The sequence below is a fragment of the Phalacrocorax aristotelis genome, chromosome Z (genome assembly GCF_949628215.1).
Source record: "Phalacrocorax aristotelis chromosome Z, bGulAri2.1, whole genome shotgun sequence".
In the NCBI taxonomy this organism is placed as follows: Eukaryota; Metazoa; Chordata; class Aves; order Suliformes; family Phalacrocoracidae; genus Phalacrocorax; species Phalacrocorax aristotelis.
Genome location: NC_134311.1, coordinates 1,196,618 through 1,440,410, shown reverse-complemented (window position 1 = coordinate 1,440,410; position 243,793 = coordinate 1,196,618). Strand labels below are relative to the sequence as shown.

General features: G+C 44.7%; 6 protein-coding genes and 1 long non-coding RNA gene across 11 annotated transcripts; 4 read left to right on the top strand and 3 right to left on the bottom strand.

The window, feature by feature from the left end:
- Window positions 1–1,761: 1,761 nt before the first annotated feature.
- On the bottom strand, window positions 1,762–56,352 carry SKIC3 (SKI3 subunit of superkiller complex). 2 transcript variants are annotated; one of them, XR_012657911.1, is made up of 43 exons: window positions 56,234–56,352; window positions 55,859–55,970; window positions 54,348–54,445; window positions 53,130–53,273; window positions 51,989–52,080; window positions 51,238–51,313; window positions 49,727–49,867; window positions 45,688–45,786; window positions 45,483–45,591; window positions 43,512–43,652; window positions 41,728–41,829; window positions 35,685–35,818; window positions 35,001–35,087; window positions 34,808–34,911; window positions 34,569–34,695; window positions 33,212–33,391; window positions 32,275–32,399; window positions 31,572–31,825; window positions 29,053–29,155; window positions 28,085–28,261; window positions 26,979–27,123; window positions 26,729–26,807; window positions 26,537–26,598; window positions 26,357–26,413; window positions 25,197–25,265; window positions 24,220–24,294; window positions 23,451–23,592; window positions 22,265–22,358; window positions 21,609–21,686; window positions 20,184–20,308; window positions 19,215–19,338; window positions 16,702–16,920; window positions 15,810–15,882; window positions 15,026–15,079; window positions 14,803–14,914; window positions 13,394–13,522; window positions 12,636–12,757; window positions 10,635–10,793; window positions 7,782–7,934; window positions 6,854–7,141; window positions 5,900–6,030; window positions 4,111–4,234; window positions 1,762–2,593 (listed from the first exon to the last, which is right to left on the bottom strand). XR_012657911.1 is itself a non-coding variant. In XM_075078416.1 (42 exons), the coding sequence occupies exons 3-42, from the start codon at window positions 54,435–54,437 to the stop codon at window positions 2,516–2,518; spliced, it is 4,689 nt and encodes a 1,562-aa protein (XP_074934517.1). In that variant the 5' UTR covers window positions 54,438–54,445; window positions 55,859–55,970; window positions 56,234–56,352; the 3' UTR covers window positions 1,762–2,515. The 2 variants fall into 2 exon arrangements, 1 of the variants encoding a protein (XP_074934517.1); XM_075078416.1 differs by lacking the exon at window positions 6,854–7,141.
- An 86-nt stretch (window positions 56,353–56,438) lies between these two features.
- ARSK (arylsulfatase family member K) lies at window positions 56,439–82,215 on the top strand. Its single transcript, XM_075078417.1, has 8 exons — window positions 56,439–56,574; window positions 63,093–63,222; window positions 65,010–65,169; window positions 71,525–71,807; window positions 74,994–75,165; window positions 76,601–76,825; window positions 79,937–80,161; window positions 80,243–82,215. The coding sequence occupies exons 1-8, from the start codon at window positions 56,452–56,454 to the stop codon at window positions 80,515–80,517; spliced, it is 1,593 nt and encodes a 530-aa protein (XP_074934518.1). The 5' UTR covers window positions 56,439–56,451; the 3' UTR covers window positions 80,518–82,215.
- A 6,119-nt stretch (window positions 82,216–88,334) lies between these two features.
- On the top strand, window positions 88,335–95,942 carry RFESD (Rieske Fe-S domain containing). 3 transcript variants are annotated; one of them, XR_012657983.1, is made up of 8 exons: window positions 88,762–88,953; window positions 89,804–89,993; window positions 90,084–90,118; window positions 90,332–90,511; window positions 92,032–92,211; window positions 93,087–93,322; window positions 94,127–94,416; window positions 95,666–95,942. XR_012657983.1 is itself a non-coding variant. In XM_075078765.1 (4 exons), exons 1-4 carry the CDS (start codon window positions 88,876–88,878, stop codon window positions 90,623–90,625), a joined length of 597 nt encoding a protein of 198 aa, XP_074934866.1. In that variant the 5' UTR covers window positions 88,335–88,875; the 3' UTR covers window positions 90,626–91,339. The 3 variants fall into 3 exon arrangements, 1 of the variants encoding a protein (XP_074934866.1); XR_012657982.1 differs by lacking the exon at window positions 95,666–95,942 and having other exon boundaries at window positions 94,127–95,639; XM_075078765.1 differs by lacking the exons at window positions 92,032–92,211; window positions 93,087–93,322; window positions 94,127–94,416; window positions 95,666–95,942 and having other exon boundaries at window positions 88,335–88,953; window positions 90,332–91,339.
- A 10,130-nt stretch (window positions 95,943–106,072) lies between these two features.
- RHOBTB3 (Rho related BTB domain containing 3) lies at window positions 106,073–142,220 on the top strand. Its single transcript, XM_075079141.1, has 13 exons — window positions 106,073–106,094; window positions 107,545–107,647; window positions 110,366–110,627; window positions 118,147–118,339; window positions 121,096–121,247; window positions 122,661–122,772; window positions 123,599–123,955; window positions 126,096–126,208; window positions 127,877–127,988; window positions 131,217–131,390; window positions 132,555–132,721; window positions 133,607–133,703; window positions 141,032–142,220. The coding sequence occupies exons 1-13, from the start codon at window positions 106,073–106,075 to the stop codon at window positions 141,145–141,147; spliced, it is 1,980 nt and encodes a 659-aa protein (XP_074935242.1). The 3' UTR covers window positions 141,148–142,220.
- An 11,761-nt stretch (window positions 142,221–153,981) lies between these two features.
- GLRX (glutaredoxin) lies at window positions 153,982–160,404 on the bottom strand. The gene is made up of 3 exons (XM_075079527.1): window positions 159,998–160,404; window positions 156,014–156,128; window positions 153,982–154,199 (listed from the first exon to the last, which is right to left on the bottom strand). The coding sequence occupies exons 1-2, from the start codon at window positions 160,193–160,195 to the stop codon at window positions 156,021–156,023; spliced, it is 306 nt and encodes a 101-aa protein (XP_074935628.1). The 5' UTR covers window positions 160,196–160,404; the 3' UTR covers window positions 153,982–154,199; window positions 156,014–156,020.
- On the top strand, window positions 159,695–166,873 carry LOC142050633 (uncharacterized). Its single transcript, XR_012658079.1, has 5 exons — window positions 159,695–159,834; window positions 161,920–162,029; window positions 162,952–163,023; window positions 163,511–163,715; window positions 165,056–166,873. It is a non-coding gene; the product is annotated as an uncharacterized LOC142050633 (long non-coding RNA).
- Window positions 166,874–185,049: 18,176 nt separating this feature from the next.
- Window positions 185,050–228,129, bottom strand: ELL2 (elongation factor for RNA polymerase II 2). Of its 2 annotated transcripts, none has more exons than XM_075079525.1 (13): window positions 227,932–228,129; window positions 217,430–217,477; window positions 206,392–206,513; window positions 203,575–203,738; window positions 200,690–200,949; window positions 198,221–198,345; window positions 197,992–198,079; window positions 197,783–197,824; window positions 195,227–196,454; window positions 192,207–192,270; window positions 189,513–189,684; window positions 188,523–188,567; window positions 185,050–188,383 (listed from the first exon to the last, which is right to left on the bottom strand). In XM_075079525.1, the coding sequence occupies exons 1-13, from the start codon at window positions 228,058–228,060 to the stop codon at window positions 188,240–188,242; spliced, it is 2,631 nt and encodes an 876-aa protein (XP_074935626.1). In that variant the 5' UTR covers window positions 228,061–228,129; the 3' UTR covers window positions 185,050–188,239. The 2 variants fall into 2 exon arrangements, with proteins under 2 accessions (XP_074935626.1, XP_074935627.1); XM_075079526.1 differs by having other exon boundaries at window positions 228,010–228,129.
- Window positions 228,130–243,793: the final 15,664 nt, after the last annotated feature.

The following is a 243,793-nucleotide window of genomic DNA, read 5'->3' as shown; positions in this document are numbered from 1 at the left end:
TAAATATAAAAGGTATACAACGAACGTTTTGGAGAGAGAGTACACATCTGTGTTTTTAACTCTAAGGTTAGACAAAACTAACTTAATGTAGTTACCCACTGCACTTCATGATACCATTTTGAGAGAAGCTTAGAAGTTGAGCAGAAATCCGATCCAGCAATTCCTGGGAAATACAGAGAATGAGATGAACATGCATGACCCAAACAAATAAATAAAATTCTCAGAAGGAAGCCATTGCCTCATGTTTGTATAAAAGGATATGTAAGAAGCATATAAAATCCTTCATATCTGAAGTAGCAAAAAGTTCTATCTTGAAATTTATTAGATCTCACTCCATTCTGCCTTCAGCATAAGCCAACATAATAAAACAAATTAGTTTGGGAACGGTCTTTTTTTCCCCTTTCAGTAATAGCAGCCAAACGTATGACTTCCCCAGCAGCGAAATCCATAAACTCTCTGTTCCCCAACTTGACCTCGCTTATGTGCCTTGGTATTCTGAAGGCGAGTTCTACGATAGCATAAAATACAGGGCTGCCTCAACCTGCATGGATTTACAAGTTTTCTCAGTGTTACAGCAGACCTGCTGCAAGTGCTGGGTTCGTAGAGGCTATACATTGTTAAAAGAATGAGGAAAGCAAGATTTTTACCTCATACCGCTGGATTTTGCAGAAGCTTAAATTTAAACTCATGTTCCCTGAGCACTTTTCACTGAGTAGGTGGCAGAGAGATGTGGGTTGTTTTTTTTTCTTCCTACAGGGCATGTAATACAGCTTTGGGCTGTATAATTATCTTGTTCAAGGAGTTCATCACTGATCACAGTAAAAGTAACTTCAGGGTCTTCTGAAGAGAAAAAACGCTGTATTATTTTTTTTCTAACACAGAATATTCACAGCTGACAGCTACGCAGCAGGTTTCTCCGTCCTGCTGTTATCTGTCTGTTCCACTAGGCGTTAGGAAGTATTCAAGGTTTAGTGCTGAACGAAGTACAGGCTAACGCTCACGTAGAAGCGTTTCTGCCTAATACGTTAGCGAGGGCAGGCAGCCGCTTACCGTGCTGTCGTCAGGCTGGCGATGACGGCTCTCCCACCGCTTCGAGTAGGAGGCACAAATATCAAGGATACGAACTATGGGCTGTAAGAACTTTTCCAGGCTTTTAATAGCAGCAAGCTAAAAAAAGTTACAGCTAGTTTTGAGAGTCACGAGTCTGGCTTTTGCTACATTCCCTTTTAATATTTGCAGTTACTGATAGTTCAAGACTATGTGACAGCAGGCTGTGAAGGAACCACAATCGATCTAAATTTAAAAAAAAAGTCTTTTTAAGGAAGGCATTTTGCATCGAGTTGGGTGGGAGAACGAAAGTGTGGGAGACAAGGAGGGATTCTTGCCATTCAGAGAGGTTTCCACTCACCTCCACAGAGCAGAAACCACAGCCTACTGAACTTAGCTGTACTGTTTCATGGCAGGCTCGTGGCTCTCGCCTGCTTTCCAGCGACCACCGCGCGTGGCTGGGCGCAGGCGCGCACCCCAGGTCGGCACCCTGCTTTCTTTAAGGCCGGTACAGCTGGTTCCAACACCAAGCGTATGTTCAGTGCAGCCCCACTGCATGCCTTGGACGTGACCGTAATATGGGACTGTGTGAGCCATCGTAAGACTGTGGTGGACAGACAGTAATTTTAAGAAACTTTAAACCAGGAAATGGACAGCTATCGTGACTCTTGTCTACAGCTGAAAATCCGTAATGGTAACGCTAACAGGTTAGAATCGTGGCTGTATTTTTTTATTTTCACGTACATAAAGGCAAAATAACATCATGTCTTAAAATCCACTGTCATGATTCATCCAATTAAGCAGTCAGCAGCAGAATTACCAAGACATAAATATAGCTTGCTACACACATTTATAAATATGACCATGTCCCTGATGATCACAAGCTTTTCTTGATGGGAATGTTTACTGAAGCCTGCAGCCAAGAGGATACACTGCTGTAATTAAGATTAGCTAAAGACCATGTATTTAAAAACATATAAACTGACACCACATATGAATTTCCAAGTGGATTTGAGTCTCAGCTGCAAAACAAAGTATATCAGCGGAGTAAAGGCATTTTAAATCTCTGAATGTTTTACAATATCTGAGAGAGAAGTTTGCTTCTACTTAGCTAGTAAGATTCCGTGCCAATACAGTTAATATTTTCCTTCTGCGCGTGGCCATGGGGGACATACAGACAAGGACTCTCCATTGCAAATAGCGCTTGAAGTTTCAGTGAGGAAGAAAACAGAAACAAAGTCCAGGGTTTTCCTTTAAAATAAAGTATATGCCAATGTTGGAACCCATGTAAACAAGAAAATAACCTACTTCTGTTCAAGATATTAAAACTAAAGACAAGTTAAAATTGATGCAACAAAAACCCAAACCCAGACACAAACAAATAAAAAAGCCCAAATGGCATATGCTCCTGGAACATTGACCAATTAAGTTGCAGGAATGGAAGATTTTCCACTTGAGACAGCCCACTCTAGGCACTTGCTGACAACTTCTGGTTTAGTTCCAGAGCTCTAACATCTCCATTAGCTTTGGCATTTTCTAAAAGCACCTGCAGAGAAAACCAAACAATTAAAACCTGAGAATTTAATAATTTTAGTGTTAGTATTTTGCTGGCGTTCTCAAATGCATTTTAGTTTCTGCTATGCAGCTTCCATGAAAGATTAAGTTACCCATAAGCCCAGATAGAAAATATTCAACATTATGCATCAGCTTCCTTACAACATCAGGCACTTAAAAACCCACCCCCTAGTGACTTGCTAAACCTGTAGTCACTTGCAAAGCAGTACAACAGCATCATTTGTCACTTGAGGCTGGGACCAAGTCTGACAAGTAAGTTACCTGCTGGCAATGAAACAAGCAGAGCTAGAGGAGACCCACCTCCCCGCCAACACACAGTTCCCTCCTGCTAGTACTTGTCTGTAAACCTAAATTCGCCAAACAGAAGCATTCTCCACAGCCACTTAAACAAAACTGCCAAGGTATCCTTTTGCCTCCTCCATTTAGATTTACCCTTCCTTGATTTACTTTCCACACCTCCTATTTCCAGCTCTTCTACTATTTAAAAAAGCTCCCATGACACTCTAATGTTCACAGTTGCTCATAAGCTTCTGGCACTTCTCTTGTAATCCAATCATATGATGCACATCAAGAAGGAAAAAAAATTAAAAGAATAAAGGAAATCTTTACTCTAGCCAATATTTTTGTTGTACTCATTGGTAGAGAGTAGAGCTGACTCTTGTAGTCAGAAGCAAGTGCAATGAGATCGTATCAAGATCATCTAAACTCATTAATACTAGCTTTTTTTATGAACCTGTGCTCCTGTGTGTGGATTTTTGCCAACACTGAGCCTGCTTGATGATTTTACCTATAAATGTACTTTGTTACAGATTCGTTTCACCAGGGAACAGCTGTTAATCTGGGCAAAAGGGCTCATCGTGCCAGTGGCACCAGTGAGGAGACTATGAGTAGCGAAGTGATTCCAATCACAAGCCAAAATGAACCTCCCTCCTTTGCATCGCATGAAGGAGCTGTGTGGATCTGTGAGCTTGACCAAATCCATTTGTGAAGTACTATCAATAGAAACTAATGTACAATTTCCTATGTACTGAAAATTACGTACCACTACAGATACAATAAAAATCTTCAGTACACGGAGTGCAGCACTCCACTGTTCAGATCTTTTGGGTCAAGGATACCACACTGTTTCAGCCAGGCTAAAGGGAATTAACATTTTTAGTGCATCAATATGTTCTGGTAAAATTCTCAAAAAATGGTCCTCATGTCCACCGAAGAGTTGCTAGCAGAGTTTGTGCCAGTTTGGATTAGAGAGAGATTTTACTGTTTGTTTTTCATTAGTATTGCAAGGAGGAATGGAATATTTTCAAACAAACTGGATGCAATTTTGAAAATCAGGGTATTTTTTGTCAATATAGAATCCTTAAACACCGTAACCTCTGCAGCAGGTGAGCCAGCACGTCCCTAGCCTCCCTCTACCCCACTTCCAAATTGCAAACACAGTATTCAACATAAAGAGATTGAATTTCTGTATAAAATGGACTGTCTTACATCTATTAATTCATAATCGTCTTTGGCATACAGATGTTTCAGGAGGTACCAGCGTGCCACTGACGCTATGGTTTCTGGATTCCCCGGTTGATACACAACTCTTTCCAACATTCGACGAGTCTCCCTAGAAGCATAACCAAAATATTAACCAAATCAAGCGCAAGTGACTAGGTTGCATGTAACGTATCAGTTTCCCAGCACAAGCAGCAATGACGAGGAGTAATAACGGAAGGTCCATATTTCCATACCACCCAAGAGAGTGAGGCAGCAGAGCTGTACGTTCTGTTGTTTTCTAAGCAGCTGCATCTAGAATGCTAAGGAATACTGCCACCATTGTTACGCTTAATATATTACACCCAAGTTAGTGCTTTAACTAGCAAGTGACCCGAATCAGACTGACATAGCCGATTCTATGACTGCTACTATAACGCGATAAACATTGTGCTGCCTGTGAACTCAACACAACCTCCGTTTTCAGTGCGTGACTGGCAGAACAAGTACAGCAGGTATTCTCCTGTTTAAGAACTACGAAATAAACCTTTTGGAAGGCAGTGCACCTGAGAGCAGCAGGTTCTACAATAAATCTTAATAATACCAACAGAATTTAATATTACGCACAAATATATTTAATCTGGGCACTCACAAAAGGTACTGCCGTCCCTGCAAACAGGGAGGCAAGATGTGAAACTGCAGAAGAGGAGGAAATTGGAACAGGGTACTACACAAAGTCTAAAAGTCTATTTGGCTGATACTACTTTCCGACACCACCTGCTTATACCTAACCAAGTATTTCAAATTCAACGTGTTGTTAGAAATCTGGTAGAAACTGGCAATTAAGTTTAGTGATGTCATATTCATTCACTGGTGCTCCACCAGCTTTGGCTCTTGTTTCAAGAATTCTGTCCTCTATAAGTGATGTGATTTTCCAGTATGTTGTGATTTAACAGGCTGTTGAGAGATTACATCTGGTTTTTGTTTGCTATTGGTAGTTAAGATTAATTTCTTGTTTCAGGATTTGGAAACGCCTAGGCAGATCAATAAGGTCTTGTGATATACCTTAACTGTTCACGAGTTAATATCTGAAATTGTAGTAAGACTGATTTTAATTTATTAAATAAGTTATCAGCCCAATTTTCTTGTAATTGACAACCATCACAACCACATCAGGCTGCCTGTTACCTTCTCAAAAGGCCATAGAGAAAGTAAGCCAGTTTGTTAGAATCATCTATAAAACCAGGTGAAATTATTGAACAAACACACAATTTTCCATAGCCTAAGCAAAAATACCGTAAAAGACAAACTAGACTTAAAAAACAACCTCCCAAATTAGGAGGCCTACAAGCTCCCGCCCCAGATCTTCCTCTTCTCCCCCAAAAAGCTACAACGAGCACCTGGTTGTTTGGGAATGAACATGAACTTTGACTGAGCCCAATTTAGGGTCAAAATGAATCCCAGTAGTAGACAGGCTAGTGATACATCTTTGAAAAATGTGTAATCTTCCTGATCAATTTATTTAGGTACCATGCTGTTAAAATCAAAGTTCTTACAGCTGTTTTTCTCTTGGTATGAAGGTCATTACAGTTTTTTTGAGAAAAGGAGGAAGATTCTGCTGCTTCCTACTCCCCACACTATTAACCCCTTCACCCCTCTCCCTTTGAACTGCCATACTACTTCAACAATTAATCCCTGTTCTCAATTTTCTTTTAGTTCTTGGAGTTCGATCCACACATAATGGCTGCTCGTAGTTTTAGACAGTGTGCTCCATTTAAATTTGACAGATCATGCATACCTTGCTCCCATTTTGCGATTATACTGCAGCAGTGCTTGTAGAAGAGCTGCCAGGGGGCAAGAAGAAAGTTTCAAAGCTTCAGTTGTTGCCTCCTGGACCAAGGATGGCCAGTGCTCATTTGAGGCAGCAGTCTACGATAAAAGGAAAAAAAAAAAAAGCTTTATTGTAGTGTAAATCAGTTTTTGTTTGCAGCTCTCTAGAGAGGAGGTTTAATTCAAGCTGTTCTGAGTTATAGAAAGTATTTGGCAGGTTAGAGAGAGATTACTTTAAAAAAATCAATCAGCAAAACCAAAACCAAAACAGTATTTAGAAGAGCCTAGAAAAGTCATGTTAAATATTCTAGGACCAGCCTTGCCAGCTTTCCACTTGCTTCTTTATGCAAAGTAGCTATTTTTTTTCCATACATATTTTAGTAATACTTATTTTAATCACAAACCCTTGTTTGCTTTTCAGCTTGTAAATCCTCAGTCTATGTAGAAGAATAGTCTAGAATGTAGAACTTAGCCCCAGAAGTGATATCGTATTTCACCAGAAGTAAAAAACAACTCCTAAATGGTAATTACCTAACAGAACAACTATTGAGCAAATCCCTGTATATTTTGGCTTAAGAAAAATCTTATTATCTCCATTGTGTCCAGACAGCATTCAAATTACTGTACTTGAAGGACAGCCCGAATTTTCATTTGGGCTGATAATTGGGAGACAAGCAATTTTCAAACACACAGATTTTTTGGATCTGAGCAAAGTTTTCACCAGGCTTTTGCATATTTCATTAGACCAGTGCAGATTAGAGAGGCCGAACAGAAATCCACTGCTCAGCTGCTCTGCTCACATAAAAAGTAGAGATGTGATAATAAAATTCATACTAATTAAATTTTTAAACAAAGTCTTTTAAATTCTCAGGCAATTCAGGCCAGCATTTGAAGTAGTAGTATTAATTAAGTTAGAGGGTACCTTGCGACCTGTGGAGACACTTAGGAGCTATAGGAAACAGGGAGCAGACCTCTAGAAAACAGAAGAATCATGGGAGGAAAAATCCTGTCACTTGACAATTTCTGCCGTTTGGAGCATATGTCTTGTGAGAAAGAAACTTGTCTACACTGAGGGGGATTCTCTTTTCCCACCAGAAGCAACAGCTTTGCAGCTTTATCCTCGGTAAAACTGACTGCCTTTTCTTACACAAGCACTCAGGAATATGGGGTTCCTTTGCCTGATTTTGATTATGGCTGTTAGCTCGATCATCTGTTAAAACACATGAAAAAGCGTTAGCCAGGATCACAGCAGCATCTACCTTTTACAGTAGACTTTAAAGAAGTCTGGTAGTGCACTTCAAGCTTCTAGAATAACAATGCTGAAAGACAACAGACGCTGGCCAAGAATTTGAGTTATGTTCATCTGCCCCTTGGTGCAAGGAGTGGAATAATTTTCTTTATACTACAAGATACACTTCCCTTAGATTGTTTTTATATTTCAAGGCAAGGTACCATATCTAGAGGTGACCATGCAGCATAAAGTTATTTGAAACTTGACCGAAGTCTCCAGGCACCAGTGCAGGAAAAACATTTAAGGCAGTCGTCTGAACAACAGAGACTTGAAGGTATGTCAGTTTGGATGGTCAAACTGAATCTGCTACTAGAGAAATAAGCCTCACCGAAGCCTCTTTACGTATACAGTTGTTCTACACGATTATTGCACAGCAACCTCTCCTACGCAGAGACATTGTAAAAACAGTCCACTGCCTCTTGCAGTATCATTTTATTCTCTACCTGTCATTCATAAAATGGAAAGTCATTTAAACAGGGGCCTCATTTAAAGACTGCAAAAGCCGTACACCCCATGAAGTCCAGTTAAATCACAGAGTTATGTCATTTTGTTATCCTACCATGCAGATTTCCAGTGCAAGCATAGCTAGCCTCAGCAGGCTCGACAACTTCCCGTTCCAGCTGCCCTGCTGTGATGCCAATTGCAGACTCTTTCTGTAACACATCTCTGCTCCAACCATCATTCTTTGGGACTGATATACTTTTGCCAGCCACTGAAAATAAACATCCAACAAAATCAGTTATGGAGGCACCAAAGCACCCATCTATTAGGTAATATCATTTAGTTCAATTTATAAGAGTACCACAGCATACTATTAGCTAAAACAACACCACCCAGCCAGCCCTCATTCCAACAACACACTGCGCACTGCCCTGCAGGAAAATGCAGCCCGCTGCAGAGCTGGCAGTACACCTCACTACAGAAACTTATTCTGGAGTTCCCTTGACCACCCATGGACTGCAGTCTTAATCTGGAGATTGCTCCCAGCTGAACAAATATCAGGACTGGCTTTGTGAAAGTCATCTTTCAGACTGAAAGAGTATAGTGTGGTGCCTCCTTTGTCTCTAGTTCTGTAGAGATGAAAAGATAATTTTCCCTCTGGTATTTCCAGCCCATCTGAGCAATGCCAGGAATATAGAAGACATTACAATGTGAGCCTGAGCTCAGATGATGGGTTGGGCTACACAGCTTCCGACCCAGCAGGGTCATGCGGGAGGAGCTAGATGGGGCTAAGGAATTAGACACTGGGATCCATGCAGAGTTTCATGCTCCTGTTGCCTGCTCCAACAGCACAAGATGTGCTGGATTTGCTCATGAAAACAAGGAAAAGGATTCTACCTCCCCCCTCCTTAGTTCGGTAGACATGTCACATTTTTTGAAGCAGATGCAGCCACAAGTTTGCAAATCCCTGACAGGTACATGATATGCATCAAGATGTGTAAGCCACATTTAGAAATAGTCTTTACTGGATCACCAAAGCAAACAAAGCAACTTCTTAAAAACCAGTTCCCTTGCTTTAAAGCAAAGGTCCTTAGACTTTGCTAGCCAAAGACTGCCTGGTGTTAGACAGGGAAAAATTCTTTAACCCTTTCTGATGCACAGAAGCTATTTATCACTAAAGAGAGACAACACTAGAAAGTATTTATTAGCACTAGTGAGATTGTGCATTCTTGACACCAAGCTGCAGGACTGCTCTGTAACGTAAAACATCCATTCACGTGCAGAAAAAAAACCCCTTCCTTGGCAGCAGCTCTTTGCAGCTGAAGATACCTAGCACTCAGGATGTGAAGAAGAGAACCCTATGCAGAGGCACAACTGCAGCTCTGCCAGACCAGCTTTTCTCTGTTTTCTGGTAAGCCTCAGCACAAAGAGTAGAACAGCCATCAGAACAGTAGTTCAGCAGCACTCCTAAATCCTGTGAAACAATCATTCAAACAAAATCCAAAAGCTTAAGCAAAGGAACAAAGTTAATGGCCACTTAGGAAAGCCATAAGGCACCAGGATGGATACTTATGAGTAAGACAAAACATTTATCAAACCCTCAGGAAGTCTAAAGCCAGAAAACATAAAAGCATAGATCTATCCGTTAGGAACAGATGTAGCAGCCAGGCTACTTCAGAATGCTATTCAAGCCCTGAGAAGTATCTTGTTTAATTGAAGACTGAAAAGATCTTCCTCAGAGATACCTTATCTGTGGCCTGGATTAAAAAAATAAAACAAAACAACCCTTCCCTCTCCCCAAATCACACCCCTTTCAGTTCACCTCTCCCCACTTGTAAGCAAGATGACACTTGCTGCGCAAGGGATGCTTGAAGAATGTATAAAAGACCTAATTCAATTTTCAGGATATATTACTAAAATAGAGCATACAATCATATCTTGCATGCCCCTGTATTTTGCAAATCCAATCTGAATGAGTTCTGCGGTTCAGAAAGATGGAGTCTCACAAGCCAAAGAAAAATGCATCGAAAAAGCAGCTTTCCACAAATGATACTTGTATGTTCCGCAAGCGAAGAGGACATGCAGCCTTGCAACAGGCGAGATAATGATCAACACAGCAGCTTTGCACCGATTTTCTAAGACTGAAATCGACTTCAGCGAACCTTACCACAAACAGGGCTTTATTTGTTCAACAGGCAACGGGAGCACCATAAATCCTGCAACTACTTACAGGACTATAGAAGTTCACAGGATGTTTCTAAACATGCTCCTCGCATTGGTAAAGGAAGACAGTAACCGTAACTAACAGCAACGGCTAGGAAATAAATAAATAATTAAATAAATATGCTGCATCACCAGAAAGATCTCTTGGCATGTGTGAGAGACGTCTCAGATTGTCTCGCAGCAGCAGCACATGAAGCAAGTTATAAACACCTTCATATTAACTAATAATGACCTCTCGTGATGGGAGGGAGTGAGTGAACGCCGTAACTGGGAGTGATTTCTCTCCCCTACAGACTCAATCTACCCAAAGGAACAGTGATACCTGATGCCAGATTATGGAGAAAGAGACACCTTCAGGTTTTCAGACCCTGAATAAGGAATTGTGTCACTGCATTAGGAAAACATTTAATTCCATCTGTTCTTACGGGTTATGAAATATTTCACTGGTTTCTGCCCACATGCCATGTCACAGGTCCCTAAAGACACAGGTGCCAGGGGTTTATCTCAAGTTTGTAATTCTCGTGCTTCCATGTCTGCTTGCCCTAACGAACAGTCTTTATTATTTAAACTATTAAAGAAAGTTACCATAATGTTACAACTTCATAAAGAACTGAATATAAGCTGTCTATTCTGTCACTGGCCGTTGGCAGACACGTAAAAGCTAACAGTGAAACAAACTCTCACCCACTTACAGTGCGCAGCCTGCTGAGAGTGGCACACTAAAGTCACGGAGGGAATCCACACTTACTTGCCAGGCTGCAACTGAAGTTGAACTGGTCATAACCGCCTTGTGAAGCTCCTCCAGGACGGTGTCTGGAAGTTCTTTGTGAGACTGCAACAGCTGCTTACACTGAACTTGTCTCAAAAGCAAAAACAGAGCTGGGTGCTCAGGGCAGCTTTTTAAACCCTACAAGCAAAACAAGGCTCAACATGAGATCAGAATTTTCATTTCCAAATGTCAGAAGATACTTTGATTTTTCCATTTCGGTCTTTACAGAAAACAGCATTGGAAGCATTCTCAGGATGCTTGCAACACGGCATTTTCCTCCTACTCTGCACAAAGGAGCGTTCCAGGAATTGACACATGAAAATATGCAATGTTTTTTCTGTCCTCAAAATACATTTGAAGTTTATCCTAAATTTTGTACCGGTACTACCCTTAGAGGTTTCTGAAAGATAGATAGGTAAATAGCAGACCTCTAGTTCTCCTTTGGCTTCACAATCATCGTAAGTTTTGGGCTAATGGAAGCAAAAACCTGTCTTGTGGCTAAAAGTGACCTTGAGTATGTTCCAAGCAATTTCAGTTCTCCCCAATAAGGTGCTTTATTCTCACTGGAACAGAAGCACTTTACTACATATTTCCTGTTCAATAACAGCAGATACCTATAAAGTATTTTTTGGAACAAACTCATGCAAAAAAGCAAAGACAGAAAACTAGCCATCAGTGGCTTTACCATCCCCAGGTGCAGCACGTGAAGCTTCTCCAAGTCACATTACATGTTATTTTACCTGTTCAGATCAAAAGACTTCCAAGACTTATAACTCAAACCAGATCTGTTCTAAGAAACAACGCTTACACTTTTCACCCGCTTTTTCTTTAAAAACAAAATATGTTGTCTGTGAGTCCTTAACAAGCTGCTGCTTTGCAAAGAACGCACGGACACGCAGAGGCTTTCTGAAACACAATAGAAGCTGCTAGTATTTGCTGCAATTTCCCCCCACTGACAAGTATGGAATCACGTTGCCTGTCTCAAACTGAACGGCTGCAACTGACTCATTCCAAGTTATATCACTTTCTGAGAATTCTGGGGTCCAAAACTGTTCATGAGAGTTTGCGGTACCAGAGAGCGCTACTCGTTTCTTCACAAATTGCAGGCACTGACTGTGATCTCCCCAAGCTACTTAATGACCAAAAGCCAAACAAACCTCACCATAACCTTCCCTCATGTCTAGATACCACCTTGTATGTCTAGAAATCTCTGATCCTTGTGAATGTAAGACAGGTCAGTAGACATGCTGGCCAGAAGAGGAAAACACCTCTTCACCAAGCAAACAAAGCGACAAGAAAGTACTCCCTCCTAGAAAACCAGTGTGTTCATGGAATCTAGGGTTTCTTTGTTGGGTTTTTTGTTTTTTTTTTTTAAACTCCCTTCCCCTTTAATACAGAAATGCCATAAGCAACAAGCACATTTGCATGGGATTAGCCATTTTCCTTAATGAAAGTCAGGGATGTGCCCTGCTGAGTCCAACTGGTTTTTTGCTTATCTTCTGCCAAGTCTTCTGTCCATGAACACATGAAACACGCACAGATGCACACACTGGGAACACCCCAGCCCCCTTCCCCAACTCTGCTGCCTCAAGACTTTGTAATAATTAAACTTGTAGCATCCACTTGTGGCTCTGAAATGGGAGTACCAGCACAGAACAGAAGACATTTAAGTCCCCTGCAAGACTCCTACCTGGACTTCTTGCCTTGAATTTCTGTAAAGTTTTGCTTAACACTAGATTAATGAATAAAGGCAGGAAGGGCAGACTTAGCTTTGTCATACACTGCTTGTTTCAACTATTATCAGTTTTGATGTTGCAAACAGAGTAATTAAGTAGGAGGGGGGAAAATGCCACAACTCTTGCATCTTGTAGCTCTGAGGGAACACACAGTTGCTAATTCAAACATTACCTTTGTAAAAGGCACACAAATCATGACTTCTGTACAATTCTACCACAATCTGCCAGTGTAATGCCATCATACCTTGGTGCAAAGAGCTTCGGCTTCTGAGAGCTTACCAGTCTCTTCTAGACTGGTAACAGCTTGACACAGACACCAGTCTTCAAGAGCCCGGATATAATTATTTGGAAGGTTATTTCCTCCAGCTGCAGAAACAGATATAACACTTAACCCAATTACTGTATACACTGTAGTGCCATACCATGTCACATGCTCTGGATCTGGTAAGGGAGAACCTTTCAGGAGTATTAACCTGATAAGGCTTCCTTCATTAGTAGAACATTAAGGGATGGCAAAATTAAAAGCAAGGGGGGGGCAGGGGGGAAGAATACACCATTCAAGTTAATGGTTTGAGAACAATCAATCAAATTTTAATTCCATTTTTCAAATTGCTATGGATATTGAGCAAGACTGAGGCTGAGGTTATCCCTCTACTGGAAAAGTTACAGAGCTCAGGAGTGCTTTTGCCTTTCCTTGTAAGCAGTGTTCCTGCGCTGTAATCTATCCATCCATCCATCCATTTAGGCATCAGAGTTCAGAAGCATTATTTTAAAAAAGCATTGCAGGCTTTGGAGGGGAAATCAGGCTGTGATTAAGTAATTAACCCTAGCTGTGCATTAGGACTTTGCATTTTTATGTGATAAAATACAGGTACAGCTCAAACCATTACTGAGCAATTCTCAGCTTATTTGCAAGTTTCTGAAATTCAGAAAAGCATTGCAAGCTTGGAACATTTCAGTTTTTATTTTATTTTTTTAAACCAGAAAACTTGTATAGCTTACTTTTTGCTGAAACTCTAGATACAAGTGTCATCTCTAGATCCGTTCGCTTCGGCTGAGTGTTGTTTAGACAGACAACGGTGTTTTCAGCGTGACAAGCTGCCATTAGCACTGCCCAGGCAGCAGGATTATCTAGAAAACAATGGTTGAAGTCAACTCGTGCCCATTTTAAACATGCTGGTGGTTCATCTGGAATGGTCTTTACCAGATTAAGCATAAAAACATAGCAAATAATGGAATCACCACTGTAAACAGAGATAGCAAGAACCAGGCGGGTAATTCAATCAGACCCTTACATCAGCTCAGCCCAAGGCAGCTGACAACTGTTCGCCTCTAATTACTAAGATTCTTCACGTTATGAGACAAAGATGCTGTTTCTAAAGCCAACTAACATATTTTTTACATAGCCACTTATGTGCTAACCTGAAGGTACCATCTTTATCTGACCACACAGATTAGACCTGACTATCGCTCAGCGCTGCCTAACAGTGGCAGCAAAAATCCGAGGATGCCATCCACAGTTTCCAGTCATACAGCCTCAGTCTTGTCTGACCACTAGCATGCAAGTTACGGTGACGGGTGTCTACGTCTAGTGTCAGCTAATTCCAGTGTTAGCTCTGCCCTGACCTAGCCCTGTGAAGAGCCACTGTGACTGGAAGAGTGGTCTCTGTCCTGAACTAGATGAAGTACTGTTAAAGACTTCTCCCATCTAAGTTTTCACCCCAAAGATAATGAATTTTGCCAGCAAAATGAAACAAAGCTCGAAGATCTAACAAAGTAAGGTGTAGATTATACTGGTTTTGAATAGCAGTCATACTCTTGTGTGTACCTGTAGGAAAGTAACTGAAATTTTTAACTTGCAGCCACACTAATGCATCAGAGCAAAATTACTGCAGAAGAAATAAATTCTGGTATTTCATTATCATGTGCAAATTAGCACTTGAAAACCCCACTAGATTTGTGCTTCATGAAGCTCACCATTTGGTAGTAGGTGAACAGTTGCCTACAGTTCATAACCAGCATGTTGTTTCAGAACACTTCCAATCCAAATTCTCAAGCTACATGAATAAATCTCTCCTGCTTCGTGCAGCATACTGACTGTGAGGGAGTTTTTTATCTAATATACAAAATAATACTTACCTCTTTCTCCTGCTGAGGGATTAACACATTGCCCATGTTTTCAGAACAAGCCTTAAAACTCAGCTATTTTTTCCTTCTTGTCTATTTTAATTCCCCATGTCTAAACTTGACAGTTAAAATGTCAACTCTAAGCATTCTCTCCAAAACATACATGGACAATCCAAAACAACAGAACAACCCAAGAGAAGTGGACTTTTTTGTTAGTGCAATAATTTTCTTTCTGATGGGTAAAAAAGAAAATAATCACTACTGTGTTTGAGAACAAGAGTAACCTGGACAGAGGTGGACGGCCTTCTGAATATTTTTCAGAGGATTGTTTTTCTCATCTTCTAACATGGAACATCCTGCTGCCAGATGATTAACTGTAGTATACAGCAGGACTTCCTATAAAACAGAACATAAAAGTGACTTAACACTATAATGTAAGTGATCATATGGAATTAATTTTAGGATTGTTAATGGAGTTATAAAGTATGCATTTTAAGAAAGCCAAACCTTTCCATGGTTTACATCAAGTACTTGTGCAATGCTTCCTGCCACAGCTCCCGCCTGTATGATCAAAAAAACCTTAGTTATACAACTGATTAATTAAGAGATTTTATGCAAAATGTAATGCCAAGATTTTTTAATCTTTGTTAATCAGAAATACAGAGTTTACACAATGAGAACTTTTCCTTGCCTACAGCATAATCCCTTTATGAAGAATTAGGAAGAGACATTCAGGATTAGAGTTTATCTATACACTATGCTTCTAATTTTAGCCCCTTATAGAAAGGGGTTTGTTTTCAGGTGCTACTTCTGTTTACATAATTGAGGTAAATTAAGACAAAATGTATTTGGAGAAGAGCTAATAATAAGCATGAAGGTGGCAAGGAAATACTGGATAATGTGAAAAGTGAAATTGACTACATCCATCGAATTCAACATATGTAAATCCTAATATATATTGTTATACACACATTCATATGTATAAAACTAAACAAAAAAATATGCATAGTACAGTCTTTTCTTGTTGGAATAACTCTAGTATATATTTTTCCTGTAAGTTTCTTTCAATAAGATAAAGAATTGCTATCCCGTGAAAGAATCAAATAATTGGACATCTGATTTCACTATGTACCTGTGAATTGCTCCAGATGAGCTCGTGTATGTAAGCCTTAAGTTTTCATATTAACCTGTGAATGTCCCATCTACTGAAGGGTGGGGTTTTTTTAGTTAAGAAACAACACAGACTACTCAGGATGTGAACAGCACACATCTGTTACAGCAATGCACTTACTTTTGCCTTTTGTGATGCATACAGAGGAACAACTCGAGACAGAAGAGACCAGAGGGCAGGATTATCTGGGTTACTGGGAAAAGAACAAGGATATTAGACTTCCTAGTTTAGAGGTGAACCTGGTCTTCCGTAACTCAGCAGGCAGTTGCTATAAATCCCCAATGGATTTTTTTTCTATTAAGAAAACAACCCACAGTGGTTGGAAATAGACGTGGATAATAATTTAAAACAAACAACACAATATTGATGTTACATTGCTGGCTAAAGAAATAAAACATACAACATGCATATCAATATTCACGGGAAGAAAATGAACTCTAGGACTACAGGTCTTGTCCTCATAGTCTGAAGAACAAGGAATTTTAACTGCAGTTGGAGAAAAACAATTTGCATAAATAACAGTTTCTGAAAACATGTGGAAAGACTATGAGGTGTGGCTTGCTTAAAAACATTGATTAAAGTTCCCCCTTTCTATGTTGCTAAGGCTAATCAAAACACTTTTAAACACAGGCACTTAGCTAATGGAATGAACGGCTTCAGAGACTCTTAAATATTAAATAAAAGCTCTAGAGGGTCGTCTAGGTTGAAGGTTCTGCTATATATAATGAAAAATGCTTTTATAGCACAGTGAACTGATCTAACTACCAAAGAAGCCACAAAAACAAAACAAGAAAACCCCAAACAAGCCAAGAAACTTCTGCCATTTGATCCTATAAATCAGAAAGCAAGCTTCCGTCAACTGATGCTACAACCTTACGTGAGGACTTCAGGTTTGAAAACAACTTTTTTTTTTTTTAGAAGAATGCTGCTGGTGAACAGAGGTTTGCTTACTGTTCAATGCAATCTCAGCAACACATTTACAAGGCAATCTAAAGACAGACAAAATACATACCTATGTATTGCTTTGGAGACTTGTCTCTGGACCTCCACACTTCTACCTTGCAATGCATAAACAGCAGATGCAATAAGGCACCTCTCATAAATGCTATCGCCCCCTTTTTCATGCTTCAGTAATTCTTTTAGGGCTGCTGTTGCAAGTGTAGCATCCTCCTTTACCAGTCCTAGCGTGCACAAAGCCTTCAGACTTTCCGTACTAGGTTCCTTTAATGAGCTGTGGAATCGGAGGGAAGGAGACACTAGTTTGGAGCATAAATTAAACTTACTGTTAACATTACAGTACTTGTTACTTCTGACTCCTCTTGCTCCTGTGTATCATGTATGGTATACAGAAATAACAGCCTCTCACTGTGGGATCGTGGATCAAGCTAGGTCAGCCTCCTTGAGACCTCAGAGCAAGGAAAACAGCAGTGGTTATGTGCCATTTCAGCACCCAAGCTTATAATGTGTAACTACTTGGCAAGACTCTGACACATTGTGTCCTTCAGCAGCAGCTGTAAAATAAATGGTAAGAGACAACGTGTAACACTGACAACTATTTTCTTCTCCTGAAGACGTTTGTACTCCTAACTAGCATCAGTCCTGAGTTGCAGTGTGCTTCCTTACAGCTTTGCAACAGAAATCCAGGAAGGAACAAGCCAGGAATCAGCCTGCTGCATAAAACTGCTCTTCCTGAGAATAGGGATGTTCTGAGAAATTATGCCTTGTTTACAGCAAGATTTGTTCCAACGTAAGGTAGTTTTGAGCACACTTTCCACCATCTGTTAGTTTTAGTACCACTATCAGTTGCACTGTTCCATTTGTTTCATTATGAGAGGCAGTTTAACCTCATATCAGTAGTATTGCAAACTTTACTGGAGATCTGCTAGATACAGTTATTGATGCTTTTCAGCAAATTTTTCTAGTATAGGTGGAGAACTCTCAACTCAAGTTAACCCCGTGATCTTCAACTCTGGTGGAAACAGCAAGCTCAGCACAACCAATGCAAATCAAAGACCTCAGCTGATGTAGTAGTTGAAGGTGTTCTTACAAAAAAGGCAATTCAATAAATTGCACCGCAAACGGAATGAAGGCAAATAACAAACAGTGCATGGCAACACTAATTTGGAGTTACTTCACTGTAATGTCCTAAACATAACTCCAGAATGAAGTGCTGCTTACTTTCACTTATCAGGTGACTAGACTCCTAATGAAGCTTCTAACGACAATTTCTTGCCTTAAAAAAAAAAAGACAAAAATGTATATTTCCAATCCTATGCTTTGCTTTCAGTCCCTAGCAAGAAAGATTCCTAAGAGCTGTTAAACATAAACTTGAATAGCCAATGCTATGTTACCTCATGCAAAGGTGCTGCTCTTTGACAAGTAAGAAGTGGGATTATACCATATTAGCTATAAAGACATACTCACTGCTAAAAATCCCTGTGCCAAGCTGGCTGTGAGAAAAGAAGAAAGGCAGCTTCTTATTCAAGGCCCTGCTGAGGCCCTTTAAGTCATCTAGCATGAATTCCAGTCAACAAAGACTCCTGTCTATTGGACTAGAACGCACTGATTTATTTCTTATTACTAAAATCCACCATATACCTTCGCAGTGCTGTGTTCCAATGCAGGTCTAGACATACTCACTGTAGTGTTACTTTCGTAAGCCATTTACTACTTTTTTTTTTTTTTCTTTTAAACACAACTAACTAGTGTCATGTGCAAAATTCTCATTGTTGATGTTCATGACAAAAACAGAAGCCTGCAGTGATTAATAGGACACAGGAAATATCAGGTCCCTAGCTAATCAATCATCAGTTACTCAGGATTTAGAGTGTACTGGGTCATGGACCTTCACTATTTCAGTAACTTCAGGAGCCTGCTGGCAAGACAGAGACTGTACAGCCACTACAGGAGCTCTCTACTGACAGAGCTGATCCTGAGAGGCTGAGATGTTAGCTCTAAATCCATAGCTACCAGGAGACTAACAGCGATGCACAGGCTTTCAGCCTCCACACCTCTGAAAAACAAAGACATTCAAAACTTAAGTGAACAACTGATGCAGATCTGTTCCTTTTCATGGGGAAACTACGAGACTGTCCTCATCTATGACACTTGGAACACAATTGTTCTGGAGCTTTCTGACTATTTAAATGGAAATTGCTTTCATTAGTCATCTAGATTTCTTACAGCAAAGAGCAAAAATATTGCCTAGTGCTTAGGACAACTACAGATTAGTATTATCTTAAAAGATAAAACTATTAAAGCTACCATTCAAGGATATTATACATCCAAACTGCCCAGCCCACCAACCCTTCCACTCCATACTGCTTTAAGAACATGGAAGAAGACACAAGCCATAGAACGAAACAGATATATCACATGAATAAGCTTAAAGGAACACTGCATCCGCTCCCACTTTTACTCTGCAACGCAAAAAGAAAATACCCACTTGAGATCCCCAAAAAGTAAATTTGAGGATTCGGCAGCACAATAAAACATCATATAGCAATTACTATTCCCTCCACTTACCATTTAAACAGCAGTGTCTTCGCAGCATCCACTTTGTTCTGTTTATACTCTATTATTGCCAAGGCAGTCAGAATATGTGCTTTATCTTGTTCAGACTCAGCAAGAGACAAAGCTTTTTCATAGGCTGTTAAAAATTCAAGACAAAGAATTGAAGTAGGAGAGAAAAACACAATGTTTATAAAGCCTCTAGAAAGGCATAGTATTAGAACGCACACGGGCACTTTGATTTCAGGTTCACTGTATTTTCACACCTCAAATCATAGGCAGAAGACAATAAAAGTTGACAAAGACTTTGGAAGCAACTATGTGTTGGGAAATACCAGATTTATAGAGCTGCTTTGAGCCTGGGAGTTGTTTAATATGTAGCAAGTGGAAACAGAACTGAAAAGCAATATTGGGATATCCAGAAAATGCCTGAAAGAACACAGTTTCAATACTCCCTTGTGATAGTTTATTCATGAAATAGTACTTCAGATGGGTACACATCATTCCAATTAAAAACTAAGAGTTATATCAAATGCTGAGCTGTCTGTCCTTTGTGAGTGCTTACACTTCTACACTGACAATTCAGTATACCTTTTTGCAAAGTCTCACATTTTAGGAGTGCAGAACACAATAGAGCACTTACATTTAGCGCTAAAGTGCTTTGAAAAACACATTAATCTCCTGCCCAGAACTGATTTTTCCAGGAAAGCCATTTCATCTGAGAACAAGGAAAGCTAAGAGCACAACAGCTTAATCGACAAGAATTAAGCACTTGAAGAAATGTAGCATCCCTTTGTACTTTTTAACAGTTCTAGCACCGTGCTGAACAGTCTAATAATTAAAATAGTTGTGGAATTTGTACTTATGCATTAGGACTGAAAGACTGACATAAACTGAACTACAGCTAGGCTGGTCAGACAGAGTTTGGGAAGACTGATCTCAAGAGAAGTGGCTGATAATGCTTTGAGTTAGGCAGATATTTACCTTTGATACTTTCTTGTAAGAGTCCTTTCTTGAAGTAGGCTAATGCTACCCCAACCAGGCCATTGAACTCAGTCAGGGGCGTTGATGTGTAGACCTCAATAGCCTTATCACACTGACCAACAGCACTGTTAAAAAAAAACAAACAGTCACTGGTATGAAGCATGTAGCCACAGCTGCTACGACTCAGACAAGTTGTCCTTGCAGACCAGTATCCTCTTTTCCACATCAGTTCTAAGCAGACATCTAGAAAAGAGCAAGACTAGGACAAGAATGTGCAATATTTCCCACCCTCCTTCTGTTATAGCAGTTACTCTCTCCAACTATCTGTTGTATGAAGTATAATTTTTAGTAAAAAGTTCTCCCCATCTGCATGACAGCTACATTTAAGGATGTCACCTAACGCTCAAAGGAGTGCGAGAAAACAGCAAAGGAGAAACATGCAAAAAGCAAATCAAAGTATGCATGCACACAGACAGGCATGTGCACGTACGGACAGAGATACAGCATTCTTGTTCTAAGACCACTAGGGAAGAAATTATACAGGACTGTGTTTATTAGAACTGGTTATTAGTTACTGGAGCTTTGCTCTTGTGTAAGTTGTGCGCCAGAATCACCACACATACAGCTTGGATCTGAGACTATGGGAAACTGAAGAGTTGCTTCTTAACCTTCTTTGAAGTTCAAGAATGAATTATCACATTATCACAGCCTAGAAGTTCCAGTGTCATGTACACAAACTTATGAATATATGAAGTTTCCCTGCAGAGCTACAAAAATCTGACGAAAATTAGCAGACCTTGGGCTATCTCATATCAAGGAGAAGTTTGAAAGTCTTCATCTGTTAAGACTTGTGTCCTGCATTCCCTCAGAACCAGAATGAAACAGTGAAGGGAACTCAGAACTGTGAGTAGGACTGCAGCAGAGTTATCAGAAAGATCACATATATGTACACAACACCCCAACCCCACATGATTCAGGCTGCACAAGTCAATACAAATTCAAAGGGCAGGTAGAAGGAATTTGGAATAAACCCTGAAGCAGATATTTTATTCAGTCTAAGCCTACTACATATCTCAAACATAGATATCATAAAAACCCCAGTTTATTCCGAGACCATACAACAGCTACATTGTGTAAACTATGTTAAGACACTTAAATATCAAGCTAAGGATGACAGAATCACTGATACATTATAAAATGGGAAGACATACAGCAATTCCCTGCAATTTGATTTTTTTAAAAATACACTACCCATTTCTGAAGCACATACAAAGTTCAGTCACACTTGTCTATAGTAAAGAATTATGTTTAATAGATTTTATTTTTAGCAACCACCTTTAAGCCTCACCCATGTTTTGCACCACTGCATTCACTACACCCAAAGCTGAAGGTAGGGGCAGGGAAAATGTGTCAACAAACGCTTACCACAGTAACCTGCCATAGTTTTGCATTGCCATATTATATTTCTCAGTATCCTCAGAGTTTTTCAGCAATGAAGCTGCCCTGAAAATAACCACAATTAAGAATAATTACCATCTGACTATCTCAAGCATATTTTGACAGTAGTTCTCAGAGCAGAATGGACAAATGTTTTATGCAGAAGCTTCTCTCTGCTAATTAAGCACAAACAGAGCTTATTTTACAGTTTTAATGCATCAGCAAACATGTTCACCAAACATGGTTTCCTCTACCACCTCCTCCTACCATTTGAAAAGAGACTAAAAAAAACCAAAACAAAGCCCCACCACCTCCATTAATTAGAATGGGGTACAGACCAAAACTAAAACCAAGCTAACCAAAATTTCACTTAAATGCCATCCAGTGATTGAGCTAAATTTGCTGGTAAGACACTCAAGCTTTGGAATGCCTCTTCTTCTCCAGTTCCGTGCTCTGCATTTCCAAGTTTGGTATAAGAACATCCCCATACCTCCCCATACAGTACACCTAGTTGAAATATACTGTTGAATCGAGAAAGTAAGGTTTACCAACAGAAAAGATAAACCCTTAAGTTCTTCAGCTGGTGCACAGAAAAAGAGGTCAAGGAGCTCCTAGCAGTAAACTTTTCAGGGTGTATAGCTTACCTCTCATAGGCATCTGTTGCTTGCTTTTTCAGCTGCAGGTACTCATTCAAATAACCAAGCATTGTGAAAGCAGATGCATCGTCTGGATTTCTTTCTAGAAAATCAGAATTGACAATATAGGAGAACATGATCATGAGAGAGCTGTGAAGAAGCATTACAGAAACATTGCTACACTGATGCTACAGTGTATGCACATATACAGAACACTGTGCCAAGCGCTTCTGTCCCTTCTCACTGGAATCATTTTGACAGGCTGCAGGCAAATAAAGAAGGGATACTAAGACCAACAGCGCGACATCAGATTGGCTCAAAAAATGTTTAAAACCTCATGACGCAGCACTAATGCATTCCATATATTTTAAATTTTTCAGCCCACAGTGATCTGGGTTTTTTTTGTAATGAAATAGGAAACTATTCAGCTTGTATTGACTGTAGTAAAATACCAGTAGAATCTTACAATTTATTTCTAATACTACATCTTTGAAATGCTTATGAGTAGCTAAGGCACAGATTTGTCCGCTGTCATCTCACCCCAGACTTCCAACCTTTTTTCCTAGATTATGAAGGATCCCGTAAGCCCCTCCTGCAGTCTATTTATAAACAGGGATTTCACAAAGAAATACGGTCTCACATTTATGTCATGTTTTGTAGCTCTCAAAAATCAGCAACAGATTACTCAAATGATTTGTTTACATTAATAAAGGCAGATTCAAGGAAATCCACATTTGTTCTACCTACTCTCAGAGCTAGACATGCACAAGCCTACCCCAACTGCAAGGCCACACTGGCTTGGGACCGTGCCCGAGAACATGGTCCATCTCCTGCTGAAGGTTAACACAACCATACGCTTGAGGTTATGGAGTTATACGGCACGCGGGAGCAGAGGAGCAGCAGGGGGACAGAGGAGCTAGCATCTATCTGCACCTATGCATAGATGCACCCAAAGGAAGTCAGACAGCAAACACCTGATGGCAAGCATGACAAGGCTCGGGTCCTTATTTTGATCTTTGTGTGATAATAAAAATCAGTGGCCCACTTACCCTGTTTTTGACTACTTCCTTTACACTCAAAAGCCTCTCCCCAGCCCAGCCAGATCACTCTTTGCCAGAACTCATACAGGTGTATCTGTTCGTTCTGAATACATCTCCTAAGCTTGACAGGTTAGTGAGGCATTTAAGTTACCCACCTGTATATTTGCTCAACACCACCTGGGCTGCTGGAATAGCATTCATTTGAACAATGCTGTACTGGTATAGCTCAGTGTTTCTGTTGCTTTTATCCTGCAGCGTTGAACATACCCAGTGTGCGTAGCCTTTTGCTCCCTCAGTCTCAAGAAACAAACAAAAAACACCAAAATAGGAGTCATTAAACCTGCTCAAGCAACAGTGAAATAATTAAAGATTATAATAACAATTCTGTGGTTTAAGGCAGAGTCTTTGCTGAAGTCTGCATCAGCGTCAAGCAGGAGAGGAAAACACCAGACTGAATTACTCCACACAGTTTTTAACTTGTCCCTTGGGCAAAGGGAATTCTTACATTAACGTATGATTTCCTGCACCACTGGAGGGATGACAGATGAAAAAAGCTATAAAAGAATGTAAAGTTATCCACCTTCTTAGAACTCAGGGTACTGGCAATATCCTTGCTTTCTCCTGGAATAGTTGAAATTTATGCTTTTGATCTCCGTCCAGTTCTGTGGAACATCAAGAATGTTTTTTCTCAACTTACAGAGCTGATTGCTTGAACCACTGGGCCTAAAGCATTTAATAAAATAACTACCTGCTTGTCAGTGCCAGCATAGGCCAGGAACAACACAGAAGTCAGACAAACTCATCTGGAACATGACCATAACTGTTTCATTATTCAAGACATGCCTATTTTTAGAAAAATTACATCACCTACATAGAGACATTCAATATGCGGAAACCTCAGGATAATAGAACTGTTATACTTACATGCATACTGAGTTCAGTGGTGTGCCTGAAGAGATCCATAGTGTCATAGCTGCCCACCTTCTCTGCAATTAGAGCCTACAGAGAAGCAAGAGTTGCTGTGGTCAGCTACTTTAAAAATCATGACACTGACAGGAAACTCAGCACACATTATGTCAGGCACATCTTAAGTGTTTAACAAGAAGACACTTTCTTTTCCTCATATTCTCCAAGAAACATCAGTTTTAGGACTAAAATGAATGCAATTAAAAGGAGCACAAGCAGTTTCCACTGTATCAGAACTCGAAACTCGAAGTTTTCCACTGCTACCTCACATTCTTCAGGAGAAACACTCTGTGCGTGTTAGCACAACTTCTAACAACATCTGACAGGAGCTGAATTTCGACTTGTGATGGTGCTGGTTCTTCCCTAGAACCCATTTTCAATTAGATATTATTAGCAGGTCAGCAGCATGGGATTACGAAGCACACCTACAGCAATCATGAAAGTATGAGTCACAAGCATGTCCACGATTCACACATGGCCTAGTACATTAGAGACTTGCTCTTTCTAGCAGTGGCGTTAGAAGAGGGGGGCTGAGAAGACAGTAAAGCAGCACCATGTAATGACCTAGAGGTATAGCTGAAGCTGAGGTAACTAGCACCTTATGAAGACAGTGCTTTGTTGACAATGCTCAGTAAAAAGCCTCAGAGCACAAAGTGACTTTTTTAACAGCTAGTTTCTTACAGAACTCACAGCATCAGCCAGAAAAACATTATATAAAGATACCTAATGAATGTAGCTTCCATTGTATTACCATTATGGAAACAGAGGGTGCCATTCCCCCTCAGGGGAAGTAGAAGCTCCCTTTACTTAAAACGTTTAATTTTCTCATGAAATGTTAATTGCTTACTAATTAACGGCTTATTACTAGGATAGAGTCCAAGTCCTCTCTAACAACTGGTTTTGGTGCACAGTATTATAATTTTTCATCATCTTACCTGGCCAATCCAGCACAGTAAGTAGGAAGGCTCCAGAGACTGAGCTACCTTGAAGGCTTCATGAGCTTGCTGTAGAACCAAAGACAACAGCGCTATTTTACTGTCTGGCATGGTAACAGAGCACTTTTGAGTATACACACGTATTGACATGCAGTAGTATTGGAAGAGATTTCATAACAAAATTAGGCTGCTATTAAAAACACCTACTGTGCCATAAAGAACAATGCATTGCACAGAGAAATAATCCAGTTTAGTTTAAAAAAAATTTTTTTTTTTACATGATCAAAGCTCCCCTCCCTTCCGAATACATTTCCTTCTTAAAACAGTTCAGCAGCTAGAACAGCTCTTAGAATGATTACTATTTTAAAATCTGACTCTCAGAAGATCCAGGTTTGGAAATTTGCTTTTCCTTCACGCGAACAGTTAAACAAACACATTTTCAAAATTTTAAAACTGATTACCACCCACAAATTATCTTTTGCCTATGGATTGCTTATGTTTAGAGTTCCTCCCTCAACATGGCATAAGGTAACAAAGTCTTAGCATTAGTAGCCTTAGCAGTAAGCAGTCTGCAGTATCGAGGTTTTATTGAAAACAATTCTAACCATCACATTTCCAGTTGAACAAAATTTCTGTAATTCTGACCAGCAGATAGGAGAGGATGTAGCTTTAAATGCATAAGAACCCTGGACTTTACTTAAGATATACTCTCATTTTTCTCAGAGAAACTCTGAAGGTTACACAGAATTACAGTGAATCATATGACATGCTGATGAGCAGAAAGCAGCTACATATGCGAAACTCAAACTCAAGGTTCAGTTTGTGACTTAGAATTAAAAGAGTTCTTGGTCAAACCTGGTGTGCATTGGCTTGATTAACTACTTCTCAGTCCTCCCAGATACTTTCCATTCCATCCAGTTGTGTGGAAAGCAAGCTCACCAATTCAGAAGTTCACTTATCCCCTCCAGAATAAATATTTAATTCATTTGTGTGCCTCAAGTAAGGTACAGGTGCCAATTTTATTTCAATCAAAGGAAGTACATTTCTTGAATCTGAGAAGGACATTCTTCACTGTTTGCCCACACTCCCGCCCCCATATGCTCCCTTAAAAAAAAAAAGGGGGGGGAGGAACTATATTTGAGGATGGGAAAGAGACTTACCTCAATATTTCCAGTCACCAGATACAAAACGCCCAAGTTGGTCCAGGCAACAACATTCTAGACAGAACAAATGAAGTTAAACCCGATGTATTATTACTATATTAAAAAAATAACACTGCATCGGGGAAAAAAGTTTTAAATGCCCACTTGAAACAGATGGCAGCTGCCTACAGCACTTACGATTTTCTCAGCTTGGACAGATTTGATGAACGAATGTTGAGCAAGAGCATAATTCCCAATAGCTGGCGGGGGGGGGGGGGCGGGGGGAAGAAAAAAGGAGAGCTTGATATAACAGAATTTCATAAACACCGTTAGTCAAGTTGCCTTCTAATTTAGAATATTAGGGAGCTAGGGGTTTCACTGCAGGCTTACCACTACAGGAAGCAACTACACCAAGTGCATTCCAATAAAGATGGTTTTTGCTGTCAAGCCTCACAGCTTTTTTGAGACACTGGAAGAAAACCAAATATGGATTACATCATTAGAAGAGTTAAAATTAAGAATTCATGCACTTACTTATTCAGAGACGCAGGTTTTATTGAGTGAGGACAGAGGGAGTGTGCAGACAAGCACCAAGATCAATTTAAATTTTAAAGAATGTAACAGGAAAAACAGGCAATACCTGTAGAGACTTTTCTAGCAGATCACTGATCTCATTCATGTCAGTGCCCACTGCTGTGAGGTGCTCTGCTTGTCGATAATAATTTATTCCAAGATCACACCATATGCTAGGCAAAGGCATCAGTTTTAAAGCTCTGCCGTAACACCTACAGAAACATGAATCACAGAAGCATTATTCCAAGCCTTTCTACATGAAGATCAGAAAGCTGAAAAAACATTTAAAAGAGTGCTTAAAAACCTAAACCAAGCAAACATGCATAAACACAAACAAAAGCAGACAAGAATGGAAAGCAAACAACAACTAACCGATTTTCACTCAGACAGTTATCTTCACAGAACCCATCCTGGTCTAAAGGCAGTCTGTAGTGCCCACCACTTGTGAAGTCACAGATGTGCATTAAATCAAAGCTGTGTCAGTTGCAATATGCGTACTTTCACTTAAAACAAACATCAGTTATTTTTATAGTTTTAATAAGAGTTCCCCTAGGAAGTATTTGACTTCACTTATTGTGGTTGGATTTACTAAGCAGCTGCATTTCCTGCCTTACACATCCAGCTGCACAAGCTCTTTGGGAGACACAGAAGAGGCTACAGAAATACTACAGAGATCTTCTACCACCATGAGCTTCCAGGGCCAGAAACAAGGAATTCCCTCTTCCAATGTACTCTAGACCCCATACCTAGGGCAAGAATTGATGACATTTTTCTAAGAAAGATGTAGAGGCAGAAAGGTTGAAGTATTATCTTGGCCTTTAGTAGTCCTGGGGAGTGAGTTAGCAACTACTGCAATCACTCCCTTTAAAGAGGCACAATTTGTTGAACGACAGACAGGCTGTAGCCATGTGCTGGAGACAGAAACAAGGAGAAGAGCAGGTGCTAGATGAAGGGCTGACAGCCACTATGGCAATCCAGCACACATATTCTGAAATAAGCAGTGTAATTTGGAAGAAGCATGAGACCCTATTTACCACCTCATTAATCTTTGCTCAATACGCAGGTGTTGACAGATCAGCATGTCTTTCATTTTCTAGAAATGAAATAGTCAGACTATTTCAAACTCTACAGTCTCAAGCTGCACAGAAGCTCTTGATAATAAAAAATTATTACCTTCCTCCCAGTCTGAGCAGCTCAATTTTATTCAGCTTCTGTTTGCTTGCATTTTTAGCCAGAAGGGATCCTAGGACTTGAACATTCACTTTGGCTGGTGAAATAACATGCACGCTAGTACAGGTATCTCCGAGCAGTTTCCAGAGGCAAGATACATCAGAACGGTGCTTTGTTGCGCTGTAATTAATGACATAGAAAACCCATACAACACCCATTCAGACAATTCAGTATCCTTTTCTGAAAGAGTGGCACAAGCTCAAACATAATTAATCAATGAGCTGTTTGATTTTTTTTTAATTCAGTTTTCTTCCTATTCAAGCTACAGGACTGAATGGTCAAAAATAACTGAAAAAAGAGAAACTACAAAATGTCAATGTATCCCAACTTCGTTGGGACTAAGAGTCAGTTCTGAAAATCAGCCATTATCTATCAACATGTCAGCTGACTACACCCACTCTTGCATTTCAGAGCACTGTCATGTTACGTTACAAGACACGACTTAGCTGCAGAAACCTGACGGACCTTATCCTGTCACAGGAGCGATCCCAAGGTTTAATTTAGGACACTAAAGCATTTTGTATGAAATGCAAAACAAAAAGATTGAGGCAGGGAAGGAACAACTTCCTCTCATCCACCATTTTTGGTAGAAATCCCCTCCTCCCAGTCCCATATACATAAGACGACAGCCGGAGAGAACGGTGCGTCGTTTCACACTTGTGTTATGATCAATGACTCTGTATCTTTAAGCAGAAAAAACAAAACTCTATTAATTACCATTCATTTAAGCAGCCTAAGTCCAGAACGCATTATTCAAACCATTTTCAATAAACACATTCTTACTTCTAGATTAGAAGCCTGGTCCATTCGATTTATTTTAACTGAAAATCCTCTAACACTTAACTCTTTTTCCTCTGCCTGTCAGCCCACAATCGCTGTGGAGATTAAATAACTGAATATTTAGTACTAACCTTGTAAAAAATTCAAGAGCCTGCTCTATGTAATCCAAAGCCTTCCTGTCAAGATAGTTATCAAGGGCTGATCTCCCCAGCATGAGATAGCACTCACCAAGTCCTGAAAATAAGAGAAAATATCCTCTATGAAAAGAGATGCTTTAATGATACGCTTGATAAAGGAGGTGGGGTGGAAGGGTGGAAGCCTGCTCAGTGTTCTGCTTGATACAAAGATTTATACCCTGCACATGTTACACCAAAATCAAAAGACCTACAGTGCTCACAACAGAGATTTTCCTTTTAACCTATCCTGTCACGTGTGAACTGTGGAATACTTTGAATATTAAAATACACCTAATTAATTATAAAAACCATAGCATTTAAGTTTTGGGGTTGTCCTCAAAGATTAAGTAAACCCCTGATGAGAAATCTGCTCTGCATTGCTAAGTCTTTGACAAACACACCAACTTCCAGTTCACATGAGTCTAACATCATTGCTGAAACACATAAAGAAGAATGTAAAGATAGGCAAAAGGGGAAGTATTCTTCGAAGAATGCTTGAAAACAGCATTATTTAATCCTATTCATGTAAGAATTCACTTCATATGGAAATAAATCCAACTGTTAAAAAGGGACTGCATCTAATGCCACAATTTCTAGCGTCTTGGAACCAGCAAGGTAATGGCTTGGTTTATACTCTTGCTGGCACCAGCAGCGAGTCTGCCTGACAGTAAGTCGCTGGCTATGAGCACCATTCGTTCTCAGTTCTGAAGGTACCTTTCTCATGCTATCGTATACCAAACGACTAATGACAGTAGTTGTGTTTTGCAAGCATCTTTATCTTGCCCCCACTAGGTATTTGTCTTGACCACAGAAGTCCCAAGACCATAAGCTTCTCAGATGTCAAGAAGGTCTGTAATTTAAAAACAAAATTGATTTTATTCCTCAGAGTCATACACTAAAAGATAAGCTGGAGCAGCGGCAGAAAAACCATAACATTTAATAGCACAAAAATAAAATACACCATAAAGACGCATTCAAGTAACATCAGTTTAGTTTTCTCTCACCTACCAGGAGACCGCTTCCAACAACTAAACTCACAAACTGTCTAGGCTGATCAGAACAGTAGCAAAAGTACACTGATGTATGTTTCAGAGAGTTTTAAGAAAGCCCACAAAAGATAGCAAACCAGTGTAAATATTAAACAGTCGCTAAGAAGGTGAAGCCTGTTTTGGGACTCAAAGTAGGATCTGGAGCTAACAAATCGGAGATTAGGATGAGATGGATTATCAGAGAAGACTTAGAAGATTTCAGTAAAGAATAAATATAGAGGCAACCGAGGAGGGGAAGAAGCCTTGATACAACGTGCTTATGTCTTCTCTAAGCATTTTATTCCAGGTAATGCTGTCAACTGTAACTTACAGACAATAAAAAAAGCTATATATATATGCGCCTTTTTATACAACACTTTTACAAACTGTTGCTGCAGTTAGGTGTTGCTTTCTTGCCCGACAACTAGTAAAAACACCTACCTGCAATACCCTCCAACTCTCTCACGGAGCTTTTGCCTTGTCACTTTAGCCTGGCAAACTCCAGGCAATAAAATTATGCAGGGTGAGGTAGAGGAACAACCACCCTGTTAACCTTTCAGGTGAAAAACTTACTGTTGCAATAGCAACCCAACACTTCTCAGTCTTACAAGAATCAACTTACATTCACCCAAGAATCAAAAGGCCTTACACACAACTACAGAACACTCTGTAACTCAAAAAACCATACCAGTACCAAACTGCAAACAGTGCCTATTTCAGATGGATATATGGGGTGAGAGTGACTAGGTGGCAGGGAGAATGTAAACTGAACAGTTTTTCATTGGCTATCAAATGTTATACGTTCCCAAATATTATATATCTGGAGAATCAGTTTTATCACCAGAAAGGAGATCCAGTTCCCCCATTTCTCTCTGCTCCCAGCTATATACTGAAGACCTCTACCTACTGCCACCTTTAACACTTGTGAGACCTCTTGGGATACCTTACTGCTATTTTTCATCACTCGAAGAAGCTCAGAGGGGTGTCAATCACCAGGGCTAACACAAGAAGTGAGGAATGCATGGTCAGGAGCAGCAGAAAATTTGTATAGCCCACCTCTTTGAAATGGCAGCCTGACTCCATTGCCTGTTAAGCCAGTGTTTTGTTGCTCAGATGAAACTGCAGCGCCATTAGCTGGCTTCCTCTCTCTATCTTCAACTCTTCTACCCATTTGGCCTAGTAGCTACACAGGAATAATTACCTTTCATACTTACTTGAAAGAGAAATAATCACTTGCACGCATCATGATTTAAGAGCTCTTCAGATACTTGCAGGCTACTACACACTGGCTTTCTTGCAGGGGATCACAGCGCTCTACATACCCAAATCCAACCTCATCCTTCCACGCAGGAAAACCTCAGTACACCAAGAACTTCTCCACAACACTGAAGCACTACGGTGTGTAGAGGGAGAAGGAGTTAACACTTTCAAATTCAGACATATTACCTTTAAGGGCAGGCACATAGTCTTCTGTCTTCTTTAAGATTTGTTGATAGGTAGCTATAGCATTTTCGTATTTGCCTAGAATCTGCTCAACTGCTGCAGCCATGTAAATGCTGTACACGAGCTCTGGGTTCAGCTCACTTGCTTTCCTGAAGGATTTTAGAGCTGTTGAATAGCTACCTCTGCTCAGGTATGCCTCCCCTAGAGACTCCCAGCAGTTGGAATCCTTTGGATCAGCCCTGAGAGCTGCCTGCAAACTGAAGATATCAAGATACAAATTCATTTAAATACAAGATGATACAAGTTAACATGAACAAATTATTTCCTTGCATTATATAGACTCAGGACACAAATGCACAATTATACAGAACTTTTAAACACAGCATAGCAGTGTTTTCATCTTCAGAGCACATTATACAAGTTTAGACATTGTACCTAATCTTGGCTCATTATTCAGTGCTATACTGTGCTTGTCTATGACAAGCCTGTCACCAGGCTTGTTAGCACAGAACACCACTATGCTGAAAAGACTACATTGTACTAATTCTGGAAGTGAAGATAGGCACAGCTTGCTCAGACCCATTTCCCATTGTTTAGTGCAAGCCATCCTATAACCAGCTAAATTATTTTCAAAACTTGCTCAGCTCAGAGACTGTTTTACCGGGATTTATGGAAAATGGCTTAAACCAGCCACTAGTTCTCTTACTCGGCCACCGCTTGTGATGGCTGACCAGTTCTCAGGTAATAAAGTCCACGATGAAGCCAGGCCCATTTTGCTGTACCAGGACTTGCTTTTTCAGTTACCTCATTCAGGATTGACAGAGCAGCGTCCTAACAAAGCATCAAAAATGCCAGGTTAGTAAACATATACATGTGCAAAGAACAAAGTTCTTGTTAAAGAAGAATACTCCTAATCCAGCAAACCATTAAACTGTCTAATCTGTTAATTACTGTAATGAAGAAATCTTACAGGAGCTTTTCAAAGCTGGCAGGCTGAGTGGCAGATTAGAGGAAATTATCACAGCTAAAGACATGATTATTTCTTACGTACCTGTCTTTGCAAATAGACAGTAGCTTCCTGCGGTTTTGCAAAGACTATTTTCTTTTTTTAAACCAGAGAGGATATAGGTATTTGCAGCAAGTCAGATACCGAGACTGACTTTCCAGATGTTCCAATGGAGGCTGTCAAAGTATGGATTACACTTACTCTGTAATATCATAGGCTCAGAAGTTTTTACACAATGCTATATAAAAAATATTTTTTTAAATGTTCTGATGACGTTGTATGCTTTTCTTGAAAGGAGCAAGGTGGAGGATGGAGAAAAGAAGTGGCACAAGTTAAACATGAAAAGAAAACTAACTTTCTCTTCATTTTCTCTACTGAAAAAAATAATCCGTCTAAATCACACGTGATGACTACAATGTTATGCTTCACTGCCCTACCCTTCTCCCAGATAGATTTAATTTGGCATTGGAGCATAAAATTGAAGCAGGTCCAACTATGAAAACTGCTAAGCAATGACAGAACATCTGTTTTCAGATCTTATTCTCAAATACCAGAGGAAACCTGAAGTGATTCCACAAAGAGCAGGATTAACAGAAAAACAAAACAGCAGTGATCCAAAGCCCTGAAGGTACAATACCATGTCTCCAAGCTCCACGCTTATGTCTACAGCTGCTGTTCCAGATTCTTCATCGGTGCCATCCAGTTCAAAAGCCTTTTTATAGCAACCACGAGCTCTACTTTTATCTCCAGCAATGTCTCTGTAGTAGTTACCTAAATAACAAAAGACACTTCCCAAGTAGCTGTCCAGTTTTGCAGCCTATAAGGAAATATGAACACAATGTAAGACAGCATTCTGAAGGATTACACTTATGATATAACCTCTCCAGCAATAACTGCTTGTTCAATCTCTGCTTATCAACTTATTTAAGCTCCTTCTGTGATACATGTGACAAGCTTTAAGTTTTCAGAGATTACCTGAGCTTTAAACATTTGTAGAATCTGCTATAAACCTCATGACACAAAACATTCTGTACAAGAAGTACTAACAAGCTAGTTGTGTTAAGAGAAAACAATTCTTTACTACATCCCATTATTTTCACATTCTACTTGGTTTCAACCATTATGCTCATACTCTTACCATCACAGTTAACTCCAGCTTTTTCTAAAGTTTAATTTTTTTTAGATACACTTGGCAGATTTGTTTATACTTAAGAAACCCACAGCCTCCCAACAGCAGAAGACAGCTTTGACAATAATAATAATTTTTAAAAAGTTCACATAAAATGGTTTAGAACCAAAAGCATTGTTCACTTTAACTACATTCTCCAGTACACTCTCCTGTTATTGAAGTGCAAGCAGTAGAAATGATTCGAGTTGCCAGCACCTGTCATGAAGTTATATGGTGAGTTTACAGTGTCTAGAGTCTTACTTTGTATACTTCCACGTTCCCAATAAAGATGTCAGACTGAATCTTTTGGATTCACATTCTTACCAATGTTCAGGGGAAAAGCCGCCACCACCAAGAACCCAAAGATCTGGGAAAGTATATAAATTGTGGGGTTTTGCAGACTTACTTTCTTGGACAGATATTGAAACTTTAACACCATTTTCAACTTTTTTTCCTTCCTCATTTTTTTCCCATCTGAAGTTTGCCCTCCCCATTTCAATATGTCTTCAAAGGTCCACACTGGTCACCTAGAAACCTCAACTTTACAGCCCCCAAGGAGAGAAGATCGAGAGAATCACCGCTATGTTTGGCTAAATCAAAGTCCTCAAGAATTAGGTGAAGAGGAAAACAAAAGCAGGGAGATTCCAGGTAACAGCTCCCTGCAATGCCTTTTTGCACAGCTGAACTTGGTTTAGAGGCTCTGGAGGCTTGTTAGTGGTAACAAGCAGAATAGTCAAGTCTGTCATTCCAGACACCATATTTTCCAGATTTGGTTTTTAATACAGGAACACACTAATTCTACATGAATAGTTAAAGCAGCCTTTACCTTCAAGAACTGAGTGAGTGCTTTTCCTTTGTCTTTTTTTGTCTCATCACTCATGAACCAGTATGTGAGCCCCAGGTACTGATGATACTCTGCAGTTTTGGCGTTTCTTTCAATAGCATTTAGAAAACTAAATAAAAGGAACAGAGGTCAGATCAGACAAACTCTCAAAAGCTGCAGAACACCATGTTCTGTTCTCCCCCCACATTTCCCTGTTAAAGGAAAGAAAAAAATAAATCTACCTTCTTTCCGCCTGTTTGTAGTCCTTTTGGGAATAATGGATAAAACCCTCTAGGGCATGGGACTCAGCCAGATCAGGGTGGGACAACAGAAGCTCTTGTGAAATCTGGAAAAGGACGTCATTCTTCCCTAATTATACCCTCTATGAAACCAAGCATTCTACTTAGCTTACAGGAATGACAATACAGCACTAACCTTGGAAGCTTGATCCATTAAACCTTTCTTTAGATAAGCCTGACCTCTGATAGCTAAAAGCACCGGATCACTGCTTGCATCCACCACCTAGAAAATCAAGTAATAGACACAACCAACTTATTCTCTCCCCAGTTCCAGAAATCGAAGGTGTCAAATACAGGCAGATTGCATGAGGATAAAGACAAGAAAACATTTAGAATACTCTTGAGAAGCCTTAGAGTAATTTTGATGGGGAACAGGCAGAAGATTGCAGAAGTCTAAACAGCAAAGAAATTGTGTACAAAAAACTGTGAGGCAGAAAGGGGAAGCAACTTCTGCTTAAAGCTTAACCATTTGATCTTAAAGTAATATGTTCTTGTTCATGACTAATGACAAGTGATTGAAGGACATGGGGAGTAGGATTAGAACAAGAATTCGAATTAAGATGAACAATGGCCATAGAACTAGAAGAACCCAGCAGCACTGAGCAAGACCAGACAAGGTTGAAAGTGAAAGCTTCTAAAATTAGAATTCTGAGTGAAAAAGGAGTGTTTGGATTACACCATAGCTGTAGCAGTTGTCTAAACCACACAGAATGTAAAAAGGAGGCAAGGGTTAAAATACACAGCTTGAGTTTTTAGTACAGAAAGATGAGAGCACTTTTTAAAATAAAAAAAATATGTACATTTTTGTCAATGAAAATACCTGATCAAGTGCTTTGATGGCTTCTTCTGCCGCATCAGCATCAGCTTTTTTAATCAAAGCCTCTGCTTTCAACTGAAGGATAAGGTTCTTCCACCGAAGACTAGGACCCTCAGGAGTTCCAAGAGCCTCAAGAGCTGTTGACAAGAGAAAACTTTCATCAATGAAAAACAGAAGAAGGAACTACAAAGAGCACCACTGTTCCCAATATATTTTAAATCTTGCTAATTACAATTTTTTAGTCTAACAGAACAGTGCTTAATACAACAATTTTTTGACTGCTCTCCCCCATGTTGAAGAAGTTGTTCTGTGAAATTTCTATCCATTCAAGTTGAAAAGCTACATCAATTCAGGTCCAGAAAGGTCCTCTCAGATGTGTGGAGAGACTGACTGATTGCTTCCTAGCTGCTGGCGTTATAAATGGAATGCTACATTTTTCCCATCAATGACCTTTCAATAAAGAAGTTGTTTTACACTTCAGTGTTTAAAGAAAAAAGTATTACTGAAACCAGGGATTCAACTCTGAGCATGTGCAAAAGTAGCTTTTTACCTTTCCACACAGTATTGATTACTTCTCCAATACACAGTATCATCTCACCTCAGAGAATGAGGGCATCTCTGTTGAGCTTCAGCATTCTCCAAAGCCAAGAACTTTCTGACTAACTCAGTTAACTATATTTATTTTCACAAATGATGAACTTTTGCCTGACTGGATACAGCCAGTAAGACAGGACAAGCATAAGGCAGTGCTTCCCCAGCATTCTCTGCCTCTTTCCACACATTCTTTGATCTTAAGGAAACTTTCTGCATTAACAGCATCTTTTAGCAGGCCACAATAGCTTAACTTACACCTTGCACCAAGAAACAAAACTTACTCTGTTTGTTCTGAGCCTGCCGGCTTTGTGGCAGGTGCACACACCCTGACAGAGACCAGGGCTTTCCCACTGTCAAAGCAGAGCAGCTGCTGATACTTCTCGTGCCCTCACTTTCACACCCTCGCTGCCTTGCTGCGACTGCTGTCACATACACAGTCGCCAGCAGACGGAGCCCTCGGCCCACAGGAGCTGACATGGCCATCTGCGACCACAGACCAGATTAGACGAGGGTGTGTATAGTGTCAGTCCTCCTGGGGGCACCAGGTCTGTGGTCAGGGACTCTCCCCTTGGGTCGGGATCCTGCCCAAGGTAAGTCCTCGAGGTTGACAGCCCTCACTTTATTGGGTGAGGGATTGTACATCTTGAGTCATCATTCTGAAACTTAAGAATTAAGTCAGTTGTGCAGTATTAATTCCTGTGGGCATCCCAAAACTGTGGTGTACAAATATTTGTTGGAGTATCAAAGCCCTTTTGACTAGAACAAATCCTATTTTTAGTTACATCACCTGCCTAATTTGACTTTGTGCACCTCTGCTGCATTTAAACTGGCGTAGTCGGCAGGATGTCCATGGGGGAATTCTTACAGAGACACAGCAGCACCCCTTCTCCCCCAGGCATACAGTAGGTGAAAGAGAAGTGGGTTTGACCCAGTGGTGGTTAGGTTTTTTAGCAATGGGATGGCCTACATGGCACAGGGATTGCTGGCATCTAATGGGAGCCACCTTTCCCAAAGCGGAAAGAGGGTCTTTGCTCAGGAGCTTGTGGGGCTCAGTGACAGCGCTTTAAACTAGAGACAAAGGGGGAGGGGGAATATATCAGGCTTGCCTGTGACAAGCTGCAGGGTGATACACAGTCGTCAGAGCGATGGGCTGCTAGTATGAGCCCTCAACCTGTTTCCCAGAGGTGTGCCAGGAGCACTGCAGTGCAGTCAAAGTCTTGTGCAGATGAGCTGGGGGCTCCTGAGGAGGTAAGAGCCAACAAGGAAACTCCCAAGGGAATCGAGGGGTGTTCCACTAAGGAGACACAGCCCACAGCCCTGATGAAATGTCTCTACACTAACGCATGCAGCATTGGGAACAGGAGGAGTTGGAAATTACCATGCTGCTAGAAAGCTATGACAACCTGATTGCCATTATGAAACGTTGTGGGACAAATCCTGTGACGGGAATGTGCCTATCGATGGCTACAGGCTGTTCAGAAGGGACAGGGGAGGAAGCAGGGGCGGAGGCGTTGCCCTCTACATCAAGAAATCGATGCGGTGTGAAGAGCTCTCTCTGAAGAGTAGCCACGAGCAGGTCCAAAGCTTATGGGTACGCATCAGAGAGAGCAGCAACAAAGGGAAGCTTGTGCTTGGTGTCTACTACAGGCCGCCTGATCAAGGGGAGCCTACTGACGAAGCCTTCTTACTCCAGCTACAGGAGGCTTCCTGCTCGCAGGCTCTTCTCCTACTGGGGGACCTCAACCACACCGACATCTGCTGGAAAAGTAGCATTCCAGGAGATTCCTGGAGTGCATTGAGGAGAAATTCTTAAGCCAGGTAACAGACAGCCCTACCAGAGGGAATGTAGTAATAGACCTGATGGTCACCAACGCAAGTGAGCTCATTGGTGACATCAAGACTGGCAGCAGCCTGGGCTGCAGTGATCATGCACTCATGGAGTTCGCAGTCCTGAGGGATACAGGAAAGGTGAAGAGTCCAGCAAAGACTCTGAATTTTAGGAAAGCAAACCTCCAGCTTTTCAAGGAGTTAGTCCGTACGACTCCCTGGGAGATGGTGCTCAGGGGCAAGGGAGCAGAACAGAGCTGGCAGACCTTTAAGGACATGTTCCATGCAGCACAAGAGCTGTCAGTTCCCAGGTGTAAGAAATCAGGCAAGGAAGGCAAGAGACTGGCATGGAGGAGTTGAGACCTGCTGGTCAAACTAAAGGGGAACAAGGACATGCAGAGGCAGTGGAAGCAGGGACAGGTATCCTGGGAAGAGTACAGGGACGCTGCCCGGTTGTGTAGGGATTGGGTCAGGAGGGCCAAGGCGCGGCTGGAGCTGGACTTGGCAGGGGATGCAAAGAATAATAAGAAAGGCTTCTACAGGTATGTCAACCAGAAAAAGAAAGTCACAGAAAGCGTAACCCCCCGATGAACAAGAATGGTGACCTAGTATCAACAGACAAGGAGAAGGCTGAGGTCCGCAACAGCTTTTCTGCCTCAGTCTTCACTGGTAACCTCCTTCCTCACCCTCCCAAGCCAATGGACCGCAGGATGAAGACTGGGGGGATGCAGACCCTCCCACTGTAAGGGAAGATCGGGTTCATGACTGCCCGAGGAACCTCAACATACATAAGTCTATGGGACCTGTTGAGATGCATCCCAGAGCCCTGAGGGAATTGGCTGATGGAGTTCCCAAGCCACGCTCCATGATATTTGAAAAGTCATGGCAGTCAGGGGAAGGCCCTGGGGACCGCAAGAAGGGAAACACTGTGCCCATATTTAAAAAGGGTAGAAAAGAGGAGCTGGGGAACTACCGGCCTGTCAGTCTCACCTCTGCCTGGGAAGACCATGGAGCAGATCCTCCTAGAAGCTCTGCGAAGGCACATGGAGGACAGGGAGGTGATTCGGGGCAGCCAGCATGACTTCACCAAGGGCAAGTCCTGCCTGACCAACCTAGTGGCCTTCTATGGTGGAGTGGCTGCATCAGTGGGCAAGGGAAGAGTTATGGATGTCATGGGTCTGGACTTCTGTCCACATGGAGACTGGTGACGAGTGGTGCCCCTCAGGGATCCATACTGGGTGCAGCACTGTTAAATGTCTTCATCAGTGACACAGACAGTGGGATCGAGGGGGGCTTAAAGGGGGGCTGTGGGAAGGATGGGGGCGACCTCTTTAGCAAGGCCTGCTGTGACAGGACATGGGGTGATGGTCTCAAACTGAAAGATGGTAGATTTAGCCTGGAATTAGGAAGAAATTTTTTATGCGGAAGTGGTGAAACCCTGGCCCAGGTTGCCCAGAGAGGTGGTTGATGCCCCATCCCTGGACACATCCCAGGTCAGGCTGGACGGGGCTCTGAGCGACCTGCTCTAGTTGCAGATGTCCCTGCTCACTGCAGTGGGTTGGACTTGATGGCCTCTAAAGGTCCCTCCCAACCCAAACCATTCTGTGATTCTATGATTCTGTGAAAACCAAGTATTTCTGGTGAGTCTCTTTAACATGGGGGAGGGATTGAATACTGTCAAGCAATGGTGAAGCAGGGGCGTTATAGGGCGCGGAGTGTTTCAGAGTGACGGGCTGGCAGGCGCCCAGCTGATAACGTCCCAAGTGGGTGTGGACCCCACGGAAAGAGGAGAGCTTATTACCGTCAAGGTGAAAGGACTGTTAGAATAGAGGAAGTACAAAAGGCTGCTTGTGTCCAGGCAATGTATGAAAGAGGGCTTCAAGGGGTACTGATGGCTGCACTGCTGGACCCTAGACCTCTCACTGGAGGGCTACTGGATGCCTTGAAAATACATGTTCAGTCTCTCAGGGAAAGGATTCAGAGGGCCAATAAACACCATCAGCAAAACCCTCAGAGTCCGCCCCTGCATGTGCTGATGTGGGCAGAGACGTTACACAGCACAGTCACCCACAGCACAAGGTGCAGCTGAGTAGGCAGGCCAGTTGCAAACCTCACCCCGGATGGCCCTTCCCTCCCCCACGACCCTGTGCCCTCCTGAGGTAACCTGGGTAAAACCTACAGTCCAGGAAGGAAAAATCTTTGGTGAAAGGCACTGGTGCTGGTAGTATCATGGGTGATATGTTGCATGGGCATTACACCGATCATATCTGATGGAGGCTGGTGGAATTGTTAAAGGGAACAATTAGGGACCAGGGAGACAGGGTAACTGCCCCTCCATATGTTAGCACAACCGAGCCTGTCCTGCCCCTGAGGGAGGAGCTGAAAGGGTTAAAAAAAAAGGAGGAGCTGCTGTTTGGGGTTTGGGCTGCCTACTCTGCATGATGAATTTCTGCCAATGGCCCACGGACAAGAAGTCTCGTAAACATGTTACCATGGGCTCAAGGTGAATGAGTTTAGAACTCCTAATCAACATGGGGGCCAAATTAGTTTTCTAAATAGAGAACAAGCTAAGGAGTTAGAAATTTAACCATCAAGGAAAGCCATAAACCTTTCTTCTACAGGTGTAGCAGAAAGATGTCCCTTAGCTAGAACCCAGCTCTGCTTACCTAGGGAAAAGTGGATGACGGCAATGGAAGTGGCTCTGAGCCATTATAAACATTATAAAATGTTGGGATTCGATGTGCTGGCAGGCAAATGATGGCATCTGCCTGATGGTGGGGTGTGGAGTTTTGGATGCAGAGGGACAGAGGCCACCCTTGTGGGGACTTTGCAAGTTGCCCCACTACCACCATAATCTAGAGTGACTCATGTCCCTCAATATCCATCACCAACCACTGCCAAACAAGACAAATTACAAACACGTGGTAATTAGTGACCTTGAGAAGAGACAGATCATAAGCCGCACACACTCCCCTTACACCTTTCCAGTCTGGCCAGTCCGTAAGCCAGGTGGGCAATGGTGGTTGACAGTTGACTACAGGAGGTTAAACAGAAATACCCCACCAGTAACTGCTGCTGTCCCGAGTGCAACTTCAATAGTGGCAGCAATACATGCAGCTGCCCACCTGTAGGTGGCCACCCTGGATGTTACAGGCTTTTTTTTTTATGATTTCCCTAAGAGAGGAAGATAAATCCCAGTTTGCTTTTACTTGGGAAGGGACGTAGTACCCCTTTAATCAACTCCCACAAGGATACACTCTCCCACTATTGCCCATAATGCCTTAGCCAAACTCCTCGACTCTGTAGAATTGCCACCAGGCACCCCCATATATCAATATATAGATGATATCATAGCTGATGAAGATGACAAAGACCAGGTGGGGCAAGTGACTGGAGCTGTCTGGAACCTGCTGACAAAGAATAGGCTAGATATCCCGCCCTCTGAACACCAAGGTCCCGGACAAGAAAATGATGAGAAGCAGAGGACACCAGCACAAGCCATGAGACTGCAAAAAGCAAAGGGCTATGACTGCTGCTGACTCAGACCTACCATGCAAAGCCCTGTGGCTGGACTACATAAAGTGGTGTACCACTCTAGTTGCCCTTTCAATTAGCGGGCAGTTACCTTGATTGCAGGACAGGACGGCATCCCTGTATTTGTGAATCTTCACCTGTGCCTTTGCCAAATAATGCCATGCTGCTGGACACTGGCTAGTCTTCTGCAAACCTAATAAAACAAGAGTTTAAAAAAGGCAGTAAAAAAAGTTGCTCAGGGCTGCAAAGACACTGTAACTGGCAGATGCTGTATTACCACATCATGCCATCAAAACCACATTATCAACCAAACAATACGACTTAATTTTTTCTTTCAGTCTTATTTTAAACTATTTTAGACATACAGGCTTCCATGCAGTAACCAAAGACTAAGAAGCACATAAGCTTCTGTTAGACTTAATTTTGCATGTAACAGTACACTTAGAAAAAGGGGGAAAAAGTGAGGAAATATACAACACTGGCTTAAGGTAGACTTTTGTTTCAAAAAGAAAAGTGTCCTTCACTTCGAGCAGACATTAACATCAGGAACGTCTAGACTGCTTTATAAAGTTTTTCTCAGAAACCAGAAAAGGCCCATAGAACTTGAAGACAGAAAAAAAAAAAAAAAAGTGGCAGGAACGATTCACTGAAACTTCCTGATAAACTGGCCCTAATTAAAGATTCTGTAATAAAACTGAATTTGAGTCTTGATATATATGTATGTTTTACTACTAAATAACACCTTGAAGCTTCAATGACTAAAATGCAAACACTTGGCTTACTGAGAAAGACATTATTTCCAAGCTTTAAACATTCTTGCTGGTATCAAAAGCCTTGCCCTTTGCATTCTCCCCTTCATGAGCAGAGTATTACACATAAAAGTAAAAATAAATAAATAAAATTATTTGAGAGATGTATCTTCTGTCAAAAACAGGATGTATGTTTTGCCAAAACGTCCAAAGGCCATTTAGGTCAGAAGAAGTTGCCTTCCATGGAAGCCTTTTTCCTCTTAAGCAACTTAAATTTTTATTTTAGATTTTAGGGAAGACACGCTATTTCACTGTGGGTAAGCTACTGTAGAATATTCTGAAATCCAATTTCAGAAACAACATTTTTTAAACCTGGGTGAAAGGATGCAGGATATCACAGCGTAGCCTGACTGACTCCTGATTGCTTAGGTCACAGATGCTTATTTACCCAGCCTTCTCAACAAGCAGTTTTGAATTATCCATGGCCAGCACAGTGAGAGCGGAGAGTCCTTATTTCCCACTAGTATACTTATGAAAAATTTTCAAAGAGCTTTGCCATTTCAATACAAGCAAGATAATTACAGATTAGTAAGCCAACTCTTCAGCAATTCTGGCTACTGTAAAAAAAAAAAATCCTCTGATATTCCTCTTTAGATACCCAGTGCAAGTGTTTACCCAATGTAAGTGTTAAAGAGGTCTTAAAATGATGTAACTTTAAAAGGAAGTAATTTTTGTTCAGGTATAGAAATGCAGTGACTCAATTAGAGGAGCTGCATTACATTTTACTTCATAAATTCCATATTCCTTCAACAATTGCTGTTGCTATATTTACTGCTTCATGTAGGTATTCACCAATAACAGATTAAAAAAAGGTTTAAAGTTTATCACACTGAACTACTACAGAGCAGACAATAACAGCAATGACCGTCTTCAGAGATGTTATACCTAAAGCTGTATTTTAAAAAAATTCAATCCCCAGTCAGAGAAAGTCTTGAATATTCTTTCAAAATCTAGCTGGTCTTAGAACTGGCAAAGTACTACGCAAGTGTAAGATTCCCAAAATATCCAGCATAAATTAGCTGGTGTTGAAGTTACAGAGTACTTACACCTCATATTACACATTTACCTTCAGTAAGGCTCTTAACAGCCTCCTGGTATTTCTTTTCTTGGAGGCATTTTATACCAAAACCAATGATTCCTGGACCACTGCTTGTGTCCATCTCCAAAAGCCTAGAAAAACAGTGCAGAGCCTCCTCTGACAAAGTACCTAGTTTCAGAAAAAGAAATATTTTCTAGTTTTAGGTGAAAAATAAAATATAGCAGCATACCTTATCTACATAAATATGACCTTTATCCTCCGAGCTCAAAGTAATGAATTTATAACTAAACTTTTGTCCAAAAGTACCCCATACTTATCACCCTCCACCCCCAAAACCAAACCCAGAAAACAACCAGTAATCTAAATACGCGGTACCACCAAACAGAATAATCTGTCAGTTTGAAACCTGAATTTTTAACCACTCACGTTCAATTACTACAGGTATACTATTATTCTTAATTAAGAGCTAAATCCTTCAAATGCTTTTCATGCAAGCCCAGCTGAATGCCCATTTGTCAAAATCTGCCTCAAATAAATAAAAATAATTTCCTTCCTGAGCAGGCCTTGTGTTCCTGCAAATTTGCTGTGACAAGCTTCCTGAAACAGTCTTGCTGTGAAAACATGTAATTTAAAGTCTTGGCTTAATTTTAACCGATGCCACTAGCTTTTTACACTTATGCTTAGCTGTGACTGTAGACTTGGCAGTCCTTGCTTAAAACAGCTATTGTGTCTTGCAGCAACAGTCTCCGGACAACTGTTTTCTTTAAAAAGTTATGGACTCATTTGATATAAAGGTTGCCTTTGATTTACATTTGGTAAAGATGACTGACAATGCATCTGAGTGACAAGCCAACAAGTTCGGGGCATAAAGGACTATGACATGGTTGGAATGACTCAGATATAAACAAACAGCCTCACTAAAACCTAAGCATCACCCTCCTCACCCCAAGATACCTGTGGGATGGTGAGATGTGGTCAGAGCATTGGCATATAAGAACTCTGCCAACCAGATGCTCCTTTTCCTTTGGAAATCAGTTTCTGCATGTTTCTCTGAACTGTAAAGCATTCTTATGTGGAAATGAGAGTATGGGCCTCATTTGTCTTCATCATTTCAAACCAAAGCAAAAAATTCTCTCTTGTTTTATGTTACTACAGTATTCCACGAAGCCTACCTTCAAAACCGGAAAAGGCATTGTTCTACCTAAGCTGAAAGTTATTTCTCTTTATATAAACCAGAGCGTTTTTTTCCCCATTTTCTTTTTTTGTTTTAAAAAGAAATAAAATCAACTTCTGATGCCTTAAACAATAAATTGAAAGACCAGAGTTTAGTAGTTATCTTTGAAAATGCTGAGGAAGTGTCCAATGCTATTGCAATGTTGTTTAGTGAACTACTTAAAACAGCAGTTGTTTATGTTCAGATACCTGCACTACTGAACACACCATGTTTTGGTTTTTTTTCCTCAGAGATTCTCCTTTTCTTAGAAGAAATATCTAAACAGATATAAACAGATCTCTCTATTCCCTTCTCACCAGGCATTCTTTTGAAAAAAAGTTTCACAAGTGTTTGGTTTTATCGCCAAAAGAGAATTTCTGTGTCAGGAATAACCCAAATGTAGCCCGTCTTCAGCCTCAGAGCACTGGTTAACATTCTCCATTCCCTCTTCTATGCCTACGAAGCTACCCTTCGTCTATCCGGAGAGGCTGCTTTTGAGTTTTGCAAGGCATTCTTTCTTTGCAACTTTGTACACTGCCAGAGTTGGACTTAACTCAAAGAAGTTTTTTGCCACTTTACAGTCACCACTCAGTTACAGAGCTAGGAAATAGCAAAGCATAGGACTGAACACTTTTCATTTCCAGACAGGCAGAAATATAACATAAAAGTAAGTAGTGCACATGTATTAGGTTGTGAAAGGTAACAACTACCAAAAATATTGGCAGAAAACTAACTATAAAAGAAACATTTTAAGCCCCAAAAATGTCTAAACCCATCCTACTCACCGGACTGAATAAAATGCAAGCAGAGTACTTCTAAAGGATAACTCACAGTAGGATACAAAGCCATCATATCATTACAAGCCTTTTCCAACCTAGCTGTTTCACCAGGAAACTTGAAAGGAAAAAAAAAAAGTAGTTATTTGTGTGAATTATCAGATGTGGAATATTGTATCTATTCACTAATGAAGATAAATTAACATAACCTTACTTTTGACAGGCACTGAATAAAGTCCTTGTAAAGATTTTGGTGGTCTGCACCAGGAATAGTGTCAGCAGAGTTCACTGCATGTTCAAATGCAGTCAAAAGCTGAAATGAGAAATAATTAGGAGTGCAACAAACAATCACAGAATCACAGCATGGCGGGGGCTGGAAGGGCCCTCTGGAGCTCACCCCGTCCCACCCCCTGCTGGAGCAGGCACCCCCAGAGCAGGGGCACAGGGCCGCATCCAGGCGGGGGGTGAGTGTCTCCAGGGAAGGGACCCCACAGCCTCTCTGGGCAGCCTGTGCCCCTGCTCTGGCACCCGCACAGCAAAGGGGTTTCTCCTCATGTTCAGGTGGAACTTCCCATGTTCCAGCTTGTGCCCGTGGCCCCTTGGCCTGGCGTTGGGCACCGCTGGAAAGAGCCTGGCCCCATCCCCCTGACACCCACCCTTTAGATATTTATAGGTACTGATGAGATACCTCTCACCCTCTGGGGGCTGGGATGCCCGAGAGCCAGCCTTAGCAGTAAAGACCAAGGCAAAGAAGGCATTCAGTAACTCTGCCTTCTTTGCTTCCGGCATCACCAGGGCCCCTTTCTTGTTCAGCAGTGGGACCACTGTATCCCCAGTCTTCCTTTTACTACTGATGTATCTAAAGAAGCCCTTCTTGTTGTCCTTTATATCCCTTGCCAGATTTAATTCCAAGTGGGCCTTGGCCTTCCTCGTTGCATCTCTGCACACCCTGACAATATTCCTATATTCCTCCCAAGTGGCCAGTCCCTTTTTCCACATACTGTGAACCTCCCTCTTCTGTTTGAGTTTCTCTGGAAACTCTTTGCTCATCCATGCGGGTCTCCTGGCTCCTCTGCCTGACTTCTTCCTCCTGGGGATGCACTGATCTTGAGCTCGGAGGAGGTGGACCTTGAATATTGACCAGCTCTCTTGGACCCCCCTGCTTTCTAGAGCCCTAGCCCATGGGATTCCTCCTAGCAGGTCTTTGAAGAGGCCAAAGTTGGCTCTCCTGAAGTCCAGGGTTGTAATCTGACTTCTTGTCCTGCTTCTACCACACAGTAACCTGAACTTGATCATCTCATGGTCACTGCAGCCGAGGACACCCCCAACTCTCATATCCTCAACCAGCCCTTCTTTGTTCACAAGGCCCAGCAGCACATCTCGCCTCATTGACTCCTCCACCACTTGCATCAAAAATTTGCCCTCGATGCTCTGCAGGAACCTTCTGGATCATGCACGGCTCGCACTGTTGCTTTTCCAGCAAATATCAGTGTGGTTGAAGTCCCCCATGAGGACCGGGGCCTGCGATTGCAAATCTACTTCCAGCTGTCTGTAGGCGGCTTCATCAACTTCCTCTTCTTGATCAGGTGGCCTGCAGCCAACACCCACAACAGTGTCACCTATATTTGGCTGTCCCTTAATTTTTACCCACAAGCTCTCAGTTTGTTCTCCTTCCACTCCAAGGCAGAGCTCAATGCATTGCAGTTGCTCCCTCACATAAAGACCAACTCCCCCACCTTGCCTTGCTGGTCTGTTGTTCCTGAAAAGCCTCTAGCTATCCATGACCACACTCCAGTCATGTGAGCTATCCCACCATGTCTCTGTGATTGCAATGAGATCGTGGCCCTGCGACCACACACAGACCTCTAGTTCCTCCTGTTTATTCCCCATGCTGCGTGCATTGGTGTACAGGCATTTCAGAGAGGTACCTGAGCACCCAGGTTTTCCTGGAGGAGTATGCAAGGACCCCTCTTGAGGTGGTTGGTCTCCTGGTTGCCATCTTGTGAGGCAGCTAAGGCACCTTTATCACTTCTCTGGTTGACCTGTCTTATTCCCTCGCTGTATGTGATGGCATTAGCATTGCCACTTTGGCCCCCACCCCATGAGTCCCTCAGTTTAAAGCCCTCCACATCAAGCTGGCCGGCCTCCTGCCAAAGATTCCCTTGCCTCTTCCAGACAGGTGGAGTCCATCCCTCCCTTAGCAGGCTATGGCTGCTGAAGAATATCCTGCTGTCATAAAAGCCAAAACCCTCACATTGACACCAGCCACGTAACCAAGAGTTGATTTGTGTTATTCACCCGTTTTCTCCAACAGGCAATATGGAGAAGATAACTTGGGCATCAATATTTTTCACTTTCACAATGACCCTGTGAAAATGCTATCTTTACTGAATAGAGTGTTTCAGCCGGAAGGGACATAAAACAATTGCCTAGCCCAACGGCCTGACCCCTTCAGGGCTGACCAGAAGTTAGAGCACGTTATTCAGGGCATTGCACAACGGGCTTTTAAGCACTGGCAGGCTTGTGGCATTGACCACCTCTCCCAGAAGCCTGTTCCGGGGTTTGACCACCCTCTCAGTACAGAAATGCTGCCATGCATCCAGTCGGAACCTCCCCTGGCACAGCTTTGAACCATTCCCCACATCTCCTGTCACTGGATCCCAGGGAGAAGAGCTCAGCACCTCCCTCTCCTTGTCCTCCTCAGGAAGCTGCAGAGAGCCATGAGGTGGCCCCTCAGCCTCCTCTTCTCCGAACTAGGCAAGCCCAAAGTCCTTAGCCGTTCCCCATAGGACATGCCTTCCTGTCCTTCCACAGTTAAGTGGACAGTTACATGTTACTATCTGGATCCTACTCATTAAGTTCACACTAGTACTGTGGACAAAGGAAGACACAAAGCAAGTTCCTTAACATGAAGTAGTACTCAAATAGGATCCAAACCACATTAATTGTCCAGTACAATAGGAAACAGCTATGTACTGTTTCATAACGTAAGAGGGGTAAAAGGGAGGCAAAAGTTTTAAAAACATAGATTCTTCTTCACACCTAATCCCAATTCAGAGAAGGACTTAGTACCACAAACCCTAGGTTACTATCCTCTATGGTTAGCTGTCAGCCCTCCCCACTGCTCTGTTCTAGAAATCCAGCCTCTTATTTCTTGACTCCTTATCCATGGGAGAACACAGGCACCACAGAATGTGGGCTACCAAACAGACATGCTGAACACAAAGCCGCCCACAGCATGTCATAAGTGAAATACTGACTTGGTTGCCTCCAATGCCACACCTTTCCACGTTCAGATGCTTTACTCAGAAATGCAGTAAACCATAGATTTGCACGTGAAACCTGTTCCTGATATTTATGCCAGTTTCTTCTTTTTTAAACTCCTTGTCACCAAAAAAGAAAGCAGAGCTGCCTGCAGCACTTGTTTTCTATAATAGCTCGTAAGTTAGAACGTTTGCCTTCTCAAAGAGTAGAGATCCAAATTCGATTTCTTCTGTCCCTAATTATTTCAATTTGTATTTTCCACTTTTCCAGAGCACTGCTATCAACCAGATTAGTGATGAGAAATTTCCTCCCTTCCTGTTGAATGAGGTTCATCTTGCAAGAACAGATAGATCAGATAAAACTGAATTAATTTTGGCCCTAGAGAACACAGGATCAGTGTAATTTACGATCATGCTGTTTGCTCCGATTAGCTTTGACATTCTTCTAAGAAGTGAGAGCTTAAAACCTACAGAAGAAAGGAAAATTTGAACCCAAACACTGCTATCTAGGATAAGTACTATGTACGAAGAAAACGAAAGCCAGCACAAAGCTGCCTCTTTCCCTGTGGGCGGGGAAACGGGGGAGTTTCTTGCTCTGAAGAAAACCTACATTCTAGACTTTGTCAAAACTTATGCATGAGGCTTATGAGTGATGCTTCTTGTATCATGCAGAGGTAGAACAACGCATCACTGCGCTACAGCACAAACTTGGACTCCTTCAGAACTCAGAAGGCAGTTAATTAAAGAGTTCCAGGACAACTCATCGGATTTAGGTGCCTTATTCCACCTAAAGCTGATCTGAGGCTGCTGTGCCCTCACTGCTTCTGCCAGAAGGTACAAATCACCCACCCTTTCCTGAGAAGTTTAGTACTACTGAACATTAATGAGACAAGCAGTCACAAGATTTGTATGGTTTTTAAGGCTTCAGCTGCAGCCTAGCTGCACTGTGCACGTATACGATTCTAGATGAGTAGGAGTGAGAAACATTACCAACTGCTCAGTCTTATTATCCTGGTTCTGTGTACTGTCTTTCAGTAGCTGGATCATCTTCTTCCAAAGCTGATGAAGCTCTGCCTTTTCCGCACCTTCCTCCTGTTTCTTTTGTATTAGTTTCTGCCATGCTTCAGCCACCTGTCAGGAGGAAACAAATGAGCCATGCTGTCATTGTTTAAAGAACTGGAGGTCTAACACAAGCATTCCATTACTGTAAACTCTACCACACCAGGGCAGACAACAGACTAAGATTTAAATTAACAACTGAGATTTACCTGCTTTCTGATTAAAGCAATAACACGTCCCAAAACACTGTGTGGGACCTGTCTACCTTCCAAGGTACAGTAAATAAGGGAGGCAACATCAAGGGTATCAATTCTGACTCTGGCTCCTGAAGGAAATCAACAGTAAAAATAGACCTAAGCAGTCCTCTGATAAACTCTGAAGAAAAAATGGAAGCCTTGTTTGATCTACAGCACTAGGAGAAGAAACAGAACAGCAGCAGCACATGTTGAAATTCCACTGTGGAAAAATACAGAGAACTGAGAAAGAAAATAAATAGGACCCTGAAGCCTATGATTTCCTGTTGCACACAGAGCAAGTCTGCCTTCACATACTAAAATATTAACATTGAATTTAGTTTGAGAAACTGGTATATGAAGAGGCTTTGGGGCTTATTAATAGTCTTGAGCCTGATGCTAACTGATACGTAAATTTTTTCGTTTTCCATGAGTGGAGGAAAGAGGAGAAGATGACATGGAGTAAGGACATGCACCACCTTGTAAAAAAAACAACTTTTTTAAAGAGTAAAGGAAGAGTGAACTACATAACTGCAAAAATATGTATCCTGTAATATTGCTACAGAGACTATAGGCAATGTACTGTTGAACCATTCAGGCATTTAACAGCCCCACCTCGTGGCAAGCTGACAAGAACATTACTATTTCTGCAACGGTCATGCTGATGTGGACTCTAGGAGGGCATGCGCTGAAGCTTGGGTTGCCCTGGAGCAGCACTGCACACCCTTCTTGTTCTGCATGGATTACACTACATGAGCCACAGGCAATCATGTTCAGGTCATGTACAAATTCCACCTCACCCTCTGGCATGAAGTATCAGGGACAGCCTAGGATCACCACACCAGTGAAGGACTAATCAGATACCTAGAACTGGCCAAGCCAGGCAAAGGACACCTGACTCACGCATACTGCACATAAATGTGCATTTGGGATCAAGCCTGACTTCTGCAAATAAAGCAGAACGAAGCTGCCTGCACCCTTTCAGCCTGTATTCTTTGTCAAGTTTTGACAGTTTAATGGCTTGCACCCAAGTCTTATGCAGTGGAAAAGAAAGGAATATAGTTAAAATCAGTTCTTTCTGGTCATGGTAAACAAGGGGACCTTTGGTATGTGGCCCAAAAGATTGGGGATTCCTTGATGTAAAGTAACTAGTCCTAACAAGAAACTCCCGTTTGATCAGAAAACAGAAAAGTAAAGTAGTCAACTCACCTCTAAGTACTTCTGTTCTTGATGATATAGCTCCACAAGCTTGTTACATACATCACACCATTTCTGCTTGTCACCACTATAAAGGAGGAAGAAAATCCCACACAAACAAGCTAAGTTTTCCATAAAACAGTATAACTTTTTTCTAACTCTGACAAATATTTTATTAGTAGGTTCAGTTGCCCAACAAATATTCAGAATAAATACTACAGATTGCCTGAGAAGTTTTACTCACTTCTGTTGTAACTGAGTAAAAAAAAAAATGTTACGGGATTATACTCTTCTTGAACAATTTTTCAAATTAAGGAACAAATTGACACTCCAGTCAGTTACGGTGAAAGCTGAGAGTTAGGTTTGTTTAGAGTTGTACCTATATGAATCAGATGACATATATTCTGTGATCTTAAAAGCAGAAATAAACAAGCCTACTTATCAATGCAGACAATTAACTGTCAGAGCTAAATGCATCAAGGCAGCGAGTTTAGACAGAGGACACACGGTGACATTAGAATCCTCTACACTACTAACCTCACGTTCAATTATTCCGAGAGTTTTTGTCTGATCAAAAGGACAGGATCAAGAAACCTTATACAGGCACAGAAAACCTTAGTAACAAGTGCTTACCCACTGATGTGACAAGGCTTTAAAAAAAACAAACAAACAAAAAAAACTTTCAGACTATCCTATGTATCAGCAACAAGCACTCACTGAACCAGAAATCTTAGACTGAATTATAGTGTTCAATATTCTTCACCTTTCATAGAGTTCCAAGAGCTTTTGGTAAACATCTGCTAAGTCTCCTTTGACATCTGTTTGGTTGGATTTCTCATATAAATTTGCTAATCCCTTTAAAAAGAAAGATAAAAAATAAGTAAGATTTATTGTCAACAGTTATGTGTTATCAGAATGCTGCAACAACAGTCTACAAAAATTATTTCATTGCCTTCAGTGGGGTCAAGTGTTAATGTCGCAGTCTCTAAGCAGAATCTACCCTCGTACTTCTGTACAGCCTTATGAATCTACTTATTTTAAATTAAAAGCTTTCTTCACTTTCTTAACTAAATATTTGAAACCCATATATGTTAGATTATCTTGTCTGCATAACAGACAATACACAAAGCACATGAAGCCACAGGATAGAAGATCTATACCCAGGCATCATACCGTCTTGTATAATAACAGAAAGCCAGAATCTGACTGCAAAGCTGAGGCAATTTCAATATACCTTGAAATCAGGCACCAACAGCGACACTTTAAAAAGCTATTTATATTGAAAATGCTCAGAACCTTACTAGCTTAGAAAAATACCAATTACTGCGGTCTGGAAGACAGACCTAATATGCCACCTTATGCCTCACAAAGTCTCCAAGTAACACAACTGTGTTTTAACTACTTACTGTTATAGGCTCTCATCCACACGCCACCCAGCACACAGCTATTTTAAATTTATACTATTGTTTTTAAGTAACAACAAAATTCAGTAATGATCCACTTCATGCTAGAAGCTCAAAAAATAAGTTACTAAAATAAGTTAGACAAAACATTTTCTCTCCTATGAGAGAAGCATTGTCAAATGTTTCTTGAGCTACAAGCATGGAAATTCCTAAGTGTGGACAAACTTACTGCATCTGTTTCAATTCACATTCTCCCTTGCGTATTTCAATGCAATCTGGTCTATGCAAGAAATACAAACTTAAATATACTGGAACCAAAGTTTACCCTGCTGTAGACATGTAGCCACCCACGGCTTTACTTTGGACACAAAAATATGAAGCTTCGGTGGAGCTAAGGACCTCAAGAATGCACGACAAGTCTCAACTCTGCTTTGCTCCCCTATTTAACTCCATAGTGACACTTTTCAGAGAAAGAAAAAGTGAATCCGGACATATACGTACCTGCCATGCCAGTAACTGGTTTGGTTCAAGTTCAATTGCCTTCTTATATGCTCCTTTGGCTTGATCAGGCTGCTCTAACTCAGCAGCTGCCAGGCCAATAAATACCCAAGCATTGTAGTTATTCTTTTCTTGCTTCAAGACTGCCTAGATGTAGACAATTTTCAGTGAAAATGATGAATGAAATGCATCCATGTATTGAGTTTCATCATTACAATTTGGTGATTTATTCTGTATGGCAATATTAGAAGTTAACTTATTTTTAGGAAAAGGCAAAGATTAGTAACGTCATCTTTTTATGCCAGATAATACTTCATATCTGAAATGTGCTGCCAGTAACCATATCTGTAGCTCAGCAATTAAAGCACTCCTATCAAGGTCTGGATAAGAAATGGATTTTATCACTATCGTTCTAGTATTAATAGTCTTATCACCACATATAATCAACGGCCAAAGGGAAGGGTGTCCTGGATTTGGCTGGGATAGAGTTAAATTTCTCATAGTAGCTAGTATGGGGCTGTGTTTTGGATTTGTGCTGGAAACAGTGGTGATAACGTGGAGATGTTTTGGCCGTTGCGAAGTAGTGCTTACACTGGTCAAGGACTTTTTCAGCTCCCCGTGCTCTGCCAGGGGCACAAGAAGCTGGGAGGGGACACAGCCGGGACAGCTGACCCAAACTGACCCATGGGATATTCCATACCATATGACGTCATGCTCAGTATATAAAGCTGGGGAAGAAGAAGGAAGGGAGGGATGTTTGGAGCGATGGCGTTTGTCTTCCCAAGTAACCATTACGTGTGATGGAGCCCTGCTTTCCTGGATATGGCTGAGCACCTGCCTGCCCATGGGAAGTAGTGAATGAATGCCTAGTTTTGCTTTGCTTCCGCGCGCAGCTTTTGCTTTACCTATTAAACTGTCTTTATCTCAAACCATGAGTTGCCTCACTTTTACTCTTCCGATTCTCTTCCCCATCCCACCAGGGGGGAGTGAGCGAGCGGCTACGTGGTGCTTGGTCGCTGACTGGGGCTAAACCATGACAAAGGGGAATAAAGGTGTACCTGTGGACAACTAACTGAACAATCAGTGAAGTTACATCTGAAAATCAGTCTCAACTATTATGTCAATAAGGTCCTCCACACTGTTACTATGCAGCTGTAGGGGCATGGGAACAGCAAACAAAATGTGCAAAAAATATTTACTTTCAAGTAAAAAATTAATTACCTTGCAATGTTTTAAGGCTTCCTTATATTCTTTATTTCGTATTGCATCTCTAGCACTCTTTAATGCTGCCTTCACCTCCTTATTTGACATTGCGGCTACTAAGTAAAAAGGACACATAATCAGTTCTTATAAAAAGATACAATGAACTTAAAACATTGTTTATATCCTCCTGTAATTGCACAGAGAGCGTTTTAAACACAGAAATGTAGTGCAAGATGCCAAAACGCACACAGCACTTAAAACTGCTGAAACAAATAATACAGTTAAAGTTAGTTACTTACGCTTAGCTCCAACACAGGATTAAGTCAATACCCCAAACAGTTACGTGACACAAAATAGCTATGCTAAAACGAAATTTTTGGTTAAGGTGTAAGACAAATTCAACTGAGAGGAGATGTGTTATATGACAGTCACCATAGTTAGACTCCTAGAAGGACACCCTGCACACAATTTCTTTTAGAAGAGGAATTACTAAGCACTGAGCTGTGCTTACGAGGCCTACTGCACTGCACTTGTGCTGAAGGGGTTCCTAAGGATCAGCATTTTTGTTGTGCGCTCTCTAGAGCAGCACCTCTGCCAGCCAGTTGTTTGTGGTCCGCAGTGCTCCCCTCCTTCCACTCACGCTTACGGTAGACCCTGCTTCCCACAGCTGTACAGTGAAAAAGAATAAGCATTTAAAGACCCACCAAGGAGGTGTTCACGCTTTTGAAGCCTGACATAATCATGCCCTATTTTGAGGTGTGTCATAAATATTTTGCCTCAAATGAAGTTTAGAAACACAACTGTCAGAACTGCCTAAAGTGGATGAGGCTGAGAAATGACACTGCTGGTGCAGGCACTGGAAGAGACTGAAAATGAGGCAAGCTAAAGAACAAAAAGACCTTTTTAGGTCATTAGGCTTTTGTAGGACTTCGAGATGCTGGAACATGTCCAGAGAAGGGCAGCGGAGCTGGGGCAGGGTCTGGAGCACAAGTGTGCTGGGGGGTGGCTGAGGGGGCTGGGGGGGTTTAGCCTGGAGAAGAGGGGGCTGAGGGGAGCCCTTCTCACTCTCTGCAGCTGCCTGAGAGGGGCTGGAGTGGGGGGGGGGGTGGTCTCTGCTCCCAAGGCACCAGTGATGGGATGAGAGGGAACGCCCCCAAGCTGTGTCAGGGGTGGTTTAGATTGGGTATGAGGGAAAATTTCTTTGCTGCAAAAGTGGTCAGGCCCTGGCACAGGCTGCCCGGGGGGGTGTGTCACCATCCCGGGGGTGGGTGTTCAAAAACAGTGCAGACGTGGCAATTGGGGCCATGGTTTAGGAGGCCTGGGGTGTTGGGTTGGTGGTTGGATCTGATGATCTTAGAGGCCTTTTCCAACCTTAATGATTCTGTGATTCTCTTAGCAGCTGAATGGCAAAAGATAAGGAGTGAATGAAGGACATAGGGAGAAATTAGTAATGAAACGGCAAAGGAAGAGGGCGGATTTCAAATATTCCCTCGGAGCCTAAAAAAACCCACAGATTCTGCCAAACTTACGTTAGCTCGACAGCTCCTGGCGACAAATCTGCTTCCTCAGAGGTCAGGGCCCCGGTGATCTTCACAAGCGCACCCCGCGGCCGTCAGCTCCCAGCCCCAGCTCCACTTTCACCTACAGCGCAAAAAGCCGCCGCGTCAGCCCGAGCCGGGCAGCCCTGCGCCGGCCTGCTCCGCGCCGCAGCCCAGGCCGAGCGGCGGCCGGGCGGGACCCCACGAGGCACGGCCGTGGGGGAACCGGCTGCGCGCCGGGGGCATCCGCCGGGCCCGCCGGCCACCTCTGCGGGAAGGAGACGCGACGGACCGAACCACCACCCTCCCTCGTCCCCGCCGCTCTAGACCCAGCCTCAGCGGCCTCATGAACGCTCCCCCACCCACCTCTCCCAGCTCCGCCGCCATTTCGCCCCGGGTCGGACCGGCGGTTCCTGCCTCCCGCCCCCGCGAGGACGCTGGGAGCTGTAGTCTGCCGGGGGTGCGGGGGTTGACGGGCCCTTCCGCCACGGGGAGCCCACTGCGGCGGCGGCGGGAAGGGGATCGGTGGACGGGATTGCCGCTGCCCCCCTCTCCGTGAGGCGGCGGCGGGGGGCGCCGGGGCGATGCGGGGCGGCGGGCCGCTAGGGCGGGCCGGGCTGGCTCTGCTCCTCATGGCCGCCGCGTCCCGGGCCGGTGGGGAGCAGCGTCGAAGGCACAGCGTGGTGCTGGTGGCCTGCGACTCCCTGGTGAGTGTGCGGGGCGGGCCGGGCAGCGGCTGAGCGCGGCCGGAGCGGCCGCCTTCATGAGGAGGGCTTTGTGGACAGGCGGGGCTCGGGCCCGGCCAGCGCCGTTTCGTAGAGGGGCAGCGCTGCCTGGCCGACCTGGCCTCCCGTGCCGGGGTCCCGCCTCATGCGTGGGGGAGAGGCTGCCGATGTTGTCTGCCAGGGCTGTAGTAAAGCCTTTGACACTGTCTCTAACAGCATCCTCCTGGAGCTCATGGCTCAGACAGACATACTCTCAGCTGAGTAAAAAGCCGTCTGGCTGGCCGAGCCCAGAGAGTTGTGGTGAACTAAATCCAGCTGGCGGCCAGTCAGGAGCGGGGTTCCCCAGGGCTCAGTGTTGGGGCTGGTTCTTTATCAGTCAATGATAAAATTTATCTTTATCAACGGTCTGGAAGAGGGGATCGAGTGCACCCTCAGTCAGTTTGTAGACGACACCAAGTTGGGCAGGAGTGTCGATGTGCTCGAGGGCAGGAAGGCTCTGCAGAGGGACCTGGACAGGCTGGGTCGATGGGCCGAGGCCAAGTGTGTGAGGTTTAACCAGGCCAAGTGCCGGGTCCTGCCCTTGGGTCACACCAACCCCAGGCAGCGCCCCAGGCCTGGGGCAGAGGGGCTGGGAAGTGCCCGGCGGAGAAGGCCCTGGGGGTGCTGGCTGACAGCCGGCTGGGCATGAGCCAGCAGTGCCCAGGTGGCCAAGGAGGCCACCAGCCCCCGGGCTTGTGTCAGCCCTGGTGTGGCCAGCAGGAGCCGGGCAGGGATGGGGCCCCTGTGCTTGGCACCGGTGAGGCCCCACCTCAAATGCCGGGCTCAGGTTTGGGCCCCTCGGGACAAGAAGGGCCTTGAGGGGCTGGAGCGTGTCCAGAGAAGGGCAGCGGGGCTGGGGCAGGGTCTGGAGCGCAAGTGTGCTGGGGGGCGGCTGAGGGAGCTGGGGGGGTTTAGCCTGGAGAAGAGGAGGCTGAGGGGAGACTGTATCTCTACAACTACCTGAAAGGAGGTTGTAGTGAGGTGGGGTTGGTCTTTTCTCCCAAGTAACAAGCAATAGAATGAGAGGAAATGGCCTCAAGCTGTGTCAGGGGAGGTTTAGATTGGATGTTAGGTAAAATTTCTTTGCTGAAAGCATGGTCAGGCACTGGCACAGGAAGCTCAGAGAGGTGGGGGAGTGACCATCCCTGGGGGTTTTCAAAACACATGCAGATGTGGCACTTGGGGCCATGGTTTAGGAGGCCTGGGGGTTGTTGGGTTGGGGGTTGGAACTGATGATCCTAGAGATCTTTTCCAACCCTAATCATTTTATGAGAGTGTTTGGGGGGCTGTCTCAGCAGTGGCATTTTGTCCGACTGGGACCTCCGAGGATGTCGGCAAGGGTTTTCTGTGGCTTTACCTGGACTAGAACCATTTCCCATGAAAATAGCGCTGTTTTTTGTTCTCCACCACCTCCACAGGGTGGAGGGCTTGCACAGGCCATTGAGGGCAGGCCTCCCATGTCGCTGAGACTCTAGGCAGCTTTTGTTATCTAAACCAAACTCCTCTTTCTTCCCAGGAGTGTGCTACATGTTTTCATCAGGTGCATTACAATAACCAGAACCTTCTGCTCAGGTTGTTCCGGTGGTGGGCTGTTTCACATACAGTTTGTCACCACGACTGACAGTGGATGGAGGCACGTCAGCAGGACTCGGGCGAGGGCAGCAGTGCATAGAACAGGCCTGGTGTGTAGAATGAATGCTTTTCTCTTGGCCTGAAAAGCAGAAAGGAAAGGAAGGTCACTAAACCCTGTTACTCTTGCCATTGTAAATCCTAAGAACATTCGGTCTCCACAAGAGGTGAAATGGAGAATTTCTGTTATCACAGAAGAAATGACCAAGTTAAGCTGTTGAGCATGATATATTGACTTAATTAGACTTTTATTAGGTATAACAAATAGTACAATAAACTTGTCAGATGAGTATCTACAGCTGAAAGTATAAAGGAACCAGTAGGTATGTTTTTATAATTTTCTAGTAGCTTTATTTCAGTGATTTATTGATACTTTTGTTTTAACCACCATACACTAGGAAAGATTTTTTTTTCAGCCATTCACAAATACTAAGCATATTTCCTTATTTACAGCTAAATGCAGCACATTTTTCACCCTTTTCTCACCATGCTTCTGTCTGCCCGCTCAGCATACTGGAAATAATGCTTTTATTAAGGTTTTACTTTAAGGAAAGGGAAAGCCTTAGCTTCTCCACCTCATCTGATCTCCCCTTTCTGTTAAATCAAACATAAGCTCCATGGTATTACTTCTGAGGACTTCCACATCTCATCACTTCTCATTCCCTGTTCAGAAACCTCCACTTGGCTCCCAGGCATCTCAGAATGCCATCCTTGACTGCACAGTAAGAGTGCTCTACTTCTTGCCTGCTGCCTGTCATTCTTGGGATGAATTCTTCCTACCTATTTGGTAAACATGCATTATCCTTGTTCAAACCCTTTCTTAAAACATGTGTGCTGTGATTTCAAAGATAAAGCAATAGCTCCTTATTTACTTTCCTTCCTCTGACTGTATTCTTCGTTTATTTTTATTTGAGAATATCATCTTTCTTAACATTCCAAAGTAATGCATGGTTTTTGTAGATGAGAATTTTTCTCCAAATCTTCAGCTTCTACTAAAACTATTATTTACCAGTAAAATGCCAGATTTGTTACAGTTTAGGTTCTGGGCCAGCTTGTCTCCAGATGCTAGCAGAAGCTGCAGGCAAATCTTAGTAAGGCTTCTGTATGTCGTCCTGTTATCAGAAAGATTCTCCTGACTATCTTATGGGGATTAGTGAGGTAACCCTTACAAAAATGAAACAAAAAACCCCAGATGTTTGTGATGTTCTTTACAAAACCAGTTAAGAACAAGGTGCTGTTTCTGAAAATTATCATATTTTGTGTAGTGCAAACAAAGAAGAATACGTTAAACGAACGTTGTGAGATGGATTTGAAGGCAGAAATAGATTAACCGTTTTGATTGCATCGCTAGTAGAGGACAGGAAGAGTTGGGTACTGTTGAAGCTAGGTTTTTCAGGGAAAAAAATGCTTAAGTCCTGGGCTGTCAAAATGTCTGGGCTTTCATTTGAAAGTGTGCCTGCCTTTGTCGTGGGTGATGCGAAAGACTCACACCTGTTTTGCCAAGTGTGACAGAAATTTTCTTCTCAGTGATGCTGGACTGTGTTTGGCCTCCAGAGCAGTGAGCGCTTGCTTGAACAGCCAGCTTTCTCCTCTTGCATCACATTGTGCACCGCGCTCCTCGCAGGGCGCGCTGATGGAATGTGCTGGTAGGCAATTCAGCTCCTAAATTGCTGCTCGAGGTTAGCTGAGCAATGACAGGCTTTGCTTGCAATGCGGCTCAAGGTCCTGGGTGAAATGTGCTTGCTTTTGTTACTCAGAATAGTCGTATTGCCTCAGGTGCTTCAAAACCCACAAGTCCTGCATGGTTCTTGGAGAGCAGGTTTCCAGAAATAACTGTAGAGGTTTCACCATCTCAGCCTGGTAAAGAAGCTTACTTCCTTCACTGAATAGACATGTGGCCTGCCTGTCCAGTGTCAGAGCATGAACTCTTGTCTCCAGCTGTTCAAACAGACAATACCTTTGTTGCAGAAGCTTGCGAATAAGCTGTTGACAGGATGGCACATCAGTCGTGTACTTTATAAGGAGCACATTCACCCCAAAGTTCCTTTCAAGTTCACATTCCAGATTACAGCTTTATTTCCAGTTTGCCCTACTGAATGCTTATTCTCGTTGCCACTGGTAGTAGCGTTCAGAATTAAGTGATCAGTCCTTTATCCTATTCTGCTCTCCATTGGCCTGGATTACGGTGTAGTCGTTGCTGCAGTGTGATGCTGGGATGCCACAGTTTGCTCTCCGGGTACCAAACGAAGTGATTCTCTCCACAACGCCATGTTATCCAATAGCATTTTCTGCCAGAAGCAAATGGAGGAAATTGTTTTCTTTTGCATGCAGTCCCTGCGTGGAACCCTAAAGAGTGAAGAAAGTTATGTTAGTCTCTGACTGTGGACTTAGTATATGAGCAATGGCTGGGTGGCTAGTGAGGTAATGAAGTGCTCATGCTGTGAGGTTAAAGTATTTTAAACAGTGGAAGAATAATTCTAGTCTTAAAATATTTCAGTAATTCATAAGAATTATTTCCTACTGTGAAGCACAACTATGCAGTGCTTAATTGTTTTCTGCGTTCTTTCTGAAATGTTGCAAACTATGATTTTGTGCAGTATTCTCTGTAAATTTTCACCAGGACGATTAGTGCCTACCACTGGAGAGTCATGGTTAAGTAGTAACACTACATTCTTCAGGTTTGCTCTTGCTTATCTTTGGTGTTGGGTTTTTTTTGTCCTCTCACAAATTATTCCAGAAAATTAAACTGGTAAAACTGAAGTGAAAAATCAGAAACATATCTGCTAATGTGCAGAAACAACACAGTATGAAACTGATAGGAAGTCTTACATTGTCTGCTCTGTATTCTTAAATGCTGAAGACATAAAGAAACTATTGTTATTTCCATGTAAACTTGCCTAATGTTTCATATAGGAGAATATTATGTTAAACAAAATGTTTGTTTCAAACCATTATTTTCAAAACAAATGCAGTATTAGAAAAAAAGGCTTTTTCTTAATTAAAAACTGTAGAAGCTAGCAGTTCTCAGAACCCATGCATCCATCTACCTGTTTTCTTCTAAGCTAACAGCATTTTCTGTCGTCCTTTGGAGTTTTCACTGTGACTAGGATGCCCGAGAAGCATTTGTACCTGCTTCCAATGTACCATTATTTAAAGGTGGAATTTCACAGGGGGTAAGGCCTTGGTCCTGCATTCCTTGAGACTACATATTCTTTATGTTTGGAAGTAGATGATCACAGGTCTCCATCTGAAGCAGTCACAGAGTTTTTATTAGTTGAATAAAACTGCATAGTCAGTATTAAGAGAAGGTAACTCCCATGATCCCCTGTTGGTCATATCTGCTGGTTTTTGGTTATGATTGAGCAGGAGCAAAGTGGTTGTTTAGTTGAATATTTTCTGTTGAAGAGGTAAAGCTCACTAAATAATTGTTTCCAGGATTTCTCACCTAACAAAAAAACTACAGTAAAAGCCACAGTGCAGTTTCGTACTTAATGTCATGTAGTGATAATGGTTAGCTTCAGCAGACACCAAGAACCCATTGTGCCAAATAAGGCTTGCTCAGTGTGTAGCGTGGAAAGCATTTTTTAGTAGGCCGGTGATGGTGGTAGGGTGTGTGGATACAAAGAAGTTACTGCAGGGTTGCAAGCAATCACACCAGCTGTTTTGCTGTGGTTTCTCACATAGGAACTATTCTCACATAATAAAAATAATTTAAAGTAACATGGTAGGATGGTCCGTTGCCCATATATGGATTGGAGGTAAGAATTTGCGTGCTAGTGTTTATTATGCAGAGGCTGGTGAGGTACTTTGTACATTTCTTTAGAACAAATGAGCCAGTAGCTGATGAATTTGTAACTGGAGTTTGATGCACTCTCCTGGCCACTTTGCTTACATGCTTTTGCAAACTAAATGCTGTGCAAAACACAACTCTTAAGGTGTTTGTGCTTCTGTCACACATCTAGAGGAGGGTTACTCAGATACGAACATCCGAGTAATGTCTCTGATTGGAAGATCTGTTAACAATGTGCAGATTCACTGTCAACAGCCTCTTCACCAAAGAGCCAACCAGTAGGGCTACAGCTGAGCAAGGACCCAGGAAGGACATAACACGTGACAGAAAAAGACAGGGACCTCAGAGAGGGCAGTCTGCATGAAACCTGGTTTCATGTCATCAGAATTTTGTACAGTAAAAGTACCAATTCAAAATTTTAGGTCTATTTAAAGTATTAAGCTGGCTAAATGGTTTAAATGCTTAAAAACTCTTGCTAAAGAAATAGGTAAAATGAAGGATCAATAAAGTATCAAAAGGGAACGATTGCAGATGGCATTTCAGTGGGAGAATAGCCTTCCTTCAGCTTGCTGATCACTTTTCCAGTCCATAGTTTAAAATAAGTTCACAGAGATGTGGTGTGGATGAACCTTTGAAAAGAGAAAAAGGATGAAGGGTCACTTCTTGTTTCACAGAAATATGTACAAGCACACACATCTGCACCGAGGTTCAGACTGACTCTTTTTCATCCTTCACCATACCTAGTCTGTTGAATGTGTTGTGGCAGGACCCTAATCCTACAAGAACTGGACCTTAGAATCTGTGTAGCCATAGAAAGGAACTAATTTTACCGTGTAGAGGTCCAGTTATCTTTTACATTACACTTTTTGATAAGTAATCCATTTTATACTGATCTAATTAAAGCTTCTCAACACTTTATTTTCCATACCTGGGTAGAATTGGCAACATTGGAGTAATACAAGTTCAAGTTAACAAATCTATGAATTAATGCAGCCACTACTTTGGGTTATGCTGTTTATATACTGTTTTTCTCTGATTGCAGGATGGACGCTTGACGTTTTATCCAGGAAATCAGACTGTGGATTTGCCTTCCATAAACTTTATGAAGAGATACGGCACTGTCTTTCTCAATGCCTATACCAATTCTCCAATTTGTTGTCCTTCCCGCGCAGGTAAGACCAAGCAACACATCATATAAATCCTTGCCCACATCAGTTTAAATATGTGATAATGATAGGAAGTTTCAAGGAATTTACTGTTGGGGGATTTGTTCTGTTTTTCAATAATGCCCATTTTTTTTAGTTTGTGTCTGAATTTATACAGTATTCTCATGTTTGTTCTGCTTCTTTTTCCCGTTTCTCATACTTCTTCCTTTCTTTTTTTTTTCTCATTTTTCCAACTATGTGTTAGGTCCTAAATCTTATTGCAAACTCCACTGAAGCTTCAGTATTATTTTAAAATCTTCAGGACTTGTAGAGAAATTGTCAGTTTGTCCGTTGCAGTGCTGAAGCTGCCTTCAGAACTACTCTTCCTTCCCAGAGTTAATAAATCTCTTTCCTGTTCTCAGGAAAAAGTAGTAAGTAATAATGGCTGAATAAATCGGTGGCTGTTAGCAGTGCCTTCCGATGGCATTTATTCCAAACACTGTTAAATACATAATGTATCCTTCAGTAGCTTTAATTGAATACTTCGGTATTTTTCTTTACTTGCTGCCATCATTGTCCTGTGTTCAATTTCACACTTGCAAATTTGCTGGGAAGTTAGAAGAAAGCTGTATTCTTGACTCAAATGCTACATCTTAAAACGTCTTTAGCCCTTTCAGTTGTTGCAAAGACCCTCCAGAGGTGCTATAAATAAAATTTGATCTATAGCTGAAAGGGAGATCCCCCTATCTCTCAAGCATACATTGGAAGAAGCAACCTTGTCCTGACTGCAGCGTGCACAGGCTGTCAGATTTAGTGTTATGGTTCAGGATTCCATTTATTGATAACCTAGTCGCCTTTTCTTTTCTCAGGGTCACATTTTAAGTGACATGCTGTCAGTCTGGTTGTGTTTTTCTTGATTTTTGATTCTTTCAGCCAGTCTTTGTTGCTGAGAACAATAACCTTGTGTTAGGTTATTTAATTTTTAGAAGTTTTGTGAAAATAGCAGCTAATGTTCCCAATAAGGAAGACACTGCATGATGAATTCAATGATTCATCAATCCTGTTGAGCATTTTAGGTGGTCCACCAACATCACCATGACCAGTGGGTCAGTCATCACGAGTATAGCTCTGAACGAGTGGGACATCTCTTGTTTAGCCAGTAGCTTGGCGACCTGCAAGGAACTGAGGGTACATCTGTTATGGAGGTGTCAGGGATGATACTAGGAAGGATGGTGGAAAGGGAGACTTCGGGGTCGGGAAAGTAGTATTGCCATAGTATGGGGTTGAGGGTGGCACACAGTGCTTACAGGATATTTCCATTGCTTATAGAACAGCTTACTTCTGTCTTAGAACTCCCTTTGATTCTGAATCACCAATGGGAAGAGTGAACGAGTCTCGATAAGCTGCAAAGAAACACAGGAATTTGCTAATAAAATCTTTCCTTATAGTTCCTCTGGAACTCTTCCCTTGGTTTCATTTCTTTTTGGCTTCTTCTGTAATAATCTCATTCTGTCTCTACAGCTGGTAGTAGAGTAGATTACCCAAAAAGGATAAAACTGAGGGCATATGGTAGTTATAAAAATCATATACTCTAATTCCCTCCACAGGCATTTAACCTTAAATTCATGTTAAAATCTACCTGAAGTAAGGGGAGAGTAATAGGTTGAATTCCCTGCTCTGTTGGATCACAATGTGGACTTTTTACCTCTAAAATGATGAGAACATTGATCCCTTCTCAAGTATATTCAACTTATATTTAGACAGGAAGTACCACTTACTCATCAAAAACTCTGTATTTTTTTTCTGCCCCCCAGCTATGTGGAGCGGTCTTTTCACTCATTTAACAGAATCTTGGAATAACTTCAAAGGTCTAGATCCAGACTATGTAACGTGGATGGATCTCATGGAGAAGCATGGCTACCTCACGCAGAAGTATGGGAAATTGGACTATACTTCTGGACATCATTCAGTAAGGTAATCGGATAGATTCTCTTGCTACAAGGTGGACAGGACTGAATAATCACGTAGTGGTCTGGCAAGTGGTTTCTGCCTCTGACTGAAATGGTAGTAGGTTTAATTTAGAAGAAATTGTGTTAGGAACCTAGCAGGGGTCTGTCCTCCAACTTTACGCAGAAGCAAGCATGTCCTATGCAGATGCACTTTGGCTTTTACCTGTAGCTGGAAGGTGAATATCAAGACTCTGGTTTTACCCAACATGAACGAAGGTTATTTTCAATCATTGGTGTTGTTCCCTAAGTGAAATTCATAAACTGTTTTTGCCTTGCCTTGAGACTATATTAGCAGTGTACGAAAAGCAGAACAAAGAAACATACTTGATAATCCTTGGATATTAAATATACCATCACGAAGCATGAGGTCGTTTGCGGTTTTTTTTTGAGGGCCATATGTTTTCACAGACTTGTGCTGTACTTCCTATGCTGTTAAGCTTTATTTTTAAAAACATGTGACTACAATTACAGCAATTTGTGAAAAACACTTAAATATTAGAGACTAACTGCATTATGTTCAAAAAATAATAAGCTAACGTGTCTGGATGGTTGGGACAAAATATGTTGTCTTCTGTCTGTGTAGTTTTTGTGAAGATGCACTATCTCCCTGATTGATTATGATGTCTATTGTTGAAATAATAATGAAGGGTAGCTTTTTTCTTTGATATTAAACAGGTTAGAGTTACTTAAAATTTGCTCCCTTCCCTCACTAAAATGAGCAATCAGAAGTTGAAAGGTCACACCAGTAGTTAATAGTACGTTGCGTGTACACACTGCTTTTATCTGCAAAACACTTTATAACAGTATACACTTCAGGAACTGGCCAAAGTAATAATTCTGTCTCCAGTTTAAGACTGTCAAAAGAGAAAAGAAAGCCTTTTTCCCTTTTTCCATATACCAGTTCTCCACTGGAAGTAAAAGACTGTTCAAATAGAGACAAAAACTTCATCTTTACGTACTTTATCAGACAGTGTACGTATCTGTGTACTACTGATGCTTCTCTCTTGTCTCTGTCTGCAGCTCTTCTTGGTAACTTAGCATCTAACTATGAACAGATGGGTGTTCAACCTCTGGTCTTTTGCTTTCAATTTCTTTTTCTGAAGACTGCGTTATTCTTAAAACTCTTTTTTTTTTTCCAGTAAGAAACAACTGCTTGTACAAGGTACTAAAGTCACCTGCGACAGTATTATTCTGATTCTTTGTGCTTGCTTATATGAATGTTGGGAAAATTTCCTCTCGGGTGAGAAATAACTGAACATGAGGATGAATGCTTGCAGGTGATTGTGTTACTGTAACGTAGAGGTGATTTGTCGTGACTGCCTCAGGCATTCGTGCTTTTCAAAAGAGCATAGTCTTAACAGCACACTGTGAAGTGCCAGTAACAGACCGTTCTTTGAGAAGGCAAAGGGTCAGATTTTGTTCTATGCAATGAAGCATGACAGAAATGATTCTATGGGTGCAGCATTCTTAAGCATTTCTAGAATAGATTTTCAGTAAATTAAAACTACTCTGAAAAATTAAAATTATCTGCAGTACTATACAGACCCTTACACTTCTCTTCTGAACCGCTTTTGTGCAGTGAAAATTCTGTGGTGATTAAATAGTATACAGTATGCACTCACCCTGTCCTTCACTGAGATAGAAGAAATGTTTTATAACATTAAAAACTATTTATCTCTAATCTAGAGTCACTCCAGGTTTAAAGAAGAGCAGCTCTGAGTAATTCCAGAAGCTCCTGGCTGCTCATATGGTAACTGGAACACAAAGGTGGCACTGAAAAAAAGGCTGGTGTCATAAAAAACCTCTGGATTCCAGAAGTCTTGCTTTCATTTGCCTAAGCGGAAGACCATAGGTGAATTCTGGCTTCAGTACAAAGGCCTTCACATGAGGAGTACAAAGTTGAACAAACAGATGGTCATTAGTTCTCAAATAAACTTTATTATGTAGGAATTAATGCAAAGAAAACCTTAATGTGAGACTATATAGAAGAGGAACGTAATTTTTATGTTGCTTAACTTTCTAAGTTAGTAAACTCTGCTGACTCAGAGTCTCATGCCCACAAACATACCCATAAATGCTAAGATTCATGTTCAAGTAGTCTTGAGCAGGATTTCTGGCATGTGATAGGGCAAGGGATGTCATCTGATGAGGTCTTTCCTATTTTTCTGTTGATTGGCAATGATGAAATGTCATTTTGCATACATACTTTAGACTCTTCAGGAGTGAAAACTTGCTATGGTGTCATACTTTGCCTTGAAATCTTGCTTACTCCAGCCTTCATGAACATAAGGCAGATAGCCTCTTTGTTTCCTTATCATGGCTGTCATTGTATTCTGTTTTTCTGGAATAACAGGAGGAGGAATGGCACACAGAGTGCACAGTGACCGGTTGCCATCCCTCTATCAGGATGCTGCTGGCAAGTCATCCGTACAGTGACCTGAACACTGACAGCGCCTTACTCAGTACTGACCTTTTTACTGATGTCATTAATGTTCTTGGCTATCAGTGCATGCCATTGCTTTAACCTTGCTCATGTACCTGTTTTGTCTGGTACTCTCACATTGGAATGGTTGAACTGATACCATTCTAAATGTTTTGGTACAAGTCTCCACAGATAAGAAATAAATAAAGACAACTCAGGATTTTGCAAAACTGCGGCGCCACCAGTATCAGTGGTGTTGCAATCATGTACTCCGATTTTTCTTATTCTGCCGTGTATAGATTTATCTACTTCAGCAATAAGGTTCAAGTCTCCCAACCAAAAATTATGATGTCATGTCCCAACCCTAAAGAACAAGGGAGAGCAATCAAGGTTCTAATGATCCTCTGGGACTAAATTAAGGTGAAACGACACCAAATGATCCGTTAAACATTTTATTTCAACACAGGAGTAACCTGACCTTGAAAAGGCAACTTAAAATTGAAAACATGGAAAAGTGTTGATGGTAGGGGTCCTCATTAAGAATGACAGAATTTAGTCATTACTAAATGTCTAATTACTGAATTCTTAATGCTGGGAAGTCTATGGTGTTGCAGTTTTTAATTATTTTTTGTCTTAGGCCTTTATCCTACGTTCTCACCTGGTGCAAATTGTCGACAAGTTTTTTCTCACCTTCCCTTCAGTGAGACTTTGAGATCTGTACTTAACAGGATCAAGCCCTTATTGTTATTTGAATAAGTGAGGGTAGAGGTTGAGAATAAATGAAAATAAACACACGGTTAGTCAGCCTTTCCATGGCTACACAAGAGGAATTTGAAAAAGGCAGTTTACACAGTTTTTAATTCAAAAAAATAAATCTACAAATAAAATTCCTCCTGTTCCTTGCATGGCATCTGTGTAGACATTTAAAAACTCCAAGAGGCCAATTAAGTAACCTATAAATGATGTGGAAGAGTTTTAAGAAAGGTTCCTGTTCATTGTGGAGTTAATTAAAATGTCCTGCTGCTTTAACTTCTTGTTAAAAAGAGTCTAGTGAATGGATATAGAACAGTTCAGCCAGTACAAGATTCAGCAGGCAGTATTATCTCTTTAAAAACTTTTTCTTAAGCACATATGTTGTTTCTTTAAACAACAAGACCAAAACCTGCCACTGCTCCCTGATTCCATATTTACCTAATAAAAATAGAATTGTTAACTCTTCTGCTGCAATGTTTTAGTGGTGTGACATAAATTGGTTCTGCTTTGTCCTAACATATTGCAAATAGTGGATTGCTACGGCAAATCATCCTTGTAACTACATAAGTTTGCATATCTTAAAAATACAAATACATAGTGAAATGTACTGAGTATCCATCTGAATGTGACTTGCTCTTAAGACAATTATTCATAGCTGTGAATTAATGAGATTTGAGGAAGAGGGCTTCTAGGAAGTGATACAAAGAAATCTGTCTAAGAGAGGAAGAGCTCGATCTTCAGCCTCTGGACTGTCGAATACATGAAGCCGATCCTTCCTCAAGTCAAAAGGACTCCACATGTCCTTTTGAATGGCAGTAGCCATCTTCAATTAAAATTTAAAACAGATGTAGTTACTGACTGTCATGTAATTACTGTCACTTGGATTAATAATGATAGTAGTTCATTAAGCTTTATCTTCAGTGTTGCATTGTTCTATTACCATCCTTTATTTATCATTGTTTTTCCCATTGTATGTTTGTTACAACTGCTGGAGCGCTGGCTGCTCACAAAGGAGATATGATCCCTCTTCATTCTCACGGAAAATGTTGAAAATCCAAATTAATTTCTGAAGCTTTTAAGTAATTATTTGTCAAGTCCCTGCTCTTTCCTTTTAAATTCAAGATTCCGATCTAGTATTGCCCCCTTTTTCAACTCTCCATCTGGCTTTTTCAAGAGTCTTATTTTGGCATATCTTTTTATCCTGCTCTTCCTAAGGATTAGTTTTCCTCTTGGATGTGTCAAAACGTCTTCTTTGTTGCTCCAGAATACGGAAGGGGTCTGAAGGGGGATTTTTTTTGAGGTTTTTTTTTTTGAGTTTTAGGGGTTTTGATTTTCTTTTTTTTTAACTTGATCCTAACATCAGTCTGATTGGATAGTCAGACTGGCCTATGGCCTACATAATAATTTTTTCTGTATAGTCAGTATTATGACATTAGATGGAATTTGACACACACCCTCCTTTGCCATAATTTCTTTTTAATCTTTATGAAATGTGTTTTCTCTGTAGACTATCTTATGACCTTAACTTGTTCTAGGAGATTTGTTTAAGCAGGTTTACCTTGAAAGCGTGAGCCTAAACAACGAGTTAAAACAATAATACAAAATCATTGTTACAGATAATTCTGTACTTGTTAGATGTTCTTTATATAATAATAATGATGTATTTTGATGAAAGGATATGATCAAGCCTTGAGCAGCTTCATATGTTATTTCATAATCTCTGGTTATATTGAAATTGCCGTGAACAAAATGAAGATTAGTCAAGGTCTTAAATCGGCTGTTTTCTTCCAACCCTTGTTTATGGCAGTTGTGGTGTCATTCAGTCTGGCAAAGAAATAAGGACATCAGCAGCTCAGATTTCTCAGTGTTTTAGAGAGGCAACAATTGTCATGATATTAGAAAAACTGTTCAAAAATATTTTATCATTAGTGTTGTCTTTTTTTCCCTTCTTGCTTTTCCTACAGCCTTCTCTGTTATTCCCTTTTCTTGACAGCAGTTATCAACTATATTAAAAGCAATTGTACAAGGTAAATCACTCTTACATATTTTTGTTGTGATAGAGTTCAAAAATATTGGAATAGTACAATCCAGAACCAGAACGTTGCCTCTAAAGGCAAGTTACTTCCCACAGGGCTTTTTCAAATAACAAAAATCTAAGGCCCTCTTTGCCAGATAAATAGTATGTGAATCCATGCCAGAATGGGGAGCAGGGTCAGCAAGATGGAGGTGCTGTTTCTAAATATTATTTTGTAGATGTGAGAAGAGCCATTCTGACATGAAGTTTTAATAAACAAAGGAGATTCAGGAGCAGAAGACAATGGCTAAAGCTTTGAGTATAAAACAGATGTACAATAGTTATTCATAGAATCATAGAATCGTTAAGGTTGGAAGAGACCCTTAAGATCATCGAGTCCAGCTGCTAACCTATCACTGCCAAGTCCACCACTGAACCATATCCTCCAGCACCCACGTCTGCCCTTCTTCTAAATACCTCCAAGGATGGAGACTCCACCACCTCCCCAGGCAGCCTGTTCCAATGCCTGACAACCCTTTTGGTGAAGAAGTTTTTCCTAATGACCAACCTAAACTTCCCCTGACGCAGCTTGAGGCCATTTCCTCTTGTCCTATTGCTTGTTACTAGGGAGAAGAGACCGACCCCCCCCTCACTCCAGCCCCTCTCAGGCAGCTGCAGAGAGCGAGAAGGGCTCCCCTCAGCCCCCTCTTCTCCAGGCTAAACCCCCCCAGCCCCCTCAGCCGCCCCCCAGCACACTTGTGCTCCAGACCCTGCCCCAGCCCCGCTGCCCTTCTCTGGACACGCTCCAGCCCCTCAAGGCCCTTCTTGTCCCGAGGGGCCCAAACCTGAGCCCAGCATTCGAGGTGGGGCCTCCCCAGGGCCGAGCACAGGGGCCCCATCCCTGCCCGGCTCCTGCTGGCCACACCAGTGCTGACACAAGCCTGGGTGCCATTGGGTTTCTTGGCCGCCTGATTGATCCATTGCATAACAATTCTCCTTTATGTAGACATTACAAATAGATTGCAGCTACAAGTATAGGGGAAGTTCTTCAGGATTTCTTAACTCTTGGCTTGGAGGAGAAGTGAGGAAGACATTTCCCACTGAGTAGGTATCTTGTGTATTTTTTCTCAGTAACCGTGTGGAAGCCTGGACTAGGGATGTTGACTTCCTGCTCCGACAAGAAGGGAGACCAATGGTAAATCTTACTGGCGATAGGAAGCATGTGAGAGTGATGGAAGCAGATTGGCAGAATACTGACAAAGCAGTAAATTGGCTAAAGGAAGAAGCCACTAACCTTACTCAACCGTTTGTTCTTTACTTGGGACTGAATTTACCACACCCATATCCATCACCCTATGCAGGAGAAAATTTTGGATCATCTACATTTTTAACATCTCCCTATTGGCTTGAAAAGGTATGTGAAGGTGAAATTTGAATATAAATTTATTTATAACTGTACTTAATTATGAGCAGTATTTTATTCCTCACATGATTTTCCAAGTTGGACCTAGTTTTGATGTTTCAGTACACAGTAAGAAGGTACTTGGATGAGATGTTAGACTTCTGATTTAAGGCTAAGCAAAAAGAAGTGAAGAGTTTCTCTCTGTTGTAGGAAAGGGTTTGTTAGCAGTAGTCACTGAATCAATAAAGAAATTTGGAGTTCAGTGGCTAGAAATGCATTAAGCGGAGAATGAAATTGTTGCTATGCTTAGCTGTAATTTTTTTTCAGTTATGGTCTGGAGTTTCTTGTTTATAACATTCTGTATTGTGCTTGTTATAAGTGATGCTATACATAATGATTCTGAGTTTCATAGACAGAGGTTGACTTTTCCTACAGTATGAACCTAGAATGTGAAGTTGTAAGACACAGCAGAAGTCTCTTTTTCCTGTTAAGTTCTTTCTGTGCTACTGTAGCTTTTCAGTGTTTTCAGAGTGCAGAAAAGTCCCATTATGTCTGTAGGTGGAAAGCTAACAGCACTCCATTCCAAAGTAAATATTTTTTCTCTGTCTTGTGTGGTCTCCCAGTGCCATTATCTGTCATAAAAGTATAAATGGGTTACAACAGCTTTCACTGCATAAAGGCATTAAGAGTGTCTACAGCTGAAGAACCGAGCACTAGGTTTGAAAAGGCTTTATTCTTACTTCAAAAAACCCATATGCAATTTATATAACTCATTTGGCCTTTCTACTGGGGAACTGCAAAATCTCTTTATCTAGATGCAACAAAAATACAAAGACTTAGTTAAAAAGATATACAAGTGAAGGCTGGGAGTTGGGAATTTCTTTGTAACAGTGAGGGTTGTGGGTTCTTCTAGGAATGGTGAGAAGTTTGTGGGTAAAGGAAGAGCATGGGGGAAACCCTTCCTTTGCAAAACGCAAGATCTATCTATCTTGGATATGAAGGACAACTTTCTAGGTGCTAATGCTAGATTAGACATGTCCTGGGAAGTGGGGTGCCTTCTTCCAAGTCACAGACAGAGTTATAACATCTCTGACAAATCTTTGTCGTCCTTAATCCAGTTAGAGTACTTAAACTCATTGGTTTGCTGAGGTCCTTTCTACTACTACATATACATACTCAGATATGTGAACCACATATTACCATTTATTCACCATTGCCCGATTCTTCTGGAATCTATCCGTGCTTTGGCCATGGAAGAAGCAGTCTTTGAAAATGGCAGAGATCAATCTTGTGAAGAAGTTTGAGTGCATAAATGAAGAACTTGAGTTAAATTATATGTTCACTAGGGAGCTAGTACAGAACAGAGTATCAACGCGGTATGTTTATGAAAGCCTGTGTTGCTAAGCAGATGGTCTCCTGTATTGTGCACAAGCTGGCACTTTTTGGGGGCATGTGGCTTCTTCCCTAGCTGTGAGTTACGACAGACAGACAAAGGGATTATGACTTTGTGAATTCTTAAAACAAGGTTGTAGTCCTACAGAAAAGGGTTCAGTCTTCTGACAAATCATGGATGGAGAGGGGCACTTTTTGCTCCCATGCTATCTTAAGCAAGTAATAAATACAATTTGAGGAGTCTAAAATGTGACTTTATGTAGCTAAGGACCTTCAGTGATAAAATGACTGAAGCAGTTTTCTGCTATTATTTTCTCTTCCATGATTTCTTCTTGCAGCCTATTTTTTGTAGGGCCTAAGGAAACTTAGGTTTTGGTACATCTGACTATTACAAAGCCGGGTTTTATCCCTATAGGCACTTTAACTCTTGCGGTCTTACCAACTGTTTAGATGACTTAATACATCTGCTAGACAGTTCAGGAGAGAGCATTGGCTGTTGTGAGAGGTGGAACTTCGCGGGTATTGGAACACGTGGCCGTAACGGCACTGGTGGTCAAAGACAGGCCCTTGTGCTCGAGAGACAGACACTACGCTAGTAGCTCCCCAGACAGTTCTTAGTTACCTGTGCCACACCGTGGGGCAAAACCAAACCAGGTTTGGCAGGGATCAATACTTACATTGCCATACAAATAAACAGATGTAGTGCTGCTAGGGACAACTTTGGCCTGATTGCTTTTGTGCTGCGTGGGGCCCCTTGGGCTGTAAGCGCCTCAGTTATTTTATCAGGAACCGGTGCTGCCCGTCTTTGAGGCCAGCCCAGGAGTGAAGCTGTGGCTGCAGCCCTGGGAACATGCTGTGCAGGCACCCCAGTTGCTGTGGCGTAATCTAGGCCTCGGCTCTGTTTCTTAGAGAAGATTTTCAGAGGTAAATGAGAGCAACAGGTGTGGTTTTACTTAATAAACTTAGGTTGTCCATACTGAGATTACATCTTCTCTGCTTTGTGGTAATTTGTGCTTTAAGTCTACAATATAGAAGTAATTAACTGTTAAATGCAGCACTTAAGGGAATTCTTACAAGTGTGTCTGGCTAGGCTAAATGCGTGCGTCAAACTTTGAGGCTATAGAGGTGGTACTGCAGCGCACAGTATCTGTGAGCATGCCGGTTTGAATATACAAACCCAGCATTATTTGTAATCGATTGGCTCCTACCTTTTAGTTTCGTTTCAAACTGACCTTACACTTCTTTATAACAAAACATATTGACATCTGTAGAAAGAAATAGAGAAGTATTCGAACACTGGGCTAACGTAGTGAACTCTTTTTATCAAGATGTCGAGAGTTGTCATGCACTGTCGTGGAGACCCTACCAGACTAAATTTCTGTGTTGTTCTGTAGGGTCACATAACACCTTATATTTTTGATACATACGTTTTATAGTTATACTATAGTTAATGAGACACTATGCCAATACTTCTGTACCTGCTCTAGAGTACAGATCTAGAGGATTGTTCTGCGGTATCTCGCTTGAAAAAAAAAAAAAGTCAGCTGGTAAAGCACATATTTCTGGCTCCTAGGCTTAGTTTCTAGCTGATTTTTATAGCTCTCTCTTAAAATGACTTGATACCTGTGGAAGCAGAGGCAAAGTCCAAAGAAGGTATCAGCACCATGTAACAGATAAGCATCTGGTGCTTTCTGGACCACAAATTGAGAACTGTGAATTTATGCTAAGTAGTTTAAATTAAATCTGTTTTTAAAAATTTTGTCTAATTCAGTTGCTAAAGTAATGTTAATTTCCTCTTATTTTTAGGTAACTTATGAAGCTATTAAAATACCCAAGTGGTCTTCTTTTTCAGAGATGCATCCAGTAGACTATTACTCATCTTACACCAAGAATTGCACAGGAGAGTTTACAAAGCAAGAAGTGAAAAATATTAGAGCATTTTATTATGCTATGTGTGCTGAGACAGATGCCATGCTGGGTAGGTAATGCTTTATTATGCATTTTATGGATTTTCTTGCTCTGATTTGTTTTAAGAAAACGCTGGTAGGGCTGGTCTTCTGGAAAAAAACCCCACAATTCAGGTCTGGGATTAAGTCACATGGATGTTCCTTAATCAGTCTATATGATAAATAACTGGATAGCTTTTCAGGCTGTTTCAGAGTGAATTCAGAGCACTCTGACCAGTAATCACAACCACCAGTCAGAGACCCTGTAAAAGCCCAGTAACTGCAGCAAAATGTTCCTTGACCCTTGTATAAGAGGAGCTAAATGATCTTTGAGTAAGTGTTAACTGAAAAATGGAAACAACTGTGAAGGGGACTGACCAGCCAAGCAAAGGTGTAAGGATAGATAAATTTTAGGGCATAAGCATGTTCCTTGGAGGTTGATTTCAAATGCATAGGCTGGAGGACAGCTACTACACATAGGCTAAACAGTAAGGTTACCTTTGAAGTCTCCCTTAGCAGCATATTATTGGAAGTTAAGGAAGGAGAAAAACACACCCTAATTAGGCATTCAGAATCCTTCCTAGTTTGCAATAAGGTCTAAATACATAAAAATTATAATACAAGTTGGAGTTCATTTACAGTATTTTATTTCTTAATTTGAAAAGTGACCATGAAACAACAAGAACTTCCTTGCACTGTAATATGAATTAATGAATAGATAAGCTGATCTTTTTAGCAATGTTAGAATGATAAAGAAATTTAAAAGACACAGAATTAGTCTTCCACATTTTATGAGAGAAAAAAGATCAACGGGAGTCTGACAGTTTTAGGAAAGGAAGGTACTGCAAAGTGTCTGCACTGGGGATTAATTTGGTAATGTGTTTTAAGTTTTCAATTAGTCTGTTTAAGCAAGAATCCTCTTCGTGTTTTAAAGTTAAAGATGTGCAAGCGCTGTGCTCATTACTGACTCCATTGATCTTGGCCCTGTCTTCATTGCACAAATGTACATGCAAGGGGCTGCTGTGGGGATATAGGCACAGGAATGAGAGACTTCCACTGATCATGTGTGGGGTGAACACTGCCAAGAGTCCTTCACTCTGAATGTGTAGTGTCAGGGCTTCTGCTGACCTATTTTACTGCTGTTGAAATAACTGTTATTAGCTACGCTAGAAATTAAACAAAGGTGGCGACAGCAAAAATACAGCGTGTCCCGTGGTGCATCCTTCCCTTACAAAATTCTTCTGGTTGTTGTTCAGTGCCCTCCACAATTCCTTGGGAGCCAGACCCCTCACTGCCACTGCATGTTATTCTGGGCTGAACAGTTTTGGGCTTTGCCCTCTGTGGCAGAGAGAGGAGTTTCCAACCCTCCATCTAGGATTCCTCGGGATCTGCGTGCTGCTTTGCAGGTACAGAACTTGGGAGGAATATTTTGAAGGTATCCTTTTCAGTATCTTTTCCTTGTTGCAGGTGAGGTTATTTCAGCTCTGAGAGATACTGGGCTTCTTAAAAAAACAATCGTCATGTTCACTGCAGATCATGGAGAACTTGCTATGGAACACCGGCAGTTCTATAAAATGAGCATGTATGAAGGAAGTTCCCATGTTCCTCTTCTAGTTATGGGGCCAGGCGTAAAAGCACAGCAGCAAGTACCAAATGTGGTATCTCTTGTGGATATATATCCTACAATGCTTGGTGAGTTAAGTAATTTCAGGTGAAACCTTTTTCCCCCAGTTATTATTATTACTATGCATTTGTATTATAGTCAGAATTACGTCTCCACTTTGTGAGGCAATGTAGTAACACAACAGGAGATAACAATTTGTCTGTGGAGCACGCATACAGACAGTACAAAATGCAGATGGATCTAAAATTAAATAAAGGAACTGATGTTTCTTATTACTGCTTCTGTCATCAACACAATTACAGTGAGTGATTGTATATAGGATTATTATAAAAACCAATCAGATGTGTTTTAGATATGAATTACCGTTGCAGCCTTCATACCTAACAGTTTACTATAGAAATTACAGTGTAACTGCATCCAGAGGTCAGATTAAATCTGAAAAGATGGCAGCTTCATTAGCTTACCAAAGGAATGTCCTTTATGAAGGGTCACGTGGAAGAAACATGATAAAGACTTTGTATAGGAAGTGTACAGTTGATCTGGGCAAGCATAATAAGATATGATGATGGATATGGATATCCATTCTTACCTTCTTGGATATGGAAATATTTTGGGGCAGAGAATCAAATAAAAAGGACTGACATCAGATTACTTAGGCACAGATGGAAATTACTTTTAAGGGAGAATTTTTGAACAGTTATCTGTGATAAAGCATGCAAGAGATGAATCTCATTGGAACTAAACATTAGTCCCTGTTCCAATATCTGGGATCTTTTAGGCTACCAATCAGAAAAATGTTCTTCTCAAGGCAGTCTGCAAAGCTTATTCTTAAAGTGTCACATGTACACTGCAATTGCCTGAGAATACATGGGGCAGTAGATAAAACTGTATTTCTGTCAGTAAAAGACAGTGAAAAATCCTTTTCTGAATGTTGATTTTCTGAAAATAGGATGAACGATATTTATCTGACTGTCTCTTCACAAAACTTTTGAACCACTTATCCAGTTGAAAATAGGATATAATCTGAGTAGCTTTCTCTTCCAAATTCTGATGCCAAATCTTTTAGATATATATATATTATATATTTTTTTAATATTTTTATATATTTATATTTATAAATATAAATATAAATATATTATAAATATATATTTATATTTAAATATATATTTAGATAGATAGATAGATAAAGTAATCTGTATTAGATATGGTTCTTAGAGAAGTTGTGGTATCGTATGTAAAGAGTTAAAAAATCTCTGGTTTTCCTCTTTGTGCCTTTTCCCACAGTCAGGTGGTTTAACATCCTTCCTTCTTGTTCTTTTCCTCCTTTTGTTTCCTCGCAGAACTTTGTGTTTTTAAGTCCTTCCCTTTGGTTCTGGCAGTTCCCCTTCCCTGTAATCTGAATGTCAAAAAAGCCACATCAAGATGAATGTGAAAACACAAAGAATCATCTCTGTCATCTGTTACCTCTTCAGGCTGCACGTACTGCTGAGTAGTGAGGAACAGATTTCAAGTCTGGTTTATTTGTGATAAATGTAATTGCTTTGCCTTGCGTTGTCTCAGGGCAATAACCTCTCCTAAGACGCCATCCAAATGCTTTGCTCAGTACTTCCTCCTTTGCTGACTTTGAGATTAGGCGCACCCTATAGCGAGTGTGGTACAGGTGCTTTGATGCCAGCAGAGCCTGTGTGATACGGATAATTCATCCAGGAGTGCAACAGCTCTTCCATTTTTTAAAAGAACATAGCGTAACCTTTCCTCCCTCCAGACAGCGCTGGCTTTGCTGGTCTGGATGGATGTACCTTTGGGTCTCTGTTGGCAAAGCAGGAGCTGCTGAAGGTGCCAGCCTGGAGCATTCTTTGCATGTGGAGAATGCTGCTACTCCAGTTAACAGCATTACTGGTTTAGGATGACAGAAGAGGAAGACCTATATCCCCCCTTCATTTGTTCAAATGTAGTATGTGTTTGTTCAAGTTTTTAGCCCACACACTGGAAGCTACTGCGTTTACATGTTACAGGTCTTCCTAGGGCTTTCTTCACTTCCTACGGTGTTTCCTAGTGCTTCCTACAGGCTGAAATGCTGGCCTTTTTATCTACTAGAGGAAGAACTACAGATTAAAGACGGTCATATATGCTGTAGAAGCAGAGGAGAGAAAGGAAGATATGTGCGAATGAGGGAAAAAGTCACCTGTGGGCAGTCTGTGTGCACCGAGTATCACCAATGGGTGTAGAACAGAAGATAAAACACTACCACAGCACTCTGTGAAATGCGAAGTGTTGAGTTTTGAATGACTATATGCTATGTTCAGTAGGGTGATTTAACATAGGAGTACCATCATACCCTGTTTTTAGGACAAGCCGAAGTTTAAGTAACATCCTTGGGATTCTCAGCTGTGTTTTTCAGAATGTCTCTGAGAGATCTTTGCAGCCTCTTAATATCGACCTGATCTTTGGGAGCTAGAGAGACTTGTGATGTAAGTTGATCCTGAGGAGATTATTCAAATTACAGCATCTTCTAGGGGCCATCTAGTAGGCTATAGAGTCATCCAGCGTTCTCCATATGTGCACTGTGTTGATACCACCTGCGATACCACCTGCGTCTCCATCCCTTCCAGAGAAGCAAGCGGCCCTGTTCCTCAGTTTCCCCACCAGTTATAGGTGATAACCGTAAGGGCCACCTTTTGTGAAGTGTTTCATAATTCACTGATGAAGGATGCTAGATAGGAGCTTAGCACCATTATTAAAAAAGAAATTAAGGGGTAGACTGTGTTGGATATGGAGCTTTTAGAGTCCTTTCATGCTATGACAATCTCTTTCTCCTGCCTGACATGGTCAGAGCAGAAGGGAAGGGTATAAAACCATGACTAGAAAAAAATAAAAAAGCACCACCTATCACCAGAGGCTACTGCAGTCACTTTTAACAAACACCTGTTAAAGACTGATGTAGACATAGCTGGTACTGCTTATGATCAAGATGGTGGGCAGCTGGCCTTGGAAAGTTCTTGAAGGTTTTTTTTATTATCTGTGTACGTTGGGGTTTCCGTGTTCTACAAGGACAATAATTCGGAATGCATTTTTTATTACTGAAATAGAATTTATGTTTGGGCACCTGTAGCATCGTGTTAGGATTTTGTAATCACAGTAACTGCAGTAGCGTTTTGACTTTGTATATCTTTGCTTAGATATAGCAAGAATTCCTGTCCCACAAAACCTCAGTGGATATTCTCTTACACCACTGCTACGTGGAAAGGCTGAAAACGAAGTGTCACCCAGAGGGCCTCGGCCCTCGTGGGTGTTGAGCGAGTTCCACGGATGCAACACAAATTCTTCCATGTACATGCTTCGAACCGGCACATGGAAATACATCGCGTATGCAGATGGCCGTTCAGTACTCCCACAGCTGTTTGGTATGTCACAGCTTTTATCTCCTCGCTCATTAATGTATTTAAATGTAAATTGGCTCTTAACTGACTTTTTGTTTGTTCCAGACCTTACTGCCGATCCAGATGAGCTAACAAACGTTGCCATAAAATTCCCGGTAGTTGCACATTCCTTGGACAAACTACTCCGCTCTATAGTAAACTATCCAAAGGTTTCCTCTTCTGTTCAGGAGTATAACAAGAGACAGTTTATCAGTTGGAAACAAAGTTTGGGTCAGAATTACTCAAATGTTATTGCCAACCTTAGGTGGCATCAAGACTGGTTAAAGGAACCTAAAAAATACGAGAATGCAATTGACAAGTGGCTTAGTCAAAGTCAGTAAATGGAAACAACCTACATGTTTTATAACGTGTTTTATAATATGACTGAGGATATGCAAACGTTCTGCATTTGTAATATTATGCTCTATTTCAAGTGTTAGAATTATTGTTTTATATAAGCTATTGAAAGCAAAGATGCCTGATCAATTATCACTTTGTGTTAGAAAGCCAAAAGCATTTTATATAACTAGCACAACAAATCTAGACTTTTACATGTTATAATTCTGTAACACTTAAGTATACATAGGAAGGATCGTACATAAGTACTAATTACATGTATGGAATATTTAGCTGGTCGCAAAAATGCAGAGTATTAAGCATTAGAACTCAACAGGGGTTTCCATTTCTAAGGACAGTCTAAAGCAAAGAATTTAAAATGTAGTGTAGCAGGATGCCAGTTCCAGGGGAATGTGCTGGAGCCAACTTTCCATACAGACAGATTTTAAGTATACAGTGAATGCACTTTCGTCCACCTTAGAGAAGCTGTAGCGGTTAAAATGTCGTCAACAGCTAGTATTGGTCTGAATGCAGAGGCAACTTGCTGAAGTACGTAGTGTGTCGGCATTCCTGTTTTATACATGATTGACTCCACCTTTTCAAGACCCACCTTCTAATCTCTTGCTTTTGGATCTGGTACTCACCACTCCGTGCTGTTTAAATTTTCGCAATATGCGTGAGTTATTAATTGGACATGTGCACAAGTGAAGAGGAATCTGGTCTCTGGTCACTGCCTGAAATAAAATAAAAAACCCAACCCAAAACAAACCCCTCTGACCCAACCTGTGAGTAGAGCAGTCCCCTGAGAAGTGATAGTGTGACCTGCGTAGCGTAAGATGAAAACTGCTTGAATAAATCTCCATTGCACAGTTAGATTCTGCAGATTGATGTGCCTCAAGGAGTGGAGAACTGGAACCTGCAGTGTGCACAGAGGAGATGCAACTGAAGCTTGCAGAAGAAGGTAACATAAAGATGCTATTTTACATATTTCCCATGGACCTGATAAAAGAAACCAAAGCAGTTGGGAAGAAGGTAACGTTTAGCCAGTAACTGTTCCGCTTAAGGAAAAAAATGTAACTGCAGCAGCACTTGCATTTGCTTATTCTTGATCACGGTTGTTGCTGCTATAGTAACAGTTCAGGATGACATGATCCTTCACACCTAAATGCTTTCTAGAATCGGCGATGAAACGCTCCGCAGAAGCAGTAAGCTAGAGAAAGTAAACATGAAAAGTCCAGGTCTTCTCTGGTGGCTAAGCACGCCACATGTATTTCGTAAGCTACTGACCGCACTAGAACTAGGTACATGTTTATGAATATTTTAGCTGTTTCATGGTTTTGTGTTCATAGAACATTAAGACTAAGCTTTACACTACTTACCACTACGGTAGCATTTTTTCCCTTTTTTTTTCTTTCTGGTAGGCAGGGAACAAATTAGTAGCCAAAATAAACCTTCAAACATTGTAGCACGTGTCATTATTAATCTTGCTAAAATGAGTTTGGATAGTGATGAAATAATTTCAACAAAAAACACATCTTAGCAGTGTAATGTAAAGCAGCTGCATAAGAAGAGAAAATAAATATATCCATATGAAGGCTCATTTAGCAGGGAAAAGAATAAATAGACTGAGCACTTTCCAGAGGTCTGGACAGAATGCAGTACCTTGTGCGGGATATAGCAAAATAAAATTGTGGTGAACTGGATGTGTTTTATGTGCGTGCTTTTTTTAACAACTGTTTAAAGAAATTATGGAAAATTTTTAAAGAATTTACTAGGGAAAATTGTACTTTGTCAGTTCTGCGGACTGCTTTCTGTAAAGACACGAGCCTGTGAGATGCACTTTGTCATCAGCGTTAGGCTTACGAAAATGCAGTTTGTGAAACTCTGTGAAACAGCAAAACACATTGGAAAAACAAACTTGCGACTGTAATTCCTTGCAACAACTCCTGGTATCACGGACCGTCCAGAGATGCATGGTGCGCGGCGGCAGGTTCGCAGGTGACGGGGGAAACCCCAGGGGAACGCGCCAGCTCGTGAAGCGGAGCTGGAGCGTCAGGAGGTCGGGATGCTCAGGAGGTCACAGGCTGTGGTCAGATCCCGAGTCAGTATCCATAGCCTGGTACTTTTTGTGTCTGGTCGCCTTAAAATGATTATTTGAAAAGAAGACGTTGGCTTGTTTGTTAAAAGCCGACCTTTGGCTTTTGCAAGTTAGTTATTATTTGTGTGTGAGTGAACGGAAGAGAGAAGGCGAAAGCCCCCGATGCCTTCCTGCCTCCCTTCGCAATAAACAATCTACCTGTGCTGGTACAGAGCTGAGCCTATCTAAGTCCGAAAGAGGTACGTTTATCAGTGCGGTCACATTCAGGTGCTCTGCCTCAGCTACGCTGATGCGTCTGCGTTAATGCAACAGGAATCGAACGATGTTGGCTGCCTACAAAGGGAAAAGATCTGTCTTTTGATCACGCTGAACGAGTTGGGCGGCACGAGCGTTGAGTTGTTGGGGGGCGAAGGAAGCCTGGAATGCCAGCGGGTCCACGTGTATTTATTAGCTGTAGGCCCATCCACGCAGCCTCATGAGATTTACCTGAGATGACCGAGGGCATCGGCCCGGTCGGCTGAACCTTTCTTGTACCTTCAGGTGTCTACAAAGGCAGGAGGGGTACCTCTGTCCTGATGAACAAAAATGGGAACTGTTTCTGTAAATACAAGGTCCTGGCGGTCACTGGGGAGGTGAGAGACTGCCACGGTGAATTTGCCAACAAATCACATGAAAACAACTGTCTGCTGCCTTTGTCGGCATAACTAGCCTAGGCGGTAAGGAAGGTGCAGTGGGGGAATCCAGGCTTTGAATGCACTTGGGCAAAGGCCTACCTGATCTCATTTTAAGCAAGCTGTGGAAATAGAATCTGGAACAAATTACTCTTAAGTTCGGTCCATGACTGGCTAAAATCAAGCTCAGTATTAGATACCAAAAATTAAGAAGTGGGGAGGCTGATCAAAGAAGGTCTGCAAGATTCGGTGTAGTACTGCTTGGTACTTTTTTTCTTAAGTAATTTGAATGCGGAGTAGGCATTTATTAAATATGGGAAAATGCACCCTGGGAGAGCTATCAGCACTTCTGAGGATAGGCTGAGATTCAAAGTAGTCCTCATGAGTTGGAAAAATTATCTGAAATCAGGTAAAATTCATCATGGATTTGTTAACGGTCAAAATAAAAGGGAAAGGAAAAAACATATTAAAATGACGAACAACAGACTGGGCTGTGGTTTTGCAGAGGAAAAGCTCCACAGACCTGGAGGTTTTAGAGAACCAGAAGCAGAGTATGAATCAAAAGCACGATGCGGTGACGAAGGAAATGATGTTCCAGTGTGGCTTAAAGGAATGTTGTATGTAAAGTGCAGGAGGCAATTATTTTTTTCTTCTTAACACTAGTGAATCCTCAGGGTATTGTCTCCGCTGTGGGTTTTAAGGAGGACGTAAGCAGATGGAAGGATTCAGAGGAAAGTAATATATAAATAAATGACTTGTGAATCATGCTAGGTTTGTTTCAGCTGCCCAAGAAGCCTTGACAAGTTTTCATGAATCAGGGTCGTGTAAGAGCACGGCAAATGCTGCCACTGAGAGCAGAAAAAGAAACGTCTTTGGTTCTCAGCAGGGCTGATCTGATGAGCCATTTGGAGGAGAAAGAGCCAGAAATGGCTAAACATTAAAATAGCCCGTCAAGTGTCTAAACTGTCTCTGGAACTGATTAAAAATAAGTTGATAGTATTTGTCCAGAACGGCTGCGGTCTGCATGGTCCTGCAGTGGATCGGGGCGGACCGAATGCCTGTGGGATGCTCCTTGCAGCCCCTCCTGCGGGCTGTTTTGTTTCTTAGTGAACAAAGTTCCGTCCCATTCACACGTCAGTTTCGGCTTTACCCACCTTTACAATAACGCCTTAGCAGCAGCAGTAATTATGCGTAGCCATGAATTATTGTAATGAGGTCCTGTTAAAACATGCCATGAGGTCACCGTTTTCAGAGTGATGATGTCTTCTGTGAAAAGTCACCTCAAGCCCTGACTTCCTGGGAGGAAGCTGTTTGAGACTGAGGTGCTACAGCTACACGTCAGGCAGCGTCCGGTACCTTCATAAGTGACCAAACAGCACGAGCACCCACCAAGAGGCGGTTTCTATGGAACGGAGCGACGTGTAGAGGCGGGATTATTGTGTAGGTTGGTAAGAGCCAGAGAGAGCAAGGACGTGATTAGCCTCAGGTGCTGTGTCGCTGAGCCAGTGCTGATGTGTTGCCCCGAATAAGCAAGAAAAGGCCCTGTAAGAGCCAGCGAGACCCTGCACAAGCAGGTGCCTTGCCCCGAACTGACCTTCCTCATTCCCTGCCCGAGCAGCGCTCACCAGAGCCTAAATGCCTGCAGGCTCTAGGAGCTGACGAGCCCCACTTGGCACCTTCCTGTGAGAAGAGACGTTGCCATTAAAAAATGCTCTGCAGCTGCCGAAAGCCGCACAGGCGGCCGCGCTGTTCCCCACGCCAGCAGTGCCTGCGCTGGCACCACAGCCAGGGTCTTCTGGGGGGAGAAACAGTTTCACGTGATCACAGCATCAACACGATTCAGTTCATGTTCAGCGTCGCAGACTCCTTGATGGTGTCAGCTGGACCAGGGATCCACAGCAGCAACCGGGTGCGGGGATGTGCGTGTCCCTCCCGGGTCCGATGACAGCACCTAACACAGCTCCTGCCTGCGGGTACGGAGCTCTCGCTGTCACCCGCTCTGGTCTGTCAATCATTTTAATGCCTGTGTGCTATCATCAACGTACTGAGGGTATTGACACGCATATGCTACCAGCTGTAAACGTTGCACATCGATCGTGCCCGGTCCTACAGAAATAGAGCTCTCGTGTCCCAGAAAAAAATGTAGGTTTTGTTTAATTTGTAGTGTCAATGTGACAAAAATATTCAGCTGGTGAAGTGGGTGTAATGGAAATCTTGCAACTAAAAGTGGAGCTAAATGAGGATACAGTCTCAGTGCAGTATTCCTTCATCACTCTGCCTTGAAACACGCTAGGCGGGAATAAATACAGTGTTTTAGAACGTTTTGCCACATTTTACAAGCCACATCCCATTGCAGCGTGCCCGTTACAGCCCCGTGCTCGCTCTGTACAGCTCAGTCGTTAAATAATGCAAGAGTTACACCAGCCCGCCTGAAACGGAACGGTGGCATCTGCACGTTTTGAGTGCATTTAAACAAGAGCGACAATAAAAAAATGAGTAATTTCTTGGGCTGACCGACTTTTGAATGAGGTACCGCAAAAACCACAAAGGGCGTCCGAAATAGTCATGTGGCTTTGTAAGGATGACAAGCAAGTCGGGCTCTGAATGGGAGCAACGTGGGGGCAGTTTGCATAGCGGCAGCCATCCTGCTGGTCTTGCCCACTTCCGTAAGCCCTGTTTGACGCGAAAAGACACCAAAAAGGTGAAGAAAAAGAAAAAATAAGACAATATATCCCCAAGCTCAGCGCCAGCCCCCCAGCTCGGGCAGCGCAGGTGCCCCCGCCGCCGCCGCCCGCCCCGCAGCCGCCCCAGCACCGGCCCGTTGCCCACCAGCGCCAGCAGCAGGGGGGGCGCCGGGGGCGGACGGCTTGAGGCCGGTGGGGAAGGGGTCGTCCTCCATCGCTGCCGCACCCCACCCCCCCGCCGCCCGGACCCCAAGCTCCCCCGCCGGCGGCGCGGCGCTCCCCGCAGCCACATCGTATATGTAGAGGGGCTGCCCGTCATCCGGCGAGGGGGGTGGGTTGCACCCAGGGCGGATCACACGCCCCCCCGCCCCCGCCTCCGCCCCCGCCTCCGCCTCCGCCGCCGGCACCGGCACCGGCGGGCATCCCCGCCCCGGGCACCGGTGGGCACCGCCCCGCGGCTTTTCCCAGCCCCTAAACCACCCAGGCACCGGTGAGCATCTTCCCCCGACGGCTCAGGCACCCCGCCTCCGGCATCCCCACCGCAGCATCCCCAGGAGGGCAGCCGGGGAGAGCAGGGGGAGCTGGGGGGTGGGGGGTTCATCGCTTGTTCTGGTCTCCAGAGAGGAGCTGTCGGGACCCCCCGGCAGACCCCGGCAGCTGCCTGCCCCAACACCCGTGTCTCTGGGGCACGCCAGGCCCACTCCCCACACAGCAGTGATTTTTTTTTTTTTCCCCTTTCCTCAAAGGAGGAAGAGGAGTTAGAGCAGGGTACAGCACAGAATTACTATAACTTATAATCCCAGCTGTATTTCTATCTGGAAAACGAATTCTTCTGCCGCTCCCAAGCCCCTCAGGCTGCCGTTAGCACCACATGGCACTTGGCCACAGGGACGCCTCCATCCACTGCAGTGCACTGACTCAGAAAACATCAAAGCAGCCGAACTCTTAGGAAAACATTAGGAAAAATCTAGTAGGGAATCAACTTTGTGTGTGTGTGTGAACAGCCTTTTTTCTTTTTGACTGAAACATTTTCACTTCCATTGGCAGGTGCTGCTCTGGCAGCTGGTCGGTAGTGCAGGATTCTGTCATGGGACCTGTGGGGTTATGAGGGCTGTTGTATCCGTGCCTTGTTCGAATGGGTGGGTTTAATATGGTCATCAGCCTGGAAAAAACAGGAGCAAGCAAAACTGGTTCTTGTTTCACCTTAGGTAGAGTGTGAGGATTTCCCAAGGGACTGTGAGAGGGCAGGCAGACAAATCGCCATCTTAATGTGCTTTTGATGATAGGCGGGTGACAGTCGCCAGCTCAGCTATCCCCTGATCCAGGCTTAACGCCTGTGCTGTTTGAAGAAAGGGAGGAGGAGGCAGGTCTTTGTTCATCTGTTTCCAGCTGTGGAAGCAGCATTGTCCAGGTGGCACCGAGCTGGGGGCCAAGGTGGAAGAGGAGGAGGTTGTATTGGGTGAAAACCACCTTGGAGGAGGTCTGTTGCCCTTCCCTTATGCTGGGTCCCATCCCAAACTCAGGGACCTCTTCTAGACAAGAAACTGCAGCCTCCTTCGGGGCTTTCGCTGCCTCCTGGGCTGCTCTGCATTGGAATCTCTCATTTTCTGTTCAGACTTTGCAGGTACACGTCCACTTCGTGGGTGGGAAAGTGGCCAACAGCAGGCCTGCAGTAAGAGGGTCTAGTTACAGGTCTTTCCCGATGAGGAGTCCCCGGGCCTGTTCTTTTTCTAAAGGAACAAAGTCTTTTGCCACCATGCATGTAACAAACTCATTAGCATATTAACAAGCGCAGGTTGCCTCGAGGGCTTTCTTCTGGAGGACCTCCTATGTGCCAAGGCAGTTTTTAATCTGCAGTTAGTTGTAGATAAGCATGAAACTCTGTCTGTAAAATGAAGCCATTGGCTATTGATCATTTACACCAGCTGTGTCACGTAGGGTCCACGACGTCCTGACGGTCTGAGCCAGGTTTCAGGCTGGAGTGCCCGGATAATTGACGTATACAAGGCTGACTGTAGAAATGTCATCACTAAATGAACGCAGGGTTTGGTGCCAAGTGTTATTTTAATACTGGTTTGGACATACTTAACGTGTGTGTGTGTGTCTGATGTGTGTAGGTAAATGAGCATGTGTGTGTGTCTGTATCTCTATATGTGTATGCATACAGATATAACATTTTTTAGAGGTGTCTTCATAAGAGTGTTTCTAACTACAGACTTCTGCGTTTTAAGATTTTGGCCAATTTGGGAAGTTGATACGCAGGGAGAGCCAAAAAGTGATAGTAAAAAACTGGGGATTTCCTCTGTTTTTTGTGGTTAGTTTGCTACACGCTGTGCTTATTTTCAAAAGAAAAGAAGCGTGAATGCCTTATTGGATGGTCCTGCGGGTCCGACAGTGACGTTTCGCTTTCTGGGTAAGACTGGGTGGAAGTTCCTGTAAACTGGAAGGCAGGGACTCGGTCCTTACAGTTGATTGCATGATCAACCAGATAACAGCTGGCCTTGAAAATGCCACACTATTATTTACACCAGTCTTCCCGGTGTAACGGTCTATTAGGAAACAGGCAGTCGCTGATCCTGAATAAACACGTAACGTGGCGCGTGGCTCCAAGCCGGGTTCTGGTTCGGCGTGTCCCACTTGGGGAAGGTGGTGGTGGCATGGGCTTGCGGGGAGCAAGGTGGCAGGAGGAACCCGGAGCTCTCTTCTTCTGTTATCAGGCCAGCCCCAGCGTGTCCCCGCTGCTTATCAGTCCTGGCAGAGCCGCAGGGCTGAGCCTCCATACATCCTGCCTCTGGTGCACAGGGGCCGGCCCCGCTGCCTCCCGTTTGCACGTATAGAGGGGCCGGGACACACGTCGTTATGCGCGTGAACGAGGCAGGACCGTTGCGGTAGGCACAGCGAAGAGAGGCAATGCTGGACCTCGTTATTCTGAGCCTCCATTTCTTCATCTGCTTTCTCATCTCCGTTGCCATCTGGTATGGACCTGAGGTATGGTGTGGCTCGCTGCCACGCTGCTCCTCGTGGCTATGCACCCCTCTCCAGCGGGGGCCCCCCCGCCTGTGGTTCTCCTTTGGTCTCGGCACATACAAAGGCCTTTTGTAGCCTGATTTTTCAAAGGAAGCGAACATAGCATGGTTGTACTGGGAATTCGGAGGGAAGAGGAACATAGCAGCTAATTGTAAGCAAATGCAATAGGAAGGGAGCTTTTGTGGTAAAACTACTTACGTCCTCTGCTGGGAGATGAAGGGGCTGTTAGGCATTTGAAATACACGAAAGGAGGCACGGAGAGGCAGATACATTTGCTAAAAAGCCCAGGTTGAATACAGCTTCTCAATAAACAATTTTGTTTCCCATTTTGCAGGCTATATTTTCAGGTTTTTATCGACTTACATCAGTTTGTATTTCTAGCCATAGCATTATTTAAAGAGTATTGGGTTCACATGTAAATGGTTTACCCACTGCATAGCTAAATTGTATAGTATTTTCCAAGTAGCATCCTTGTATTTTTTTGCATGTAGCTTTCCCAAGGAAATGGTAATTAAAGTGTAGAGTAAATGAATAGTGATTTAGGATTTATCTTGCCTCAGCCTCAGGTGTCAGGCTTGCAACTGCTGGTGTTCCTAGTCCCAGTCCTGTTAGTGAACACGTTGGCCAAACATTATCACCAAACTCATGTGCTCGGCTTCATGTGCGTGTTGATAGTCTTGAGTACAAAACTTCTGCTCCTTTTGCTTCATGTGTTAAACGGGTCAGGGCTTCCTCCGGGATCGAGGCACCCGTTCTGCTTGTAGAAATTCAAACAAAAACTGTTTCATAAGGTGGCCTTTTGAATTTTTAGTGTTTTAAGGATGCAGATCCATGCAGCTCAAGCACAGGAACAGTTGAAACGTCACCGGATGGTCTTATATTTATTGGCAAAGAAGATGACATAAAGAGGTCCCGACGAGTAACGGCCAAAGTCGATGGCAGAGAAGTTGTTGTTTTCTACCATGAAGGGAAATTTCATGCTATGGACTCTCGCTGCTACCGTAAGATATTTGAACATCTGATCTCAATGTTGCAACCATGAAGCATAAAATCTGCTGCATAAATTAATACTGTGTTCTGCCATGTTTCAGATGAAGGAGGCCCTTTACGTCTTGGAGAAATAGAGGTACGTAAGCAAAATAAAAATAATGTAGTGGCGTAGAGTCATGTGAAAGCTCCAATACATTTTTTGAATACTTTTACATGAACGTAACGTCGAAAGAAATGGATATATACGTAAAATAGCAGACCGACATACAGCCAAATCATGAAACATGTCTTTTCGTCATAGAGATTCCTCCAGGAGAAGGGACTTACTATTTTTATCTTCTTCTTGCAGGATATCAATGGTCAAGCGTGTATTGTTTGTCCTTGGCATAAGTATAAAATCACTTTGGAAACAGGAGAAGGATTATATGAAGCAATCAACCCTTTGGAGCCATCACCAACACCACAGTGGCAATCAAAGGGAGTCAAACAAAGGATTCATAAAGTCACAATAGACAATGGAAATGTTTATGTGAGTCCTCCAGATCTGTCTGTAAGCTTTGACTCTGATTATTTTGCTGAGAAGTACAAAAATAATGGCGATTTAGCTATGGAAAAACAAAGCAACTCACAAGTGGCAGAGTGAGCTGCGGCCAGAAAGCAGAATCCCTGTGAATGCACCAACGAAGAACTATTGTTGTGAGATAAAAATGTATTGTGGCCATAAAGATTGCCTCCAGATTAAACTCTAGTGTTAATGTTATGTTAAAGCATTGAAACACGTAGAATTGAGTAAGATAAGAAGCTCTGCATTGTCAAAAATGTGACTGATCTTGTGCCAATGATTTTTTCTTTTTTTTGTCACTTGCCTTTCAAAAAGACTTATTTACAGCAGAGTGCTTCATAATATTTGATATTTTAGAAATTCTGTTTTCCTAGAATTGTTTTAATTTTTAGGAGGGAATGTAGTATATTACTGCTTATAAAAGACATTAGAGAGACTAGAGCAAATAGTTAGGTGTAAAGGTTATGTTTATATACCCAAACAGTTTATACTTCTGATGCCTTTAGTGTAAATGACATGGGAATTTTTAACTTTTTAAATAAGCGAGCAATCTCTGGGTGTTTATTAAGTGCCACAACGAGAAACACAAAAGTTGTCTGTATTTTAGTGACCTTCTTTACGCCTATTTGTGTATTACTACTGTGATTCTGAGGTAGTATTTATGCTCCCTCTCATTGAACTCCTTGTGGTAGTTCATCAAATATCATGATGAGCATTTGTCGTGGATACTTGTGCTTCCTGAGTCTCCTGGATATGAAAGAAGCTGTTGTGTATAAAAACATGATACGTAGCGTAGTGGCTCTTGTTTGGTTGGTTTTATTTATGGTAAATATGTTTTTATACTTTAGAATTATGAACCTTCGAAAAAATGTACTTTCATTTTAGAGCCAAAAGTTGGGTTTCTTTATGTACGATACCAGATTTGCCCCAAGAACCCCTCCGAGAAGTTTCCCCCCAAGCTGTGCTGTACGAGGGGCAAACTGGGCTCTGGGACACAGTGGGTTCTCCTTCCCAGCCTGTGGCGTCTGGGGTACGGAGATGCTTGCATGGCTGCCGTTCTTCCAGGTGTATTTTGGGGTGATTTGTTGGCTGTTTGCAAAGTTTGGCCATAATCAGGGTTGGTGTGAAGTTGCCTGGTCTGTAAGTTTCTCTCCTGCGTGCAGTGGGTTCTCTTGCTTTTGATGTATCTGAGGGATAAATAGGTCTGTGTCAACTCGGTTCCTATAAATGTATTTAAAAGTAGTGAGGCATAGGGAGATATCAGAGCAAAACTTCTGTGCCCGATTGATCACAATGAAAAAAGCAAAGCACACAATCAATTTATTTCACTGCATTTAAATTTAGATTGAATTTAAATTTATTTAAATTGATTTTAATTTAGCTGCCCACCTCTGATCATGCCTTTTTATACAGTTCTTGTGGTTGATAGGGAGAAGTGACACCTTCAAGGTGCTGTTGAGCTGACCTGTTTCAGTTTTGTATTTTAGAAGAACCACAGCATGGAAACGCTCTCCTCCTCCTCCTCCTCCTCCTCCTTTTGCTGACCACTCAGCCAGCCAGCGCCGACGAGACCAGGTGCAAACGCCTGCCTTCTGTCAGATGAGTCACAGCTTGATCATCTGCTAGAAAATGCTGTTGTTTACTGACCAGTTCTGTGGGATTTATTGGTTGGTTTGTTTTTTAAAAGAATACCTGACCTTCCCTTTCCGACTGCTCTCTCAGCCACGGGGTAGGTGGAGGAAGGTGAGGCAGGTGGGGAGGTGACACCGCAAGGGGCCTGGAGCACGCATCCCTTTGGGTGGTGCAGAGGGGGACAGAGAGTCGCTTCCCTTCCCTCCCTCCTCACCCACCCACCTGCACGTGCATTGATGTCTTGTCCTAGTGAGAGACATGGTTTGTGTAAAAGTAAAGTATTGTAAGGTCTTCAGATGTACCTGCGTAGACTCATGTGATTACTTAGGTACTATTTTTATTGTTGTTTTTTTCTTTCTTTACGTATTGCGTTGATAGAAATTGAAAATTTCAATTAATAAAGATGCAGTTCAATCCAAGAAAGCACCACTTATGAGTAATATGCTATTGCCAGTATGACATTTAGTAGAATGTCAGTAATAGGAAGTTTTACCTGAAAGCTTCACAAACACGTTCATGTGAGTGGAAGAGTGCTCATGCTCTTGCAGAATTGAATTTTCTGGCTAAAATCCAGAAGAGCCTTTAATCGTTTGTTTACTGTAATGATCATATGAAATCAGAGGAACTGCATGTCCGGGCTTAGGTAAGTCCCTGTTCTTCACTACTTCTCAAGAATAAGAACTACCTGCAAGCTTTTAAGGTGTTTCTGCTTTTATTTTAAACATGTTCCTATTCTCAGGGAGATTGCATGAATTTAATCTCTAAAGTTTGTCAGTTAGTTTGATTTCCCCCCAGTTTTCTTGTTGATGATCATAGACAGAACAGAATTATCAACTCCAGTGGCTGTGAGCAAAGGAGTGAGTTGGATGGCTGTTAGGTTTTCTTTTTTTTGTCTTTTTTTTTTTAACAGAAAAGAACAAAACCTACAGTGTGGTAAAGCTGCTACCTTAAAAAAATATATGGACTATTCTGTTTTCTTTGTGTGAGATTTGAAGTGCCTGAATGTGCACCTGATTTGAAAATACTGAATTGGACATTTCTGAGCCTCTTGTCCTGCCAGCCCTCCCTAGGTCTCCAGTCATACTGGCATATCGTGTGAAGACATGGAGAACGTGGGGGTCACCCTGAAAGGGAGCGAGTCAGGAGGTGGGTAGGGAGAGATGGAGGGGGAACACGGGGGGAGCTTGGATGTGATGGGAGAGCGGGGAGGGCAAGCGCCGGCGCTGGGTGAGAAGCGAGGAGAGCCAGGACAGGTGAGAAGAGGACGTGATCTCTGTGGGAAAATTTGGAAAAGGCAGCAAAAGCCACTTTTGGGAGCAAGGAGGCTGAAGCGGGGGGATGGACAGACACATCCAGGGAACCACTGGTTGGGGTGGAGGACGGCTGGGTCCTGGCTGTTTGCAATTAGAGATTAACAGCAGGACAAGGAGGAAGACGAGGGGTGGTTAAGTTAAGGAATTTAAGGGGTAATGAAGAGACAGAAGGAATGAGGGAACGAGAAGCTGTGGGCAAGAGATCAAAAAGTCACTGGCTGGGTAATTGTAGCTTCCTGGAGAGATGTGTTAATGAGAGCAATGTAAAGATCAACCCTTGTTGCTGGTGATAGTTTTGGGGCTTTAGTTTAATTTGACAAATGAGCAAACATCATCTGTTTTCCCACCATTATTCAGCCAGGCAAAGAACAGAGAAATATATTTTGTGCTTTGGCTTGAAAGCTTTCATGGTGACTCTGTGAGATGTTCAGCTGCTTTCACAAGCAGCTTGAACAGAATAAACAACTTATATTTATCCTATCATGGGGCCATCTTTTCAAGAAAGGCAGGTGAAAACTCTGACTGTAGTAATTTGAGCTGCAGCTTAAGCCTTGACCTGACGTAGCTGCACCGTAAACCTTAATTAGACAATATTAACGCTAAGGCTGGATGCCGTACGTTTTCCTTCTGCGTGCAGTGCCTTGTTCTGCGATGTCCCCTTGACTTTGCTTGGTGCGGCACGTGAAATGAAGGACAGCTTCAATGTGAAAAGTGCTGGGAAGTCAGGACTGAGAAGCTTATGAACGGTCCCCATATGGAGCACCTACAGCGGTGGAGCAGTCTCTGCAGGATAGGAGATCACACCAGGCAGGGAGAAATGTCGAGTCTGCAGGAAAGCAATTTCAGAACCAACCTTTCACTACTGAAGCCCTTTTCAAGAGCACTGTACAGCTCCTAATTTCATGCTTCATTTTGGAATGAAATCAGGTCTGAAGTTTGGACCTGCTCTTTGTGATATGATTAGGAAAAGTAACTCGCATTTTTCCCTGCTGATCGCGCAAAGGCGGGCTGCGAGAGGCAGCGCCCACCGATCCCCGAGTGTCCCATCGCTCTGCCCGCTTGGCTTGGCAGCTGCTTTCGGAGGTTACTGCAGAGAACAGGGCATGGGGAATGGAAATAATGCTGCCGGAGGGGTACGTGAGCCTCTGGTTGTCTGTGGGGAGACTGTCCTTCGCTGGGGCTGCCTGGGAGAGCCGGACCCACAGCGCATCTGACCCCTGGGGGCTTCCCGCGGCCAGCAAGTTCAGCCAGCGCGGCCGGTGGCTAAACCGGCACAGTGCTGAGGGGGCAGGATGCTGGAGGGGTAGGTGAGGTGTGAGGGGGTGTCGTGGGTTGGGTCAGTCCTTTGAATTCTGTCCAGCAAACAGGGTTGGTTTTTTCTGTAGAATTTATTAATGCAAACCTACTGATTTTGTTAAGTGGAATTATTTACTTGGACAAATAAGCACAGCTGTCAACATCCGACACCCATAAGTTACTGAACTAGGATAAAAGTGAAAATCCCAGTTTTTCTTGGAGGTACACAACCAGAGAAACCAATGCAAATATCCTGAATAGCCCATTAATGACTCGTCTTCTGTGAGATGAAGAGAGTGCCCTGACAAGCACTGGCTGTGATGCCCAAACAGTGGGATTGTTTTGCTAAAAGAGGTGTTTGAGAAGTGTGTGTTGTTGTTGCAGACTGCGGTAGTTAGAAACCCAAGGCTTATGAAGGAAAGTCTACTCCGGAAATAATGATCGTATACGAAAGTTCTGGTAAAATGTAGGTTATTTAAAGTTATAATTAATATAACGCTGCAGATTACAATGGACTAATGAAATTATTTAATCTGTGGCTTTCCATGTTCTCTTGGTGTTTTGCTGAGGCTGTGGTTAACTTAGGACCCAAACAACACAGATATTACAGATAAAGGTGGTATCTTTTTATTAAGCCAGCCACTGAGGTTGGAAAAAGTACTAAAGCTTTCAGGCACACCAGAGTAGGGCTGTAGTACCCGAAGGCTTTTGTGATTTATTTATGCTTACATATGAGTTGTTTAATAGGAGATGTTACCTCTGCTTGCAAATTTCCTGCCTTGATTTCAATTAATATCCCAGACACATAGGTATAACCTCCTTCAATTAAAAGGTATCATTGTTTTTTAACCTGGAAAAATTGCATGCTTGTTTGGTGCAGATAGCTCCAGGGGAAGTTGCATACCTCTGTAGCTGCAGTTTGGCCCTGGGAAGCACAGAAGAGCAGAGCAGTGCTGTCCTTCCCCTGTGTGCGTTACATGACTTGTGGCGTTCCCGGTGCCATACTGGGTCAGCACCCAAGAAACCAGCACCGTCATCTGCGTTTGAAAAGCAGCAGCTGTTCAGGAGGCTGTCTCACCTTGCAGTGCTCATGGTATTTGTCATGAGCCTCAGCACTGAAAGAAAACCTGAAGCTCAACATCAGTTTGGAGATGCAGGTGTTCTTGTGAATTTTCATTATCTGTTTGGCTACTCTAGCATATGCTAAGCAGAGAGGAGGCCTGATGTTAATTGAATTTATGTGCAAGCCCAAAAGCAAACTCCTGCACGCGGGTCGGGGCCACCCCCAGTACCAGCACAGGGTGGGGGATGGGGGAATGGGGGGATGGAGAGCAGCCCTGCGGAGAAGGGCTCGGGGGTGCTGGGGGACGAGAAGCTGGACGTGACCCAGCAGCGTGCGCTCGCAGCCCAGACCCCCAGCCGTGCCCGGGGCTGCATCCCCAGCAGCACGGGCAGCAGGGCGAGGGAGGGGGTCCTGCCCCCCTGCCCCGCTCTGTGAGACCCCCCTGCAGCGCCGCCTCCAGCTCGGGGCTCCTCGGCACGGGACAGACACGGGGCTGCTGGAGCGGGGCCAGAGGGGGCACAGAAATGCTCCGAGGGCTGGAGCCCCCCTGCTGCGAGGCCGGGCTGGGAGAGCTGGGGTTGTGCAGCCTGGGGGAGAGAAGGCTGCGGGGAGACCTTATTGCGGCCTCCCAGTGCTTAAAGGGGGGCTGTGGGAGGGATGGGAGCAGCCTCTTTAGCAAGGCCTGCTGTGACAGGACAAGGGGGGATGGCTTTAAACTAAAGGAGGGTAGATTTAGACTGGATATAAGGAGGAAATTTTTTTTACAATGACAGTGGTGAAACCCTGGCCCAGGTTGCCCAGAGAGGTGGTCGATGCCCCATCCCTGGGAACGTTCCAGGCCAGGTTGGACGGGGCTCTGAGCGACCTGATCTGGTTGCAGATGTCCCTGCCCATGCAAAGAAGGTTGGGCTATAGGGTCTTTGAAGGTCCCTTCCAACCCAAACCATTCTGTGATTCTATGATTTAATGTACTGTACTCCTGCTTAGTTTTTCCATTGCTTTTTTACAACTGATAACTGATTAACTATATAGACAAAACATACTGGTTTTTAAAAATATGTGCTCCTTATGTGTTGATTCTTATCCCAGTGGGGTTTGCTTCTGTAATTTGGGCAACGCAAGCTTTAAGAGTAATTATTAGTTCATTTCTACGGACATCTTTTACACAATTTTTCTTTGCTGTGCAGAATGGAATCCTTTCCAAGAACATTCGTAGCAGTAAAATACAGTAAGTCAGTACTATTTCCTCACATAGCCTGCATTTTCAAATTTGATCAGTCAGTTCCTTGGTGAATACCAGCTCTACTTCATAGGTGTGAAACTGAAGCAGAAGTTAACATTTGAAATGTCCCCTGGCTTTGGTAAAGGTGAGTATTCCGCTAGGAAAAAAAGTGTAAGTACTGAAAATGAAATAAAAATAATACAAAATATGTTTTTCGAATTCACCCAAACACTCTGCCTGCATCTTCTCATTGCAAAATCAAAACAGAAAGGAATCAAAAAACTCCTTTGGGCTAAACAAAATAAACCCAATTTCTTGTCTTTTTTAAGTTCAAAAGAGACAAAAGCAGAGCTGTTCTAAATTCCCTTCCTGAGATGTCAGATAAGCAACACCACTTGTAGCTGCTGCCCCTTGCAAAGGGTGTGCTCTTTAACAGTGATGACTAGCTTTTCCATTACTTAAGCAATGGCATATTTATCCACTTCCAACCCGTACGAGGCTGCTTGCCAGGCAGCTCCCGAACCCTCCCTGCGCCTGGCTCTGCAGGGCTCACCCCAGAGCTGCTCTCAGGACCCGGGGGACCGTGTATTCCACCACCCCAGCTGCCAACGAAATGCATGCGCCCGTGAGAACCGGGGGCTCCTGCTGTAGCTGCAATGGTTCAGGTGGTTGCCAGCAAAAGCTAGAAATGCACGCAGATGGTCTGTGCCCGTTCCTTGGATGACTTTGCTCAGGGTACTTTGCAAGCAGCTGCTGATGGCTGCGTGGCAAGGCTGGGCTCCTGTGGCCGTCCTGCTTGTGGACCTGCTGCGGGGTAGCTGGGAATTGGTCACCAGGCTGATTACAGAGGAGGATGGGGTTCCTGCAGGACCCTCCTGGTCCCTTTATAAAGGACCTGCGGGTGGGAAGAATGGCAGTGAGAATATCAGCTTTTATGGCCAGAGTTCTTCCAGGTAAAATAAAAAGTGCAAGTTCACCCTGGGACCCCTGACAAAATCCTGGTGTTTAACATACATAAAACAGCCTTCTGCAATATCATCTCCATACCTCAGCAGCAACATGAATGTTAGTAAAGAATGAATACTGCTAACGAAATCAAGGTCATTCACGGATCGCCCATCTCCAAGTTTCCTTGCAGCCAGGGAAATGGAACAATGGAGGGCAACGTGCCCAGCAGCCAGCAAAACTTCAGGTGGTTGTTTCAAAGGGGAGGAACTGAGTTTCCAAAACAAGCAGCCTGCACTCTTTGCAAGATCTTTCTTAACCCAGTGTCGTGGTTTAACCCCAGCCAGCAACTCAGCCCCACTCAGCAGCTTGGTCATCGCACCCCCGCAGCAGGATCGGGGAAGAGAGTTGGAAGGGTAAAAGTGAGAAAACTGGGTTATGATAAAGATAGTTTAATAATTGAATAAAATAAAATAGTATTAATAATAATGATTTGTAATGGAAAGGAAAATAACAGAGAGAAACAAAACCCAAGAAAAGCAAATGATGCAAATGAAATGAACCGTCTCTGTGTTATCAACACCTTTCAGCACAAATCCAAAACACAGCCCCGTACGAGCTACTGCGGAGAAAATTAACTCTACCCCAGCCAAAAGCAGCACACCCAGTGGCACCTGGTTGTGTACACATCTGAGAACTGACTGTAGCTGTGTCCTGTCCTGCTGAACGTGGGGCATGTGTGATGCTTACTCTGTTGAGACGGGACCTTGGCACAGCGCTGCATGGTACCTGGGAATGGCACCCAGTCACAGGTTTCCTCCAGTTTGGATTAAGAGGAGCTAAGGCTCATGGTTATGTGCGTATATACATATTATACAAACTTTCTCTGTAAATAAAGCTCCAGCTGCTAGGCTATAGCACATGGTGAATGGCAAATGGGGTAGCTGTGACATCATTTCTTCATTCGATGTTCAGCCTTTTCAGAGTTTGATAATCCAGGTTCCAATAGACAAACGTATACATTGCAATTTAGGGTTATCGTAGCAGCTGAAAAACCAGTTTTATGGGGGCACAACTTAGCGACACTTTTAGGAAGAGTGCCATCATTTGGCTGTGAAGCACAACCTGGGCTGCATGAGGATCCCACCGAACAAACGTGCACGGTTCACCCTCTCCTGGCATGATGCAGGAAAGGGGTCGAGTCTCACACCACCTTTTTTCAAATGCAAACCCATGACAGCCTTGAAGTTAGGGGCAGAACTTTCGGAGCAATAATTAGGCTAGGAGGTTTTAAAGGAAGTCTGTATACCAAGATATGGGAATCTCATACTGCCCCCCAATTAGTGCCCTTTGATGCAAAGGCAAGTTCAGCAAAATTCCTTAGGTGAATAAAGACACAGGCACATACACTGTTTTGCAGGATTAAAGACCTATGTCCAGTAGTTTGCTTCTGTACTTATGTGTTAAATATTCTCTGGCTGCTGAGCTTTGTTTTACCTTAATTGCTCTGTGTATGCCTCAAACTGTACTGCCGTAATGTCCAAGTTTTCATTGACAACAACTTATCACAATTTTCTAGCAAGATCAAAGGATAATGATCCCCATTATTCCTGGCAAATGAGGCAAAAATTAACATAAACGGTGCTTGTTAACTTCGGTCCAGTCCCATATCTCTGAACTGAGATGCTGAAATCCTGTGTTTTGGTTTCTTTTTCTCTGAGTACATAATAACATACAGCTCTTTTATGTGAAACAACAGCTTTCTTCAATGGTGGTTTCAGGTAAGCACTGTGTACTTGAATGAATCACAGCATAAAGTGTCAAGAAAATGAGAGATGGTTAGTCATTGTCCATTAAAATTGGTTTCAAGGGACTTGCCTGATTTTATTTAAGTATTCTAGCAATGAGAAAATTCATTAAGAGTAACTAGAAATTTTTCACCTCTATATTGAATTCATTCACTCAAGCTGTAAGTGAGCTTACAGCTCACTTTTGCTCAAAACTGCAAAGTTTTGAGACAAGAATGTTTTTTAAGCTGTCATGGTCGTAGTTGCTATCCCAACCCCGTGCTAATAGCTCGGTAATGGATTTGAGACTCTACATCCTCGTTGCCTCTTAATCTGGAATGTAGCAAGAGAATTGAAAGCTACAGAGAAGAGGAGAAGGTGGGAAGTGAAGGTTCATTGAGACCCAGGTTGCTTAACGGGAGCTGCAGCACCAAGCGATGCCTTCCGATCTCTGAGCATCTCCCCGGTCCCGTCGGGAGCCGTGGCGGTTTCCTGGAACGCGGGTTCAACATGACACCATCCCTGCACCCCGCTGCCCCAGGGGTATGGATGAAGCTCCAGCTGGAGGTCTGGGGGCGAGAGAGAGGCTGTGTCGGGGGGTCACGGGCACGGCTTGGCTTTGGTGGAGGCACCGCTGGTCGAGAGAGCCCAGAGCTGCTCTCTCCTGGCTGGAAACCCAACAGACCTTACTCAAGGCGTGTGCAATTAGTGTACAGCTAACGACAGCAGAGTATGTAATCTCTAAAGAAATTGAATTCTGTCATCAAAATATCTTTAATGTGCTCGAGTAATTAAGCTTTCATTTTAAAAAACTTGCTTGAAAATATACAGCTGTGGAGGTACAGGGTAGTGTGGCCAGAAGGAAGAAAGGACAATAAGAACAGCTAAATGAATATTAGTTGATTCTAGCAGAGCAGAGAGTTTGGAAAAATTCTGGGAAGGCCTCCATTAGTATTGAAAACAAATGAACAAGAAATAACAGCACAAGATCTATTTAAAACACAGCATTTTAACATCACTCTGCTGCTGTTTCCCTTCCTTAGAAATAACTTTTTCATTTGAATTTCCCAATAATAATGTTGATTACTGTATCTTTAATGCTCATTTTTGCCATTAGGCTTAATAATCAGACCCGAGAAGCTTCTGAGGAACTGCAGTTATTTAATAGTGTGTGAGTATCTGCTGCAGTTAATTTGACAATATGGGTAGCTCATCACCCAAAGGAAGAACAAGATAAGTAAAACTTCTGCTGGCTGCAGTCAGAAAAAAATGTATGTGATAATCTGGTTGTTTATTTTGACACAGTAAAGGTAGTATTTAATTACTGTTAAAGTCATAGAAGTAAAGACCCATTAATATTCTAATAAGAAATCACTTTGTGAACTTGTTTTAATTCTCTCTCTACACTTTATGCCAGTGTTTATACCTTTTAAAAGGATATTTTTGAAGTTTCTTACTATTTTGTCATTCTTTGCTGTACTCCATTTGATTTTTTTTTTTTTGCTTGTGTGTCCCCATTGCTCTGCTGTGAAGGCAGAGCATCACACGGTGTGTACAAGGAGAACTGACCTCAGCCCTAATCCTTACATACACAGGAACATATCACATAAGGTATTTCTATATACTACTAACCCATTACTTTGCTGGCAGCTCAGTTTTAGATTAGTACAAATGTTTTGACTCACAGAGAACCAAAAATACTCTTAAAGACTGAAGCTTTTCAAATAAGTCCCACTTGTATTTTTTCTTTTAAATTTTCATGTTTTCATGTAGCAAGAGGTAAGCCCAGCCATTAGGTAACTCTACTCCTGGACTTGAAGCACGATTTATTTTTGGTATGCTGTATATTATTTTGGTTTAAATTATCTTGAAAAGACTTTTGTTAATAAGCACCGGCTGCATAAATCATTGCACACAGACCTTCTGAGCTTCCAGAAGGGGAAACTAAATGTAAAATCGGAATATTCTGTCCCAGCAGAACACATTTTTGTCAAAATTAAACCAAAGAAGAGACTAAAACTGTCTTGGAGGGATGTTTTTGAATAAAAAACTGTTTGTAAAACACACGGGAAAGTCTATGAAACGAGAAGCTTATAGAAAACCACTGTTGCTGTTAAAGAGAAAACACAATTGATTTTGTTCCTTGTAGCTTGTTTTCCACTTTGTTTTACCTTGCTCCCAAATGTTTTGCTCCACTTGGTCTTTTTCGAACATCATGCCCCTACTTTCCTATTTTTGTTAGACGAAAAAGCATTGTTAGGCAACCCTGGCAACGTTTCTGGAGATACGAATCTACACTCAAGACTATGGCTTAAGTTGCTGCCAAATACGTAACTGAAAATCACGCTGTAATTTAAGACTCTTCACTGTAGAAAACTGAAGATTACAGATGATTCAAATATAACTCTCCCCCGCCCCAACCCAAGAACTGCCAAATCTTTTCTTACAGAAAAAGCCCGGGTATTTTTTTTTGTAAATGTTTTTGGAGAAGAAAAAACTATGTCAAATGTGTGCCTGAAATGTTATCTTTTAGTAGTACTTACTATTTATACTTCAATTGTAAGAATGTCAGAGCATCTTAATTATTTGGAGACACATCCAGTGCCTCTGAATTGAAAGTAAGGCAATAATAGGGCTTTTGCCACAATAAAATTGATGCTATTTGTCATATGCTGCTTCTGTCTTCAGTTTTAAGCTGGGAAATGAGATATCATTAGCAGGCTATGAACATGATTTTAGAAAACATTACCAATTCTGCTCTTTCTTACGATTCAATTGAGAAAAAATAGGAAAGGAGGAAAAAAGATTTATAAAATTTAAACAAAATTGCATCTTTTACATTAAAAAAGTGATGTTTTACTATGAGGTTAACTTTCAGTTAACCAGAGAAGCAGATGAAAATCTATTAATGCATATGCTGCCATCAGAGGAGCACCACATCTGCCATGAAAAAGGAAATACAAGAAGTAAAAAAGAAGTTTAGGCAAGTTACTGATTGCAATGTTTGCTAGACCTTCGTAGACACTAAGTGGAGAACAAACCATGTATGTAACTTGTATGTGTGTTCTTCTCATGCAGCTCAACCAACTCTCTTTGCAATTGCTTGCCAGCTCCCTCCTCAAGTTGTCTGGCAATTCTTTCAGTTTTTCTGCAGTATCAAGAATAGTGTATTGTTACAATATAGGAAAATTCCTCTTCTTGCTATTTCTTTGCAATATGAAAATTTTGGGCCCTTACTGCTAATCTGTTTTGACTGTTTCTGCACAGACCATCTTTCATGCTGACCAGTCTGGCCTTTTGGCCTCATTTTTCTTGCAGCTACAATACTACAGATAAAGCAATAAACACTGACCCTGGTTACCGCAAAACATCTAGTTCTAATCAGACAGTTTACGCCTGTGCACACTCCAGACGAACAGCAAATACAAGGTAATTTGTGGTTACTTTTGTTTACGTCAACCTAGAGAAAGTACAGCTAAAAGTATAATCCTGTTGTATGGGTTAAGTCAAGGTTTCTGTTTCAGTTTGGAGAGCTGGCATTCATAAATGTCTGATTTTACTGAAAACTTTTTACTTGAAAAATTAGCAAATACGTCCTGATCCTCCTTAGTGATTTCAGAGGTGAGGTGTTTAGTGCAGTTGACCACTTCAAATTAAGAAAGACCCATATCCCCAAGACAACAACAACAACAAAAATTCCAATAAACTATTGTGAAAATAAAAAATGACACAGAGCTGTGAATTTCCGTCTCCCTCCTCTTCAGAAGGAACTATTTGCAGACCTGATTTCCAGACGAAGCAACACTTAGAGAGTCATGTTGTCCATACCTGTCCATCTGTCAGCTCTTAGTAGCAAATTTTGACTAGAGTGGAATGGTGGTTGAAATGCTTTGAAGGTTGTAAATGCCTATTAGTTATATAAAAATAGGCAGTTCAGTAGAGAGACATCAGTAACAAGAGACAACAGCCAAAAAGGGACCCTTCTGTAACTGTGCATTGGCACATCAGGATGTGGTTCAGGAGGCCTGGGGGTGTTGGGCTGTCGGTTGGACTTGATGATCCTAGAGGTCTTTTCCAACCTTAGTGATTCTGATTCTATATGATTCTATGCATTATATACCCAGGATCTGAGGCAGGAAAATATTTATTCAATGGCTTCTGCTCTTAAAAAATCCATTTATAAAGACATTTTTGTTTTTGTCCTTTTATCACATGCCATTTCTCACATTGCACGTATAGTTTATCACCCAGCAAAGGCTCCTGAGCCGCCAAATACCTCCTGAGTGTGTGCTCCAGTTTTGGAATAAGTGTGCAGAAGAACGTGGGAGGCTCTGAGTTCAAAATTCAGTGATTTTCTTTTACAGTGAAGGCAGTGAAGACAACATTCAAACCCATGAAAAACATTTAGTTTCCACACACAGATCACCCTCTCTCTTGCTGCCTTGAAACACGCTTTTGTAGTTAGAGGTATAGAGACAGCAGGGGAGGCTGAGAACTATTGGGAACTAGGAGTATTAAGCAGCTGTGAAATCCTTACAGAAAGGAAAATAGGAAAGTAGAAAGAAGATAAAAAACCAGCTGATTTAAAGCCTAGATCTGAACCGGTTCTTTGGATTTTTGGAAACAAAAGCAATTTTTCAAATATGAAATGGCCATCCAATGACCACTTGGAAGACGTTTAACATCCGTATAAGGAAAACGAATTAAAAATGTGCTCTGTCTTCTAATTCTGGAGAAGTGCAGTTGTATAAAAAGATTTAGAAGGTAACTTTAAATGGGAAACTTAATCCTGGTGAAATATTTTTATGAGTCATTGAGAATTTACAACTTTGGTAGGTGAATAACTGTTCTTGTGCATATACTAGATGGTAGATATCTGTATATCTAGGTATAATCTGTGTTCTTTAATTTTCTCTTCTTAAAATGCACATTAACTCACATGTTGAGCTGACATTATTAGATCATTTTCACTTACCTGATATAATGAATGCTACCTGTACACCTGCAATACGTTTTTAATAAGGAAAACTAGAAACTTTACACATTACTGAACAAAACTGGGGGTGCGCAAAGGGCAGAGCTTCTGCAGGAGCACGTTAAGTAGTTTTGAGGCACTTCTCCCTGCAGAAATCATGCACTGAGTCACTCAGTCTTAAGCGCTTATCCAGGGGCTCATAAAGCAGATTAAAATAGGCCAGAATTTTCAAAAACATGCTGATCATATGCCATCCCTTCCCTGCCCCCAAACCACAGGAGCATCTCCTGCCAAGGTGGTCCCACGCCCCTCCCAGCACCTTGTGGAAGGGGCCACCCAGGCAGCAGGGACCTGTGGCATGGTTTGGTATGTTTGGCCGGGCCACCCCGGAAGAGACCTTCCCCACCCCTTCAGTGGGGAGCACCTGCCCCTTCCCCATGCCCCTTGGTGCTTGCTCTGTGCCAGCCTCTCCCCGCAGCTCATCCTCGGCCCCCAGGCCAAGACAATGAGCCTTGGCAAGGAGAAGAGAGCAGGCTGGTGCTCCTCTGCATGACGTGGCGTTCCATGCCCACCTTGGGACAATGGCATCTGCTTCTAAAACAGCAGAAATAGCATGTAAAAACTTTCTTGATCCTTTGACCTGCATGCTAATGCAATTAATAGCTCTTGTTAATGACATGAGCATTACACGGTGCAGCTGTACATCTACAGCTGGGGATTCTGTCTTCTCCTGCCGCATGTAGCGTTGTTTCAGCCCTTCACCTCTTCAGGAGGGTGAGGTGTGTAGGCAGCAGATGTGTCCTCCTTGTGATAGGAGAACTTGTTCCCTCACCACCGAAGGCAACAAGCTTGGGGGGATGTTCTTCCACCGGAGCCCTGCAGCCGCAGAGCTGGCTTCTGGTAATCCACGGCTCACCGTCACTGCGCTAGCAGTGAGCTTCCACAGCTCAGTAGCTGCTTGCACAGCTCTGTTCTGCTCCAAACTGCATCCGGCTTATGTTGAAAAAATATCATTTTTCTTTGTCCTTCTCCTCCCATCAGGTCATATTCCACTTCATATTTTTGATTCAATATTGGGCTGATGTTACATTATTTGATCTGATACAGTAACACTAGAAAAAAATAGAGAAAGTAGATGTTAATAAACATCCAAGAGTAGGCAACGTTTACAAGAGTGTTCCTCAGATAAGAAACCACAAAACTGGGTCTGGGGTCTGTCTATCACTGGAGGTGCCGTCGGAGGCTGGTGGTATGTTCAAAAACTACTTCAGTGGGGCCTAGGGCGCGCCGAAGCGATGGGGCTGGCTGCCGTTCCTGGTGAGGTGATAGGGTCTGTGACAGAGAATCAGTCAAGGGACACGTAGGTGAATGCAGTGTGTTGGGAAGGTGTCGGAGAGGCTCCGGTGAAGCCCTGCATCACTGGCATTTGGAGGAAGGGTGGTAAGTATGCTGATAAAGGGGGTCGTGTGGGCATAATAATCCTCTTGCATTTTCAAAAGACCTTTGAGAAGCTTTATGTAAAGCTTATTAAACTTTGTAAAGAAACTAAGTTGCCACAAGATTGGACGGGAGGTTGGTTTTTGGGTTGAAATCTGGTGTAAGAGGAAGTGAAGGACAGGGCTTAGCAGTCGCTCTCCAGGAGGGGGGTCAGATTCGTGGAGTCAGGGAATAATTCACGTCGGAGGGCACCTCTGGAGGTCATTTAACCCAGCCTCCACTCCAAGCACGTCTAATGAGCTCAGATTGCACAAGGACTTTTCCAGTGAAACCCTGAATGCCTCCAAGGATAGCGATACCACAAGTCGGTACAAAATCCTTAGGGTTTGTGCTGGTTTTCTTTGATATCTCCACCAGAGACCTCCTCAAAGGAGTCAGCAGTGAAATCTGCTCAGCTGGAGGGATGGTAACCTCTGGCCAGGACTGCTTGTGCTGTCCCTGAAACTGGCTTGAGTATTCATGGGCAGGAGGTACGGGTGGAAAAACGTGCTTGCAGGCCTGGTCAACCCTACACTATTTTTCTGTCATGGTTGTACTGAAAAATATCAGCGGTCCTTAACTCTGTTCTCCATTCATTCCTTGCTTTCCCTCCCGCAGGCGGCTCTTGTTGGCTTGAATGGTGGCAGATGGCTACAGCGACAGAAAAACTCCTTTTGTTTGCTCGTGCTTTGTGCAGGAGGTCTTGGCTGGCAGATCTTGCAGCAGCATCCTCCGTAGTGCAGATGAGCACCGATAAAGTCAAGCCTATCACAGGTTATATTTTGCAACAGTAGGAAAAAACCCCTCTATTCACCAAAATGTATTATTACTGTTATGTGGGCCCATGTCCTATCTTTGAAAAGAACCTGGAAATTTACCTCTCCTAGAGCAAAGTAGTTCCTCATGTACCTAAAGCAGCAGCTCTGTGCAGCATGCGAGCTCAGGTAACGAGAGGCCTTGGCGACAGCTTTAAATCCAAGTGTATTGGATTTCCTCACTGTCCTGAAAATACGGGCCATGTCAGTCCACCATGCAAGAAAGGCTACAGCCTCCACAGGTTAAAAATCCTCCTCTTTGACTTGGCTGCAGTTATCTTCTTGCCGTGGAAAAAAATCATTACCCTTTGTCAGTAAAGACTGTGCATTTGTTTTCATTGTTTTATCTGAGATACTTGCTGGAAAGCTTCGACAGAAATAATTTGAAACAAAGTAGTAACGTTCCAGTGTAAAGCGCACAAGAGCAAATATGCCATTGTTCTCTGAACCCTTTAAAGACTCCCTGTTTTCTGCAGTTTTTTCGCTGTATGTCCGCAGCAACGGCAAATGCCTCCTGGCTGAGGTGTTCGCTGATCACAGGATATTTAACTTCCAGATTGCCGAACAGGGAACAGTCAGGCAATCCCCTGTAATCCTCTTCTCTCAGTTAAACAATCTTTTATGGCTTTCCCTTGCAGTGCCCACGTAACTTGCAGAATGCATCTGAGGTAGTGGCACCGAGCAACTTCTCCATTCATGATGTTTATTACCCCTCAAAAGCAAACACATTTCCTTTTCTGTTTTTTTTGTTTTGTTTTGCTTTTTAAAATTTGTTTGTTTGAAACCTATCTACGCAGTCCCTCAGCCAGGCAGACAAAAATAGGATTGTGGACCTACTTTCACAGAAGAACAGGCAGTATTTTCATCCAATTTTAATGTTTGCTTTCTAAATGTTGTTTTAAATCTTCTGATTGCTGAAGTGTTACTAAAACAGTACGGTGCTTTAGTGCTGTGAGCTTTAAGTGCTGTTTTTCTGGAGAAACGAATCCCACAGCCACCATCTGCATAATTTGCCAGAATTAATGCTTCTTGCAGTCCTAATTAGCTTCCCAGGTGGCTCCAGGAAGAAGTGAGAGGAAAACAACCGTTTTCTGTGACCCTCCACCTCTGTTGGCACCCCTGCCCTTTGCACCTTTGGGCCGGGCTAGGTCTACAGCAAAGACTAAGCTATACTAATTGGAGTTTGGGCTAATTGGCTCACTTCTCCTAGGGCTGCCTCATTTACCAGCCCAGTTTTTCCTGGAGTTACAGCTCTCTCTGGGTGCATGCCTGCATGTGTGCATATGTATGTAAACGTATGTGATACAGGTGTATGCAGATACATACACATATGTGTATGTCTGTGTATATATGCATTTCTGTGTGGGTATATGTGCGTGCATGCGTGTGCGTTCAGCTGCACTGGGTTTTGTTCACTAGTGTTGTAAAAAACTTTTTTCTCAAAGGTTTCCTCACTTTCAGCATCCAGACCACTACAAGTTCAGGTTTAGGGATTCCAAGGGATATTCAGTGCCCATTAAAAAGTACATCAATAGACACCGTTGAAAGAGTGTGACGCCTCCGATTGTGTCAGCTGTCACAAAATGAACTTCATATGTCCAGTGTTTGGACAGTAATGAGGATTTGGGTGTGGAATATGACATATCACAGTCTGAGGATCATCTGGGGAACAGTGGCTTCCTTTAGTTGCCTATATTTTTTTAACTCACCTAAGGAATATGGATTCAAAGTTTGGTGGGGTTTTTTTTGGGGGGGGGGACAGGGATGGGGGGACGACACATGGACAGGGACACCAAATCCCCCATCTGTCATTTATTAGTTTTCCAAGCACAGTGAGCTTTAAAAGTGGAAGAAACTGGAATGTGAAAACACATGGGGAAACAAAAAAGTTGGTGAATTTTATATTGGGTTTTTTAATGGTGGGGTTTTTTTCTGGTTTTTTAGAAAGCCCGTAGAATTTATAATAAAAATATAAAAGGTAATACCTGACTTCAATAGCATACAACAGATAGTAATGCTTATGATTTTTAGAAATCACCTGGCCAATCAATATAAAATTGGTCTAAAAATTTGTCAGTGACATCAGTTTTCATCTCCCACACTTACCAATCGTGCGATATTACCTTGCTCAGAGTATGGACTGTTTCAGGCAAAGGTCTGTTAATTATTCTGTGGATAATCGTATCAAGACCTGTGTTGAATGAGTTCTTGCCCGTGGGATTAACAGCAGCATGTGTTCACATAATAGAGGGTGTTTGTTTATCATGAAATGTGCCTAAAGTACTTTTACTCTCTTTTTTTACTCCGATGTGTGTAGTGGTATCTGACAGACAACGTGCCATTTTAGAAGGGATTTGGTTCTGGGTAGTTGTGTTTATTTTATTATAATTAGAGATCGTCCTTTTTTGAAAACGGTGCTTTAGGCAGCACAAGAGCACTAAAACAGTCTGTGCGGGCATTTGAGAAACTATCAGCCTAATACTGAAGAAAGAGATCGTATTCACCTTAAAAAAAAAAACAAAACAACACAACTTTAACAGAGGTTTTGGTCCACCGCTGCCCTTCAGCTGTGACAGTCCCTTGGTGCGGCTGCCTCTGGTGCAGGTGAGCTCCGGCAGCCACCTGGTGTCGCGACGCTGCTCCTTCTTCTGCCGGGCGGTCTCAGCAGCGTCCCCTGCAGAAGCCCCCCGCCCAGGGTCGGAGGCCGGCGCCTTCCCCTGCCTTCGCCGACCCTGCCGCGCCGTGCTGGCCCCGCAGAAACGTCAGCTCGCTCTGCCCGTTGCGTGTGCTCCGCTCCTGCTGCGTGACGTCAGGATGCGGTGGCCGTGACCGAGCGGGCGCCCGCTCGCCGCGCGCCCGGAGCTCACCTGCGGCCGCCCCCCCGGTGCCGCCCCCCCGGTGCCGCCCCTGCTGGCCCCCGCCACCCCCGGCCGCAGCCCCCCGCCCACCCCCGCCGGCACCGACTGTAGGCGGGCTGGCCGCCGGCGAGGGAATGCGTCAGGAGCCCCAGAGGTCACCGCAGCGGGGCGAGGGTGGCCGCGGACATATAAGAAGCCGACCCGGCCGGGGATTTGTAGCGCAGGCGGCGTTTCCAGGTCTCTTTTCCGCTCCGCGCTCACCCTGCGCCTGGATCGGAGATCATGTACGTGTTTCGCTGGCGATGACGGGGCTGCTAAAATCCAGGGAGGGAAGAGGATTTGGAAGGATTAACATGTTAGTTTTGATTTAAGGGGATTTTTTTCTTTTTTTTTTTTCTTTTCTTTCTGTTATCCCTGCCCTTCATCTTTGTTAACACAGCTCTGTCCTTATTTTATTTTTTTTTTTTTTTTTTTTTCACTTTAGGTCGGTTAACATTGCAGCCTTTGGGAATGAAAGAGATGGCTTTTCTGAGGACAGTCAGCAGCCGAGCCTGATCTGGAGCTATCTCGGGAGAAGTGCTCTGATTTCCCAGATCGACAGCAGCTTGTCTGCCAGTCATGCTGGAAACCCAGTTTTTACCGAGTATCAAGCCTGCGTGTTTGGAAACGTCAGACTGGTGGTACACGACTGCCCTGTCTGGGTAAGAGATCGTACTCCAATATTTTTAACTGCACGTAACAGTAGAAGCTGTTTCAAACAAATGAAGCTATATCTTAATTCTTAATTTATTTTCATTATTGTGGGATTTTATTTGTATTTGAATTATTGCAAATAGTAAAGTCGTGTAAAATATAACCGGGCAAATGCTGGAAAGTCCCCAAGGTGCTACAGAAACTTTCTCATTAACACGCCGCTGCCGACCTCCTCTATAGGAAGGTGATATTTTCAGCTGTGCTGTTGAGTGAAAACTTTATTGAAGAAGAACCCCACTTCTGTGACACTGCATCATAAGCACTCTCTCCAAATAGTTAGTTATCAGCAATAAAACAAAACTTTTTTTTCTGTAAAACTGAAAAGGTACCGAGTTTTCCAGCTTTGAAAAGTGACAGATTATAAGATCTGATATCTTGCAAAATACAGTATATGGGGTCGTTTTTCTTCTGTTATTATGAGTAATCACATCTGAACATTTTCTTCTTTACTTGGAGGTTAAAAAAAAAAAAAAAAGGATTTTGGCACCACGCCAGATTGTCAGCACTTTTGTGAGTAAGTGAGATAACTTGGTTATGGGCATGAGCAGATCAATGATTATGTAAGAAATGATACTGATAATCTAAATTTAAAAATATTTAATGACTACTTAGTAGCCCTAGAAAAAACTAAGCTTAGCAGCTTTTAAAAATCAGAGCAATAATCAATTTCAGCTCCGTAATTCTGTCCTTAGGTTGATTTTTTGCAGTCCTGTAAGGGAAACTTTTTTTGGAATCTGCAGGAATCCTGACAGCCCCAGGAATACATGATCAGAAGTCTGTAATCTTAAAAACGGAATGTTCCAGTGTAACTATCCTTCTGTTCTCTTGTTTCTCATGCTTTTTTTCGTCAGCTGCACGTACAGATGCCGGTTCAGATGGAACTGGGGGATCCTGTTTTTAGCTTCTGAAGCCACATGTGACCTGCACGTGCAGTTTGCCCGAGTCATTTGAGCGCAGCAATGAGTAAAAGCTCCTGAATATAAATTAAGGCTTTAGGACTTCAAAGGGTGTTTCAGAGGACTGGAGGTGGGTAGGGGAGGGGGGAAGGCAGGCAGGGGTAGCTGCAGAAGGGCAGAAGAAAGGACCTAGACTAGAGACGCAGTTCATGTGTTTTTGTGTCGTTTTATTTGCATTTTCTCTTCTACAAAATAAGGTTCTGCAGTTGAGGAGATCTCATCGTTTTTGCCCTTGAAAAGCCAGCTTGTTATTGTATGCAGCTTTGTGTTTCTGAGGACTGTTGTTTTTCCCTTTATCAGCTGAAGGAGGCACAAGATCTATTACTGGGAATAACAAAGAAAAAAATCTGCTTGTTTTGCTTAGTAGAAGACATCTCCGTTAGGCGGGCTGGACTCTGCAGCAGGACTCTGCTCTTAGTTCCGAGTAAAACTCTCCTTGCTAGAGTTAAGCATAGCAGGATTGCTTTCCAAAGGCTGGATGCTTGAGGTTGGCTACCTCACAGAGGTCCTTTCAGGACTGTACCTCTGGTAACCTGGGAAATGGTACGTGGCAGTTGGAAATCTTTACTGACATTGCCTCAAGAGTTGTTGTTGCCAGTATGTCCTGTTCGTCACGGAAAAGGGTTCTTGTTGCACGTTACTGACACATAGAGGTGGTGGTGTGGTGGGCCTTGCATTATTTCCATCTCTGTCATCTGAGCATAATGGAAAGGTGGATTTGCATTTTACCAGAGGTGTGTATCTGATCTAGATTAAATCTATATGATTAAGGCAAGCCAGTCCTAGACATAGACTTGGCAACTGAGTGCGCTGATAGCTGTGAGTCTCCAAACTCAAGGACAGCAAAGTGCTCTTTGTCCTCTGCTGCTATCAGTCTGGAAAAGCAGCGTAGCTTCAAGTGTACCAAGCAGAGCGCCCCAGTGCATGGGCAGGTTCTTTTATGCGACGGGTTGTGGTACAGGGTGCGTTTGCTCGTGTTTCGGTCTGCTGCTGCACTTGTCTTGTCAGCCCGGGACACTGCTCAACTCTCTTGAGTCTGCAGGAGGGGTCAACAGCTCAGGTGCCTTCAGCAGAACTCTTCCCAGTGATATTATGATGCTGGCCATCTTACTATGTACTATATGTCTCTCTGAAATGGCTGCAGCCAGGTTTCTCAGCAGCTGCTGAGGTGCTCAGGTGCTGATGAGTTGGAGAAACGTGGAAGGTCTGGACCACGCAGTGAACAGTGGCACGGTGGCATCATCCTGCTGGGTACGTGGTTGGTGAAACAGCAGCAGTGCTGCCGTGAAAGCGTGGTGTTTTATATGGCGAGTGTTACTGAAGGTGTCTGCCAAACTGGCTTCTTGGGCATGATTACCCAAGGCCATGCCCATCAGATGGTACAGACAGACATGGGAGAAACGTGTTCCCAACCTGCCGTGGCACTGCTGTTTCACACAGAGGCTCTATAAATATTTTAACTGCCTGTGCAGGTTCTATATTCTTTGATATTGATTGGCTTAGAAAATTACAAGGATAAATTCGTGTTTGCCCATGTGCAAAACCGCGGCAGCATGTTGCGAGGAGCTCTCTTTCCTCCGGCGGTTGCAGGGTGATGAACGGAAGTGATGGCTTTGGGGAGGACGCTGTCGTTATCGCAGATGACACGGGGTTGTAGAGGTAGCGGTGGAGCAGACTTTTCAAAATCCGGAGGTAAAATGTCACCGTTCCCAAAACTGCGCTGGTCTCCGTGTGTCCGTTGCTGGGTATATCACTATGGCCCGCTGTGCCCTGAGCTACGTTTGCAAAGCTGTGTGCCAACATCTCTCGCGTGCAGGGCACGGATACGCAGTCGGGCCAACATCCTTGTGATTCATGTGGCTGGAGAACATTTTGATGAAAAATGCAGACCCAGGATGAGAGGAGATATAAAGAACTCGGGAAAATGTGTATTCGTGTTAACATCCGTGCTGAATATTGTGATTTTAATAGCTGATGAGTTGCTAATCCATGCTGCTCAAGTGTTGTTCTCATAAAGCATGTTGAACTAGCTCGTCCCAGTTTTTCTGATTTTTTGGGAGGGCAACCTCAGTATGGGAGCTCACAAGGAGTGATTCGCAAGATGAATTTTAAGATTTGCTTTGGAAAATGTTGCTTTATTTAACACTTATATCAGATTTGTCAGTCCTGGGGACTGAGTTGCCATTTTATTGGCTTGTGTGTAGCTTGCAACTTCAACCACTTCATGCTGAATTTTGTTAAGCTTTTGCACACATACAAGTGAAAACTGCAGAAAAAGTGCAGGCAGAATTCGTAATAGCTGGTGGCATGTGAGCCTTCCTCAACTTCAGAACGAAGCATAGCATAGGAGCTATAATTCATGATTTGATACATTTAATTATGATACTCAGAAAGAAATGGCACAATGACAACTGCACCGTGAGTGTCCCCTACCTGCGTTACCTCTCTTGTTTGGAGCGTTACTGCAGGGATATGGGGGTGTTCCAGCCCTGGCCTGGGGATCTTGCTGTCCTGTGTAATTTTTTCCCCGCTGTGAGCGACCTGGGTTTGTGTTTTTGTTCTTGCCTGGCTGTGGGGAGTTCTCCCCTCCCGGGAACAGTACCTGCAGAATTTTTTTGTTTTCCCTTAGTTTGTAAAAACTGCTCTCTCTTGCAGCTGGGTGTTGGAGAGTGCCTTGTGCTGGGTTCGGCACTCGCAGAGGGGTGGATGCTGTGCTGTGTTTGTGCCTGCTCAGAGGCTTGCGCAGAGCGGCAGACCTCCAGGGGACCCGCTAGTGCTCAAACACATTAACTGCGATTTTGGAAAGGTGTTCTGTGATTTATTATTTTTTTTTATTCTCCCATTCAACAATTTCTTTCCCTGAGTCTTTTCACTTTTTTCTGCCTGCTTTTTTTACTGCACCAACAGTAGTATTTGCTTGAACCCTGTGGCTTTCTTATGTCCGTGGCATCCATGGTGCAGTTATCTGGCTTTTTTCCCTGCATGAGCATCCTTGTGCTCCGTGTGCTCGCTAGGCTGGCTGGCCCTTAACGTGTCTGAAGGTAAAGGAATCTGATCCACTTTTAAATTTTATGTGTTGTTTTTAGAAATCAAGTCAAATTACTGCTTCAGTACGAAACCGTAGCTTGCAACTTTCATTTTTTAGCATGTCATCCTTTCTCATTTTTAAGCTTGGCTGTCTGAAGTTGGCAGTTTCCAGTAAATGATTGTATCCTGAGTAAATTCAGAGGAGTAGTAAGTTATGGAGAGTACAGCTGCAAAATTGGTTCTGCTGCAGACCCGACTGATTAGAAATTGCAGAGAAACCTTGAGAAAAAGGGGAAGGCTCTGGTATGTGGCGTGAAAAGCGTCTCTGGAAAGAAGGCTCTGTTAATGGGGAACATGTCAGTAAATGGATCCTGGAGAGAGATGAACTTCCCAGTATTCCCAGTGCAAATCCCAGAGCAATGGTCTTTGGGGACGGCCAGGCTCCCTTGCCCTCCCAGAGAGTGTTTGCTATCGCGGATGCCCCAGACCAAGGGCCAGGGTAGGTGGGCTTGGGGACATTTACAGGCAGCTTTCAGAAAGAGTGTGGGGTTTGCAAGGGCACAGTGGATTCCACTGCCATTCCATAAAGGCATTCATACATTATTTTTAACAAAGCAAGTATTGTCCTCTTGAGGGTTCATGTGACTGTGTAGGAAAAATGCATCTTCGTTGTCTCTGAAGGCTTTATTTTCAACATTAATCCATGAGAAGTATGATTTTCTAATGGCAAGAATATATTATGAGACATGTATAATGGAGACATGCAAGGAAAGAATGAAGCTTTTTTCTAATAAGTCCTGAGAGGAACAGCGATAGGAGTATAATTATAATTAATAAGGTCATATTATAATAACCTTAGCTATGCAGTTACTTTTCCCTTTTGTCAATGGCTGTCTTGAGAAATGAACTGTGCCAAGAGGAGGAAGCATGATGAGGAATAGCTGCTACATACATTTCATAGCTGGAGCCTAGAATTAAGGTTATTCCAGAATCTGAACTGTTGTTCATCATCTGAAGAAACTCCCTCTGCCATTTTTGCATGAAAGCTTCCCTAAAAGCGTGAATCAAGTAAACTAGCTTAACCTGGCTAAGGCTCCAGATGATCTGTCTCAGTGATGCTTTGGGTAGATAACCCTTCGTTGTCAGAGACGCTTTGGAGGATTTTCCCATCGCAGAGCAGACTATGCTATGCTGATACATTACAAAATAAATTGCAACACGACCTCTGGGAACATCTCTTTCCCCTCTGTGTTTTTAAGCGTAGCATCCGTCTTCAAGAATGGGCTTTGGGGGCGTTAAATCCGATATGTGAGGGCATAGGGGAACTGCAGAACAACAGCAGAAATCAGGTGTCGTGAGACATCAGTTGGCACGTTCTGTGTTTTTCACCTCTTGGTGTGCCCCTGGCTGGCTCTCACCTTGCGCAGGTGGGGTCCGGCCCCACCAGAACTTCATAAACTTCGGTAAAAACCTTCGCGATAGCATTAACAGAGACAGACAGTGGTGGCACAGGGCAGTGGAAAGCACAGACCTCCACAAACCTGCTGCAACGTGCAGCCACCCACACCTGGACAGCTGTTACAGCCTGCACCGCAGCTCCATAGGATTTATTTCCCCTAATAGTTAAACAGAGGTGTATTTGCACAGCTGTGTGGCTGTTTTCAGTGCGGATTTTTGCTCAGTTTCCCCACACCTGCGGGGATGGAAATATGGCAAGTTGGGCTAAATACAACAAGGGTAGGGGAATTGTATAAGGTAATGGCCATGCTTTCCTTCTGTTGTTTTGTGTTCCAAAACACGACTACTTTTCTTATCACTATTACTTTCATTAGAAAATAAATGTTCTTTATGATGTTCTTTGGGGTGTTTTATTTTTCTTTATGGTATTGACCTCTTAGGCTGCTGTTGTGTTACGTGCACGAGCATGCTCACACAGACAAACACAAGTCTACTTCAAGGTACTCTGTGGAGATTCCCGTCAATGAGATGAGCAGTAGAGCTGCCATTGGTTGGGGTTAGGGCATGGAGGGTCTCTGGGCTGGTGTTTTACGGGTCAGTGCTCCCCTTGGAAGGCCAGGATGAGGGCTAGGGCCATAGCAGAGCGTGTCTGGTGTGTATTTGTTTTTTAATTATTAACATTTTATTTTAATATGTATATAATTGAAATATAATTATAATAGATAATATAAAATAAATTAATAAAAATAATTAATTAAGAAATCCATTATTAAACATAATAATGGCCTATTATACTTTATGTCCTCACTTATTCCTTTGTAAATGCAAGATTTGTATTGGGTGCGACATGCACTGACAGCCTAGGCAAATATTTGCCCACTGATACGTTTCCATCAAGTTCACGCTACCTCTTGTACTTGAGAGCATGGCAGCTGCTTCACCACAGGTTTGAAACAATGACCCTTTTGAAGTGATCAAAAATAATGAAATTGACAATGCAGGCCACTTGCTGGTGTTAATAATCTCTTATGTATTTCTCTGGTTCCCATCTGTAATGCTCTTATTTCCGTGACCTGTTCTTCAAAAATCACATCGACCATCCCCAGCCCAAACTTTGGGTCCCTTTTGTCACTTCTTTTGTGTTCACTTGAAAGTCTACAATAAGGTCTCTCTGTTCCAAGCAGTAGTACTGTTTTAGCTTGTTGAGTTGATTTTCAGTTCTCTGGACCCGTTTCGGATTTCTATCAAGAATTTTTCAATTGCGCATATGTGCAAAGCCATGGCTCCCATTGGTACTTATGAGCTACCTTTAGTTAAAGCAGAAATTGTGAAATTATAGTTATAATGACAAACGTACAAGTAATAACTGTGCATTACATGTGGATTCAGCATAGTTCTGAATTAACAGGACACAAAATAATTTTAGAGTGCAAGTCTTAAAGCACAGAACAATGACGAATGTGAAGACAAGAAAAAGAAAGTTTAGTTATGTGATTAAAGTCCTTATCTTGAAGACATAAATGCTTGTAAAGCCACATGGAAGCTCTTGCGAAGCAGATAAAAATCACATCAAATGATGAAAATTGCATTTAAATGTTCATAGGCACATGGCATACTTCCGTGTAACCCTTTCCCTAAAATGTTATGATAAATAATGGTTTTGTATGAATTGCTGCAAAACTCTACCACTGAAGCTGCTTTCATTTAATTAAAAAGTTTGAAAGATAAGTAAGTAAACCAGTAAAGTTTCTTCCTGCAAAGCATTTTCTTAGAAAAACCCTGGTTTTTCTTCTCTCTGAAGAATTCCTGAATTCAGAAGACAGATTTATAATTTTTTATAATAAACAACTTGTTCTCCAAACAAGGAAATTACAAAGCATGAGTTCTGCGATTTGTTTCAGGTCTTCAAATAGAGATTAACTTATCAGTTAAAAATACTTCTGTAAGGTTTTGCATTAAGACTGTTCAATAGTTCACCTTTTCCTTTATAGACAGGAAATTCTTGATCAGTGTTTTTTCTATTTAGGACATATTTGACAGTGACTGGTACACCTCTCGCAGTCTCATTGGAGGAGCTGATATTATTGTGATTAAATACTCTGTCAATGACAAGAATTCATTTCAAGAACTAAAGGACCGTTATATCCCAATGATAAAAAAAGCATTAAACAACTCTTCAGTTCCAGTAATAGTTTCTGCTATTGGTGCAAGAAAAAACGGTACGTATCCAGTCTCCTGTAGTAACAGTTAAAAGCTCACTTGGAGGTTAGAGATGCTGTAACTTCAGTAGAAGCTGAGTGTTTTTCCAAGTTGTTAACAGAAACAATTAGTCTATCAGGGAGACAGTAATTTGTGCATGTATTACAGCTCTGTAGACTGGTGTATTGGCAAGAACTTTATGCTTAATTAACCCTGGTGATGAAAGGCATCTTATCCTGCTTTGACCTCTGCAACAACTATTCTTGTGGAGCCATCACACATGGGGATTAACTCTTGTGCTTTGGATTAATCAGCATGCATCTGAGTGCATGAGATAAACCCAATGGTTATGAGTTGTCTCTGGTCATTTCTCAGGCATAAAATATCTCTGGTGTGTGAGATGAAAACTAAGGCGATCAGCTTGCAGCTGCTGGAGAGGGGGTGGGAAAAGCCTCAAAATTTGCTAGGATGTCATCAGATGAATGGACATACCAGCCCCTTGGGTGCCAGCCACATGCTGCCACGGCCACGCCAACAGAGCTGGCCAGTCATGGCAGAGTAGTTATGGTATAGCTACGGTATAGATTTCTAAAATCTATAGAATTCTAAAATCATTGAATCATGAAGGTTGGAAGAGACCTCTAGGATCATCAAGTCCAACCGCCAACCCAACACCCCCAGGCCTCCTAAACCATGCCCTGAAGTGCCGCGTCTACATGTTTTTTTAACACCTCCAGGTGACTCCACCACCTCATCTCTGCAAGACCTAGCAAGACCCCTGTACTCTTCTTGAGTTGCCTGCCCGTTCTTCCAAAAGTGGTAAAATCTCTGTTTTCCCGAGTCCCAGCAAAAGCTCCCTGTTCAGCCAGGCTGGTGGTCTTCCCACCACTTCCTCTTACGGCACATGGGGCCAGCCAGCTCCTGTGCCTGCAAGACTTTCTGAAGAAAGCCCAGCCTTCCTGGACCCCTTTGCCCTTCAGGACTGCCTCCCAAGGGACTCTCCCAACCAGGGCCCTCAACAGGCCAGATTACCTGTTCGCACAACGCCCTGTCCAGGCTGATTGGTAGTCTGCTGTGGGAATGATGCAAATCAATTTTACACTGAATATTTAGCTAGCACCAAGTTGTTGTTGCAGTCTCATCAATATGAAAATCAAAGTTGCTCAATTGTGGAAGGACCACGTGGACTTACAAAGTGTCCAGCAGCCGAGGGCAATGCTGGTGAGACCACGTGCACAGTTTGGGTAGTTGTTAGTAACCTCTGTGTGTTTACACCAGGGAAGTAAAGTCCAGGATTAATACCACAGATACCGATAGAACAAACGTACAGACTTTATTCTGTATTTCCAAATGTTTTGCATTGTGCTTTTGTTGATTTCTATATGGACCTTTTAGCCACGGGGCCTGACTTTTAATTACTTGTTTCCCAAAGCAATGAGTAAAATGTCTTTTACTTTACGAGTTTGACTAAAACAAGTGTTTCTGAGCACCCCTCCAGTCACAAGTAAGGGACATGATGGATGTAGACATTTACTTTATGATGTACAAAGAAATATTAAGCTATATGAAGTGTATCTTCTGTGGACGTAATGTTCCTTTTTGCCACGGTCTACTTATATATCTTTTGCTCAATGATTGAGAAAGGACTGTTAAAGAACTCTATGACAATTAAATCTTTATTTTCTTCCCTTTAGCAATTCACTGATAATGATCAAGTGTTTTATGGTCTAATTTACACAGGGGTAATAAACCTGCCATTCTAAAAGCACGGTCTTGCTAAACTAATGTTTGCCTTCCCCAACACCTCTTCTTGCACTTATTTGTGCAAGATACCACCAATCTGAGTGACTCCACTGCTGGCATTTCTCTTTCCCACTCTCATTTTTTATGTCTTCCTCTCTAAATAATGTGACCATGGGAGGAGTCAGGCTCTTCAGTCCCGGTTCTGCTTTGGGACCTGCTGGAGCAGTCTGCTGTGTGGTCACAGAGCCCTTTTGTTTATAGGAGATATGTGTAAACACAGCAGTTTGCTCATACAAGTTACTAAGGTCTTAATCCTTTGTGGTGCTGCTAAAAGAAGTAAAATAGAGCTCTGTTATTATATGTTATCCATAGGTCTGAGCAGAGGAAATTGATGTACAGGATGCATGGCACATTTGAAAGCACATTCATGGCTGGCAAGTTCTTACCGGCTTTAAGCAAAGTTGAGCCAGGGTGGCTAACAGATTTTTATCGGTTAACCAGTATAATCTTCAAAAAATACCTATTCTGTCTTAAAAAAAAAAGTAAAATATGTGTAATGAAATCATATTCCGTGGTACGTACATGCCCATAACAGCCGGGACTGCAGTGGAAATCTTTCCCTTCTGTTACAGTGCGTGCTTCCTGCATGGACAGGCCACAATAATTGAACAAGTTTAAGGGTGACATTAATGGATGGTAACACCTGCAGGCTGGTACAGCACCTGTGCATATAAGGACCCTGAGGCCCTAGGCCAAACCTGACTTCTGGAAGTCCTGCTTGACTTCTCCGCCTTAACAAAGCTGAATGTAAAATAATGTTACTGTAAGCTGAGGGCTGTTTAGCAGCTAATACTTTGAACAGATTAATAAGTTCATTTTTCTTCATAATTATAGATTTCTTACTATAAAATAACTATTTTTCCATTTCCCTTTTCTTCTTTTCTAAATAATGTATCTTTACAATTAAGTAGGAAGGTAAGTATTGTGGATTGTTTGACAAACATGGCTTTATTTGCATGACTTTTTACGCCAGGATTGCCTTGCACCTGCCCCCTGTGCACTTCAGACAGGAGGAGCTGTGTCACCACCTCCGAGGGAGCGCAGCTGGCCAAGGAACTCGCAGCTACTTACCTCGAACTGCACACTCTTAATGACTTCTACATACAGAAGTACTTTGGAGGAGCGGTGAGTGAGAAACCCCTGGCTCAAAAGCAGGGTAGCACACACATGGCCAATGCCAGGGCTTTGGAGAGCAGGCAGGGGCAGACCACGAGCTCTCCCACTGGGGGCGAGTTCCCACTGACGCTAGGCTAACACTAGATATTGGGAAGAAATTTTTTTATAACAAGGGTGGTGCAACCCTGGCCCAGGTTGCTTGAACTCTCATGGCTGTTGTACATGTAAAGTGAGACAGGTAAGACTGTTGAATCCCTGATTTTTTTAGCATATTCTTGTGGTTGCTCAGTCTGCGTTGTGGCATGGTTCGCAATCCTGAGCAGAGCCTGCGTCGGATGCCGTGAAGCTGAACAAGGCAGAACCTGACAGATTTGTTGAAAAGCCCCACCTCTAATGATCTTGATCTTTTTCCACTCTCTGAAGACAGGGAAGCCCACTGAATGATCTCTAAATACAGTCTTTCAAATGTATTTGTCTCCTCCACAAAATTATATTTCACACTGATATTCCATTTTCAGTTTTACGAGGTGTTTTAAGCTCAGCCTTTTTTGAACCGTTTGGTTACTTTCCCAGTGGCATTTGGGCTTGAACAAAAAAAAAATGCAGTTCTTTTGGCAAAGTGATTTCATGGTTTGTACAGTTTTTCCCCTGGTGTGTAAGTAAGTATAGCGTGTTTCCATGGGAGTTGATAGTAACTTGGAATATCTGGCACAACCATTAGCTAATTTTTATTGGATCCATTCACTTCAAATTGAAAACAAGGAATTCACTCAACATCTGGTCCAGACACAGTATTTTTCTGTTTTTTAGAAAGCACTATATCTGCTGCAGTAACACCTTGGGTGATACAAGTGTTTAAGACATACATTAACTCAAACAGAACTACCCTTTGTGCCTCTTTGTTCCCGCAAAAGGGGTCATTTCCCCTCAGGTACAGTGATGACACTGTAGTCTGTCCCAGTGAAACAAACCTTGCCCGCAAAGAGCATCCTGTAGTGTGACTTCCAGAGGACGCGGTAGCATTGGGTAGTGGTGCAGGCTGAAGGGCTCATCTGTGGTTTTGTTATTTCCATCACTTGCACCTGATCGTTATCCATCAAGTCTTATTCTTCTCTAATTCTGTAATTAGCATCTGCAGAAATTGGCCAATTGAATATCTTTATGTCTGTCATATCGGGGAGGATTAAATGTGAGAGAATTAACCACCATCATTTCAATTAATAGCCTTTTAAGTTGTGGTAACTCCAACTACATTTGGTACCTTCTGCTGGTAAAGGAGTGTTGGGACTTGGTGACCTGGATGACTGTTCATGGCAGTGGTAGCCTCAGTCCTGCGTACTGCACCCACTCGTTCTCCTTAGTTTGATGTCTATGTTGTTCTTAAATAACTAGGATTTTTAAAAAATACCTTTTGTGTTTCAGCTGGAATATTTTATGATCCAAAGTTTGAATCAGAAGTCATCTGAAAAAATGAAGAAAAAGAAAAAGACGCAGAAGTGCCGTCGAGTTCAACCACCTCAGCTTGAACAGCCAGGTGCTTGCTGACCTCTTGTGTCTAGTATAATTCATTACGTGTGTCATGTTCTTTGTGCAATTAACGTTTTGTTATCATTACTGTGAGCTATGCTATCTGTCATCAGCTGCTCTGGTTATGTTGCTCTAGTTGCATCATCTCTTAGAGGCGGTTTAGTTAATTTGGGGAGAACTGTATAGCAATATGTAAGATTGCAATGGACTTCTAATTTATTTTAGACAAAAATAATGGGAGTGGTTTTCTGGTGTACTTGATGAAATCATGCAAATGTAAATTAATAAAAGCTTTACAGGCAAATTATAGAAGAAAGTCATTACCTCATGCTGTATTATTCTACAATATCATCAAGTGATATTTTTATTTGCTGCAAATAAAACAAGAGAGAGGTGTATGCCCCTGCAGGTGATTTCCTGCACATGATTCCTGAGCATCTGATGCATTTATTCAGTGAAATAATTACTGGCAAGTAGTTACCTCTATAAAGGTACTTGTCTCTTCTCACACGTACTAGAAATTTACTCAGATCCCTTAGGTCTGGGATTCACAGGCAAGGTTTCTTTCAAACATAAGTCCCTAAAGAGGTTTTGTAAAAGGATGGATGCTTTTTACTAAACTAAGTATTTCTTATATTTCTTATCTTACTATACTAAATATTTCCATTTTTGGAGTATTTTACTAAACATATTCAAATGGCATGTAAGAAATTTTCTTATTTCTTATACTTCCCTCAAAAGTTGTCCTTCATTTGGTCAGTTCTCTGGGAATTGAGCTGTCCTGTGGTTAATACGTGCTTAAATTCCACAGCCCGACTCATTATCTTTTGCAGAAAAAATGCCGATCTTAAAGGGTGAAGCCTCGCACTACAACGCGGACCTGCACAACCTGCTTTGCTGCTGCCAGTGCGCGGACGTGGTGTTCTACCCTGAGGACCTCAGCATGATGGTGGAGGCTCACAAGGTCATCCTCTGCTCCGTCAGCCAGCTCTTCATGCTGCTTTTCGAGGTGAAGAGCCCTGCCGACATCCTCGACGCCTCCATCATGCAGATGGCGCGGAGCCTCTTTGCAGTGGAGACGGGGACCGCCCTCGCCCCGGCCCCCCGCGGCGCCCCACCGGTGAGGGTGGTGGTGAAGGACTCCATCTTCTGCTCTTGCCTGCCAGACATCCTCCACTTCATCTATTCAGGTACCCCCCGGAATGGGTCCGGCTACTCATTTCTCTTGCAGCTGATGCCTCATGAAGGAGAACGTGCATCGCCCGAAGGAACAAGCCTTTGCTGCTGGGCGATGCTGTTCTTCCGTGCTGCTACATCTATATTACCCGTTGTGATTATTACAAACAGTGTCTATATGAAAAAAAACCTTTGCCTAGATTCAATAAGCATTAAATTATTTGTCTTTCTAGATTTAACAAACGTAAATTAAGTGCCATATTTTACTGAAGAAAGTCTATAGGCTAACATGAACAATATTAAAAGGCTTTGCCAAAAAGGAGTTTGAGACAGTTTCAGGCTTTTAAAATATTTAAAATGGTTGCACGTTCTAAACACATTGACAAGAGTGCAGGGTTATTTAAGAAAACTGAAGTGATTTCTGTTCTGGGTATGGTGCTGCTGAAGAGAAAACACTGATAACTGGCTGGGGTGCCGGGGGCTCTGATACATTGCATGTGTTTTGCTAACAATTCAGTACAGACAGCGACATCACCTACCTAATCCCAGCTGTCTATTAAATGGCACTGATATTTTTCTGTCTTTTTAACTGTTGCTTAGGAATCCTCAGGTGAAAGATAATTTGTTTTTTTCTGGAAGTACCTGATACCCGTTTATCCTTTACAAAATATTTTGCAAGATGTCAGTACATAAGAATATACATTTTATACTTGTCAAAAGAATTAGCAGACTTTTTAATGATGCATTCTGATTTTAACTAATAAAAATAAAACCCCAAATAATTATACTGTTAGAGCTGTATCCATAAAGAAGCTTAGACAATCTCCATAGCCTGATACCTGCCTGACATATGAAAAGCGTTTCTGCCTTAGCAGCTGAGACATGAACACGGGCTTGTGAAGACACAAGGAAGGCTCTTTCAGCTTTCAGTTAGAAGCTGTTCAGTGAAAGCATCCCTTTCAGTTCTTTCCAAACCAGTGTCAAACATAAAGAACGGATGCAGAAGTTTTTCAGTGTGAATGGACTGATTTTTTTTTTATTATTTATTAGAGGATTAAACCTGGAGTTTCAGCGGGTGAAGGAGAAGTGTGTCTGCTGCCTTCTGTGCATTAATTTTACTTTTGCTTACGTCAGCCAGAGAGGTGGGAAAGTTTGCGCCGCTGCAGATGAAACTGCTGCAAGTCACAGCTCCCAGCCTGGCGGGCGCTGCCAGAAGTCATGGCGCTGTTTGGCACCTCTGAGAGATGGCAAGGCCTGCCAAAGATGTTTAAGGCACAGGCTGAGAAGAGATCAGATCATGGGGCAGTGTCATCCTCTTGGGCCTTTCAGGGCCATGACATTACACCCGTGAGGTTATAAAGCCTTACCTATGGTATACGTAGGAGCTGACAGAGCTAACGACACCATGTGCTGTACGTGCTGTTCCAGCCTTCTCTGCAGCAGCGTGCCTTCAGAGCTCTGCCGACTTGTGCCTTACCCTGAGCTTTATCCCCCTCTGACTCCTCTTTGCTGCATGGCCCTGGGGATCAGAGCTGAAAGTTACCAAAAAGCCCTGTGGTGTCTTTGAGACTTACTACAGCAAAATGTGTAAGGATAAACTATGTTTAACGCCAGTCAGCACTTTTAGCTTTTCCAAGAAAGCTATGGGGAGACCTAAGAGAATGTCATGGTTTTGACTCTGAAAACAAGAAAAAAAGAAATCCTGCTGCAAAATTTGCGCTGTTTTTAGCTACCAGTTTCAGAATATAACTGTGCATGAAGCTCTTCTGGTTCAGACACCTGCAAAGCAATGCAACCAGCAATATGAGCAGCAGCTAAAGGACTTCCATAAATGTTGAGACATTTGGGATTTTTTCCTGAATATCTACCTGCGATGTGTAGTGGTTGAACTGGGAGGAATACAGAAATTGATTTTGAAAGCGAGGGAGGTGCCCTGATATGTCTGTACGTGATGGCATTCTTGTAAAAGTACCATGGAGGTTTTGGTGTGCAAGAGTTGCATCTTGCCCTTCCTAAGCAGAAAGATCTGGCTTATCTATGTGCAAAAAATACAGTTTCTTCAGAACCTGTTTGTCAGGGATAATATATTTTCTCTGCCTACTAAGGCCTGTGCCTTATTGATCTATAATCCAGCTTTACCTGGTCTTGTGACAGGTGCTTTCCATTGGGAACAATTAGAAGAGGATATAAGAAAGAAAGTGAAGGATCCAGAGGAAACAGAGCATGTGCTTGAAAAAGTTAAATGTATCCTGAAAACTCCAGGGAAGGTACATCGAACTCTCATGGGGCAACTGCTAGTATTAGTTACTTAAGCTCTAAAGGGAATTTGTTTTTTACAAATATTTAAAGGAGATTGCTTTGTAGACAAGGTTTCCTTGTCAGTCTTTGTTTTAAACTCACCTTGGCTTACACAGCTTTTATTACTTAATCAGTGGGTTGTTCACAGGCATGTACAGAACAGAAACACAGAGATGCTGATGCAACGTGCAGAACTACTGTAATCGGTAAAAAGCTCACAGTAGGTATCCTAAAAGGATTACTCATACCCACAGCTTTGCACATGGTCTAACAATATGATTATGTGTTCCTAATTCTCATGTAATAGAGGCTGCCCAGGAAAGCTTTGCTTTTCTGAGTGTGTGCCAAAAGTTATGTTTCTGCAGTAGATTGGGAGAGTTAGTTTCTCTTATAAGTGTTGCAATGGGTAAATCTGCCTATAAGCCAATATATTTAAATCACCAGATGTCTTCACAGTAAAATGTAATTAATAATGTGGTATAATGTTAATAAAAAATTACAACATAGAATTGGTTTTAACAGCCATTTGCTGATAGACCTTATACATCCCCTAACACCATCCAATTTGCATAAAGTATTTCTGTTAATTTAAGTGGAGAATCATCTCAGACTGTCTTGAGATAACATATTTTTAAAGTTTCTTAGCTCTTTTAAGCTTATGATCGCTCAGCTGTAGGCCTGCCACTCCTAAGTGTCCACAGCTAAAACTTTTGTAGTGTTGGACTTAGAGAGTCATAAAAACTTTTGAGATAATAAGCCTGAGTAGTTTATTCTGGGGTTTTGTTATGCTTTGGGATACTTTTATTTCACATTTTAAAGTTCTTCTTTGAAGACATGAGGAGTGGAATTGAATTGTGATTTTTGTGATAAAAATTAACGGTATAAATTAGATAAAATTTTAACCATAACTTCAACCTCATCTGAATTTCACTTATCACAATTTAGTGGTATGATTTTGATGATGTTTCTTTTGGTGGCTTTAGGTTCCATTTCTAAAGGAAGAAAAACAAAACTGAAAAACTAACTGGAAGTACTGGGTTTTGGACGGTCTTGACGCTAACATACCCAGATTATTGTAAGGGAAGTCTGTGCTTCAGCCTGTGAGCTCCCTCTGCCTCCGTGGAGGCAATATCAGGGCCATATCAAGAAACACACATCTTTTGGCTGCCTTGCATCTGTACGCGGCATCGCGCCAGGGGGTGGGTGTGTGTCCCAACAACGCTCCCCCCAGAGCCCTCAGCTCTTGTGTTTCTGCAGTCCCGGGTCTGAGCAGGACATGTGTGAAAAAGGTTGGAGTCCAGAAAATTCGTGGTGCAGTCAAACCTGCCCAGAGGTGCCGGATGGGGGCAGTTTTGTCACAGGTCAGAGAGTACCAAGGCAAGAGCTGGGGTGTGAGTGAAGGAGACAGAGACGACTTGGAGCAGCTTCACTGTGGGAAATAGGAAATTAAATGATAAAGGTGATTGCAGAGGGTTGCACATGCAAGAGGCACGGCTGAGTAGCATTAGCAAAGGAACACAACATAGAAAGCAAAAGTCTGTTGTTAAGTTTCCCTATATAAATAATGCCTTGTAATCTTTTATTCTGTGGCAACTGTACATGACAATGTTCTAATAATATAATTATTTATATTGCAGCTAAACACTGTAAAGGACTGCAGATCTCACCAGATGAAACGGCTGCATAATACTTCTCTCAGGCTGTTCTTTAATACGCCTGTCCTGGCTGATGTCATCTTCAAAATACAAGGTACAGTACATCTTCTCCTGTGGGCATGGGCACCGCTGTGCCCCCAGCATTTACCCCCGCTGCAGGAGAGCGGGAAGTGGAGGCGGATGTATTTGCTGCTGCATCACACCTATGAAAATGTATACGCTTTGCTATCGCTGTGGAAAGCAGTTTTGGCTTAGAACTAACACTTGTCCCTGTGGATGCTTTGCAGTAATGCCCGCTCTCAACGCGGTTTATCAGGTGTGCGAATGCTCTCCGCCGGTCGTGGTAGACCTTGTGCCTCTAATTCACACGCAGCCCTCAGAGGCTTAGCAAAACAAGGGACATGCTGCAGGAGAGGGTCCTGCGGTGGCATAGCACCAAGGTAGCAATGCTAAACCAGGGATTGCAGTACAGGAGATGGTAATTTTATTTTAAAATGTATCTATCTCACTCACATTCCCACCTGCGCAAGCACAGGGACGTACCCGAGGGCTCTGCCCAGCATCAGACCTCAGAGAGGCAGGGACTGTGGCCACCACGTCTACACTCACTGCCCCCAGCAAAAGGACCAGAGGTGCTGGTGACTGACTCCTGACCACCTCCCCTCTGTCTGTCTCAGGCTGGTGCTGGCTGTGGACGTGCCTTTCTCTGCCCTCCAGCAGCCGACAGGGGCTTATGTCCCACTCCCGTGCCTCCTGAGGCTTTATTCACTGCCCTTCTTTCCCCAGCGTGGGCATCCCTAGAGAGGCACGGAGCTGTGTGGGGGGTTTGATGACCTGCTAATCCAGGTGCCACCAACACCTGCTGTGTTTCGCTGCCCTTCTAGGGACTCCCGTACCGACCTTCATGTTCCTGTCACAGGTCTCTGCAACTTCTGTGTGATAGGTGACTCTACGAAAGCAACCTCCACCCTTGCAGGCGCCTAGGTTAGACCTGCCTCTTGCTTAATCCTGCAAGCGTGAAAAGAAACATCTAAATTATTGGGTATTTTCTTTAAAAAAAAAAAAAAAAAAGTCCGTTGAGATGATGGTAATAATCTAGTCCTCTTTGTGGCCAGGATTAAAGACATGTGGGGGTGCAGGGGTTAGCTTTCCATGCTGACTCGTCTCTAACAGACGGTGAAGTTGAAAAGGTTGTTCCATAGGTCTGCTCACACGGATGCCTCGTGCTCCTTCGCAAAGGCGCAGGCAGGAGCCGCGCCGGTGAAAGCATCTTCCGTTCCCTTTCTGTCTGCAAAGAATGTGCTTGGGCGCACCAATATGCTGCAGTGTCATGGTTGATTTTTAATGGAAATTAAATGCATTCACACTTAAAAATAAAGATATAGGTGGAAAAAAGCATCTCATGCTTTTGTGAGAATAGGAATGAGATGGTTTTTAAATGCTAATGGTTTTCTCGATTTGTCCACTCCCGCTGTTTGTGCAGAAATGGTCTTTTAGGATTAGACAATTGTTTAATTATTTTCAGCTTTAAATCTCAGAGCCAAATATGAAGCATTAATCCCTCAAACATAAGCACATGAAGACAAGCAGATTCTTTCTGGATGTTCTGTTTAATATGCAGAAAAACCAAAAAGATCTTTGAAAACAGGAACAAAATATTGATGCTGAGTTTAATGACATGAACAATTCATCTCAGTGTCCCACTCCTAAGAGCGGCTTTGTGGGAAGTTGATGAAACCATACCACCACTATATATTTTACAGAAAAAAATATTACTGCCAAATGGGTTGTCAAGTATTTAAAAAAAAAAAAAAAATGTGCTTATCCACTACTGAAATGTGAACTGCTTTTCCTAATGCTTGATAAATCTTCCAAGCCTTTTTCTCCAATTCATCACCCACAATAATTGTATTAAATTTAAATAATTTCTAAGAGAAACTGAAGGCTTTAGTCTTGATCAGGCAAATACATTTTTAAGTCTTCAAGTAATTCCTTGAATATTGGGGGTTGCTTTGACCTTTCTAGCTTACAAAAGTACGTGGAAGACATTGAAAACGGGAGCCCATCATGTCTGTGTAAAGGCTCATAATATGACTGAACCTCCTAATTAGTAGGTAAATATCTGATTGCATGCGCATACAGAACTGCATGTGTATCTTAGAACACTTGTGCGTCGCCTGTTGCTCATGTTATGTGCATAAATACCTAATGCCATTGACGTGTTCTCTCTCTGTAGAAATACATACATTTTGTATGCAGCTTAGACAGTTTGGAATAGAAGCACAGGTGAACAGAATTAGAACAAAGATCAAAAAGTGCCAGTCGTCTTCAAGTATTTAGGCAGGTGGCAGGGTTGTGGATAAGCAGGAAGTTAAGACAGTAGCTTCTACGTAAGTATTTACAGTATATTTATCTTGCACGTCAGTTGATCTGTTTATTATGATTTTGACTGAAACTTTTATTTCTGACTGTAAGTTCTCATTCTGTCTTTGGTTGCTCTCCTGTCCGGCAGTCGTTTGGCACTTCCTTGCACACAGGACTGTCAAGTTCATCTGGAGCCTGCAGAAGTCAGAAGCTCAGGCTGCCCCCATTTTCATTAAGAGCCTGTAAGACCTCTGCTGCATTGGGCTGTTAACCTTACTAGGTCCTACAAATGCTCTAGTAAAGTAAATTATTCACTTCCAAATATTACAAAATGGAAACATTTCTGGGAAAATTTATCGGCATTATCTTCGCAAGAAAACCACCAGGAAATTCACTTAAGCAAAATACTTAATCTGGTTAAATTCATACTTAATGGGTTTAATGGAATTTCATCCGTGATAATTTGCCTTTCTCTGCTTTGTGTGGTTATGTGAAAGTTTGGCTTCTGGAACACACATTCATTGCCACCGGCACTACTGATGACCACAGGTTACTCATTTGTATGATAATTCACAGCCCCGCATATTTATGCAATGGGCCAGAGGTCCAGTTAGTGTAAACTGTTGTAACTCCAGTGGTGTCGCATTTTATACCAGTTGAAAGCCTGTTTTTGACTGATAAAAGTTTGCCCTGTTTGGAGCACCTGCTGCTGGGAGCAGGTTGTCATAATGCATTTGTTATTTCTTTTTTTTTTTCTGGTGGCTTCTAGGCAGGTGTGAACATCTTGGTTGGTACAAAGTATATTAATTATCAATTGGATACTGTTAATTTTAAATACCCTAAAATTGATTTAAATCATGTTCAGTGAAATGAAGGTCTTCTAAGAAAACATGAGCTTTAAAATAAAGATATTATAGTGTTTTTAAAATAATCATATACCTTGTCTTGCATCGTGCAGGTGCAACTGTACCAGCCCACAGAGCAGTTCTGGTAGCTCGCTGTGAGGTAATGGCAGCTATGTTTAATGGTAATTATCTAGAAGCAAATAATATTCTGGTTCCAGTGTATGGGGTTTCCAAAGACACTTTCCTGTCCTTTCTAGAGTATCTCTATACCGACTCCTGCTGCCCAGGTAAGAAAATTTAAAAACACACGTATATCCGTTACTCATTTTTCCACAGTGGGGCATGGGTGGAAAGCAATGTAGCAGCATTTATTTCACTGAAAAATGCAAATATTTTTACGAGTAGTGTCTCAAGAAAGAGAACTAGTTCATAATGTGCAATAAAAAAATTAATTAGTCTTTTTCCAGTAAAATCAACTGGAGGCAGAACAAATATCGCTGTTCTGTGCTTACAGAGCAAGACTCAAAAAACTGTGAGATTTATTTCTGGTCCATTACAATATTCAGAATTTTCTTTCTACATCAAAACAGTATTGCTTTCTAATCTTAATTCTGGTTTTTATTTCAAAATTGTAATATTTTTTAGCATATATTTTGTTAAGCTTAATATAAACAAGGTTAATTTGCAAGAATACCTTATTTATACACATGGATACCTTATTTGTATGTAAAACCAGAAGAAAAAAAAGTCAGCTGGACTATTTGGCAAGAAAAATTGAGCTAAAGTATTCTTTGTGTTTTAACCTTTGTCTTTTTTAATGAGAAGAAAATCTACATACTAAATATGAAAAATGATTGAAATACAGATAATTTTCCTTTGATATAATGAATGAATGAATGATGATGTGATATGCATTTTTGATTTTGTTTTCAAATAATTCTACCTTCTTCTTAGGTTTTCGATGTTTCTCTTTCCAGTCTAACATTTCCTTGTCCGTCAGATTAAATGTGCAAACTCTGTATCTCATTTTTAAAAAAATACAGGTGCTCTGTTTTCTTTTTGGCCTTTTCACTATATCTTCTGGCACGTATATCATAGAGGTTCTTTTTTGAAAGAGAAGTTAGAAAGCTAAATCCTCTTATTAATCATCACTTGCTTTAAATAGACCAGCAGCACTTGACTCAGCATCTTCAAGATACAGGATACTGACTACAATTTTTTACACTTGCCTTCTAAAAAGTACTGACTATGCTTTTCCTGTTAATTACATAGTTTATCTGGAAAAAAGAGACTGGTATAGCAAACTTACAATGACAGTAATGAAAAGTAAAGCAAGGTGATCAACAGCAGTTTGACTTTGTGTTCATTGTTAGGAGACTCTGTGAACAGTGTCATTGATCATCCTGTCAAAAAACTGAGCCACCTGCAACTTCTGCTTTCTTGTTTTTCAGCCAGTATTCTCCAAGCTATGTCTCTCTTGATCTGTGCAGAGATGTACCAAGTAATGAGACTCCAGCATATTTGTGAGCTTTACATTATCACGCAGCTTCAGAGCATGCCTAGCAGGGAACTGGCATCCACGAGTCTCAGCATTGTTAGCTTGCTCAAAAAAGCTAAGGTATGTGTCATGTGTATAAAATAAGAATATATATGTTGCCTCCAATTAGTTTTTTTGGTTTTAAAAATATAATATATTAAGGTCTTAATAATTTCCATTCCCAAGGACAAACATTGATATACAATCTGTTCATTAGGGATATCCGGTGGCACAAGGTCAGCTAAAATAAGGCCGTCACCCTTTTATGGCGGAACGTGCACTCATAACAAAATGTACGCAATTACTTCATTAAGGCCACGTGGCAATAATTCAGCTTAATTGTTACTTCTGCCAGAAAAGATGCGCTTTAAGCAAGTGAAGCTGCACCACTTGCTCTTTTAGTCAAAAAGAAAAATTGTATTATATGCGAGTGGCAAAGGATATCTAACCTGAGAGAATATTGAGTGAAATACATAAAAAGCATGAGAACAAAAGATTAGAAGCTGAAAAAAAAGAGAGAAAAGAGATGGTAAAGACAGATTTGGAAAACAAAAGAGGAAAATAAAAAGTGAAGCGTTTGCAGGTCTCGGGCAGGATATTGTCTTGCATGAACAGCATTTAGCGGAGAAAAAGGGCCCAACACAACCAACGTGCCACGCGCGTTGCCTCCCGTTTTCTGAAGCTCTGCGACTGTGCAGAAGACAAACATTTGCAAGAGCGATGCCCAGGGGAGCCCCGGCGTTGGGTCACACCGCTGGGGAGGGGCTGTGTCGTTTGTTCCTGGGCCTCCATCTGCCGCCCTGTTTCCATCAATGGCTTTTCCTTTGCTACCTCCTACAGTCAAAGCTTTATTTGGCAAAGCGCTGTGCTGATGGTGGAAGTCTGACATAATTGGACCTGCGAGGCGTGGTTGTGTTTCAGGGACGGTGGCATTAAGTGCGGTTTGCGTTTCCCTTCTTCTCACAGTTCCACAATTCTGATTGCCTTTCAACTTGGCTCCTTCACTTTATTGCTACTAACTACCTCATCTTCAGTCAGAAGCCGGAATTTCAAGATCTTTCAGGTAATTTATCTCTTCCTTTTAAATAAAGAGGGTTTTTCTCAGTTCTGCGTAGATCAGAAGCGAGCTCCTGGACAAGAACACTTGTGCATGAGACGACGACTAGGCCTCCTTTAGGCTACGCAGTCTGATCCCGTGCAGAGCCTGGCTGAGCCGGGTGTCACCACCCGACTGTGGCACCAGCTTGGGCACGAGAAGAGCAGCAGAGCCAGCAGCCGCCTGCCCTTGTCATTTGGTTCCCGTGCCGATGGCCACGTTCCCACCCAGAACTGAACCGGCTCGGGCGGTTGGTCGCTGGGCATCAGCCCCTCCACCTTAGGTACCTGAGTTTGTTTAGTCTGTGCGTTTGAATCAAGTCAAGAAGAGAGCCACGTCTGACACCTGCTCCTTGAGGGTTGGGGCTTCCTCTGAAGGAAGCAGGACTCCTACGGTGCCTGCGGCAGATCTCACAAAATCAAGTAACTAATGCCCAGTAAATAAGCCCAGGTTCTTCCAGGGAACTGAGATTTATTTTCCTTAACAGTGTCTTGTTTCCTGACACGTAACTCTAGAAAGTCTTGCTCCGTAGCTGTGGGGTTTCTCGTCACCCCGATGAAGGTGATCTTGACGGGTGCATCTCTCTGACGCACGGTGAGCTTTTGAGCGTTGCTGGGGGCCAGCGTATTCCAGAAGGGATTCTTCTTAGCAGTGAGCCGAAGCTCTGCTTGCTCCAAAGGACACTAAAGGTCCTCTTCTTTCCTCGGTTGCGAGGCTCACGTATGTGTGCGTGATGACAGAGGACTTTGTAGTCGCCAGGACCAAGGACAGGAGATGCAGGTCTGTGCTGCACTTCTGCTCTCTGCACTGCGCTGCTGGTCTCTTCTCTGCGCTGCATGTCCCTGCGCTGTGCTGCTGCTCTCTGTCCTGCACGGCTGGTCTCTGCGCTGTGCTGCTTCTCTGTGCGCTTTGCTGCAGGTTTCTGCTCTCCTCTGCTGGTCTCAGCTCTGCGCTGCAGCTCTCAACCCTGTGGCATGTCTCTGCACTGCGCTACTGCTCTCTGCTCTCCGCTGCTGGTCTCTACGCTGCACTGCTGGTCTCTGCACTCTGCTGCAGCTCTCTGGTCTGTGCTGCAGGCGTCTGGTCTTTGCTGCTGGTATCTGCTCTTCTCTGCTAGTCTCTGTGCTGCTCTGATGATCACTCTGCTGCGCTGCTGCTGTCTGCGCTGCTACACTATGCGTTGTGCTGCTGCTCTATTCCCTGCGCTGCTGGTCTCTGCACTGCACTGCTGGTCTTTGCGCTGCGCTGCTGGTCTCTGCGCTGCTCTGCTGATCTCTCTGCTGTGGTGCTGCTTTCTGCGATGTGCTGCTACACTCTGCGTTGTGCTGCTGCTCTCGTCTGTGCGCTGCGCTGCTGGTCTCTGTGCTGTGCTGCTGGTCTCTTCCCTGAGCTGCTGCAAACTCTGCTGCGCTGCTGCACGCTGCTCTGCACTGCTGCTCTCTGCGCTGAGCTGCCTGTTTTCTGCCCTGCGCTGCTGCACGCTGCACTGCGCTACAGGTTTCTGCGCTGCATTGCTGGTTTCTGCGCTGCGCTGCTGCTCTCTGCTCTTTGCTGCTGCTCTCTGCGCTGAGGTGCTTCTCTGTGCGATGCGATGCTGTCTCTGCACTGCACTGCTGGTGCACTCTGCTGAGGTGCTGCTCTCTGTACCGCGCTGTTAGTATCTGCGCTGCGCTGCTGGTCTCTTCCCTGAGCTGCTGCACTCTCTGCTGCGCCGCTGGTCTCTGCATGGCTCTGCTGGTGTCTGCGCTGCGCTGCTGGTCTCTGCTCTGCGCTGCTGGTATCTGGTCTGTGCTGCTGCACTCTGCTGCACTGCTGGTCTGTGCACTTCACTGCTGGTCTCTTCCCTGAGCTGCTGCAAACGCCGCTGCGCTGCTGGTCTCTGCGCTGCATTGCTGTTTTGTGCCCTGCGCTGCTGCACTCTGCGCTGCGCTACAGGTCTCTGCGCTGCGCTGCTGGTCTCTTCTCTGCGCTGTTGCTCTCTGCTCTTCGCTGCTGGTCTTTTCTCTGCGCTGCTGGTCTCTGTGCTGCTCTGCTGATCTCTCTGCTGTGCTGCTGTTTTCTGCGCTGTGCTGCTACGCTCTGCGTTGCACTGCTGCTCTCGTCTGTGCGCTGCGCTGCTGGTCTGTGCGCTGTGCTGCTGGTTTCTTCCCTGAGCTGCTGGTCTCTGCTCTGCATTGCTGCACTCTGTGCTGACCTGCTAGTCTCTGCGATATGCTCCTGCTCTATTCTTTGCAGTGCAGCTGGTTTCTGCGCTGTGTTGCAGGTCTCTGCCCTCGGCTGCTGGTCTCTTCACTGCGCTGCTGGTATCTGTGCTGCACTGCTGGTCTATGCTCTGCGCTGCTGGTCTCTGCACGGCTCTGCTAGTGCACTCTGCTGCGGTGCTGTGCGCTGCGCTGCTGGTGTCTGCGCTTCGCTGCTGGTCTCTTCCCTGAGATGCTGGTCTCTGCGCTTCGCTGCTGCACTCTCTGATGCACTGCTGGTCTCTTTGCTGTGCTGTTGCTCTGTGCTCTGCGCTGTTGATGTCTGCGCTGCGCTGCGCTACAAGTTTCTGTGCTCCACTGCTGGTCTCTGCGCTGCGCTGGTGGTCTCTTCCCTGAGCTGCTGGTCTCTGGTCTGTGCTGCTGGTCTCTTCACTGCACGCTTGCTCTCTGCTCTTCTCTGCTGGTCACTGTGCTGCAGTGCTGGTCTATTCTCATCGCTGCTGATGTCTGTGCTGCTCTGCTGGTCCCTTCCCTGAGCTGCTTGTTTCTGCGCTGCGCTGCTGCACGCTGCACTGTGCTGCTGGTCTCTGCTATATGCCCCTGCTCTCTCTGGACTGTGCTGCTGGTCTCTGCGCTGCTCTGCTGGTGCACTCTGCTGTGGTGCTCCTCTCGGATTTTCACTGCTGGTCTCTGCGCTGCGCTGCTGGTCTCTGCTCTTCGCTGCTGGTCTCTGCTCTTCGCTGCTGGTCTCTTCGCTGTGCTGTTGCTCTGTGCTCTGCGCTGTTGATCTGTGCTGCTCTGCGCTGCTGCACGCTGTGCTGCACTACAGGTTTCTGCGCTGCACTGCTGTTCTCTTTGCTGCACTGCTGCTCTCCACTCTGCGCTGGTGGTCTCTTCCCTGAGCTGCTTGTTTCTGCGCTGCTGGTCTCTGCCCTGCTCTGCTGGTCTCTTCTCTGCGCTGCTGGTGTCTGTGCTTCACTGCTGGTCTCTTCCCTGAGCTGCTGCAAACTCCGCTGCGCTGCTGGCGTCTTCTCTGCGCTGCTGCACGCTGCCCTGCGCTACAGGTTTCTGCGCTGCACTGCTGGTGTCTGCGCTGCGCTGTTGCTCTCTGCTCTTTGCTGCTGGTCTCTGTGCTGCGCTGCTTGTTTTTGTGCTGCACTGCTGGTCTCTGTGCCTCACTGCTGGTCTCTTTGCTGTGCTGTTGCTCTGTGCTCTGCGTTGTTGATCTCTGCGCTGTGCTACAGCTTTCTGCACTGCACTGCTGGTGTCTGCACTGCGCTGCTGGTCTCTGCGCTGCTCTGCTGGTGTCTGCACTGCGCTGCTGGTCTCTGCGCTGCTCTGCTGGTGCACTCTGCTGCGATGCTGCTCTCTGCACCGCGCTGTTAGTATCTGCGCTGCTGTTCTCTGTGCTGCGCTGATAGTTTCTTCCCGGAGCTGCTGGTTGCTGCGCTGCACTGCTGGTCTCTGCGCCGCGCTGCGGGTGTCTGCGCTGCGTTGCTGGTGTCTGGTGTGTGCTGCTGGTCTCTACTCTTCGCTGCTGTTCTCTGTGCTGCGCTGCTGGTCTCTGCACTGCGCTGCTGCTCTCTTCTGCGCGCTGCGCTGCTGGTCTCTTCCCTGAGTTGCTGGTCTCTGGTCTGTGCTGCTGGTCTCTGGTCTGTGCTGCTGGTCTCTTCACTGCACGCTTGCTCTCTGCTCTTCTCTGCTGGTCTATGCGCTGTGCTGCTGCTCTCGTCTGTGTGCTTCGCTGCTGGTCTCTTCCCTGAGCTGCTGTAAACTCGGCTGCGCTGCTCGTCTCTGCTCTGCACTGCTGGTCTCTGCAGTGCTGTTCTCTGCTCTTCGCTGCTAGTCTCTGCGCTGTGCTAAAGGTTTCTGCGCTGCGCTGCTGGTCTCTGCGCTGCACTGCTGGTGCACTCTGCTGAGGTGCTGCTCTCTGTACTGCGCTGTTAGTATCTGCGCTGCACTGCTGGTCTCTTCCCTGAGCTGCTGCACTCTCTGCTGCGCTGATGGTCTCCGCTGTGCGCTGCTGGTCTCTGCCTGGAGTTGCTGGTTTCTGCGCCGCGTTGCTGGTCTTGCACTGCGCTGCACTTGCACTGCTGTTCTATTCTCATCGCTGCTGGTCTGTGCGCTGTGCTGTTGCTCTGTGCTCTGCGCTGTTGGTCTTTGTGCTGCGCTGCTGGTCTCTGCTCTTCGCTGCTGGTCTCTGCACTGCTCTGCTAGTGCACTCTGCTGCGGTGCTGCTCTCAGCGGCGCGCTGCTGGTCTCTGCGCTGTGGGTCTCTGCGCTGTGCTGCTGGTCTCTGCGCTGTGCTGCTACGCTCTGCGTTGCTCTGCTGCTCTCGTCTGTGCGCTGCGCTGCTGGTCTCTGCACTGCGCTACAGGATTTTTCGCTGCACTGCTGATCTCTTCTCTGCACTGCTGGTCTCTGCGCGGCACTGCCGTATGTTGCGCTGCGCGACACGTCTCTTCGCTCCACTGCTGGTGTCTGCGCTGCGCTACAGGTTTCTGCGCTGCGCTACAGGATTTTTAGCTGCGCTGCTGCTCTCCTCTGCGATGCGTGTCTCTGCGCTGCGCTGCTGCACGCTACACTGCGCTACATGTTTCTGCGCTGCGCTGCTGGTCTCTGCGCTGCTGGTCTCTGCACTGCGCTGCTTGTGTCTGGTCTGCGCTGCTGGTCTCTGCGCTTCACTGCTGGTCTCTTCCCTGAGCTGCTCGTTTCTGCACTGCGCTGCTCGTTTTTGCGCTGCGCTGGTGCACGCTGCGCTGCACTACAGGTTTCTCCTCTGCACTGCTGGTCTCTTCGCTGTGCTGATGACGTCTGCACTGCGCTGCTGGTCTCTTCCCTGAGCTGCAGGTCTGTGCCCTGCGCTGCTGCAGTCTGCGCAGCGCTCCTGGTCTCTGCTCTGTTCTGCTGGTGTCTGGTCTGCGCTGCTGGTCTCTGCGCTTCACTGCTGGTCTCTTCCCTGAGCTGCTGGTGTCTGGTCTGCGCTGCGGCTCTCTGCGCTGCTGTGCTACAGGTCTCTGCTGTGTTCTGCTGGTCTCCTCTCTGCGCTGCTGGTTTCTGTGCTGCACTGCTGCTGTCTGCCCTGTGCTGCTACACTGCGTTGCGCTGCTGCTCTCTGCGCTGAGCTGCTGGTCTCTGCTCTGCTTTGCGTCTCTTGGCGCTGCGCTGCTGGTGTCTGCCCTGTGCTGCTGGTCTCCATTCTGAGCTGCAGGTCTCTGCGCTGCGCTGCAGGTTTATCCTCTCCGCTGCTGGTCTCTCCTCTGCACTGCTGCACTCTGCACTGCTGGTCTCCGCTATGCTCTGCTGCTCTCTGCTCTGTCCTACAGGTCTCTGCCCTGTGCTGCTGGTAGCTGCGCTGTGCTAACGGTGTGTCTGCTGCGCTGCTGGCCTCTGCATGCGCTGCTGCTCTCTGCGCTGCTGGTCTCTGCGCTGCTGGTCACTGCGCTGCGCTGCTGGTCTCTGCGCTGCTGGTCTCTGCGCTGCTGGTCACTGCGCTGCGCTGCTGGTCTCTGCGCTGCTGCTCTCTGCGCTCCTGGTCACTGCGCTGCTGGTCTCTGCGCTGCACTGCTGCTCTCTGCACTGCGCTGCTGGTCTCTGCGCTGCTGGTCACTGCGCTGCGCTGCTGGTCTCTGCGCTGCTGGTCTCTGCGCTGCGCTGCTGCTCTCTGCACTGCGCTGCTGGTCTCTGCACTGCGCTGCTGCACGCTGTGCTGCACTACAGGTTTCTGCTCTGCACTGCTGGTGTCTGCACTGCGCTACAGGATTCTTCGCTGCGCTGCTGCTCTCCTCTCTGCGCTGCGCTGCTGGTCTCTGCGCTGCGATGCGCGTCTCTGCTCTGCGCTGCTGCTCTCTTCCCTGAGCTGCTCGTTTTTGCGCTGCGCTGCTGCTCTCTGTGCTGCGCTGCTGCGGTCTGCACTGCGCTCCTGGTCTCTGCTCTGTTCTGCTGGTGTCTTCTCTGCGCTGCTGGTCTCTGCGCTTCGCTGCTGGTCTCTTCCCTGAGCTGCTGGTGTCTGGTCTGCACTGCTGCTCTCTGCACTGCGCTGCTGCTCTCTGCGCTGCTGCTCTCTGCGCTGCTGCTCTCTGCGCTGCGCTGCTGGTCTCTTACCTGAGCTGCTGGTGTCTGGTCTGCGCTGCTGGTCTCTGCTCTGGGCTGATGGTCTTTTCCCTGAGCTGCTCGTTTCTGCACTGCACTGGTGCACGCTGCCCTGCGGTGCTGCACGCTGCGCTGCACTACAGGTTTCTGCTCTGCACTGCTGGTGTCTGCGCTGCGGTGCTGCTCTCCGCTCTGCGCTGCTGCTCTCTTCCCTGAGCTGCTGGTCTCTGCGCTGCGCTGCTGGTCTCTTACCTGAGCTGCTGGTGTCTGGTCTGCGCTGCTGGTCTCTGCGCTGCTGGTCTCTGCGCTGCTGGTCTCTGCGCTGCTGGTCTCTGCGCTGCGCTGCTGGTCTCTGGACTGCGCTGCACTCCCTCTGGCTTGCTCAGCATCACGGCAAGGAGGGGGCAAGCACTGCTGCGGCGACTCAGGAAAGTCTCGGCTGGGGGATGGAAAGGCACACTTCTGCTAAGGGAAAGGGCATTGCTCTGAGTAAGATGGATACAGCCTCAGAGCTGTGATCCTGTCAGTGACAGAAAGCACGCGCACGGAAAGATAGAACTCCTCCTGAGTTCTCAGTGGCCCTCCTTACCTTCCTTGCTGTGATTCTCTCGAGACAAGCGATTGGCTTGGGGCGTGGGATACCCTCCCTTGTGCGGCTGCGGCGCAGACGAACCCTCGCAGCTGATTTGCAGCTCTCGTTGTCTTCTAAGGACTAAGAATATTTGTCTCTAGGATAATCTCACTGCCCTCTTTAACGAGTGTTTTGCTCGTTTGTGAAGCGACCCCTGTATTGCTAACTGAATAGGGAGGGAACACGGTGCGGTAACCCTTGTGTCTGCACCATAGTGAGATCTCGGCAAAGCGGACGGCGGTCTCTTGACTTTCCGGGCCCTGTTTCTATCCCTAATGCTTTTTAGCCTCTTCTAAAAGACTTCCTGCAGCCTGTGCACTTGTGCTCTGTGTTTGGATGTGACATTTACTTCCTTTATTGCTTTGTTTTAGTGGAGGAGCGCCATTTTGTAGAGATGCACAGATGGCCTTCCAGTCTGTACCTGAAGCAGCTTGCTGACTACAGGAACTATGTCCACTCCCAGAAATGCCATTGCACGGTGATGTAGAGAAGCCTGAGCATACGCAGAGCGCACCTCGACTGGGAGACCTCTGCCTGGGAATTATACAGAGTGTAAAAATCATGTCAAGAGGAAAACCAGATACCGTCTCCCGGGAACACCCTATGCCATGCTGTAGTGCACTTACTAATGTTCCTTGCTTTGATAATAAACTATGCTACTTTTTTCCTTCAAGCACTGAGAAATGTTTCACCAAGATTTCGTTCAAGCACAAGGATTTCACACCCGTGGGGATTCAATGTAGTGGGGGACGGAGTCATGACGGTCATCTGATCCCCCTCCTACTTCCTTTATTTGTTATTTTATGGGTCTTCAGGGTAATCCTTGGCTGCTAAAACAGCTCCTCTTGGAGACCTGTGCACAGCAGGGGCACAGCAGCAGTGCAGGGAAGCCGAGAAGCCAACCCCTCGGTTCCTTAAGTATGCCAAAGCGTGCAAAAATTGACACCAGCCTCTGTCGGTTTGCAAAATAAAGGGCAGGCTTAACAAGCATCTTAGTTACTACTCATTTTCTACTTCAAGCCATGCCTGCAGTTCCTTTTACTGAGACTCTTACGGTCATACGAGTGGATGTTTTAACCCTGGGAATGCCTCAGCATCCCTATATACTCTAGTGCCTCTCAAATCCCTAGAAAATGAAATCATTTTTCTTCCGAGTACGAAGCAGAAGAAGGTCTGTTTTGATGGTCTCTAGAGCACCGTTGTTACTCTGGTCATGCTGCGTTTTTCCCCCCAAAGGAAACAAGTCAGGAAGAGCTGAGCCCGCTCAGAGCGTATCCATACGGTGCTGGTCCCAGACTTGGGGGGAAGGGCAGGGGGTTGACAGCCAGTTGTAGGGTTTTTGGGAGACACTTTGCTGGCACGAGCGACTTGTTTGGGCCGAGTGGGTCTGGTAATCCTCGGTCCCCATGGGCAGCATAAGTGTCTGACGTGGCGGCCAGGCGAGGAGGGAGGCGACCCTCACGGGTACGCCAATCCTGTGAGGAGTCGGCCCTTGTGGCGGGACTTTGAGCCCGACCCTCCCCAGCAGGGACTCGGTTTAAATGCAGCTCTCATCCCGTGCTCACAGCTAACACCGTCTGATGCAAACCTGATCAGATCTGCTGGCTGTAAGGACAGATAAATCCTGAGTATTATGACTAGGACGACCCTTGCAGACGCTGTTGAGACCTCTCTTCACCCAAATCATTCTTGTGTCGTGCCACTAACTTAGAAGTGTGTGGTAGTGACAAAATGAACCCAACCTTTACATTAGGCTGCTCATCCGAGCATAGGTGCTTTCGTGTAAGTGGAATCTTGTCAAGGAAGTAAACTCTTCACTGTCATTCTTGTACATTTAATTCTGCTTTGCCTGACGCTTTCAATGCTGGTATATAGTCTGAGCCCAGAAAGACAAAGAGAAGACACTGAAAAAAATTAAGTCATGTTTCCACCATGTCCACAGCAGACCCATATCAAAAGTACCTGGGAACTGCAGCTGCGAGATGACGATGGAACAGCAGATTGCTGGAGGCAGATCCTCTTTCTGCTTATACGAATTGTTTTTTACATTTCCACATAGGTCATTGCTCTTTTCAAATTCCACACCAGCGTTGAGTGATTTTTTTTTTCTGTTGATATTTTGCAGCAGTTGAGAGGGTACTTCCCGTCACGGTTTTGGACACACACAAAAAAAAAAAGGTCTGGTGACTCAGCTGGCTGCTGCAGCCTCCAAATTCTGAGGTTATCTTTATGTAAAAATGATAAATCTTTTTTATTTTTGACTTTTCTTCCGGAGATCTTAACGTCCTTTAAAAGATGAGATGTACTTATATATGTCTTGCATATAAGGAGTCTGAAATACAGAGCAGTACATTGCTTTTTCAAGATTAATAAAGAAAACTGAAAACATTGCAGCAAGAAATGAGTAGGGAAGTTACATGTATTGAACTTAAGTGTGAATAAATTTCCTATCATTATAGTAGAAATCAAAAACTTAAAGCACATGTTAACTGGATAGTTATGAATAAAACTTTTTTTAAGCATAAAGCCATGAACAAAAATGACCGTACAGCTGAGCTACATCTTGCCTGGACACCTGATTGCATGCTCAGTCACAGCATGGGCTTCTACCAGCGGCCTCCTCAGTTAACAAAATTATGGTTTCTATGCCTAATACTGACTTCTTGTACAAAACTGTTACTAAAGTTGTCTGAATGTTTGTCTGCCTTTACTTGTAGCCCTAAATTTTTAATATTTTGCAAGCTTTCCCAGGTTTTTTGCTAGAAGTCAGTTGCCAATAATTTAAGTACAGATAACAAACAACAAAATACTATTTTTAACATTCTGAAAATGTTTTATAGGCATTTAAAAATAGGCTTAATGGAAATAAAAACACTTTCTATCCAACCAAGAAAAATATTTTGCTATTATGTCTTTTAGTCAATGGCAACCACAGGTTTTATACTGAGAAGCCAGGCAGTGAAAAAAAATGTTTATTATTCATTCACAGCTTAATGCATAGTACTATTAAAACAGCTTTCCGTGTTACAAAGTATCTCCATTATGCTGCCTGTATCAGGTGCAGATGTACTGTCCTTGCAAACACAGAACATCTGATAAATTTAAATTCTTAGACTTATTATAAATTCTTATTTTTATTCTGTATGATGATTTTCTGCAAAAATGTGATTATCTTAAAGCTATTTTTAAAACTGATACTTTAGCATTCGGAAATGTGACTGAAAGTAGATCATGATGCTTGCTGAGTTGCTGTCAGTAATTTTTTTAGTGGAGGCTTTAAGACCATACTCATCATGAACAGTCAGGAATTAGGGCAGTACTGAGTTTGCTAATTGTGAATAACTTTGTATGGTAGAAAGTAAAAATCTCCATGGTATTAAAAAAATGTAAATTTTTTTCTGTGGTATGAAGTAGAAATGAGGAACCAGCTAAAAAAAGTGATTTAGGCTAGTGGTTTTGAAAAAAGTAAAATATCTGAGAGGAAGGTTTCCACTGGTCCTAGCATCTGCCCAACTTCCAGGGCATTGGCAATGTCGGGGTCAAGGAAGAAGGCTATTGGCAAACTCAGGTGCCCCTAGCAGGTCTTAGAGGGTTTGGGATTACAGTTTCAGACTTGGATTTAAGTGGAGTTTTGACTCCTTCAATAGAGCTCAAAATCCACTTTTAGAAGATATTTTTTGAATAATGGATTGCACCATATAATTCTTGCTGTACTGGTATATATGTATGCTTGTCCCATAGAGACTAACAAAGAAAGCTTCCTGCACTAATCATGTTTTCCACATGACAGTTAAAATGTCTCTGCTATTGTCCCTTAGTCCTTGTTGTATTTGATTTGAAAAAACACTGTTAGAAGAAAAGCTATTTTGTTAGGCACATGATGAAACTCCTGTTTGTTTTTCTTTTAATACACCCTGACTAAATGTACTTTTTTAGACTGAATATGTAAAATTTTGTTACAAAATAAAAAATTTTCTCTAGTCAGTCTCGTGATTATTTACCCGTGTGCATTAGAAGATGTGAGCGTTACACTGAAAATTTTTTGTAACTTATTAGGATCATAGAATCAAAGAATATTTTTGGTTGGAAGGGACCAATGCAATGAGCAGTGACATCTTCAACTCGATCAGGTCACTCAGAGCCCCGTCCAACCTGACCTTGAACGTTTCCAGGGATGGGGCATCTCCCACCTCTTGGGGCAACCTGGGCCAGGGTTTCACCACTCTCAGCGTAAAAAATTTCCTCCTTATATCCAGTCTAAATCTACCCTCCTTTAGTTTGAAACCATCCCCCCTTGTCCTGTCACAGCAGGCCTTGCTAAAAAGGTCGCCCCCATCCCTCCCACAGCCACCCTTTAAGCACTGGGAGGCCGCAATAAGGTTCCCCCGCAGCCTTCTCTTCCCCAGGCTGCACAACCCCAGCTCTCCCAGCCCGGCCTCGCAGCAGGGGGGCTCCAGCCCTCGGAGCATTTCTGTGCCCCCTCTGGCCCCGCTCCAGCAGCCCCGTGTCTGTCCCGTGCCGAGGAGCCCCGAGCTGGAGGCGGCGCTGCAGGGGGGTCTCACAGAGCGGGGCAGGGGGGCAGGACCCCCTCCCTCGCCCTGCTGCCCGCGCTGCTGGGGATGCAGCCCCGGGCACGGCTGGGGGTCTGGGCTGCGAGCGCACGCTGCTGGGTCACGTCCAGCTTCTCGTCCCCCAGCACCCCCGAGCCCTTCTCCGCAGGGCTGCTCTCCATCCCCCCATCCCCCCATCCCCCACCCTGTGCTGGTACCGGGGGTGGCCCTGACCCGCGTGCAGGACCTTGCTCTTGGCCTTGTTGGACCCCATGAGGTTCACATGGGCCTGCATCCCCAGCCTGTCCAGGTCCCTCTGGAAGGCATTGTGTCCTTCTGGTGTGTGAACTGCACGGCTCAGCTTGGTGTCATCTGCAAAGTTGCTGAGGGTGCACCCAGTCCCACTGTCTATGTCATTAATGAAGACATTAAACAGTACTGGACCCAGTACAGACCCCTGAGGGACACGACTCATCACCAGTCTCTCTCTGGGCACTGATACATTGACCACAACCCTCTGGATGCCACCATCCAGCCAGTTCTTCATCCACTGAACAGTCCACCCATCAAATCTATATCTCTCCAGTTGAGAGAGAGGGATGCTGTGGGGGGCAGTGTCAGAGGCCTTACAGAAGTCCAGACAGGTGACATCCATAACTCTTCCCTTGCCCACTGATGCAGCCACTCCACCATAGAAGGCCACTAGGTTGGTCAGGCAGGACTTGCCCTTGGTGAAGTCATGCTGGCTGCCCCGAATCACCTCCCTGTCCTCCATGTGCCTTCGCAGAGCTTCTAGGAGGATCTGCTCCATGATCTTCCCAGGCAGAAGTGAGACTGACAGGCCGGTAGTTCCCCAGCTCCTCTTTTCTACCCTTTTTAAATATGGGCACAGTGTTTCCCTTCTTGCGGTCCCCAGGGCCTTCCCCTGACTGCCATGACTTTTCAAATATCATGGAGCGTGGCTTGGGAACTCCATCAGCCAATTCCCTCAGGGCTCTGGGATGCATCTCAACAGGTCCCATAGACTTATGTATGTTGAGGTCCTCGGGCAGTCATGAACCCGATCTTCCCTTACAGTGGGAGGGTCTTCATCCCCCCAGTCTTCATCCTGCGGTCCATTGGCTTGGGAGGGTGAGGAAGGAGGTTACCAGTGAAGACTGAGGCAGAAAAGCTGTTGCGGACCTCAGCCTTCTCCTCGTCTGTTGATACTAGGTCACCATTCTTGTTCATCGGGGGGGTTACGCTTTCCGTGACTTTCTTTTTCTGGTTGACATACCTGTAGAAGCCTTTCTTATTATTCTTTGCATCCCTTGCCAAATCCAGCTCCAGCCGCGCCTTGGCCCTCCTGACCCAATCCCTACACAACTGGGCAGCGTCCCTGTACTCTTCCCAGGATACCTGTCCCTGCTTCCACTGCCTCTGCGTGTCCTTGTTCCCCTTTAGTTTGACCAGCAGGTCTCAACTCCTCCATGCCAGTCTCTTGCCTTCCTTGCCTGATTTCTTACACCTGGGAACTGACAGCTCTTGTGCTGCATGGAACATGTCCTTAAAGGTCTGCCAGCTCTGTTCTGCTCCCTTGCCCCTGAGCACCATCTCCCAGGGAGTCATACGGACTAACTCCTTGAAAAGCTGGAGGTTTGCTTTCCTAAAATTCAGAGTCTTCGCTGTACTCTTCACCTTTCCTGTATCCCTCAGGACTGCGAACTCCATGAGTGCATGATCACTGCAGCCCAGGCTGCTGCCAGTCTTGATGTCACCAATGAGCTCACTTGCGTTGGTGACCATCAGGTCTATTACTACATTCCCTCTGGTAGGGCTGTCTGTTACCTGGCTTAAGAATTTCTCCTCAATGCACTCCAGGAATCTCCTGGAATGCTACTTTTCCAGCAGATGTCGGTGTGGTTGAGGTCCCCCAGTAGGAGAAGAGCCTGCGAGCAGGAAGCCTCCTGTAGCTGGAGTAAGAAGGCTTCGTCAGTAGGCTCCCCTTGATCAGGCGGCCTGTAGTAGACACCAAGCACAAGGTTCCCTTTGTTGCTGCTCTCTCTGATGCGTACCCATAAACTTTGGACCTGCTCGTGGCTACTCTTCAGAGAGAGCTCTTCACACCACATCGATTTCTTGATGTAGAGGGCAACGCCTCCGCCCCTGCTTCCTCCCCTGTCCCTTCTGAACAGCCTGTAGCCATCGATAGGCACATTCCAGTCACAGGATTCATCCCACCATGTTTCAGCAGCCAGGTCATAGCTTTCTAGCAGCACAGTGGCTCCTAACTCCTCCTGTATGTTGCCCACGCTGTGTGCATTGGCATAGAGGAACCTCAGCTGGGCTGTCAGCCCTGTCACCTTCTTAAAGGAAGACCCCTAAGTTCCTCTGAGGTATTTCACCAGTGTTTCCCTGTTGGCTTCTACTACCTCAGAAGTCCCTGGCTCATCTCCATAACACTTCAAGTGTGCTGCAGTGAGACCCAGCACGTCTCAGAGCAACAGGCTGAGGGCCCTCTCTAGCACCCCATCCCTCTAACCTCGGCGTGTCATCCAGTGGTTATTATGGGCAGGCCTGATATCATCCCCCTCCCCCTTCAAGTTTAGTTTAAAGCTGTCAGTGAGCCCTGCTAGCTCATGAGCAAAGACCGTCTTCTCCCTTTGAGAATGGTGAATCCCATCTGAGGCTACCCATGTAGATCACCAAAAAACCCAAAATTGTGGCAGTGACACCAGCTACAGAGCCATGTATAAGTAAGCTGGGCCTGTCTGGTTCTTCCAATGCTGCAGTCCACAACTGGAAGGCTAGAGGAAGAAATTATCTGTGCTCTGGATTCCCTCACCAACTGTCCCAAGGCCCTGAAGTCTCTTTTTATTGCCATTGGACTATGCATTTTATCTTCATTGCCACCCACATGGAAAAGCAGTAATGGGTAATAGCCTGAGGCCCATAAAGAGCTAGGAGTTTTCCTAGTGATGTCCTTAACCTGGGCCCCAGGGAGACAGCAGAACTGCCTAAGAGGAGGGTCTGACCGGCATATTGGACGATTGGTTTGCCTCAGAAGGGAGTGCCTACAACTATAACCCACCTTTTCTTCCTCATGGAGGTGGGCATGATACAGGAGATCGGCCTTTCTGACCATGGAACACCTCTGGTATAAACGGACAATCAACCACTACATCCATGGATGGGCATTCCACATCCAGACCTTCATGCTGTTCTGCAGAGGCAATTAGGAAGGTGGGGAAGGCAAAAAGGAGATACACCTGCCTATATATCTAGTTAACTTATGCTTACATGAGTTACATTCCTCCTACAGGGCAGAGACCTGTAGGACAGAGCAGAGACCAGCAGTGCAGAGTGGCTGAGGCCGGGGAAGGTGCAGCATAGATGGGCAGCAGGCAGGGCCCTCCGTTTGCCTTGTGCAAAGCACGGGGCTGCTTCTGCAGATTTCAGCTGCTGGAGCACCGCTGGAGAGCCGCTACCTCGTGTTGCGCTGCTCTCCCTGAGCCCCGCGGGAATCTGTGCCGTCCAGTCCCGAGCGAGGAAGCTTAGCTACCCATAACTGCTGCTGCCTGTCCGGGAAGCGTGCGCCCATCGGAATGGGCCAGTGAGGCTTTTGTGCAAACTGGGACTCAGCGGTTTCACCCTGTGCACCTGTCTTTACTTCCTACGTCCATCTACAGACATTTGGCGTGGCGAGATCCTAGAGCTCATCCCCCGGATGCTCGGGCGCTGTCAGAGTGCGTGCTGGAGAGTGCCGGTAAGTGATGCTGATGGGAAGCAGCACTGCATAAGTCTCACGGCAGGCTCACTCGCAGCCCGGCATCCATCAGGGTCGCTGCAATGTGGGGGCAGAAGCGCTGCTGTTACTGTTTCACAGCAGAAAAAAACCCCTATTAATAAGTAATACTGCCAAAGTGATATCACGCTGGGGAACTGGGAAACGGGCAAGCAGACGTGCCCAGACTGAGCCCCACAGTGGTCCTGAGCCACCGGGTCTCTGTGCTCTCTTGCCTCGCAAGGGGGAGCCAGGGGCAGCTCCCACCTTCACCAAATGGAGAGGGCGACCCGATGCCTGCCACTTCAGCAGAACCTCAGTGTGGCTGAGGCCGAGCCCACTTGCGAGGAAGATGCCGCGGAGTGTTGCCGAGCACAGCCTGACACCTGGACGGCGGGAAGAGAGGCAAAGCGCGTCGCTGGGGAGCAAACCCGCCAGTGGGCAACACCCGCCAGCCCGGCTGCCCTGCTCTTTCGCGTTTCATCCAGGTCCGGCGGTGCAAAAGGGCCGTTTCAGAAGACACGTACATGGGCTACTGGGAGATGCATTCCAGGCCCAAAGAAAGCAGCACAGGCCTGCATCTCCTGTCCTTGGTCCTGGCGACTACAAAGTCCTCTGTCATCACGCACACATACGTGAGCCTCGCAACCAAGGAAAGAAGAGGACCTTTAGTGTCCTTTGGAGCAAGCAGAGCTTCGGCTCACTGCTAAGAAGAATCCCTTCTGGAATACGCTGGCCCCCAGCAACGCTCAAAAGCTCACCGTGCGTCAGAGAGATGCACCCGTCAAGATCACCTTCATCGGGGTGACGAGAAACCCCACAGCTACGGAGCAAGACTTTCTAGAGTTACGTGTCAGGAAACAAGACACTGTTAAGGAAAATAAATCTCAGTTCCCTGGAAGAACCTGGGCTTATTTACTGGGCATTAGTTACTTGATTTTGTGAGATCTGCCGCAGGCACCGTAAGAGTCCTGCTTCCTTCAGAGGAAGCCCCAACCCTCAAGGAGCAGGTGTCAGACGTGGCTCTCTTCTTGACTTGATTCAAACGCACAGACTAAACAAACTCAGGTACCTAAGGTGGAGGGGCTGATGCCCAGCGACCAACCGCCCGAGCCGGTTCAGTTCTGGGTGGGAACGTGGCCATCGGCACGGGAACCAAATGACAAGGGCAGGCGGCTGCTGGCTCTGCTGCTCTTCTCGTGCCCAAGCTGGTGCCACAGTCGGGTGGTGACACCCGGCTCAGCCAGGCTCTGCAAGGGATCAGACTGCGTAGCCTAAAGGAGGCCTAGTCGTCGTCTCATGCACAAGTGTTCTTGTCCAGGAGCTCGCTTCTGATCTACGCAGAACTGAGAAAAACCCTCTTTATTTAAAAGGAAGAGATAAATTACCTGAAAGATCTTGAAATTCCGGCTTCTGACTGAAGATGAGGTAGTTAGTAGCAATAAAGTGAAGGAGCCAAGTTGAAAGGCAATCAGAATTGTGGAACTGTGAGAAGAAGGGAAACGCAAACCGCACTTAATGCCACCGTCCCTGAAACACAACCACGCCTCGCAGGTCCAATTATGTCAGACTTCCACCATCAGCACAGCGCTTTGCCAAATAAAGCTTTGACTGTAGGAGGTAGCAAAGGAAAAGCCATTGATGGAAACAGGGCGGCAGATGGAGGCCCAGGAACAAACGACACAGCCCCTCCCCAGCGGTGTGACCCAACGCCGGGGCTCCCCTGGGCATCGCTCTTGCAAATGTTTGTCTTCTGCACAGTCGCAGAGCTTCAGAAAACGGGAGGCAACGCGCGTGGCACGTTGGTTGTGTTGGGCCCTTTTTCTCCGCTAAATGCTGTTCATGCAAGACAATATCCTGCCCGAGACCTGCAAACGCTTCACTTTTTATTTTCCTCTTTTGTTTTCCAAATCTGTCTTTACCATCTCTTTTCTCTCTTTTTTTTCAGCTTCTAATCTTTTGTTCTCATGCTTTTTATGTATTTCACTCAATATTCTCTCAGGTTAGATATCCTTTGCCACTCGCATATAATACAATTTTTCTTTTTGACTAAAAGAGCAAGTGGTGCAGTTTCTAACACTTTTGGTTCTTAGTTCATGTCTGGGGTAAAACACAGACTCACTGGGAACTGAAGTGAGGCTGACAAGCTGTTTAGGCACTTTAGGAACAGATGTCTGATGGCTGTTTGGCACCAGTGAATGTTCTGTCCCCAAGGCGGCTTGAGCATCGTGCAGCGGGTGAGCTGGGAGCAGGGCAGGCATGACCAAACCCGTGCGAGGCGAGAGGGACAAGAGTGGGAGCTCAGCCTCAGCCAGCGCATCGGTCCGTGAGCAGCTCCTGCAGACCCTGGACCACAGCACGTGCACTGAAATGGCACCCGAGTGCCATCCTGCGTTTGAACTCTTCCTTTGCTTGGCACTTTGGATTTTCCATAAAGCCAGATAGAAAGCAAAAGAGTTGCTGCCTTAAAAGGTATTGCCCGGTGGGGAGAGTACGACCCCCTGGGAGGAGTTTTCAGGGAGGAAGGCACTGTGCAGCCCATAAATGTCTCGGACTGAGACTGCTGCTCACCCATCTGCCTGTGAACTTCACTGGTGGACGGCAGCATTCCTGCTCACCTCGAAAGGGCAGCATGGCGAGCCAGTTTGTGGAGAGCAAAATCAGGAGCGGCCAAGTGACCGTGTTCGTTAAGGCCGGCTGCCCTTACTGCAGGAGCGCCATGGAGATCCTCAAGAGCTACAGCTTCATGCCTGGAGGTCTGCAAGTGTATGGTACGACTGTGTTGGAGGACATCCAGCATTACCTGAAGTGAAGAACAAGGCAAAGAACCATAAGTTCTCACAGTCTTATTTCAGAACTTGCTGATCCTTTGTCCCAGCTGCCCATAGCCTGGCCAGCTGTAAATTCAGACTATATCACACAACCAAGAGGCATTACGGCTTTTTCAGAGGTAAAACTGCAGTATTACAAAGATGATCAGGGGACAGGAGCATCTCCCTTATGAGGAAAGGCTGAGAGACCTGGGCTTGTTCAGCCTGGAGAAGAGAAGGCTGAGGGGGGATCTCATCAATGCTTATAAATACCTGAAGGGCGGGTGTCAGGAGGATGGGGCCGGGCTCTTTTCAGCGGTGCCCAACGCCAGGCCAAGGGGCCACGGGCACAAGCTGGAACACGGGAAATTCCCCCTGAACATGAGGCCAAACCCCTTCCCTGTGCGGGTGCCAGAGCAGGGGCACAGGCTGCCCAGAGAGGCTGTGGGGTCCCTTCCCTGGAGACATTCACCCCCCGCCTGGACGCGGCCCTGTGCCCCTGCTCTGGGGGTGCCTGCTCCAGCAGGGGGTGGGACGGGGTGAGCTCCAGAGGGCCCTGCCAGCCCCCACCAGTCTGGGATTCTGTGATTACATGGGACTAAGGATTTTACACCCAGCATTTGTGCTTAGCTGTTTCTGTTTTCCTGTCACAGTGCAGCTTGCAATACATATGCAGTTACATGCCTGCACAGATAAGCTTTTTTTTTTCCCTTGGGAAAGAGTCATGTAGCAGGTGCTGTTGGAGGCCAAATACTCCAGCACTCCAGCTCTTCACTGAGACCCTCCAATGCCAGAGCACTCAATTTATGGCACAGAATTTAACTTCAGCAAAACTGCCCCAAAATAAATCTCCAAATTCTATAAAACACATTCTCCAGCAGCAGTTCTGCTGTACCTCCAGATGTTCATGGTGTGCGCAGGCATGAGAAAATTCCTACAGCAGCCTCACCTGACATTGCTTCTGGATGTTAATACAATTAAACTTTCCTATTTGATTTTAAGCTTCTCATCTAACTCTGGCTGCATAAAACGACTGGAAGCAGCGAGTTCAGTGTGAGAACAGCTTCAAAAAAGCCCCTCATGCAATACAGGAAGCCTCTGCACTGAACTTCTCATATTTAAGGACTACCCTTTGCCTAGGAAAGGGTTAAGGTGTGCTGAAAAACCATAAATCTGCAGAAATTTGCACAAGTCACCTTAACTTATCTAGGGCTCACTGAAATACGAGATTGCTATTCTGCCAAGAGATAAAGGACTTCAAACTTGGCAAGAATGAAGCTTTTGCTTTCCCATTCATTTCCAATCATGGGAGAAAGCCTGTGATTTCTTCTCTTTCACTCCTAATGAGGGTAAAGAGGACTGCCCAGGAAATGTGAAAGATTAAACTTTATCAAAAATCAAATAAAAGTTTTGGACTTTAAATAAACAACAGCTTTTACTCTACAGATTTTAAATGAACTTTCAAAACAAACAAAAAAAAAGGGCGGGGGAAGGATGAGAGAAATAAAAGTGAGAAGAATTCAGAAGGGGTTTATACTGTGGGTTTTTTTGGCTCATCATCAAGTTGAAACCGTCCTTAAACTTTTTGTTTCAAGACAGTGTTATTTTAGTACTGTGTGTTTCCAGCAGCTCTTCACCCAGCTTGACTTGGCAGCAGCTGCGCTGCGCATTTCCCATAAATCCATTTCCCAACAACCCGTTTCCCGGCACAGCGCTGCTGACTGCAGGTCTGAACCTGGCCGGTGCTATCTCAGCGCAGCGTTCTGCAGCTAGGGACCTCTTCAACAGGCCGCATGGCCCCAGGGATTTTCTGCCCCAAGCAGCTCTTCGTTTGGAATGATTACAGCAAAAAAATGAAAAACCAGTGTGGCTTCCTGGCGGCAGCTGTGTCGTAGCAAAACATGTACTAAAAAAGCGCTGCTCAGCCAAGGCATCGTGACCCTGCCATGAGGTATCACCCAAAAGATGGTGAGTCACCTGGGCAGGGCGTGCATTGCAGGGCACCACCCTTATAGCAGCCTGTGCATACCTCCAGCTCAGACCGTTGTAACGTCTTTTACAGGACGCGGAAAACACGGGGAATTTCTAGAAGGTAATTTGGGGGACACAGGTATGAAAATACTGTAGAGGGAAAAGAGGCATTTAGGACGAGTGTGTGAATGGGTCTGTAGAAAAAGAACCACAACGGTGAACACAGGTGCTTGGAGCAACTGTATTTTATTGGGCCGCACTAGACTTTTCCATTGTTGCAGATAGGATAAAGAGAAGTTAAGATATCTAATCAGTGATCAGTGAAAGAAAAAGAAGCTGTCCTCTCCCGAAACATGCATTTGGCCCTACAGGAGGCAGCTGCAAGGAATTTGCTCCAACATGCTTTTTTGCCACAAAGAGAAGGTCATAGCTCCTGGTCTTCCTCCTGAGAGAAGAGAGAGTAGACACAAAGGGTAGAGGTCATTGCTGTTTGGAACTACTTGATTAATACAACACCATTATAGAACAGACTTTGGAGACCTTTTAAATAGTGTTTTTATACGTGTATACCTACCTATATCTTTCACTTCTCTACATATATTAGATACACACATTGTATCTAATACACATAAGCCCAGCCGTCTTTGCTAAAACCACCTTACTGAACCTGTCAGTTTTATCTGGTAAGGAAAACCAGGACCTCTGGCTCTGTGAAGTCAAGTATTCAGCCCTGTGAGTGCTCGTGTATTTGACCTAAGCTACTGCCATGGTTCCAAGCTCCTTGTGGCGCAGCACACAGAGCAGTTCAATTGAACTGAGCACACCAGTCTCTGTCTGTACACCTGGCTGCATCACAGCTTCTGAAGAAGTGGAATATAAGTTAAAAAAAAAAAAATTCTACATGCTGCAGTGGGTTGTTGGAGGGATGCTGGATGAGCGAGAGCAATGGACCCCAGTCTGTGTCTGTCTTTCTCTGTACGCTGTAGAGGAACAGCAAGGTGTTCTCTTCTTGCACTGGGATTAACACAGCCCACTCATTTACATGTATCCTCGCTGTCGCTCTTGTTGTGAGGGTTTTTCTTCACGATGCCCCTTGGAGGCCACTCATGGTCCGTTCCCACTCATGCCCCACACAAACACAGCGCTGGCACATGTCATGACCGTCTGCGTGTCCCTATGCCACTTGCTGGTGCATGACCCTGTGCCTGCCTCCTTTCTGCAGGGCTGGCTGCCCTAACGCCTATTCACCCTTTTCTGCAAAAAGCCAAACATCTGAGACTTCCTAGAAGGCATGACTCTCTCCTTGTCTCCATTCCTTGCCCCAGCCCTTCTGTGCAGTGAGGAGCCGTGATGGTCCATTGCAGCATCTGCCTTGTCCTGCTCTTCATATTCTATTGCCTCTGCCCTGCTTGTTTAGGTTATTGCTCTGTTTCTTCTGTGCCTCCTATCTGTTACCACAGGCACAGATTTTAGGCTGCTCTGCCCTCTCCTCTAACGCCCTCCTCCAAAAGCGGTCTGTCCAAAACCTGACAGTGCAGAACACAGGCAGATAGATCAGGATTGCATCGTGGCTGAGGGAGGGATGCACACCTTAGCCTAAATGTTGAAGAGCTCTTCCCTGCTCTGCTCACCCTCTGCAGGCTCTTTCCCTGGATAAAAGATACAGCACGCACATGTGGGACCTCCACAGACTTCATGTGTCTCCATGTGTTGTGTCTGAGCAGTTCCCTGCTGCAGCATTTCCCTGAGCCTGCACACAAGCACCGCAGAGAACCCTGTTGAGGGTCACCACACTCCCCACCAGCAGAAACATACAGTGGGTCCACAGCAGAGAGTCCAGATGTTTTTAAAAGCCAATTTCAATGTAATAAAAGCCAATCTTCTATAAGCAGTCAGGCTGAAACTTCAGGGACTTTGTTTTAGAACAGGGTCCATCTTCTGATGTGGAAAAAAGAAAGAGAAGAAGGAAGGAAGGAAGATCTACAAGCTGAACCATTTTGTCTAGATCCTAGGCAAAGGCTAGTGACTGAAACCTGTGTTGCCAGAGATTTTGGTGGCATTTCTTTCAAGTATGCAGGAAGAAAATCCCATTGTATCTACCGCAGCTGGGAATCCCAGATATGACTTTGCACTTTGCTGTTGCATAATGGCACGCAACACTGCTCCACCAAGCCACACTTGAGTGTTAAAAACCCTAAAATTTGTCTCTACTACTGAAAATGAGTTGCTGTGGGCCAGAGAGCACTCCCCAGGACTTACCTTTCAGTTACTGGAGGGCACCAATGGCATACAGCCTTCTAGAGAGATCCGGGCCCATCTGCTGCAGGTCGCACAGTCCTCCAATGCATTCATTCCCAAAGAACACATAAGGGACCTGGACAAAAACAACACCATGGATTACTCAGTAGAGCTGGGTTGCTGAAGGCAAAGAGCATGTAGAGGATTTGTCTGGGAAGCAGACTGCACACCAAGGAGACCGTGGTTTACAAAATCCTCCTCTTCTTGTCCCCAGCCCACCGTCTGTCTGAAAATCCTCTGCTAGAAAAGAAGGGGTAGGGGAATACTCTGCATTTTGCAGAGGCTGCAGGAGGTTAAAATCACACTCCGGGACAGTGCTGGATAGGCTCCAAACACATGAACCCAGGGCAGCGAGAGAGCCAAGACCTGCGGCACGTACGGAGCACACGTGTGCCCACGGCAGGTTCTCCGAGTGCCAAGGAGTCCCCCCGTCCTCCCGAGCGCTTCCCAGGCACCTGAAGCTGCAGGCGGGATGTACTGCCGGCCGCCTGATGGCCACCGTTACTACCAAAGACACTTGCCACAACAAACTTATTTTTCTGGCACAATCCCTTCTCTACATACCCTTTTTGGGCCCTTTGTCCTGCTCCTAATTCACAGCCCTGACAGTCTCTTCTGCTACTTTCCTGCCTAAGCTGGTCCCTTTTCTTGCCTGTCTCATGACGGTCGCCTGGGGTCAAGAGAAGCGGCAATTGGTGCAAAGCCAAGTTTCAAAAAAATATTTTAAAAAATAATAAAAAAAAGGAAAACCCTCTCCTGAAGACGAGGAACAATTACTGAACCTCACCAAGTGAGACTTCTTCGAGGTACGCATGTGCCACTCTCTGCAGGGGGAAGTGAAAATTGCTGTCGAGCTGTGAAAAAGCACTCCAGCTAAAGCCAGGGAAGATGAAAGCACTGGCAGAAGTGAAATTATTCAGATGGTAATAGCTCAAGGACTCAAGACAGAAGACGTGGGCAAGAACAGGCACAAAATACTAAGGGGGAATGCAGATAGTTGGAAGATGGCAGCTGGGAAAGCCCTCTCCTGTGCTCCTCTGCAGCTGCAGCCAGGTCTGACCTGGGCAGGGGGACACCCCCAACCTCATGAGGGACCCCCACACCCCGTGAGCTCCCCGCTGCCCTCCCTGGGGACCCACACAAGTGTACAGCCGTGCCTGTCAGTATCTCCCTTCACTGATACGGTGTGCACCCTACTGCGTAGGCAGGCTGGCGATGGCAGCCCAGGGGACAGACCAGCCCACCCTCCCACTTTCACTGGATCCCTGGATTTCCTTCACCCTGGATTTCTTGATCTCAGCCAGCTTTTCTCCTGACCTTCACCGGTAAATGTCCCAAAGGAGCCACCCCTGCCGCATTCACTCCCAGCCCTTATCCCACCCTCACTGTTCTCCTGGAGACGGGGAGATGGCTGGGCATGGTCCTCTCCCAAACACCTGCATCTGTATTACTGGTGGGACCGGGAAAGAAGGGAGCTTTGAAGAGAGCATGGAGGAGTTTGTTCTTCATCCTGCACAACCAACTTGGTGAACAAAGCTTTTCCATCACCGTAAATCTCCCAAGCCCCAGGAGCAGCTAAGACAAGCCTTCTCCTGTCACCCTATCCTCTGCAGCACCCCTTTGTCCCCTTGATGCCTGTTGTGCCACTACCCCATCCCATTACTGCTGGGAAATTCCCTTCTGCTTCCAGTAACCCACTTCTCTTGCTGGCAAACCTCACACCATTCTTCTTCAGCCTGGACATTTGCTTTCACATTCTGTGGTTTTTCTTCCTACTAATCCTATTAATCCGCTTCCTGCTGGGAAATCCATTTCTGCTTTCAGCATGTTGCTTCACTAACAAAGCTGGCCATTCTTCCTCCCTTACTCTCTCATTGCCCTCATTCCCCTCTGCCAGAAATTCCCCCCTGCCAGAAAAACAGTTCTGCTTTCGGGATCCCAGATCCCAGCACTGCTCAGCGCTGCTGCTGTGATTCAGTGGATGCTCAGCTGTAGGGCTGTGAGGTTTCCTGTGGTCCGCAGCGACGGCTGCCGGCACGCGGCAGCATATTGCAAAGCTCAGAAATGGCACGGCGGGCAGGGGCTGCGGAAGGCATAATCGAATTAACACGGTTTTCCTAGAAGTCCAGCACTACAGAAGGCTGGGGCTGTGGGAAGAAACAGAACAGGTATTTATTGACGACTGGTGTGGGAAAAGGGTAGTGGGGTGCTCACGCCTGGGCGTCTCGTGGTCTCCCCAAGAAGCTGAGCACGGCACCTCCCATGGGCCTGTGTGAGCTACGAGAAGCTGCCTGGGCTTTCAGTGGGATCGAGGGCAGGTTGGACGGGGCTCTGCGCCTAGCTGAAGATGTCCCTGCTCGGTGTGGGGGGGGCGGACTATGTGACTTTTAATGGTCCCTTCCAACCCAAACCATTCCGTGCTTCTGTGATCACTGTGCCAGGCTGGGGCTGGGCGAGGCGTCAGGCAGAGGACGCAGAGCAACAGCCCGACCTCCCCCAGGGAGAAAAGGTCTTAATGGTCTTATGCACATCCCCTCTACAAACCGCACGCCACAACTGGCGTGTGCGGCTGGCCTCTGGCACCTTGCTGACGACCCGCACCGTGACGGACCAGCAAAGGCTCGAGGCTGCCGCCCCTCCCGCCGTGCAAGGCGTCCCTCCTGGGCCGTCTGCCTCCGAATCCAGGTGCGCCCATGGATTGCCACCCTTTTCCCAAACTCACGATGGGGACGGGGAGCATAGCAAGAAATAAGGTCCCTTCTGCCACCCCTTAAAAGGCTAAAATGGAGCAGGCAGGATAAGACACAAGCCAGGAAAGAGGCTTGGCTCTGAGAGTGAGGACTTTATGGGCAGTACAGGCAGCGGTAGTGCCAGTGCTTTGCCATCACCTGCACGGGACAGACACAGGGACATTTTTCATTAGGGCCAGCTGGCTGTCCCGCTGTCCCAAAAGCAGAAGTACAGGTCTGGCTTTTCCCTGGGCTGCATCCAGCCACACGTCCAGATGTGCAGCCAGCCCAGAAAAAAACACCCTTAAACCTAGATGCTGGAGCTGGAGGGTTGCCAGCATTTCCCTTGTGCTTCTCTTCACAGGGCCTGCTGGACTTTGGTATCATCAAGGAAGATTAGGGAGGGAAAAAAAAAGTCTTGTTCATTATGCAGAGGTATAACAGACACTGAAGGGTGAACTGCCTGACCTGTGTGACAGTGTTTCTGAGGAATTCAATTCCTGAAACTCAAGCACAAAAATTACTCCCTAAGAGAGCTCCCTAAGCTTCAAAAGAAGTAGCTGCTAAATTTTGTAAGCGCCGCATCTGCTTTGCAGCCAGCTGCAAGGATGCAATTTGAAATGCTTTCTGCTTAGAGTCAAACGGGAAAGCAAGTGGCCAAATTCAGACACACCTGCAGCTCTGTGCTCTTGCTCCTCTGCAAATCTGTGCTGCCTTGGGCAGCGTTGTAGGAAGATCTTTGAAGGAGCTTGGGATCAGACGCCTAGACACATGAGGGTGCCTCTCTCCTCCAGCCCTTCTTTATCCAGCTGAGTCACAAACCAAACCTTAACATCAGGCTTTTTTGTGAGCATCTGCATGTTACCGCAGAGGGGTTTGGAGGTGATAAGTCATGCCTGGGCGGTGCTGCAGCTCCCTGGGAGGAGCTGGCAGCAAGCAAAGCTGTGCACCCACCCGGTCCCCGCAATGGGGAGCAGGCCACAGACCTCGGCATGGCAGCATGGATCCCTGCAGTGGCTCCAGCGATGGGAGGAGAAGAACAACTGAAATACGGTGCGTTTTTAAAAATGGGCAGGGGTGAGGCTTCTCCCTGAGATCTGGCATTGAAAGCAGTGGGGAGAGGGACCTCGCTTTAGTGTCTGCAACAGCTGGCCGGGTTATCGGGCAGCTGGGACAAAGGATCAGCAAATTCTGAAATAAGACTGCGAGAACTTACGGTTCTTTGATTGGTAGTCTGCCTCAGGTAATCCAGGGTCTCCGGCAACTGGGCTATGTCAACCACTTGCAGACCTCCAGGCATGAAGCTGTAGCTCTTGAGGATCTCCATGGCGCTCCTGCAGTAAGGGCAGCCGGCCTTAACGAACACGGTCACTTGGCCGCTCCTGATTTTGCTCTCCACAAACTGGCTCGCCATGCTGCCCTTTCGAGGTGAGCAGGAATGCTGCCGTCCACCAGTGAAGTTCACAGGCAGATGGGTGAGCAGCAGTCTCAGTCCGAGACATTTATGGGCTGCACAGTGCCTTCCTCCCTGAAAACTCCTCCCAGGGGGTCGTACTCTCCCCACCGGGCAATACCTTTTAAGGCAGCAACACTTTTGCTTTCTATCTGGTTTTATGGAAAATCCAAAGTGCCAAGCAAAGGAAGAGTTCAAACGCAGGATGGCACTCGGGTGCCATTTCAGTGCACGTGCTGTGGTCCAGGGTCTGCAGGAGCTGCTCACGGACCGATGCGCTGGCCGAGGCTGAGCTCCCACTCTTGTCCCTCTCGCCTCGCACGGGTTTGGTCATGCCTGCCCTGCTCCCAGCTCACCCGCTGCACGATGCTCAAGCCAGTTGCTCAGGGCCTTGTCCCGTTAGGGCTTGAATGTCTCCAAGGATGGAGCCCCCCGAGCATCCTCTTCTCCAGGCAGAGCAGCCCCAGCTCTCTCAGCCTCCCCCCAGGTAACAGATGCCCTGATCCCTCTGTCAGCTCCATAGCCCTTTGCTGGCCTCACTCCAGCAGGTCCACATCTCTCTTGTCTGGGGAGCCCAGGACTGGCCTAGACGGGTGAGAAATCCCCGCCAGTGCCTCGGGCCACTCGCTGAATGTAAGGAACCCACTCATATTTTAGCTGTTTAAAATAACCAGGCTTAATGCAGAAGGAGAATAAAGAAATTCAACTGCTTACTTTCATGATTCTGAAAGGGAAAAAGCAGTGCCAAGACCCATGCCGTCTTTTTTCAGTTAATCGACATTGCATGTGACAGGCAGGCAGGAGAGCTCTGCCCATACCCCAAACAGGGCTTTCCAAATTCAGTTTTCTGAAGCATCAGCATCGTAGAAGGAAACTCACTCTGTCCTTTTTGAGCTCAGTCCTCTCCTTTGCAGTCCTCAGAGGATAAATTTCAGGCAGCTGTGTTTAGGCAGCTCTTTGTGCACCAGCACACCACAGCTGCTTGTCAGGCATCGGCCACGTTCTTGCTACACCACAGAAAGTCCTGGCCTGCATAACTTCTCCTCAATTTCAACTTTCAGTACGACTTTTTGTTCTATTGTTTATAGGAAAAGAAAAGAGTCCTGAGACCAGATTATCTTCCCAGACTATTTTCTCTGCTAGTCAGTTTTAGCTGGTCTGCAATAGCTTTCCAAATAGCTGTCATCCGGTTTAAGTACCTGATTTCCCATGTTGAAACTACAGCAAAGGTTAGGCACTACCTAAATGTGCCTTTGAAATCTGCGTACGTCAAATTAACAGATTTAAAATGTGACTGGTTTTGGGAAAGCACAGTGGGTCAAGTTAACTAAGTAATCCTACCCGCAGTGGTAAAAGGACTGATGTTGTATTTCCTGTAATTTGTCCAATTTTGGGTACAAGCATTTCTGTTCCTGAAGAAGAAAAGTCAGTTTCTGTTTCTATCACCCTGTGAAAATATCCTAAAAGGAAAGTCAGAAAAAGCTAAAAGCCCAGCCGGGCTACCACAGGTTCTGTGATACCCATCGCTCCTGGTGCCTCTGGGGGCACAGCCCCACTTCTGTGTCCCCTGGCTGATGCTGAGATTGACCCCAGAGGCCACTGCTGGACCTCTACATCCTCCTGACTTGCGATTTTTCCCTTCAAGAGATTTTCTTACTTTTCAGACAATGTTGCTGTTATTGCAGGCAGCATGGTGGCCAACCTGGAAACTTGTCTTAAGCATGGAAGAGCTATGAGGACAAATCATGGATTTTTGTGATCTCACTAATTGGAAATGGTGTAGGTGTTTTGGCAGGTAACCTCCAAAACCCCTTTTTGGGGGAGGGGGGAAAGGGAGCAGGTTGGGAGCTGGGGATGATGGACATACCACTTATGTTTGCTGGTTTTTCTTGCTTGGGTTCAATACTGAATTTATTCTTATTGTATTGTTTGCCTAACTTTCCTACATAAAAAAAGTACACGGGTCCTGGCTGGACACGACAATATCTGGTGAAAAGTAAATTAACAAGAGGAATGCTACTAAATCTCAGTAAGAAAAACATCATCATCTGTAGCATCAGTGCTCAGCATAGAGTTAACTGGAGCTCTAACCATGTATGAATCCATGTAGAAATGCTGCTGTGCTATAAGACAAGAAAATAAGAATTACAGTTCAGTGTGACTCCAGTCCAGATCTCAGGTCACTGCTGAAAACAGGCCCAAGGGCTTCACCTTGCACTGCTGAGCAAAGCAAGACTGTAATACCCTGAAAAATCTGAACAGGGATTTTACCTTTCTAAGCCCTAGTGGAAGGCACAGAACCAATGATAAAAGTAAAGTGTAGTTTTCTTTTCTTCCCAGCAAAAGGAGAGTCACAGCCCGGAGCTGGGCAAAGTAGTGGAGGAGTACCCCACAGGATATCTTCTTTGCAAATTCCACCAAAATAATAAAATTCCAATGACACAGCCACATGCACAGCTGAAAGCTGTTTATAGCAGTTGATCAGGGTTGAAAAAACAGTAATACTGCCACAGTTTTGCAATTGTTTCCCTCCGTGTTGGCTTTTCACCCTAGGGGAGAGAATGCTTGGGATCCCAGTCAAAAACAGGGCTTAAGGGGACAGACAGGCTGAGTATCTGTAGGAATTATTTAAGGATGATGCACAGTGATCAGAAGTGGTTTATGAGCTTCGGAGAAGATGCAACTACTCTTACTATGCTGAATAATTTTATTTTCAGGATTTTAAGTGTGATGAGGCTTGTTGCGACTGGCAGTAGATGGGTATCAAGCACCTGAGAAATCTTGCCTAGGTAAGTGAAGCATTTAGAAAGCCAGCTGGGCTCTGTGCTTCACACTTTCGCTCCCCTCTGCCGGTTCCTTTACTAAGCAGTTGGCAGGAAAATTAACACTATTTGGACATCCCAGTGATGCGGCAGGAGTAAATGGTTGTGTGTATGAATGAGAATGTTCCTTTCAGCCGAAAATGCAGTGTTACAGCCAGTTTACACACAGACAGCATGGACACTGACATGCTCTCAGGCTCTCTCTTCCTACAACTACAGCCAGGCTTTAGAAAATTTTTTCCCCAGACATATAGTGTGACAATTGTCTAGACTTGGGAAATAAACCATAAATTCTGTGTTTCTACCAGGATTAGGCAGGCCTTCTGCCACCCCCTCGCGTGGTCAGGGGTACTGTCAGGCCACTCTGGCAGGGGTGACCAGGAAAAAACATATGCCTCTGACAGCATTCGACGACCATCTTCTCTCTTGTGTCATTCTTTATACCTGTTCATAGTGAATACTAGCAGTTACCCCCTCAGGATGGCTGGTTTGGCTCCTGCTGGTAGAGATGAATGTGGCTATGGCCAGTGCAAGCAACAGAGAATCCGATCCCATGGGATGCAACTGCAACGGAGGCACCAGAAACCTATTGCCTGGGTGCAAGCTGTGCTCCTGGGGAGCCTGCAGCTGCCCCTTCCCCGGGCGAGGGCCTTGGACAGGTAGGTTTTTGTGGTTTTGGGGGTTTTTTGTCTCAGCTGTTTTTGGCATGAGAAGCAGGCAAAGCAAACTGCTCTGTTGGCATATTTCAGTGCCCTCTCCAGCCCCAGCTTCCACTGAAAAGTCAAGTAAAAAGCAAAGTGTGAACGCTTTTTTAACATATATATAAAATATATATTTTTTTAGATATATAATATTTATATTTTGATACATAACCCATTATCTTGGTTCTCTGTAACTGCCATTCACATCATGACCTTGGCACCGCGGCCCCGTCCCCTGCCTGCCCCCCCTGAAGTGGGAGAAAATGTTACCCCCCCACACCTCCCTGCCCAAAACCGCTGGATGGGGAAAGGGGAGGGGGGCCTGGCCGACCCCGGCCTGCTGCGCGGGGCGCAACCTCCGACCGGCAGCAGCAACGCCCGCGCATCGCCCCGCGCATCGCCCCACGCATCCCTCCCCCGCATCGCCCCCCGCTGCTGCCCCGGGGCGAAGGGTTTCGGTGGCGGGCACCACGCACGGTCCCCGTTTTGGGGTTGTAAAGGGACGATTTGTCCGGGATGGGCGCAGCGGGCAAAGCCCGGCGTGTGCCCGGACGCCCGTCCCTGGTGCGTGGGGCACGGCCCGGTGCGGGTGCAGGGCACGGGGAGGGTGCCGCGAAAATGCGTGTTTGCTTTTCTCATCAGCCTCTCCGGTGGCAGAAAGCTCAGGGTTTGCAAGTTACATTTTTAGGGCAGGGGGAAAGTGAAGCCACTGAGGCAGTTGGCGTTACATGGGAGGGCAGCGCAGCCGGGTCCGGACAGATGGACAGTGTCAGGGTAAAGGCGGCTGCTGAAATCTGGCATCTTTGTGGAGGCAGATGCGGGGGAAGAGACCAGGGCTCATGGCAGCAGGCGCAGGCAGGGCTCGAGGCTCACCCACACCCCACGGTTTGCAGTGAACTCGCCTGGCCCAGCTGGCTACGACTTGGCCTTTTTCTAATCAACGTGTGTGCGGCTATAATTCACTGTGTGTAGCCTTGGGAGGAACTTGCACTCTGTATTGTACCTTTCTAAAATACAAAAGAACAACAAAAAAAAATCATCCTTGGAAACTTTTCTGCTTTAATTTGCCCCACCTGGCACACGTCGCACGGAGCGATTTCATGGGGTGACTTGAACAGGTTTCACACAGGCACAGGACACGCCGCCTGAAAAGTGAGGTTTTTGTCAGCTGGTCATTGTAGGTGACACACAAGCAAAGCCTGGTTTGTTGGAGCACATGATTTGTGCTCTGGCACTGCTTTGGACCCTTATTTATTACCTCTGAGGTAATTAACATTTCTTCTCTGACTGTCCTGCAGGATATATTAAAAAAGAAGCAGGATTTGAAGGACTAGGTGAAAACAAACAAGATGGGGAAAAAAAGCAAGCAAAAAGGGCACAAGTCCAACCTGTTCCTGTTCTTCTGTGCAGCAAGTATTAAGTACTGAGTAATGTAGCTGGTATGTGAGGGCAAAGACTGTGCTGGTTTCACCCTGTCTCTTTGAAGAATTGTTATCTGAAGGACTTCAACAAGCCCTGGTATAGGGTGGTTAAAAAGTTGATTTTTCTTTTTAAAGATATGAAGTCTTTCTGGTAATAATAGGTTATATATTCACCAATCTTAATTCTGTTAGTTATGATCAAGAAATCCTAGGGCATCGGTCTCATTCAGGTGCTATGTTTCTGTAGATTTATTTCATAACACTCGCAGCAGTTTGATTAATTCTGTTTTAGAAACCCCAAAATGAGCAGCAGTAAGCTTAAGGGACTTTACTACAGATGACACCAAAAACCAGCTGGAGATCTCCAGACTCTACCCCCTTCCCACTGTGTTAACTGCAGATCTCAAGGCTTCCTTTCAGTGGACTTAGACCTTGGCATTTTTTTGTGCAGACTAGTTTCAAAATCTGTAGTAAAGCTTGCTCCGTGTTTTTTCAACAGAATAAATAATCCTCATGTTTGTTCTACATATGAAAAAAACCCGCACCTATTTTGTCTGTGTTTGCTTGTTGGGCAAATGCCAGCGTTCTGATTTGGCTGCGCTGCTCAAGGCAGGAGCCCAAGTTAACCTTCAGTGTCTCCACGTTAATCTTTTGTGTCTCCGCACAGAATTCAGGGCCGCAGCTCCGGGAATCATTTTGGTTGGGCATCTTCCCCTCGGCCTGGCTTCTCTTAGTGACTTTCCATCCTCTGTTTCTGGTCCATGTTTGTCTTGTGGAGTAGATTTCCCATCTTTATGTTTCTCTGAGTGTAATAATGTTCCCTGGGTGATGGAGTACTTGTTTAATTGAATAATACCACAGCTGAGAAGTGCTTGGAGCCATTTGACTCACTGGACTGCTGGAGGGCTGGAATTCGGTCCATTTCCTCTTGCTTTTGTAATTCTATAGAAATGTCAAAGCAATTTCCTAGTGACAATGCTACTGCTCAGCAGTGAGTTGGGAGCATGTCCGAGCCTCTGTCGCTGCATTATCTTGCAGCCTTTTTGCGTCCACAGTCTTTCCTTTCGCTCCTGTTGACAAACACGAAGTCAGCTAGGCTTTGCCAGGGCGAAAGAAGAATCGGGGCCATAAGGTTAGTAATAGGCAAATTGACCTGAGCAGGGTAAGAGGAAGAAAAATGTGAGAAAAATAAACAACACATACATCAAACTAGTATTTCTTTTGACTTCTGTGCCAATAATTCTTTATATTTTTGTGTATTTCAGAGGAGACATATCCGTGCTTAATACTACTAGGCACCGTACATTTCTGAGAATTCTTGTAGAACGATTGAGTTGGGCTACTTCTTTTTTTTCTGTTGTGGGAAGCTGTGCTGGCCTGGTGTCAGCTCAGGCATCGTTCTGAAGAGAAACAAGGAGACATGATCCTCGCCTCCTTTGCTTTGGAGCATAGAAAAATTATTTGTAAATCAGTTTGTAGTTGGAGCTGAGAGATCAACGCTAAAAATAATCCTTACTTTTAAATGTATTCTCACTTGCATTACCCAAGTACAGTGGACTAAAGTCTTCCCAAAGCAGATCTTGAGTGTTCGCGAGATCACCTTTAGTTTTTGTAAATTGGTCTGAAGGCAGAGCATCCTATCAATATACTCCAAAATTGACACTCCTGTTTTTAACTGAGAAAAAAAGTGCATACAAATAAGTAAGAACAAGGGTTGCATGTGTCATTTCTGCTTGTCTTGGTTTCAAATAATGCTTGCTGCTAGATTTCATCCCACTGATAATAGCCTGTCAAAAAGAGACCCTGTTTCTCCAAGGACTCGCTTCCTGGCTAAGGCTAGGCATCACACCTCCAGCTGCACATGTCTCAGCAAGAGCTGGCTCGCCCAGACGGTTCCAAAGGATCTCCTTTCTGCAGTCGTGGCCTTCTGCGGTGCTGGGACTGGCCAAATCCCGACCCGAGGCGGTGCCGAGCGGTGCCTGCTGCAGAGGCAGGTGCGGGCAGGCGGCAGGAGCAGCAGCCCAGCAGCTGCTGCCAAGTGTCTCCCATTAGACGACGGAGCCAGATGTTTGCCCTGCACGGTGGCTGTGGGATGTGCATTTCCCGGACAGGTGTCCCAGTAATGCTCCTGTCACTGACGCCGGGTGGGGTCAGCAATGAGTAGGCGCTTTCAGAATATGCAAGGAATTTGCAAAATGCTTTAAAAGCTTTTGAAACATGAAAAAAAAACCCAGCATGAACTACCTGGATATGAAATGCCATTTCCCTTACTGCATTTGTGGGTTGTTTTGCTGGGCCTTAATTATTCGAGCACCTGCAGAGTGATTTAAGGGGGTCCATCACCTGGATGCTAAAGCATCCAAGCAGAAGGTGGAGGTGCGGAGGGACATGTCCAGCTGTTTCTGGTCCCTCAATAGGAAGTGAACCAGAAGATTTGCCTATGAAGAGGTTATTGCCTCTTTCTGAAAGGGAGTGAGGAGGCTGGATGTCAGCCTTGAAAACTGAGCGAATGTAGATTCCAATTTACTTGAGTATGTCCTCAGATAGTTTGCACTTTGTTAAAATGAAGCATTTGCAGGATTTTAGTGCATTACCCTGCCTGTGGTGAGAAACCTGTAGCCAAGCCCTGACATTAGTGCCCCCGGACCATGGTGATGGGCGGCCAGGGGCAGTGGCTCCCCTTGCTCCCGCCATGCAGGCAGGGGAGGGGAGCCCGGCGTCTGGCGGTGCAGCACCCCTCAGGTACCACATCAGTGCAGACCCAGTGCTCAGCTCCCAGCTGTGCTGAGCCTGTGTTTGCCCCCCGCTTTTGATCATTTCTTCCTTTCTCCACCGCTGTGTATCTTGAAGGAAGCGCAGAGTTCAGTGGGGCATTGGGAAAACGGCTGAGAATAGGAAAACTAGGATGTGTCAGAGAAATCCTGTTGCATCATTGCGGTGTGGCTCACAGCAGGCTGTCTGCATCCAGAGCATGGCTTCTTTTTTTTATTATTTTAAATTTAATCTGAGTTTCAGGAATGACCTGTGCCTGAGACGTTCTAAGCAGGGGGGAGAAGGAATTAAACCAGGTTTTTGGGGAAGCTGTCCATGGAGAGATGACCTGCCGTTGTGCAATGAGGAGTTCCACCGGCTCGTGCTGCACAGCCCTCACTAGTCAGAGCCCAGCCTTCCTGGCCTCCATCAGTATGTTTGAACCCTCGGGGATGGGAGCATCTCCCTGGTGAGGAAAGGCTGAGAGACCTGGGCTTGTTCAGCCTGGAGAAGAGAAGGCTGAGGGGGGATCTCATCAATGCCTATAAATATCTAAAGGGTGGGTGCCAGGATGATGGGACCGGGCTCTTTTCAGTGGTGCCCAACGCCAGGCCAAGGGGCAGCGGGCACAAGCTGGAACACGGGAAGTTCCACCTGAACATGAGGCCAAACCCCTTCCCTGTGCGGGTGCCAGAGCAGGGGCACAGGCTGCCCAGAGAGGCTGTGGGGTCCCTTCCCTGGAGACACTCACCCCCCGCCTGGATGCGGCCCTGTGCCCCTGCTCTGGGGGTGCCTGCTCACGCAGGGGGTGGGATGGGGTGAGCTCCAGAGGGCCCTGCCAACCCCTGCCAGTCTGTGATTGTGTGATTACATGGGACAAAAATTCCCCAAACTGGCTTGGCAGGTGGGGTTTCCTGAAAGAAAGCAAGACTGAAGACTTTAGGTTGCTTTCATGCTCCTGTCGAGCTACAGTGTGATGTTAGTGCAAGGGACTCCAGCATCATCCCACGCGCGTCGCGCTGCCCGTGGTCCCTCCGGGTCCCTTTGCCCCAGCTCACAGCAGATGTGCAGTTCTCCAAAATACCTACAGAGGGTTGCAGCACCTGCACAGAAGAAGCTGTGTCCACCTGAGGTCACACCTAGGAATCGCTTTCTGCTGAGGTCAGATGCGATTCTGCTTTTTGACATTCAAGCAACAGGGAGGCTCCTGGTGAGGGTTTGACCTCTGCTTTCGGGCACAATAATCCTCCACAGAGCTGAGGCACAGGGTGTCCTCGCAGGCTGTTTCAAAATGATAAAGCACTGTTGAAAGGGAAGAAGGAGATATGCCGTACCTGTTAGACAGAGATGACGTTCACAATGAGGATTTCATTCGGCTTTTTTTTTTAGTATTAACAAGATTTTTTTTTAATTAGCATTTTTAGTGTTACAGAGAAAATAACTTATTTTTAAGTATTTTTGAACGAAAAGGAAAGTTGTGCCTTACCAAGGTCATGAACACTTTGTATGGACAGAAATTAGAAGCAATTCAGGTTATGCTGTTGCTCAAAGGCTGGGACTGATGCAGAGAGAGGTGGTGTCTCATGCAGCATCACAATGATAATCGTCTTTAACGTGGAGATAATTAGGACATACAATCAGTAGCCATGGCTGCCCTTCACTTTTATCTGGAATCAGCAGCAAAAAATATGTTTGGCATGGTATGTGCTGAAGGCAGGAGCGTCTTAATCGCATTTCTCTTTATCCTGCTATCATGGCATATCTCCACGACCTGACACAACAGCGGATGCCCCTCCAGCAGCCCATCAGGCTGGCCTCAACTTTGTTGTAACAGCAGATATTTATGTAAATAGTCACTGGAATCTTGGAATGAAACTTAATCTGTAACAGTCCTCGAGCAACAGGGTACCCGCTGTTGCACAAGAGACGCTGCACGCAGTAACCCGGGGGTTAATTACTGATGGGCTTTCCAAGCTCCCCGTGCTCGCGCTCCCTCCTGTGAAGATTCCTGGCTTGTAGGCCTCTCGGGGCTGGGAACTGGTGGCCATTGCCACATCTTGTGTTGACATTTACTTCCCCACTTGCCACTGGGAATCCTCAAATGTGAAGAAACAAAGCTGCAGTGCAAGAAGTGGTAAAACAACCTCAATAATTTCAGATTCCCTTCTGTCTGGGAAGCAGAGCCGCTGCCCCTGCCAGAGCTGTGATACAGGCATCCCACCAGCATTCTTGCTTTTCCAAGCAAGCTTTTCCAGCCTTGCCACATGCGACCCACCGGGCACGAGCTCAGCGCAGCTGGCAAAGGCATGGCATCAGTGCCCGAAGCCGTCGGTGCCGGCTGCCGCCCCGGCTCGGTGAGGGTCAGTGCCGCCGGACCCGGCAGCAGCAGCGACTCAGTAGGCAACACGGTTCCCTCTAAGTCAGTCCCCAAGCTGTGATTTTGTTCCAGGGTATTGGGAAGCTGGAAAATGAGGCCTAGCTCTGAGATCCTGCTTTGCTCCTTGTGAGAGGTAAAAGGAATAAACTCCAGCCTTGGTTCATTTCTGATTTCCAACTTAAACTTCTGCCAAAAGTTGCCACAGAAACCCCACAGGAATCTTTAAAGTTACTTTTCCTACAAATGTATACCATGCTACCAATAAAAATCTGATTATTTCTGGACACATAAGACCGGGGGTGAGGTGTGGGGCAGGCAGAAGCTAAAGGGTGAGTGCTACATATATTGTAAAGGCAAACTTACATCGGGGTGAAGGCAGAGAACATCAAACTGCAGCATCAATTTAAGGTACAGTATAGCAAGCGGCTCAGACAGAACCTCTGACGCTCTGCCTTTACACTACATCACACCGTGGCTCTGCCGAGGTTTGTGCCCTGGACGCCATGAGAGGCAACATACTCTTTAGCAATGTTTGCTTCCCATTTCAAGCCAAGCCAGGGTGCTGATGAGCAAAAAATTGTTTTGTTTTTAGTGGCGCCGTGGTTCTGTGAGGGTCACTATCTATAAAGAAACAAGGCAAAATTTCTTCCCCTGGGTGTTTACAGTATTCTTGGGTCGTTTGATATCTTTTCTCAAGTGACGCACGAAGTGCGAGTACGCAATGTTAGGGCAAAGGAGATAGTGTGCGAATCCCGTTATCACTGTGATGTGAGGGCCAAAGCACCCTCTGTGAGGCTGGCAAGCGATGCTGCAGCACTCTGAAGTGTTTGTGTTACCGGTGGCAGAGGTGTCTGATGCGTCTGTGCATAAACAGGAAGAGTCTCTGTGATCAGAACCAAGCACAATTAATAAATTAGGTGATTCAGGTCTTCCCTTTTGTCTGTGGCAGAGCTGCACCACCTTGCAAAGTGCTGTAGGTCGTGATGCAGCAGAGGCAGGGCAAGGCGTACAAATATTTATTGGTGTGACTTTTATGTGTAGAAACTGTTGGCAAAGATAAGCCATTTTTAATAATCATGGAAAATCACCCTTGCTGAATGGCCCAGGAATGGCTCTTTTGCTGTTCCCTCTCCAGCCACCGCCACATGGCGGGCTGATCTGCTTCCGTCTTGTGCAACACGGTTTGTGCCTTGTTTGGATTTTTTTTTTTTGCCCAAGCCTTTCTAAGGCCCAAGATTGACATGCAAGAAAATTGCACTTGCTGTTCCTGAGGAGACAGCAATTTAATTCTCTTTACACCCTATTGTCCTGCCAGTTCCAGCACTTAAAGCGGCACCTTCGATGTAAAGTGCTTTTATGCAGCCCTGCTGAACTCAGGCTAGTTGTCAGCCGGCAACTGGAGAGCGGTGTGTTATGGGTGCAGGAAGCTATTCAGCTTTGAAATCTGAGCACGCACAGTTTGGGGAGATACAGCAAGATGCAGCTTGACCTCTATTCAGCTGCCCCTCTCAGAGAGAGTCCGACCTGTTTTCTTTTTATATTATGCCTTCATGGAAAGCCCTGGCCGTCCTTTTATGCAAGTGCCGGGTCACTGACTCAAAACATCATCGCTCTTAGAGGAAGCTTTCTATGGGTAAAACGTTAGGCAGCTTTTACAGAAAATTTTAGATCCCTGTGGTCTGGATCCAACACCCCATTTTGAACTTGAGAAATTTTACCCCGACTGTGGGAAAAAGGCAGGCCCAGCCTCACCAAATAGCTGTCAACTCCTGCTTTCTCTGCCTAAAGCAATCAGGGTCAGTGCAAAAGCACCTGCTGCCTTTGGGAGGAACAGAGTATTGTCCAGAAAAGAGGGGCAGGCTGCCGGGCATTGCTCCCAGCACACGTGCATGCTCTTGCCATGACAGACACAGTAGAAGCAAGGGTGAGGGCACTGACTCGGTGATCCAACGTGGTGAGCTGGCTTTTTAAGGCTTGGGAAAATGGCAAATTTTGCTTTGCAGGTGTTTTTGTGCACCTTAGTGCTTTGGGGATCCGGCAGAGATCAAAGCTGGCTTTGTAACACTCCTGCCTCAGCCGCAGCCTGAACCTCCTGCAAGGTCTTTCCACAAGACTGATCTTGCCAGCAGATCTTTGGGTAGGAACAGGCTGGACTTTGGGATACCTGGGGAAAAGTGGACCCTTTTGATAGTCAGTGATCAACTAATTCCTGATGAAGAACAATGATAAATACCGTTACAGCAGTCTGCCACCCTACCCTGGGAAATCGTGCAAACCTCCGCGTGGCTGCCCCAATAACCACAGAAAGAGCCTGGATTCTAGGAGGGAGTGTGCCCGTTCTTGGCAGGGTGGCTCAGGGAGGCAAGCTACCCTCGTGTCACTCATGGGGCCAGGGGGATTATCACTGTGCATTGCTCTTGAACTCTTCTTGTGACTCTCTTAATTTCATTGCTCTCATTTCCTTTTTCCTCTGGAATTTTTGCCGCTTGCTATGTGCCTCTCAAAGCACTTCATCCAGAGAAGAGGTGAATTGAACATCTAGCTGAACACCCCGTGGTACTAACGTGAGCTGGGGGGGGGCTGTGTTACAGGGGAGAAGGGACCCTTGCACTGGCATGAGCCCCTTGACAGATGTTGTCTCCTCTGCACCCTTCTGCATGCTGTACGTGGATGCCTGGATGCTCACTGGTGTGTCACCAAAAGTACCTCCTCATAACTTTTTATTTTTAACTGTTTTTACTGTTATTTTAACTGTTATTATTCATATTCCACAGCCGAGGCAAGAGGGGAGGGAAGGGAAAATGTTATTAGTCACTTTTGAGATACAAGGTAATCTGAACTGAAAACAATCAGGATTGTGGGTACTGGAATTTATCAAATCTGACTTCCTACTGATTTGTCTCTTGTGGCTGGTTATCATCAGAGCATCTAAGGAGGATGAAAGCTCCAATTAAATTCTTTTCTGTGGCTAAGGGAAATTATAAGGAGTTTCCCCCCCCAGGTTTTCCCTCTGAAACATAGTGGGGCATGAGTGCCTCCTGCTGAAGACAGTACACAGATGACAGCGCTTCTGTGAATGTCCCCTGTGATCTGTAGGAAGGAAATGATTTCTGAAACAGTCGCCTTTAACAGCGGAGGTGTATAAACAATCACTTTTGTAGGGAAAGCATCAGCTTGGAAGCAAGGGGAAGAAAAGAGGTCTGGAAGGTTGGTGGATTATGACCCCTTCTCCCCACTTCAAAAAATAGCAGAAGAAAGAGGAGATAGCACTATAAATGTTGTTAAAGTATGTTAAAATTTTAAGAAAACAAAGACATTAAAAACACTCAAGTGCTTCAAAAGGCACAGTTACAGTGCAGGAGCAGCTCCTGGGAGGGGAGGCTGCAGGCATGTGTTCAGGGAGGTGGTCCTCAATCTGTATGAAGGAGATGTCCTTTGGACACAGGTGGAGTGGGGTCAGTTGAAGCCGTTCCAAGGCAGCCTGCAGAGATGGCAGGGGTGGCCTTTGGAAAGGGGTTTTGCTGCATGTCAGCTCCCACGTTACCCTGCAGGGGCAAAGATGCCGAGGAGAGGTGAGATGATTGCCCGGCTTCCAGCCGAGGCATTGGCTCCGGCGCTGCTCAGAGTTTGCTCTGCATCAGTTGACCTCCATGGTGGTCAATATGTGCTTATCACAGGCTTCCACTTTCTGTCGTTTCAGAGTGATCCCTTCCTTCCCTTGGTGACGTGCTCACGCAAGATCCCTGCTATACCGTGGCTAAAACTTCATTGGTAACGCTTTGCTCCAAGCATTATGGTGGGGACTGAATGAATTAATCAAGACGTCCTATAAGAAAAAACCCTGAAAGATATGGAGGGGTTCTTTTTATGAAGCAAACCCACCTCTTTTCCACTGAAATACTAACAAAGGAAAAAAAATCTCATATTTTCCATAATAAGTTGGGGTTTGAGGGGAATTATATTTAAATAAAACAGCTTGCCTACTCAGGTCTCAGTAGGCCATCGCACAATATCCCATTTGCTGCCCATCTTATAGGAACACTTGTGACTCTTGCAGTTGTCCATGAGGTTGTTTCATAGCAATGTCCCGCATAAGACCAGGAGGGAATCACAGCGACGGTCACTGTTGGAAAATGCATGTATATAACCTGCCCTTCCCTGAGCCGCCAAGTTCATGCCGAGGACAGAAACAACTTACATCTCCATTTGCCTAGAGAAAAATGCTTATCACCAAGAGGGATGCTCGGTGTCAGGTGCTACCCGAAGCCCATCTGGCAGTATTAGAATACTAATAGTAATAGCAATAGCAATAGTAATTAATAGCAAGAGTAACAGTAACATAGTAATCTATTAGTGTAGTAACGTAGTAATAGTAATGTAGCAGTAATAATAATAATAACATCAATAATAATAATAGAAAACCCAAAAGAACCCTCTTCAGCCTAAAAGCACAAGGATCGGTGTCTGGAGAAGGGGACCACCACAGTGCAAGGTCACCACATCTAGCCAGTATTTGCAGCAGCCCCAAGAGGGGTCAGATCTCAGCATCCTCCGCGACAGGCCATGTGTGATGGCAGGCTTTTGGCTTTTATTGGCTAATTTAGTTCACATGCATTTTATGTTGAGACATCATTGTTCCAGCTATACCTTCATTCTAACTGTATGTTTTTTTTTTCACAGGGCAAACAGCCTTGAGGGTTTTCAGAGCTCTGATCAAAAAGGGCTGGTGGTTTCACTCTGCTTTTCCTTCCCGAGTGCTTTATCTCAAACCGCCATAATAGCAGAGACACTCAGGAACGGAGGTATGTTGTCTTGTCAGCCAAAGAAAACACACCAGGTCAGAACACGGCTCTGTGTACTTCATGGTAACCGTAGCTTTTAACTCAAGCCCTCAGCTAATTCTCTTAATTAGTGTGGTCACACAGAGAATGATGGGCAGGCACAATTCTAGCCAGCACCAGCAAAGGGCGATCCACATAAGCCCTCTCTGAATCATATACAGCTTTAGTATTCGTTGCGGGAATCATTGTCCTCCTATTTTCACATTTCTCTCAGCAACACCTGGAATAAAATATTTGCAAAAGGCAAGACACAATTTTTCTTGCTTTTTATTTTTTTTACGTTACTAGCATGATTTGTGCATTTGTAGTGGGACTAGGGTGGAAGGAAAAAAGAGAGAGAAACACCTCTAACCGGCAAAAAAAACTCAGAACAAAAATAACTGCTTTAAGTGTGCTTTGGGTGACAGGTTGCTGATGTAAGAGGAGGCTGAGCCGAGCATCAGGAGAACAGAGGTGCGGTGCAGACTCTGTTATTCAGAGGAAAAGTTGGTTATTTAAAATGTGAACTGATACAGTGAGCGGTGAGTGAAAACTCCTTTTTATGAAAAGTAATTGGCAAAAACTGGACAAAATATGCCACATATTTGGAAAGCACTTCTGACATCCTGCTCATGGGTAACTGCAGAGCCTGGAAGGATTATGTATATTTTTGGACAATCAGTCTGAAGCGTCTGTTTATGCAAGATGCCAACGGATAGTCTTTGAAGATAGAAATCTCCCGTTTAGTAACTGGTCTGCTTCCTCACAGTGCTTACCAATACAACTCCTACCATTTTAGAATGATAAGAGATGAAAAAATGTCTGTTCTCCCAGTCTGTTTAGTCTCTGGCCCCATCACTGAGATGTGCTGCATGAATGGCTCTGCTGAGGGCAGCGCTGGTCCCTCTAAGCCTTCTCCTTCCCTGCTGCCACCCAGCTGCCTAGCACGCAGGGAGCTGCTCCACTTTGCCTTTTACCTGAGTATTTTTCACCCTTGTGCCCCATCATTCTCAGTGCTTCGGGTACCCTGTGTACAATTTACAGGAAAGAGAGGAGGAGACCGTCCTCATTCCCCTCTAGAGAAGGTTTTGTAGAAGAAGAGAAGACAGTGCCCAAGCATCTGTGGTCAGTGGCATCCCACAACCACCTTCTCAGGAGTCCAAGCCTGAGTGTCTCTTGTTTATGGTCCCTTCTACTCATGACAGTTTTGGCTGGAGCCACCTCGTGGTCTGTCCTGTTCATGACTCCCTGGTGCAATGCGTCAGGGATGCTTCTGGAACGCTTTGTGGAGCGTTGCCTTACCCAAGGACCTCGGTGCTTTGGAGGTCAGCTTCTACAATTTGCTGATTCTCTATCAATAGCTAATGTGTTTCTCTTATTTTTATACCATTAAGATTCCCGTGGCCCTTCAGCTCTGGTCTCTGGCCCTGGATGCCGAACGTCCTGTTCGGTGACCTGTGACTGCATGAGACTTGGGCTTATTCTCCTGTTTTTGCAAGCTTCAAAGAATTTTGTGACTCCAACAGGAGCGTGGCTATGGCCACAGCCAAGTTACTGGTATAAGCAAATGAACAGGTCATGTATAATGAGAGCAAGTGCCTGCAAGAACCTGCTCCTTAGGAGGACATGGTGGTGTGGCATTTGTAAGCGTGAGACATGAGCAACAAGCCACTTCAGGCACACCATGATGGGGTGCCAGCAAAACTTCTGGGTCACGAAACTCTTCCAGATCACTCATGATCCCTTTCTGCTGTTTAGCTAGGAAGAGGTTTTCACTGGGAAAGCACACAGCAAGCCTGCTCTGAAACGTGACCATTGTTTCCCACACATGACACCACTGTTTTGGTTTTCATCAGCCTTGAGAGGCGCTGGAAAGGACAACGCTGTGTATATTGCGCCACAATGTTCTGCATTATCTGCATTTGCTAATTACAGCCTTGAAAGACATCCTAGGGGCCTCCTTCCTTTTGCTTCTGTTGAAGCACTTGTTTTGTCTCTTCTCTCCTGATCTGCAAAATTGTCGTTAGTCTCCCACTCCCTGTTCTGCCCTTCTTATCCTGTGCTGGTTCTCCTGGCACAGTCCTGGGGCTGGAGGAGTTTTATGAACATCAGCCTCTCTGCATTTTTCATCTGTTGACCTTTTTCAGCAGTTTTGGAGGCAAGAGGTGTTTCAGCCAAGGGTACTGTTAAGACTGTTTCGTCTTATATTTGCTGCCACTACTGTAAATCCATGCCACTACTGTAAAACTTCCCAAAAGCCTGTATGAATTCTGACCATGCTATGACAAAAATGTGCAACTGTGATTGATTTGCTGTGGGAAGAGCTGGATGGATGGTTAGGAGTCTTGCAGTGGCACAGCACTAAGTTTGCTGCGGATCACAGCGATAACAGCTGGCATCTTGTTTCTGGGGTTGTGACATGGTAGCCAGCCACTGAGGGTTATCTGGGGGTGGTTTGTGCCCATTCACAGCAGTGGTAGTGTTAACCAGAAAAGCGGATTTGTCCGCCCTTTGTGCAAAATGCCAACCACACACAGAGTGAAGGTATTTTATTCAAGTCATTTTTAAGCCCAAATTGGTGGTAACCCACAAAGCTGCACCCCACACTGAGAAACCACAAGGCACTTATACAGTTAAACGTGTCGATCACAGCTAACATTCACATGTTTCAGCTAATAATTAGTTAATTTCTTTCTCGCTTGGATGTAACAGTACAGCTCACTTTAATTTACCACACTTGCTTATAGATTAAGGGACTTACAGAGGTGGGCAGTTCCTGGCCTGTGGCCTGATTTTTAGTGTTATGAGGAAAGTTCCCATACTGGGCACGTTGTTTTACTTCTTATCTACATCCCAATTAGCTGTTCTCCTTGAGCTGTTCTCACTTTATCACCCTGTTCTCACTTTATCACCGTGTTCTCAGCGGCTTCTGAGGCGGGATGTTTGCTTTGATCAGCCTCTCAGCTCTCCTCAAGGATATAGTCATAAAACAGGTGCTTCCCTATCTCTGTTTCTGTCCTTGGCCTTCAACTTCTGTTTTGAGGGGCTCACTTAGTTCATTGTTAAGTCTTTAGTCGACACTTCAAAAAATTCCATTTTCTTAGAGATGTGAGTTTTCCTCCCTTTGAGACTCTGAGATCCTTTTTTTCATGAGTCTAATAAGTCTCACAAGTCTCACTCCTTTTCCTACGTAGTATATAAGTTCATACTACCACACTCATACTAAATCTAACTAATATTAAATCATAATTGTAACAAACTTTGTAACCATCTAGTAAGGGAGAATCCGTGTTCATGTAATATTTTGTTTAACTATTCAATTTTTCTTGAAGCCCTCAGGTTCTGGCTTGACTTGCCACTTCTTTATTCAGCCCAATTAATCACCCAGATTTCCAGTAATGTTTGGGATGTGAGCACAATGATCCTTGCCACTTAAATTTGTATACGCACAAACTGCATGACCATGTAATACCCTCTGAATGAAATTACTTTACCACGGTTATTGGCTTATTAACTATTACATTTTCAGAGGTTAGAGTTAAATCTAGAACTAAGATTCCCCCATCTGGGGCTGGTAACAAATCTTAGTAGTGCAATGAAACTGCTGCTATCGTGGAGTTCTCCCGACTGGCTGGATTAATTGTACGATTACATTTCCTTTACAGACAACTACTAAATAAATAACTATCATTGTGGCATAATTAGATTAACAACGTTTTCTGAGGGGTTCTATAACTATCCTTATGGAAAAGAGGCAGTTAATCTACGTAGACAAGTGCTGTTTCTTCACCATAGTTCACCGAGGGTCTCTGGTCAAGAGTTCCAAGTTTGTACGCAGAGAGCGTCTCCCCGCTGGAATGGGTGGGCTGGTGTCTCCAAGGGAAAAGAAGCCCTTTGGTTTAGGTACCTGTGTAGGGAAGACAGAGTCTGTGAGAGGGAAATCAAATATTCCTTGATGGCAGCCTGTCCTTTACGTGCATTTGGTCTCCCTTCTTGTTTAAGAGGTTGGTGGGATCTGCCTTCCCATACATAGTGTCACAGGGGCTTGCGCCCTCCTTAACCCCAGGGGTTATTTGGATTCACAAGAGCACTAAAGGTAAGACTTCTATCCAGTTAAGGTGTGCTTCCTGGCAAAGTGTAGAAACTTGCCTCCTGAGGGTCTGATTCAGTTTTTCTACTTTTCCACTGGATTGAGGCCTCCCCAGGAGTGTGTAATTCCCACTTAATCTGTAAAAACTTGGAAATTCCCTGTACTACTGCTGTAATAAAATCAGGGGTATTGTTAGAGGAGGTTTCCTCTGGAATACCAAATCTAGGAGTAATTTCTTTCAGTAAAATCCTAATCACTTGCTAACCAGAGAAAGTATCTACTAATACCAATAAATATTTACACTGATTACATTTAGGTAATTCTTTGACCTCCTTTGGCTAGACAACTGCTTGTAGAAGTCTCATAATGTCTGTTCCATATTTTATTGGAGCCCCTTGTGAGTTTAAGAATCCTCTTTCTTTCCACATTGCCCCGTGTGCAGGTACCGCTCCAAATGCCTATTTGGAATGAGTATATAGATTAACTCCCTTCTCATGACTCGGTTCTAAGGCTCGAGCCAGTGCCATCAGCTCTGTATTTTGAGCAGATGTCTTACCAGGCCGTGCTCTGGTTTCCAGTGTTTGGGTAGGTGTTACCACCACGTATCCTGCTCTGCATTTTCCTTCCAACGGGGAGCTGCTCTCATTGGTGAGAAGCTCCACTTCTGCATCAGGCAGAGGCTTGTCCCATAAATCTGGTCTGCTGGAATACACTTGCTCAAAGGGGCTTAGACAGTTATGCTGTAATTCATCAGACTCAGAAATTGGGAATAAAGTGGTAGGATTTAAGGCAGAGTTTAGGGAAAGCGTGACACGATCTTCTTCTCGTGGTATGGCTTGATACCTCGCTAACCTATTTGGGGACATCCAGTGGTGCCCTTTGTTTTCAAGGAGAGACGATACAGCGTGAGGTACAAACACGGTGATCGTTTGGCCCAGGGTCAGTTTTCGAGATTCCTTGATTAAGGCTACAGCCGCCGCTGCTGCCCTCAAGCAGGCAGGCCAGCCTTTACTGACCTCATCTGGTCGTTTGGAAAAGCTCCAGCTCCCCAGATTTTACATCAGGACTCCCTACGCCGCTTGTTGTCTTTCATGTACGTATCATTGAAAGGGTTTTCTCAAATGCAGGACCCCCAAGGCAGGGGCTTCCATTAATTTTGTCTTACACTCTGAAGGTCGTTCCCTTAATTGTCCATGCTCTAAATAGAAATTTCTCACCAGTTCTAGTCCCTCTGAGCTTCCATCTTAATAGGGTATTGTTTCTTTCTTACCATCCGGGCTCCAGGTTTTAGTCCCGTTTTTATCAGGGTCACATTCTTGGCTCGTCCCGGTGTTCCTGGTGACCACACCATGGGTATGGTTGCATCTAACACCTTGTCTGGAATATTTCCTTCTGCAGCATCCTCCTCGGTTAGCAGGCATATCTGGGCTCTCTGTGCATTCTCTGGGGGAATATGCAACTGGACAGAATCTTCAGAGAAAGTTACTTGTGCATTTAATTCACAGAGTAAATCCCACCCAAGTAATGGTGAGGGATACTCTGGCATATAGAGGAATTCATGTGTTAATTTAGTATCCCCCGTCATGAGCTCCACAGGCTGTAAAAACAGCCTAAAGGGTTTTTTACTGTAGCACCAACAGTGCTTATTTTAGTCTTACTTAAAGGTCCCTTGCTACTAGTTATCACAGAATAGGTGGCCCCACTATCAGTCACAAAATCAATCGTTTCATTCCCCAGCCTAACTGGAACCCGAGGGTGGTCTGGGGAAGCTTTAATAGAGTCCTCAGGTCCCCTTCGGTCTCACCCAATTTCTGCCACTACCCCAACAGCTTCCTCTGCATCTCTCTCCTGGTTATTAAAAAGACTGGGGCATTTTTCCTTGCCGTGCCCCTCCTGTTTGCAATGTAATAAGTCAGAATATAAGCCAGTCTCTTAGAAAATGCTGCAAAAAGTGTTGTCCGCATAAAGGCAGACATGGTCAGTCCTGGTCTGCCCCAGAAGCCTCAGATTGCAAGACAGAGAAGACAAAACCCTAAGGCAGTGACACTTCACCCAAGTATAGCAGGTTTTTTGGGGTGGAAAACTGAGTTCTGGTCAAAGCTATGTTTTTAAAAGGCTTCCAGTTATTCTTCCTCTCTAGGTCAGTACTTTTGGCTTTCCAGTGAGGAGTTGTCCTCACAGAGTTTTTTTACTGCTTGGGTTTAGCGTTCAGTGTTATTACAGGTAAAATGGCTACTTTAAAAGCGTGTATTTCATTAAGTCTTGAAGCCGTTCTTAGCCGGTGCACATGGCATTCATATTCAGAAAAGAGGGGGAGGTTCAGGCTTAGTGATGGATGGAAAAAACATCCTCCAGTACTGAGACCCTTCCCGTTTCCCAGTTCTGCCCCACTCCCAGCTGCTTGTTAAAGCAGAGCTGCCTGAGCAGGGAGGGTCAGGGTGCGGGGTCGGTGTATCTCACCCCATTCCCTCTCAGCACCTGGAAGGTTGCTGAGCAGGGTTTTCTCAGGGCATCAGCTAGGGCTTGGACCGAGCGGGCGTGCGGCTTTCTATGGAGGGGAAGGACTCATCTGAGGAGGGTGCCCTTCCTACGAGCAGTACGGTGCACAGCTCGCAGGATGGCACGTCTCCGACCCTCCCTGCACAGGCAGAGGAAGCAGGTACCGTGTAAGTGAGCTTTGGTACTTGTCTTCTTTACAGAAAGTTGGAGCTGCACGCTCACGAGGATGCTCTGAGAGGCACAGAGCCTTCAACAGGGAAGGGGAGCCGCAGAGCTGTGGTCTGGAGGACACCTGGCTGGTGGAGCTAAAAATGATGGCTGAGGTTAACAAGAGCATCACTGCAACCATCTTCATCTTGTGCTGGCTGCTGGATGAGTCCTTTGTGGGCCAGGGAGGTAGACTTGGCTGGAGGAAAGCCAGCCCTGATTTTTACTTTGGTGGCTGGGGGGTGGAGAAGGCTGGGTATTTCTTAAGCTCAAAGATTTTCCGTGTGGTCTGGAAATTTACCTGGAAGCTTCAAGCCAAAGATGAACACATGAAGCTCTCGCCGTTCTTTGCTCAGGACAAAGACTGAGGGGCTGGTTATGGCCAGTAAGTGCATGATCAACTCCATCTGTTCTTTTAAATGCCCAGTCACACTCTGTTAACACGAAAAAGTAGGTGGATGAGCCTGGACCATGACAGCCCCCTTCTCAGTGAAGGGCAGAGAAGCTCAAGTTCATACACAAGAACTTCTAAAGACCACGGTGTCTTTATTTAAGTACATGCCACTATCTGCTTTCTCTTACACTGAAAATCTTATCAGTGTCTTGCCACCTGGCTCTTTCTGGGATGCAGTAATTATTTTTCAAGCAGTGGGCTGAGGCAGTGAGAGCAGGACCAGAACTGGCAGAGGCTTGAGTTTATCAGCCTGCCAGAAAACCCACTGTTTTACTGCCAGCTGCGTGTGCAACACACACGGTCTGACAGCTCTCCCAGGGTAAAGCCGAGGAAGGCCCTGCAATGTGCCTGTGGCTCCAAAACCAGTCTGGAACAAATAATGCACCGGTGTGTTATTTGAATAACTCCAGAGCGCGTCTCTTAGCTGGCCTTTTGCAACAACCACAACCAGCCCCACCTCTCTGGCAGGGGAACAGAGTTGTTAAAGCAATGGTCAGCTGCAAGGCTGCTGGCTGCCTGCTGGGACCAGCCCGTTCGCGGGAGCAGCATCGCCACCAGGGCTGCAAGCTGCGATGCGCAGTTCTGCTTTGCACCATGGCTGACCCCAGCTGCGGGCCGGTGGGGGACAGGGGAGCAGTGACAGCCTCCTGATGGTGCCAGCAGGACAGTCAGGCTGCCAAGCCCCCTCACCTCCTTCCCCCTGGGACTCTGCCCTGGTCCCAGGGGTCTCAAGGAGCCTCCTGGACTTGGAGCTTGGACAAGCTGCTCCTGGAGCAGCCTCAGGGATGTTCCTGCTTTGTTCCCCAGCTACTACCATGCATCGGTAGAGTTTGAAAGGTAGAAAAGTTTAATCATTATTAAAAAACAGTAAGCTTTTGAGGAGAGCTGTATCTTGCAGTGTGACTTCTGGAGAATAATTGCACATTTTCTTAACGTTGCATTTTCAACCAGGCTTTAGAGGAAATTCTAATGGAGATGCCTTTGGCACCTTTGGGGGTGACGCAAGCACACCCGTACATGTCAGTAGAAATGCCCAGCTGGCCATCAAGTCCATGAGGAACCAGGGGCAGGGACCTCAGCTCCGGGATGCATGACCAGCACTGAGCTGGGCAGCCAGGCACGGCCGAGTTACTGCCCTCATACTGCTCTGAGCCCTCTGCTCTCTGCTGATCCACTAATCCTGCATAAGGCTTTGTCCAAACAAAAAATATGACTCTTTCTAGACCTGTTCTGCATCAAATCACAGAATGGTAGGGGTTGGAAGGGACCCCTGGAAATCAGCTTGTCCAACCCCCTGCTTGAGCTGGGACACCTAAGCTTTTGCATATATCTTTCAGAAAAAAAATGTAAACCAGGTTCAGGACTAGGGCTGAAATAGAAAACTGTATAGAAATACACGTGCTTGAGGAGCACTTGGGGTTCAGGAGCTTGAAAAGTTAGATCCAAGGTGTGCGGAGCCTACTGACGGCTACAGGTCTCGTGGCACTGTTGTGCAAACGAAGGCTAACCCTCAGGTGACGTATGACCTGACACACGACACCATAAAAATGTGTTTTCCAATGGAAGCCAACAGTGTAGCACTTAAAACCTGATTTTTAACAGGGACATACAGTAGCTTTCCACCTTTCAGGCAACTACAACTTACTCTTTAGGGTTTTTAAAAGAGTGGTGGGTTCTTTTTCTGTTTGGGGAGGTGTTGTTTTGGTTTTGATTTGTTTTTTTAGGGATCTGGATGGAAATGACAGCCAGAAATACATGAGCCTGTTAAGTGTGTGGAAATCATACATCCTAAAATAGGTTATGGGCCCGGTGAAATGGGAACCAGAATCAGGATACCTGATTGTAAAGCCTTTACCTGTCCATCAGTTTCATATTTATAACCAACAATTAACTGATGATAGTGGTGCAACCACCTTGCACCAGCAGTTAGCGAGCAACAGATAAGCAATTTCTGTTGAAGAGAAAGCCCTGGCGGTTCAGCTGGCAGCCAGGCCCAAGACAGCGCTGCTGCCTCCTTCCCTGCGTGGCGCCGCGTGTGTCGGCATGGGAAAAATCCCTGTGGCCTGCGACGGTGTACCAGACACTTAAATTCACCGGACATCAGAGCGGTTTGCCATGACTATGCCCTGAGCTTTGTAAGAAAGAAGCACAGGCAGGAGCACAACACTTGGAAGAGTGAGAAAAACAAGAAGTGGAATTCAGCATGTGAACATTCTGCTCCTTTAGGTTAGAAATTGACCCCAGGACCGTAAGACAAGGACCACAGGTCATCTGACAGCATAGGAAAGGGAAGCGAAACAGGTAGGATATTAAACTTGAGACAAAAAGAGGAAGAGCGGTCAGAAACAGAGGATAAGCTGCAGGGAAACCACCTACATACGTTTGCCTTCCGCTCTAACTGAAGCGGCACGCTCGCTCGAACAGGCCGGAGCAAATCGCCTGTTCACTGGCAATCATTTAATGCGCATCTTTCTCATTTCTCTGTCTACACCTGACAGCAGCACTCAGTCGGGAGCAGGGCGCTACGGCGAGGTGACCTACCGCTGGTCCACCCCTTGCACCTCGGCTGAGCTCCCCACGTGCTCTCGCAGTAAAGCGGCAGCCCCCGCGGCACTGCTTCGTTGCAGGGACGTAGGACGACCCCCTTGCCCCAACCAAGGAAAGACCAAAGTCTGAGGATTGAAAAGTAAACATTTTATTGAATTTAAACTTATGTAGAACAGAGGGGCAGCAATGGCTCAAGTGTTCATTAACAAAGTGCCCCAGGACGTTTCACGTACAGAGACTTAATACAGTTGAATCAAAGCAATAAAAAAGTTGTAAAAGACTCTCAAAATCAAATAGGGGGACTCACAGCCCTGTTTTAAACCTTCATATTCCCAAACACTTCCCTCCACTGCCCACTTCATATCCTCCCTGAAAAGAACGTTATGGATTTGTTTGTCCACATTCCTCCCCCATCAAGAAAATAAATGAATGACAGTAAACTTATGAAAAGAACTATACTTCAGAGGACCATAGATCTTTGCACAAATCAACACTCACATGTCTGGAACGACTGGTTGTAACATCACTGTCTTTAAGAAAGCTAATAAACGAGCAAAGTTACAATATTGCTGCTTCAGCCCAATTTCTGTTTAATACCTGAAGTAACTTGCCCCAAACAGTTGTCTACATGTTTTACAAAACATTTCTAAACAATCTGAATATTACTTTTTTTTTTTGACAAGGTGAACTGAAGGGTTGCAAGTACTCAGGTCAGCTGCTTCAGGTGACAGTTCAGAGCATATTTCAACTTGAAAAAACATTTATTTTGGATGCAGTTTTTCTCCCTCAAACCCCAGCAAGCCTGGAAGCGAATCCTCCTAACCTATGTTTTTTTCAGCCAGCTGGAAAGGGCCATTGACTCCCTTTTGACCATGTATCTTTTTTTCTTTTTTATATCAACTGCAGTGAGATTCACAGCTTCCATGAAGGAGACATGCACAGCTGCCCAGCTGCCCCCTTCTCTACACCAATTGCTTGCTGCAGGTCGGTAGTAGTGTAGCCCCAGTAGGTGCCCCCACGGGCAATGTTTGTTTCTCTGAGTGAGCAGGACAGTTTTACAGGAAAGGCAGTAACGCCGTCAGAGGCCCCACTTCAGTGACATCTCAGCATTTGCTCAACAGGAATGTCAACTCCAGGGAAACAAGAGATGCATACATTGACAGCAGTGTTTTGCAACACATAGGCTGTCCGGTGTACTTATAAGGCTTCAGAAGTGCTCAATGCAAATGGACAAAACCCTCAAGTAGCTTGTCAGGTCTGTTGATGATACACCATGGAGTAGCACTAACCTCCAGCTGCCACACATATGCAGCCTGTAAACCAGAAGATGCATGCGAATACAGATCAATGGCAAAAGGTGGTGGTGGTGGTGGTGGTGGTGAAATCAATGAACTGCACTGGGCCTCAGTGATACAGTGATAGCGCTAGGGATGATCGCAACATACCGGGACAGCTGTAGCAGCATCATGTGTCCCACAATGGCAGTTAACGTCAGATCCAGGCACACACTTCAGTTAAACAGCACAGAACTGCTGAAATGGTGCCCAATACCAGCAACTTCACATTATTTTAATCTGAACATCCACTTTCTTTCAAAGCTGAAAGCTAATCACCCAGTGCAGTGGCAGCAGAGCTGCAGTGAATTTATCAGCCCTGCATTGACACCTGGCACATGACTGCATGTGCACGCCAAGGACCAAATTCGGTTGTCAAACCCAGATGAATGCAGCTCTTAATGGGATACAAGAAGTCTTCTCTTCATCCTCCAGTTTGAAATGTGAAGTTGAAAACAACTGTACTAATGCAAGGGACCCCAAATCAACTTGGTCTCAAGTAGGTAACACAAATCTCACTGTCACCTCACTTGCTGTTCCCTCCGCATGGATGTAGTGTTTTGAACCCACAAACTCAAGGCAAAACTTCAGTTGCTCCCGTTTACCTGACTGCATGTTTTCTGGGCATCAAACATTTTCTGGTTTACAGTGATAGACAACAGGTTGTTTTTTGTTTTTTTTTATGCTGGAGACAAAAATCTATTAGTGATACTACCAAAATTTTGGCAAAAAGTCTGAAATCAGATCTGTAATTACCATGCTTCCCTTTTCAATTGCCAGCAATTTGAAAAGACAAGCACAGTAAGACACACTAAGATGTTGCTCAATTTTGACCAAATAACCTGCATTTTCACATGATAAGGTAAGTAACGGTTTACATTAAAATAAACCAAAAAACTCCATGAAATGAAAGTCCGGTGATCACAGTATCTTATAGTTAAATATATCTTGTCTTTGTTATATTCCTGGCACCCAGGATAAAAATCTTTAAATATACATTTCATGTAGGCAATAGCTTCTTTACATATCTCTCTTCAAAAAATACTTTATAGTCGTATATAAATAGGTAACTTACATATTTAATTTTATAATCTTGCCCAAAAACTATATATCTGTGCCTTTTTTTCTAAAGTATCAATTTCCCCGATTTTATTAAAGCTGACAAACTATTGAAATGGAAATGTTCTCATCTTCCACAACAGAAGTAGCAATTCTTTAGGAAAAAACCTACAGCAACACTCGCCAGTTGTTTTAACCTGAGTGTTTGGCTTAGTTAGAGTAGCAGCTTTTTTTTTTTTTCCCATCACTCATGCTCACACCCACAGAGTCTCATTAACACACACACAGAGCACAAGCGCACACTTCCAGACACTGGTAGGCCATGTAGTGCTTCCCAGGTGCTTCAGCAAAGTGGGAAGTAGTGCAGCTAATAATTTAACTACACTAATTACACACAAGCAAACACCTTAAGGCAACCACTGCAATGGAGGGTTTAAGTGGCAGAGGTGAGTTTCTTTTGTAATGACACGGGCTGTATACAGCACATATTCATGCCTCTTTAACCCTCCAAAACAATGGGATGGTTTTTTTTGTATTTTGTGCAAATTTCTAAATCTTCTACCATTTAAGGCAAAGAGTTCGCATTAACAAGAAAGGTCAGAAAACAGCCTTATACTTATCCAAAAGCATTTACCTTTGCTACAATATTTTCTTAAATTGTGCACAACTTCATAGTAAAGGTAATGAATCCCCAATGTCTACTGATATTTCAAAGGACAAACATAAGTCTTGAAGAAAAGAAGGGACCAGGAAAAGCAGCTTATATATATACGCATATATCTATATACGCATATAAGCAACATCAAGAACAACAAATGTAGTTAAGTCTGCTAATACTGAAACTTGTGTAATACAAAAGTTTGATGTGAATTTTTAGAATCTTAAAGCAACTGATTTAAGGTTTAACATAAATAAGCTTCCGTTCATTCACCATTTTCAGATGAACCAGAAGCGTACTGCCGTTGTTCTTGCTTGCTGTCATATTCCCCTATTAGTTTCTTAATATGAGCCAACTTGTCGTAGAGATACTCGCATCTATGCTTCTCTTCATAGTAGTTGGGAGTAGACTGTAAAGGTGAGACAGAAAAAAAAATTAGGGCATGAAACCATTTCTGCAGAGTTTAATATTTCATGTCCTTTGCCTACAAACAGCCTTGAGCCAGTCTCAGTGATTACTACCTCCCACAAATCTGGTGTTACACATACCTGTTTTATCTTCTGATACTCCTCGATGACTTCTTCATGAAGGACCTTCAAGAAAAATAACATGAAGACAATAAGAAGAGCATTTCGCTACTACCAGAAAATGCGAGTTTATGTAAAACACTAAAAATGCACGCAGTTTTACTCAAGAAACTTTATTACCCACGAGCCACAGCACTCTCCAGCATTACAAAAATAAACCCCCAGCCTCCCGTATCACCCAAGGTCTGCAATTAAATCTGTAAAGAGGCAAGAAAAGAGGCATGTGTTTGAAGATTCCCTTTGAGAAGTCACAGACAGGGGGTTGAGGGCTGAAGAACTTTTTGCAGGGTTTTGTTAAGGTACAAATATCAAAGCTAGCCCATGGAGGGGTTGAGCTTGTGTGCAAATTCTGCAAGGCTACCCCTTGTCTGATTGAGCAGCAAAATACTTCTGCTCACAAGTACCTTTGCAATCTGGCCAAAACCTAAATAAAATCAACCAAAAATCCTCAGTATACTCACAGAATTAAAGAATTCTGATGCTGAACATGGTGAATTTGTATGTCCAAATTAGATAAGTTCAGGCTGGAAAGCCAGGATATCAGGGTTTTAATACCCTTCTCTGCTAAAATCGTAGCTAGGATCAGCCACCTGGAAGATGAGTAAGTTGTGGCGGTAGGTTTAGTTAAGTGTATAAGATCATGGGAAATAGAGGGTCAGGAAGCCTTGGGATTATGGCCGCTGGTTTCCATGCGCTTCCGATCTTCTCTCCCACCTGTGTAGAGCACCTTGCCAGGAGGCGGAGGCGGTCAGCAGAGCCTGAGCCAGCCTGGTACCTCCAGCTATGCGACTGGCTACCTAGTCTCAGATACTGAGCCCGGCCAGTCTTTTAAAACCACATCAACATAATTTTATAGATAAATATATTTAAGAGCCTGCCTGTGCTGAAAATGTGGACTTTTGGAAGGGATAAGGAGATGAAACACAATCTTCACGGTTTATCCTTCTTTACCTGATATTCTTTGCACCCCGCAGGAAGACACTTCCATTGTGCCTCAAGCATCGTGAATCTTCTGGTGATACTCTCCATCCGAGCATGCAAGTTCCTGTATTCCTCATACTCTGCATTGAAGTCATTTTTGTAACTCTGGCGTTGCTCTTCTGAGATTATAGTTGTGTATTTTCTAATGGCAAAATAAGCACACATGCAATTTCACACCAAGGACATTTCATAATGAATATCAAACACAGACACTCAAGCTTTAAGTCAGTTAACTATGGGACTGACTTTGCTTCTACGTGCAAGCCCATGTGCCCCAAGAGAAGGCATTTAGATAATTACAGAAGTCTACCATATTTTTGTGACCATTATTTGCTAATATTTAACTTTTTAGAGTTTTTATTCAGAAGCTGAGCAAAAAAAGAGCATAGCATTTAGAAAACATTAGCAATCATTCAAATAGAGAAGGACCGATAAACACATCAGCTTTAGTGAGAGAAGAGAAACTGATAGATTATAATCTCTTTCTATGGAGGGACAGGTTAAGTTAGTTATCTTTACTTTTGAAAATTAGTTTTCATTACATGTTTGGAAGGGACTGCATTTATGGAGTTGGATGCAATTTAATTTTTTGGCTATATTTATGCCTATCTAGCAGCAAAGCACAGCTAATGATAAAAATTGGTTATTTTAGCGAACACCAGTTCCACTGCTGTCCATTCGACTAAGGCAGTTGCAATACAGCAACAAAAACAAACCGCAGAGAAGCCTGAAACTAAAACCAGCCCATTACATCACCTCCGAAGGAGGGCAAAACCTATAAATGCTTAAAGTCACTGATGCGACTGAAACTTTCTTCATTCCCCTCTCCCTCAAGTCAACGTGAGCAGATTTAACAAGCTCATTATACAAATCCAAGATGAAGCGGCAATGCCAAGTAATAGATAGCACTTCCCACTGCTGTCACACCAGTACTTCTGGTCCTCCTACCCTGAAGACCCGATTCGCTTTGGATGACACAGGCACCTCCACGCGGGGACAAATCCTTCAAACCACCCTTAGATTAACTATAATGAGCAGTAAAAGTTTAACAAGTTGAAAGTCTGTACCAACACAGGCAACAACTTTTGTCAGTGATTTATCCCAGGCCAGATACACCCAATTACACAGACAGACAATTTTTAAAAGAAAGCAAAAGATGCCCTTCAACACTTTGGGAGGCACCTGTAGCGCAGAGCGCTGGCCCACACTCAGCTACATCCCGCAGCATGAGTCCTAGCACAGCACACAGCCCAGGAAAGCACTTGCAATGTAAGTTTGTGGAGAGGGGAGAAATGAGAGTGGAAGTGGGGAGAAACGTGAATCTGGTTTGTTTTCCTAGCTTTTGCTTAAAATTTGCTTAAAGAATTTCAGTTCCTTTACTCTTATAATCTTTATACGAACTTGTAAAGTATCTTTATGCTAAAGCTGTGATTATACTCATGAAATACGTAGCACTCAGAGACATAAACTGTCAAATAAATTGAATAAATGGAATAAACTTTCAAAGTCCTTTAAACCACATCAGACTTCACGTGCTCTCAGGTTTCAATCTTTCTGTAATGATCAGGCACATACCTGAAACAGCACGACCTGATTTTTTTCCAGGACACTGTGGCCAGCAGATTATCTGTGACATTGTTCCAGAGGTTGTTGCTTTGACAGAGGATTCTTCATCAAAGTTTCTTACTCCCAATCAGAACTAAACCAACTTTATGAAACCGTGCATGAAGGCTTTTGTTTTGCTTTGTTAAACTTTTAGCAATGGCTATTGCCATCCAACTTTAATAATAGATAACATCGAATGACCGTATACCTTACTTCTCAGCATCACTGCTCTCAGCTCATCGGGAAGCAGACAGTGAAGAGCTGAACCTGCCCATTTTCACCCAGCAGAGGTTGGGAATTAAGTGTACGTTTGAGTTCTCAGCCAAACAAGTGAAGCACTAAACTGCTTCCCTGAAGGGCCAGACCTATTTCAGTCTCTCCGTGGAGGATCACTTACTGTATTAAATACAATGCAGGGCTCTCCCCTGCCATCTGCTTCGACGCAGACCGAAGGCGCACTAAAGCTGAAGTGCTACGGGGATGCCTGGCCTCCCCCCGTGACGTTACTCCTCTGGCAGAAGCTGGTGAGCCGTGACAGAGCTCTCGCTCCCCTCTCGCACTGCAAACACGAGCATGGGGCTCAGCGCCGCTGCGGTGGGCAGCGCTGCGCAATTGCACTGCTAGCGGGCGTCAGACGCCTCCTGCCTTTACCTGTGGTGGTGCTCGCTCCAGCTCAGAGCATTGAAGGGCCACCAAAACCTTCCCAAACTCACCCTTCCAACCGCGAGAAGAGCTTTAGGTTGCTCCCCACTGTGCCCACTCCCCACTAAGAAAGCATTTTATTAGAAATTCAGGTTGCGCTGACCAAGTCATTCCAGTCATTCCACCGCAGCCTCCTTTGACTTTCATGTTTTAAAAGAAAGGCCACGAGTAAAACAGTCGGGGAAAGGCCCAGACACTGGGCATTTGAAGAAGCTATTTCTCTGTTTTATAACAGTAGAGAAAAATCCTTGTCATTATTCTAAAACTGTATTTTGATAACTCTTCAGTTTTGCAGCTAAGTGATTTTTCAACTGCTTCAATGAGTGGCAGGAGATTGGTGATTGTTACTTTACTCACAGTAAGTAGTCTGGTTGTCTGGATGTTGAAGGAGGTTCTGCGGAGGAAGCGCAAGCTTGAAGTCCTACAAAAAAGCAGAATTTTGACACTTGTGATAAACAGATTTTTAATATAGCCAAACAATACCAACCCGATGGGCTTGAAAAAAATCATTCAGAGTTTTATTCTCACAGTAAATTACTTATTGAGCTTATTCTGAGCTAATAATAGTGCTCACACAACCTTCCCCCCAGTAGGCAGTGCTGGGGTTTAGAAAGGGGGCATGGCTACTTTATTCTACAGGTTCTGCACTACTGCCATATTAACCCAAGGTCAGCTTTTCTTATTTGAAGACATGATGTGGCATCTGCACAGCAATTCAAGTTATTCAGCAACAGACGTAGATGCACAAAAGAAGACAGCTTGGTATATATATCACTCTCTCAACATCCAGCTTCCAGCAGGAAATAGAGTAGAAAGCTGAAGTTCTTTTCATGCCATGTTTTTATCCCTCCTTCCCTGCCAATTACAGATATCCAAAGATAGATTTAATTTCAGCGCTCTTCTAAGCGGGAAAGTCAACAGCATTGTATATGGGTTACTGGCATTCAGGCTTCAATAACCTGCAACAAAGACTTGCTCCTCATTAACTTGCCAATACTGAGTTTGAAAGTTATTTGCACTTGTAAATTGCTCTTTCACTCTTCTAAATGACATTATGAAAGCACAGCACACTTAATCTCCAATTCGGCTTTTTAAAGGAATATTTCAAGAGCCCCGTATCTTTTTGATAAATAAGAAAAATAGCAACTGTAAAGAAAAGTTAGCTGGAACAGGAAGGAGCACTCAGGATCTTGGTAATCTCTGCTTTTCATTTAGGGCTTTGCAGCAAGCTTAAAAACACACAACCCTTTATATTCATTATTATATTACATTGCCATTGTTTAAACACAGTATTTCTGCCACAGCTCAGCCATTCTTGCCAGCTCCTAAGCTATCTGAGCTTTAAGTCATGAGGAGAGGAAAAAAAGCTATCATATGATGTTCTACTCTATTCTTTTGCTTTTAATATTAAAACTATTACGTGGTATAGCAGGAGTATAAAAAGAAGTGTAAAAGTGGGAACAAAATTTGAGAGAAATGCAAACAGTGATATTCACAGTACATACAATACAACTTATGTGAACAGTTTTGCTGAGAGCATTTAATTTCCAAAAATTCAAGTGCATCTGCTGGCATGGCTCGGTCCATTTGAAAGCTTCAATGTAAGGACCAGCTTGAAACATAGTCCAGGTTTTTCCTTCCCTAGCTGTTCAGATTTTTGTTACTGGCTTCTGGAGGAAGATGCTAACAGGTTTATAAACACAAGCATGAATATTTTCAAAGCAATCCCAAGCCATGTGGGCACAGTATGTCCAGGGTAAATGTGAAAAGACCCTCTGGTCTCAGAGCACAACACCCCTTCAAAGAGGCACCCTGCATACTGTAAAGATGCCTCTGGGCTGTGACAGGAAAGGGCTAAACCCGACTTCTAATTTGTAGGTCAAACCTGTGACATTAGACAACACACAGATTTAACAAAGGAACTGAACTGTGCCCGTGTGTGTGTGTGCCCGTGTGTGTGTGTGCCCGTGTGTGTGTGTGCCCGTGTGTGTGTGTGTGTGTGTGTGTGTGCCCGTGTGTGTGTGTGTGTGTGTGTGTGTCTGTGTGTCTGTGTCTGTGTCTGTGTGTCTGTGTGTCTGTGTCTGTGTGTCTGTGTCTGTGTGTGTGTCTGTGTGTGTGTCTGTCTGTGTGTCTGTGTGTCTGTGTCTGTGTGTCTGTGTCTGTGTGTCTGTGTCTGTGTGTGTGTGTGTCTGTGTGTGTGTGTGTCTGTCTGTGTCTGTGTCTGTCTGTCTGTGTCTGTGTCTGTGTCTGTCTGTGTGTCTGTCTGTGTGTGTCTGTCTGTGTGTCTGTGTGTCTGTGTGTGTCTGTGTGTGTCTGTGTGTGTCTGTGTGTGTCTGTGTGTGTGTCTGTGTGTGTGTCTGTGTGTGTGTGTGTGTGTCTGTGTGTGTGTGTGTCTGTGTGTGTGTGTGTCTGTGTGTGTGTGTTAAGAAATTAAGTATTCTTTGTGTGTTTCTGTTCAGCTTTTCAGTGATATTTTAAGTGTGTACCATTTCTATACTTTTTCATGACTGTCAGGGGTTGGCAGGGCCCTCTGGAGCTCAGCCTGTCCCACCCCCTGCTGGAGCAGGCACCCCCAGAGCAGGGGCACAGGGCCGCATCCAGGCAGGGTGTGAATGTCTCCAGGGAAGGGACCCCACAGCCTCTCTGGGCAGCCTGTGCCCCTGCTCTGGCACCCTCAAAAGTCGTAAGTCCTGTAGCTAAGATGGAGAGGAGCTTACAGCACAGTTCAAACCAAAATTCTAGTAAACCACATGCCATTTTATGTAGGTTTTAGACCTTCCGCGAAAAGGCAGAGTTCGATGAACATCACATTGTGATAGATGATGAGGTACATGTATGTCTGATCTATGTGTTTCAGTAAACTAGTATGCAATAAGTAAGTGTGACAGGCTTTTGTTTTCAGCATGCAGACTTTGAAATTTGCTGATAGAGAAAGTGCGGTAAGTTTCAGCGAACTGTCAGTTTTCTGGAAATCAAGGAAAATAAGATCCATTCTTTGTGTTTTTCTAGTACCTAGCTCTTCCTTGTAAACAGTTTCTGCCCAATAGCAATCCAACTAAGATTTCTTTTTTCTATTGATTTTTGACCTACAGAGGGAGAATTCTTAAAAACAGACCTAATTTTAGCTAAGGTTCCAGCAGAACAAGACCAGCTTTTGGTTTCTGTTGGGGTTTTTTGTTTTGTTTTTTAAAGCAACAGTTACAACGTCATGCAATGGCAGAAAAAAAACCCCGTTGATTCTTCATGACCATGAAGTAGGGATAATGGCAAGGCACTTAATATACAGCAAGTCAAAAAATAGACCATTTCCAGTCCCTGGTTTTACTGGTCCCTTTTCACCAGGGTTACCCATGTAATAGGAACAGTAGCATTAATACCTTCATCTGAATACGAAGAGAATAATTCTTTCAGCTTATCAGTTTCTTCTTTTTCAGGGCCTTTCTCCTCCTCACTCAGCCTCGTAGTGTCCTGCATCTTGCTTTTGCCCTTATGCCCTTTTATCATGGGCTTCGGGGGCAGCGCTGTGAGCTTCGGGGGCAGTGCCGCGAACTTCGGGGACAGCACCATGAGCTTCGGGGGCAGCGCCATGAACTTCGGGGACAGCGCCGTGAACTCCGGGGACAGCGGCGTGAACTCCGGGGACAGCGGCGTGAACTCCGGGGACAGCGGCGTGAGCTTCGGGGGCTGCGCCGCGAACTCCGGGGACAGCGGCACGAGCTTCGGGGGCTGCACCTTGATCTTCGGGGACAGCGGCACGAACTTCGGGGGCTGCGCCGTGGTCTTCGGGGGCTGCGCCGTGGTCTTTGGGGGCTGCGCCGTGGTCTTCGGGGGCTGCGCCGTGGTCTTCGGGGGCTGCGCCGTGGTCTTCGGGGGCTGCGCTGTGGTCTTCGGGGGCTGCGCCGGCGGCTTTGCTGTGGTCTTCGGGGGTTGCGCCGGTGGCTTCGCTGTGGTCTTCGGGGGCTGCGCTGGCGGCTTTGCTGTGGTCTTCGGGGGCTGCGCTGGTGGCTTCGCTGTGGTCTTCGGGGGCTGCGCTGGCGGCTTTGCCTTGCGCTTTGGGGGCTGTGCCGGCGACTTCGCCATGTTCTTCTGGTGCAGCGCCATGAGCCTTCGGCACATCCCCGTGGGCTTCTCGGGCATCACCTTGAGATTTTGGCACAGCTCCGTGGGCCTCTGGAGCAGCGTTACACTACGCTTTTTGCCCTTGATCTTGGGAGGTTTCATCCGCCACGCAGCAGGCACTTGGATCCACGTGGGAGTCTGAAAGACACATCTTTGCTGCTGGTCCTCATGTTTGCTACTGCTATTTTGACCTAAGCTGTCCACTGGAACGTCTTGTGTCCCGCCCCCCTCAGGGGTGCTGGGGGAGCTGGAGCTGGCACTTTGAGGAGGGTTGGAAGAGGAAGGGAGTGTGCTAGGCAACTGCAGAGAAGCGGGAGCAGCAGCAGCTGCTGGGCGGGGAAGCAGCGGCGGAGAGTCAGCAGTGGCCTTCTCGCTGGAGGCAACCAGGTGGCTGCTGCACGATGGCTGGGCTCGACTGCTCAGGTGAGATATCCTCTGCCTTTTGTTCATCAGAGGATCGATAAAATTGGAATTCAAAGGCCGTTTCTGTAATAAATTTTAAAACAAAAGTGAAAAAAACCACTCAGTTTTGCTCCCATTCTGAAAAAGAAGAATTTCTGGACAGGCAAGAATTGAAAATACATCTTACCTAAAAATAGCTGTCAAACAAAGAACTACCGCAGCTAAACACATGGCTAATTCCATCTTAGTTTCTAATCTTATGATTTAACAAGTTGCACTTCAAATCTACAGCTAAAAGGCTTTGGGAGAAAGATGCTCTCTTCAGGAGCTCTACCAAAGGCTTGACTAAAATGAGGAGGTGAGGTTGGTGTTGTTTACATAGAGACTTCAGCTGGGACATACTGGGTTAAGAGTCAGCTTTTGCTGTCACACAGCCACACCATTTGCTAAAGCAGCCCCAAGAAACATGCAGCAGTGTGCTTATGAGAGTGCGAGAAGTGCAAAGCTGATAAGAATAGGTAAAACATCCAGTTTTGCTACCCAGTTGTTGTTCCAGCTGTTCATCAGCTGAAATGCTGGTTCACATCCTCTTCTCTAGCAAGCACACACTGCTCCTGTTGATGCACAAGGGCAGCTTGGACTAGGAGCGCCAGGCAGGGCTCTGTGCCACCCTGCTGAAATTAACCCAGACTCTGTGCGTACAGAGGCAGGTCCCCAGGACCTGCACCATTTCACCCACTGACTGGAAGAAATTAGGGGAAAACAGAGTTGTGCTCCCCCTCCTCTATTTAAACATAAATATCTCAGTGGGGAGAGACTTTTCGTACTCCCCAGCTTATCACTGTACACACACAAGCTCTCGTGCTCTTCAGATTTTAGTTGCATTTACTGAAGTGCAGTTTCAGTCACAGAAACTATCAAACTTTCCCTTGAAGTAATGCCTTTTAGGCAGGGTTTTCCAAGCTTCTTCTGAAAGGGTTTGCGTTGTCCTGTTGTATTGATAAGAAGATGGGACATACACATTTTAAGTCTGAAAAGGCTGGGGGAAGCGAGATGTACTACCTGCCGATTCAGATCTGCCTTATCACACATGGGCTACCCTGAACCAAAATGGGTGCTTAAATGATGCCTATAGGAAAAGAAAATATTCCTGTGAGTGGATCACTGCTGCAATTTGTCCTCATTCTAGACCTTCCTAAGTGTTCTATTTACACAGTAGCACAAGGATGTTTGTGCATACTTTATGTATCATAACTACTATATCACGAAGACCCTTGAACATATGCAGCCATGTAACAAAAATATACACATACCTTGTCTTTAGACAAGATACACACCAAGGTAAACAAATTATGTGGCAATACAAAACAGTTTTAAGTATTTAACCAGAAAGTAATGTGTCCTTGAGCTACCTGAGCCCTTGGGTTTTCTGTGGTCTTTGGCAGAGCGGCCATCTTGAAAAAAAAGAAATAATAATCCAATTAGAAATAAGCACTTCAGTTTCTGATGTGTTAAAGACAATATTAGTGCAATACAGCATCGTAAGTTTCACACCAATATAAGTGTGACAAATCTTAATACACTGTAAATAATGTGAAAAAAAAAAAAAAAAACAAAATACCTGAGAGGTTGATTCAGCACCTTTATCAGAAGTTTCAGAAGAGTCCAAATGGCTGGTGCTGGCGGCATTCTGAGGTGGGTTTAATTTTCTGTAAGGATGACCCAACATTTTAGGTTACAAAGCAAAAACGTATATGTTATAGTTCCTTCATTATAGGGAAGACAGACATTCATTTCCCATAAGTTGTTTCTTAAATGGCTATTTTCCTTCCCCTAGAGACTGAACTTACCTAGAAAGTATTAACTCCAGTGATTCTTTATCTGTTTCACTGTATCCAGGCCAATCTTTTTGAATGTCTTTAAATACATAGTCCTTCAGACTGTAAGAATTATCCTTTGGATTCAGGCAGGCTACCTACAGGCAGACATTTAAGAAAATAAATGTTCATTACACCTAAATGCAAACTACAGAGATAAGATTGGTACTGCAGAGCTAAATCAAAGCTGAAAATGAAATCGCACACCAGTTTTCCAGGGTTTCTAGGTGTGAACCTCAAAGCAGTTCTCAGGTAATGAGCAACGATTTTAAAAAATTTGGTCAACTTAGGATGTAGAAATTTGGATGTAAGAAAACCCCAAACCGCTGCTAACACGTACAAAATGCACTCTAGGAAAACCTCTCTCCACACCACGTATCTGTTTTTTTTGTCTTTTAATACAGCTCTGAGAATGAAAGCAAACTATGCCAAAACTTTAAATCTTCACTGCATGAAATACACTGAAAGGCCTAGTTTTTATTTTTATTTATTTTCAAGAACCGAAGAACACCATCTCCACATACGAATTCAGAGTTGATCAACCTCAGGAGGACACCTGCTGTTCTTCTGTTGCACAGCTATACTGCGATGGCAGTGCACAGACTGTGCCTGGAACAGTACATGTTCTCCATCATCACGTTAATGACTGCAGCATGCCGTCATTTGTCTCGATAAACAGAATTCCTTTTCTTTCTCAAGCCACAAGAAACTACAGCTTTCTGCTGAACAATGTACAAGATAACCTAACTATCACTGAACTTTTTTAGTATGGAGATGAATTATTCATCTATCCCATTAGTTTTAAGCCATAACAAAGTTGTTTTGTTTGGGAAAAAAGTAACTGTACTCATACCTAACAAGTTATACTTTGAAAACAAGATTTATTGCTAAAACACCTAAGGAGAGGTGCACAGGCCTAGCTGCGCCCTTCATTTTGCAGATGCAGGGTTCCTTACAGCAAACGATTGTCATGAGCAGGTCTTGTGCATGCCTTGCTGTTTGAAAACAGAATTATCTTTTATCTTCCTTAAGTAAAAAGAATGTGCAAAAAGTTAAAATGAGCTAGTAAAACCTTGAGACCTAAAGTTCCATTTTAGACTTCATCCCCTGGCGCCTGTTCAGAGTTTCATAGAAAACCTCAAAAAGATAACAGTCTCCATCAATTTGCCTGATACAAAATGCTGAATAACTCAACATACCACCATTGCTTTTTGCAGCTTTGCCTATTTTTAACTCCAAAACTTGTTGGATGAATACTGCTAATCCGTGTGTGTGTGGGCACATCTGTCTGTCCCCAGTTTAAAAAAAAATTAAAAGTAACAGATACCCAGAAACAGTAATTCAGTTATTAAAACAGAATTAAAGCCATATTCCAGGAGAAGCAAATCTGTGCATATTAGATCTCAGCATGTTCGGGCTGCTGATTTTAGATTTGTACCAAAAGTCCTCATCATGAATCTAAAAAAATGTGAGCAAGGCTTTTCGGGCTGTAGTGGTGCTACTGTGACCACTCTGAACACAAACCAGTACCTTGAGGTAGTTCACACCATGTACAGGAAACTGACCCCAGGAAAGTCTCCTTAAACACTGTCAAGCATAATGGGACACAATTCTTGCACCTTTTTCCTCCAGGGAGTTGAGCTTTTGGAATTTTACAATTGACTCAAAGTATAAATCGACTATTTCAATTCATATGTAAGAAGATGGCTTTTGTTAGATTGTCTATGTCTTCGCGATAAAAGAAACCTACCATTGCACTGGGCAAACAAAGCAACAATACTTAACATATTCAAGAAATGAGTTTTTAAAAGTCAGTGTAGGATTAACCAAAGCTGTATAAATGTTGAATTTTAGTCCCTTTAATCGTTTCAAAACCACTTTTTTCCTAGATTTATAGGCAACATTCCTACTTTACATTAACGCATGCATAATTCAGCCAGAGTCTCTGGGTTCAGGGAGTATTTAAAAAATAAGGGAGGAGCCACTGCATCTCACAATACTTTAAGAAGCCTTTTCTGAACTGTTTCAGTAGAAAATTAGTAAGCGACACTCTTGAACACATAGGTTAAAACTTTCACCTATACAACATTAAAGGCTTGACAATAGTTTTGATGGATATGATAAAGAAATGCAAGTGGAAGTTAAGTAAAAGAGAGAGGAAAAAAGACATTAGGAACAACAAAGCTAGAAATATTTAATTATTGCCTGCCATTCCAGAGAAACAAAAACGCTCCCCAAAACTTTTTTAAGATTTCTTTCCTTTTCTCATGCTGACTTGCAGTTCCTGGCACCTGTGAAAAGTTGATTGAAAAACCTAAACAAGGAGCATTATGTAAGTTGTTTATTATTTTCTGATTTAAATACAGGAGTAACACACCTCAAAATTACAATTAAAAGAACAGCAGGAGGGAAAAAATGCTGGCACAAACCCCATGATCTCACCTGATGAAGGATAGCTCCAAGAGAATTCTTGTCCTTTTGGCTGACGCCATCTCTCTGCAAGCGAGCTAGTAACTCAGGTTTCTTGTAATTCCTCAGGGCCAGTAAGTGAATCACCCTGTCCCTGTATGGTCGATGAAAAACAGTATTGCGTGCGGGATTCTTTCGTATTGTGTTTGCAGGGTTCATGGGTGTTGACCTCTTTCTCTCAGGCGCAGTATCTGTACTGCTTTGGGGTGCTTTTCTGACCTGTGCTCTTCTTCCTGAAGCAAGGTGGGGAAAAAAAAGAAAAAAAGTGTGACACCGGAGGTTGGGAGAAGACAAGAAAGTTGATTTAGAAGAATTTACTAAGCCGAATAAACTCTAAAAACTGTATTTAGTTAGCATTTCATATTCTATAAGAGTATACAGGCAGTAAAGATGCATCAAGGTAGGCATTAACAAAGAAACAGTCAATATTTTAAAAAGCTGGTAAACAAGTGATACTTTACCAATTATTTATATAGGTGGTGCTTTAATTATTTTTCCAGTTTATAAGCTCAAGCACTGAATATCCAAAATCAGGCTTTTTCTGACAAGTACACTAAAGTGTGATGCAAAGATCTTCCATATAATTAAAAGATTCCCCATTAATGCCTAGGGAGACCAAGTCTACATGATTAATTGCATCATTGCTTAAAGAAACTACCAACCCTTGGTGTTAATCACTTGAGTTGCTCTAAGTTACACCACATTTTAAGCTGAAATGTTCCCCTCTATTAAATAAGCCCAGGTTTGTCAGAAACAATACACCAAAAATTTAAGTTCTTCGGCCAGAGTAGTTTTAAAACATGGCCTGCACAGCGTTTTAGACCAAACTCTATAAAAATACATGTTACTCAACTGGAGGAACAATGCAAGTGTTTGCAAACAATGCATCCAGAATTTAAAAATAACACCACGCAACCTGAAAATCAGCGTTTCAGAAAAAGACACAAACTTCTCTACTCTGTGGTTTTAAATAGCATTTGCTATCAGACAGGGAAAAAAACAAATTAAAAAAAAAATATCAGGATATTACAGAAAATCATTGTAGTAAACATTGTTTGCAATCCAGCAGAGGATGTGACACAAACCAGGCGTTTTTCTGAAACCAGCAACTCATGTTTGGTACATGTGTAAGGGAGACTTAATGAGTATTGGTGAGAAAATCTGGAGCTTGTTCTCTTCTGTCAGACACGCGGAGACTGGGCTGTCCTTATGCACTGCCTGTCCTCAGGAAGAGCAAAAATCTGTTTTCACTTTGCACTGGAAGATAAACCTTTACAACCTTTCCACACCGCATGTTCCCTGGACTTTGCCCTTCAGGTTTTCAAGAACAGACCTGATCGTGCAAACGTACTTAGTTACATTTTTAGAACAGTATGAACTTGCCAGTTGTTTATTGAATGAATTGCAAGTGTTTTGACATGTTAAATTCAATGTAGATTCACAAATTCCCAGCACAGCGGAGAGTGTAAGCAACATTCAAACAAAACATCTAAAGTCATGTCTCTGAAGTACTTAAAAAAAACAACCAAATAAAAAAATCCCCTGAAAACATAACCAAACATTAACATGATTAACAACCCCAGTTCCTTTGCACATTGCAAAGTCACCCCTGTGCCCTACCAGCAACTAGACCTGTCCTACCTGAGCTTCTTCAATGCTTCTTCTGACACAGAGGTTTCCCCAGACACAACTGTTCTACTGCCAGTCTTCAGACCCCATTTACTGAATGTTAAGCATTCACTTAAGTTCTGCTTAAACAACTGACAAGAACCACGCAGATCATTCACATGCAGAACAGAACTTCCCCAACAAGAAGCTTAGAAATGGATAAAAGTGGCTCCTCTCCTGTTGCCACTGAAGAGCAGTTTAGACAATACGGGGGGAGGAGGCAGTTTAAGCTCCACGTCCTGGTATTAACCCGCGCCCAGCTCCCTTAGTGTTGAGGACACACGCACATAGTTTTGTATCTCCGAAAAGCCATGACGGTGTTGGCCTAAAATGCTCCGCAGTAAGTTGAGGCAGAGCAAGCATTGCACCGCCACCATCGGGGACATCTGTGCTGGCGGAGGACTGCAGCCAGAGCCAAGTGAGAGCCTGTTTGACTTTATGAGGATTGATGTACCAGCTCACTGCTGCAGGCAGGACCGCCGCTGAGATGGATGCTCACCTTGAGCCAATCTGCAGCCAGCTCCAGGCTCCTCAGGGAAACAGTCCCCAGAAGAGTTTAATAATGAATTATACCACCTAAACACTTTGTTTTGTGGAAAAATATGAAGTCCATGGGAAGATGCCAACGTTACCTTACTTTGCCTTTTTTTTTTTTTAGGAAAACAAAAAACAAACATGGTCTTGTGGTACAAGTTGGTTATTAATGACCAAGACATACAATAAATAACATTTAATCAGCATTAGCAAGTGTGAAAAGCAATGTTTTTCATATTAAGCTTATGAATTTGTATATAAGACTTCTTCAATGTTAATTTTTTCAGATTACAAATTAAGGTTAATGGTTTAGCACAGCATTCAGGTACTCAAAAGTGTTGTTATAAAACCAAAACATTAGCTACTAAACCAGAGAATTTAAGTGCATGGGGTGGTAAAAACCCTCACCTAAACAGTCAAAATTTCAGCTATTCAAGTGATATGGGAATAAGGAAGGACTGGCAGGCCTTCTGGGTCTAAAAAAACCTAATGTCTAAGTGCAGCACCAGGAGACTGCAAATTGGTTAACATGAGGGCAAGGTACCGACACCCAAGACCTCTGAACACACCATCTTTCCCAAGAATATTCTGAAAAGATGAATTACTGAGTTTGAAAACTTACAGACATCTAGTAGAAAAATGAAATACAACCATACCTAAAAATGGTTCACTAGGTTTAATAACCTTTGTGCTTCGATTGCGTGACTCCTCTTCTGCCTGGGTCACGCGCTCCCTGGTCATCGCGTAGGAATCACTTGTTGCACATACCGTAATTTTATTCTGTATTAGTCCCAGGCAACTGAGTTGCGAGGATCCAGAGCTACAAAAACATTGAAAAAAGGTTGAGCCCAAGCACCAATTCAGGTTTAGAAGTATGGTTGCGTCAGGAACTTTAAAACCTGTCTTAAGGGGTGAAGAATAATGTTTTCCAGTTCTGACAGCTAGCTAGGGTGGAAATATATTTCAAATTGTCTCTAGACATCCAAATTGTATCAGCTTTACCTGTCGGTGTAATTACGTTTCCTCACATAACTGTACTTGAGAGGCAGACTCAGGCTGGTGGCTGCACTGGGAAGTGCTGCAATGGCGGCTACGGGGACAACTCGGGCACGCTAGCGGCGGGCACCTCCTGCCCCGGAGGCTTTCCACTGGCCGCCGGCTCTCAGCTCAGCACACGTCTCCTCTCCTTCACCTGAGAGGCCCGTGGTGGCCCCAGGCCCTGCAAGACCCCAGGTGGGCAAGCCAGCCTCCCCTCAAAGGGACGTCCCTCAAAGATGTCTGTTCTCCTCGTCACCTGCTTTGCGCGTTTGACAGCGCCGAGGAGTGCTTGGGCTTCACCCGCATGCTTCTGAGGATCCCTGTTTGAGAAGAGGCACTTGGAGGAAACCCCGCATGAGGGGAAGGACCACAAGGCCTCCTCAACAGCATCAGCGCAGGCATTAGCCTTCATGAGGTGTTTCTGGGGGAACCTGGCCCTCCACGCTCAGTCTAAATGCCTTCCTGCAGTGCACTGGACCCATCCAGGAGGGCACCTCGACTGACTAATAGCAGCTTCATTTAAACTGGGTTATCGCTGCTTTTAGTGAGTACACTGCACAGAACCTGCCATTGCAACAGCTCTGACCAGAGAAAGGCACCGGCTTTAGCCAGCCCAAAACACTTTAAACACCCTGAAAGTCCCCATCAAGGTTCCAAGAAGAAGGGTCAAGAATCTCATGTCTCAACTTATTTTGTTGTTTCTGAGAGTCACAAAGCTGGACCAAGCCGCTGATGATTTCAAGATGATACAGCTACAGTTTTCTCCATAGCCTAGAGATATATCTTGATCCCTTGCTCCAAATTCAGTGCATTTACAACAGAAAAAAAGACCCTCTTGTCACCTAAAAAGCATAGCTTTTCCCCATTGCCCATTTCCTTGAACATCGCTGCCTTTATATGCTTTTCACTGCAGGAGCAGCTGAGCACTGACTGAGATGCTGTGTAATCCCCCTCCTCAGCTGAGCATTTTCAAAATCTGAGCCAGTTTTGAAGCCAGACCTGCCTTGAGCACAAGTTAGACAAGATACCTTGCAGAGGTCCTCTCTGCTTTTACTGGTTTAAAACGACTCAGTGTAACACTACATTTGCATTAACTCTGCAGGCACTTTACACAAACTGAGAGCTGGCTACAAAAGACCTCATGAAAGGTAGTTGAGATTAGATTTTGAAGTAGATTAGTAAAACCACATTAAAACTACCCAGGCACACTATTCAGAACTAAAGCAGCTTAAACTTAATCTTATTTATAAAGTGAATCCAGTTTAGTTTAACTGAAGGTGCTCCTTCCAAAGAAGAAAAGCACCCTTGGAGATGCTCGGGAGAGGCAATGCAGGAGTGGAGGCAGCACCTCTCACCCTGGCACGCACTCCTGCCGCTTGCTTTCTGCCAGCCTCGGTAGCTATCTAGCCCCTTTCAGAGAGTTTAATAAAAAGAAAACCAAAACAAAACCAAAAAAACCCAAAACCCACACTGCCCCAGGCTCCCCCAGTTCTGCCACTAAACCATTCGGCTTTTTGCCAATCCCATTTGTTAAGTGAGTTCACTGAAAGGCTGTAGTGTAGTAGATGAGACCTAACACAAGGGGAGAAAGAGGAGGCTGAGGATGCTGAGCGATCTCCTGTTAGGTAGAGAGCTATTAAATCAGCTCTTTTTATTATTGCTCCCAAAACCCACAGTCCAGATGAATCCATGTTTTGAAATTGAGGGCAGAAGCTCTCATGTGATGGAGAACCTGAGCAGTGCCTTTTGGAGACGTGTGTCCGTGTGCCTGTTTGCTATCACCTTCTCAGATCAATACACAAACTCTGCCTGCAATGTCCTACTTAATCAAATAGGACAAACAGCCATTCAGCACCACCGGACTACACTGATGCTACGCTGAACATAATATTCTAGAAGCTGAAGCAAGCTTAATGTAAAAGCACGGTATTCTCTTGCCTTTTCAGTAGACATTAACACTGTTCACTTTGACTCAAAGGACTGGGACAAGGCACTGCTGTATTACGTTTGGGTTCTGAAACACCATGGTCGTGCAATTATGGATAAGGTCACTGATTTATGTGGTTCTTAAAATAAGACAACTATCCATCATGGCCAGCGTGCTAGCATGCTGCCAGCCATAATCATATTTACACAGGGCTGTAGAATGGATCTGGTCTAGCTTGGACGATGCTGAACTCCAAAAGTTTTTAAAAATAGCACTAAGAAGTGAGAAAGTACTCAAAGGTTACTTTTTTAAGAGCAAAACCAAAGAGAATTCTATGTAAAAGCAAGTATTTATAATTAGCAAGAAATCATACTACTGCTAGGAATTAATTTTCTACTGCAGCTCATCAGTAGGAGCCTTAACCTTCTGTTAAAGTTTTTCGCTATATGCTCAAAGCCACAGAATCTACTTAAATTTGCCATGAAAGAAAACGTTAAGTAAAACTTACCTTGAGTCCATTTGCTGGACGCAGTCAAAGCTTCCCTGAGGATTATCTTTACCAACATTTGTCATGTGGAAGTTAAAAGTATGTGTTTCGTTTGGCGAATCAACTTTGGGAATTTTAAGAAGCTAAAAGGAAAAAAAAAAAAAGTTTATTTAAAAACTTCAGTCTACATTCCCTTGCTTGTGATAAACCATGACCATAATTTTAAATGGGAAACTGTATTTTGAAAGTTTTGACATGATTTCAGCCATGTCAGTGAAAAGGCTGCTTTGGCACAATACTCCCTCTGAACGCAGCGCTGGCTAGGTGTCTGTCGCAGTGGTAACTGCTGGAAAAGGTACAGCCTCCCGTTCAGCAAAGCATTCAAGTGGCAAGTCATCCTCTCCCATTTAGTGGAATTAATATGCACACGCTTAAGTTTAAATGCACGCGCCTGAGTATAATCAAACAGACCAAAGCTCAGCTAACAAAACAGATGAGAGCAGTTTGCACAGACCACATCAGGCACTGCCCTTTGTGATTTATTTGGTCCTAATGAAGCACATATGGGAGCCAGCTCCAAGAAGAAAAACAACAGCAACACCCAAATTACAAGAGAAAGACTTCTTAAACTATAAAAGATGAATTTCAGCTCCAGCAGGCGCTGAAAGCCTTTTTCTTTTACTCAGCTCTAGATGCAGTTATTCGCATAAATGTGAAATGTAAATAGTTTCTTGTAAGTTTAGTCAGACGTAACAATACTTGATTTTCCTGGCTGAACTAATAATTTAGAAGAGAACGCGCGGCATTCTGCTAGAGCTTAAAAAAGTAAATACGAGAAATTCATTATAATATTCATTGGCATAAGCACATTTTTCAATATGCTGCTATACAAAACGATACTGAAGCACAAAGAACTACTGCCATCCAACTACTTTATTCTGAAGGTAGAATTAGCTTGCAGTAAATCTAAAGAGCTGTTCTGAAATTTGCTTAAATTTTTAATGGAATAATAAATACAACTGACAAAGAAAGGTATTTAAAAGCAATATTGAACAGTTTATTACAAATATTTCTCTCAATATTTTGCTTGTCTTCCTAAATGTCTATGTCATTTGCACAAAATGCTACCAAAACAACTCCTTTGCCATTTGTATTTTAATCATCAGTACCGGCAGAGCTTACCAACAGCCTGGGACAGTGACTGGACATGAAGGAGAAAGACAAGTCACTTGGACACCATATTCTTTTACTTAAAGTTCTAGTGTGCTTAAAAGAGCAATCTGCACATTTATATAAGAATGGAAATAAACCAAGTAAGTTACCAAACACAGGATCTTGGATTATGTATGCAGCTTTACCTTTTAATGATTGTAAAGGTTAGCCATCAACCTAAGAAGATCCTAAGAGGCCCAGATGACACTAAAATTGTTCTACATCCTGTAACATTACCACTGACTGAATGCTTCAGCATGCTGTTTTTTCTATAAATACAGCAGGTGTGTACGTACAAATTTGACGATTTTAATTCAACCCACTGTAGAAGAGGTAATGTTTTTAGCTTGATACACTTTCTGAAAAAACAGTATATACTATGATCAGTCCAGGGCTGGCCCTCAAGCAATACAGCCGAGCAGAGGGAAGCAGCTGACTGTTGCTGTATATGCTTGGACTTCATTCTCAAAGCTTATTTTGAGCAAATCTTTATTTTCCATTGATAAGCCTAAAGAATGTATGCATGCAGTCACCTTAAACACTAGGTATTTCTGTACCGTAATACTTATGTTTGAATTTGTGGAGGAATTGCCATGGGTATTAAATCAGAGTGGCTTGATGTGTTTTCATACAATTACATGAAGGCAGAAGCTGGCCTTAGAGCACATTTTAAAACACGTCTGTTGCTGTTCCACTCTTCACTGAGGTCTTATTTCTCCCTGATATTGAAAAAGACACTGAAAAATTAAGGAGAAAAACAAGCCTGCCTCCTTACAGGCAGGCGTCTATGAAGCTTATCACAGACACTGATTTCCCAGGAGCAAACCTGAATGGAAACGCCGAACATTTTAAAGCCACTCCCCACCACCGCATAAAAACTCTGTAAGAAGGACACCGATGATGATGAGGGAACCAGCTACTGCAATCACTGTGACAGGTTTCTTTGTGTGAGCAAAGAGAAGGTATAGAAGTTTACTTGCACACTCAAATTTTTAGGATATATTTTTCACAAACCTCAAAAGAACTAGATGAGCATTCCTCAGGCATACATTAATTTCGATGAAGAGAACAGAAGAATGGTAGGGGAATATTTCGCTGGTATATTTCAAAAGTGGCAGTGCAACTAACCAGAGAATAAAATTTTAGCTCTTTCATCCTCAGTTCCAAAGTTTTACTATTTAATCTGTAATGCAGCAGACACAAGCCTTTCATTTTTGTAAACTTTTTTTGGAGCTGTATAGAATATCCACACAGTCAAAAGATTTACTGAAGTCTCTCATAATTCAGATAATTCCATTTAATAAACTGGGGGAAAAAATGCATTTTAAGTTATATTAAATGCAATTAAATCAGATAAGACTATTTCCCATATTATGGTTCAAAAGTGAAAGCGCAAACATTTATGGAACAGATTGAAGAATAATTATTGAATCTGCAGGTAATACAAAGCTGGCAGGGACAAAATGCATAAGGATGGAGTAAAAATTCAAAGCAGTCTTGAAAAACCAGAATGGTGGCCTGAAAATAGGTGTATACTTCAGAAGAGGCGGCGCAAGGTACCTCGTTTTGAAGTAAAAACCCAACACAGGGTGCAGCTGTTCAGAAAACGATCTGCAGGTCACAGCTGAACTTCCAACCAACCCCAGCCTGCGGTATCACGCTTTTGCGATACTGGGGTGCACCAGCGTGACTACAGCGACAAGAAACAGCAAGCTGAACTGCAGGAAAACGATGTGAGACTTGCACACCGGTCTTGCCACTCTTGATCCGCTTTACGGCTTGCCAGAGGCTTTCACCACATTTGTCCCCTCCCACCACCACATCGCACAACACTGCTCCAGGGAAGCACGATGCTTCGGCTGGGTGGTACAGATCCCAGCTCCAGTGCACCGTCCTTTACCAAATGCCACCCACCAGCTTTGACCCGAAGAGATTTCAAGGCTCCCTCCTTGCTTTTGCAAAGATGACCTCATCTGAGCAAGCTGGTAGAGGAGCTCACTAAGCCACTCTCCATCATTTACCAGTAGTCCTGGGGAACAGTGGAGGTCCCAGACAACTGGAGGCTTGCTGATGTGACACCCATCTACAAGAAGGGTCAGAAGGAGGATCCGGGGAACTACAGGCCTGTCGGCCTGACCTCAGTGCTGGGGAAGATTATAGAGCAGTTCATCTTGACAGAGCTCACCAGGCATGTGCAGGACAACCCAGGGATCAGGCCCAGCCAGCACAGCTTCATGAAAGGCAGGTCCTGCCTGACAAGCCCGGTCTCCTTCTATGACAGGGTGACCCACCTGGTGGGTGAGGGAAAGGCTGTGGATGTGCCTGCCTAGACTTTAGTAAAGCTTTTGACACTGTCTCCCACAGCATCCTCCTAGAGAAGCTGGCTGCTCACGGCTTGGACGGGTGTCCCCTTCGCTGGGTAAAAAACTGGCTGGTGGCCAAGCCCAGAGAGCTGTGGTGAATGGAGCTAAATCCAGGTGGCGGCTGGTCACGAGTGGGGTTCCCCAGGGCTCAGTGCTGGGGCCAGTTCTGTTTAACATTCTTATCAATGATCTGGATGAGGGGATCGAGTGCACCCTCAGTCAGTTTGCTGATGACACCAAGTTGTGCAGGAGTGTTGATGTGCTCGAGGGCAGGAAGGCTCTGCAGAGGGACCTGGACAGGCTGGGTCGATGGGCCGAGGCCAGTTGTGTGAGGTTTAACAAGGCCAAGGGCTGGGTCCTGCCCTTGGGTCACACCAACCCCAGGCAGCGCCCCAGGCCTGGGGCAGAGGGGCTGGGAAGTGCCCGGCGGAGAAGGCCCTGGGGGTGCTGGCTGACAGCCGGCTGGGCATGAGCCAGCAGTGCCCAGGTGGCCAAGGAGGCCACCAGCCCCCGGGCTTGTGTCAGCACTGGTGTGGCCAGCAGGAGCCGGGCAGGGATGGGGCCCCTGTGCTCGGCCCTGGGGAGGCCCCACCTCGAATGCTGGGCTCAGGTTTGGGCCCCTCGGGACAAGAAGGGCCTTGAGGGGCTGGAGCGTGTCCAGAGAAGGGCAGCGGGGCTGGGGCAGGGTCTGGAGCACAAGTGTGCTGGGGGGCGGCTGGGGGGGCTGGGGGGTTTAGCCTGGAGAAGAGGGGGCTGAGGGGAGCCCTTCTCGCTCTCTGCAGCTGCCTGAGAGGGGCTGGAGTGAGGGGGGGGTCAGTCTCTGCTCCCAAGTCACCAGTGACAGGACGAGAGGAACCGGCCTCAAGCTGCGTCAGGGGAGGTTTAGGTTGGGTATTAGGAAAAATTTCCTCACTGAAGGGGTTGTCAGGGATTGGCACAGGCTGCCCAGAGAGGTAGTGGATTCACCATCTCTGGAGGTATTTAAAAGATGTGTAGACGTGGCACTTCAGAGCATGGTTTAGGAGGCCTGGGGGTGTTGGGTTGGCAGTTGGACTTGATGATCCTAGCGGTGTTTTCCAGCCTTAGTGATTCTATAAGCCTATGATCCCCTGACAAAACAAGTAAACTTATCTTACAGAGGCACGCTTGTCCAGCATGGGGTTCTTGCTAGAAAATATTCAGTCTATGAAGTACTCCTAGGATATCACCACATTTTCAGCAACCTAGAGAAAGCAATACTTGAACCGGATAAACTTGTTGACAACACCTAGGTTTTCAAAAGCTACTGTCACCTCAAACACTTAAGATCAAGTTTTACTGCTGTTGACATATTTGCCATTTCTTTCTGTATCTTGCAAGACAAAATAACACTTTGAAGTAGTTTATAGTCTCAGCAACTTCTGCTAATAAGCCTCCTGTTTTGAATAAACAGTCCTGTTTTTGCACTGTAAATTTCTATCATGCAGTTCTGAAAAGTTCAAAGGCAATAGGCAGTTCAAGCCTTTTTGACTTAATCAGAATTAAGATACTGCATTCAGCTTGAGTTAAGCATAGTAGCAAAAAGGTTGCTTTTCCTATTTGAGCAACACTTGCAGAAAAAGGTCAAGAAGCCTTTATTAAGAAGGCACACATTGCAACCACATTAATCCATAATAGAAAATAAACTTTTGTTTGCATCAGGAAGCAGCACTGCAAGCTCGTTGTTAGCACGTTTGTTTCAGAGAAGCTGCTTTTGATTTGTACTCAACCTTCCACGTAGAAAGAGGACCCTGGCTGGTATGTGGCGTGCAATACATTAAGAAGGAATTTGCTATATTCTCTTACAGCAAAGAGGGAGATTTCTGAACAGCAAACACCTACCACTATTTATAGCTGATCTACACTCTTCTTCCAGAAATAGTGAAGCCCTTGCTGCAATCCCTCATTAGACCTACTGCATCCTCACCAGCAGCCAACTAAGTAGGGCAATGAAAGGAGACAAGAAGAGAAGATGACCTGAAGAGAAGATGCACGTTTGCACGTCTTAACCAAAGAGTCACCCTGGTCATGTTCAGACAGAGGAAGAGGCCACCTTAAAAGCACAACAATCTCTTCCCCTGGTTTAGGCACCATCCTAGTAAATTGAACCATGCATCTTTCCCCTAACATAGCCCACCTTCAGATGTGTTAACTAACTGGTCCGAGTTGGCAAGTCCACAGCCTATGTACTTCCTAGAACATGTACTAGCATGGAAATGTGTCTTCTCACATCCCAAACACATTTAGCCTTGCGTGTGTTTCTCTTGCCATTTATGCAAGAAGCCCATCACACAAAATGCTCTCTCCACCACCAGAAGATGCATCCACGCAGGCAGCTGCGCTAAGCCTTGTGCCAGCTCCCCTGTACATCCCACCCAACACGTGTAGCCCTCACTGCTCTTCCCACCGCCGCTTTGCTGCTCAGCGGCAAGTGACCCAGTTTCAGCGAACACCCAGCTCAGGTCTTAATACCTGCCTTAGCTGCTACCTTCTAGCTAAGCTTACAACTGATAAACACTCAAAGAATACCACCTGTCTGTTTCACAAGATAACTTAGCACAGATAAGTTGTGATGGATGAGGATTTACAAAGCAGTAAATAATGCCTACTCAAGCCTAGAAGTCTTAGCATCCCCTCAATGCTATCAGTACCACACGCAGGTGCACGGCCAGGAAATAGTATCGGGAGAATGCAGGCACTGAAGCAGAAAAAAAAACAAGCTACGATGCACCTAAGGCACAGACAGGTGAACACTCAACAGTCTTCCCACCAGAAAGTTTTGACCAAACTTTCTGCTCTGTAGTGACCAGCTGTTTGTTTCAAACCATCCCTTTCTACATTTCGTCTCTGCTATACTTCACAGCTGCCTTCTCACATCACTTGACTATCTGTACCATCACCCTCCTCCTTTCCTGTTTAGGAAAAAAAAAATTTTAAAAAAACCTGTTAGTGAATCCATTGATTAATAGACTTTGTCACAGGTAATGTGTGAAAAATGTGGTGCTGTGGTTTGACCTGGCCACAGTGTCACCACCAGCCAGACTGCAGCACTTCAGGATGAGTGTCAAGTGCTCTTGACTCTCTGCAGCCTACTTTAAAATGTCATTTTAAATCCTACCTCCTCAAACTGGCTCACAATATCTTACCATCTAATGGGTTTAGTAATACAGAATATCCACTAGAACAACTCAGACCCTTGACTTTAATCCCTGCCTCTTGGTCATTGATTTCTGGATCTATCATTACCCTCTCTCGCTCTGACATATCATCCTCGTTGGCTCTCTAATGTAAGAGCAGTTTTCATAATTCTCTCCTGAAGCTCCTGCATGGACTCACTCCAATTTCTCTGGATCGTGGCTTGTCACTTCCATCCTCCTCTTTTCCAACATTCCTGCTGAAACCGTGTGCTGTTATAGTGCCCTCAATTCAGGCCAGATGTATTTGTTGCCAAGGGGCAAACCCCTGCTAATGGAGGAGGGCACTACTCCGCTCAGCAGGACATTCTGCTGTGTTTCATGTAACTTCCACTTTTGCAACTCACAAGAGGGACAATTTTTGCCACAGCATCACTTGGATCTTTGCTACAGTCGCTTCTGCCCAGGTAAGCTTGCTCCCAAGCTTAAAACTTTGCTCCTTTGTATTAATGCAGACGTCCAGCCTGCACCTTGAAGGAGACAAAAGTGCTCCAGAAACGTGCTTCATCAATTTGAAACTTCAAAAACTCTGCTCTTTATCATAAGAAAAATCTCAGCACCGATTTCTTTTGTTTTCAATTTAAGACTAGTAGTCTTCTGGCAAAATGCTGTTTGCTTCGACTACTAAACCTCCTCCTCTGTTATAGCTACACTGCTGGAAAAAAGTGGCCAACATCCCTCTCAAAAAGGAAACTGAGATGCCTTTCTACAGAAATAGTGTGACTACACATGGCTGCCTCACAAAAAAAAATTAAATATTCTTCTACATAAAAACCATTTCAAGTGTCTACATTCTACTGATTACTGTAGACAAACGGATAACTTTAAGGGAGATTTTCAGTCTTCTCCCCCTCTCCTCCCTTTTCCTCTCCAGCCTTTTTTCTAAGAGCTTCACATTTGCTCCCCCAAATCCATGCAGTTCACCTTTAGGCACCAGTTCTCCCACCTGAATCCGAGCGCTGGGCACTGTGCTGCTTTCCTTGCCACCCAGCAGGAATTTGTCACCAACCTCCTGCAGAAAGGCTCCTCACTCAGAAGCTGCGAGCGCTGTCACCAACAGCCAGGCTGCGGCACCTTCCTCTGGCGCAAGGAGCAAAGGTTTGCATAGGGCCAGAGAGCAAGGCAGGCGACAGCTGTCCCGACACTGAAGCCGGGGGATCCAGCATGCTGCTCAATTCCCCGAAAAGGTGAATGGTTTTGTGTGTTCACAGGAGCCGGGTGCCGTGGCTGCCACCCCAGCAGCCGGAGATCAAGGGTTTCGCCAGCTGCGGGTACAGCGCACACTTTGCAAATTTTAACTCTATATAAGAAATGTATTTGAAAGGAGCAGGACACAGGAGACTTAAAAATATGGGAGGGAAGCCACCGCAAGGAAAGCGCGCTTGTTTAAAACTTATTACAGCTAGAGGAAGTATGCTGGACTATGAACAGCCTTTTTTCTTTAAGCATATCGCTATTGTGTTACAAGTCATTGCCAATATTCACATTCCTCAGGGCTACTGTATCTAGCACAGCACAGGTGCTGCATTCTCCAGGCTGCCCAGGTGTATTCCAAAATGTTTAATTACAAGGTATTTCTTAAAAATTAATCTGTATCACCATAATGATCCATTTCTCGCAGTCCCTGGGTGTCCTCCAGCTATGCCAGACAGCAGCAGGCATTGTCGTCGACTGGGAGTAAGAGGTTCCAGTAGGAAGAGTTCTCCCTCCCAGGTGCCAACTTGTGCTTTGGTGCAAATGTTTGTTTTAACAATCACAGATATTTCATTAATTCACAAATCACAGCGTCCTTCGCTGTGTTTTGTGCAAACTGTTCTAGTGCTGTTTTGGTGGTTCTCGTACTAAAGAACATCTAGAGGCTAACCTTGCAGCACGCACAGATGATTTATCACCATACCTGAATGCGAACCATCTTACTGTGTTACTGAATTTGCTGTTGCAGCTTTTGAGACCATCTATATACTTTCAACACTTTTCAGACCCCCTTCAGAGAAACTCTACTGTACAACACGAAAAAGTTACGCTTGCTTTTTGGGGTTTTTTTTTGGGGGGGCACAAGGTGACTGCAGAACCCCTTTGACTCCAATCTTAGCGTCTTCTTAAACATATATATATATCTGAAATTAAAGCTCCTCCCTTGCCTCTTCCAGCATAAGGCTCCTTTTCTTAAATCCCAAATCTAACGTAACCCTAGACTACCCCAAGCCAGAAAGGTCCTTCTATGTCTCCACTCCCCATCATCCATAAAGGACTGGGGCTAGAATGTGTGTGATTAGATGGAATATTAAAACAAACAAAACCCCAATTTTTTTTTTAAATGCTAGTATTTTATCCTCAGCTGGAAGTTATATAGTTGCCTGAATTGCAGAGGAAGTATTCTCAAAAGATAAATAATGTCTTGTTTTCAAGATTTTATCTTAAAAATCTGCTCGTTTTCAGCAGCATTGAAAGAACATCTCGCTGTCATAGGTAACATGCAATGCCTTGGCACTGATGAGTGCACCTTGAGGGCTCTTCACTCAAGACCTCCAACTGGAAACCAGTCCAGAAGAGGAAGGACAGACTTTCAAAGGGCCAGGACGGCCAGGTGTCCTCTGCCACGCAATTCGTGTGCTCTGGAAACACTCAGAACATGGCTGCACAATATACAGAAATAATGAGCTAAGAACTAACCATTTCCCTCCCGCCACACATGCAGTAGCACGTGTCCTGGTTTAACTTACCGTCTGCCTTAATGACCTTAAATTTCTGTCTCTATTGCAGAGACTTAGGATCTAGGAATCTCCTGATATAAATCCCTTCATTTGCATTTCCTTAATTATGGACAGATTTGAAAGTACCATAGGAGATTATTGCTTCTGCAGCAAGCAGCAAAGAGCCTGCAGATGTTTCCATCTCACAGACCATGGCAGAATACCTTACTGTCGAGTTTCATAATGAAAAAGCACATACATGGATTAACTTTTTAACAGAAACAAAGGTGACACCAGTCTTGTGACCCCCACATTTTGACATCTTTTGATAAAACCCCCAGGTTTTTTTTACAGCTGAGTAACTGTAACCCCCAGCCTAGTAACATCTCACACCTTACCTACTGCTGCTTTAAGGCTGTTCCTAGAGAACGTGGAAGAAAGCAGCACATGAACTTTTTTAGAGAAAGCGAAGGTGCAGGGTAGATAGTGTGCTATTTTCTCTTTCACAGCGTACTACTTGCAGAACTTCACACGAACAGCTAGGTTAATTGTTTGTACTCTGAGAGCTTATTTTGAACTGAGCTCCTGCTCCATCCCTGGCAGTGCTTGTGTGCCTGCAGCCACAGCTGGTGGGTCAGGAAGCCAATCGGTGGGGCCAGACAGTCCGTTTTACTGCATTACTTCCCAGCCAAATTAGCAAGTACAACTTCCCTCTTGACGGAAGCATGAATTCAAGTCGGTCTCTGCTCCCAGCCACTCCTTCCTGGCACAACAATTTTGGCTGACCATCTTAACTAAGATGGTTATTCGTTCTAGCAAGGGAATTTTGCCAGTATAGTTTAAATTGCGAATAAGCTGCGACGAGTAAGGATTTTCTTACAAGTGCAGTGTTGAGGCTTTTGTCTGTACAAGTAGCTCTGTTATAGACATGATTCTCCCAGATAATCCATACTTCAGTCTTTAAAAATTAGTTTTTAGCCATCCCTTAAAGTCTAAATATTAAACCCAAAATCTGAAATCATTCTACTTAGAGATCACAGCCTGCATTTAATTTTACCTTCAGCTTTTGTTCTCCAATTTGCTGCACTGATTGATTGTTTAACAGGACTTGGGGACTTGCGACCTTTAGGAGGCCACATTTCCTCATACTTTTCCTTCAACTGGCTCGAAATATTCTGTTTTAGTAGAGTGTCAGAGAAGGGTCAAGGACCATCAACAGTCTGTGCTATACAAAACCCCACTGCTTAAAACTGCAGTTCTGCTTCACACCTTCAGATCAACCTCATAAAGTCCACTTTAAAATATTAAATTTGTACTGTTTAGTTGATGGCTTGCAAGTTATTCCCATTGCCTTCAAATTTAGACTAAAAGGTGAAGAAAACAAGATTAAAAAAAGAAGCATACCTAAAGCATGATTGTCTTCCACTTTCAGCTACAACTCCTAAATATACAATGAAACATACCTGGCATTAAGCAGACCTTAAGAAAGTCTGTAGGGATTGTTTTTTTTTTAATAAGTGAGAGTGATTAGTCTAAACTGCATTTATTTTCCAATATAACAAGAGTACAAAATACTCACCCCTTGGGATCCTTGAAACTCAACTGAAGGTTGAGAAGAAACACGATCCTACGAGAGAAAGAAAATAAGTAGAATGTAAGCAAAATTACAAACCTCTGCATCTGGCAGAACTTATTTCACTGCAGAAAGAGGTGGATACGCCCACAGCAGACCAGAGAGCTCCTTGTGCCCCTACCATGACGCAGACCCTGCCAGGCAGCCACGGCCAGGGGTCCAGCACCAGGTTGGGCTCCTTGCAGCACCCAGGGTTTCCTCCACTCAGCGCCAAGCAGCCCGAGAGCTGGTGCTTTACCACGCTCAGCGAGGATGGGTGCTGCAGGGTGTCTGAGAAAACACTGGAAGTTGTGCAATGCTATTTGCTGGCATGGAAAGACAAAAGCACCTCTCTTCTGCCCAAAGTATCACTGAATACGGGAGTCCAAAACATCGTGCTTTCCCAGTCCCAAACCCTACCACGCTGTCCTGGTCATTTATGGATTGGGACCGGCTTCGTATCTGAAGATACTATTCAATGACACTGTTTTCACATGTACTTGAGTTCTGGGTATCAGCCCAAGTTGCATGATTAACACAGGCAACCTGCCTTCTCGAAAGGACTTGATAATGATGGCTTTCCTTGTTAGGACAACGCTTAGTCCACCACTGCTTCCCACGACCACAGATGACCCACTCTTTGCCCAGACCGCCATGCACCCATCAGTACTGACTACCAGGAGCACTTGCAATGCTTGTAACCATGCCTGCCACCACAGCAGCTTTTGTGCTGCTCCCAGCAGTGCAGACATCCCCACTGACCTCAGGAAGGCAGGGAATAGCATTCCTCTTCTGCTCTTATGCTCTTAACTTAAGCTAACTAGCCTCAGCTAGCACATGTCCTAAAGACAAGAAGAGATTCAGCACAACCAGACAGGCTCCAAAATACTTTTGAGGTCCCCCAAACTATCCTCACTTCTTCAGCTACATACCTGCTATGGGGAATACACAACCTAGCCAAAAATTACAAAAGCCACTGCTTCTATGATTTCATGCACCAAGCACAGCCTGTTGCTGACCTGGGAGGGTGGATGTGTCTTGCACTGCTTCTGTGCTGACACCCCAGTCCATGAAGACTTGCGAGTGTTATGACGAGGGAGGCGCAGGGGAAATCAAGGAGCTCGCTAGGTGGAAACTACTTTTCCCTGTTGCAAGCTGGCTTCTGGTCAGATCTGCTCCTCAACACAGCTCAAACAGCAACACCACCAGTGCCAGCAGGAGCCCCCTGATAAGAATATCCCATTTTAGCAGCAATGCTGACTTTGCTCAGCTTTACTGAATCCTGAAATTATGCTGCTGGACACAAAAAAAAATAGGGCAGCTATGCTGACTAGCTCGGTTTGTGAGGCTTTGTCCGCAGGGTGTTACAGGGAGTTTGCCAACCCACTGCAAACACTTACGCTAAACAGGTTGCACCAAAGGATGAAATCCTAATAAATACAGACATTATCCCAGTGAAAGCAAGTGCTTATGGACGTAAAATTTAGGTGCCATTCAGGAGCATTCAGGACTCAGCATCACTGGAAAGGTGAGTTAGGTCCGTCTCCTGTCCTCTCCTCCCTCCAGCCACAGGTTCCTCTTCCTTCACTTGCACCTGTGTCACCCTTTTGCAATAAAATCCATCTCGCTCATCCAGCGGAAAACTCCCCACGCTGGGCTTGGTGATGAGCTGATGCTGCTCAGGCAGGTGCCAGCGAGTGCTGGAGCAGGCAGCGGGCAGGCAGCCAGAGCGTGCCACTAAGCCGAGCCTTGCCAGTGCTCGCACCACCTGTGAGCATCGCCCAACACCGTGAAATCCCAGAGAGCAGCTCAGGCAGAAATAATACCACTGGAGAGCTGGAGCTCCAACACGAATTGGCGGCAGGGTCTTTAAAATTGACTATGCTTGTTTTTCCATGAGCAGGGGCTTACACGCTATCTCAGGTTACACAGCAGCCAACAACAGGTAGAACCTTAATCCCTGAAATGGCTTGCTGCAGATTTGTCTGCTCCACAAACCTTCTGAACTGAAGCCAGAAAGTTTTAGAAGTGAGCGAGCTGAGATTTTTAACATACCTATCTGCTTATCCAGCCAATACAAGCAAACTCATTTGAAAAACGCAGTGGGTTACATATGCGAAGTTCAGTGCACAGTTATGAATCCTGACCCTTGTCTGAGGTTTTCCTGAATGAAGCTTAGTGGTCTGCGCAGAAATGAACGTATGAAGGCACTTCACAAAACACCAAGCCAGGCAGGCGATGCCATGACTGCACAGGACCATGCAGCAGGCAGCCATCACCTTCGTGCAGTGGCTCACAGAATTTGACATGAGCTGGGTGTTGATGTGGATAAACCATGCTGGCTTCACCAGCCACCTCTACTGCAGCACAAGAAAACACCATTCAAAAATATTTTAAAAAAAAAACAACAACAAATTTAGCAGGGCATCAAGCAGAAAGGTCTCAGCTACCCGCTGGCAGGTGGTCTGGAGCGGCTGGCTGCTGCAGCAGGGACCTTGGACAAACCCTCTGTCACCCAGCCGTGTCCAACAAGCTGACTGCTTTGTGCAGCCACTACACAGACCTCAGGCTTCAGGGATGGGTATGGGAACTGCTTCTCCAAACCCCCTCCCCTCTGCTCCCCCAGTTTCCCTGCATTTCTTTTCTCACAGGAAAGATGGAGTTTTGGAGAAGCAGCTCCCTGGGGAAGCCCAGGAGTCCCACCACTTTCCCATGCCCATTCCCCTCATAACTTCCCCACCACCCCCCCTTGTTAGGAGTGTCGGAGCAGGCATGCCTCTTTAGCCCCATTCTGCAACCACTCACACACTCGCTGCCCACAAATTACTCTAGTCACTGCCTGCCCCAGCCTCCTATGACAGCAAGGTGCAGTAGTCCACCAGCCAACAGGTGAACAGACCCACCTGATTTACTTTTATCTGCTGGCTCCATCAAGCACCCTTTCGCTCCGGTTTTGCGAGGCACGAGCAATATCAGCTCTATCACCACATCACCTACAATTCCCTGAGCCACAGCCCCACGTCCTTCACTCTCCAGTGAAGAACCACAGCGCCTCCTTGCACAGCAGCTGATACAGCTAGAGAGCGTAAGCAGAGGACAGCCCTCCTCCCTTGCATCCCTCAAACACCAGGATCGCACAGGGTCCTTGAAACGTGGGTGCTCAAGGGTCCCAAAGGGACCCTTCTCATCACCCTTAACACCCTCCCAAATGGCACACAGCTCTTTACTAGATTTTCTGGCTGCTGACACACACTGAACGAATGCTTTCCGAGAACGGGAAATTGCAACTCCACAATCTCTCATTTTCTAGTTGCAACTGCCTATTCCAAGTTTCATTTTATGCAAAGCTTATTTTTCCCCTAAATGTTATTTTACCTATGATGAAAACCATATGCCACCCTTTTTGCCGCCGATCCAGATTGGCGAGGTTTTTCCAGAACTCCTCAGCACCACTTCTGATCACCTGGAAAACCCGAGTATCACTTCCAAGCTTTGACATCTAAGTATCTTCTCCAGGACGTCAGTGAGTATGTTAAGAGAAACCAGCTCCAGGACTGACATCTGGGAAATTAGAGGTGGACTTGCTTCCTCCCTGAAGAGCCACCACTAAGCCACACTCATTCCTGCACATCATTCCTCTGGTGCCAACCTGACTGGCATCACCTCTCACCTAACTTTGAGCTGACTCCTCCTCCCAATCCACCCTCGCCAGGTTGGCCCAAAACTTCTGGAACAGCACAGACTTGAAAACCCTATGCCCCCACACCCAGGGCATAAACTCCAGAGTCCCATCTAGTTAATCAAAGGAAGTGATCCCGGAAAAACTGTTAGCACCAGAAACAGCTGGAGCAACGTGTGCATCACCTCTGAAGAGTAGGAGTAATCAGGCATCAACTCAGCTGAAAACCAAGCTACAAACAGCTCCAGGCCCACTTCACGTAAGTAACTACTCTTTATTTGCATCTGAAGCTTTTATTTAAGATAAAGGAATGAGTTCCCCTCCACAGGACTGGTTAAAAAGAAAGATTAGCTAGAGGAGCTGTGACATTCAGGTCTTAAATCTCTCTTATTTGGGGGCAAAACCTCAAGAACTAGCTGGCTTGACTTCTCCAGGTTCACCATTTTGCTTAAGTCTTTGGGCAGGAACTGTGTTTGCTCGCAAGACTCAAGATCTGCACACACACGTGGCACACTGCAAATAACTCAGATACTTATAAGGCACCACCCTTGTATATGAAGCTAATTATCTACTGTGTTTCAGGCATGTTGACTCAGAGTGAGCAGAAGATGCCTTAGTATCAGCACATTAGGGATTGTGATGTATAATAAATTTTTTCATATGCTTTGATAATTTTTCAAGAGCTCTGTATTATATAGAAAGAAGCTATGACAAGAGTCTGGTACTCTCTAGCAATGCCAGCCTAAGGATTTCCCCCATCACCTCCTCCTCCTTTTGGCAGGTTCTCTTCCCTGCCTCAGGGCTTACAGCCACCCACAGAGCCCAAAAATGTTATTTGTCAGTTCAGAGCATGGCCACGTATCAGCACAACTTATGCTGAGGAATTATAGAGGTCTCCTTGCAAGGAGAAGAAAAAGCATTTAGAAGGAAAGGCTACCTGTACTAAAGTCCATTAAATTACCACAGACAGGGTATCACTGCCACGCAGCATCCCTCCTCACATACGCGCTCCAGCGAGCGCATCAGTCACACTGCACTTCCCAGCGGCGGCACGGACTGAGGCACCGAAGCAGCCAGCAAGGCTGCACTTAGCGAAGTTCAAACGGCCAGTGCTGATACCCAGACGTGGCATGTATTGGAACAACCACGCTGTAGGGTGGCAGAGCCATTTTGATACACGTGTACGGAGGTACAACAGGAGTTTAGCCTCCTTTGGTGCATCCGTTCTGATTAGTTTTGGAGTTACATTGTTTTGTTGGTGGGTTTTTTTTAAATATACAATGTCTTTGCATAATCTGGACAGTACCCCATAAGCAGGAAAACACAGAACATTTGAAAAAGAACAGCACAGGGCTCCACAACCCGGTTACTATACAAACCCTGGAGACACAGCACTCAATTACACCGAGAGTACTTCACAAATACTGGTGCATTTATCCTCCTAGCTGCTGTAAGCAGGCATGACAACCATTTCACAAGCAGTAACAGAAAGAGATGATTACAATCTGTGTTCCCTGGCAGTTTTGAGTGTCAGATGTGAAAAGTCCAAGTTCTGATTTTCACTGAGACTAACTGGCACTCGGCGTTCTCACCTGCGGCTCAAGGTTCCCTTCACTGTACCTACGACCAGTGCACAGCAGCGGTGCTGCCAAAGGGAGTGCTCAACCGCCCAGTGCCAAAACCAGACTGCCAGCACTGGCACCGGGACAAAGAAAGCAGCAGCAGTGGGCAGATGCAGGGGGGAAGAGGCCTTCCTGGTGCACCTCATCACCTCACCCCATCTCCCGGAGCCGCAGCACAGATGTTGCAGCCCTCGGGCCAGACAGGAGCAGCCTTAGGAGATGGAAAGCAGTGGAGGTGCTGGCTCAGAGGGTGGGACTGCCCTTCCTAGGGAAGGTGAGAAAAATATCTACTTAATATCTACTTAACTGCACTGGAAAACAAAATTGTATTCTTGCTGCATGGCCATCAACTGCTCAACAGCTCACAGTGCCTGGAAGAGGAAGGTCTGGCTTCTTCCACTATCTGTTCCCTCCAGCACTTGTTGGTCTCTTCCACAGTCTCATTCAACTCACTAGCCTAGAAGAAGGTATTTCCCAAAAAGTAGTTAAACAGGTAGTTTTCTCTGATGGAAAGAAGTGCAGTAGGACTTGTACCTTTCAAGAGTCACAAAACCTCTAATCAGTTCAAGCTGTCCCAAAATTTTGCTCTCGACGTTCAGCTCAGTTCTGCCTCTAGCGATCACCTGTGCAGGGCGCAGGCAAGGCACTACAATCAAGCCATCAGGTTTGCTAGGAAAGTGTTTAACTGCCCTAAGTTCTTCCTGCAGTCCCATGTCTCATCAGCCACAACCTTCTAACACCTTAAACAGGATACACATCTTAGTCACTTCATACCAGACCTCTGATTTATCCAGGGAACAGTCCCGCGCACTAGACAAGGCAGGAATTCTGCGGGAAGGTAATGCATCAATGCCACTGGAAAAACTACTGCTACCACCCAGCTGCCCTAAAGAAACTGTAGGGATTACGATTTTTTCCCCCTGTAACAGATTTGTTTCAAATCAGACTCAGAAGTTAGTGACAACACAAAAACACACAGAGCCACATCATCCAGGCCTTGCTGCCATAAGAAAACAGCTTCAAAAGAGCTTGCAATCGACAGGTCATTGATCCAAATGCATTTATAATGAGTATTTGTATTGCTCAAATCGATTAACTCTGCATTATCAGTTACATCATACATTAAGATACCTGTAATATTAGATTTCAAGAAATCAAATGAAAATACACACACAACTTACCACCAACTCTCCATGAGTATATTTAGACTGGCAACCTGGGAGGCAAAACCACATAGATGTCACATAGGCACATGCATTTTTTTGCACAGAAGCGGACATCACTGCCCTGCAGTTTGGGTATTGGTGGCAATCATGCTCGTGGCAGAGTGTGTCTGTGCCAAGGGCAGAACAGAAAGACTTGGGCTCTCCCAGCTCCGCTGTAGGCTCTGGAAGTGCCCTGCAGGAGCCAGACTCTCCTGCACACTCCTGTTCCTAAGGATGATGTTCAATCTCTGTCAGCAACCTCTGCCAGGCATGCTTTTGCTCACTGCTAAGCCAAGCCTAAGACATCTGCTGCCATCTGTCAGCAGAGGTGCATCCCCATTCCCAGCAGGACACCGCCAGAGCTCCCCAAAAGGGCAAACTTTTCAAACAAGTGAGTTCCCTAACCCCCAGCCCCAGCCATGGCCACCTGAGACAGATAGAAGCCATGGGAAAATTTGACCCTGGTAAGTGAAAGATGGCAGATCCCTATGACTCTGTTTTAACAGCTTAGGGTGGGGGAAATATCAGGCAAAGATTGCATTTCATATGCTTACTGATTCAGCAGCTCTGCAGCTGGAACATCCCAACAACTGAAGAATAAAAACTTAAATGCAAAACAGATTCCTAAGAGTCACTATTACCCTCTGGTTTGAGAAGCTCAGATTTTACAGGCCAAAACCTTTGCTTTAACAGCATGCAGAATAAAATATACACCTCCTTTTACCAGCTGCTTTTACCTGGAGAAGCACAGCTGAAACATGACTGTAGAAGACGCTACTCCTGCAAAAAGCCACATCAGTTGAAGGCAGCACTGTCCCCACTGCTCTGTGGACACTACTCAATGCAGTATTCTCTGATCTGCTTCAGAGTAATCAGCAGGTTAGGTCAGGCCACCACCAGTGAGTGTGAAATTATGTGCTGCAGCCAAGCCAGGTGAGAGGCTCTGTGTGCACCAAGGTAAAACGACTCCTTTTCTCTTTAACCTGTTCCCTTTATACTGGTTCTGATGATCACATAGTGAGCCAACTCTCCAGCTAAGCCAGCAGAAAGTGATTTGTGTGGTTTGGTTTGTCGGTTGTTGTTTTTTTTTCCTTTCTGGGCTAAGCTTCTGCACAGCAGGTGGAGTTGCATGCTATAACTTGAGCTAATCTAATCAGTTAGCTGCCACTGACAAAGGGAGGTTCTGCTCCCACCGCTTATCCCAACCACGTCCTCTCTGTGACCTCCCTCCCACTGCATTAGTTCTCATGCTTCTCCATCCACCAGTGTGGAAAAAGAAATAAAAGAACACCACAACTAAATAAATTGGTTAAAAAAAGTCCCAGAAGGCAATAACAAGGGATGGAGGGAGGTGAGGTACGAGGGCTACTCCCAGCAGCAGCAAGATACCAGAGTCACTGAACCCTGGAGCGTGGTCCCTCCAGCTGGCACAGCTGTGCCCGAAGTGGGGAGGAACAGCTCAGCCTTGTTTTTAGAACAGGACCTTGGGCATCCTGCCTGTGTACGGGCCATTGATACTGCACAAGGACAGGTCATCCTGCACTTCTCGCCGCGCTCTCCTACAGAGCAGGTGCAACTCTGGCCTCTGAGGGGAGCACACAGCACTTAAACGAACTAAAGCCGAAGTATTACTCCCTGCTAAATAGAATTTGATTTAAAAAAAAAATAGCCATGCTTCAAATTAATAGTGCTACAGATGATGCTCAAGGATCTTAAAGCATGCTGCTCAATACTGTTGAAGGAAATCTAGGCAAGAAGAATGTCCTCCATCACCCCAACGCAGCCTACCCGAGGCTACGGTTGTGGAGCGCATAAAGCAAGTAGGGAGTCAGGATTTGCCCTCACCTACACTCAGCTGCAGAGATCAGGCCTGCTGAAGAGACACAATCTCTGTTCTGTATTTCTGAAGCTGGAGTTGAAGTCAGATGTTTTTAATGTAAGAATTCAAGAGTCTTTTGAGTTTTCTTTAACTCATTCCAGCTAAGAAAATCCTTAGCAGAGGTAAGAACAAAGAGTGAGCGCTTCATTCTTTATGCAGACTGTTTAAACTTGAACATTAAGCAATTAGGTATACAGCACCTGATTACATACTGCCTAAGTTCTACAGGTGATGGGATAAGTAGGTCATTGGAGGGTTATCCTTGATTTCTCACCTCTACACGTTTTCTGTGATATTACCTGTGTTACACAGATAAGCCCTCTGAGCATGGAACAGAGGCAGCAGAGCTGTAGGTTACCTTACTTGCATTCCCTGGGTCTCGGCAATGCTGACTTTTAACCTTCGTTGCAAATTTTTCAGTTGTGCGGTCAGAACCGAAATGGGTCAGCAACGTACCTGAGCATTAAGCTAGAGAGGAGGAAGGTATCACCGGGTACAGACCATCAATCCTGTGCTCCCCTGGCACCGGACAGATGTGTGATCACAGCCAGACCTATTTAAAATGGACAGAACAGAAACAGACACTTTCTTCTTCTTCCCTCATTCCTTCCCCTGATGCTGATATTCTTGTCAAAGATTAATAACACAAGGAAAAAAAGCCTCTGCAATAATATAACTCTGAGGATTACTTCCCGAATCGTGCCACAGGAGCTTCTTCTGCCAGTACAAAAGTTAGGAAATGCGTGATTTGGTTGAAGAGTTTAAAAGATGACCTGTTCTAAACCCAGAAATTACAGAGGCTAGAATAACGAAGTTTTTATGTTCCATTATCCTTCCGCTTGCCACTGCGCAGACGGCACATTCAAGCTCGAGCAGGACCCGACTGCGGAAAGCAGACCTGCAGGAAGAGTTGCGAGTCTCACTTACAGCTAGGGAGATGCAGAAATAGTGAAAGAGGAGAAACAATTTCAATTATTTTCCTGATCACGATGACCACAAATAGCTTGTTATTCAGTTTGTAATGTCCTGATGATTAGGCACATATTACTCATTTTCATGCAAAATTACATTAAGTTGGAAATTGATCATGGTTTAGAAAAAAAACACAGGTAAATAATTTACCTGAGTTGTTTCATAAATCAGAAATAATTAAGCCACTTCCAAGATGTATTTACCTGCAGTAAAGAAGGCAGTTTTATTACAGTCAGCACAATTTCCAACTTGTCCTGTGTTTGAACACGCAGGAGCGTGCGATTCCGACCTGCAACATCGCAGATCGCACTTCCACAAGGCGTGCGCAGCGTTTCGGGATCTCCGCTCCCACCTACGGTGCCAGACACCGGCGGTGAGGAGCTGGGCTCCTCGGCGCTCGGCTCCCATCGGCAAGCGAAGCGCTCCGCGTTCTTACCTGCATCCCACCGGCCGCGGGAAGGCATCCTTCCTAGAGAGCACAGAACACGTTCACGCCGAGTTAATAACTTTAGGTTAGTTTCAAGGTCTCCGGCACCGCAAAACGCGGCTGCGGCTGGAACTATCAAATACCTGAGTCACTTTTAAAGACGGCGCGGACTCAGGCTGGCTTCGAGCCTTTCGCATCCCTACGGAAATCCCTGCCGCTGCCCACCCGCGGGGCTGGCCGCCCCGCCGTGGCAGCACCGCGGCGCTTGGCAAGCGCTTGCACCGAGAGGGTGCAGCGGTAAGTTCATTGCTTTCGCCCGGGAGAGACGCCGAAGCGCTGCTCGAAGTTTACCAAGTGTCACGGCGCGGAGAACACGCAAACAACCTCCAACTTCCACCGCGCGCCTCGGACCCGTCCTCCGTGGGGCGGCCGCAAGCCGGGGAGCCCACGGAGCACGAGTGGGGACCCGGCCGCGCCCGGCCGATGCCCTGGGATGGCGGAGCTGGGGAGCGGCGGCGGTGGCCGCGCCACCTGCACGCCCGCCACGGCGGGTGTTGCGGGAGGGACCCCGCGGGGCCGGGGAGGGACCCGTGCGGGGATGCGTGCTCCGCAAAGGCGGTAGGCGAAGGCACGCAGACCCGCACCCGCGCGGCGGCGCGCAGCCGCCGAGCGCCGAGCCCCTCACCTTGCCGTCCTGGTAGCTCTCCAGAGCCCGCAGAGAGCTCTCGGTCAGTTTAACGTGCACCACCGTGATGTTCGGTACCTCTTTCCCGCAGGACACGCCGTACCGCTTCCCTTCCTGCAGCTCCGCCATCTTACGTCCCCCTCAGCCGACGAAGACGAAGACCCCGCCAGCCGCTACACGCATCCCGCCACCGTCTCCGCCGCGCGCAGCCGCGCCGCGCCTATTGGACCGGCGGGGCGGGGCCTGCCGTTAGGGGCGGGGCCGGCGCGCGACTTCAGGGCGGCGGTTGGGCGCGAAGCGGCGGGGCGGGGCGGCCGTTCCTCACGGGGGGCGTGAGAGGAGCGAAGGGGAGCGAATGGCCTCACACCGAACCGCCTCACACCTCCCGGTACCGCCCCCAACCGCCCCGCAGCACCCCGCCTCACACCCCCTGTACCGCCCCGCTTCACACCGCCCCGCCTCATACCTACCTGAACCGCCCCGCAGCGCCCCGCCTCATACCTCCCTGTACCGCCCCGCAGCCCACCGCCTCACACCCCCCTGTAACGCCCCGCACCGACCCGCACCGACCTGCCTCATACCTCCCTGTACCGACCTGCACCGACCCGCACCGCACCGCCTCACACCCCCATGTACCGCCCCGCACCGCCCCGCCTCACACTGCACCGCCAGGAGGGTTTTAAGTAGAAATAAGGCGTAATGAAGGGTGCTGGGGGCTCTGAGTGTCGCCAGGCTGCCCCTCTGGGTCCCCCGCACGTGCCCTGCCACCTCAGGTGGAGGCACGGGGAGTACCCAGGCCCAGAAAGAATCCCCAAAATAAATAAAACACTCCAGCCATTTTGTGTGCAAACACTGGGGCACACACAGCCCTGGGTGTCTCACACATTGCGTGTGAGGGTGGGTGTTGATACCTCAGGGTGGGCTCGCCGGCTTCACCTGCTGCACCGCTATTGCTAATTGCTGCTTTTTTAAAGGAAAAAAAGGAGCGTGCCGGCCATTCAAACTGCCGAAGCGGCTTTCTAGCGTGAACCAAGGATAATGAGCCCTTCTGTAGAGACCTGCTGCTATATTGTCTCGTGGCTAAAGGAGCAGCTTAATCCCACTAATCAGAACAGCAAGGCGTAGCCTTTCTAGCACAGGCTGGTCCTAATTTGGGTAAGCCAGGCTGCGAAGATTACTGCAGGTGCATGATCGCTCAGATTTCGTCTCTTTGGCAAAATCCTCCCAGGCCTTTTCTTACCCCATGGCTCCCTAAAAAGAGGCAAACCCCCAGCATCCAAAGGCTCCCACATGCTTTGCTGGAGGAGCTGACATGAAAGAGCGATAGGTTTAGTGCTGACCAAAATTATAGGCCGACAGTTCTGCTGACTGCAGGCTGCCATTTAAGTCACTCACATCCATGGAAAATACTTTACAGGCAACTTAAAATAGTTTTACTTTCATTTTCCTCATACCCAATCTTAACTCCTGCTCCACGATCCATCTCAATCAGCTGGCACTGGAAAAAAACAGGGTTAGGGTTTAAAAGCACGCTATTTTAAAATGTGTTGAGTATTACCTTCCAAAGCACCTTTTTCAGGCCACAAATTAAAATCTTGTGTTTACCTTCAAGACCTCATCCGTATCTGCCCTGGGCTGCTCTCCCCGCTGGCATGCTCAGATGGCAATTTACAGTTTCGCTTTTCATCCCCACTGGTTTTGCTCCTTTCCTCCACCAGCAGTTGCTCTTTCTTCTATACTGCCCTAGACCAAAATATCTTTGTGATATATGTAAACACACACACTTATTTCTGTCTATATGTACACCCTCGTATATGCATACATATATATATATACACACCCTCCTGCAACCCGCTTTCTTCAGGTCATTTCTCAATATATACCTGTTTAGCCTCACTTTTTTGTGACGATTATCTCCTGGCCAAACTAAGCAAATAAAATATATAGTAAGAAGGAAGATAATGGTAACAATCTCTTGACCATATAATGTATAATTCTACCCATACTCTGTGATTTCTTATTTAGGGAAGGCTTAAGTGGGTCCTATAAACGTTATACCTATAGGTGCGTCTGTGCAGCGTTCTGTTGCAATCAAGGCTGCCCGTGTACGTTTCTTTGCAAGACTGGTTCTCTGGAATGTGAATCTTTCTTAACATGACTACTTTATTATACAAATAACATCTCAGGGACCGAGAGCGTACGGAGAGCAGGCACCCGGGTTTTCTTCTAAATGCCTCGATTTGTCGGTCTCGAAGTTTTCACCAGGTCATAATGCGTGCAGGAGGTGGTAATGCAGCATCGGGGCAGAAATAAAGGAAGAAAGTAGAGGCAAAAATGCGCGTATCAGTGCCTTGAAGATATCACATGCTTTCAGTAATCCAGTGCGTTCATCCTCCGCCTCCTCTGAGCTCTGTTCCCTTAACACATTATGCCATTGCTTAGCCCTTCACAGAGTTCTTTGCTTTTTGCTTTCCTTCTGCTTGGTTTTTTTGGGGGGCGTGTGTGGTGTACGTAACATATTTCTCTGTATTTTCAGGTATCAGGTGAATAAAAGCAGAGCAGTCTGCTTCAGCTCCCAGCTGAGCCTTTCCCATCCGCTTCCCTGTTAGTAAGCTCCCAAACACATCACCGCAGGAAGAAGGCGGCAGATCCTCTCGCCCGCCAACAGCCCCAGGAAAAGCAGAGAGAACCTCGCCTGAGACGCACAAGTAGGAGCTTTACTAAGACAAGCCAAAAGTTTATAGTGGAAAAATAAACACCTTCAGCCATTGCAAAACCAAAACCTAACTTATGCTTGTTTCACTCGCAGATTTTCTTTCTGCTGTTAGTTTTCACATGTGAGAACGCGCAGAGTGTTAGTAACCTTTTGTAGGAAACGAAACATTTCTGGTCATTCAGAATGACCAGAAAAATAGTGTCTGGTCCAGCTCCTGTTATGATCAGGATCAAAGCAAACAAGGAGACTATGAGAGACTTGCAAGAAAATTATGGCCAGCGTACCAGGTTGATGACGGTATCTCATCTCGCTCTTTGGTTTTACAAAGTGAGGTGATAGGCCCTATTCCCAGGAAAACGCCCCAGAAGACAGCCCTGCATGCCTCCCACCGGAGTCAACACCCCTGCGCTCTCCCCGCTGCGGATTTTCGGGTCTTTGGGGCTTGCCTGTACAGGGAACGCACCTGTGGCCTTGTCCAGGTATGAAGTTGCACCTTGTTAATTAAAGGTGTGATTGCATGAGCCACTCAAACTGGTGCAGCTTTGCACGTGGACACCTTGAGGCTAACGACAGCGGTTTCTTTCACAGTAAATTGTTTAAGCTTGTGTCACAAAAGTGAATTAAGCAATGTCGACACAAACTGCTTTAGTGGCAAATGATAAGTGAAATCATTTCTCCTGCAGGCACAGGTAGGTATGGAAGAAAGCCTTTTTTTCTTTTCTCCACTCATTGAAAGAGTAAATTCTGTGCTCGGATGAGCTTGAATGTGCAATTTCTAGACCTTCTGATAACAGGAGTTTTTTCAGATGGCAAGGTGAGAAACCTAATTTCACCTTTAAAAGCTTGAACCACTTCTTTTTGATAGTTACTTCCTACAAGCAGAGGCTAGCATCTATATGTAAGGTTTGGGAGGTTTTTTGCTGTTGTTTGAAGAGGAAAAGGAGACCGTATGAAGAAAGGAGCTGACCATACTGCTGGTGTTGTATACTATTTCCTCCCCCATAGTCTACTTTGCCCTAGAAGAGCTGCCTGAAGAAAGGAGCTGTCAAATAAGAAGCTTGGTAGCTGGGCAACAGCGTCATTCACCCCTTGCCTATTGAGGTGTGACAGAGCGGCGGGTGTGCCGAAAGGAGGCAGGGGGTGCTCGTGATAAAAAAAGAGGTGTGATTCAGAGGTACACTATCCTGCTCACAGAAAATACAACCACCATGGGGAAATGGCAGGTGAACGCAGACTGTTTTCATTCCTGCCACCGCTTTTCCTGTAGTTCATTCCTTACTGAGAAGAGCAAAAATGCTTTGCAGTGTTTCAACGCTGTAGCGCATTTATACGTGCGCGCAAAATTAAAGAGCAAGCGTTAGTAAACGGTTTTAAGGCGTATGGCGCGTCAGCTTGCACGCCACTGGGGTAACCGGCTCAGCTGGTGGGTGCCGGGCATCAGGCTATCGTTCCTGCGAGGCTGTTGCTGAAAATCACCGTGGCTTTGCTGAGTGTTGAGGAAGTGGGGAAGGAGATAGCGATGCTTTGGAAACCCTTCGTTTCTGGCAAGAGCTCCTCCAGAGCCCCGTGCTGGTGGGTAGATGGAGGCTCAGCACCCCTGGAGTGCCGCTGCTGCAAGAGTGCGGCGCGGTGGGGACACGGGGTGGGCTGGTAGGAGCCGGGTGAAGACAACTAATTGCAAAGGACTTTCACAGCAACAAGTTCTTCCTCCTGCTAATGTTAACAGCAGGACGTCCACTCCTCCTGCTCAGCAGGGTCAGATCTCACTGGTGGTTGCCGTGACCCAGCTTGCCAAGTTTTGGGATTTTCTTTTTTTAATGCTTGGTAACTGATGGCACAATAACCAAAGTTCAGGTGGTTTCAGTCCAGTGGCTCTTATTGTGGTGCAGGATCGAACCCACTGAAACATGTGGCCAGCTTGGATGAACAGCACCCCTCAAGCTCTTATGGCTAGCGCTTCCTCTAACAAGCATGCTTTTATAAGAAATAAAATACCCAGCGTTTGGGGAGGATCAGCCAATTACTGCTGCAAAGCAGCCAATTGTGTTGTTTGTTCCTTCTTTAATGCACTGTGAGCTCTTTATGGAGCAACGGAGGCTGCAGTGATAATTCATGCTCCTGGAGCAGTGGTGAATGATGCGGGCATATTCTGCGGTCCGCCAAGAAAAACCTCCATTTCCTCCTTATACAGGTTAAAAATATACTCCCACAGACAGTGGAAACAAAATCTTTTAAGTGTACGTAAGAAATGGTTGTACTTTGTTTTCGGTAGTTTTCAACAGTGAATTAGTTATAAGAACGTCGAAATACTGCTTTAAAATTCAGGGCAGTATTGACTTTTTAATTTACTTAACCACTTATGTGGTTCTTCCACTGCATTCATAAATGTCAGTGAAAGTTAGTGAAATACTGTCTATCATACAAGCCATGCCAAATTACGTATTAGACGGTCTGCGTTTTTATAGCTTTTGCTGTAACCCCTAATCTCTGTTCTGTACGGCGGCGTTCGTCTCTGAGGCAAAAAGCGAAGCCTTCCCGTCCCTCCTTGTGAGCCCCACACAGGGATGATATGGGGTCTAGACGCATAATTCCTGTGCAGTCCTAGTCCTTGGTACAGCTGCCCTCTGCCTCTGTGCACTGCCAGCGTTGAGCTGGCGTAATTTCTGTCCTGTAGATTATTTTTACTACTACTCACTGGCTGTGTGAGGCTGAGAGGCGTATCATTTTCAAATTGCCAGACAGATTTCCAGGCATATTATTGGTCCATATGAGGCACAGAGAAGATCAAGAAGCATTTAAAAAAGTAGAATTATTTTATTTAACCTCTATGCAGTTTTATGGTAATGCTGTTTTCCATCAGTCCTAAACTGGTGCTTGTGCCTATGTGTGTTTGCATGCATATATCCATACATTTATATATGTGTGTGTATATATATGGTATTTGTTTCTGTGCCATATATACCAAAGCATAGGCAAGACTTCTGCTTTCAAAAGGCTGTTGAAAATATACAAGAACAGGAAAATGTTTTGCAATAACCTAAATCTACTAGTCATCACTGTTACTTTTCCCGCTGAAATTCAGCAGTCGTGAGGCAGAAATATACCTGCACGATGTATGCTGCTTCAAGTTGTGCTTGAATCCTGTGATCTTTCCTGCTATTAAATACAATCCTTTCTTTATCCTGCTAAAAAAAAAAGTACAAAGAACGAGTTGGATGTACTCTGTCTGTGTACCAGCAGCACGCTGCGCAGGTACGGTAACTGCTAGGAAGCACCCACCACCCACAGCACGGCATGCCGCCTTTGTTTTAGCAGAAGTTGCATGGCTGAGATGTGTTTTAAATTCCCCTGGATAATGTGAAGTTGCTAAGGTAACCGAGATTTGGATGAAGAAGTAGGAGAACCAATCAGTAACTCGTTTGGTGGAAGGACTTTATCCACTTCTGTAATCAATTATACACAAGCATCATCATGTCATGACAATCTGACATTTCTGAAGCAAATGCTGTGCTTTTGTTAAGGACTGGCTTCAGACGCAAAAGGATGAATGTATGTGCTCCTCTGAAATTATCTAGTGATTTTTAACTAAATTATTGCTTATTATTACATAGAAGGGATAACACTGCTGTAATTTATTCTGTGTACAGCCGAGACAGGAGGAACTATGATTTGACTTTATGTTAATATGAATGTTTGAAAGAGGTGAATAGAATGACAGAGTAGTTCACAGAAAGATCTGTAAGATTCTTTTTGCTGGTGTTGCTGCTCTGTTTTATATAAGTTTCTGTATTTTAGGCCATGATCCCAAAAGACCATTTCTGCTGATAGTTCAGTATGCGCGTTAAGTGTTTGCAGGATGGAAGGCAAACTAAAATCCTGTATGTCTAAAGCAGGAGTGTTACCAAGTATGTGAGAATTTAGTTCAATTAATAATCTAAATTGTTTATAACTGTAAATTGTATAACTGTAAACAAACTGAATGTTCTGTACATTACCATGTTGCTTCTGTGCAAGTCTCATCCCTTTCCTTGGTCAGTCATGAAGGCATGAAATTTGTCTCCTTGGCTGGAGTACAGACGGTTAAGGTGTTTTTACTGGGTAAAACAGTCATGTTTTTTAATTCATGTGTGCATGCTGTGGGTGCCATGACAGGGGCCCGTTGCTTTTCATGCTGTCCTATGAGAGTCTCATCCCTACCCAGAGCCCACGTGGGACTCCCCGCTTCGGCTCCCACTCCTGACACGGGTGGGCATTGCGGAGGGACTGGCCCGCGGCACGAGGGGCTCTGCACAGCCATAATGCCGGCATCAGCGGGTCGGTGCCTGAAACCGGGGTTGTTATCGGGCAGGTTTCCCACGACTGAATTCTGCCTGGCTCGTTAACCACGGGTTGCAAAGCACCTAGCTTCGTCCCTCTGTTCTTCTCTAGAAAACATGGGTTTTGCCCAGAATTCACTTTTTACAACACTCCTGCCTGGGCTGGGGTCATTTTCCCCTGCTTCTCAAAGAGAAGGAGGTCAGTGGTCTGCGTACTTCCCTGCTTTCTGGGCATGGTGCTGTTCGCGGAGGACTGGAGCATCGCTTCAGAGCAGGCGGCCCTCTGGGAGGTAGCTCCCCTTCCACACAGCGGCAGTAAGAAGAGCCACACTCTGTGGTTTACAATCCTTGAGTGTTTGTCATGAAAATTCATCTCCTTTAGTACCTTAATTGCTGTTGAAACAAATATAATTTAAGCTGGCGAATGCTGGTCCTGGAGGTTTGCACCGGTTCAGCTGAATTCATCCTCACCTCGTGGCTCTGTGCAATACTACGCCCAACCCAAGGTGCTGAACCAAACCCGCTCTGCCTCCCTGGTGAAACACACTAAAACGAAACATAAAATCACTGCGATGATTTGAGGGAAATCAACTCTGGAAACCATGTAGGAAAATGGTGTTTTCTTTCTGGAGGAGAGCTGGCTCGGGTGCCCAGAAGCCGGCGCAGAGCCCGCGCCAGCCCAGCGCGGCGTCTGCTGTCTGTCTGTCCGTATGGTGGTGCCAGCGCTTGCACGGGGAGGAAAAGTGAACAATACAAACTGCTGAATACAAGCTGGCCTGTGCTCTGAAATTATCTAGTGATTTTAAACTGAATTATTGCTTAATATTGGAGAGAAGGGATAGCACTGGGATAGAACTGCTCCAGGATAAGCAGCGAGAGTGCTGCAAATACTGTTTCTGTGTTCTTTTGACTCCACTTCTGCTTTGCCCAGACCGAGTTTATAGGGTTGGCTTGTCCATGGAGGCACAGGCACAGCTGCGAGTGAGCGCAGAGGCCTGGGCCACGCTACCTTCCCACCGAGCGGAGAGGAGCTCACCTTACGGCGTCTACACATCCTCTGCCTCGCAAACAGCTCTGATCATCTTCCCAGCGTCTCTGGACCCTCTCTAGTATTTCCAGACTTAAAAATAGGCATAAAATTAAATCAGAAGCAGTCTTGTTATTTCATGAAGAGCAGTAGAGAGGGCAAACCTGACTTTGCTCTCCATTCACTTTGAAAATGTGAGCAATAATCTGTAATACTCTTGGTTTCTCTCATGAATGAACTCTTTGTGATTATACTTTCTGTAAATAGCCAAGTACAAGGCAAGTGTTATTAGAAGAAAATAAACATGACTTTTGCTTTCTCTCCTTGCTGTTGGCTTTAGAGGTGAAAAGAGACTGTAATTGCATAATTTTCCCAAAGTGGGGAAAATCAGACTGTGATAGTGAACTGTAAGAAGTAAAACTTCCTTTGTTACGAAAATGACACCTGATTTCCAAATTTCCACTTTATTTTGACGTTACAGAATCAGAAAAAGCTCCCATATTTCTTGAAGTTTCTTTTTATATCACTTTTCATCATATTCCGTATCAAGTATATTTTGTTTCATTGCTTGAATAAAATATAGACAATTATGAATATGAAGGATTTTTTACTCTGCACTACTTTTGCATAGTTTGAAACACACCAGCCTTGATGTGCTTTCCTATGGAAGAGTTCAGCTGCTAAACTTGCTCCTTGTTGAAATACATGGTTGAGTCTTTATTGTAGTTTTAGTCCTTATTGTAATTTTAGTCTATAAATAGAAATACAGCCTCTTTGCAATATAATACATGTGTTATATGCCTCTGCTATGCTGCAGAATCATTAAACCAATTAGAGACATGTTTTTCTTGACTATAATTTCTTTGAGACTTGCAACCTGTAATTTATATGTAACTTAGTATGTAGCAAGAGATTCAGGTTTTTTTCTTCGCTTTCCTTGCACCATTCTTAAAAATAAAATTCTCCCAGATGTTTAGATACAGCTCTTGAAATAGGGACACACAGCACTGGGGTTTTTTACAAAATAACACTGTTAACTGCTGTAGTATTAAGATTTGTTTATCCATTTGCTAGAAATAGTCACAGTCACCATTCAGACGCCTCCAGCTCTGTCAAAATGCCACAGTTACTGTAATTTTGACAATTAGATTTTGCATCCCACTTTTTGCTATTTTTTATCCTATCAGGTAATTGTTAGCTAGTCACCCCTTCCTATTTTACGTTGCACTGTTTAAAATGTTTCTTTTTATATTTTCTTGCATTTTAAAGTAGCTTCCCCCCCCACCCCACCCCCCAAACCCCCACTTCCTTTTGTCTTCTTTTAATTGTAAACTTGGAGCTTTTTCTACTTTGTTGAAGGGAAGTTTAAATTTAGACATAGGCTGGAACTGCTGAAACCAACTTATTTATGTTCAGTTGGTTCTGGTTTACATTTGCTCTGTAAAGCTTATTCATTCATCCAGAAGAGTTAAGTACAACTTGGAATGTTTGCCTTCCACATTAGACCCCGGTCTTTAAATTTCTGTCATGCATTTGAAATAAAGACATGAGTTTTGGTAGAAAAATCAGGTACTCCACGTGATCCACTGCATTAGACAGTTGATTACACTGTACTGTATAAATAAAAAATAAATAGATAAATGTCCACACCGGAAAACACGAAAGGAAGGAAAAGGTGCCAAATACAAACACCGCCATCACTTGCTGTTGGGGTGAAATTCCGATTCCACTTAAACTGTTGGAAAAGGTGCCGTTGGCAGCAGAGGAACACAAGTGTCATCCTAGGGACTATGAGGACATGGCAAAGGAAATTAAACCTGGCTCCCTCCACTCTGCTCCTTTCTCCTCCCACCCCTGGCCCTCTGGAGAAATGCTTTCTGGCTGAAAGCAGAGGCAAAGGCGATTTAGTTCAATGACGAAAGCAAACAAAAAGAAAACACCAAATCTGGGACTAGGTTTCAGTGATGCTTGGGGTGAGGGAGAGCTGGCTTATGATTCGGAGCATGTAGATGCTACAATTATACAAGTATAAAATAGCAAAAGGAGCGGGGCTTTGTTCCGGCTCCTGGCAGGGACTTGCAAGGAACGTAATTTCCTGGCACATAACACTGATTTACCTACCTTTGCAGTGTCTTGAATTACTCTAATGGAAGTTATTCTGTAAAGGCAAAAATACAATTACTATAAAACATCTGCCTTACTGCGAAGCTAAACAGGAGAACAAGAGGTTGGGATTAACTGTATCGTTGTGCCTTGCAGTAATTGCTTTATCCTTAACCCTGAAAACCTTTCCAGGTACGATTTGTTATTTCTGGGAGTAGTTTCATTGCTGGAAAGCCATTGAATGTGAAGCCCACATTGGGATAAATTAGTAATTAGTTCTCCAGATAATGCGAGGTGAAGAAAGGGCCAGCCTTCAGAAAGGGACTTTCTGGCAATAATATTGTTCCTGAAAGGCCTGTGTTGCTTGGGTGGTGTGTGTGCTGGGGCAGGGGGAGGGCTGTCCCACAGAGAAGGACCGTACGTTCACAGGCAGCCTGAGGTTTTATTCTGCAAATAATTCCAAGAAAGGAAAATACATGTGCCCTTTTCTGTTAAGGTATAAGACATCCCTTTTAGGCCACTCTGCAGCTTACGCTGCTGGATGTCATTGCCACACTACTATAGGAACTAAAAAGCAGCGTCTTGGGGAATTGTCAAAATGAAGCTTAGAAAAATTAGTAAGTGGCTGCCACTGAGTCATCCTATTTGCTAGTATCTTTATTCTTTAGTATCCTGAGGCAAGGTCTCCATCAGACTGTTAGGCTGACATAGTCCCCAGAACTGTGTTGGACCACTTCCTTGGAAGGGCCTCGTATGGAGATGTCGAGCTTGCAGGCTCTTGTTTAAAAGCCGATATATATATGTGTATCTATATATGCTTTCTGATTCCAGGACACCCGTGGAATAAACCTTGCAGCTTCAGTTGCATAGGTGTCCCCGTGGCATCTCATTAGCATCTTTCTAAGTCACTTATTGCCATCAAATCCCTTAATGACTTTGCTCAGGATTTCATTAAGTTAGGGGCAAATCTAATTAGCTTCTTGGTGTTAACCAGGAGGGCCCTGTAGCTCTTTCTCTGGACCAAAGGCTTCACTGACAAGATAAAATTAATGTCCTCACCTTTCAAGGACACCTGGCATGCAGGGGACACAGGCGCTGCCAGGCACTGTCCTGAAGGGACCCTTGCTGGGAGCCCCAGTTCCTGCCTCCTGCCGCCCTCGGTGCCTCCGCCGGGCATGCACCATCCGATTTCTCAATCTGAAGATTTTCTGTGTGGAACAGACTCTCCAGTCCATTTCTGAGTGGCTCAACCATCCTGCCCATGTGAGTAGACATGCAACAAATCTCCTTCCAGCTCATTCTTCAGAGGAGTGGGGGTTCAGACGCCAGAAGCTGCTCTTTTTTTAAAGTTTGGGTTTTTTTTGTTACAAGTCTTTTCTCTCTGAGTAGCCTTACATTGCTCCTAGCACTACATGATCTCCCTATAATGAAGTTTCCTTTCTGGATACCATTCAGCTGCTCCTAGAAAGGCTGCCAAGGGGTGAGCGCTGCCAGGATGCGCAGCTACGAGGCTTTGTCCTGACTCAGGCCGCTCTGAAACAGTCCAGTGATGTCCACGTTGCCAGAGAAAAGTCACCTGTTGCTAACTAAAGGCTAACTGAAGCATGTGAAGCTGCAAAGTGCGACCTCACGTTATTAATGCTGTACATGACAACAGATGTACACATATGCATACGTCTAATTAAGTTTTACCTGAAAAACACAGTGGAAACATGAATTCTCGGTCATCAGCTGTTCTCTAGCCACTTACATCTGCTTCTTCTGAGGGAAAGTCTTCGGGAGCAGCACACTGCTTGTGCCTCAATGACAGTGTGACTGCGTGGTCATCCAGACCAGCTCACCAACCCCGCTGAAAACCTACCTTTCCAAAAGTGCTAGTTTTTACTTAGGCCAGGAAGCTGCGTTGGGTGACTAAGCGGGTAAATGATTGCTAACGCAAAGACAAACAGAAATGGTGGCATTTACAGCTGGAGACCGGGCAGAAAAATTGCATCCAGCCCTTTTTCTAAAAGCCCTTGTTTGAGTTGTGTTGAGGTAATGGACAAACCTCAGCCACAGAAAGAAGCAGGTAAGAACAATAGCCACAACACTTGACTTGATGAAAGCGGTATCGAATAAATGAGACTGAGCATTTGCACTTCCTCCCGCAACATCACTTGGCTTTCTCTTCCTTGTGCTGTTACTCCATATCACAAACATGAGCTTCCAGGCTTGATGTATTTGCAATCCAGCATAAGAGGTTTTGCAGAGCCCTCTGGATCCTTGTATACGAAAGAACTAACCTGGGTGTCTGTGTGAGTATAATAAGCCCAAAAACATAGATTGCTGTGAATAGACAAACTGTGGACAGGTACACTTGCTTTGGGGAGCCACATTTGCCTGAGGGGTCATGGCAAGAGGTGTGGTGGAGATAACAACATGCAAGTCCTGCAGTGCTTGTAGGGAGTGCTGAGCCTGGGTGCAATACATGCACAGAACCAGAGTGGCTTGTGGGCCAAAGCCTTGTCTGGTCCTCCGGCAAGCTTACATCCAGCTAATCACTGACAATTGCATCAACAGGGGTTAGGTTAGCAGAAGAAACCCTCCCAAACTTTAGTGTTGCTACGCAGAAGTATGCATTAGGTGCAGAGCTGGTAGACACTGGTTATCTTTTCAGCCTATCACCTGTGCAAGATCCCCTGTGAAACACCTGGTGCAAACAGTTTCAGAGGTTGTATGAGATATTCTGGCAGATGGCTGGCTGTAGCCAAAGAATGATCATTGCTTTGAGATGCCACCCTTAAGGTTTTCATGAGGTCTTTGCATAGGGTTGAAACCACAAGGCACATAGGAGACCCTCTGGGAAACCTGGGAGCAGCTCATGAGAAGGAGACAAAACTGGTTCCTATTCCGTGCTGGGATGGGACTGTGCTGACTGCACCTGGGTCTCCTGGATAAGGCTTTGATGTTGCAAGGAGCTTCTTCCCACAGCTGGGGTGTGCTTTACCCAACAGTCCCCACTGATGTCATAGCATGACCCAGTCTGAACCACTAATGATCTCCATAAAGCTCAGGAGCCTGCTAGTGCACCAAACTGCAGCAGTCTCTTGGTTGGCATCAAGGCTTCTAGGCAAACCCTGGAAACACCTCTGCACCTCTTCCAGGCAACAGCAACCTGAATACTGTTACTATGACAATAAAGTCAGAATCTTGCTAGCTCACCACCATTGGATTGCTTGCGATAGTTTCAGATGGTTTCTATTGATACAGCACGGGTTTCGCAGCTGTAGGAAATGTCTGTCTTTGGCTTAGGTTTTGTAAGCTTAACCACAGTGAAATTCTTTTAGGAGAGCGCTGAAGTGTGAGAGTGATTCAGCAAAACTTGGCAATATTTTTAATAAGGACAATGGTCTTTCTCTAGAAAAGTCAATCATCTGGATGCTCAGACTCTCAAAACTGCCAGCTGTTCATTAGTATTTTTAACAACTAAATCCTTTCTGGAGTGCCGAAGTCTTCCTTCCATTAGCAGTAGATATAAGTAGTAAATATAGGTTTAATTAAAAAGATGACCGTCTTTGCAAATACAGGAAATAATATAAGTACAATTATGGACCTTTCAACTGTGAAGTCCTCCTTTTGGGATATGGTGTGTAACTGTGGCTGAGTGAGAGTCAAAACAGCTGTTCCTTGGAAACCTGCAGTAGCTTCCATGCTCCTTTGTGGATGCTCCTCAGCAGAGCTTAGAGTAGCTGTATTATAATGAAATTCCTGCATGACTATTTGTAGGCTGAGCCTTTGTTTGAGGGTGAAAATATCTGAGTGTTAGACCAGATCTTTCTTGTAGTTTTGGCCTCTAGATTACAGGTTACTTCGATGGCAAGTTATAGACCAGTTAGTGATGCTCCAGTTAGGATGTTGAAAGTTGAGGTTATTAATTTCTTGACATTTTAAATAAATTCAAGTAACACATTAAGTAACAGAGGTGGAATTGAACAGTGCAACGAGCTGACGAATGAGACACCTGTGAATATACGGATGACATAGGGAATGTCATATCTCCTTATTTCCTCCAAGCAGAAGAGGAACAACTTCTGCCCCACTAACACACATGTACATAAACCCACCACCTCCCGTGGTGCCCACACGTCTTGAATCCTGAATTCTCCAGCCTCTTTGCAGGGACGAGTAGCGAATGCCTCACTTTATAACCTTTTCTGCTTTGTTTTCTCTGTAACTTACACCAAAACCTCTGAATGTATATTTGTACCTTTTCAAATGAAAGGAGCATCATGATTTACTCAGATGAGTCCAGCCCCTACAAATGCACACTGGTTCTGGAATGAAGTCAAGCTGTGAAATGATTAACGTTATTGCCAATTAAGTGGCCGTGATTAGACTGCAGAGCTTAAATCCCATGTATGGGAGAAATCCACACGATCTGCTGCTGTTGTTTCAGTCTAGGCTGGGTTACCCAACGAAAAGACAGCAGTGCTTCAACCTGCATTGCTCTCAGGGACGGACTCGGGCGCTGCAGGCGAAGGGCTTCCAGGGGAAAGTTGCCCAAATATCCGTGGTGGAGCTGGCAGGCACAGGCCGTTTTCCCAGCGGCCGGTCCAGTAACGTGTCACATTTTTACGGCTTGGTTTGAGGTATGGGAGAATTTTTATGTCTTGCCGCTGGGGATAACTGCGGGCGATTGTATAGCAGCCCTGGGCTGAGGGCTTACTGAACTAGCACTGTCCCAACAGGTAATGCACCATAGCCCACAGCTTTTGCACTCTAAATACAAGATACAATAAATTAACTTCAAATATATATTCAAATATTTTTTTTTAATAGGAAGGACAGTAGATTATTTTGCAAATGTGCTGCTACACCTCCCATGTAGTGAGCTCTGTTTAGAAAATAGGCAAGTCCTTTACCTCTTTAACCGAGCCCTGGGCTGACTCTCAGCCGGCTCCCCCCAGCCGTCCCAGCTCAGACCTGCTTTCTCGTGCCGGACGGCATTGCGGGATCCAGCCCAGGGCTGTAAATTCACTCCACAGGCACATCTCTCTCTTTCTGTGCTAGATGACAGAGATCAGCATGACCGAGGGCTGTTTTGGTTGTACATAAAGGTGAGGTCTTGTGATCTAACCAGCAATTCAAAACTGTTACAAATTAGACATAAGCAAATCTGCTGCTTACACTAGAAAAATATGGTTACTTTTTAAATCATCCAGCAGTATAAGCCTATAGGAATAAATTTCTAAGCACCCTGACTGTGCCCCAAAGGATTATATTATACTGATATTGTATTATTACTCATTATTAAACTTGGAAGCCCACACCTAGAGCTGCAAATCTGCCACAGCATCTGTTGTTGTCCCTTATTCTGGGACCCATGCAGCTCCATAGCTAAAATCTGGCCCATGGCTACAACCCCCAGTCTGAGAGCAAAGGGTTCTTTCCAGCAGCAAAAAAGCTGCCGGCTCGGCCGTCCCCATGGCCCCGGCGCAGCGGCTCTGGGGCACCTGGAGGCACAGGAGGGCCGCAGGGCTGTGGAGGATGGGCACAGGGGTGCCCGGCTCACGGTGCAGGGCAGGTACCGCAGAAGGGTCTCTCCTGCCGAGGAGGAGCAGCAGCAGAGTGGCTCGGTGGGCGATGCAGCCCCGGCAGGCGGCTGTGAGCCGGGGCAGCCCCGGATCGGGCGTACGGGTGTGCTGCTCTCGGCGGGTGGGT

Excerpts from the sequence above, each read along its gene's own strand:
- SKIC3 (XM_075078416.1), bottom strand. The coding sequence starts at position 54,437 with ATGTCAAATAAGGAGGTGAAGGCAGCATTAAAGAGTGCTAGAGATGCA. Across the intron at positions 45,787-49,726 it reads ATAATAAGACTGAGCAGTTG|CTTTTGACTGCATTTGAACA; the intron begins GTAATGTTTCTC and ends TTCTCATTTCAG. Across the intron at positions 20,309-21,608 it reads AACTATGGCAGGTTACTGTG|TGCTGTTGGTCAGTGTGATA; the intron begins GTAAGCGTTTGT and ends TTTTTTTAACAG.
- ARSK (XM_075078417.1), top strand. The coding sequence starts at position 56,452 with ATGCGGGGCGGCGGGCCGCTAGGGCGGGCCGGGCTGGCTCTGCTCCTC. Across the intron at positions 56,575-63,092 it reads TGGTGGCCTGCGACTCCCTG|GATGGACGCTTGACGTTTTA; the intron begins GTGAGTGTGCGG and ends CTCTGATTGCAG. Across the intron at positions 65,170-71,524 it reads TCTGGACATCATTCAGTAAG|TAACCGTGTGGAAGCCTGGA; the intron begins GTAATCGGATAG and ends ATTTTTTCTCAG.
- RFESD (XM_075078765.1), top strand. The coding sequence starts at position 88,876 with ATGCTGGACCTCGTTATTCTGAGCCTCCATTTCTTCATCTGCTTTCTC. Across the intron at positions 88,954-89,803 it reads CCATCTGGTATGGACCTGAG|TGTTTTAAGGATGCAGATCC; the intron begins GTATGGTGTGGC and ends TTGAATTTTTAG. Across the intron at positions 90,119-90,331 it reads TACGTCTTGGAGAAATAGAG|GATATCAATGGTCAAGCGTG; the intron begins GTACGTAAGCAA and ends TTCTTCTTGCAG.
- RHOBTB3 (XM_075079141.1), top strand. The coding sequence starts at position 106,073 with ATGGGGCTGGCTGCCGTTCCTG. Across the intron at positions 126,209-127,876 it reads TCCTGAAAACTCCAGGGAAG|CTAAACACTGTAAAGGACTG; the intron begins GTACATCGAACT and ends TTTATATTGCAG. Across the intron at positions 132,722-133,606 it reads GCTTGCTCAAAAAAGCTAAG|TTCCACAATTCTGATTGCCT; the intron begins GTATGTGTCATG and ends TTCTTCTCACAG.
- GLRX (XM_075079527.1), bottom strand. The coding sequence starts at position 160,195 with ATGGCGAGCCAGTTTGTGGAGAGCAAAATCAGGAGCGGCCAAGTGACC. Across the intron at positions 156,129-159,997 it reads AGACTACCAATCAAAGAACC|GTCCCTTATGTGTTCTTTGG; the intron begins GTAAGTTCTCGC and ends GTTTTTGTCCAG.
- ELL2 (XM_075079525.1), bottom strand. The coding sequence starts at position 228,060 with ATGGCGGAGCTGCAGGAAGGGAAGCGGTACGGCGTGTCCTGCGGGAAA. Across the intron at positions 198,346-200,689 it reads TTGGAGCTATCCTTCATCAG|GTAGCCTGCCTGAATCCAAA; the intron begins GTGAGATCATGG and ends GTCTGCCTGTAG. Across the intron at positions 192,271-195,226 it reads CTCTTCGTATTCAGATGAAG|GACTTCAAGCTTGCGCTTCC; the intron begins GTATTAATGCTA and ends GCTTTTTTGTAG.